General features: G+C 38.3%; 1 protein-coding gene and 1 pseudogene across 3 annotated transcripts; one reads left to right on the top strand and one right to left on the bottom strand.

The window, feature by feature from the left end:
• Nucleotides 1-30,956: 30,956 nt before the first annotated feature.
• Bmp5 (bone morphogenetic protein 5) lies at nucleotides 30,957-152,835 on the bottom strand. 3 transcript variants are annotated; one of them, XM_059267015.1, is made up of 7 exons: nucleotides 152,346-152,835; nucleotides 102,096-102,288; nucleotides 89,032-89,180; nucleotides 54,425-54,619; nucleotides 40,571-40,647; nucleotides 36,842-36,952; nucleotides 30,957-32,707 (listed from the first exon to the last, which is right to left on the bottom strand). In XM_059267015.1, exons 1-7 carry the CDS (start codon nucleotides 152,833-152,835, stop codon nucleotides 32,558-32,560), a joined length of 1,365 nt encoding a protein of 454 aa, XP_059122998.1. In that variant the 3' UTR covers nucleotides 30,957-32,557. The 3 variants fall into 3 exon arrangements, 2 of the variants coding, with proteins under 2 accessions (XP_059122998.1, XP_059122999.1); XM_059267016.1 differs by lacking the exon at nucleotides 36,842-36,952; XR_009380118.1 differs by lacking the exons at nucleotides 30,957-32,707; nucleotides 54,425-54,619; nucleotides 89,032-89,180; nucleotides 102,096-102,288; nucleotides 152,346-152,835 and adding an exon at nucleotides 46,595-46,724 and having other exon boundaries at nucleotides 36,917-36,952.
• LOC131914591 (NADH dehydrogenase [ubiquinone] iron-sulfur protein 8, mitochondrial-like) lies at nucleotides 122,718-123,405 on the top strand (annotated as a pseudogene).
• Nucleotides 152,836-215,626: the final 62,791 nt, after the last annotated feature.

The raw sequence follows: 215,626 nt of genomic DNA, 5'->3' as shown, positions 1-215,626 counted from the left end.
TCCTGTGTATTATTACCTTGGCTAGAAGTTATGAAGCTCTGGACATCTCCATTATGAAAACATATTACTTCATAGCCATGCTAAAAGTTTCCTCGGCCTAGATGTTTCCAAAGTCTCTTCTCGTCCAAAATTGAATTGTGAGCTGCTCAGGCCCATCCTTCACAACTGCTTGTTTGTGCCCTTGCGTTATGCTCTTTCCATTTGGATGCCAAGCAGCATCTGCCGTAAATTCACAAGTGAGTGTGCGTAGATTAGTTTGCAACTTGGAATTTTTCTTAATTAAAAATTGCGCATAATTTTTCAAACTCCCTGATATTTGTTTAAAGATATATAATTCCCAGATAAAATAGGTGAGTAATGATCCGGGAGGAAGTTTGAAATTAACTTCATAGTGTGAAGCTTACAGATAATAGTGGCCTACATGTTTAAAAATATTTAACCTAAGTTTTGCCTGAAAACACCAGGCTCAGCTAGATGTGTCTTTTGGATACAGAGCCTATGCTGTGGGGATTTTGGACTTTTATCTCCCTTTAGAGTAAATGTGAATTTAAAAATGAGATGATGAAAAAACTACATCAGTTAACTTTTTTATAGCCTAGGAATATGTTTGACTTTTTAAAAATTAAATATAAAGACATTTCCCCCTTCCCTTTCCACCATCTTATCATTTCCATGTCCTCTACCTCCTTCACTTCTTAAATTATTTTTCTTTGTATATATATTTTTCTTTTAATATGTATTTTGTATGTATGTATGTATAACTATATAAATACTATCTGATGAGACTTAGTGATAAATGTATATAATCATATATGTATATGATTTCAGGGCTGGCCACTTGGTATTGGACAACCAAAGGAGCTCATCCCTGGGAAGATTAATCCCTCAGTGGCCTGTAGTTTTTTTGTGTGTGAAGTACTGCTTCCAGTACTCTATTTAGAGTTGGTCTGCCTGACAGGATTCTTTTAGCCTGTTTAGATCATAGACAGCTTCTCTCTCTCTCTCTCTCTCTCTCTCTCTCTCTCTCTCTCTCTCTCTCTCTCTCTCTCTCTCACACACACACACACACACACACACACACACACACACTCTCTCACTGTGTCTCTCTCTCTCTCTCTGTCTCTCTCAACTTCATCAGATGCTTTTGCTGAATGCAGTCATCTAGGCTGGCAGTTATGGTCTTTTAGAATGTGGAGTGCATTGCTCCAGGCTTTCCATGTGATGTGGACATGTGGACTTCTTTCTTTGATTGTGTATCTGATGTGAGAGTCTAACCTACCTTAGACTGGGCCAGTGCAGGAACTCATGAGCAGAGATGGACCAGGTAAAGCTGACGAATGAACTACTCAATTGGATTCCGAGTGGACGGCCGTTGGGAGTGATCACTAGGCCAATCTGGTTCATAAGCCAGCAAACTATTTGACTTTGTAAAGAACACAGTATGTACAATTTTAGTTTTCTTTTCTTTTAATTTTGTGTGTTTGGAGGGTTGAAAATACAGGAAAGTTTCGCATGGTTCCTTGTGTAATCTTTATACTTTAGTGAACATGTTGCTGTCATCACCACCACTCCGGACACAGGTGGACTGAAACACAGAGACATCAGACACATTGCCTTTGACAAACAGAAGGTAAATGGCAGAAGTGACTTGAAATACAGCATTTTGCTCCAGAATCTGGGACCTCCATTCTTGTTACTATTACAATTTTTTTAGAGTAATAACCCTGAAATATCAATTTAAGAAGAAGTAGGATGAAAAAACTTTATAGAGAAAATTGAGGTATGCATACATGCAATTTACTTGTTTGGCTTGCATTTTTAAATTATCTCTTTTATGATTATTTTAGATTATTGTATGATTACATCATTTTCCTTTCCCTTTCCTTCCTCCAACCCCTCCCATACACCTCTCCTGCTCTCTTTTAAAGTTGTGGCCTTCATTTCATTGTTTTTACACACATAAAAACATGTGCATGTGTAAAAATTCCTAAATGCATGAACGCAACCTCAGTCTGTGCAATGTGACTTGTATGTACGTTTTCAGGGCTGACCATTTGGTACTGAATAACCAATTGGAGTGTTTGTGTCACATAAGCATGTCTGTCCCTGTCCTTGCTCAGCTCATGTACAGACAGTCATGTTGATGAGACTTTAAACTTTTTAAATTACATCTTATAAGATCTTAGATGTTTGATACTTATGTTGACATGTTAGTTTGAACCCCGACTCTCCTGCTTTACTATTTAAATTATTTTATCAACCTGAGATCTAATTCTCATATATAAAATGACTTACCTGTCAGGGTAATTGTGAATATTAGTTAATGTATGGGAAATATCTGCAAGGGAATATGCACTCATCAATACGGTTGCTGTGTGGCAGTGATAGAAGTTGTCATATTCATTCCACTTATTCTCTGTTCTTTGGCCCTAATTCAAACGGAGAAGACCAGAAAGTCACTAAAATGGCCCAGTGACTTGGGACTTGAGAAGACAAACAAAAGGAAGAACGTATATAAAGCTCAGTAGTGGGAGGTGAGGAACAGTGGTGACTGGGCAGGTAGAAAGCACCAGGTTAGAGGGTCTTGTCACAGTCTGAAGGAGTTCTGCCTTTATCTTAAGGACAATGGGCACTATTAAAGGTCTTTACCAAAAGCATACATGTCTGTGCACTATATATTTTTTTAACATGGCTGCAGTGAAAATATATATAAGGCTAGACTGGTAATCTACCACTGATTTAGTAGGTTCTGCAGTGTTTAGGCAACAACAGTTTTTGTCTTGGTATAAGAAAAAACTATGGAGAACAATGAGATGCTTGGTGTAGCTCCTCACCATACTTAATATGTTCTCATCCCAGGAAATGTGCCTTATAAGCACTTTTGATTCTCCTGCAGCCTCAATTCTGGCTAAATCAGTAGCATCTATTGGCCATTGCCATTGAGGCCTGTTCTCATTAAACACACTTGTGAACTTTTACAAGGCATCATATTTCATTAAACTTATGCCAAAGAGCCCTTACAAAGGGACTTTTGAAAGAAGGGTTAGCACTAAACTATAGAATGAACAATGAAGAGAGTCTCATGTCCAAATGTACTCACTATCATGTAAACAATTAGAATTTTAAAAATAGTAAAATGACTTTTTAAATACTTGATATATTTTTAAATTCTCCTGGAAATTTTATTCATTGTATAAATATTTATTGAATTTGGTGAAAGTCTGCTCTATGCATATTTCTATGACTGACACTGGAAGGCTAACCCATATTTGCTAACATAATATAGCACTAAAATCATCATTTTGTGTTGCTAGGGACCAGCCTGTGTATTTTACAAAGGACTCATTTTGAGTTATAGCAGGTATCTATTGTAATCACAGACTTTACGTATCATTTAGGGAGCTGCAGTTCACTTATCTAGAAATGAAGATTATAATGTTCACTTCAAATAGCAGAGACTGGAGTAAATAATATATAGTAATTGGTCAGGGTAGAGTCTAACACAATAGGAATTAGAAAACCAAACCCATAGTTGAAAGCAGCACTTTGTCTGTCTTCACTGTTGATCCTCTAGAGCTCTTAGCTTGACATGTTGTTGGATGCAGGCTTTAGAAGAGATTTGTTAGAAGTGGTAAGAAACATGGATGGAGCATGCAGCACATCTTAGGAGTGTGTCCCAACTGAGAGCTCGTCCATGTCTGGGGAAAATTGAATGTATAAATGAATAACATTGAAAACTTACATATTTAAGATTTCCAGTGCATTTGCAATCATTATAATCCCTTCAAGCATTAGTCTAGTCTCACATGTGGCAGCATAAATAAAGATTTTTAGTGAAAATTTATTTAATGATAAGAGGGTCAAATTTTTCAGTGACAGTAAGGATTCACAGAAAGACACATTCTTAAAAATATGATGCAACTCCACCAAGCTGCCCTAACATTTAGAGTCAGGACTTGATGCTTGAAAAGAGGGCAAAGATGACTCAAAACCAGTAGATTCATTTACTTTTAGCCAATTATAATGACTATCACATGAAGGTTGTTTACATTGCTGCACGACCCACATGCATCAGCACCAAGTTAATGTGCAAACCGTGACCCAAATGATAGCTTTTATAAATCCCCACTGCTGTGAGATAGCAAAGTCCACTGCCCCGGCCTTCCTTCCTGGAATAACCTTTGATCTTCACAACAACAGTAAAAATAATTACTGACTTTGGCCAAGCCAGGATTAGTCATTTCTTGTGAGTGGCTGCACAGCTGGAGCCAGATGTTCGGGTCTCCCTATACAGATCCTCGCTGACTATCCTTGAGCCTTTAGATCACGCTTGTCATTCGTTTATCAGAGGCCAAATGTTTTTCTTTGTAAATGTGTGTAAAACAGTCTCAGAATTTCAAACAATAACAAATCAGGGATGACCAGACTGAGATGCACAGAAAGGAAATCTCCCATCTGCGTAAATCAAACAGTGGCATCAACAAAAAAGGAAATCTAAAAGCTGCACATACACATTCATGTTAGTATACATTTTCAGTAATTCATCCAAGAAAGGAATAATATTTGAGGAGGAATACGCTCAAAGTTTCAGCAAGAAGAAAAGGGTGACAATTATTAGAAATGACAAGAGGCTGGTAGGCCCACAACTTTGGGTAAACATGTCCTGATTTGGGCTTGAACTTGTCACACAGGGCCAATGGCCAGAGGCACTAAGTGTGAGCCTTTGTCTTAAGCTGTCAGGCCTTTTTCTCAGATCAGGGATGTAAGGAAAAAGCCAGAAGTTGACCGTTTTCTATTTGTGATCCCCCTCCCTATTTGTCTGCCATCAAGGATCTATCTAACTCCTAATTCCACCATAGTACTAGCAAACGTCACCTGATTTTTATTTTTAAAGCCAGAATAATTTAATCTGTCAGTCATCATAACTGTTTCCCTTGTTTTCCTCTTTTGACAAGGTCCTTGAATGTACTACCAATTAACTGAAATAGTCTATAAACCAAAGCCGAGGTTTATTGTCCTCTTCAATTATGTCGTCTTTCAGGTTGGTTTGATTTGGTTTTCCTGTTGGATTGGAAGTCATTTCAGGCAACAAGTTTCTCATATACACAAAACCTGGGTGATGTCGGTTGGGCCCTTCTTGTCTTTTTCTCCTCTTGGGCAAGGTTAAGTATGTAAACATAAGAACACTTCAGTTTAGCAGGTGACTGAGTGAATTTACAGGGAGAACCATGGAAGTCACCTTACTCTCAGGGAATCTTAGAACTCCTCCTAAGCAGCAGGAAGGCATTATGTATTCAGTTCTCATTGGAAGAAGGCGTGAACGTGGACTCTCACAGCTATGTGGAAAAGTGTCATTCTAGCTCTGTAAGTATTGAAAATGCAAAAGAAACTTAAGTTCAGTTATTACACATGGGTTGTGCCTGGTTTTAAATGGATTCAGATATACAATATTTTTCATTATTTTATTAATACTTTCTCAAAAAATCAGATATAGTAACACATATATATGACACAAACATTTGAAATGATTGAAGTATCAGGATAACTGGTTACAGAGCAGCCTGAGCTACATAACTTTTTACAGGCTAGCCTGGGCTACATAACTAGTTATAGGCCAGCCTGGGCTATGTAGTGAAAATTCACCTCAAATAAATTTACTATATTTTCCCAAACAAAGGGAAATAAGACTCTTAAGACGGCTCCTGTTCATTTCATTTTAAGCCCAGGTAGCATTTGTCATATAAGAGAACAAGCTGATTAGCCTGACACTGAAATTCTCAATCTTTTTCCAGTAGTGTCAAAATCAATTAGTCAAGGATATTCCTATACTGGAAAGTATCAGTTTGTTTCCTGCCCATATCTTACAATACATGCCTCCAACACGATCACAGGTCATAGGGCAGGACCTCAAATATGTCCCTGTGCATCATACACAAACTGAATTATTCATTTGCACCTGACCCCAAGCAGGACAAGGAAGATTTTCTTTTCTAAGAATTTGAAAGTCTCTCAGGTGATGACTTTTACCCAAAGGTGATTTTATTTTCTAGTATACAGTGTCAGTGAGAATTCCTGAGAGGAAGCTGTGTCTGCACAGATGGGTTGACTAATGAGTTCTGCAGTGATCTGGAAAGGTTGGAAGTCTCAGGCCCAGAGGCTAATCATCTGACCTGGGCTAGCTTTAGCCCTCTGAAGAGCCGTTCCTTGCCCACTTTTGCAACAGAACAACATCCTATGACTAACAGATAAAAAAAAAAAAAAAAAACATTTCGGAATCTATTAACTTAGCAAACCACTAGCTTCCACCAACCCAAAAGCTAAGAATGCCACCATCTGAGTCCTACTGAAGACCTCCCCCCATATTCCTGTAACCATCTCTCTAATATACCCACCAAAGAATTTTAAATTTGCCCTGATTTATGGTTTTCTTTCTTCTGTAAAATTACAAAACTGCTTCCATGTTGGAACATGGAATGTAGGGTAACCTGAATCGATGCTCTCAGACCACAGTCACTCAAATTCAACGCTAAAATAAACTAGACGTGCTTCTTTACTTCTGCTCGGGAGAAGAGGCTTTGGCGACTGTGTATAGAGGTGGGGAAACAAGGAATCATTCCACAATGCCCAGGGCAGTGCTGCCGAATGCAAAGAATTAATTCCTAAAATGAAGAGAAATAATTCCCAAAATGCAAAGAATTAATTCCAAAACTGCAAAGAATTAAGTCCAAATGTTCTTAGCTATAAGACCAGTTCCTCAGTGAAACATAAGAAACGTTTAGTGTTTCAGACAAGAGGCTTGTGTTCTACACTGATTGAAAATACACATCTGCATACTGAGAAGCTTGGATCCAGATCCACGGACTAAGAGCCATCTTTGTGAGCTACCTGCTCTGGGTAAGTCACTTCTTCCCCTTCCTCCCCTTCCTACAACCCATTGCTATGTCCACACTCAAAAGCCTAGTTCCAAACCAGCATCCTGTGATACCTCTTCATTCATGAGCCACCTTAATCACATCTCTTTCCTTTCCCACCCAGTCCCCTCTCTCCCATCCACTCAGCCAACCACCACCACCTCTGCACACACAAGCCTAGCCTAGGAGCCCACTTTCTTTGGGAGACACCTTAGCTTGGCAAGTTGTTTCTTCTTTCCCATCACCCCTTCATCCCCCTCACCAATGTCCTCCTTCTGCTAGACATCTCCAGATCAGCAGGCCAAGGTCCAATTGCTGATCTTCTAGCCTGCTTTGTTCAATAGACAGCTTTGAGTGTTAAGATGCTCCTTTCCTTCTCCATCTTCTCTCTGACTGCTGCCATATTGCACCCATGGGGCTAGTTCCAGATCCATGGCTTAGGAGCCATCCTTGCCTGATTCAATTAAACAGTTCATCCACCAGCTTTACTTGGCTTAGCTCAAGCCATGTGTCTCCTGCACTGGCCCAACTTAAGGTAAGGAAGGTTATCACACTAGACACATCACCAAAGAGAGGATTCCACATGTCCAGGTCAAATTGTCAAAACAAAAAAAACATAAAATAGCCAAGACAGAATGTCTCCCATCAAACCCACTAGTCTGATAAAATTTTCTCTAACAAGAACTAACTCGATGAAATCTAGGACACAGAGTTTAAAAGAACAATCATAAACTTTATCAAAGAACTCAAATAATTTAAAGAATATGTGAATAAACACTTCATTGAACTCCAAGAAGATACCAATAAACACTTGAGTAATTCCAAGAAAATACAACTACATGGCTAAATAAAATGAGGAAGATAATTAAGGATTTGAAAACTGAATTCAATAAAGAAAGAAACATTGAAGGGCACACAAGCTAAAATGAAGACTGGATTAAAAACTCAATATCTCAGACTACTCAGGAGGAAAGCCTTAGACACAGAATAAATCAAGCAGAAGATAGAATAATAACAAGACTTGAAGATAAAGTAGAAAATCTAGATGAAATAACAAAGAATAGGAAAATTTAAAATCACAGGGAAGGAACATGCATGAAATGTGAAACACCATCAAAAAAACAAATCTTTGAATTATAGGCATAAATGAGGGAGAAGAATTCCAGGTCAAGGCAATAGGCCGAATCTTCAACAAGATCATAAAGAAAACTTCCCTAAACTAAGCAAAGACATACCCATACAGATACAAGGAACACACAGAACCCAACTAGATAGGAGGAAAAAAAACACCCCATGGCATATCACAATTTTAAAAAAAAACTAAATATACAGAACAAAGAAAAAGTAAGGAAAGATATAAGAGAAAAGACAAAAAATACATATAAAGGGAAACATCAAAATAACACCTGATTTCTCAATGGAAACTAGAAAACACGGAGCAATGGACTCCATGTGCTAAAAGACTGCCAACCTAGACTACGGCACCCAACAAAACTATGTGTCATAATTGAAGGTGAAAGACAAACTTCCCAAGATATAAGCAGCTTAAAAATTGTCCTACTCAACAAAAACAAAACAAAAAAACCTAAACAGAACACTATAAGCAATTCTTCTAACTGAGGTGAGAAATAAGCATAACCATAGCCAAGGAACTCTAGAAGAAAAAATTATTATAATTAAATGCTGTACAAAGCACAACTAAGAACACAAACTAGCAAAATAATGACTGTAATCTTCACGCACCTTTCAATATTAACTCTAAATATTAATAGTCTCAATTCTCCAATCAAAAGACACAGACTAGCTGAATGAATTAAGAAACAAAACCCATCTGTCTTGTCTTGCTTTAAAGGTGAGATGAACGAGGAGGACACCAATGAACATACCAGACTGCATGAGGAAAAGCCCAAGAGGCCTCAACTCTATACAGAGGACTACAGGAAACTGAGTAAAGCTGGGAGCAAGATAGGCAGTCCTCTCCAGAGAAGAGCACACCAATTGGTTTTCCAGTGCCAAACAGTTAGCTCTGAAGACATACATGCAAGTAACAGTATATGGACTCAACAGGTTATATTTAGGAACATATATGTATATAAAATACAAACATACATGCAATAACAGTTAATAAAAAAATGAACCATGAATTTGAAAGAGAGCAAGGAGATGTGTATATGAGAGCTTCAAACGGGGAAGTGGAAGGGAGAAATGATGTAATTAAGTTACAATCTCAAAAATAAACAAAGCAAGACAACAACAATAAAAAAAGAGAAGACAGTCAGGACTTTAAAATGAAAGAATGAAAAAAATACTCCATGCAAATGGGCTCATGAAGCAAGCAGGTGCTGCCATCCTGATATCTGACAAAACAGACTTCAAACTAAAACTAATCAAAAGAAAGAAAGGCACACACACACGCACACGCACATGCGCACACACACAAACACAGAGAGAGCAAATGAAGGAAAAATTTAGCCATAGGAACACAGTTATCCACATTGTGCAGTAGAAAGAAAAATAAATAGGAAAGGAATATGAATTTGAAAATTGCATTTAAAATAGATTCAGATTTGTAGAAAGGCAATAGAAGAAAATTTAAATAGGAACATAGATTGAAGCATATTCTCTTTTGTTTTAGCCAGTTAATTAAATTGGTTGAACCCTGATTCATATATACACAGAACTTGGGTTATAAAGCCTACATGTCAGATATTTCACACTACATGAGAGAAAACCCACTTTGTTCTATGTATAATTTGTGGCACAATCACTGATGCTCAAATAGGAAGCCTGAAGCCAAAGTGCATCCCATTAGTCATTAGTCATTAGAACTCTGTCCTTCATATTTCCCTTCTGCTCCAGAGTCTTTTCTCCATCCTTTGCTAAATACCTTTCCTTGAGATATGACTCTATGTGCTGTTGGATGTCGTTCTGTATGCTGTGAATATGTGTTGCTCTGATTGGTTGATAAATAAAATGCTGATTGGCCAGTAGCCAGACAGGAAGCATAGGCAGGGCAAGCAGACGAGGAGAATTCTGGGAACAGAAAGGCTGAGTCAGGAGTCACCAGCAAGACACAGAGGAAGCAAGATGACAAGGCAGAACTGAGAAAAGGTACCAACCCACATGGCTAAACATAAATAAGAATTATGGGTTAATTTAAGTGTAAGAGCTAGTCAGTAATAAGTCTGAGCTAGTGGCGGGACAGTTACAAATAATATAAGCCTCTGAATGATTATTTTATAAGCGAGTCACAGAACCACGGAGGAGGTGGGGAGCCTTGGCGGGACCTGAGAATTTTCTGGCTACATTTATGACCTAAATGTTTAACTTTTAAAAAATATTCAGTTAAATGACTTTGTATTCTGAAAAAGTTATATCACAAAGTCAAAAACATTTTCATCAACTACCCTAAGTCCACTATTTTTGCATGTATTTGAGGTTTACACTATGACATTATAATATATAAATGTATAGAGAAATGAATTCAGTATCATGGTTGACTGATGGCAGGGCATGTCACTGAAAGACAGTTGATATGTGACTAATACATTTTATTTTTCAGTTTGATAAGATGTATGTACTCACTTTTATGACATTTACTTTAAAATTCAACATGCATTTTATTTACTTTGAATATCTATTTCATAATTTCAAAAAAGTAATATTCCTCCAAACAAGGAAGAGGTAGAAATCATTCACAACGTTTGCTACAAGAACCAGGAAACAATTGTGTGTTGCAAAAGACAACCTGGAAAACATGGTTACAGCATGTATTAGGATTATCTAAAGGAACTGATAGAATGAATATATACCTAATTATATATATATATATATATAGACTGTTATTATATACATATATGTGAATATTATTATATATGCATACATTCATACATACACTTATATACATATACATACACACACACACACTTACATACTATGTAGTATATCCAACAGTTGTCTCACACTGGAGACTTCACACCTCAGCAGTATCAATCTGGTACTGGAGGATTCGTGGAGAGGTGGTAGTCTTCAGTCTGTGTTGGAATCCTGAAGAAGTTGTTTCTAATAGTGGTGAATGAAGATGCTGTAGCAGCCAGATAGAGGAACTTGCCAGTGAGAACGAGGGCAAGCCAGTAAAAGCAAAGGTCCCTTCTTCCATGTCCTCTCATCTGGACTGCCAACAGAAGGTGCCACCCTCACGTTCAGATTATGTCTTCCTGCTTCCAATAATCTAATGAGGAAAATCCTTCACAGAGGTACCCAGAGGCCTCGGGGTTTAGATGGTTCCAGGTGCAGGCAAGTTGACAACCGAGATTTAACCATCACAAACAGCTTTCAAGCTGAAGGAGGTGTTTATAAAGGAGTATTAACCATTCTTTAGAGATTCTGCATGCTACTTCCCTATCTGATATGTAGCCGGCAACACTTTTCTTCCCTTCTGTACCTTTCTCTTTACTCTGCTGACTGTTTCCTTTGCTGTACAGGAGCTTGCAAATCTCATGCAACCCCATTAGTCAATGATGTCATTTAAGGAAATCAAAATCTTAAAGAACAAAAGCCAAATAATCTAAGCAATAAATAGACAAGTGAAATTAGTTCTCTAAAGAAGAGATACAAATGGCCAATAAATATAGAAAGAAATGTTCAGAACCCTTAGGTATGTGGCAATTCAAATCAAATTGCAGTAGGAGTCTATGTTACTCAATTAAATTGAATACCACCAAGAAAACCTCAACAAATGCTAGTGAGGGTGGGTGGGCAAAGAAAATGTATACTCTGTGGCTAGGAGTGTAAATAGTGTCACTGCTAAGTGAATCACTAAAAAGGGTCCTTAAGAAACTAACACTAGAAATACTGTGTGAGCCATTCAACTCCTGGGTTTACACTTGAATGGATCCAGACTACCAGACATTCTCACAAGTCCTTATTTATTGTAATGTTCTTCATAATAGCCCAAATATGGAACTAGTCCATATACCCACTAATTCATGAATGAATGAGGAAAGTCTGTCTCAATGTGTAAAAGCATTTGCTGTGCGTGCCTGATGACCTGAATTTGATCCCTGTAACCTGAGATGGAGGGAGAGAACTGACTCCTGAGAGTTGTCCTCTGACCTCCACATATGTGCCTTACACACGTGCTACACTCATACACATACACACACATTGTACACACGGTAATAATAAGGAAAAATTAAAAGTAAGAAAATAAAATGTATATATACAGGCAATGGAGTTTGTTCAACTGTAAAGAACAAAATTACATCCTTTGTAGGAAAACAGAAGCAACTGAAATTTTTCATTTCATGCTGAATAACTCAGATATTCTCTCCTACATGTGGGATCAGGACTGTATAAAACTGGCATGAAAGGAAACGGGGGTCATTTGCAAAGAGGGAGAGGACCGATGGGAGGGGGAAGGGAGGGGCAAGAGGGCGCTGAACAGGACCAAAGCACATGATACACAGGCTTGAAAACATCACAATGAAACCTGTAGCCTGTACATTGAATAGATGCTATTGATAATGAAGAATACTAAAAAAAAAAAAGTTACAAAATTTATTTTAGAAAATGTTTACATTGTCAGAATTTTGTGGCCAATTATAAGGTACTGAAAATTTTTTTTCCAAAAAAAAAAAAAATAGTAAAGTGGATTTTTTTTTTTACTGCAAAAATTAGTAAAATAGTCTGACATCAAGAGCATCAGGAACTGTTGGTATTTAGGAAGATGGAATTTTATGGCCAATTTCAGCAAAAATATATAACTCATTAAATATTATTTGTTTCAAGTATACTTATTTTTTCTTTAAAATTTTTACCAGTTTACAAGTGTTTCAACTTATGCCAGCTGAATATTTACATATTTTTGTACATATATATATACATATACATATGGTAACATTGCACAATGCTTATGATCTGTTTATTAGAGTGGCCTGTGTATATCACGTACATATAAATAAAGGTACATATATTTTGTAATCATGCTATAAGAGAACATGATTTTTTTTAACATTTGAAGATCGATGGTCTAAAAATATTTCTATCATCACATGAAATATTAATTTTCCATTCCTGCTGACTTTCAATGATATTTTAGACAAGAGGACCATCTTAGTAATCAGGTTTACTATATAAGTATTAAAGATCTACAACAATTGTCACAGAAATCTGTATCTGAATGCCACTATAGTTGATTTCTTTGGTTGGTTGGTTGGTTAGTTGGTTGGTTGGTTGGATGGTTGGTTGGTTTGGTTTCTTTTTTTTTTTTTTTTTTTTTTTTTGGTTTTTCGAGACAGGGTTTCTCTGTGTAGCTTTGCGCCTTTCCTGGAACTCACTTGGTAGCCCAGGCTGGCCTCGAACTCACAGAGATCCACCTGGCTCTGCCTCCCGAGTGCTGGGATTAAAGGCGTGCGCCACCACCGCCCGGCTTTGGTTTGGTTTCTTAATAGTGCATGTTAATAATAAAAAAAATAGGTTTCTTTCTATGTTTTCATACATGTATGCAATTTCCTTTCCTTATTTCCTACCCCCTTTCTGCTATATAATAGTTCAACAATCACTCAGAGATTTGATGGGGTTTGGGGTGTGCTCATGAGTCCAGGCCCTTCCCAGGGAGCTACTGGCTGATGATATATGTGTAGGAAAAGTAGTGCCAGTGTCTTCAGTAGTATATACAGAGGTGAGGCCACCAGCCTCCATGGATAATTTCACATCATGGTCAATATGTGGCCCTGGTTCAACTCAGTAGGGCACAAGACAAAACTAAAAGACATACGTGAGAAAGGAACTTCTGAAGGAAGGTGTTTGACAGGAGTGGAAGAGAGACAAGAGAAGGTGGGTGGTGAGGGTAATCAGAATGCACTGTATACGGGTTTGAAATTGGCATGAATAAATTATATTAATAAAAATTATATGACAATAAATTTTACAATTCAGCATTTCATACACACACTCATGCAAATATTAACACTGAATTGAAATGGTCTTATGCAGTAATAATTTAGAAATACTTTGTCTCAATTAAACTGCTAAAGAATTTCTAAATATGAAAATAAAATAATTGCTTTAAATTAAGTCAACAGAACCTATAAATCTAGAAGAACATTATATATTATTTCCAATTGCCATCATAATTTCCACATTTGAATCTGTGTGTTAAATTATCTGGAAGAGACCACCAGTTCTGAGGAGATCACTCTCAACTCCTCACATTTGGCCTCAAATTTGAGCACAAATTTATCCTTCAACTTTAAATTTCAATTCTCTTAGTCTATTTTCCTGAAAAAAAATATATTCATAAAAGGCATATTATTTTTTACTACTGAAGTTCCTCAAAAATACTTCATTGAGAATATCATAATTTTTTCATTGATAATATCAACACCAAACACAATTTTATATTCAGAAATTTAGTTTCATTCCTTTACATAGCAGCCATGGTAGTGTTGTTTCTAAATAAACTTACTAGTGAGTTAAGCATTCAAAATATTAATTAAAAGAGACTATAAGATGGGTGTGTTGTGTCTCACCTATAATCCCAGTGTTGGGGAGGCATAGACATGGAGATTGCCACAGATTGAGGACAGCCTGGGCTACATGTCAAGCTCCAGTCAGCCTGTGGTACCGAGTGAGAGAGAGTCTCAAAGAAAGAGAGAGAGAGAGAGAGAGAGAGAGAGAGAGAGAGAGAGAGAGAGAGAGAGAGAAGAAGAAGAAGAAGAAGAAGAAGAAGAAGAAGAAGAAGAAGAAGAAGAAGAAGAAGAAGAAGAAGAAGAACAGGAGGAGGAGGAGGAGGAGGAGGAGGAGGAGGAGGAGGAGGAGGAGGAGAAGAAGAAGAAGAAGAAGAAGAAAATGAATATATTTATTTAAATAAAACATTTAAGCAATTAAAATACTGAAAATTTATACAAGTAATCTTGACTTATTTAAGAAATACTAGTTAACTATATAGCTGAACAGAGTAAGTTGGAAAGAGTCTTAGAAAGTGTGAACATAAAACCACCTTCAAGTTTCAGTGTTTGGGGGCTGATAGTATGTGATAGATTTTTTTTTTTCCATATGGGCCAAACAATGAGTTGCTGCATTTACTCTCAAATGGGTGATTTATAGGGAGAGGTGTTGGGATAAACAAAAAGATTGAAGAATCTGGACCATAATGCTTTGGGACTCTATACTGTTGGCTGAGACACACTCCAGGTGCATTAATATAGATTTCTGCAAATACTCAATCTGTTTTCTTATGGAAAATTTCAACATGAACAAAAGAAGTACCAGGCACACTTTAACTTTGAACAATCTGTTTGGAAGGAGAAGGTAGAAAAAAGAAATCCCTGATTAAAAAAAGAGAGAGAGAGAAACTAAATAAATGTCTACAGACTTTTAGAGCATTTAACATTTGCTGTTTGAAACTTTCACGTAACTTTTATTTCTGTGAGTTAAAAACTAATAAAAATATAGTTACATTACTATTACTAATATAAATATAGAGTCACATCACATAGGATATTAAACAAAGGGAAACTTCTGTATAGCAAGAGAGAGAAATATTATTTTTTATAAAAGCTTAGAGTTGTTTTGTCACAAACATAAATGAGCCCCACAAATTTATTTAACTCCAAATTCTGTATGCCAGGAGTCTGGGTTGGCTCAACTGGTGTCTCTGAGCTTCATAAAGCAACAGATGAGCAATACTGGGAGACTCCGGAAGATTTTGCTTCCATGTTCTCCTTGGCAGCATCCAGTTTCTCTTGACAATAGGACTGGGGTTCCGGTTGTTCACTGGTTGGTGTTGATGGATGTTCTTGGATTCTTCCATGTTGCCAACACGAGCCCTTCTGTCTCCAGCCTTGGAGCGAGCCTTGCTTTTTCACAGTTTGATCTCCTTTCCTGCTTCGCCTTTTCATTCTGCTACTGCTGTTGCTGATAATGATGATGATGATGATGATGATGATGATGATGATGATGATGATGATGAGAAGGAGGAGGACGAGGACGAGGACGAGGACGAGGACGAGGAGGAGGAGGAGGAGGAGGAGGAGGACGAGGAGGACGAGGAGGAGGAGGACGAGGGGGAGGAGGAAGAGGAAAGGTTGGCAATGATGATGATTCATGTGACTTTCTGGCTCTTCTGTCTCCACAGTTTTCTTTCAAGACTTCAGGTGATTATTTGGATCCATCAAGATGGTCCAGGTCAATCTCCCTGTCCCACAGTCTTCTGAGTAGCCACCCCATCTTCAAGATCCCTCAGTGAGACCAAGAGTGGTCTTTCAACTGTGACACAGAATGGGAATCGTAGAGCAATGTCCTTAGAAATTGGCCCAGAGCAGTGGCACTAGCAAAAAATGTGAGCAGGGCTAGGCAAACAAGCTTTGAATTTCTTCCCTGAAGGTTTCCCCTGCAGGCCAAACAAATGCCAGCTTCCTTCTCTAGCTCTCTATCTACACTCAAGGACCCCAGCATAGAGGCCAAGCAGTCAGCTAGTGCTCGGTGAATAGCTGTTTGTGATAAATGTTCATAACTGTTAGATATTTGATTTGTCACATTCTTTTTGGCTTTATTTTTAAAATATATTAATTAAAAAATCACATATTTTTACATTTAATCTTACATTAAAATACAAGTTAACATATCATCCTTAAAGAATACTGTTTAAAACACACAAACTTTATTATTCATTTCCTTATCCCCAGATGCCCACATTGAACTGCTATATCCTGATTTTTCATCTTTTGTACAGTTGTTCTGATGTAGAATGTATCTATTGCTTAGCTACCTAAGAAGAGAAGAATTTACCAAAACCACACTTCATCACCCTCTCCACTTCCTTACCCCCCTCGTAAGTTGGTGACCTTGTCAGATTGTCTTTTTTCAGGATAACTGCATTAAGTTCTCCCATCCCTCATCAGACAAGGCAAAACTTTCTTTCTCATTGAGACATGGAATATTTGTTCCTCCCCTGATTCTCACAGGCGTTTGGAAACAGCAGAATTGACGCTACTTGACTTCTAAGGGTCGGCAATAAAAGACAAAACAGCTTTCTCATGATTCTCTTGGGATGTTCATTCCTGGAATGCAGCCATCGTGCTCTGAGGAAACCCAGAGCACAAGGAGAGGTCATGTGTCGATGTTCCAGCCAACAGATCCAGCTGAGGTCCTAGCTGACAGCCAGGATCAACTTCCAGACATCTGAGGCAGTCTCAGTGATGACTCCAGTGCCAGCCATTGTCTGTCTGTAACCACAGGAGAGACCCAGAGTGAAGAGCTGGCTGAGCCCCGCCATTTCTCAGAAGCAGGAGACGGAACAATGTCGTTGTTTTAGGTTGCTAGGTTTAGGGTCAGCAATAGGTACATGAAACCATTATAGCTGCATTTTGTATGTATTGTTATATTTTATTATTTCAACATTCTGTCTAAATTTAATTTTAGTTTGTAAAAAATAAAGTTTATTTTGAGTCTTTTCATCTCTTAACATCTTTAAGTTTCTAAATAAAGTATATTTTGCAAAGTGCTATTCATAACTCCCTATTTGATTCCCTATTCTGCCTCCCTGTTTGATTGATGCCATGATCAAGCAGTATGAGTTTTAAATACTTGTTGGTTTGACGAAATCCTGTCTTTCCTTGATGTCAATCATACTAACTCAGCTTTTCCCAATTTTGATGGCTGAATGAGTTCATTTCCCCCAAACAAACATAAGACACAAAGTTGTTAGAAAATACTTACATCTTTTCTACAATTATTTTTTGAAAGTATGTATAGCAAATACTTTACAGGTATTAAAGGCTTTACAGGGTGTGTGTAATACAAGACAAAAATAAATTGAATGCCTTGTTCTATTACTCCCTATGTATTCATTCTGAATTGTTTTGTTTTGTTTTGTTTTTTCCAGACAGGGTTTCTCTGTGTATTTTGGTGCCTGTCCTGGATCTCGGGCCATCAGCCTCAATGACAAGCACCCAACTTTCTGAGCCATCTTTCCGGTCTGTAGCCTCTCTTTATAAATGCTTTTTCTTTTCATTTTTCTTACATTAACTTTTTTCATTGAGGCTGCCAAAGGGGGAAATATTCCAAGTTATGAAATTTTAAGGTTTTTAATCTTACGCTCATTTTCTTGATAGAAGATTGGTATGGAGTTATAAATTTAAACTATTTTTAAAAGAAATTAAAATAATTTTATGTTCTCCTAGCATCCACTTTCATCACTGGTTTCATGTCTTTTTATTAGTATAGAATAATTGTATAAAGTAGTGGGTTTCATTGTGACATTTTTATACACGCAGATAAGGTGTCTTACCATCACACATCTCTCCTTGTGCCCTCCGTCCTATCCTCTGATCCTCCCCTTCTATTTCCATGTTCGTGTGTGTGTGTGTGTGTGTGTGTGTGTGTGTGGTGGTGGTGGTGGTGGTGGTGGTAGTGGTTTACTTTTGCTGTCGTGGTTTGGGGTTTGGGGTTTTTTAGGTTTGGGGTTTGTCTGGTTTTGCTTTGTTTCACACTCCACACAGGAGAGGAAACACTTTATAGCTGTTTCTTTCCTGACTCTGCCTGGTGTTGCTTAGCGTGGTGATTGACACTTCCATTCACATTCCTGCAGACGGTGGGGTTTGCCCCTGATGGCTGAGTGATAATCCCTTGTCACACTTTCCTTATCCATCCAATACCTGGGCGACTGGGCTGATTCCATAACTTAACAGCCGTGAACAATGCCACTAAATCTTGCTGTGTAGTGTCTCAACTGTGTGCTTTCAACTCCCTCAGATGATGTGAAGTGCTGTGCTGAGATTATGTGTTAATTCTACTCTAAGATTATTGAATGGCTGCAGTAGTTTACATTGCCACCAGCAGTACAGAAGAATTGCCCCCAAACACTTGCTGGCTTTTGTTTCTGTGATTGTGTTTTTCTTGATGATATTGTGCTCACTAGATGAGATAGAATGTCAAGATAATTGTGGCTTGTGGTCCCCCATTGGCTAAAGATGTTTCCATGTAAACAATTGCATCATTGCTAAAGGTCTTTGGAATTTGACTTTTTTACTAAAAAGCATTCAGGCCCACATAATTCTTAACAAAAGTAGGACACCTAACATCATTACCATACCAAACAAAAAGAATAAGTGACAGCAGGCCAGGTCTGTTATCTGAAGGACACTGGGAGCTAGGTGCCCCAGAGCTACATCTGAGAGGGCACACTTGCTTTCCTGCATGTGTGTTAAAGGCAGTGTTTCTTAGAATGCAGATCCCACAAAGAACAACGCAAGCTAATAACACCCATGCTGATGTCATTTAAATGGAATCCCTTTCTGGTTAGTGACTGGGTACGGGTCATTTTGAGCTAGTAAGCACTACTTATCCAGCCAGCCACCTCTGAACTTTCCCTATTAATAAGTGCAAAAACATTTGTCTTGCAAAACCATCTCTGAGTATTTTCCTAATCTCTGCCCTGGCTCAGCTGTGATGTGGACACAGATGTCCTGTTGTCCATCTGTTTGGCAGCTCACGGTATCTTACTGCAGTGTAAGGACATTTTCTTTTATTGATTATTTAATTTCCATAAACTCTTTCCTCTTCGCTGCTGTTGCATGTCTTAGCTCACCATCAAGATATGTCAATTTTTTCCTAATGCTTCAATATTTGTCTTGAGTTCTTTACTAGGGGCAAGTTCTTTGTTGTGCATCATTAGCTACCATTTCACCCTGATCTGTGTATCCCATTCACAGAGTTTGTCTCAAATTTGGGAGATAATATGTATTTCTTATTATTGGTGTATTTATAGGTAATTCGGGTGGTTTTAGTTATGATCTGCTCTTAATTTATTGATATAAAATTCCCACATATCTCATTGAATGAAGCCGGCATTTCTTAGAATAACCTATCTCCCCAGGGGAATGCATGGGAGGATCTGGAGAGATTTTAACTTGTCACAGCTGTGAGAAATGCTGTAGGATATAATGGGGTAAAGGGGGCAAGTGTTAACAAATATCCCACACTTCAGAGAACAGACACCAACACACACACACACACACACACACACACACACACACACACACACACACGTCAGTTGGAGGTTTGAAAAGTCCTAGAATAAACCTATTAGAAATACAGAAAATTCTGTTAATTCCATCTGTTATACTTAAGTTAGTGGATATATTTTACATTACATCATTTATATTGTTTTCCTCTACACAAATGTTGGTCTTACCTCTGAGGACACATTGACACAAAATACACACGATTGATTTATAGATATTTTCCCCCTAATTGTACTTGTCTTTGCTGAATGAGAGAACTAGACATTGGTTGATTTTAAAAAAAGGGATCATGCCAAGAGGTCAACATGATAGTGTAGAAGTAGGTAATTATCAAATCAAAGCTAAGTGGTTTAAACCTTTTTTTCTACAGTTTAGACTTTTCATATTTTTTACTATCTTACATGAAGGTTTTAATTCATTTCAAGCCCTCCTCTGCCTTTTTTTCAAACTCAAAGTAATTCTAGAAAAGCTCTCCAGACAAACACTAAATTGGATATTAGAGAGAAATATCACTACCACCTTATTTACTGTAGGGGAAGAGGATCTACGTCTCTTCAGACCCAGCCCTTACTGAAGCAGCTTTCAATTAATCAATCAATTAATTAATTAGTTAATTTTCCTGATTATCCCCTTTTCCTCTTTATATTGATGTTACTGTTAGGTTTTGATTGCTTTCATTTCTGCAATATTTACGTAGATTCTTTTACCCCACCTGCTTTTCAGATTTCAGAGTTTGTTTAAACTTTCTGGTCCACTGGAAGTTCTTCTGTTTGTCAGCACTCCTGTGTGTTAATTCCCCATTTTAAATGATATCATGGTCATTTTAATGAAATAATTAGCAGGAGGAAAAATAAACTTGAAAAATCTCAAAAGCTTCCCAGGGTTAATTACAGAATCAATACTGGCCTTACTAGATACTTAGCACATTTTTAGGGTAAACCTGATATATTTGGTCATATTTCTGGGCAGCAAATTCTGAGACAACAATTACTCTACAATGGATTTCCTGAGAAACATTGCTATGTAAATGGTGTGAGAGTTGATCCAGGAAGGAGATGTCAGGATGGGCTAGTAAGACTCCTGAGAGATCCAAGTCTAACTCTGGAACCCATGGATGTGTTACTTCACATGGATAAAAGGATCTTCCAGTTGTAATTAAATGTTCAAATCAGGGCAACGAGGGAGGGTGTACTAGGTTTGCTGTGTAGGTAAAACGCAATTGTAAGAAACCTTATAAATCAAAGAGGCAGGTGAAAGTATGAAGGACTGTATTTCTGGTTTTGAAGATGAAAGGAGGAAGTCAAAAGTCAAGAATGCACATATTCTCAAGAAGCTAGATAAGGACAGGACAAGAATCACAGAATAGTCAACATGGATTTTAGCTCAGAATAACTTACTTTTGACTCAACTTCCAGGACTGTAAGCTAATAGTTTTGAATGGTTTGAAGTCATGGTCTCTATAGCAACATGTTTTAAAAGAAATCACCAACTAATCCCCTATGCAAGGGTGAAATCTCAAGCAAGATCCATGAGCAAATCCTTGACTAGAGCCCACAGAAAAATCTCAGGGAGAGAGTGTTTCCTCCGGGATGCCTCTGCCTACTGAGACAGACATCAACATACTTGCCATATTGGTTGTTAGTACTTAGGAATAATGCTCTTGTACACTGTAAAGATTTGTCACTCCTATCTGTGGTGGTATTTTACTTGTACTGAAATGTGATTTTAATTGTATGTTAATAAATAAAGTTGCCTAGGGGTCAGAGCTATTAGAGCCATAGCAAGTGCATGGCGGCGGTGGCGCACGTCTTTAATCTCAATACCATAGAGGACCTGGAGGGCTGTACATACAGGCAGTGACGAGGCAGTCACGTGTTTGGGTTTACAACCAATGAGAAGGCAGAACAGCTAGACTATATAAAGACATACACACAGGAAGTAGGTCCCTTTCGGAGAGCTCTCTTGGCTGAAGAGGATTGCTGAATCAGGAAGGGTGAGGCTCTTAGCTCTGACCTCTTGGCTTTCTTCTCTGAATCGGCTCTGTGTTTCTTATTTAATAAGATGGTTGGTTACATCTACACCTATTGATTTAAAAAACACTGATTGATCAGTAGCCAGGCAGGAAGTGTACGGGGGTGCTCAGACTAGGAGAAGGACAGGAAGAGGAAAGGAGAGGTGGAGTCGCCAGCCAGATGCAGAGGAATTAAGATGACAATGCTGGATTGAGAAAAGGTATCAAGCCACATGGCTAAACATAGACAAGAATTATGGGTTAATTTAACTGTAAGAACTAGTTAGTTATAAGTCTGGGCAATAGGCCAAACTGTTTATAATTAATAAAGACCTCTGCATGTTTATTTGGGACTGAATAGGTACAGGGCCGGGAGGGACAGAAACTTCCATCTATATATTAGTTTGGGTTACATTTCTGGGTATTTCTGGCTCTTGCCTGTGGCAGAGAGTAGAACATTGACCAAAGAGATTAAAAGAATTATGGGGAAAGCACCAACTTTATCTGGTCTTCCCTTCCTTCAGAACTCTGGAGAAATGAAGCTTCCCTAAGGTCTGTGACCTGAGCCTGGGTTTCCAACAATCAACGGAAACTGGTTTCTCGTTCTCTAGTACATTCTGTTTCTTACAACTTAACATCTGAAAAACAGACAAAAAGATCCCCTCAAGTCAACGCTCATGCATATAATGCCTGAGTAGGGAAGCTGTGTGGGAACGCAATACCAATCTTGGCTAGGAGGATCCATCTTTGGGGTGGGGGGACAGAGACAGAAGGGATGATGGGAGAGAAACAGAATATTTCAGAGAAACATAGGATTTACAATTGGTCAAGTGACTGGGATGCAGTAGAGACAGCAAAAACCATTTTATTAATCTTCTAGGTGGGAACCAAACAGCTTGCAATGTGAAACGGTGGCACCTGTTTCAATCTACTATCCGAGGCCACTGGTAATCAAATACCCAGGATACGGTAAATCGGGTGCTGGGAAACAGTAGACGTAGTATAAGGAAATAAAAGTTGAGAGGTTGGTCATGAATTATGAATTTGGAAGCTCAAAGAAAAAAAATTCCCACAAATATAAATACTAAATGTTGAGCTCAAGTCACTAATTGCAATGGCAGATAGCCCAAAATATAAGTTTTTCTCCTTTATTTAATAAATGAAACAAATTAAATGAGGTTCTTAAACTTAATCTTTTATCTACTTGTTTTTGATTGATGTTTATAAAATGTTGGTACCTGACTAGATATAAACCATGGAGATAATAGCACCCACATTCACAAATAACCTTTGCCATCAAGAAATGGTACCATAGTGTAGCATGAACATAGAGGCATAAATAGAAATATATATGTACATAGATATGTAATAGACAATATTTAATACATCCTTCATTGGGCTAATATCAATAAAAGCATGATTTGGCAATTAGGATATTAGAGACAGAGTGTTTTAATATGTATTATTGGTTAAATAGCCATCTTGAGAATATGGAACAGCAAAAATGTTCAGTCCAGTGCCCAAACTTTTTCCCACCAATAACATTCACCGAATGAACACTCTGCTTCCATCAGTTTTGTTTAAACTCGAGATTGCTCCTTATCTTTACTGGCTGTAAAGCTGCCTGTTGATACTCAGTTGTTTAAAGGCTCAACCAACTCTTGACTACTGCACTCATTTTTGTTTTGCTTATAGTCAATACAAAACGGGCATCGCATTAAGGTAATGTAAATGTGGTGTTAGTACAAGACAACTTTGAAATTGAATTTTCATATTTATAATATATGTGTATGCCTAAATTTGAGAGTTAGGACTATTGGATTTTCTTAGCAGAGAAGATAAAATAGATTTAAAAAAAAAAGTCTGAGGAACTCCCAAGAATGGGAAGGGCTCCAAGAGAGGAATACCCTAGAAACAATGAGTCTAAAATATCTCTGCCCTATAAAATATTCTTATATATCAACTAAAAAGCAAATTCAACTTGTATCTACTTTGTGTCTTTAAGTAATTCAAAGTTACACTTTTTAGTTATAATAATTCTCTTAGAAGTGAAATACATTCTTTTTGGGTTTTTTAGTCAATAAATAAATAAACCTGGTTATAGGCTGTGGTTATTTAGCCATCAGGAAATTTCACTATCAGCTGTTTTTAAGTATTTTATTTTTAAACAATAATATATTTTATATGCAAATGAAAACTTATATTAATATTCATCTAAGTGATAGGCCTTGAAAATAATTATTTTGACATCCAAAATAAAATGTGAATTTATCTAATATATGCTCAAGCAAAACATAGATTTATCGTACTTAGGTTTTACTGGTATATATGTGTGTATGTGTACAAATATATATATATGTGTGTATATAATTACTAACAAATGGTTTATTAAAATATTTCAACATTGTAAAAAAGAAACAAAAGTAAAAACAAAACTCTTAAATTGAAGTCATAACTGACCTTTCTCATCAAACAGTGAAAACCTGTTTCAAAAAACACCCTTGGCATAAGGAACATCTGTCCACATTGTTAACTGCCTTTGGGGGCCGTAGATTTTAAAACAAGGAATTTAGCCCCCTCACCGTCTTAACTCTGATAGCATTCCTTTCAAGTGTAGCACTTTTTCCAGTAAAATCACAAATAAATCTATGTGCTACCCATTTGCAAATGATCTGTTTAGTCTCAACTCTGAGGACATCATTGTGATGACTTTTTGAAGGGATTAGTAAATGATTTAATGGTAGCATTTCTTTACCCTACCTATAGGACCTATAGGAGTCCAAGATGTTTCCAAATAAATGCAGTAGCTGTTCTCAGAACTATGAGTGAAGAATTAGCTTATTTGGGGGATCAAACATATTGCTCTGATGGTTCTTACTTGGTCTTCTTGGAGGTAGTGGCAAATGGGAAGGATCTCTAGGAACTAACTAAAAGGACAGACCAATTGTGGGGAAGGCAGGTGTGGTAAATAAAAAAGTGTTGTCAAGACCCAGAGGCTGTTTTCCTGTGCTGGAGCTGGGGAATACAAAATAGTTTAAAAAGTTTTCAGCCAGTCTTGGCTATCCTGTGAGTTCTCACAACATAAATACTAAATAAAGTGTCAGTAACCCTAAAAACAGGACCATGTGTGCCGAGATGACTCAGCATTAATGTTTTATTTGTCTGGCACTTGCCATGAAGATCAGTTGACTTTGAACATAACAGTCCTCTGCCTCTGGCTGCCACCTGTTGGGCCACACCCAGCTTATTGTTTTCGGATTAATAAAGTCAATATAGACAGTGCCTTCTGATCTTATATGTCAAAAATCTATATACCCTCATATTTAAAAGAAAGCACCCTACTTACAGGTATAGTTTTTTTCTAAAGACAAACTTTGTTCAGAGTTTTATTTGTACATGTCAGGGACAAAAGAAGAGATAAATTGCTTCAATATACTCATATATTCTTGCCAAAAATGTTCTTTAAGCTAATGAATGTATGTTTTGAAGTTAAGTAAAATGTTTACTTGAATGCAATATAGCATGGTTGTTCCACACATGACGACTAAATCATATTTGCTAACCAGGTACATTTGCCCTCTTGTAACTTATCCTTTAATTCCTGATAGTCTATCAATTCTTGTGATAAATTTGCTAAAAACTTTAGAGTGAAAGAGTATATTTCATCTTTCTTTATGAATCTAACAACTTTTTTATTTAAAGATTTTACTTTTAACTAAGTGCACTGCATGTGTTTGGGGATTTGTGCACGTGAGTGCAGTTCCCAAAGGGTCTAGAAGAGGGAGTCAGATCCTCCTGGAGCTGGGATTACAGGAAGTAGTGAGCAGCCAAAAAGGGATGCAGGATTCTGATCCTCTGAAAAAGCAACAAGTGCTCTTAACCACTGGACCATCTCTCCAGCCCCCAATTCTATGGTATTGAGCACATTAAAGTTTTAAGAGTCGATGTCCTTGAAAGCTGTGATGTAATGTCTCTCACTGCCCCTAGTAAAGATTTTTAAAATTGTAATATATTTTATTACTATAATTGGCCCATTTCCCTTTAGTGGATACTGTTCTAATATTTGTGTGTTCCTTTGTTTTATCCTCATCTTTCCTGTAATTTTAAATTTTAGTCATTTTTTAATAGCATGGTATGTGAATGCTTGTTGAAACAATTTAATTAAAAATAAGCAGGACAGCCATGATCACTTTGGTCTATTTGCATTAAATGTTATATGGCTATATGGAGCCCTTTCCATCCTGTTTCTGAGTGTAATATTTTGCACACTTCACATACATCTCTTTGCCTTCCTTTTCTATTCCATTTGTGTGAACGAACTGCATTTTATCACATTACAAGTATCTCCCATGATGGTATAAAATATGTGTCAGAATAGTATAGCTCAAGGCCAACTTTGCTCATTCCTTGTTTCTGCAAATGAAGTGCTATGCCATGGCTATACCCAGTCCTTTAAATAATTTCTTTTAGTACTTTGAAAATATAGAAGCAAGTTTGAATACTTACCTACAAAAGCTTAAAAAGTTGTTAACGAACTTTTTCATGGAAGAAAAATGTTCGATTCTGGTTTAGATGGTATATATTGATTTTCTGGTCTGGTTTTATTTGGAAACTTTACCATGAATTTTGAGGACAAAACTGAAATGTTCATTTAGTCTTTATCGAACAAAACATAAGAGTGTATCATCCACCCCCCTGACAGTCTCACTCTATAGCGAGCAAACAAAAACAAAAATCCACTTATATTATCAACCATCTGCCTCTCGGCACGTGTATTCTGTGACAACACTACCATTAATTCTATCTCAACTCTATTTTGAACATGATACAATTGTTCTTTCTTTTCAATGTACATCTTTTAGCAATAGACTTGCTTTTAATAATACATTTTCTTTTAGTTTCCTGCTTTATTTACCTTGAAATGTTTTTATTTTGCCCAAAGATCTGACAGATAATTTTGACTAAATTCATTATTCTAAATGACATATTTTTTATTAGCAAAAATTCAAAGACAGAAATTATGTGTTGACTGATTTAAGATTTTCATATCAAGCTTTGATTGATGGGGTCAATTATTTGCCCAAAACTCACCTTCAGTTCTCTGGAATGGACACATGGCAGAACTTCCTTTGATATATATGAACTTGCAGTTGTCTTGGAGAAAATGTCTGCACATCTAACTTCTAGGTCATCTAACTCACAGACCAGCTCATCTAATAAAGTTTGAATTTTTGCATTCTTAGATCCATCAGCCCATTTAAAATATTTTCACACTTAATTTTTTGATCTCAAAAAGCACATACCATCTACTTACTATATTCTCAATTTTAATACTCAGTACCCTGGATAAGCTCTCTGAGCAGGGCTACCTTCGTTCTTTCTTTGAACCTTTGTGGCACTTCCTGCACACTGTTGTGGCTGTGGCATGCTTTCAGCGGTGTTCCGTGACGCCTGAGATGGTACAGTAGTCCCCAGTCAGGATTTCCATGTTCAATCCCCCAATGCCTTTTCAGATTCTCCAGGGAATTTTTTAAAGCCTGAGCACATAAAGTGTGATTTCTGATCACAAGTTCACATGAATATCCCAGAATGCTGTTTTCTTCTCATCATGCAGAGCCAAGACAAATTTCCTTGCTATCTGGTTCTGATTGACTTCCTGATTTATGTCTCTGATCTGTTTCCTCTCACTGCATAGGATTTGTTCCTGTTTCTAAGGCTTGGTGGCTGAAACCAAAGTTCTAGACAACACTGAACACTCCACTCACTCCCCTGAACTTTACTCTGGCTTCCCTGGATTAATTCCTTGCTTTTAACAGTTCCTTCCATTTGTTTGCAGCCTTATGGTACATTTAAGAGTATGTTTTATAGATCTGTGTCTTGCTCAGCCACCATCAGAGATGCTTCCTCCTGCAGCAGATGGGAACAAATACAGAGACCCTCAGCAAGACATTGTTCAGAGAGTGAGAGACTTTGGAACACTCAGCCCTAAATGGATGTCTCCATCAAATCCTTCCCCTCAGGCCTCAGGGAACTCCAAGGAAGAGAATGTGGAAAAAGTATAAGAGCCAGAGGGGATGAAGAACACCAAAGAAAACAAGGCCTTCTAAATCTGCATGAGCAATGCTCATGTAAACTCCAGAGACTGAAGCAGCATGCCCAGGGCCTGCACAGGTCTGCGTCAGGCCCTCTGCGTATCTATTACGGCCTCCAGTTTAGTGTTTTGATGGGATTCCTGAGTGTACGAATGAGCGGGTCTCTGATTCTTGTGCCTTCTCTTGGACTCTTTTCCTTCTGTTGGTTTGTCCTGTCCAACTTTGATGTGATAGTCTTTGTTTTATATTTTGTTATATTTTAGAATGAATGAAGTAATTAATTAGTGAATGCCTAGCCACTAGGGTAAAGCTTAACAACTGAACTGTCATTTGTACCTGCTAAGAGAGGAAAATCAGTTTTCTCCAATAGAGTGACACTAAGTATATCAGCACTCCAGGGCAAGCCTCATGTTAGTAGCTGACCAGCATACAACTGGATTCCACAGGTGTGTGTGTGTGAGTGTGTGTGTGTGTGTGTGTGTGTGTGTGTGTGTGTGCTCTTATTACAGTCTGGTGGGGTTTGGTTTTGGGGTGTTGTTTTATTTTATCTTATTGGTTTGGGAGGTATGGGGGTTTTGTTTGTGTTTTGAGAAGGAATTTACAGTTGGGTTGGTGGGGGCAGGGAGAGGATCTAGGACTTAGAATATAACCAAAATATATTCAAATTTAAAAATTGTTTTCAATAAAAAATACATGTGAAAAAGAGCATGTTTTAGTATAAATTTATACACATGTATGAAACTGAGTGTGTGGTTTGGTTTTTTGTTTCTTTGTTTAGGAAAGGATAACAATTACCATGTAATTTAAAGCACCGTATTGATCTTTTGGCTCAAGTTTTTAAAATTGCTCTTTTACTCTGGGATTTTTTTTTTTGCAGGAAAATGAATATAATATAGAATTTAAATTCTCTGCTCCTGTATTTCACTATTCATTAGTAGACCCAGTGTGCTTAAATGACAAAGTATTACAATCTGCTAAAACATCATGTTAGCTTCTGTTTCAGTATTTAAAGTCTTGAGGCACTTAACGTAGTGTTCTCTCTCTCTCTTTCTCTCTCTCTCTCTCTCTCTCTCTCTCTCTCTCTCTCTCTCTCTCTCTCTCTCTCCTTTATAAATGATTATATAATTTCCAGAACTGAATGTATAGTACATCTCTATCCCCATTGTATACAAAGATTGCCTCTACAGTAAAATGGAAACTAAGGAGAGAAATTTGATATGGGGTTTTAGTTTTCTGAACTTTTGTGATTTATAAAGGCTGCAGGTTCTCTTGGGTTTCCTCTCTGAGATCATTGTCTTTCAGATGCTGTTAATGAATATTGTAGTGGCTTGATCTTCTGAACCCCTATGCCCCTTCTGTAACAGCCACCTTAGTGTGGCCTTGTTTTCTACCTAAATAAGAGAAAACACTGGCATTGCTTGTAATTTTTCATATTTTCTCCTCAGTTTTCATCTTCTTCAACTTGATAAAACACAGATGTATACTTAGTAATGTGTATACTTTATCAGCGGAGGCATCTTCCCTCTTAACTTTTAAATTTTCCAGCTTCCCTCCCTTCAAACAGGGTGAACAAGAAAGCACAAGAAAACACATAACTCAAGACAGACTTTGAATGATGGATTGAGCACTGGACTCGACGGTTATGAGGTGCTTGCCTGTGTTTGGGAGTGAGGATTTCTTCTGCCCTGAGCAGAACTGCAGTGTAAGCTAATCATTCATTGGACATGTCTTGAGAGATCACAGTTGCCAGACTACAGAGTTGCCAGGAGGCTCTGGCTCAGGTTCGATGATGATGATATTGGGAATACGGAGTGATGGTTCTTCAGCTGAAAAATAATTTTGGTTTTTCAGTCTGTTTTCTTTAGTTCTATGTAAAAACTTTAGCCTTAGTTTTTTAAAAACTGGAGTACTGATGATTTATGTCCTCTTACTTCCAAACTGGATAAAGCGCTTGCACAAAGCAGAACATATGTAAAGTAGAAAAATTTCTGAAGTGCACAAACAAAAATGTCATCATGCTAACTACTTATAATGACTTAAATCTATTAAAACCAATTATTTGTTTCTGGTAATAGCTAGAATAATACTACACTAACACTAAGAATTTATGACAATTGTTTGAGACCACCATGAGTATACATACATATAATTTTTGGAAGATACAAAATCAATGTCAATTAGAGTGTTTCTATGTATACATGCATGTATGTGCTCATGTGTTTTCATGTGCATACGTGTGCACACACAAATGAAGGCTACAGGTTAACTTCGGGTGTCCTTCCTGAGGAGACACTCACACTATTTGTTGAGACAGGGTCTTTCACTGGGACCTGAGCCTTAACAATTGGGTTGGCTGGCTGGCTCTATTTCCCAACACTAAGACTACAAGTCACACCACATCTGCTTGGTACTGGGACTGGATTCAGGTCCTCTGGCTTCCATATCACTTCACTGAGCCATCTTTGCAGCCCCATTTCTATTCCTTCTTACTTCTTGTTCTAGATGAGCAAGAACAAGTTAAGATATTTTCCACTCTGATTATTTTTGCTATTATTTTAAATATTTCTTTGTTTGGACTGGGTTTTTTTTTAACTGTAATTCATAGGCTGGTGTTTTGTCCACTCAATAGTCAGTTAGCCATGAAAAGTACAAAAGGGCCTTATCAGTTGAAAGGAAGTGATGACCCACGTAATTAAAACGTTTTACATCTGGTAAATATCTTAGTATAGGATACACTTACGTTTTATATTTTTTAAATAAAGAACTATGCCACACACACGCACAAACAAAAACAACAGAGGTTGGCATCACAAGTTTAATATATTTTAAATGTAAACATACATTCAAGTAGTACATTTAAAGAATAATATAATAGATTTCTATTTCTTAACCTCTAGTCTTAGCCTCAATGGTATACTATTAACTTTTTAACTAAAAATATATTACTTAATGTATCCCCCAATATAGTCAATACCATATTTTCTATACTGTAAACTGTGTTTTAAAAAAACTGTAAATATCTGAATTACAAACAAGCCACAATGTTTAGAAATTCCTAATGATAGACTTCTGTTCGAAGGCTGCAGATGATGGTTAAGAAATGGTGCTTTCCGAATATTTTCAGTCAACTGTTACAAGCCTCACCATGCAGCTTAACAGCAGCAGAAAGTGATCAACCTGAAGACCCGCTCCTCAACGAGTCAGAGTGTGCTGAAGACCCTAGTTACCAGTAACCATTTCAACAGAGATAAAATAAATTAACACCAGAGAGAAGAGCATGCGCACACACATACACACACACTTTCACACCGCTCCAGAACCTTTCCTATTGTCCTTACTCATACTTGGAGGAAGGCTTTCAAAATCCCTTTGTAAAATCAAGTTTGCAACTGAACTTATTCTCAAAAATATGAAAAATAGCTTTTAGCTGCTTTAAAACGGCAATTCCGTCAAAGCCATTCAGTGATTTATTTTTTCCTTCAGTTTAATTTCAATGGTTTCACCCTAAATAAAATCCTTTGCATCACATCAACCAGCAAAGTCTATTATAAAGGCGAGTGAACAGGAATGTCTCTGTTGGCATCATCCATTCCAACACATTTTATGCATGAAGTTAATCCTGTCTATGGGAAGGGAAATGGAGTACATGCAAATATTTCTTTACTTTGGACTAAGTTTTAAACAAGGAAAAAACAACACTGTAGCAGCAGTGTTCTAGACAATGGTCAGGTACGATTCATCTGAGGTAAGGTTGTACTGTGCTTTTTAGTGTTGGAAACTTTTTAGTTTGAAAACTTGTGGACATAGACTCAAGCCTGTGCCAAGAGAATTTCTGAAGCTTTGACCTTCTTGCAAAGAAAAAAAAAACCTGCAACCCAGAAGCAACAAGCAGCAATGCTCTTAGAATTACACCAATTGCATTAATGAGAACAGTTCGAACAATTATGCAGTCCTGCAGCTCCTGTGTCCTGCCTACCGTCTATTTATTCAAACCCAGTTCAACATTTTACTTTAGCCAATAAAGCATAAGTGCTAAAAGAAAATATTCATTTAGCCAAGCAATGTTTTTTTGTTTTTTTTAGTTTGGGTTGCTAGTTTTTAAAATTTTATTTCTAAATATTCTATTTTAGTTTTCATTGGTGCAATATAACCAAATGTATTCATTTCCCTTCAACAACATTAAACTGTCAAAGGAGTTCTACTTAATATCAGAAAACTATTTATAATAGTATTGGGGAAAATGTTGACATAGAATTAAGCTGGACTCAGCACACCCCATCAAAAGTTAGAGTAGGAATCTGTTATATAATATAGGAACCTTTAAAACAGATTTTACTGGTAAGGCAACCAAAAGAGAATACATATTTTTAAATAAATAAAAAGTGTATATACATAATATTATACATAGAGAGATGAAATGGCCTGGGCAGATTTTAAGAAAGTCTCCATTTATCTGCTTTTTTATTGCAGTCATGAAAATAATACAGATCAGTTTTGTTATTACCACAGTCAGTTCTAGTGGCAGCCACAAGAACGTACTACCATGTTTCTGTATTTCTTCAGAATGACATTGGAGCTATCATCAAAGTACAGAACAGAGATAGCATTTAGTTTGGTTGGAGCACAACAAGGTTTGGGAACGTGGTCAGGAAACATCAGGTGTACCTGGAAAAGAAAGAAAATTAAAAGGAAAAAAACGTGTCTTTTGGAGAAATGGGGCAAACATTTTATTTACAGCTTTAAGAATCCAATGCTTCTATCATGACTCTCTGGCAAGCATATTCATCATCTGATTCCTGTATATAATAGAGATGACTGGGGATCGGAGGGCTGCTCAACAGGATGTATTCCCCATCAACAAGCACTAAGAATCAAACTGTTCTAAGTAAGAATTGGGGGCTTGAAATGCAGCCCATCAGATAAGGCAAGCTCTGTGTGGAATATTCAGTGGAATTTTCCTGGGAGGGGGGCCGGGAGGAGAACATGACACTTAGCACTGCCCTGCTTTAACTGAGTGGGTATCTTCTGTGTGCACTACAAAAAAATAACAGCGGCTGTGGGCTCAAGTGAGTGCAGACTCACTTGGATGACAGAAAGTTTTAAGTCCGCAGGATATTGTAAAAGGATAGCTAAAGAGTGCATCACAAACATTGTGCCAACTCTTACTCCGACGTGGTGAAGATAAGCTAAAAACCACAATAAAATAACATCTCTTCTTGTTTTGCCTGCACTCAGGACCCTTTTTCTCCTGCTGGGTTGCCATGTACAGCCATGATATGAGGGTGTGTTTCCAGTCTCATTAGGCCATGTTTGGTGGATATCCCTGGGAAGCCTTTTTTTTTTTTTTTTTTTTTTTTTTTTTTTTTTTTTTTTTTTTTTTTTTTTTTTTAAGGGAAACAGAAGAGGAGTTGATCTAGTGTCAAGAAGGGAGGTAGGGGAAAGGACTGGGAGGAATGGAGGGTGGGCGAGCTGTGGTCAGGATGTAATGTGTGAGAGGAGAATAAAAATCTAAAATAAATCTAGTACTTGTTTTAGAGCAACAATTTCAACTCTTCTTCATAGACTTTTTACTGGACTGACTGGAGTTTAACACCATTTTCCTTTCCCCATACACTCCTTAGAAAACTGCCCAAAAGCAAGCTGAGGCTGAAGCAAGGGGTCCAGATAGTTTGCAAATTGAATATCCATTCCCTTAAAAGGCTGAAAATGTAGCTATATGGAAAAGTGAAGTGCTTAAATAAAAGCTTGGTACTCATTTTGACCAGACTGGCAGTTTGCCTGTAAGTTATAATTGAGCTAGAAGCCAGAATATGGTTCCCACCTACTCTGGCCCTTCCCCCAAAGGAGTTTATGGGAAGTCCCCTTGATGAGCCTTAAGGGATCTACAAAAAAGCAAATACAGCCTCTTAGAGTTTTGGCTTCACAGTGTTCTGGCTGAAATGATATAGGAGGCCTGCATGAGAGCAAAAACATCGGACAAAAGAGTGACTCCACGGGAACTTGAAATTTCCAAAGACCTCACAAAACTAAAAGTTGGAGAGCTTTTCCAGATTTAAGATGCAGTTTATATTCCTCGTCAGCTTTATCTCCCATAACCCTCACAGGCATGATTGATAACCCCCAGGTTTCAATGGCCTTGGCAGCCTCAATAAGCAGCCACTCCAAACAAAATGGGTTGTTCTTGAATGATTCTTCGAACGTATTAGTCACAACATGCTCTTCTTTAACAAAAACCATGCCTGTCCTCTCATTCAACGTCCTCCATGGGACAAATGTTAAGAATATTCACAGCACCACAAACGCTAAAGTCACATTCGCCCTGTGAGCTTGAGCTTTGCAATGACGTGTCTTCTATACCAGGAGAATATGCAACACAGAAAAAAGGTCTTCCAATGCCACATGAGGATTTCTTTTTGTTTTCTCTTTGATACCACTTCTAGACTATAGCCATAAGAACTAAAATATTTATGTATTTATAAGAAAAAGCAAATAAGAAAAGAGGAGTATTTGACGAAGAATTTTTTTCCAAACAATGTTAATGCTTAGCCTGAGGGAACTTTGCCATATTGGATACATATTTAAGAAAGCAAAATTCTGCTTTCTTAGTCAGGCATCATTACTTTTACAAACAAAAACAAAAACAGATCAAGAATTTTGAGAAATCAAGTAGCATTACTTCACAAGCTGTCTTAGTTAGGGTTTCTATTGCTGCAATGATGCTTCATGACCAAAAACAACTTAAAGAGAAAAAGGTTTATTTCATCTGACAATTTATAGTTCAACATCCAAGGAAATCAGGGCAGGTGTCTGGAGGCAAGAGCTGAGGCAGAGGCCATGGAGAAATGATGCTTTCTGGCCTACTCCTCACAGCTTGCTCAGCCTGTTGGCACTCAGTACCGTCAGCCCAGAGGAGACCCATCCATAATGATCTGAGCCCTCCCACATTAGTCATTAATCAAGAAAATGTACTCCAGGCTTGGCCACAGGCCAATCTGGGGGAATGGGGCAGGGCACATTTTCTCATTGAAGTTCTTTCTTCCAAAATGACTCTAGCTTGTGTCAAGGTGGCATAAAACTATTCAGTACATAATAGTAGCTGTTCCTCTCTGTCACGACATATATAGTGATCATGACGGTTCTTCAAAAGAGGAATCATCAGCATACTTCTCAATCTACCAGTAGAGGTCTGAGTACAGTGCCCTTGCAGAGACTGTCTGCTCCTCATTGCTCAAGAATACTAACCCATAATATGAAGTATTTGTGAACTGAGGCATAGCTGACACTAATTCTCCCCAGGAATTAACTTTATGCTCCACATACTGTCATTAAAATAGGCTATCTCATGAAAAGAACATTTGTTTTGTTGTTGTTGTTGTTGTTGTTTTGTTTGAGACAGGGTCTATCTATGTAGCCCTGGCTGTCCTGGAATCCACTCTGTAGACCAAGCTGGCCTCAAACTCAGAGATCCACCAGGCTCTACCTCCTAAGTGTTGGAATTAAAGGCATGCACTACCACTGCCCGGCTGAAGAGAGTATTTTATATGTGGCGGCCTATTAAAATGTTTATTTTATTTCTTTCTTCTCTCCCTGGTTTTATTTCCAAAAGTTTTTATAAAACTCATGCTTACCCACCATAGACAAGTACTTCAGACAAGCCAGGAGAGTCTACAGCATCTTTTAAGTCAAGAGTGATACCAGGTAAGCATCAAGGAATTCAAATATTTGATATGTCTGTTTATATTTATATATTATATTATATTATATTATATTATATTATATTATATTATATTATATTATATTATATTATATTATATTATATTATTGTGAGTCCTTATTTAGAAACTAGCTACTCTGTCCACCAGCTTTCGAGTTTCAATGGATTTAAGGGGAAAGGTAAACTTTAGAGGTCAAATACAAAATCTAAGAGTTTGCAGCAGAGGTTACTAAATAAGCCTCGCTTGCACAATAGGGTTGTTCTGCCATTGGCAAAAGAGCTCCACTTCTATCAGGGCTGTGTGGCCCTACAACTGTGCTCTCTACTTTTTCTCCTTGATACATAATCATGGTTTTCATGTTAACCCAGACTCTAAACAGCAATCCTATAACATAATCTAGCGCGCCTCCTAGGAGACTGCTGTCTTCCAGAGATTACCCTCTAATACATCAGTGTGTCAAGAGAGGCTGGATTGTGTTCATTAAATGAAATCCAATCACAGATCCCTGAGTCAACATTTCACTGTCTGAAGCACAGGAATATGTTGAGGTTACTAGAAATGTAATCACTGCAAATATTTGCAAGTATGGAAGAAGAAAAAGGAAAGATAATTTTCTTTTTAAAATGACATAAAAAAGAAACTGAGAAGGAAAATCAATAGAAATTATTCTACTACTTGTACATGATATTCAATGACTGTGTATATATTTAGAACTTGCTTGAAATAATTATGTCAAAAGCTCTCAGATGAAGTTCAGTGCAGTTGTTATTCAATGTTTCAGCAAAGATGACTAGTGAATTGCTAGTTTAAAACTCATCTGGCTAATCACTGTGTAGTAATCTGTGCAGAGTAGCTTCTTTATTTAATACTTCAGTTTTCCCAGCTGAATTTGTCCCATTTCTGAGACCAGGGTTATTGATTTTAAACCAATCTGGATTTCTTACCACACCCACCATTGTTACTCCCAGCTACAAGATACAATGGAATTTAAGAACTTGAAGTTGATAATTAAATTTTCTTTAAAACAAACCTCTACTGTGTTGGTATTATAAACCAGTTTCTATACCGTAAGCATAGAACATACCAGGGTCTGGACTATGGCATGGTTGGTGGCATTCATATGAGCATTAAGTGGAAAAGAACATTCTCCATCACAATAAAATGCAGCATACCCTTCGGGTGCTATAATCCAATCCTGAAATGTATAAAATCAAGAGAAATGATATCAGATGAGTGACAGTCAAGACAGATAATTCCTCAGGAGACATTCTACCTGAACAAGTTCCTTCCTTAGTCCAACCATTATTCTAAAAGTCCAGCTTCTTCTACATCCTTTAATTTTTAGTTGACATTTACAACAAAAGTACAAATATTTTCACTAGAAATGGTCATCTCCAATTTCTCCCAAGAGGTTAGTATATAAAACAAAGTATACATTAATCATTCTGTGTTTGAGATTAAAACTATGATCACAAAATAGCATTCTAAATATTGTTTGAACTGGAAATGATTAACTCCGGGGCATTCAAGTGAACCAGAAAATGCAGGGAGTAGATGAAGTCCTGAGTGAATCTGTGTTGTTGATGTGAGCATGGCCATGTCAAGGACCCCAGTGACTCAGACACATGGGAGTGGCAAAGCCTTCCCTGGGTCAGGTTCAGAGGAATGGTAGGGCCTTCCCCTGGTCAAAGTATAAATGTTGACAACATGTGCTGAAAATATCCGCCGCAGCTTCCTCCTCTAGGATGACCGCAGCTGCGACTGCTCCCCTCCAGAGACGCCCCTATCAAGATCTGTTAGCCCACCTCTCCTTCTTCATCTGTATATAAAAAGCGCTGAGTTTCCTGGGTGCTGTTGGTACACCTCCATCAGAGCACATGACCCGTCTGATCCCACCTTTTCTGTGTGTACGTCTGTCATTTCTTCATTCCAGTCACTCTAATCAGGTCAATACCAAAGCCCTGCAGGCCAAGGCCTGTGGTATCCAGTGTGGGTCTTTGACTTCAGGGAACTCACATCAGGTAAGCAAGGGAAATCTACAGTGATCAGCGCAAGTGCGCAACCAAAAGTAAGAGGGAGAGCATTTCTGTATGTTGGGTGTAAACCACAGGATGAGCAGGCTCTAGAGATGGTTATGTGTTTGTGCTCTGAAGGAGTTTGGAGGAACCATAGGAATAAGGTGAAAAGGGTAAAAACATGACAACTGCAGCAGTTTTTAGACTGTGTTCAGGAGACATGCCCAGACACTCATACTGAGGAAAGGAACTACGGGGATGCAGTCTCCCAACCTGTGGTGGAATTGCACCTTGGGTCTGGGTTGCAGCAAGGTTTAAGGGGAGATAAACTCACTCCTTGACAGCAAACTTTGTTTAGGGCAAGAGATGTGGAGGAAGATATTATTGGTTTTAACTACTTTCCTGTGTTTGGGTGACCCAATCCATAGAATCAAAACCAAATGTTAGAAGAGGGAGCATAAGACCTAGGGTTGAGAAATAACCCAGCAGTTATATTTCTGATACATCTAGTGGTTATGCCTATGCAGATAAGCTCAGTTCAAGGAGAAGCCAGATGAATATATCTATCCATCCAGTGGCTTCCTCACATCTTTCCATACCTGTTTGTATTGATTCCCTCAATTTTGGAAGGCACTTCTCTAACTTCCTGGTGTCCTAATGGGCCCCATTCAACTATTTGAAATGGGCTATGACTTTACTCAAATGTGTTTCTCCTTTATCATCCCCTTGGGGCATTCCTCTTAAAGAGACCTGGAAAGCCATTCTGCTATGGAATGGTGCCCAGGTTAAATATGAAAAAATAGAACTCCTAGAATTTGAGGCCTCCATAGAATACAACAGCTCTCATCACCCACCCTCACTGAAAAACTGTAGCGCACATAGTGGGTCCCTGGCTGTGCTCCCTGAAGACATTGCTTGTTAGACACCACTCAAACACATGTTAGCGGCACTAATGTCATTCAATGGACCACTAATGGCTCCCCATAAGTAACGATACAGTGTTTTGGCATTCATCCAGTCTCCAGCTAGACAAAGGATATTATATGGAGCTATGGAAATTGGCAGCTGTCACCAACATTTTTTGATATTACCAGTTGTCATTGCTGACATCAGTGTGGATAAAGGAGGGTTGTATCCAGATATCAGACTGGATTTGATTACCACAGCTTACCAATACATATGTGTGAAAGCAGCTCTTATAATGAAAGCAAATATAATTGGGAATTAGTCAATACCAACCTCTAGCATGCTTGAACACACAATAACAACACTGTAGATATGGCCCAAATACACTGGCACAGCCTAGACTTGCAAAAGGCTTATGGCCAGATTGTCTCCCCAGCTAATATTGCAAAAGTGATCCTTGATGAGCTTCAAGGCTCCAATCTCTTTAACTTAATAAAGCTTGCCATGTTGTTTGTGTTGGGCATGGTGGCTGTTTGCTCCTCCTTTCTTGTCCTTACAGTCTGGCGTTGAGCATTGCACCAAACCAACCTGGGACTCCGAGTAAAGACACCCTGACCATCTAAGCAGTAAGAAAGGGGGAGATATTTAGAGCAGATGAAGTCCAGGGTGAATGTATATTTTTAACATGAGTGTGGTTTTGTCAAAGACCCCAGTGCCTCAGACTCCTGGGAATGGCAAGGCCTTCCCCTGGAATGAGTATAGATGTTGACAGTGTGTACAGAAAAAATCAACTGCAGCTTCCTCCTCCAGGATGACTACAGCCTGAGTTGTCTCCCCTCCAGAGACCCCACACACACCTAGATTAGCTAACCCTCCTCATCTTCATTCACACTTTATATAATAAATGCACTGAGTTTCTGGGCTACTGCTGGTGTATCTCCAACAGGAGCACTCAGTCCACCTGATCCCAGCTTTTCTGTTTGTGTATCTATCATTTGAGTTTAATATGAATTATAAGTGAAAGAAAAATATTTTGGGCAAACCTGCCTTATGATTTAAACTTTATAGTTGGAAATTCTATTTCCTAGACAGAACTGTGATCCTAACAGAACTAATGTAGACATCTATACTACATTGAAAGTTCTGCAGGTGCTGTGGAGATGATTCAGTGGGTTAAGAGAGCTGGGTGTGCAAGCATGAGGACCTGAGTTTGGATACCCAGTACCTAGGTAAAAGTCTGGGAGGTGGGGGGCATGTCTTTCATGCTTGCTTATAATTCCAAGATTATCTACATTGGTGTAGGAGATACATGACAATCACTGGCCTTTACTGGCAGCCAGCATACCCCCAAAGACAATGAGCTCCAGATTCAGTGAGAGATAATATCTCAAAGAGTAAAGGTGGAAAGTGATAGGGCAGGACACGTGATGGTCTCTTCTGGCTTGAACACATGCTCACAGACATTTACATGCATGTGTGTGCAAAAATAAATAAATTAATAAATGTTTATTATATATGCAGGGCATGGTAATACATGCCTATAATCCAAGTACATGGGACACTGAGGCAGAAGGAGTGATCAAAGACATTTGGGCTGCATAATGAGACTTTGACTCAAGCAAAACAAAAAACCTAAGATATTTAAAGAACAGTACGGCTTTTATCCATTCTTAAATTTAAGAATGTTATGTTTCCCTAGATGGTTGTTAAATCCAACTCATTATGTTCCAATAAGGAAATAATAATAAGGAAATGAAAATGATGTGTGTGAACCACATGCTGAATAGTCTTAAAAAATGATTATTATATTGGAACAATCACTAACAAAGACTATGACTTGCTAAGGACTTAAGATAAAACAGAAAAGAAACACATAGATTGAACAATCTTACCTGCCATCCCAGATCCCGGAAACTCACATAGAGTTCATGCTTCTTGCAGGCTTGTTTTTGTTCACTGGTATTATAATCTGCAGATTAAAGAAAACCCAAAACTTCTGTTTTAAACAAATGACTGCCTATTGGGTATAGAGGTATATAATTTCTGTTATGAGATTATGGATAAGGTTTCTGGAAGAGATTGTACATATTAAGCATGAGTTTGACTCTTAACTGAGAATTTTAGCTGTGTCAGTCAGGTTACTTTTGTAGAATGTAGAATAGTATTTGTTTTATAAGGTTCTGAAAAAAATTCTATTGCCACCTATATGTCAGGCATAGGCTGGTGCTGCCATTCATAATACCAACTATTAACTGTGTGATCCTTCATTAATTCAGTCACATGAGTGGTACTTCACATGAATATGTGGTGCATATTCGTATAATATTTTCTAAAGAGGAGCTTTCAGAGAAGATGCCAGTGTCTTTGGAGATTTTATTTAAATAAGTATCATCAATATAAGATACCCTATTTTGAGTTTCTGAGCAGCACTCAAAAACATGTCCATTTTTAGGCATCTTCATTCACAGCTAATGGAAGTATCCAGGCAAAAATCAATCAAACAAAAAGCTCAGGAAACCCACTCCCTTTTCCTTTCATTCTCACGTCCAATCTATCAGGAAATCACCCACACAACTTTCAGATAGATTTGAAACCCACTTGCTCACTCTCTCCATCATTGCTCCTGGACCAAAACACCATCACTAGCCAGGATGACTGAAGTATCCTGAACAGTACTCTCCCCCTCTCCTCGTGTACACCAAGTGGGCTTTTATCAAATTAATTATGCATTTGTCTAAAAGAAGCCCTGCGATGGTTCTAATACCACCGAAAGTGAAATATCTGCACAATGGTTAGAGGCTTGCTGTGGGTGGGACCCAGTACCTCTCTCTCTCATTTCCAGTCATTCTTCTCCTCCTTCACCTCATTCTAGCCATAACAACTACTTCCTGTTACACACAAAGTTCAATTTAGACCTCATTTAGGGTCCTTATGCTTGCTGTCGCCTTTTCCTGATATTTTCTTGCCTGGACATCCACATGGCTAACTGCTGTATCTTTCAGTATTTTTTTAAGCACCATCTTTGAAGGAGTCTTCACTAACTAGCATATTTAAATATTGTAACTCTGACCCCGATAGTCCTCATTGCTCTTACCTTGGTTAGGCTGATTTAGTGTTTCATTTACACTTTGGGAAATTCTCTGCCATTATTTATTCATCACATGCATTACTTCTTATCTGTATTGCCTCCATTGAATAAATCCTCACCAAGACAATCTGTTTAACTCTGGTTCATTGATGTACACCAAGTATGAGAAATAATAATTGATACATAATGTGCATTTCATAAATATCTGGAGAATTAATGAACTTATTTTCCATAGTTTCCATGAGTAATTAAGACAGAAACATTGTTTCTATTATATATTTTGCAACTCATTTAAAATTTTATAATTTTTTAAAAAGTTAAATATAAATGTAAAACTCTAATCTTGCATCTGAAATAAAAGAAAAAGATCTCAAAAATATAAAACTTTACAGAACATTTTTTATGTTGTCTCTGGAATTTGCTCAGTTTTTACAAATATCATTCTATAAGATTTTTTATTATTTATTATTGTGAAAGAGGGAAAATTAAAAAGCAATATAATTTACTTCAAAGAAAGCTTGTGTGACTATTTCACCTTCCAACTTAATGATTCAACTGCTAAAGAAAGAGTCTCACACCAGGAACTAAATGGTGACTCAGTTGTCTTTATGATTACCTCAAATTATTATTTATTTGATGTCAATTTAGAAAATAAAATAGTAATTAAAATTTGAGCAGAAGATTTTCCTCTTATGCAATAATTGAATAAATATATGTTAATAGTGAAAAATGAAGACAATTTGTTTTAAGATTATGTCCTCTTGCTTTCAGGGAAGTTTCTACCTTAATCTGAATAATAGCTCCCAACACTTCTATTCAGTCAGTGGGAAAGTGTTTTTAACGATTAACATTAAATGACTACATTTCAAACACACACATGCACATAGATAGATAGATACATACATACATACATACATACATACATACATACATACATGCATACACAGACAGATAGGCAGACAGACAGAGAGAGACCACATGTATGGTTATTAGAATTCCATGTTCATAAAAAAAGAAAGTGAATAAAATTAAAAGCCCAAAGATCTCATTTAATTAATGTAGTTTCATAAAGACTAAGTGAGATATATATTATCTCACATAAATGTAATGAGTAATTAAGTTTATAATGGATTCTTGTTCCAAGAGTCTGATGTCATGGAGAGTTGTATCCATATGCTTACTCTGTCAGAAATAAAAATTAATGGTTACTGAGTGAAGTAAATATTTTAGCCAAATCAGCAAGGTCTGGAGTTAGGTGCACGCTCATAGTTGGCAAACTAAGCTGCAGGGAAAGGGGCAAGGGAATTATGTTTATAGCTTTAAAAATAGCAATTGGCAGTTCTTAGGAGATTAAATGAAGTGGACATAATTCTACTGTTGATGAACAGGTCTACAAATGAAGCATGTGCCCAACTCCATTCTGCCCACAGCTGCTTGCCAGGAATCTTGACCTTCTTCTGGACTCTGTCCCCCTCCTTGTAACTCATCAGACCCCATATCCACCAGGCCAGGCCACCTGACATGAAGACACATGTAACCTCTTTGAGTTCCCCCTTTTACAACTCCTCCCAACTCTAATCATCACGGGAGCAGTTTGTGCCATTTCCATCCTTAAGGCTCAGAAAGGCCCACAATCCTGTGCACTGGCCAAGACTGGCAAGTCTTCCTGACCTTACCCTGTCTGTAAATTACCAATTCCCAGCCCTATGCCTGAAGTCACAAAGCCTGGCCTAGCCTGATGAGCCCAATCTACATGCTTCCTAACCTCCAGGTTCAGGCCAGGTGGCACATCCTAGGCACCAGCCTAACCTGTTATGTCCACATCAGATCTACAACCTGTTGTTATAGAAGATCACATGACCAGAATGAATATAAAAAAATAATACAAAGGATCAAGACACCGTACACACTCCCGCGAAATCCACCAGTCCTGTTAGAAATGTTCTCCATCAATTACATAGATGAAACCCAGGACACAGAAGCTACAAGAAAAATCACAAACTTTATCAAAGAATTCAAGGAATTTAAAGAACATACAAACAGCTCCATGAAATTAAAGAGAATAGGCCGGGCGGTGGTGGCGCACGCCTTTAATCCCAGCACTCGGGAGGCAGAGCCAGGCGGATCTCTGTGAGTTTGAGGCCAGCCTGGTCTCCAAAGCAAGTTCCAGGAAAGGCGCAAAGCTACACAGAGAAACTCTGTCTCGAAAAACCAAAAAAAAAAAAAAGAAAAAAAAAAAAAAAAAGAAATTAAAGAGAATAAACTCAGAGTGAATAATTACCTGAGGGATATGAAAGAAAATACAAGCATAAGTCTGAATGAAATGACTGAATTCAATGAAGAGATAGAAACATTGACAAGAACTCAAGCTGAAATGAAGTTATAACTGAAAAACTAAATAATTCAACTTAAAAAATCAAAAGATTCTGTAAACAGACTGGATCAAGTAGAAAACAGAACACTGGGACTTGAAGAAAGGTGGAAAAACCAGAACAAGGAAGCAGAGAATATTAATTTTTTTAAATCATGGGAAAGGAACAAGCTGGAAATGTGGGACACCATCAAAAGACAAAATCTTCAAATTATAGGCATAGGTGAGGGAGAATAATCACAGGTCAATGGCAAAGACCAGATCTTCAACATGATCATATAAGAAAACTTCCATAAACTACAGAAAAGCGTATCTATCCATAGAAATACAAGAAGCACACAGAACCCCAACTAGACAAGACCAGCAAACAGAACCCCAACAATTAGACAAGACCAGCAAACAGAACCCCAACAATTAGACAAAACCAGAAAAGACCCTGTGGCAAATCATAATTCCATCACTAAATATACAGAAAACAGAAATTTTCTTGAAAGTTGCAAAAGAAGAAACACAAGTCACACCTAAAGAAAACCCACTAGAATAACAGCTAACTCCTCAATAGAAACTTCTTTGGGTTTCCCAGAAGAACCCGAAGCAATGTATTCAAAATTCTAAAAACCACAATTATCAACTAAGATTACTGAACCCAGCAAAACTATGTACCAGAGTTGAAGGAAAGTGAAAAGCTTTCCATGATCCAAATAGGCTAAGACAATTCATCTCTGTCACACCAACTCTCAATAAAATATAGGAAGAAATAATTTGGACTGAAGAAAGGAGTGAACATAACCAAGAGACTGTAGAAACTCCTCTAATTACTGAAACACAAAGTATGATTTAAAATAGCAAAAAAATGACTACAATCAACACATACCTTTCAATAATAACTTCAGATATTAATGGCCTTAGCTCTCTAATCAAAAGACAAAGGCTGTTTGGATGGAAATTCATCCTTCTGTTGTCTCCAAGAAACTCAGCTTTAAAGAGAGTCCTCACCTTAAAATGAAAGGAAAATGGGACCAGGAAACAAACAGGTGTTGCTCTCCTAATATCTGACAAAATAAACTTCAAACTAAAACTTATCAGAGCAGATAAACAAGGACACTTCACTCTTCTTAAGGAAACAATTAATCAAGAAGACATTGCAATCCTAAGTATATATGCAACAAGCTCTGATAAACACAATTTCATTAAAAAAATTACTACTAGAATTAAAGAAACAGATTAACATCAAACCATTAACAGTAGGTGATTTTAATATCACACCTTCTCCAATAGATAGGTCATCTGAACAAAAAAAAATAGAGAAACACCAGAATTAAATGATATACATCAAATGGACATAACAGATATCTACAGAATAGTCTACCCAAACACCAATGATTATATATTCTACTCAGCAGGCCATGGAAGTATCTATAATATAGACTACATTCTGGGACACAAAACAAATCTTTAAAAATTTAGAAAATTTGAAATAACTCCCTCTGTTCTATATGACCATAAAGCAATAAAACTTAAAGTAGACAGCAAACAAATCTCTAGTAAGTCCACAAACTCATAGAAATTAAAATCTTGTTTTTGAATGATGAATGGGTCAAAAAAGAAATCAAGAATAAAATAAAAAATTCCTGGCTCTAAATGAAATGAAAACACAACACAATAAAACCTCTGGGGCATATTAAAAGGAGCCCTAGGATGAAAATTTATAGCTCCAAATGCCTACATTAAAAAAATAAGAAAGATCAAAAAATAAATGATTTAACAATGCAACTCAAGAATCTGGAAAAACAACAAACCAAACCCAAATCCAATACACAGCAAGAAATAAAAATCAGAGCAGAAATTAAAGAAATAGAAACAAATAGAATAATTCAAGGACTCAATGGTTCTAAGAACAGGTTCTTTAAAAGAAAGTAAACAAGATGTTTGGTCCAACTAACTAAAAGAATGAGATGATCCAAATCAACACAGTCAAAAATAAAAAGAGAAACAACAGACACCAAATAAATTCAGAATATTATATGGGAATATATTAAAAACCTGTACTCCACTAAGTTCAAACCTAAAGACATGGAAGAATTTCTAGATTCATCCAGACCACCACAGTTAAAACAAAAAAAGATGAACAACCTAAACACGACATATGAGGAGATTGAAACAGTAATGTAAAGGTTTCCGACTTTAAAAGGACCATGTACAGCAGAATTCTATCAAATATTCAAAAAAGATCTACAGGCAATACTTCTTAAATAATTTTTAAAAAACAGAAACATAAAGATTACTTCCAAACATTCTACAAAGCCAGTATTACTCTCATACCAAAACCAGGTAGACACAATGAAAAAAAAAAGAAAACTATAGTTCAATAATCCTGATGAACATGACTCAAAAATCTTTAGTCCCATGCTTGAAAACAAAATACAGCTATATATCAAAAACATTATTTGCCTTTACCAAGTTTGCCTTATCCCAAAGATACAGGATTGAATCGATATACACAAGAAAATAATTGTAATAAATCACATAAGTAGACTTAAAGACAAAAATCATATGAGAATTTCAATAGATGTAGTGATTGTGGACACATTCCACAATCATTCCACATTCCACATTCCACAATAGACTCAAAGAAAATTAAACAACAGAAAGAAACACAATGAATGAGATAATAAGATCTCTATAACAAAAACTTTAAATCTCTAAAGAAAGAGATTGAGAAAGATATTGTAAAATGCAAACACTTTCCATGCTCATACATTTGTAGGATTAATATTAATATATGATAATTATGTATAATATAATATATGATAATTATAACTATTATATTATTTTTAATATTAATAATATGAAAATGAACACTGTTTGAAAAACAAATTATAGATTTGGTGCGATCGAAATTCTCATCTCATTCTTCACAGAAATTAAGAAAAAAATCTACCCCTAAATTTCATTTGGAACCACAACATACCCCAGATAGCCAAAGCAATCCTGAGCATAAAGAACACTGTAGGGATTATCATTACAGATTTCAAATCGTATTACAGAGCCATAATAGTAAAAACAGCATGATACTGACACAAAAAATGGACATGTAGACCAATGGAACAAAATAGAAGACTCAAACATAAGTACATATAACTACATCCATCTGATATTCAACAAAAAATGCCCAAAAAAATACACTGGGGAAAAAAGATCATCCTCACCAAATGGTGCTGAAATAACATGATGTCCACATAAAGAAAAGTGAACTCTGACCTGCATTATCACCCTGCACATAAACCACCTCCAAATGGATCAAAAACTTCAATATGAAACCTGAAACACTGAAACCTCTGGAAGAAATGTAGGCAGTACACCACAGGCTATGAATGTAAGAAACAAACCTCTGAAAAGGACTCCATTTGTCCAGGAATTAGGGTCAACAACTGGGACATCGTCAACAAGTGAGACATCATCAAACTGAAATGTTTCATCTCACCTAAAGAAATAATCAACTGAGTGAAGAGGAAACTCATAGAATCTTTGCCAGCTGTACACCTGATGGCTGGGTTAATACCCAGAATACACAATGAACTCAAAAATCAGAGTCAAATCATGGACTACAAACAGAGAATTCGCAGAAGAAAAAGTAAAAATTGTTAGGAGATATGTGTTCATCCTTCAAAATCAGAGAAATGCGAATTAAAACGACTTGAGCTTTTATCTCACTTCAGTCAGAATGGCAAAGTAGAAAATATTTTTAACTAAATGAGGTAACCCAGACTCAGAAAAACAAACGCTACATGTTTGTCTCATTTGTGGTTCGTGGCTCCATAGTGTCACATGTCAGTTTTATAACCCAGAGAAACCAAAGAAACTCAGATATTTCACTAGAGTTGAAATAGCAGGACACACATGATGCGAAGGGGGAAATGGGGGGAGAACTGGAGGGGACTTACTTGGGGTAAGGTGGTCAATACAGAAGGAGTGGGAGGGAGGAAGAAAAAAACACAATAAAGATGTTTCGAAAATCCATAACGAATCATACTGCTTTTTATTCATCCCAAATTACATATAATACACATAATTATATGTGCACACATATAGATGTACAGTTTAAATGAAGTTAAGCAACTTGGGCTGAAAATGCTCCTCTGTGTAGCCTTAGACTGTCTAATAAAAAGGCCAGTACCACTCATAAGAAACCCTCTTTTGAGTTGTTGGTTAACCCAATTTCGCCATTGGCTGTCTCCCAGAGGTTGAAGGTAAGTCTTTGATGCTGATGATACTACACACATAGGACACAGGACTTTGAGGATTCAAACTGCTTCTGATGAGAAGGTATCTCCTCCCTGGAGAATACCTTTCACAGTCCAGGTTAGTGCTAAGTAAGGTGCCAGTGGCAGAAAGCATCAACAGTCCTATCCTGCTGTAAAGTCTATGATCCACAATAGCAACCAATAGGACAAGTTATTCTCAAAGGTGCAACAAGGCACATATCCATTGGCAGTAACAAATAGCTGTCTAATGGGACGTAAGGCCTATCCAACAGGAGGGAAAACATGCTTGGTACTGAAAACCTAGTCAGCTACCCAGGATTAGTGAGGTCATGAACATTAAGAGGAGACCCACTACCACCAGTTTACTAAACCAGCAGACTTCCTAACTACATTCTAAGTATGCTTCCCTCATACACACAGACAAGAGTAACCAGGAAGCTTCGCCAAAGCAGCTTCTCCTTGCAAAAGACAAAGACCATTACAGAAAACTACAACTTGTCATAATGCAGAGAACTACTGCTCTCGGGAGCTGAGCCCCACGGGACACATCTCCAACACAACTCCTACACTTAAGACTCAGGAAACACTGCATAAGAGGGGGCAGAAAGACTGTACTAGCCAGAGGACCAAGGAACCTACTGTGAGATTGTCTCCTGGAGTGACAGGGAAGCATCACCTAGGATGCTCATTTAGCTGCCTCACTCAGACTTGAACAAGGACAATAACAATAGACATGCTAACACGGAGCATGAAATCTCTCACAAGCCTTCCACCCCTAAACAAAGTGCTCCGGGTAACTAAGGGATGCTGAAAGTAGAGGTATATTCCCCTAGGGATGAGCCTTCTACATGCTTATCCAATAATAAGTGATGATCCCCAAAATCATGTACATGCCAATAACACTGAATGAACTCAAGAGATTGTGTTTATATATTCTTGTATGTGCACACAGACGTGTGTGTGTCTGTGTGTACGTGTGTGTGTGTCTCTGTGTGTGTGTGTGTGTAATAATAATAATTAAAGAAGAGGAGGCAGGAGTTTGAGAGGGCATAGAAAAATGTATGGGAAGACTGGGAGGAAAGGAAGAGGACCAAGGGAAATGGTATATTTTAATAAATAAAAATATATTAAAAAATAAAAATGAAGTCATGATAGAAATTACTAATAAGTTCTGGTACAAGTCAATACTACAAAAAGTAAGCTAACGTACTTCAAACATATGCATGCGTTATAATATTTCTCTGGTTTATCTCTTAATTGTGGCAGTAATGGGAAAATAATGTCAAATGTTGAAAATACTAAGTATTTGTGCAAATTTTCATGGCCAATTTATAGCAAAAATGTGAAATTGATTCAATTTTTTAAAATATCATTCTATTTTTGACTTAATAATAACAAAAATACAATAAAATAGGAGGTGGTAAAAAAAAGTGGGAGAATGAAACCCTAAGATTACATAAACTTTCAGTGATTTGAACACTAACTATTGAAGGGTGTGTGAAGATAGGCTGGACAGATGTGGAGGGGATGATAATCTACTAAAGTAATCAAAAACTCCATGTATGTATTAACAATGTTTGCATTTAAGAGATGGCATAGTTAGATGATATATAGAAGGTAGATGGCAGATAGAGTTGATAGATAAATGGTAGATAGGTGTGGAGATATAGATATATAATATATAATATATGAATATATATATATAGAGAGAGAGAGAGATCCAAAACAGAACTTATCATTTAAGCATGACAACAATTTAAATGAACTAGACAATGAAAACTCTCTGTCTTAAAACAAAAGAGATTTTTAGCTTTCTTTTTCTTAGCTTTTAAAAAGAAAACAGGAAGTGAACAACTAGAGAATTAGGACAAGAAATTTAATTTATTCACAGAAAATGATGAACGCAGCCTAAGGAAGCTCACAATAGACTATTCAATAAAGTGAATCTGATATGTTCTTGAGGGCAATTTTAATAAGCCTGAAAAGAGAGACAGGCCATACTCAGCAAATTATCAATTTGAATAAATACAACCTGACCCAGAGGAGTTGCTGCTATTTGCTTGTATAGAGATATCTGTGCTTTTCTGGGTATAAATTTGTGACATAAAACATTAGCCAATAAATTAACAGCTACCTGGAATGTTCCCTTAATTCTATGTGGCCAAGCATCCCTGTAATCATACAAATGTCATCCACACCTTAGAGGCTACTGACATAAAATTTTGTCTACAAACTTTAGATTCCCACTACCTGCTAGACTTCTCTAAACAAAAGCTTCCCAAATCTCTCCCACTCACTGTTTCTACTTCTGGTCTTGCTCTGTTTTCATACTCACAAACTGAGTAAATAGGATCAACAGTCACCTGGCGGTCATATCCAAAACTACATAACTACCAAGTGATATAGTCAGTATTAAATGATAGACAATAGAAGAAGACAAATTATGTCAATAAAGAAATAGGGCTAGCTAATGACATATTAGGTGTGCCAGAATAATTGTTTGAGAAAGGTTTCTAAAACATTTCATGATTCACAGAATAATCAGTTTTTAATGTTAATTTCTATAGGAATCATTTAGATTGGAAACATTTTCCTGCATGTAGCACTGCAGGATTTTCAGTACAGTATTTATTTTAGAGACCTTGTTTAGAAACAAGCAAAACGTTCATTAAAAGTGATGTGATTAATTACACTAATTCTAGTATTATTTTTTTAAGTGCTGCAACATTTTAAAAGAATCAGGTCATTTTGCTAGGAAGATGACTAAATCACTTCTAAAATACACAAAACATATCATTTGTGTAGTTTGACTGATAATACAGTATAGAGTACTCTGGATAATTTAATTGATTCTCTTTCCTTGTTTGGATTGATACGTTTCAAGAGGCATAGGTTTCCATTGTATACATTAGACAAGAGGTAATGTTTATTTGATTTGAGAATAAGTGCAGAATGTTTGAGTTAGGATTAACTATGGGAGAGAACTACCCTGAGAAGCTATCAAGGCTCCAAGCAGGACCACTGCAAGACCAGACCCACTTTCAAGGGTCCTTAGTACTAAGCACATGATAGAATGTCTTCCAGCAGTTCTGGCGTAAGCTGAGACTTGGCATTTTTCCTGTCAGCTTTCGCAGACTCTCAATACTCTGCTGTTTTGAGCACTTTATGTAACTCTTGAAACAACATCAAGGTCCATGATGAGTTCTTTGAACACCTTATCAACCTATAGCTGCTGTATCTTCAGGGATGGCTGCTTTAAAACTTGGCTAATGCTTTTTCTTCCTTCCTCTACCACCCAAACTTAAAAAAAAAAATTCATTGTGCATGGTCAATGTGACACTGTCAATATCATCTACAGGACTGCTGCCCAGCCTTCTTGCTGAAGGAACTGAGACGGGAGCAAATTCCACAAACCTTCTGGAAGCAATGGTTCTATGAATATCCACTTGAACGAGGAAGTTGGTTTTCCAGGAGCGATCAACATGGTGATTTGTTTAGTAGGTATGTGGTAGGCTCCTACTTTGGGGTAAACACTCTTCTAGGCTCTCCCATAGGATTACGAATGGGACAGAGAGCACTGAGAAGTCATAAGGGAAGAAGCTTATTTCTCTCTATCCCTTTCCTCTCTCCCTCCTTTCGTTCCTTCTTTCTGCCCACCCTCCCTCCTCCCCTCATTTTGTATGTTTCTTCAGCATCCCTGGATAACTCAGGTTGACTTGGAATTCTGGATTTCCTAGCCTCAGCCTCCTGAGTAATGGAATTACATGAGTACATCACCACGTCCAATACAGAAGTTCTTGAAACAGGAAAAAAGTGAAGTAAAATGGTCAAAATGACCTGACCTGGATTATAATTTTCCTATATCTTGTGCTTTTTCAGACTTCCAATATTTTATGAGATGCACTAAAAAGCTGCAATTTGACAAACCTCTATCATTACTTTTTCTTAAAGCTGCGTCCACCCATACACTAGTCAGAGAGCCTTTGTTCCATCATTTATTATGAAAGCCTGGTATTATTATGGCATTTACTATTTGTAGTTGGATCATTTTACATTTTACCTGGCATTTCCAGCCCCCCCAAACATCAAGTGTTCTATTTATATTACCATTCCCTTTCCTTCAGTCCCGCCTTTTAGCCCAAATCCTACGAGGCTTTTCCAGTCTGCTTGATTATTACCTATTGAAAGGTTAAGTCTTATAGAAAACCAGCTACTTTCTTATTATCAAAATATGAACTAGCTTCAAAACCATCTACCACATATTTCACAGAGATGCTTGCCAAGGACCAACTCTGCAAAGGGAAATATCAGTCTATACTATAATAAGCATGTACACTAAATGTGTCGGGGAACTGGTGAAAGGACTCCTGGTTTTTGCTCCATGTGTTTAATTCATCTATGGTTATAGAAGTACATTTGTTACTTTGTGGTCAAGAAGAGAAGATAAATAGAGTGGGCCCAGAGGGAAAAGGACTTTGATGATTCTGTCACTGGAACCTTCTGCCAGAGTAATTATAAGCTCGAATAATAAGGGCATGGCTGTGCTTTCTGCTTTCCAGTTTCCTCAAAAATTGTTTATTACTCTATTCAAAGTTTAGAAAACCCCTCTCTTGATGCAAAGTGCTACATTAAATTAAAAACATTTCAGTCAACTTCAGAAACCTCCTCGCTGAAAAATATACATCTATAACTTTGACAAGCTAGTATTGCAAGGAAAAGGGGGCTTTAGAAGGTTATTTTTCTCCATTTTCATATTCAGAGACTATAACTTTTTGCCAAGCTAAATATTTTCTGAGTATTTTTAACAAAGTAGCATAAAACTACCATTATTCTTCAATGAAACTTTATTTGAAAGCTTCATTTTATATGTAGCATTTAATTCAGTATAATGTAGTTCTATATATAATTCTCTCCTATTGCTTCTGTTTCTAGACATGTCAGGTGATCTGGCAACTACATTCAGGAAGGTGAATGAATTCCATCTTTGACGATCTCAGGTTCTAGGAGATTTGTTACTTTGAAGTAACTTCAAAAAATGAAGTTTTTTTTAATAATAGCAAAGGCTATTTGAAATTAGATTTCTAATTTGCCAAAATACTGCTGGTGGGACTCATGGCTGTCCTAGGCATCTGCTCACCCTTTGCTAGGGCAAAGTACTGTACATATGGTACCTGTTAAGAGAACCATATACATCATTATCAGTAAACAAATAATTTTTTACTAAGTTGAGAAGTTCTAGGAATAGTAAAGATCCAAATTTATTTTTCATAGATAGAAAAAGATTCTTGTAATAATGTAGACATCAATTTCACCTAATTTTACCTCATATAAAACATGAGGTTAGTCTTATATCCTAGACTAACCAAGGTCCTTCTCAGCATAAAGTGTACAGTTAAGTCACTGGCAGTTACATACTTTCTAATTAGTGACACTTTTATCTCCTTTTCCAACCAGAAGGAGAATAAATTAAAATCAAAGTAGATTGATATCAGCTACCCATTTGTAATATTTTGCCAAAAAGTTTTATGTGTACATGTGATAGTTCAGATATCAGCCCACCAGGTAATTAAGGGAAATACAAGTACACCTTGATTCTCTGACCATCTGCCCTGTTCCTATGTTCTAGAAAGAATCTGAGCGGCATGATTCACATCTAAATATTAAAGGAAGGACTAGATGCTGAATTCACCTGGTTGACCATTCCTTGGGGAAGCTAGCCCTCAAGATGTGCCATTTCACTTTGGCTACACTTTGTTGACTTAGCCATTTCATAACTGTGTTACCGCCAGCTTGATTTTAATTTGAATGGAATCTTTCAACACATGAAGGCACATCATAGTTATTTTTAAATGAATTACTGAGTGATTCACTGGTGAAACATTCTGGGGATGTTAGAAACATCGCTAGGTGATTTCATATACCAAATGAAGGTATACGCAGCTGGCAAATTTATTGTGGCAACTTGACTTGCAACATATGACCCAATAATTCTCTGAGCACAACTGCCACTCTCGTATCTTACCTCCAGCACTGGGCATCCTGGAGGGGTCCTGTTGAGAGCTGGATTTATTGCGGTTTTGATTTTTCCGTTTGCTGGCTGCTCTCACGGATCGAAGAAGTACCTCACTTGCCTTGAAGAAGGCCACCATGAACGGCTGTTTTGACTGAGGTCCATGTCTTCCCACAAGGCCAGCAGATTTTACATTAATGCTGCGTCCTAGGACATAACATATAAACATTTGGTTTGTGGGAAAGAGATGAAGTAGTGTGAATGAGTCCTACAGTACTTTGGAAAGAGAAAAATATTTAAGCATTATCAGAATGTTTTCTTTATAGACCGAGATTCTTATACACCTTGATATTTATGAGTAAAGATAAATATCCAGGCATATTTGTTGAATTGTCTTATTAGTCTACCACAGCACAGAACACATAGATGTACACCAGGGAATATCCCATGGCTGCTCTTATTCACTGATATTTCCTTGGACAGCGAAAAATGTTAAGAGTAATAGATTTGTTTACCCATCAAACTTGAAATACCCACATCGAACACAGGTTCCAAAGTCAATTCTGAGCTTTTTTGCATTAAAAACCCCATAATTTTTTTCTAAACAATGAGAATCGAATGTCTGAAGGGCATCTACACTTTTTTCCAGCTAATTTCAGCTTCTCTCATGTAGGTCAATACTGACAGCCTTTCCCCCATTCACTTCTGGCCATCTCAGTCAGACTTTACAAAGTCGTTTGCTCTAGTGAACATTCTTTGTGCCATTCTGGGAGACTTTTCCTGGGAATGCAGGCCTGTCGTGAACTCCATGCCTATTGTAAAACACTGTGAAACAAACAGGAAAATGTCTAAATTCCTCTCCCAGGGAGTATTCACAAACTGAAAGTTGGCTGAGAAGATTTCAGGAGACTCAAATGAAGTCTTAAGTGAGCATATAGTCTCATGTTTGATATGTACTCAGTTTACATCTTAGACCGTTGTCAGTCTGTACATGTGGCTGTACATCAAAGAACAAGGGAGAAACCAGAGTGTTTTACAAGTCATAGTGTCCTAGGCTCTAGAAACTGAGGTGTCTTAAAGTGCCTTTCCTATGGAATAGCAATATTTATAACCATACCAATATGTTTGGAGTGCTTCCTGTGAATATGCTATATAATTTTCTGGGTACTTCCTCTGCATTATTTAATATGGTTCCACAAACACTATAGGAATGAGGTACTTCTTTGCTCCCAATTTAAAGTAATTGTCATTTTAAATTATATGTTTATATAATATGTAACTATATATATATTATACAAGGACCTATTATATATTCTATACCTATATATACAATGAAAATCATTGATTGCCTTCTAGTTCTAAGGAAATCAACCAAAGGAGGTGAACTATTTAGTCTTATGCTATAACTTTACTTGGAAATTATTCAGACTTATTGAAGTTACTATTCTAGATATGAAGTTACTGATCCTGTAAGAGTAATATATAACACGGCTTGAAATATGTGCATGATTGACTCTGGCATGCCCCTTGAGAAAATGTGTATGTTTTCTTAAAATATTTATTCAGCAAAGACTGTGAAGCAACCTCAGTCCACTACAAGACCTCACCAACCATAGAGGAAAGACAAGAGGAACGAGTTCTAAAATGGCACCAACGGCATTTCACCAAATCAGCCCTTGTTCTTAACACAGTGTATCTTGGCAGCAAAAACAGTTTTGTGTGCACATGAATTGTGCAGAGAGACTTCTCTACCATCAGAAAACGAGAGCGTGTCATAAGAGTTCATGCAGCTGTTGTGAGGGAGACAGAGGTCTGTCACACACTGCGATGCCAGTTTTTGAAAGAAAGTTCACACCAATCCAAGCTCCATGGGTACCTTCCACGATTGTTCTATAACAGAGAAAAGTTGTCTCCAAGAATGAAAATGGACATCTGCCTCACAAGCCCCTCCACACTCCGTCCTACCAGGAAAAGGACTTACAAATAACCCAAGCAGTAAACCTTAAACAAATAAGCATACACGTTTTTCTTTCAAATGCAAACTTATGGTGGCTCTGTGCCAGAGTGTATATACTTCTTAGGAAAACTTTATCATTGGCATAAATGAAAGAGGCAGTTTGATTTGTGGTTAGAGTAGTTTCCATTTTCCTTCTACTGCAACAAATGTATTAATTCAGCTCAGACTTCCTCCTTCTGGCAGCCCCTTGTGCTGTAAAAAGAGAAATTAGGAGTTCCAGCCAAATACCATACCTTGAACTGACCCACTTCAATACATAAACACTTTTACAATGTGTTTATTCAGGTGTAGCCCTTGAAATCGGTTTAAGAGTTTCCAGCAACAGAGAGCTCGGCAAAAGAAAAGAAAATGCGAACTGAGAAACTTAACTGCTGTGAAGTAGAAGAACTGGCAATCTGTTCTTCATTTTTTTTTGTCCTGTTTTGAAATATAACATAAAAAAGTATTTGTTGAAACTTTTACTTTGATATTTTAACGAAGTGTTAATTTAACAGTAGCTAGACTTTACTTGTATACATTGATGACTGCAAAGACCATTTTTAATATATGATCTTTCTGATTCTGAAAAGGGTTACTGTAAGGACTTCACAGTGGTAAAATTGGTTTTCTATTCATACAATACACACTGACTTTTATAGTTAAATAAGCACTTAACTCAAAGCTCCAAGTTTCCTGTAGTTTGCAACGTTTCTTTTTTTTATTACAAAGATTTTCAGTATTTTTATTTTTAGCTATGGAGAAATAGTACTGCTCTAAAGATTTATGTTCTGAAACTTTTAAAGATGTATGTTACGAATAAGAATTCTCTTGAGATTTGCGAAGGAAGATATTGTATATGAAGCAAAGTGTCCCTTCAAATCAATGTGACTTCCTTTTAAAAATTACTTTAGATATTACTAAATTTCTTCTTGGTATTTCACTTCAGCAATGAAGTGACAATTAAGATTTTGTAAATTTATGCTTGCTTAGTTACCCTTGGTCTTAAACTACATTGTTAAAGCATTATCTATTTTATCTACTCCTCTAAACAAAATATACCTACATTGATTATGTTGGTTAAACCTTTTGAATGATTGATCAGCTGTTTTCATTCAAAGTGCTCACAGGATCTTAGGATATATTGCATGTAATAAAGATAGTGAAACTTTTAAAATATATTGAATTATTTTTCATTTTATAATAAATGTATAATATGTGTTAGGTACTAGAAACATGAAATAGAGGAAGCCTAAACCATTTTGATTTAAGAAAACTGTGTTTGTATATTACCAATTCTCTTCAAAGCTGATCTTGTTTTACAGTTATTTCCAAGTTAGAAAAATAGACACAATGACAGAAAAACAGATTGAATATAAAATGGAAAATAAAATGGGATGTGATATTAAATGAGCATTAATATAGGAGTGATGAAGATTTCAGCCCAAGTCTACAGTTAAGCACTTTAGGACTCATACATATCTTGGCATATCTAAAACTTAACAGGTACAATCCAATAGGAATACATTTGAAAAAAGTGGCAGCCTACAGTATGGGGAAATATTTTATCAACTACACATATACTAGAGGAATAATATTCAAAATATATAAAGAATTTTTTAAAACTAGATATCAAGAAAACAAATAACCCAATTAAAAATGGGATAAAGATCTAAACAGCGAATTCTCAAAAAAAAAAGAAAGAAAGAAAGAAAGAAAAAGAAAGAAAGAAAGAAATTCAAATGACTGAGAAATACTTAAAGAAATGTTCAACATCCTTAGCCATCAGGGAAATGCAAATCATAACTACTGGAGATTTCATTTTATGTCTGGCAGAATGGCTAAAATCAATAAACAAATGACAGCTCATACTGGCAAGGATGTGAAGCACCCATCCATTGCAGGTAGGAGTGCACACGTGTACAGCCTCTATGGAAATCAGTGCGGTGGTTGCTCAGGAAGATGAGAATTGATCTACCTCAAGATCCATCTATACCATTCTTGGACATATACCCAAAGGATGGTCATCCTACCACAGAGACACTTCTCAACCATGTTCATTGCTGCTCTATTCATAAGAGTAAGATACCGGAAGCAAGCTAGAGGTCCCTCACAGATGAATGGATAAAGAAAATGTGGTACATTTATGCTATGGAGTATTAGTCAGCCATTTTTTAAAAACTGAAATCATGAAATTCTCAGGTAAATGGATGGAACTAGAAAAATCTCATCCTGAATGAGATAATTTAGAACCAGAAAGGCAATTATGATATGAATTCCTTTATGTGGATATTATCCATTAAAGCAATGTACCTAAACTACAATCCATAGAACCATAGAGGTTCAGTATAGAGTAAGGGACTAGGAAGAAAGATAACTCTTTCTAGGATGGGAGACCCACAGCCATATAGCAGAGAGAGAGAGACAGAGACAGAGACAGAGACAGAGACAGAGACCCTTGGAATACTCATCCCTAAACAAGATGTCTCCACCAAATTCCTCCCTTCAGAGCTCAAGGATCTTTACAGAAAAGGAGCCCAATTGGAGGAGCCAGAGGGGATGGAGGACACCAAGAAAACAAGGCCTTCTAAATCAACATGATCCATGTACACAGTAACTCACAGAAACCGAAGCAGCATGCACAGGCCTACATGGTCTGCACCAAATAGGGTCCTAGAGCTGAAAGGAGAAGTGAACGCAGGCCCCATCCCTAACCCAGAAGCCATCTCTAATTGATAACCACTTGCAAATGAAAATTTAGTTCCCTCCAAGGAGACTACTAGGTAAACAAAATACTCTTAAGGGTAGGCTTCATGCCCGACAGGAGATGTCCAACAGAAAATGAACTCAGCAGCATCTTTGGAGACTTTTTGTCCCATAATGTCAAGTCAGGATTTTTCCTTCTTGTTGTTGTTGTTAATTTTGTCCATGTTTTAAATTTTATTTATATGTTTATATAATGTATATATAAATATATATTATAAATATACATAATATATTTGTGTATGTATTATGGCTTCCAGTTCTTATGGGTTTCATGAGTGTGCAAATGAGTGGGTCTGTTTCTCGTGCCTTCTCTTGGGCTCTCTTAGTTCTGTTTGTTTTCTACCATTCCAATGTGTTAGTTTTTGTTGTACCGTATATTGTATGTTGCTTTATTTTGCTTTATTGTTATCCCTTAGAAGTCTGTTTGTTTTCTAATGAGAGACAGAAAGGGGGTGAATCTGAATAGGAGGGGAGGTAGGGAAGAATTAGGAAGAATAGAGAGAGGGGGAAATATATTTGGATATAATATGTGAGAAAAAAATCTATTTCCAATAAAGGTGGAGAGATGAGCTACGTAGAGCAAGGTACCAAAGACTATGAAGAAGTAGTGACTTTTGAATCTGTAAGTAGAGTTGTTTCTAGCTCTAATATAATCATTTCATCTCTAAGTCTAGAAACAAAAATAATTCAAAGGAAATATAGCAAGCTTTTTAAACCTAAGTGTCTGTAAAACATTGGGAACTAGGGCTACTACGGAACCTGGTTAGCAGAGTGACACAGGAGTGAAGAATAGATTCCCCCTCCCTCATGAATACTTCTGCAACGGGTCAGGATGGCAACAACAGAACAAGTTCTAAAGTAGTCTTCTACATCAGCATCAGCAGAGACTTCTGAGAATGGGAGAAGTTCTCTGGAAGGTCAATAGACCAGCAACCAGAAGATGTTAGAGGTTCTGTACTAACGCAAGAGATAATGCTACACAAGAGAAAACAGCTCCCTTGAAAAACACCCATGTCTTAAAGCTATATACTGGGAAGGGGCAGGGATGCAGTGGGAAGATAACAGGAGGCAAAGAACTTTCTTTCAAGGAGTTGCTCGAGTTTGGATATGTGTGTGCTCGTCCACACAAACGAGGAGGAGGGCTAGAGAAGAGAGCTGAAGTCTCTTTGAAGGATGGAGCAGCATTCCAGTGATCTCACCAATGGCTGCTAGAAACAAAGGAATGTCATTTGTGGAGAATAAGCTCAGTTGATGCTTAATAGGATACTTGAGCTCTGAAGTACAGTAATTAATAAAAAGAAATATAGAAGCCTAGAATTTGATATTGGCATTGGTATTGTCTTTTTGCCTGTAAAATTAAGAATGTCAAGTCAATCTTTGCATGCAAAAAAGCCATCCTTTCTTTTATCTTAAAATTGTTGTGCAAGAGTGGGGCAGTGGTGGCTCAGAGCCAGGTGGATCTCTGTGAGTTCAAGGCCAGCCTGGTCTACAAAGTGAGTTCCAGGACAGTCAGAGGTATAACACAGAGAAACCCTGTCCTGGGAAAAAAAAGAGGAGAGAGAGAGAGAGAGAGAGAGAGAGAGAGAGAGAGAGAGAGAGAGGAAGAAAGAAAGAGAGAGAGAGAGAGAGAGAGAGAGAGAGAGAGAGAGAGAGAAAGAAAGAAAGAAAGAAAGAAAGAAAGAAAGAAAGAAAGAAAGAAAGAAAGAAAGAAGGAAGGAAGGAAAAATTGTTGTACAGGTCCCAGGTAATAAAAAAAAAATTTAGTGGATACATGGGCAATTTTTCACTGTTTTATTAATTATAGTGTGAATAAAAACAGGATTAAGGTGTCTTCTAAAGAAAGGATCATTGCCTTCAAATAGGAATCATTAGGAAAATAAATCAGACAGAACTCTGCTCCACTAATCTTGTTATAATTGAGAATGGCTATTTAAAGTTTCAATTTCTACCACTCTGAACTCACTGATTTGAGCAAGTACTGGCAACAGAACGTTAAGGCAAATTCACCAAGAATACATCTGAGGCTCTTTCACATTTATAGTAGCAGAGAAGTAGGCTGCTGCAGCAAACACATATCCTAAACTTACTAGCTTGTATTTCTAGGCGATTCCTTTTGGAAAAATGTAAAGTCTAAAATCATTAATTCTTTAAAAACAGAGTTATTAAAGATACTCTGACCAAAAGCAGCTCTTCAGAGTCACGCTGATGCACTGCTAACTGTTTCCACACTAGCTGATTCTGTTTCCCTGAAGGATACATGATCTAAAAGGCATTCATTTGAGAAGTTATCAGAGTCTAAGTGCTGATATCACTCTAAGACGTTAGCATAAATTCCAAAGTACTTTCTTTCTATAAACCTATTGCTGCTGACTGTTTAACCCAGAACACCTGTGATAGAATGTGTACAAATTAACTTCCCTTCCTTTGAAGCAAGACATATAGCACCCTTTACAGAGGACTTCACAAAAAGCAAATCAATCTCGTTTTTCATTGACATGTCTATTTGATCTCACTTATGTTCAGCCTGTGGTTAAGACTGATCCTAGTACACATAAATCATGGACTCAGTAACTAAAATATACTAGGATTTTGCCCTTGTTGGAAACAAATGATTTTAAATGTATAGAATTTTCTGTCTACCATATATACTAAATCATGCTTATATTACATTTTAAGGAATGTAGTTGAGATATAACTTTATCTACTTGAATTCCAAACATATTTCAGGTCAGTGTAGCCTTAAATCATGAATCTTCTAATCCAGCTTCAGATTTCAACTTAGATGAAAATATGCATAGCTTTAGTGGTAGAGCAGAAAACAGAGCCATTCCAGATATAAGCATACAAACTTCAAGTACTCCAAACATAATTCAACATGGCTGCTCAAATTTTAAGATAATTTACACTGACTTATAAATTCCAACATAAACAAAGAAGGCTTAGATTTTAATTTTAATGATACTGGAACCTGAAAGGTAAGTGGTATTTTGAAATTTTTTATGAACTTTAGAACGCAAGGTAAGTTTTTTTTAAAAAAAACAATTCTTCCTAGTAGTTCTCAGGTTATAGTTACTAGATAGAGCTTAAGAATCAATGTCTTCCCTAGAACTCTGGTTTATCATCTTTACAGTGGTATTTAAAGGAAATTTTTAAGCTAACTATTTTCCTGTATAAGTTACATATTTAGAATTCTATGATAACTTTTCAATGTGTCAAAAACAAAAGATGGAGTGAATGAGAATAAATAATTGGTACGCCTAAAAAGGCGCAGAACTCTGTGACCGACAAATTAAGGTAAAATGACACCTTAAAGGAGCTGGAGAAATGGCTTACTAGTTCCTTTCTGTATGACCATGAGGACCAGAGTTAGAATTCCCTCAGAAGCTATTTAATAAGCAGGACAACTGACAAATGCCTGTAATTGCACTCTGGAGGGATCTGATTCCCTCTTTTGTCCTCTTTGTATATGCCTGTGCACAAACGCATGTGCACGCACACACACACACACACACACACACACACACACACACACACACACACCACATATATATGCATACTTGCATAGACACAGAAGCACACACACATGTTAAAAACTTCAAAATATAGAAGTCTCAAAAAATATCCACAAGCATGTCCTGATAAGTCCTGAGAGCTGGGAATTGTCTGTAATGAAGAAATAGCTAGGTGCTGGTCATGGTGGTGCATGTCTTTAATCCCAGCCCTCTGGGGAGATAGAGGCAGGTAGACTTCAGTCCAAGGCCAGCCTCATCTACATAGTGAGTTCCAGGACAGCCAGGGCTACATAGTGAGACCTTGTGTCTAAAGGAAAGAAAGACATGGGGGAAGGAAGGGAGGAAAGGTGGAGAAGGAGGGGGAGGGAGGGAAAGAAGGAAGGAAGGGAAAGAAAGAGAAAAAAGAGAGAGAAAGAAAGGAAGGGAGGGAGGGAGAGAGAGAGAGGAAAGAAAAAAAGAAAGAAAGAAAGAAAGAAAGAAAGAAAGAAAGAAAGAAAGAAAGAAAGAAAGAAAGAAAAGAAAGAAAGAAACAGCAGGATAGAAGACTGAGTATGGAGGTGAATAACTAACACTAAAGAACTTTTGAAAATGCTCAATGGAAACCCATTACTAGAGAAACTTCCTAAAATCTACACACACACACACACACACACACACACACACACACACACACACACACACAAGTGCAGGAGCACCCACACGCACACTTAAGTGGAGTGTAAATGGAGTCACCTAGACAATGCCTCCCGAGACAAGATAGGCAATCAAATAAATATCCTTTTGCCCAATGTATGTTACTTCTTTTGAATTGTCGGTCAATGAAGTCCAGCCTCCCCAAAGTTACTCCCCATGGATTGGCCCTGCTCAGAATTACCGAGTATGGCTATTTCTCTTGGTTACCCTCCAGAACTTGATGGGAAGACCCCCATTATCAAGAAACCATATATTTGAGTCATAGGCTATGAAGAAATCAAGCTGATACTGACCTGGAAGCTCTATCTATTCCTACTGACTAGCTTTTGATGTGCTGGAAGGTACTGTGTATACTACCAGCCGAGTCAGGTAATCAACAGTCTACCAGCTTCAAACCTTGGGAACTACAATAGCAAATGCCCTGATAAAGTATGCTCATTGATGCCACAGTGGCATAAGACCTACAATATCAAACCAGCCAAACACCCAGCATGGATGGGGGAGGGGGGCTCAGAAAGTTCCACCTGCAGTGGAGGATTTCTTGCAATTGATGGCTGTTGGGGTTAGGGGAAGCCAGTTTCCTTTGGGGATGCAGCCCTGACCAGCCATCCAGGCTTCAGTGGATGGGCCTACATCCATACAGACAGCACTAAGTGGACTAAGTAGGTTTACTTTAAAAAAAAAATAGAGTACATAAAAATGGGAGTGAAAAGTGTTGGGGATGAAAGGGTGGGAACTTGGGAGGAGAGAAAGGGATATGGATAAAAATGGATTCTACACAATTAAGAAATTTGAAAACAAATTTAAATGAAAAAACACAAAGATGTTTCTCTTACACGATACCTAGAGAACAACATAAATAAATAAATAAATAAATAAATAAATAAATAAATAAATAAATAAATAAATAAATAAATAAAAGAAATGGTTACAGCACACTGTAGGGGTGCTTAGTTGTAATCTCGGCATTCGGAAGGCTGAGGCCGAAGACTTGCTGTGAGTTGCACCCAACTATATGGCAGGTATCAGGCCAGCAAGTGCTACATAGAAAGGCCCTGTCTCAGCAACAACAAAACGTAGTTATAAAAATAGACAGGGGAGGGGCAGGGAGGAACACAAGGAAGACAGGAGGGGGGTAAAACGGCAAGAAGGATGGGAGAAATACAAATGATGCAGCCACCCTAGACATCTGTACAGAGGATCCTCAAAAGTCCAAAAATTACATCTACTGTTCCACCCAGCCATGCCACTGCTTTGCCCAAAGAACTAGACATCCTACTCCACAGGTGCTTTCTCAGCACTGTTCACTGCTGGTCTGTTCACAATATCTAGAAAATGGAAGCAACCTAAATGCCCTTTAAAAGACGAATTTAGTAATGAGAATGTAGTGCATCTGCACTATGGAATACTATATCCATAATATTCCAATATCCTCAGCAATCAAGAAACATGGAATCATGACTTTTGCGGGTAATGAATAGAACAAGAAAATAGTTTTGACTGAGGTAACCCAAATCAAGAAAGACAAATGCCATATGTTCTCTCATCTGTGGTTCCTAGCTCCAAATCTTCATATGTGAGTATATGACGTCAAGTAACCAGAGAAGTCATAAAGTGAAAACAGGGCAGGGGAAGGATGGACTAGAAACAGAACTAGCAGGGTCTGGGTGATAAGATGGAGCATGGAGAAAACAGAGAGGGAGAAGGAAGTCAATACAGAAGGAGAGAAAGGAAGGAGGGACAAAAGAATCCTTAGGGAATCATTATTTTGTATTTACCTAAAATTAATATATATGCATGTATATTAATAATATATATATATCACTTAAATGAAGTTATTCCACACCATTTGTGCTGACAATGTCCCTTACAAGAGCCATACAAAAAAAAAAGTACCAGGCGTGAGAAACTTCCTTTCAAGTTGTTGGTCAGGGTACTCCAAGAGACTGCAAAAATAATACAAGCTATTTCTATTCCTCTTGGTTGCCTCCCAGAGGTTGGAGATATGTCTCTATTGCTAGAGATGCCACACACTTAGGACATAAGGCTCAGAAGATTTGAGATGGATTTGATTTGAAAGCCTCCTGTTTGAGGTTTTGGTCTACCTTTCATAGTACCAGATGGTGCTCTGCAAGCTGCCAAGGGAGGAAATCATTCAAAAGTCCTAACCATCTGTGATGCCTATGAACCACAAGGATAACCAGACTGCCACGATATCCTCAATGGTGCAATAGAGGTACTCATATGTTGGCAGTAACCAACAGCTGTCTAATTGGTCTTAAGGCCTGCTCAACAGAAGAGAAATCCTGCCTGGTACTGGAAACCCAGCCAACTCCCTGGGATTAGTAAGGTTATGGATCTCAGAGGAGAACCTGCTACTGCAACTTTATTAAACCAGTATAATTCCTAACTGTATTCTAAATATTTATCCTTATACCCTCAGATAAATGTAGCTCTCACCCTCATCAAAGAAACTTCTCTTTGTAGCAAACAGAGACCATTACAGAAAACTACAACCGGTTGTAACATAGAGATCAACTGATTTTGGGTTGCCCAGTGGCTACATCTACCCTCATACATCAGTGAACATTGCAAAACAGAGGCCACAAAGATGGTAAGAGCCAGAAGACCAGAAATTCTGTGGTGAGATTGTGTCTCCTAAAAATTACAGGAAAGCTGCAACCATGATACCTCAACAGTATGGCTGCCTAAGAAAGACCTGAACAAGGCCAACACTAATAGACACACTATCATGGAAGGGGGTATATAACCAGGCTCCACCCAGACAAAGAGCTGCAGGCAACTAAAGACTATTGCGAGTGGGAGAATTAGTCTAAGCCAGCAATTAGCCCCCTAGCTGGTTTCCAATAGCAACTGGTCAGCCCTGAAACTGTATACATACAAGCAACACAAAACTGACACAGCAGATTTTATTTGTATATTTACACACACACACACACACACACACAAAAAAAAAAAAAAAAAAAAATCAAGGGGAAAGTGTCCATGACTTAGAAAAGGAGTTAGAGAAGCGTATGAGGAAGCTTGGAGGGAGGGATTGCCAAGACCTACAGCTTTGAGATTGACCTGAGAAAGAAGAAATTATAAATGCACATACAGAACAGCTGGAATCAGGTGGACGTACATGCTGATGGAGATATGATGCACATAGAGAACAGCTGGAATCAGGAGGGTGTATACGCTGGTGGCAATGCGATGCACATAGAGAACAGCTGGAATCAGGGGGGTGTATACGCTGGTGGCAATGCGATGCACATAGAGAACAGCTGGAATCAGGAGGGTGTATACGCTGGTGGCAATGCGATGCACATAGAGAACAGCTGGAATCAGGTAGATGTACATGCTGATGGAGATGCTATGCACATAAAGAGCAGCTGGAATCAGGTGGATGTACATGCTGATGGAGATACGATGCACATAGAGAACAGCTGGAATCAGGTGAATGTACACACTGATGGAGATGCAATGCACATAGAGAATAGCTGGAATCAGGAAGTTGTACACACTGATGGAGATGCTCCAGCTTCCAGAACTCACTGCAATTCGTACACACAACTGGACATGGGGACAGATTTCCTATACATATGGGAGTCCAGTTCCCACCTTTTGAAGGGTTCTTAGGTGGAGGAGAGAAGAATGAGAAAATATCAGATAGAAAGATATAGACCTAGACAACAAGACAGAGACACAGGATAGCTTCAGGAGGGCCCTGGATCAGTACCCAGCTGCCCAGAGCTTTATTCAAAAGGGCTTTTTATAATATGCTAAGAGGAGAGGCAAAAGACCTCCCCCTTGCAAGTCAAAGCACACCCTACAGCCAAGTGTAGACACTTCCAAACACCTGGTAAACATCCCTGTGGCAAAATCATCCTATTATGCAGCCCTGCTGGGTAAAGCAAGCTCAGATTCTCTGACCCTGAGTAATTAGGTCTCCACATATACACAGCTGAAAAAGGAGGTGAGCTAGATTACCTTGGTAGGAAGTCTCTCTGGAGGAGAAATCTAAGGGAGGCATGATCCTACAGTTACAAGGGACACGGATGCTGCTGGGGGTACTTTTGTATGGGCAGTACTCTTTGCTTGTACTGTTTTTAGCTAAAAGTTAGCCATTTATCAGCATCCATACTTGGACTCAGGGAAGGCCTTGCCATTCTCTCCCCAGCCTCCTACTCAACATGACCTGGGGAACGCCTTGCCATTCTCATGAATGTGAGGCATTGGCGGGCTTAACATGGTCTTTCTCATGTCAACAATAATCATTGATTCAGGGAAGGATACAATCAATCTCCCCAGGGCATATGGTTGAAAGAGGGGATGGTATAAATATATTTTAATTAATTTTTTAAATTAAAAAATAAATAGTTACAATTCCAAGTAATATAAAATATCAGAAGAAACTCCTTTTCCTCTGACTGGGCACATGCAGAATAGAGAAGCATGAAAGGGAAAGAGGGTCTACCAAGGTTTGCTACCCTCTCTAAACACTTTGCAGGAGAGTATCTGATGTAGGAGAGTATCTGATGCCTTCACTTTGAGATGCAATGGGGGCTGGAAAAAGAAATAGGGGGGGCAGAAACACTGGCAAGTAACTGGGGCATGGCAGGCAACACAATCCTTGAAAACCAATACTCAGGAGACCCCAGGAAAGGAAGGTCTGGGAACAGAAAAGGCGAGACGCACACAGGAGCAGAGCCAGAGGTCTGTGTCTAGAGTGGAAGCGTTTCAGCAGATTCAAAGATTTTACAATCTGGAAGGCAGGGCTGAGGCGGTAGAAAAACAAGTGTTCTCCTTCCAGGGGCATCAGCCTGAAATGAGGGGTACACTACCTCCTGCATGGCAAGCCCAACAAATGCTTCTTCCTTGGCCCCAATTTTTATGATGGACATATGGATCACATACTAAAAATTACATTGTATCTCCACAAAAGTTCTTAGTCTTTAATAGCACTGGTCTTTATATAGCCCCTTTTCCCTGGGGCCCTATGAGCTTTGCAGACATCAACTCTCACATACCCCAGAAAGACTGGCTAGCATTTTGTCTTATAGCCCTCATTTATTTTAAGAAAGCAGAAACATTCTTTTCATAAAACCCTAAGAAGAATGAATTATTTTTAGTCTTCCTTCCAGTTATGTGACTTTTTATACTAAAAAAAAAAATTACACTGAGAAAATTCTTTCCTTCAAAAGGATAGATGTAAATAAAACTATGATAAACCACAAACTAGCAGGAATCTACCAAAGGTCTTTAAAATCTCTATATGTTGTGGTATCCATATGGAAGCACTTTTAAAACTGAAATTTATATTCACATGTATCAGCAGTAAGATTTGCTTAATACTTGGTATTTGGTCTACACGGTGACAATGGTCTTGGAAATGAACTCAACACAGTGATAGTAAAGTTGTGAGTGTCTGAAGGAAGCATTTCTCTGTACTCATTTATCCAAGTCTTTATCACAGAGAATAGCACAGTTCATTAAAGATTTGACCTTAATTTTACATTCTATGAATAATCATAAGCTGCTTCTAGCACCATGAAAATAGATCAATAAAATACACTGTGTTAAAATACAGTGAGGACAGAAAAATAAATAAAGAGGACTGATACAAAATTCCTAATGTAATATGTTATAATCAGTGTCCACATTTTTCTCCCTTCCCAAATACTGACTGAAGACATTTGGGTCAGGTATAGTGATGCATTCCTGTAATCTCAAACTCAGGGTTGAAGCAGGTGAGTTTTTCCAGGTTGAGGCCACTCTGAGCTTCATAGAAAGGTACTTTATCCAGCACAAACAAGTAAGTGAACAGACGTGCATATAGAAGTCATTTCTTTATTGTCTTCATACATATAAAATAGAAAGATAACAAACATTCTTCATAGAAAAAAAATATACAAACCTTCACTGACACTTTTTCTGTGCTCAGTCAACGTAGTGCTTCTAACACTAAAACCAAAGCAACAGCTGCCCGGGATTGAAGCCAGGTATTTTATCTGTTGCTTTACAAGCATCGCCGCATCTATTCCCCACAAAGCAATAGTCACATCTTTTGAAATGATTAAAATGAGACTCAAAGAATGGTCTGTTTTTTAAAATAAAATTTTTATTCTTTGAAAATTTCATACCTGTATACCAGGTATCTTGATTGTACCCATCCTCTTCTCCAGACCCCTCCAACTACCCCTGAGATTCTCTCATCCCATCGACATGATAATACCATGTACTCCTTTTAAAATTGATTATTAGTAATTGACTGTTATATTTTACCCACTGAGCTCAATTAGTGCTAACCACATGCATGTAGTTGTATGTCATCTACTTGGGCATAGGAATCCCACCAGCAGCCATATTCCTAAAATAAAGTGACTAAACCCTGCTCCAGCAGCCATTCGCTGTCAGTAGGACCTCAGCTATGGGTGGGGAGAAGGGTCAGAGTTGAACACTTTCAACCCTAAAGTAGGATCTTTTTCCCTCCCGGTGCTAGGAATTCATTACAGCTAACGTTTTTCTCTCAGGTCTCTCTGTATAAATACTTCCCACCTAGTGGAGACGGAGATCTATCTTCATAGTCTATCAATGGCACATGAGTGTAACTGTCAACAAAAATCGTTTTTAAATTTAGAAATAGCCAGTCCTGGGAAGGCTAATCATTCCCCCAAGTTTCTATTTCACAAAAACTGAAATATCACTCGATAGAGAAAATAATATGTCCTTTTGGGGGATGTCTTATGTGACATTTCTATCCCCATTCTCTAAATATTAACAATCAATGTATTTCGTTGTTGGCTTTTTCTCTGTCACTATTTTCAGTTTCCCCCTTAACTTTGTGAGTCTACAGCAGTGTTCCTGTGGTTGAACTCAGCAACACAGAACCACAGAGAGCTCTCCTGACTTCTAATGGACTTTTTCTTTCTTCTTCCCAACGTGCTGTCTGTGAAGCATGCAAACGCCAGCACTATCAGGAATTTATAACTTATTTTGGAAAAGTAGGTATCCTCAAGAAGTTAAACTCATATGCAAAGACTAGAAAAAACACAGTTACATGGTATCTTATATAAGTATTTCACAGTATTCGTGGCTATGGCATTACTGGGAAGAATATTTTCCCTGCAGACTTCAGTATAGCCATAGTCAAGAGCCTAGAACGGTGCCATGAAAAACACTAGAACATGTTCTTGACGTATTGTTTGTTGAGAGTATTACTCCATGACTACTCCTTTGAATTTAGGGAAAATAAAGCACAAAAATATGGATTTATCAGAATACTTTCATATCCATTTTCATTACATGAAAGCTTTTAAAATGATGAAATGGACTGGAGAGATGGCTCAGTGGTTAAGAACACTGGATGCTTTTCCAGAGGACCCAAGTTCAATTCCCAGCACCCACGTAGTGACTCACAACTGTCTGTAACTACAGTCTTTTTTTCTTTCTTTCTTTCTTTTTTTTTTTTTTGGTTTTTTTTTTTTTTTTTTTTTGGTTTTTCGAGACAGGGTTTCTCTGTGTAGCTTTGCACATTTCCTGGAACTTGCTCTGTAGCCCAGGCTGGCCTCGAACTCAGAGATCCGCCTGCCTCTGCCTCCCGAGTGCTGGGATTAAAGGCGTGCGCCACCACCGCCCGGCCTGTAACTACAGTCTTAGGAGTCCAACATTCTCTTCCTTCCTCAGGACACCAGGCATACATGTGGTGCACAGACACACATGCAGAAAAAAACACCTGTACACATAGAATAAATAAAATTTTAATGGTGAAATAAACCTCTCAACTGATTTTTTTAATCCACCACTAATAAGTACCATTTATCTTTAAAATGTTGCTTTTAAAACCTATTTTCACGTGTCTTCTTGAGTTCTGATGCTAAACTCTGAATAAGTAAATAAGGTTATAAAACATCTCATTCAATTATAAATACATTATAAATCAAAACAAAAGACATTGATTTTAAAAAGTTAGTTTTTAAATTATATGAGCATGACAAAAATAAATAGAAATTTTTCTTTATTGGCTTATTCAGTTGTTTTGTTTCTTATATAATGTCTCACATGGTCCAGGTTAACCTCAGTATACAATTGAAAAAGGATTTTGAATGCCTGGCCCTCCTTTCCCCACCTCCCAAACACTGTTGTTACAAGTGTGTACTAGCATACCCAGCAACTTAACGTTTTTAATAGACTACTGAAATGTATTCTATTGCACCTATTTCCAATAAATACTACCTTAGAACACTTCCACACCTAAGTCTCAGAGAACACTGAAAGAGGGAGCAGAGGAATGGGAACTTTGCTGTGAGAAGCTACACCCATAAAATCTCACTAACATAACTGCCTACATGTTGGCTGAAAAAGGGTGACGCCAATGGGCATGCCAAAGTGGATCAGGGAAAGCCTCAGAGGCCTCAACTCTCTACAAAAAACTACAGGCAACTGAGGAAAGCTGGGAACCAGAGAGGTGGTCCTCCCCAGGGAAGAGCACACCAATTCCTTGCCCAGTGCCAACTGGTCAGTCTTTAAAAACATACACACAAGTAATCTTGTATTAACTGAGCAGGCTATATTTACAAATATACATGTATATATGTTTAAAGGTCTATACATAATAAAAATTAATAAAAGAAGAGGCCATGGGCCAGGCAGTGGTGGCACAGGCCTTTAATCCCAGAACTTGGGAGGCAGAACCAGGCATATCTCTGTGAGTTCAAGGCCAGCCTGGTCTACAGCGTGAGATCCAGAACAGGCACCAAAACTACACTGAGAAACCGTGCCTCAAAAAAACAAAAATAAAAAAAAGAGGCCATGAAGGAGAGTGGGGAGGGGTATATGGGAGGTTTTGGAGGGAGGAAAAAGAAGAATAAAATGTTGTAATTATATTATAATCTCAAAAATTAAAAAGTAAGTTCTTATTTAGAAAAAATATTCATGAATAAAAAGGACTACAAATATAGTATATTTACAAGTATTAGTTAGCAAAAGGTACACATAACAAAAAAAGAATTTTAAAAATTAGAATCATGACTCTGTATTTGCAATGATCTTTCTCAGAATACAAGGCTTTCAGAAAAGCAATTATGCTTAGGGATTAAAAATATCCAAGCATTTTGACAAGTAAATAATAGGCTCTGATGACAGAATTTTCTTTTAAACACTTTTGGGAAGAAAATTCTAATATGTTGCATTCCCAAACATAATCTTGGTAGTCAAGATCTCAGGGCAGAAACATCCCTGTCTCCCTCTCATCTTGGATATTGGGAGGAGGGTAGATGGGAGCAGAGAAATTATAGATTAAATGTTGACCTTTTGCAAAAAGATAATGAGTTTTAGGAACTGCATGTTGGACTACTTTCAGAGTGAATTTGCTTACCCTGGTTAAACCACAAGCTTGAATATTACTTGATATTTTATCAAAATCTGAGGTGGTAGTGGGATTTACCAAAGATTTAACCCATAAAAAGAAAGAATTGATAAACAAAAATTCATTAGAATAAAATTTTCTTTTCTATCAAGGTATTAATAGACAACTTACAGACATGGAAAAAATATTTGCTGAAAAACTATTGTCCAGAATATCTAAATAACTAACTCTAAAAACTCAATAAGGAAAGACTCTAAACCAGGAGTGGTGTTATATACCTGTAACACAGTGCTCCAGAGTCTGAAGCAGGAGGGTCACAATTTGGAGGACACTGAGATATACTCAAGGTCTCTGTCTCAAAAAGAAAATGGGGGCAGTGTTGTGTCTTAACAGACACTATACCAAATAAGGCATTTAAATGGCACATGAGGAGGTGTTCCACATCCTATGCCATCAGGATATGTACACTTATTAGAATGGTCAAAGTCAAAATAAGAACATTTATTCCATGTTTGTGGGAATCGAGAATGATACAACTCTTGTGGAAAAAGTTTGGTAAATTTTTATAAAACTTTTTTTAGGTAATAATAATTGAACATAAGCCCTCAAGTAATGCAAACACACTATCATTAAACTATATCCCCAGCCCATTTATTTGTGTTTATTTTATGTCAGGGTTTATCTGAGTTGTCCTAGCCAGTCTTAAGCTTTCCCTACAGCCCAGGCAAGCCTTGAACTGGCCATCCTAGGTCTTCAGCATCCTAAGCGGCTATGATCACAGGCCTGTGCTACCAACTCTATTTCAAAGCTAAACATTCGTTTGCTGCATGACGGCACAAACCTTAGCATAGAGTTAAAAACCTCTGTCTCCACAAAAACTATTTATAGATGCTTTACTAAATGTCCAAGTTGAAGGTGGGAGCAACCATGATATGCTTCATTAGATGAGTGATTAAATGCAGTACAATATATTCAAATAATAGAATATTATTCAATGATTTAAAGAAATGAGATATCAAGCAATAAAAATACCTGGAGAAAACTTAAATACATGGTCCAAAATAAAATAAGCCAGACTAAAAAGACTTTCTACTGCATGATTCTAATTGTATTACATGCCTGAGAAGGCAAACTATGGTGAATTTAAAAGTCAACAACTGTCCAGGGCTGGGCATTGAGATATGCATGGGCAGAGCACAGCCTCTGGGAACAGAAAAAAATACATTATAATAGTAAAATGGTAGTATTTTACTATTTACTAAAAATAGTAAAATACCCTTATAAGATTTTTCTCAAATCCATAGATTACAAACTAAGAGTGAGCCTTAATGTAAATTATGGATAACGATGAGTCACTGTAGGAACTCAACAGTAATAAATGTGCCACTCTGGAAGGGATGTCTCAAAAGAAACAATCAAATTATGCTATTTTAGGAGAATGGTGGTAGTAAGTTCTCTTCTAGGGTCTATGCCTTCTCCAGCCACTGGTAGTTGTCTGGGTTTTCAGTGCCATGCACGAATTCTCTCTTGTTGAACAGGACTTAAGTCCAAATAGACTGTCACTGGTTGCTCCCAAGGCAAAAGTGCCACTACTGCACTACTGGGGAGATCTTGCTGGTCCAGTCACTTTTGTGGTTTCTAGGCTTTACATCTGGATGGGACTATTCATTGTTCTTCTACTTTAGCAGCTTGCATAGCATAACTTCTGAAACTGATTCTCAGGAAGGAAGTTTCCAGGTCAGTTCAGTTCCATTCCTCCAAGCTGTTTCAGAAGTGTGTGCTGTCTTCAGCAATAAGGAGGCCAAAGGCAATGGCAATACCTTATATTGTTTGAGGAGTCTCTTGAACCTCTTTTGCAGCAAATGGAGACTATTACAAAGATCCACAACTGTCCAAAATGCACCATGGGATGCACCAAATAATACATCTACAATCCAGTCCCTACACCTAAGACTCAGAAAAGTCATAGAAGGAACAGAAAAATTGTAAGAGCCAGAGGATCAGGATTCCTACTACAGTTACTCTGCATTGTGACTCAAAAAATCATAGAAGAAAGAACAGAAAGATTGTAAAAGCCAGAGAATCAGGATTCCTACTACAAAGAGATAGAACAGATATGCTGCACCCATAAAGTCTTCACATATAGCTGTCTAAACAAGACCTACATGACAACAATACCAGAAAACATGGCAACAAGGACAGGGGAAATTTCATAAAGCTCTACCCACTTCAAGATAAGCCCAAGGTATCAATGGCTGCTGAGAAAAGGAAAACCAGTTTTCTTCAAGTAAGTGTTCTGATAAGAGTTGTAGTATGGAGAGGTAGAGGTGGAAATGATGTAAATATAGCACTCATGCATGAAATTCTCAAAAAAATTAAAGCTTTAAGTTAAAAAGGCAGAGAAATCAATCAAAAACATTATTCATCAACATGGAAAAGGAAAAAAGAGAGGCGCATTATCAAATTCATAATAACTTAAATCTGGCTCTATTTAATGTTGGAGTCAATGACTGACAGAAGAAAAATATCTTTTCTTCTAATATGAATTTAGAAAATCATGATACTATAAGGAGCTGAAAGAAATATTGAAGTAGTTTAATTCTGAAAAAGAAAACATGGCAGAAATGTTGTCATTTTGTAGGGGCCAAATCATAATTGCACTTCAGGGGGAAAAAGTATAAAAGCTCAGAGGAAGTTTCCTGTAGAGCTCACATGAAATTCATTATTCTCCTGTAATGGTTGTTTCGATACCATTGTTTCATTAGAAAATTTTAAAAAATGTACTTTTTTTCAGTTTGGACCTTATACAAGGCTACTATAAAGTACAAGACTTAAGGTGTAAGAATCTGCCTCTGAAATGGTTTTAGTTAATGGGCGAGATTCTTCCTGTTCCTATGACTTCGTACCTTCATGTACAGAGTGAAAGAACAGAGGTGATTTTTAAAAGACCTGGTTTTAAAAGCCCAACATGATGCTCATCAGCTATTAGTAAGCTCCCTGCAAACATTACGTTTCCATTAATATCATTAACATGATATTAGCTAACCACCCAAGAAAATATTATTTGAATATCTATTTTAAATGAATTAAGGGGCTGGCAAGATGCTCGGTTGCTGTGGGATGGTCTGTATGTCAAGTGTGTTGCTGATTGGTCAGTAAATAAATCACTGATTGGCCATTGGCTAGGCAGGAAGTATAGACAAAGAGAAGAATTCTGGGAAGTGGAGGGCTGAGAGAGAGACACTGCCAGCCGCCACCATGACAAGCCACATGTGAAGATCCCAGTAAGCCACGAGCCATGTGGCAAGGTATAGATTTATAGAAATGGATTAATTTAAGCTGTAAGAACAGTTAGCAAGAAGCCTGCCACGGCCATACAGTTTGTAACCAATATAAGTCTCTGTGTTTACTTGGTTGGGTCTGAGTGGCTGTGGGACTGGCGGGTGACAGAAATTTCTCCTGAGGTGGGCCAGGCAGGAAAACTCTAGCTACACTCGGTGGGTGAAGGTGCTTACTGATGACCTGAGTTCAAACTGGAGCCCACACCGTGGAAGGAAAGAACAGATTCCTGCAAGTTGATCTCTGGCCTCCACACTTGCAAAGTGGCATGCGTCCTACCTAGACATCTCCCACAGACAAAAGAAATCAATTCATGTAATAATTTTAATGAACTAAAGGTACTCCTGGAACAGAAAACCTCTAGTTGCTTTGCAGGATTCAAGGACATGGACTCAGTATAAAAGAGCAATTGATTTCAGTATGAGCCATGCCCAGAATGAGAACATAGGAAAGCATGGAGTTATACAGAAAGAAAATACATTTTGATAGAGTGAGCTCAAAACATGGCATGTATAGTTTATGAAAATCATAATGTATTATTTGGTTGAACAATACATAAATGTAACACTAATCTTCGTGTTCATTTACTTTAGTCATGAAAGGAGAAAGGCATGCTGAGGTTTTCTTCATTCCTTTGTAACGGGCAGGGGGCGAGTGAGACAAAAGCGAGAAATCTGAGTCCTGCGAAGCCTTCTAAAATGTTACCCCATTTACAAAGGCCTTGGAGCACAACTTACATGGCTTTGAACATTAACAAACCACAGGGAAATCTCATTCATATTTATTTTTTAGTATAAATCTTATCATTTTTACCATGAAGATACATGGATTTTTCTCGATGGATAATTTTACAAATACTAATACTAAAGTGACCAATGCATTTGTGTTCTTTGACTGCCTTTTAAATATCTAGGGCCTTTATTCAAACAAAAAAAGGGATTCTCAGAAATTAACACATTGTGTTAGGTTATGCTCTGTTGCTTTTAAAATTATATAAAAGTGTGATAGAAACAGAAACCACTCTGAAATGTGGAAATTTTCAGATTGAATGTCATGTTTTGTTTTGTTAAAAGCTTTCTGAAGGTCTTAAGGAAAAAAGAAGAGTAATCTGGTGAATGTGGTAAGGGTTCTCTGGAAATGTTAACAATCACAGATTTTCAATTACATGTCTATGTGGTCTCTTACGTGACGACTTGAGAATGCGCGCATGCTTGGCATTTCTCCTCTACACATACAAGAAAAGCTGTCTGACCTTTCTTCCCCTCTTTGTCTCCACAAATGTCTCCATCTCTGATTTACGCAAGAAAATGTTTTGAGTTGTGGGCATATTGTGGCATGTTTAAGACGGTGGGTGTCTGCGCACTGCATTCTTTCTGCATACAGTATGTGAGTGGTGCTCAAAGTGTGAGCGTGTGCTCAGGTTACAGTTGGCTTATTGTTATCTGGTATGGTCTTAGAAAGCTCCTGAGTGGTGACCTTCTGCAATACAGCAATCTCTAGACCAAAGGTCAACTAAATAGAAAATGCTTCCGGTCACACATCGTTCATGGCATCACAGAACAATCCCATGGCCATTAGCTGTCATTGTCAGGCATTTTTTTTCTTGTATTTGGGTTTTAAAATCTGCTTGTTTTACACGTTAATTTAGTGTCAGGACTCTAACAAATACATCTACTTTTATTTATGCATTCTATTTCTCAGAGTGTTTAAAGATAAACCTTCTTCAACTCACCTCTTTGTTTGTTCTTATATACTCATTGAAAACTCATGCTCTAATTATGCTCAACGTTAAACAATGCACAGAGGGCACATTCATCTAGAACCAAGCACGGCAGTGTGTGTTCCCTTTCCACCTGGCACAGTGAACAAGATGTGTGAGTCATGTCAGTTTGGGGGTCTACAGACTTGCTATCTATTGATTGAAACCAGCAGTCATTTTCATTACCATACATTTACCAAAAGGGGGCCATATGGGCTTATGATTAAAAAAAAAAAATGACTTAATTGCTTTCCAAGATAAGGTTCAGATAATGGGAAGGAACACTATTAAATCTTAATATGTTTTCTAAAATCCTGAAGTAGACATAATTCAACTTTTTGGACTTGGATAAATAATAGTGAGATACTGCATTCCAAACAATAGAGACAAAAGGAAAACATCACCCTTGGTCTATAATTTCTTCTGCTACTCAACGCTGTCAGCTGATACTCAGATTAATCAGCCACATAGATCCTCTTAGCCTTGAAACAGATCAATAGTCATTTGGCAACACAGAGGACTTATATGGCTATCTTCACCTAAGGTATAAATGACCTTATATATAAGTCCCGAGGATAGTAAGGAAAATACAATAAATTTTCTTAACCAGAAAGTTCTATTAAAAAAAAAAAACAGATTCAGGGGGAAAAAAGATTCAGGATATTAAATTTAGATAGTACATAAGAGTAGATTTTCACTCATACAAACAAGACTTTAGAATGTAAATTTGGTAATTTGCACATTGGTTTAAGGTACATGTAACCATTAGATGCTGTAACATATTTCCAATTATAAATATGCTACATATCAAAAGTCATCACAAATTTTGGAAATTCTGATGTTAAAAGGGTATATTTAGGGGACATAGGACAATGCAATGTTGGGGAAGTAATTTAGTGGTGTGTTAAAATATTCTGCATATAGGAAGGAAGAATATAATATTTTTTAATCCCTTAAGGTATAGAAAAAGGAAACTACTGGCCCTTTTCAGCATCATTACAATAGTTGTGAAATTCCACAAATTCAAAAATAAAAATCAGAAGTTAGAGGCTAGAGAACAGGAGAAAAAAAATCCTGAGCAATTGAAGTTTTAAAATACTCCCAATTTATTTTCTGAAACCTAAAGACTTTTTTAAGTTTTCACAATAATTTTGGTGAGAGAGGGGGAGGACAAATTCTTTGTACTATGGAAACAGAATAAAGAAAGCTTTTGTGAACCAATAAACACAAAAGGTGATAACATCTGAGAAGCAGACAAAGAGAGCCAGCCTGGGCTACCATATAAATAACAAGACCCCCCAACAGCAGCTGCCTTGACAAGCAGGGGCCTCCTCTGATGTTCCCCTAACCAATCAGTTATTAATGCTCTTTATTTTATGAAGAGCAAATGTAGCCCTGGCTGGTCTGGAACTTGTCATGTAGACCAGGCTGGCCTCAAACTCACAGAGATCCACCTGCCTCTGCCTCTCAAGTGCTGAGATTAAAGGCTTGCACTACCATGCCAAGTGAGTTTCTGATTCTTTTATGGAGGATATCATTACACAATGATGCTGCTACATAGATTTCTAAAACTGGTAGCACTACATACATTAGGGACCATTAGTACTTGCTCATTAGCAAAGACTGTGAGGAATTTGTGAATTGTGACTCTGAACATTAAACTACTTGTATTCTATTATCTTTTAAGAAGTGGTTTTGATGTTTAAGGCTTACTAATACATTTAGTATCTCTACTAACTTACATTGAGGCATTCTTGCATTGGAAAATGTTTGTAATGTCAACGTAAGCCAGCCCTTCATAAATCAGCCATGTGTACACATGTGTGTGCACATGCATGTGTGTGTATGTGAGTGTGCACATGTATGTGTGTATATGTGTCTGCACATGTGTGTGTATGTGTATGTGTGTGTGTGTGTGTTGTGTCCCTATGAGAGACAAGGAGTTTATCTCCCTTATCTTTCTGATACAATTAGTTGCCCCAAAATAACTTACTTTTTCCAAGAAAAAACAAAAAGGTTGGCACTCAGGAAAACTACTACATTTGGTATCTTACTGCCTATAAATTTCAAACAATGTAAGTACAAGTTGACAATGATTCATGTGTTGATTTTCATTGCCTTCATATCCTTGGTTGAACCATATCTCAAAGTGTCTTACCAGTAAGTATTTTATCAGCCATAGTGGTTGAGTATGCCCTTAATGAAAAGTCAGAACAAACAAATCAAAGCACTATCTATGGGTGTGCTCCTAACTTAACTTTGGAAGGTTACCTATGCTACCTTCCCTCCATGAACTAACTCTCCCTTGTGAATTTACCTAAAAGAACACATTTATATCATCATTTCTACCACTGTAAGGAAAGAGCTTTTTCTATGGTAGAGTTGCACCACTCAGAGTTACCTCCACCCCACTGCAGAACAACAGACTTTGATTCCTACCCTACTGGGTGCCTGGCACCTCCATCCAAGGTAGCTCTGCACTTCTTCCAATGATCACTATTACATTCATTTTTTTGTTGTTATGACTAAGATTGTAAATGTTTTATCAGAGATAAGATTTTAATTTATTGTGCTGGCTAGTGTTCTTTCCACTTGACACAAGGTAGAGTCGTTTAGGAAAAGGGAAGCTCAATTAAAACATCTCCCACCAGACTGGCATGTGAGCAAGCCTTGGGAGCATTTTCTTGAGCAATGATTGAGGTAGGAGAGCTCAAGCTTATTGTGGATGGTCCCACCCCTGGGCTGGTGATCTTGGGTGTAAAAGGAATCAAGCTGAGCAAGCCACAAGGAACAAGCCAGTAAGCAGCTCTCCTCCATGGGCTCTGGATCAGCTCCTGCATCCAGATCCCTCCCCTGGTTTCCCCTCAGTGATAGAATATACTGTGCAACTGTAAGCTGAGAAAAACCCTTTTCTCCCCAGTTGCTTTTGGTCATGGTGTTTTATCAGAGCAACAGAAACTCCAACTAACACGGAAATCAGTACCAAGAGTGCACTAGTCCTGTGAGACCTCACCTTCTGTCTGGGGAGGATTATGGAATGAATGACTTTGGAATTTGGGGCTAGAAAAGCCTTTGAGTGCTCAGAGCCTAATGAGCTGTTGTGGGAACTCAGATTATTTGGAGAGCAGTGCTTCTGATGGAGGACTGGCTGGTGAAGTTTCAGAGGGAAGTTTAAGAGTCCCTTCAAGATTCTCAGGGCCATTTATTTGATATTTGGAATTAAGAACCACTAAAGTGAAACCTTTGCTTTGCTGGGAAAATTGATACTGGACAGCTGAGGCTGAGAACCAGCTGTGGTTAAAAAAAGACTAACTGGGAAGTGTTTCCTCCATGTTAACACATAGAAGCTGTGGTCCAAAGAGAGCAAGGCTGTACCTTGGACTAGCAGCCGAACTTGGTAATGGGTAAGAATCTCCGAGGTAGTTCTCATTTTGAAGGCATGAGAGGTTCATGGAAAGCCACTGAGGCTTGGCACTGAAAGAGGCCATTGTTGAACATGCAGTCTTAGTCACAGTAAAAACCGAGGATTGAAGAAGTAGGGGAAAGGTGAGGATTGGCACCATGTGGCGGGGTCAGGGTCCCTGAAGAGAACCCATGAAAGGCTATCAGTGAAGAACAGTCCACTTGCAGCAGATTCCCTAACATATTAGAGATTCCAGTACCATGGGATGACCTCCAAGGACAGCAGCAGCCATGGAGTAAAGCCGTCCTGAGCCTGACAGACAAGCTGCATGTGCAGCGAACTGTGGAACTGGAGAAGTAGAGCCCTTTGGGGCTCAGAGGTTTGTGAGAGGGTCCCAGACCTCAACGCTGAAATTTTTACACTGTTAGAGTGTGGTTTCGCTTTGATTTGATTACAGCTGTGCCCTGGCTCTTCCCTCTTGAAATAAGAAAGTATTTAACTTGTTACTTTGATTTGACAGGAGCCCACAGTCGACACTGAGCCTTTAAAAGAGACTTTGTAATTTTAGAAGAACTTTGGCATTTTAGAGAGACTTTGTATATTTTAAAGAAAATGACCTTTTAAAGTTGTTTGACTTTTTAAATGCTGTGTGACTTTTAAATTTTGAGATAATTTTTTTATATTGTAATATTAATATTAACATACCATCTTGATGACAAGTGAGAAAGGAAAGGTGGTAGTTGAATAGTTATGTGTTTTTGTGTGAAGTTGACAAGGGGTCATTTGCGTGAACTAGAGTTTTGTTAATTTGACACAAGCTAGAGTCATTTGGGAAGAGGGAACCTCAATTGAGAATTCCCTACCACAATGGCCTGCAGGCAAGCCTGTGGGGCATTTTCTTGACTGATGATTGATGCAGGAGGTCCAGCCCTGTGGCTGAAGTTTTCCTGTGTCCTGCCTGATCCACAGCCGCTCAGACTCAAGTAAACACACAGAGGCTTATATTAATTAAAACTGCTGGGCCATTAGCTCAAGCTTTCCATTGACTCTCTTACATTTAAACTCAGCCCATTTTTGTTAATCTATATGTCGCCACATGTTCTGTGGCTTTACCTGTGTGCCATTACATGCTGTTCCCTGGACCGCAGGCTGGCATCTCCTGACTCAGCCTTCCTCTTCCCAGAATTCTCCTTGTCTGCTCTGCCTATACTTCCTGCCTGGCTACTAGCCAATCAGTGTTTTATTAAACCAGTGTACAAAAGCATTATCCCACAGCACAGCCCATTGTCAGTGGTGCCACCTCCTGGGCAAGTGGTCCTGGAACGTGTAAGAAAGCAGGCTGGATGAGCCAAGAGGAGAAAGCCAGTAAGTGGTACTCCTCCATGACCTCTGCATCAATTCTGCATCAGGGTTCCTGCCCTGACATCCCTCAACAATAGACTATAATGTGGAACTATAAGGTAAAATAAACTCTTTTCTCCCCAAGTCACTTTTTGTCATGGTGTTTATCATAGCAATATGAACCCAAACTAAAATATCTATCTATCCATCTTCTTCCTATGGGCCATACATATCTACAGTAGTTATACTATTCAGTTTTCATCTCATTTAAATTAAATGTCAAAAGTTTAAATTCTAATTCATCTATAAACTATAAATTTCTGTCTTTGTCATGCATCAATTACAATGGAATTTAATTTTGATTAATACTTCAGTAGTCTTTTCTTGATTCGGGTTCAAAATTTAGTGGCATTTGTAAATCTCCTACTGTAAACCCAAAGTTTTACCTTGACATAATGGATAATAGACCCATGACTTCCTTCAAAGGCAAATAGTTTTATAGGCTTATTTTTAAAAGAACTTTATCTTGTTTGGGGACATTAAACAGTACACTAACTAAGCAACATTTTGATGACTTGAACACAAATGAATCAGAAACATATGAGTTGGATTTTCCTTGACACACAAGCAGGTTTGAATAAAAGAGGAAAAAGTCATTGGCAAAATTCAACCTGAGTATTGCCAAATATAAAATGTCTGAAAACAGGGCTTTTAAACCAACATTCTAATGAGCCCCAAAATACTATCTTTGTTTTTCCATCCTTAAAATATTCTATAAATCTGTGTTTTAAAAAGAAGGAATTAATTTACTTGGAGAGTTTAAACACACAAAGTACCAAACAATGGAAAATAGGGTGTTGGAGGGAGATCCAAGTCTTAAAAGTGAGATTAAAATTACTATCTAATAAACTATGTACATATGTGGGTAAAAAAAATTACATATATGTATTAGAAATGTTCGTGAGAACCACATAAGTCAGATAATTATATCTTTACAATTTAGGAGACTGGAGGTCTTAAGTTATAGATTTAAGCCTGTTTACTATTTAAAAAATAGTACCTATTTTTACCACAGAAGCTAGTAGCCATGATGAAAGAATGATGAACAACTTTGAAAATGATTTTGTACATTGTATAAAATAATTTGTCTGCGAGTCTCTGGATTTTGCAAGAAAAAAAAAGAGATATGTTTGAAATGTTTGGTTTGTTTTGTGGAAACAAACAAATGGAGCTCAGAAAATCATCTGTTAAGCATGAAAAAATTCAACAGAATATCCTTAAACTCTCATGGCATCCATTGCAGCTCACTGTCGAATTTCTAAAAAGATTATTTCACAATCACATAGTTTCCACAGGTTCTCTGAGTCACAATCCTGCTTTTTATTTCAATAGCCTTTTGATTTCTAAAATATATTTAGGCCTGTGTCCCATTTTTCTTTACAGGAGAGGATAAATAAAATTCAATAGTATATCTCATGAACTTTCTCCTCATTTTGTGATTGAAGACATTTATCTAAAGGGCTGTGGTTTGCTCTTGTGGACATGTGGGCCACAAAGACCTGACTTATGTCATTTTCAACATAGCTTTTTTTCAAGTATAATTTATTACATTTTATTCATTTAATTTTGTGTGTCTATGTATATATTTGGGGGACTGTACATACTATGACAAGTTCATGGAGGTTAGAGGACAGTTTGCAGGAATCAGTTCACTCCTTCTACCACAGGGGTCTTGGGGATTGAAGTCAGGTCATCAGGTGTGGCATAAAGTGACTCTACCCACTGAGCCACTTCACTATCCCTCAAGACAGTTTTTTAATACATGTGTCCTGCATTGTGCCAAGCATGGTAGATACAACCAAAAATGAGCGATGCACAATCCCTGAAACCACGAAACTGATATTCATTCAAACACACAATCATAGATTGGCTCCGATGGTTGATTAAAGTGACAACTATGCTTTCCTAGACTTATGATCTAGTTGCAAGGGTATACTATACTTGACTTTGACTCCATGCTTCTTCCATGACTCTGTTCACGTTCTTAATGGGATCTGGAGCCATTTTTATGCATGAAAGTTGTTCTACCCAATTCTAGATGGTTAACTTTCCCCTGAGCAGACCACACATTGCCATTTTATACATTTATTAACATTGTTTCCTCATCCAGAAATAAATCACTCCTCCAGTTTCCACTGCTATTCCTCACACCCCCAAAATTCTCTCCTTCTTCACCACTGTTTCTTAAGATCCTACCCCAAAGCCGGGGGTATAGATGCAAGTCAGTGGTAGAATGGTTGTCTAGCATGCCTGAATTCTATCCCATCACTACATATACCCAGGGTAGTGGCACTTATCTGTAATCTCAGCATTTCAGAAGTAGAGGCAGGAGGCTAAGACAATGAATATCTCCTTGGCCACCTAATATATTTGAAGCCAACCTGGGATACATAAGGCCATGCCTCAACAAAACAAAGAATTTTACTTTAAAAAATATGTCCACAATCTAATATTGCGAATAAAAGATGGTCTGTTGGCTTTGTTTGAAGTAATGTCCTATTTGCCATTTTTCTTTATAGGCGAGGATAAATAAAATTTAATTGAGAACCTACACCATCATTGGGAATGAGTGAAACTGCAAAGAGCTGAAACATCTGGATAATTCTATTTATAGGAAAATAATGTCATATATATATATATATATATATATATATATATATATATATATTTGCTATGAGACTGCAGTTAATAAAACTAAGGTACCAGAAGGGTCCTTGTTCTCCTAAGGCCATGCGTGCTCTACTTCTGCTTAAAATCAAATCTGGTCCCAGCCATGAGGGACCATAAAAAAGGAGCTACCAGAGAGTTAATCTGTTAAGTCTTTGTGAACACTGATCAGAGGTAAGGAAGGAAGTTACTAGAACTGAAATGAAGTCATGCTGGGCATGGTAGTACTTACCTACAATCTCAGCACTTACAAAATTGAAGCAGAATCACATGTTTGAAGACCACCTAGGCTCCATTGATTGACTCTCTGTCAAACTTACAAGGTGGATCTACCAAGGACTTCTGCAGAAATGGTTCTTATACATGGTAAACTAACACTGACTGAGTGTGTTCTAACAAGGACTCTTACTTATATTCTGTTTATGAGATTTGTTTCAGACAGAGGCATATTTCTTTAAAGACTTACTTGATATTTTATTTGTATGGGTGGTTTGTTGGCCTGTAGGTCCATGTACCACATGAACGAAATGCATATGCGAGCCAGAAGAGGTTGCCAGAGCCCCCAAAACTGGAGTTACAGACTGTTTGTGAGCTGTCGTATGGGTGATGGCAAACAAACCCAGGTCCTCTGCAAGAGCAACAAGTGATTTTAACTGCTGAGCCATCTCCCCAGGCATCACACATGGACATATTTCACATCAAGATTGGGAAAACATATCTAGCCTGTATGGTGGAGGGGCATTAATATATTAAAGAAATTATTATTCTCCCCTCTTTGGTTGTCACATCATTGATAGAATGGAATCCATGAAATGAGAATTTCTCAAAAATCTCCTGCTGGAAGAAGAAAGGGCCAAAACCCTGGTGGCAGCCAAATAAGGAACTTTCCAAGTGATATTAAAATAGAGACTAACCTCCAAGAAAACAATGGGCACTGAGACAGTGCTGGGCAGGTGGCCACACCTGCTGGTCCTGCTTTGCCAAGTGTATCTCTATGTAACCCTTATCCTCATGTCAAGACCCTGAAGATAGACTTGGATGGGCAAGGGTCACTGAATGTCTTTGTCCCTCTTACCAGTGTGGCCATATTGAAAAGTATTTCCCTTCTGGCTTGTATTTTTTTTTTTTTTTTTTTTTTTTTTTTTTTTTTTTTGGTTTTTCGAGACAGGGTTTCTCTGTGTAGCTTTGCGCCTTTCCTGGAACTCACTTGGTAGTCCAGGCTGGCCTCGAACTCACAGAGATCCGCCTGGCTCTGCCTCCCGAGTGCTGGGATTAAAGGCGTGCGCCACCACCGCCCGGCTGGCTTGTATTATTTTTAAAAAATATTGTCTTAAAGATTATTTATGCATGAAAGATCAGATAGCCTGGAACATTTAACTATTTTAATATTCTTCATATTAGACATCTTTAGAAACAAAAAAAGCACCAAAAGGTAGGATCCAAACCAAAAACTTAAATTCAAAAAAGCTGAAGTATTTGAAAAGAGTTTAATGCTAGTTTGTTTTAGGCTCAAAATGATAAATAATATAATAGTTCTTTAAGGCATAATTACTTATGACCTATAAGAGAAATAAATATGAGCAATTAAAAACTCAATATATAAAGTTCTTCGAGAGAAAAGAAATTGACAGTAAAACAGAAATTAAATTGCATAAATTGTAAAAGAAATAGAAAAGCAGTGGAGTGGAAGAATGAAAAAAAGCAAAGCTTCAGAAAATGCATGTGTGGTAAGAGGAGGAGTGGAAATTAAAAGAAAACAAGCAGGCTGATCATGTTTCATAGATTTCTTGATTTGTTTAGTTAAACATTTCAGGCATATCCCCTGGGAGAACACTTGGATAAGTACACACCACTAACTCAATTTCTCTCCTTTGGGCTACATACCAAGGAAGAAACAATTGGCTCCACCCCCACAAAGCTGATTTCCCAGTCACATTTCTGACCATAAGTGTACAGTAGTCTAGGACTGTAAGAATTATTGGAAAGTCATCTAAATATGTTCTTTTCCTTGGCTCACATCTATAATACTTAAACTTGATGATTTTCAGCAATAATTTCAAATCCATAATTAGAAAAAATTCTACAGTCCAACGTAGTTTAATTGCTTACAAAATTCTAAAATTCAGTATTACAAATGCAAATCTGTGGAAAGTTTTTATTGGAGGCAGAAGAGTTCGAGACTATTCAATAACACTTCAGTGGGAACTATTTTTTTTAGATCAAGATTTGGGGGCACATGAAACATTCACTTGATTAACCTGGTGACATATTAAATTTGTGACTGTCAACCTCGTTCCACATACACAATCTTTGGAGTCAGAACATTGTTCATGATGTCACAAACAGGCTATTGGTGAACCAGGACCACCAGGAAATCTTTGTACATACAGCTAGCTATTACTTCCTTTGAGAGAGACCAAGACAGACCCTGATTGGATTTCAGTGTGGAGTCTATTAAGGAAGGCGATAGTATATTACAGGGAGGAGAAGTAAATGAGTCACATTCTAGGTGCAATGCCCACTGCCTGGTTCTGGGAAAAAGCAAAGGCAGCAAAACTTAAATGAGGATGTCTTCTGATCAATAAACCCTTTAAACCCCATGCTCTCTGAACCTAAGCGTAACATTAGAAGGATGTAGAGCATGAGATAATGAAGAGCCACAGAGGGTATTTAAAACATTTAAAAACTACAAAACAAGCTAACACAAATTGAATAATCATATTCTACCCTCCTATCATGACACATAAAATTTTGAGTGACCTAGGAGTGTAGGTTTGAATGACAGTATTTGAACTATCTGTGATCAAGGGCTGACAAAGCTCTGAAAAAAAAATTGGCTTAGGCCTCTGCCCTTATCTGACTGTACCCAAGTTCTTTCTATACAGTCTACAGAGTCTGTTCCATTTGTCTGAAATGTCCATCCCTATAACTTCTACCACTAATCATATCTTCCTTGTCTTGAGGACTACAGCTCGGTTCCACTCACTGTATTCTTCCCCCACCCCACGGCAGGCTCAGTAACATCACCATGTGATCATTACTTTGGGTCTTACTCATGGCAAGCCATTTCTGCACATGCTTCCTGTCATTGTGTCTCCAGCACCAAAGAACACAGCACTTAGTAGGTCCTCAGTGAACATTTGTGTGTGCAGAATAATTAGGATTTTGTCTGTGGTTCCTAAAATGAGCCCTTCCATAGGTGATACTAGAGCAAATTAGTCTTTGAACAAATATCACAGCATGTTAACAACTTTGCACAATTTTTTCATGACCCTGACTCCATCTGTATCCCCTCTCCTTCCTTGTATTATTAATAGCTAGTTCTTTTGTTTCCCTACCACGTTCAATATACTTTCTCTTTTTAGACATACGTTCAGATAAAAATATGTGTATGTCCCATAACCACAACCAAGCCATAGGTCTGTAGCCCTTTTCATACTGGTTATATTGTAGTAGTCTTACTAGTTTCCACGTGGGTCTTCAATGCCAGCCTGAAAAATCTCCTGAGAGCAGAAATGGTACCTACTTTTTTACCATGCCCCACCCGTGCCTAAATCCAGTCATTTCGTGTATAGAAAATAAATACAGCTCTGTGAGTTAATTTATCAATATTTTGCATTATCCTAAGGAATGTGTTGCCTTGTACATAACTATGAAGCATCAATTAAATAACACAAAAAGCAAAGCCCATTAAAAGCATCCAGGTCAGGACTTACCATCCCCCGTCTCTGCACAGAGCTGTAAACCCAAATTATTCTGTGGGTTAATCACCCAATGGTTGCTGGTCACAGTGATATCGAAGACAAGCCAACCCACATCCAAAGCTTGTGTCTTCCTCGTGTCCAACAGGAAAAGATCTGCATCCCTAAAAAGAAAGGAATGAAAAATAAATGAAAGGTTTGAGTGAAGACCATAATTTCTCCTAAGAAAGTGAAAACATTTCAAAAGCACTTTTAAAGTAACAGGAGTTAAAGGACAAGGAGACAGGGGACTCTAATGATGAACAGTAAGACATTGCTACCTCCCAACCCAAACCTGGAGCCTATTAGGGATATCTGAAAGTAATTTCTATTTTTCTGTTTCTCATTGTCATTTCATGCTAACTTAATGGTCTTAATTTGGTCCCTGGTCATCATCAGGGCTCCCTCCAACCAATCTGTTAGTACCCCTTAAAAACAGAAAAGAAAAATTATTAAAATGAATTGAGACAGAAACAAAAGTAGCTGCTCCAATTTGGATGAATGCAGACTCTCGGAGGAGCCCGGGGAGGGGATGTATCAGCATCTGTTTTAGGGATAATGGTTGTATACTTTACATTTTTAATATAATACTTTTATGGGTAGTGGAGTCCAGAAGGAGTCACTAAGCGTGCCACTTCATGAAGAGGTCAACCTCATGATGGAGAGGCGCAGCCCACTGTGGCATGCTTTCATGTCCTCTGTGAGTCGACCTTCCCTTCCAACAATCATGGCAGTGAACAGAAGTGCGTATGCACTAGTGCAATCTGAACGATACGACAATTAACATTTGTGAATACATCTTGAATCTTGACGGTGCTATTAAGTTACCAACATATGTTTGTTGATTACAGAGAATGGCTTTATCTGTTCCTTCCCGACTACCACTGGACAGCGAGCTAAATGTTGCCTCCTGGCATTTCATCTTTAAGTTGTCATTTTACATTAATGGAATTGGGGCTCAGATTAATCAGTTATAAAACACCAAAACTCCTCCAACCTAAAGTAAAAACAACAACAACAAAAACCACTAATATCATTTTTAAATGGACTTTCCCTACCATTCTGAATCTTTTAAAAAGCATACTGTATAAAGAGAAAAGTAAAGCTATGCCATAAGAAGTTGTATAATGGCACTTCAGAGGCATCTCAAAAATACAGAAAAGAAATTTTGTATAAGTCAGACACAGAAATTAATTTAGAAAAACTGAAAATTGAAATATTTTTAATGAACATGAAGGTGAAACTCTACGTCAATATTTTCAATATTTTAAGCACTGTATATTCATTTCTTCAATTTTACTTGATCTATACTATTCACTCAGTAACCAGAGAAATTAAAATAAGTGACTATGAGAGTCAAATCATCTAGTTACCTAATATTACACTGTAAATCCTCAAAGTTCATAGAAAGGCTGCAGACACTGAGAATCTGTTTGGCAGATTACAGACTTCTGATGAGCAGGAAGTACAGGGCAGGGAAGAGTCACACAGTACCACTTGAGTGTTCAGGACCCATTTTATCCATTTCCCTTAGACAATATCAATCGTTTTCCTTTCCTAACTTGAGAAGGCCATCAAATGTATAGAATAAGTAAAATCTAAGAAAATAGGGACTGCCCTTAGTGTTGAGCTATTTGACTAGCATCTCTGAAGTTGTAATCTTTTTAACTAACTACATTGCTTACTTCTTAAACAGGAGTCACTGTGTCTTGGAAAAGACTCAAGGGCTACACAGCTTTCAAGACAGCTCTCTTTTGAAATATGATATAGTGCCCCAATAATTTCTTCAAAACTGATAACTCCATCCATTGAAGCACTTGAAAAACAATAAAAAGAGATAGCTTTGTGCATATCGTGTATGTGTGAATGTATGTGCATGTTTGTATACACGTGTCTACATAAATGCTTGTGCATGTGTTTGGAGACCTAAATTTGGCCTTCTTCAATCACTCTCCACTTTATTTTCTGAGATGGGGTCTGTTGCTCAGCCAGAGACCCCTGATTCTAAGAAGCCAGTTAGGGTGGTCCAGAGATGATCTTGTTTCTGACCCTCAGTACTGGAATTGTAGCTGGGCATCACTGCACCAGCTTTTTACTTTTATTTTGTTAACATGGGTGTGGGGATCCAAACTTGAGTATTCGAGCTTATGTGTTAAACACTCTGCCAACAGAGACACCTCCCCAGAGTCCTCACAAGGGGTAATTTTAATAGGTTAAATTAACAAAGTTCTGTAGGTAGCCATTTAGGTGATATTTTCTATTATTTAAAACTGTATTACAACATCTTCTCATAAAATAAAAAGTACCATCCAAGGTCAAGTCACAAATCTTTCTAACATGTCCATTATCAGTAATAACTATAGACTTAATGCATATGTTTAGAGGGGAAATCATACCACAGGATGACTTGTGCAAGCTCTAAATGTCTGCATTTCACTGATACAAATTGCAATACACTAATCTGTAAAGTATGGTTTCAAAAATCCATTTAGTCTAGTTTCCCTCTGAAGAGTTATATTCAATTGATTTCATAGGTATCAATGTGTTTTCCTAGTCTTGAACAAAACTATTTTATTCTTATAATTTCTTTTATTTCTCCTTTCTCTCTTAATACAAAAACTTTTATATTGCCTTCATACAATAAAATTCGCTTCAGGATCATTGAGTATATCATCAATGAACACAATGGCAGCTATTCTGTGATTTCATTCATGCAATTCCATTCATGATTGTAACTTAAAATAAACCCTCTCTAAGTCTATACAAAATTAGGTGTGAATTCCTTTGAAGTATAAAATTTCTCTACCATGAACTTTTATCACCAGGAAGAGTAGAAAAGTCTAATCATTTCCTCTGAACAGTCTAAAATAAACCTGTTACTCCATCTCACTGTTTTCATTTGACATTTTTTCCTGAACCTAGGACCTCATGCGTGCTAGTCAAGAGCTCTACCACGGTGCCGGTACTTTGACTGAAAAAGAATAAATTCTTGTTTTAAGGTGGCCACACTTTTAGTTGTTTGCTATAGCAACCTCAAGAAATCAATACACTCACTTACTTGGATGTTTTCACACATGAAATGGAAAGTTCACTAATGTAAAATCCTAAGGAAAGCAGGAAGAAAGAAAGCCTGTCTTTAAGATCCTTGAGCAGTGAGGTTATCAATGGATGATAGAAAAAATAAATGGAGTTTTAGAAATCTAATTGCAATTGGCTGCGAAGTGAATAAGGAAGTGGAAGGATTGGAAAGAGGAACCAGCATGGAATTCGAGGGACTAAGTGGCTACAGAATCAAGTGGGAGTGGCTTTTTATTAAATAATTACATAATATTGCTTATAGGATGCATTTAAATACACCTTCACAAGACAAATCATTTACTTTTTTTTTTTTTTTTTTTTTTGGTTTTTTGAGACAGGGTTTCTCCGTAGCCCAGGCTGGCTTCAAACTCACAGAGCTGCCTCTGCCTCACCAGTGCTGGGATTAAAGGCATGTGCCACCACCGCCCAACTAAGCATTTATCATTTTAACACAAGATAAATTAAGGTGGACAATATTGAATATCCCCTAAAGTCAGCATGTACTTAGTTATCTGTCCATAGCACCACACTTGGAGTTCAAATACAAAATTTCTTTATGAATCAAATCACTTGACAAGAGGTAATGGATAAGATAATATAGTTACTTTTGATAATAAACTAACAATTATAGTAATATTTATACTGCTCTTATTTTTTGTACTCTTTTTTCCTTGCAATAGATGGCATCTCCAATTATATTTTGCTGCATTATTTTATGAAGGATAGTGTGTGGCTTGTGGATAATATATTTTCTTGCTTACTTTTAAGTACAATTGACACATATTTCACATTGGTATTTTCCATCCACTTAAGCAGAGGTATAATATTTTGGGGTCCTCTATTTCTTAGTTAGTTTCCATTACTGTGATAAAACATGGTGACCAAAAGAAACTTGGGGAGGAAAGGATTTATTTCACTACACTATCATATCACCATCCATGATGGAAAGAAGTCAGGGCAGACTGGTGCATGAGTAGGCTTTTTGGACCCCACTACCTATGGTGGGACATCACACACAGCCTTAAGGCAGGGGGAGGGGCTTGGACCTGCCTCTACTAGATGTACCTCCCCATGGGAGGCCTTACCTTATCTTCTTGTAGGAGGGAATGGAGTTGGGTTGGGAGGGGGAGACTGGAGGGGTGGGAGGAGGGAAGTGGGGGTCTTTGATTGGTATGTTAAGATGAATAAAAAAAAAAAACTTAATTAAAAAAAAAAAGAAGTCAGGACAGAAGCTCAAACAGGGCAGAAACCTGGAGGCAGGAGGTGATGCAGAGGCCATGGAGGTGGGGGCTGCTTATAGTCTTGCTCCTTGTAGCTTGCTCAGCCTGCTTTCTTACAGCACCCACCAGCCCAGGGGAGGCAACACTCACAGTGAACTGATCCCTTTCACATCAATCATCAACCAAGAAAGTGTGCCACACAGGCTTGGTCAAAAGCCAATCTGATAGGAACATTTTTTCAGTTTAGGTTTCCTCTTCCAAAATGGCTCTCGCTTGTGGCAAGTTGATATGAAACTAGCCAGCACAGTCTGAAATGACACACTGTAAGTATACTTTCCCAAAGCCAGGCACAATAACTCTCAAGGGAAATCATGCAAATGCCTTTAGGAAATTCATTTAAAATCTATACTTAAAATTTTGGATCTGTGAATTAATTCATTTCTCTAAACTTTAGGAAGATTTGTTGATACATTTCTCATAATGGATTTTAACCCCTAAATCAAATTAGGATAACAATATTAATTTGAAATATCACAAAGAAGTAAAACTATCTATATAATCAATAATAATGGATAATGTAAGAAATTTTCCTGATTGCCAAACATTACGTAGATATACAGATCTCAATCTTTCTCTATATATATGTATAATAATTAACTAAGATATATTATAAAATTAGTAAATTTACTATATAATTTAATATATTATCCAATAATATATTATTAATATATAAACAGATATATTATATGGGATATATATATCAGTTGATTTACTTCTTGTTGGGACAGAAACCCTCTGAGGGAGAAAGCATTCCTTTGGTTTACAATTTAAGGAGACACAGTCAATTACGGCAGTGTAGGGAAGACGTGGCTGCAGGAACATGCTCTGGTTAGTCACATTCAATCCACAATAGTGAAGCAAAGCGCAGACAGGAAGTGAGGCTATTTGAGCCTTGAGGCCCGCCCCCATTCCTCCACTTAATTCAGCAGCATGCCCCCTCCTACCTTCATTTCCTACCAAAACAACCTTACCAGTTGAAGGAGAAGAGTTCAAACACATGCTCAGCCTAGAAGGGACATATGGGATAACTCATCCCTAACAGGCTTGAGGGCTAGCCGGCCTAAACAAGTGAAAAAGATACTTTCTGAGAGCCAGCCAGGGTCTACCTAAGGGCCTTAGCAACAGCAGCTAAAACATGATCTGGAGATGACCTGGACCAATGAGAGGCAGCCATATCACACCAGCAGATACATATTCATCAGACCTCCCCCCAGGGAGGGGTGGAGGGTATATAAGGCTTGCCTTTAACTGAATAAACTGAGCTTGTTGTTTCGACATTCTCCTGGAGTCTGTGTGCCATTGACTCTGTGCCTACTTGACCCCCACCCCCAAAGGGAACAACAGCAAGGACCCTGCTACAGGGACATGTTATAGTAAAACAAAGTGTGGTCAAGGGAAGCTTGGAGACACTGCCAGAACATTTGCGATTCTACTTCATCTCTACAGTGTACTGTGATGTCTCCATATTTCCCAAGCTTTTTAGAACTGAAACTATTTTATCTTCTTTCACAACATATTTCCTTGAATAACTTATCAAGCCTAGAAAAATCATAACTCACTTACACTTCCATATCACAGTCCATGACGCAAGGAGATCAGGTCAGGGACTCAACTGGCAACATAATCAATTACCAAACAAAAAACGTGATGTCTCTTCACATAAACATCACCACCACGGAATTGAGGAAGTAATCAACGGTTCTAGTATTGAGCACATTAACAAAATATGTCACAATAATAAATGATAATTTCTGATTTTTTTTTTGTCTTAAAGTTAAAAGTTTGCCCAGTCCCAATGGGTACATCTACAAAACACTCCTACACCTAAGACTCAGGGAACACTGCAGAAGAGGGAACTGAAAGACTGTAAAAGATAGAGGAGCAGGGAGTTTGCTGTGAGATGGTGTCTCCTAGTAACACCAGAAACTATACCCATAAAGTCTCACCATGCCTAAACATGAGCTATACAAGGATGACACCAATGGACATGCCAGTATGGATGGGGGAAAGCCATGGAGATGCCAGTGTGGATGGGGGAAAGCCATGGAGATGCCAGTGTGAATGGGGGAAAGCCACGGAGATGCCAGTGTGGATGGGGGACAGTCACGGACATGCCCAGCAGTGTGGATGGGGGAAAGCCATGGAGATGCCAGTGTGGATGGGGGAAAGCCACAAACATGTCAATGTGGATGGGGGAAAGCCACGGACATGCCAGTGCGGATGGGGGAAAGCCCCCAAGGCCTCATCACTACACAATGAACAGACAATAAAGAAATGCAGAGGATGGGAGAAATAGTTTTTCCTGGGAAGAGCACACCAGTTGGTTATTCGATACGAAATAGCCCTGAAAACATACATACAAGAACATTATATAAACTAATAGGTTATATTTGGGAATATAAATATATTATACATACATATATATCATATAAACATATATGCATGTAACAACAGTGAAAAAAGAGGCCATTAATTTGAAAGATAGCAAGGAGTGGTATATGGGAGGGCTTGAAGGGAGAAGAAGGAAGGGGAAAATAATATAACTATATTATAATCTCAAAATAAAAGAAAAATATGGGGAAAAGGTTAAAGCTTGGATTGTTTACTGATTGATGTTTTCAGATGACCCTAATTTCATACAAAACAAACATGGACTTTTAAAATTCTGAAAATCATGAGTATCATTGTTACAGAATATCTGATTCTATGATATGTTTCAAATGTTTAAATAAAAAATTGGTCAAGCAACCAGGCATGGTAGCACATGCCTTTAATCCCAGTACTCAGGAGGCAGAGACAGGAAGATCTCTGTGAGTGTGAGGCCAGCCTCATCTACATAATGAATTTCAGGCCAGCCAAGGCCACATAGGCCCTGTCTTTAAAAAAGATAAGAGTAATATTAACTGAAATTAATGTAAATCATTATTGAAATAATGTTAAGTTGTATTTCTATTAAGAAAATCATTATTTTTATATTGTAGGGTTTTAGATTATCAATAATTTTTTTTTCTTTTTTGGTTTTTCAAGACAGGGTCTCTCTGTGTAGTTTTGGTGCCTGTCCTGGATCTCGCTCTGTAGACCAGGCTGGCCTCAAATTCACAGAGATCTGCCTGGCTCTGCCTCCTGAGTGCTGGGATTAAAGACATGCACCACTGCCACCTGGTTCAATAAATGTTTAATATTTAGTAAATTCTCAAATATCATTATACCCTATTTTACCCTGCAAAAGAATCTCTAATTGTTTATGTGCTACCCAGTAAATATACAGAAGTTCCTCCAAGTCAATAAGAAAAAAAGGAGATAAAATCATTTCACAGACAATCCAATCATTTTTCAACCCCCAAAAAATGAACACTGTGCCCAGGGTGACTTCTCTAGAGCTCAGGAAAATGTGGTGTGTCTTATGATCCACCCGAGAAACCTTCAGGGAAAAATCAAGAGATTTGCTGTTTTCTGAACCACATCATTTCCACATTCATGTTTATAGTTTAAATCTTCCATTGGAGCAGAACTTCCTAACCTTGGAAATATGAACATTTGGGATCAGATCATTATTTGTTGGTTAAGAGAGATGCCCTGGGTCTTCTAGAAGGTTTAGCAGGGTCCTCTATGCAAATTCAGCATACCCACACATTCAATGTGTACACACAGCTCCCACACCATCCCTGCTATTGAGACAACCAAAATTACCCTCAGACATTGACAAATGGTCCCTAGGGAGCCATGTGGCCCTGGCTGAGAACCGCTGATATAATAAAGCTTGATCCCTGTATACTAAGAAGTGTAAGCTGTGCTTGAGGGCTGTCTGTCCTGGGCGGAGTCAGCACAGCCTCCTCTGAGGGTCCTGCTCTGCTCTCCTCAAGGGACCAGGAAATCTTCCAGTGTAGAAACTGTCAACATACATATATTTGGAAGAATGTCCACAGAAGAATTCCAAATCTTAAAGAAGCAAGAAGGGGGAGAGAGGGTGCAAACGGGAAGCTGACTGTGAACTAGGATGAAGACAGCTGAACTAAACACACCAAGGAGAGGAGGAAGCTAATGATGGAGAGCGGTCAAGCCTAAAACCTTTACAAGGGATGACAGAAATTTATGTCCATAGTAGTCATTAGGAAAAAATGTTGACTCCTAAAAAGCTCATTTTCTTTGGGAGTGGGAGAGAAAGGGGGAGGGGAGGGTGTGTGTGTGTGTGTGTGTGTGTGTGTGTGTGTGTGTGTGTGATTTCTAATTCAAATGTAGCACTTCGGTACAGCACCAGACACAGTAAGTGGCCATTAAATGAATCACTACCTATTTTGCTGTTGATCATATCATTTGTATATTATTTAATTAATTAGATAGTTAGGCCTCTTAACGTTTCAATGTATAATATTTTAAAGTTAAAATCCACCCCTTCATCAGTCTATAAAAAGTTCCTATCCATCCTGAAAGGTAAGCCCCTAGAGCCCTCCCCTGAGACCCCTTACCCACCCACATGAAGAATTCATTTCCTTTCATTCATGTTTCCACATCACTTAGTGCATACTTACATCATAGTTCTTAGCACATTGTATTATTGTTATTAAAGTCGGTGTGAGGCAGGCTCTCCACATCCCGTGTCCCCCAGGCTATGAGCTTTTGAGATCTTATTTACTCTGCCTTAGGTCCTCTGTGCCTGCTCAACAAAAGCATGCGTGTGGCGCTCAGCTGCATGATCTGGAAAATTTAATAGTGTGGAAACCTCATTTCTCAATAATGTCAATATATGAGGTGTGACTGAAGAGCAGTGCATTCTATATGGAATTTGGAGCTGTTGGTTTTATATAAAACGATTAAAATAAATGAAATGATAGAAAAATGTGTTACCTCTTGAGCAGGAAAAATAAAGACTTGGATACCTATCAGAACACGTCTTCAAATTGCACACATTTAAATATGTATAAGCATAAATCATGGATGTAAGAGATGGTAGGAATGAAATATATAATGTAAAGAGTTGTAAGTTACATAGAACAAACAAGTGGGGATGCAGATGATATAACGGCTCTGTCCACTTTTGTAATCACACTGATGGAGGATTCACAGACTAGCTGGTTAATAGATCAGCTGGGATCTCGAATGTGAAACATACTCAAAATATCAGTCTGAATGATAGCGAGGATTCACACACACACACACACACACACACACACACACACACACACACACACAAGCAGTACCTAGGGACAGTGAACTCCCATATAAGATAATGCATACATACCATTAGAGACACTGAACTAAAAAGTGCAGACCATGAGGATTTCAATTACTTCTGGGTTTTACTGAAAATTCTACGTTAAAAAAGTTACAAGTTTGGGCCAGGCAGTGGTGGCGCATGCCTTTAATCCCAGCACTCGGGAGGCAGATCATTCAAGGCCAGCCTGGTCTACACTACAGAGCAAGATCTAGGACAGGAACCAAAACTACACAGAGAAACCCTGTCTCTAAAAACAAAACAAAAAAAAACAAAGTTACAAGTTTGATGATGAAAGCTTCGAGGGATGACATATATTTTGAAAACATGAGATATTATTTTCTTTTCCTACCTCCATTTTAGTTCTTTAAGGAACAGCATGTGTGTGTGTGTGTGTGTGTGTGTGTGTGTGTGTGTGTGTGTGGAACAAGAGTTAATTATTTCAAAGATTTATTTGAATTTTAAAATTACTCTTGTATTGCAATTCTTTCTGTTTTAACTGTGATCATATGATGTGGAAATGAGGAATTTTTAACTTGGTTCTTCTCTCACAGAATTAAAGTCAAATTAGTATGAAAAATTCAATAGAATAAATAAAGAGAATTAACTCTTAGTTCTCACTAGGGAAAAATTCCTTCCACAGCTTGAGAAATACAAGAGAGACTTATTTTTAAATCCTCATATTTTGGTGTTGGTCCTTCTAACTGAGGAGGGGTTGGGAATTCTACTTAACATATATATAACACAAAGTTGTTTCTCTCTATCCTTCTCTCTCTATGTGTGTGTGTGTGTGTGCAAAAATATCCTGAGCAAAACGAACAGTTGACTCGTACTGGTCAGCTTTCCATTATTACAATGAAATAATTAAAATAATAAATGTATAAATAGAAAAGAGTTGTTTGGACTTGTAATTTTATCAATTCCAGTCAGCCCTGATCAAATGGCTCAATAAATACCTTTGGAACCTTGTCTGAAGGAATACAGCATGTAAGATCCTGCAGCTGAACCAGCTGCTCATCAGTCATGAGTAAATGTATGAACAAACACAGTGTAAAGGTCCCACATTCCTCTTCAAGGCAATCCCCCAATTGAAAGAGGATCTCTAGTAAAGCTCCCATGACCTCTTAAAGACCTAGAGCACCCCTCAACAGTTCCATGCTGAAGATCACACTTTTAACATATGGGTCTTTGAGGGACATTCAACCTCAAAACTGTAGCAGGACCCGAATAAAAGTTGTCTTTTTATTTTTGTCAATTAAAAAAATCTATATTTAGAGTCAATCAAAATATTACCAATGAGTAATACCAGGTAAATCAAGGATTCCTTTGAAAAAGACTTGAGATATTAAATAACCAAGTACAACTTAATATCCATTAAAATCCACATGGCTCCCCACCATAAATGATAGCAATGTCACAATATTAATTCAGATCAAACAAGTTAATAGTGCTGAGGATGAAAACAAACACAATACTCTTCCTTCCATTGTAGAAAAAATAGTTATAAGTAAGATAAGATTATCTAGTTGTAGAAATATTAAGTAATATTCAAAATACTATTTTCAAATTTCACTTGGCTCTAAAAGATACTACCATTACTTAATACAAAACAGATGTTTTCTAGGACTCATTACATGTGTAGGCCCTGTGCCTTAATTTTGTAAGTAGAACCACTGGCTGGACATTATGAGCCACACCTGAAATTTCCATCACTTGATAGGCAGAGACAGATCTGTAAGTTCTAAGCTAGGCTGAACTATATACAAGAGATTATCTCAAAAAGCACAAAAAAAATCATTGAGCAAAATTAGCATTATAGTAAGATTTTTAAAAAAAATATATTCACCCATGGCCAACAACTACTAATGTTAAGAAAATGACATGGGCCGGGCGGTGGTGGCACACGCCTTTAATCCCAGCACTCGGGAGGCAGAGCCAGGCTGATCTCTGTGAGTTCAAGGCCAGCCTGGGCTACCAAGTGAGTTCCAGGAGAGGCGCAAAGCTACACAGAGAAACCCTGTCTCGAAAAACAAAACAAAACAAAAAAAAAAAAAAAAAAAAAAAAAAGAAAATGACATGGATCTTTCTGATTTTCTTATTAGTACTCTTAAAAAAATAGCAGTGCATATAGAGTAATATTTATTAAAATGACCCTTTTTAATTAGTGTTCCATGGAATATTAATAAGTGCTACACATCCAAAATTCAATTAACAAATAATTTGAAGAAGACCAGCTAAAAGAAAATTAATAGCTTTTGTAACCATGAGCCTGACTAAGACTTTCTGTTTTGCATTATGAGCCTTCTCCAGGTTGTCTAAGGGAGGTATTTGACCTCAGCCTTTTATCTTCACTCAGTATTGTGAGAGACCAATGGAATGTTCTTTGGGAAACTATTACAGTGGAATAACAAGATACATCTAAAAACTATATTAGAGAACTATAAAGAGATATCAAGGTAAAAAGGAACATGACACTGACCCTTAAGTATTTGCCTCACCAAAGGACATAGTGGTTCACCATAAGAAAGGTTTGATCTCATGAGTGGAAGCTACTGGCAGAGAAAGAGCATCTTGCTATAACATGTCAATTGTCCAACAAAGATAACTAATCATTGATGAAAGGTATTATCCACATGATTTCTGTGTTAGATTAAAGATCAGAAGTTCATACTTGATGGTTCATTTACATTCAGTTATCAGTGACATTTTCATATATTTAATGCTTTGGTCTATCATCTGTTTTCATACAGTTCTCAAATATCTTTCATCAGGATATATACTGGTTGTTTGTCAAATGCTAATATAAGTAGAACTATCTTTATTCAAAATACACATAACTAATTATATAATAACCCACCTTTTACCCAGCAAACTAGTCCTTCTCTGAGTACAAGAATACAATATTATTTAAATAATTTATATGAAACTTTTATGTAGATAGAATAAAATACAAATTTTCTGGACTGGAAGGCAAATTTACAAAATGAGACAAAAGCCCAAGAAAGAAAGACTATATAGAGATACTGTTTTGGTACACAGATTGGTCAATAGTAGAAAAATATGTAAACTGTTGGAGGAATTTTTAATATTTTTTATATTTTAGACATATTTTCAAATTTCATTTATGTATATGTGTCTATCTGTGTATTTGTATGCACATGTGTATCAGGTGCCAAAGGAGGTCAGAAGACAGGTTCGGATTCCCCGGAGCTGGAGTTAAAGGTGGTTGTGGACCACCTGATATGGGTGCTGGGAGGCAAATGTTAGTCCTCTACAAGATTGAGAACTCTTAACTGCTGAGCCACCTCAGCAGCTCCTGAGTCTTACTTTTCAATGGACCTCTACCTGGCTCAGAATCTCCCTTCACCCAAGAAAAGCATACTGTGAATCATACAGTTTGTCAATGGCTTCTAAAGTAAAAGTCAGTCTTTGTTTGCTAGGATAAATTATAATTAATATGACGTTGATACCTATTTGTGTATTCCTTGATGATCTGATAGATGCTAATCTTAATTGTTTCATTTTCAAATCGATGGTGGCTTTTGTCCTTATAGATCCGGAATTCAGCCGCTGTCACTGCTTCTCCGTGTGGAATCTGGGTCAGATCAAACCGAAATTCCTTGTAATGCCTTCTCTGATGAGAAAAGTCCTTGTCTCTTTCAACTGAAAAAAAAATTAAAGGAATGAAGAAAGGAAAATGTTAGCCCTTCATAAAATATGGAAATTCATGATAAATTCTCTGCCTTTCAAAGTGAAAACAAACAGGACAGTATAAAACTGTGAAAACACTGAAACCACAGACTCATAGGTGTTCCCAGCTAAAGGAAATTCCACAGACCAATAGCCTTTTAGCTCAAATGCAATATAACTGTCTGGTTTTATACCAATTCCTGGATCCTAAATGGAAAGACTGTCCAAAAATGTTTTTAAAAATGAAGGTCGTAAAGTGATTGCCAATATGCATCAAGCACTGGAACATAGGTTTCATACAGGAATTTAAAAGATGTTACAGAAGCCTGCGGAGTTCCAAGTGAAGTCAGTGGTGACGTTTCATTCAGCCACAGAGGAAAGAAGGGAGGAGGAGGAAGCGTCCGTAACACGGGACCTTATTGGTGGCAGTTTCGTAGACGAATAAATAAAGCAAGTTCTTTTTCTGATTTCAACCAAATTTATTTTTAGCTGATCCATAAAAACAGCACTCACATTCATCATGTGATGCCTCGATGGTGTAATTGTGATGTATGCACTGTCTAATGTTTCAAGTTAAATACATATCCTCTAATGGTGATCCTTCCTTCACAGAAAAAAAAAATCCAAAATCCTTCTCGCATCTTTGTGAAGCAGCCAGTAAGCAACATTGCTTCTGTGGGACAGGATACCAAAGCAGCTCCCTCCACCTGACTGCAATGGATACCAAAAGAAGGATCACGTCTGAGCTGAGTTCCCCAGGTGCAGGATGGTTATTTATTCATTTACTTCTGTGAATTAAATACTTTCCTATACCTTGAGGCTTTTTCATGAATGATTGTTCTAGCAAAGTGTAACATCTAAAGACCCCTGTCTCATCTCACTCAGGCTGAAGAGGAGACGAGCTCCCTTCTTTAGCTATCTTTCTGACAAATGAAATAAAAGATAGAGATCTCCCAAGGATAGTAAAAAATGCTGAGGGATTTAGAACACAAATACATTGTAACCTGATATGACTTAGTGTACTGTCTGGCAGTCTCCTAGTGGCTATCACAGCTTTCCTAATGAGTTAGCTACAAAAAAAAAAAAAAAAAAAAGGATTAATTTAGGGACATTCACTATTATTTTATGGACTTAAATTTTTCTGTTTATTGATTTTTCAAAATTTTAATTAGAATAATATGGGATCATGTTGTAAAAACAAAACAAAGAACTGCTATAATATACAATATTTCAGGCATTTCATAATTACTGTCAACAGTAATTTAAATTTTTCCCAATGACTTGTGTCACTGATAAAATTTTAGTACAAAAATATAAAAAAAATACATATAAGTGCCAGATTTATAAATTTTAAAAATTGTGTTAGCAGTAGAGCTGATGCTGTTGCCGGGGGGGGGGGGGGGGGGGGGGGGGGTAGGTGAGCCGGCCCTGAGAACATGAGCATGGGAGAGCTGGCCCAGCCCCTCATCTGCCATGCGGGACCATAGGCAAGGGAGAGATGCCTTCATCAACCCCACCTTCCCCTCACTGCCTATGGCAGGTGGGAGAGCTGGCCCTGAGGTCATGAGAGCTGGAGAGCTGATCCTGAGGTCATGAGAGCTGGAGAACTGGCCCTGCCCGTCAGGCTGCAGCACTCAGGAGAGCAGGCCCTGCACCTCACCTGGAGAGCACAGTAGAGCTGACCCTGTTGGCAGGGGCATGGGTGAGCTGGCCCAGAGGGTTTGAGAGCCGGAGAATGGTCCTGCCCCACCCTCCTCTGCCATATGATGGTGTGAACGATGGAAAGATGCCCTCCTCATCCCTCACCCCTTACTCGGGAGAGTGGACCCTGCACACACCTGGGCACCATAGTAGAGCTGGCCCTGGTGGTTTGGGTGAGCAGGTGAGCCCTGACTGAGGGCATCAGAGCAGAGGAACTATTCCCACCCCCTGCTGCCTGCTGCATTCAATGAGCTAGCCAGGGCAGTGCTGGAGAACTCGCCCTGGTGGTGATGATGAGGGAAAGTTGGTGGACTGACCAACTCAGCTATCACCCAGGACCAGAACCATGAGTTGGCCCACCCCAATGTCTACCCCATCTATGAACTGCTGGAGCACATGAAGGGGCGGGTCCTGCAGATCCAAAGCTATGGGCTCTCCACGACGCAGGACAGCAACAGGATATCCAAGAAGTGTCCCATTGTCAATATTGTAGCAGAAGCCAGAGGCCTTGAACCAGACCAATGACTCATTGCAATGAACACTTTTAAGTCAAGATGTATGGACTAAAGTGTTTACTGTGTGACTCACTGTGTCACACTACAGCTTCTACAGTGAGATTTTTTTTCTTTTATATTTTGTTTTATTGCATTTTGTGGGGGAGATTGCAAGGGCAGAGGGCAGATATAAAGGGGAGATGGTAAGGTAATACCTTGACAATAGTTAATAGCATTTATATGGAACAAATTAATATATTCTGCTGTGTGAAACCTATAACATAGAGCTGCCTTTCTCATTTTGAACATGGGGAAACAAAGAGTAATGTGAAACAAGTTTTGTCCAGGGTTGCCAACGACAGACCTGCTGATTCCACTTACACGCTATGATCTCTCCTATCTTATTAGTACAGGAATAAAAATCTTGAATTAACAACTCTAATGTCTAAAGAGTTCTATAAAATGAAGATTGGTTTCAGCCTCATTTGATGACTAAACTGGAAGTCAACTGGTATAATGTGACTTAAATTCTCTATCTGTCCTGGTTTATCTAAATATGTATTGCTTTGCTGTAGAAGGTCTGTATTTATCTGAGTAACTCCCTCCTAGATCATATGTAAGTAGTTCCATACATGGTGATATGTACTCACTGGACATTGGACAGAGATCCTTGAGTCTGGATTGTTTTTGGTGTGATTGAGCCTGGAGGGTCACTCCCCACAGAGCACATCAGGCTGTCATACAAATACATTTTCTCCATTCTGTGAGGCAACATCAGGCATTCTAAAGTATAGCAACCATTAATCACGTTTTCCTTAACAATGATTTTGTGATTGAAATTGAAGTCAAAACTCATACCATAGTCCTGGACATAAGAGCTGAGATGTGAGCTTTGTAGAATCCAATCTAAAGTATGTATTTCTAAAATGTAGATAATTTGTATTCATGTTATATGTGTCATCTACTGTTCTGGAGGCTAGGCTGTGTAACCCTCAAGAAGACAAACGTTCAGAGTTTAATGAAATTTGTTTTAGGTATACCACACAGAATAAAATTGTATTGTAAATGTGTCTAGTGATTCACAGTCTTATATTCTCTGATGAGAACAGCAATAGAAATTTCATGGGACGTTGAAGATAATGATGGGAAAAGACTTATTTATATGGACTTCAGCTCCAAATGATGTCCAAAAATATCCAACAAGATAATTTGGGTTTCTACAAAGATAATTCTAGAAGGTGGCAAATATTAATATCTCTAAATTAAAAATAAGAAATTAGATAATGACAACTAGGTGGTAACAGATATCTGACTTTGAGACATCATTATAAACCTTACATAAATGTTCAAGATGCCCAACACTACACTTGTATCATAATTATATTTTGAAACGTAACTGCTTTCAATTTTGAAATGTTTGTAACTATCCAGCTGGATTGCTCTGTACCTCTAACTTCTTCATGAGATCCTCTTGAAAAATAAAAATCTCAATGTAGTTTTTTTAAAAAAAACAGAAATATACATACAATTAATATTCCTTAAATATAATCTTCTTCAAGGCAAAGTCTTCCCTCTTTCATGTTGTGACAACTTGGTAAATATTAAACATTGTTAATGGTTACAATACATTATAAACCACTGTGTTAAATGGCTTGGGAAAATTAAAAGATAAAAAGTAAAAAAAAAAAAAAGCAAAAAGCAGAAATTTTTATTCTGTTGTCAGCTTTTATAGCCATATTATCCTAGATGTTTTCCTTTTACTTACTCCTTAACGTGTTTGTTGAATCAACTAAATGCAAGTGGTTTCATCACCCTTTTTTCTATCATTTTTAATAAAGTCTGTTGCACTGGATCAAAACCTTCAAATCACTATGAAATCCATAATTCTATTTTGTTGAGGAAAAAGAGTTCTTTCATTTTATAATCCCCTCCAAAGCTCAGGAAATATTAAAGAAGGTGTGGAAAGAATGTAAGATCACAACCAAGATGGGGGGAGCTAAAATACTGACTTCTGGGGCATGTACTTTTGTTGGTGGTGGTTTTCACAATTGAACTCACAGAAGTTAAGTTTATGGGACCCTTCCACATCCTGTCATGGAGTCTAGAGGGTTCATGGTACCCTACTACTCCCTGAGGATTTATACATCAAATGATGATTGATGAGAGAAGAAACATTTTCTTCACTGGTGTAACTACTGGTGAAACACCCAGGATCGTGTAAACTCTTACCCATGTTCCTATGAGCAGCCCCAATATCCTAATGAAAGTCACTGAGTCATTGGGGGTGGGGGAAGACATGAAAGAAGGCTGGAGAGATGGCAAAGTGGTTTAGAGTGTTTGGGTGGTTTTGTGGAGTTCATTTCCTACAACCATGTTGGATGGCTCACAATTGCCTATAAGTTCAGCAACAGGGCATCCAGCCACCTCTTCTGGCCTCTGCAGACACTACTCCCACGCACAAACTCTCACACAGACACATACACACACATAAGTAAACATAAAATAAAGCTTTTATAAAAAGACAGAAAAGTAGAAGGAGAGATGTGAATGTCAGGAGGAGGACTGAGATCAGTCAAAGTTGGAGGAGGACTCAGGAAGGGGATGGGTAAATATGACTGATCACAATACACCATGTACATGTATGAAAATGCCAGACTGAAATCCATTACTATGTATAATTAATGTATGTTAATAAAAACACAAAAGATTCTCTTAATGACTATATACATAAAACAAAACCATCAACAGAAGGGACTTAGCTCGTTGAAATCAAACTCAGATTTATCCAAGGGAATTGGAGAACACAGAATACAACTCTGTGCTCTAGTGGAGACCATTTCACTCCCCAAACGTATACACATTATTTCTTTTGTATGAAGCAAGAATGAAGCTGCAGGGAAAAATATAACTACGTTTAAAGTACATTGTCCCAGTGTATTGCATTGTCCCAGTCTATTGAACTATAACTACATTTAAAGCACATTGTATCAGTCAGCTTCCCTAAGATATTCCCTATGATATATTGAAATATAACTACATTTAAAGCACATTGTATCAGTCAGCTTCCCTATAATATTCCCTATGATATATTGAAATATAACTACATTTAAAGCACATTGTATCAGTCAGCTTCCCCATTTCTAGAGCCTTTAGAAATGTTAGTATCTAATGACATATATCAAAAGCTCAGCAGGGAGCATTTGTCTAATAATCACATATTGACTCTACTTTGTAACACATTCTTCTGTGGCTGCTTATATTACAGGAATGTTTCAAATTTAAAAAACTCATATGGTATATGATGGTACACCTGGTGTATTCCAATGAATGGGATTATGTAGACAATTCTACATGGTAGCATGAGGAATTACCAATAAATCCATCAACACAGAATTATTTATTTGAGCTAATGATTGCTAATGATATTCTTTTAAAAACTCCAAGGATTTGTTTTACTGAGCACACTTACACACACACCAAAAAAGAAAAAAACTATCAAAAATGTGATAAAACATACACAGTCAAGTCAGAATCACAAGGGGTGACTAAACTTGCCTTTGTTTCTAGGCTTTATGTATGCTCCAAACATTTTTATCTACATAAAACTCCAGACCACAAATCTGAGTACAGCAACAAAAATCTTGATTACATTAGCACACCAACACAAATAATTTCTTATTATGTTTGGCTTTAAAGCCAAGCATTTAAACATGGTAATACAAAGACATCCAAGAGGTAAAATTTGAATCAAGAAATTCATATTCCATGGTAAAATGTATTTATAGTAAAAACTTGCTTTAATTTCTTTTACATTTACTGATTTAATTTATGTGTATGAATGTTTTATGTGCATGTATATACATCGTGTACATGCTTGGTGCCAGCAGAGATCAAAAGAAGGGCTGTATCTCCTGCAACTAGGCTATGAATGGTTTGAGCCACCATGTGTGTGGGAACCAAACCCAGTCCTGCAAGAGTAATTAGTGCTATCAATTACTGAGCCGTCTCTACAAACCCCACCACCACCACCACCACCACTCTTTTGAGACAGGGCTCACTATGTAGACCAGGTTGGCCTAAACTCACAGAGCACTGCTTGCCTCTGCCTCTTGAATACCAGGATTAAGCTACAGACCAAACTATAGCTTAAAAGTTGTAAACTGTCAGAATTCTGAAATAAATATGAAGCTGCTTCTGCTCAAGATACACATGCCAAAGACATTTATTGTTGAGATAAATGTATTTATTCTCAAATGCCTTGCTTAGCGATTTCAACACTGCTGGAAACTGGAAAAACATGTCCTGATCTAAATATCTTCATGTCTGAAATAACTGAGGAATGAAATTAACTGACAGAAGATAACAGTTTATTTAGTAATTTATTGTGGTTTTAGAAAGATATGACCTTGGGCAGTCTGTCTTAATCTCCTATTTATGAGCTGCACCTGAGGAAACACAAACAGCTTGGGTAGCTGCAAGACATAAACAACACTCTCCAAGAGGATGGCGGGATGATAAAAGTATGAAAGAGAAAACAGATAGCTACTATGGGAATGCTAACCTGTATGACTTTTCAAGAATTCCTTCCTTGGTCCACTGAGAAGCATAAACTTGGCCCTATAAAGACCTATTTATTGGTCAATGAATGCATATGTGCAGGTTTTCTTAGAATGGACAGTCAATCCAGAAATGTGGCAAACCCCAGATTCCAGGAGCCCCTGGAGCCTCTTAGCACCACTGTGGTATGTAGCTTCAAAAATTAGTTGTCTCCTTAAATGTTGCAAAGCACAGTGTCAGTTGTTATTCATATTTCATAATTGCTGTACTCTGTCATACTCCTAAATCCTCATGATAAATGTGATTTTGAAACTTAAGAAATTCAATTAATGATCCAATATTTATATACTATTTTGTTTTAAAACAGTTAAGAGTTTAGAAGCGCAAATGATTAGTTCTTAAAGAAGGAAAAATTTGAGAATGGCTGGGCGTTAGAACTGAGTACCGTTCGGGATTATTTAGAATACTATGACAACAGCTATAAACATGTATTATTGTCTCAATAATTAATCATAAACAGTGAAAGCAGTAAACAAATTGGTGTTTGGTTTAACAAAATTAATAGGTTTGAAATTTTGCTTCTCCCTTAGCTGATCCAACAAGGTAGCATCTTCCTTTTCATCCTATAATATAGGTAAATATTAATTTCCTCAATACTAAAATGTTAATTACAAAGCAAAAGAATAGTCTCTAGGTCTTATATTCCTAATTCAATATCCTTCACACCAGAGCTCCTAAATGTGTTGTGTTATTGTTTGGTTTGGTTTGGTTGTGTTTGTGTGTGTGTGTGTGTGTGTGTGTGTGTGTGTGTGTGTGTGTGTTTAACAAGACTGGCCTGAAACTTGTGATCTTCCTTCCTAAACCTCCTGAGTACAGGGATTGCATATGGAAACCATCCATCTTGGCGACAATAGTTTCACCGAGTAATGACTACCACTTCTGACTCGGTGTGAAATGTTCCAAAACCATTTCTACAGGACAACAAGTCATCATTCCTGTCATGCTTCCTTGTTTGTGCATTTAGGCTCTCCCTTCCCTTTGTATCAATTCCCAGGGTATAGCAGATCCTGGAAACACATCTGTGTGTGAACAAAGTTGACTCTTTTCAATAAATGTAATAGGTAAATAACACAGGAGTGGGAGTATTAGAAAGGAACCATGGTTGTGCGACAGGTGATTTGGGAGAAGGTTCCAGGAGTCTGTTTTGCTTTGCTGCACTGTCTGGCAATGGAACCCAGACCGACCCAAGCCCATGACGATCTAGGTTCAGCCCCCTTAGTGTTGACCCTACACATGTGAGCCACTTTTCTCAACTGAGTACTGCTTCCCTTCTATAAGAAGAGGTAATTTTACCATTTGCTGTAGTAATTAGAAACTTACACTAGAGCTACTGTTGGTAAAGAAATAACAGCCAGTAATATAATCTATAATGGGATGTGATGCATGGTCGTTTTTTGAGATACAAGCAAGTTCTTATTCCTAATCTGTGCTCAGATGTGATTATGATGTAGTCTTGTTTCCGTCTTCCTCCCTTGCTGTCACAGAGAAGTTTTGTCCATTGTTGCTGCTCTGTGGCTCTATTTCCACTCACCTGAACTATGCCAGGATCTTCTAGCAACGCCATGCTGTGCTGAGAGATCCAGCCTAAGCCCTGATTCTCCACTACTGCCTTCCTCTTTTTCACTTCCCTCACTCATCTCGCTTGTCCTAAAAACAGCTGCCATGTGCAATTTATTTATTCAGTTCTAAAATAATTGACCCTTGCATGCTCTAAAACAAACCTTAGTAGTTAAGGGGACAGAAGAGAAAATAAGAAAGCTCAGGACGATCAAGAAGGGTGGTCCTTTTTCCAAGTTTGTGATAAAGATAAATGCTATTTTTTCAGACAAAAGTAGGAGGAAATGGAAAGATAGAGAAATGGGAGAGATGGAGGGTGGGGTGGGGAGGGGTGGAAACAGGGAGGGATAAAGAGAAAGAAAATGAGTTCTCACAAAAAAGTTATCTCACCAGGCGGTGGTGGCGCACACCTTTAATCTCAGCACTCAGGAGGCAGAGTCAGGCGGATCTCTATGAGTTTGAGGCCAGCCTGGTCTACAGAGCGAGATCCAGGACAGGCACTAAAACTACACAGAGAAACCCTATCTCGGAAACAAAAACAAAAACAAAAACAAAAGGTTATCTCTTACCTCTTGCATTAAAATTCTGTTGCCTTGTATCTATCACATGCATAAAATGCCTAAGAGAATTATCTGTTTTCTCCATTTGCACTGTCTTGATATGTTTCTTGATTTACACCAATAGTAAATGGTCAATAATAATTAATTATCAGAATATTGGTTTCTTTATGTAGAATAAAGTTTTGTTAACTAAAAAAAAATAACAATGTGGTTGTATTTTTAAAATTGTGTTACTGTAGAGTTAAAGAAAACTCAGGCTAAAATTCTGTACTAGTAGACACAAAGCAATAATATTTACTTGACATTCTCTCTCTAAACTTCATTCCTACAAGGCAGACCACAAAGTGCTACATGCTTTAGATGCTCTCGTGTTGCCCAGAAATATCAATCCAATGAAATTTGCTAGATTCCTAAAGGTTAGTCAACTCATTATTTTTTAAATGTAGTCCAATGTATAGAAAATGCTTTTCTTCTTATATTGTGGTCATTGTATAAAAGTAACTATTAACTGGAGATTAAAGACAAGTATTCATACTTATGGGTTAAATACTCATATCAATATTAATATTAAAATTAGTGTAGAATAATACAAAAGATGATACTTGATTAATAAATTTTATGTAAATAAGGGACTGTAATTTTTTTTTCCGGTTTTTCGAGGCAGGGTTTCTCTGTGTAGTTTTGCGCCTTTCCTGGAACTCACTTGGTAGCCCAGGCTGGCCTCGAACTCACAGAGATCCGCCTGGCTCTGCCTCCCGAGTGCTGGGATTAACGGCATGCACCACCACCGCCCAGCTACAGACACCTTTTAGTAAATGTTAAGCCTTTAGCTCTCACAGTCTCTCTGGTGGAAAAACTGGATCCTTTTATAAATTGCCTGCATCTAGAGGTCACCAATATGATTCCATCAGATTTCACTGGATGACCTTGAGAATTCTTAAAATAAAACAGTCCATCTATAACCAACTGAAAGTGATACAGCTTATAGTAAGTTCACCCAGAACAGGCAATTTCGCTTTACATCTTGAAATTGGTGAGATAACAGTTTATCCACAGTGACTATTTGTGGTTATCTGACAAACACAGGTAAAAGGTTTGGGGAATTTTCTCGATAATGTAAAGAAAGAGTGGGAGCATCGTGTGGGTGGGTGACAGAGAAGCAGCTAACTTTGTGCCCATGCTTGGTTACAAGACACTGGAAAGGTCATGAGTCACAAGACCTCGCTCGCCACTGTGCTACTGTGAGAAAATAGACGTAAAAGTTTATTCTCCTTCTTTCTCAAGCCTGAAATCCACTCTTTCCTCCTTTGGTTACAGTTTAGAGATGATCTGCTTGCCATCTCATACACAGTGTCCAAGTGAAGCCACATGCTATAACTCTGACATTGATATAGTTTGTATACTTCTGTTTCTATAATAATACTTTCTACATCACAATTTTAGTATATGAAGTACTCATTTAGAAAAAAATTAACAACATTCTACTCAACAAAAAAAGAATTATACCCATCTGAAAGAAGTCTTTAAAAAATGAAAAGTTAACAATTATATTAAGTGTGTCCAGACTCTCTAAGGGGGATAAAGGAAGTGTAAGACAGAGTTTGTATAGCTAAAGAGTATATGAATTTTTTTTTTTTTTTTTGGTTTTTCGAGACAGGGTTTCTCTGTGTAGCTTTGCGCCTTTCCTGGAACTCACTTGGTAGCCCAGGCTGGCCTCGAACTCACAGAGATCCGCCTGGCTCTGCCTCCCGAGTGCTGGGATTAAAGGCATGCGCCACCACCGCCCGGCTGAATTTTTTTAAATGAGAAAACAAATGCAATTCTCAAATTTGCTGCTTCAACTATTAATTCTGTCCGATAACATTCATGGAGTTTACTCAAGCTCAAACTTACAATTCAATCTTCTGTGTCTTTAAAGCACACACTATGAGTTTTCAGTATTGTCTGGCACATGGAAGGAAGCCACAGAGAAGTGTGACTATTCACTGACATCTAAAGTTCACAGTGTAACAGCCCTGGCAGGGAAAAGATTTTCTAAAGAAATTGACATGTACTCTACTTTTGGAAAGTGTATTAGTGAAATAAAAGATCCCAAAGAATTAAAATTTCCCTCTGTATACCATGCTGGGGGAGAGAAGGGATAAATCCATGGGCGCCAGCCTGAGGGACTTGCATCAGAGGAAGAGACTCCACACTGTTCTACACTTGCATATTTGTCTTGTGTTTCATCTTTTCTATAAAATTATCAAACACCTATAGCAGCATTTCTCAACCTATGAGTCGTGACCCCTTTGGGGGTCACATAGACATCCTGCACATTGGATATTGACATTATGATTCACAACAATAACAGAGTTACAGTTATGAAGTAGCAACAAAAAAAAATATGGTTGAGATCACCACAGCATGAAGAACTGTGTTAAAGCATTAGGTTGCAACATTAGGAAGGGTGAGAACCACTGGTCTACAAGAAAAGGCAGAGAAAAACTAGTTTTCCCTCTTCTGTGCTTGACCAAACTGCAGATAAATCCAGTTCCTTTCAATTTATTTCCCAGTTTCTTTTAGGAAGCTGTAGGCGTATCAGCCTATGTGCCTTATTGAACCTAAATGACAATAGAGACCCAATGACTTGTTTTTATACTTTCTACAATAAGGAATAAAACTGTAAGGATATGGGCTGGGGAAGTGGCTCAGCAGACAAGACAGCTCACAACCATCTGTAGTAACTCCAGTTCTAGGGGATCTGACACTCTCCCTCTTCAGGCCTCTGGCGCCACCAGCCACACATTTGGTTGCACATGCACACAGGCAAAATACTTATACATATAAAACGAAAATAAATAAATCCCTAAGGTGCACACCGCAAGAACATATTACAAGTGCACTAAGAAATGGGAGTACTTACTACTTCAGTTTAGGTGAATGCCACCAGTGGCTGCAGGTGGGGGGTACACATCTGCTGTCTCCCACCCTGAGACTGTAATGCTGTACAGTGCTTCTGCCTGGCCTTACACCTTCTCTCCTGTATCTTCAGTCCCTGCTTCAATCTCTGTCCCACAGTGACTGTTCTATAGATATGTGTGATCTGGATTTGGGATGCTTTTTCAGGTGTTTAAGGGGGTGACTTCAGACATTGTTATTGCTTTTCAATCACCTTGGCTTAAGTTGGTTGTGCTCATGCCTCAGGAAATAGCATTAGTCCAAATGGTATATTTATCCCCTTTCTTTTTGGGGAAAACCTCAAATAAATAATGATAGCTTAAATAGAATCCTTGTGCCATATATTTATTTTCAGTTGCACACTATGTTGTGATTTAAAAATATATGCTAACCTAGTAGAATCATTGTGATTCTTTATGAGTTTATTACATTTGAAGAGAAGAAAGGCCTAATTGAAAGAATGTATTTCTTTTATGTTAGAGCAATTAATAAAATTCTAAATAATTTACAGAATAAGTGGTGTGTTGTAGAAGATGAAAAGATATTTTGCAAATAATCTATGTCTTATGTTCATACAACCCATCCTTTATTTATACATAAAATACTTGTTAATTCTTCCATGATAAATGTGTAATATGTGTAATTATAAATTTTAAACTTTCTTTAAAATTACTGAAAATAGTTTGTTTACTAAAAATATAGTTTTTATCACACAGCTTTAAATGGGTTATCTCTATCACATCCCTCCCCTTAGAACTCAGGGAACCCCATGAAAGAAGAGGCAGAAAGAGTGTAAGAGCCAGAAGGATTGGAGGACACCAGGAGAACAAGGCCCTGTGAATCAAATAAGCAAAGCTCATATGAACTCATAGAAACTGAAGCTGCAAGCACAGGGCCCATGTGGGTCTTCACCTGGTCCTCTGTGTATATATTACAGCTTTCAGCTTAGTGTTTTTATGGGATTCCTGAGTGTGTGAATGAGTGTGTCTCTGATTCTTGTGCCTGCTCTTGAGGCTCTTTTCCTTCTGTTGGGTTGCCTTGTCCAGTCTTGAAGTGATGGTTTTTGTTTTATCTTATTATATTTCATTTTGTCATGTTTGATTGTTAGCTCGTAGAAGCCTGTTCTTTCCTAATGAGAGATAGAAAGGGTGTGGATCTGGAGGGAAGAGAAGATAGGGAGAAACTGAGAGGAATATGGTGGAACTGTAATCAGGATCCATTATATAAAAAATAATCTATTTTCAATAAAAGGGGAAAAATTAAATGTCAAAAAATATGGTTTTGTGACATAACTATGTCACAAGTTGTCTCAATTGTCATAAGTTGAAAGTGAACACTTATTGTGTCAGTCCTTATATTTAAAAATGGAAACTGGGATACACAGCATATGACATGTTTAACAACTGTTGATGTCATATTTTTACAAATTATGAGTGAGATGAATTGCTACATCAATATTTAAAAAGTCTTATATAATTAGAGACCAAATACAGAATGGTTTAATGAAAATATAGCAAGTGTCAGAATCAATAAAACACTCACATGATTGCCTTATTATTGATTGATCTTATCAATGAGACTACACTGTTATGTGAGCCAAGGGATCCTCATTGGTCTAAGGTCAGTTTGTTTATGTAGATGGTCTCAGATGTTTGGTTGATCTGATTTCACACTTCTGGGCTCTTCTATACTGGAATTTAAGGTCAACCAGAAAATACAGAGTAAAGTTCATCTATGAATAAACTCCTTATACATTCAAACTTAATAATTTCTTAAATCTCCAATCCAACTCCATATTAATTATCAGAAAAATGCATTTTCTCATACTATTGTTGTTAAAGTTACACATATTCTTAACATTATTTAATATTTATCCAACTAATAGATATGTATTATTACATAAACACTTGAGTTCAGCAACAGAACTGATGAGTATGTTTTAGTGTTAAGAGAGCCTATTGTAGTCTGGTGTGGTGGCGCATGCCTTTAATCCCAACACTCCAGAAGCAGAGGCAGGGGGGTCTCTGTGAGTTCAAGGCCAGTCTAGACTACAGAGTAAGTTCCAGGTCAGAGAAACCCTATCTTGAAAAACCAAAAACCAAAACAGACAAGAGAAAGAGAGCCTATTGTATCTATACCACAAATTAGGAAAGGAGAGAAGGAAATGAAGGGAGGGAGAGAGGGAAGGGGATGGAGGGAGAAAGGAAGGAAGGATGGACAAAATTAATCTCTTGGAAGTAAAGAAGAATATAATGACAATTAAGCTCAGTTTGAAAGACTGAAAATTTTTCAAGTAAAATAAATAAAATAGGGAGTAGATTTGGATGAGAAAGGAGGTGGGGAGGAACTAAAAGTAGAGGGAGGGGAAAGTATATTCAGATTATATTGTATGAGAAAAGAAACTATGTTTAATAAAAGGGGGATAAAGAAATAAATAGTCACAAAAGAAGAAAGCAGGAAAAGGTGATTGAAAGACAGGGGGGAATGGTTTTCTAAATTCACCCAGATAATAGTGTCTCTGCAATGAATAATGAGGAAGGAAAAAAGAGAAAATCATGTAAATCATTGATTTGAAATAATGAATTTCATGAGTGAAAATGTTTGCTGCATTCTTAGACTACAGGACACACAATTCTGAAAATTTAGGATCCTGGAGGCAAACAGAAGATTCTACAAGCTTCCAGGAATCAAAAAGAAAAACAAACATATTGGGCAAGAATTATAAAAAATCAAAATAGCTTTATACTAGTATTCAACCATATCACCAAATATTAAATAAAATGAAAGTGCTTTCATACGTGGATATATAAAAATCTTAAAAGGTTTTTCAATAATTTTTGACAAGTTATTCTTGTTTACTTGAACAAGAAAGCCAGCCAGCGATGCTCATGGTATTGTGTTCTCTCATTGCAAGCCCAGGTTTAGTCATGGGATCTCAATGAACTCATGAAGCTTGCACACTGAGATAATTTACAATTCAGAGAATTATGACAATAACAGTTATCAAACTCATGAGTTACACTCATGAGATAGTATGCAAACACCAGTAATCTCATCTTGCCTAACATATTTAATGAGTGAAACAATGCCTCATTTTTAGAAATACTTTCCACAATTAGTTTTATGGAAGCCAAGAACCCAAAGTTCTATCAAATTCAGAACAAAGAAGAGATAATGCCTACAGTTCTTTAAAAGCTTAAAGGCAATTTATGTTGTGGATGGAACGAAGGAACAGGATGACTGAAGGGACAGAACCTCTGATTTCCAAGGCATGTGTGGAAAAGCTTAGCTGGGCAAAGCTGGCTCCTCTTCCACTCTGCACATCAACTTGCAAATGACTCAATGACAAATAACTAAATAACTTAATTCGTGTTGACTGACCACCTATTGAGTCTAAAGTGTTCACACTGAAGCCATGAGAGGAGAGCGGCTTACATTGTCAAGAATACACTCTATAGACACTATTTTTGAGCTACATACTAATCCACATTGTTTAGGGCTCATGGGAGATATGGTTCTATTTTTCCATCTCTCTCTGTCTGAGGCTTGGATTATGTCCAGTTTCCACCAACCCGTTTTTTCCTTCTAGAATGCCAATTATAGCTTTTATTTTGTTCAGGGGGAAAGCAACAGATAAAGGAAATTTGCAACACTTGAAAATCACATCAATGGCAAGGGACTAAGAAAGGAATTTTCTGTCAGAAACAATTTAGGGGAAGGAGTTACAAACACTTTTCAATTTAAATATAAAACCAGAGTGGGAGATGGACCTGAAGTTAAACAGCTCTAGTTTAGAACTTTGAAAAACAGGCATATAATCAATACCACCATGGGTATGTTTTCAATATGTTTTGATTTGGCATAATGAAGTATTGGCTTTCTTCTTTCTTAAATATTAAATGAAATTATGACCATATAAATGTGTATCTAAGCATGAGCCACATGGCTTAATTTCTCCAAACAAAGCAATGTAATTAGCAAGTTGGTGAAGTGGAAATATATAAAAGATTAAAACATCCGAAAAATGAACAAATAATTTAATTGTAGGTAGTATTCAACAAGAGTTCAAAAAATCGCCATACCAGAAATTAAAACTGCAAATGCATTGTATTATTAATACTATATAAAAAAATCAATAAGTACAGTTCAAAATTATCTCAAAAGTCACTGTTACCTCATTTGTGCAGTAGCAGAGTTTGCACTACTAAGTGTGAGCCAAACCCTATAATATCTATTTTAAATGTTCACTGTTTATTTATATGGGTGTATAAATATTCTTAAGAACAAGGTATGTTTAAAAGTAAAATTCAGTAAAGAAAAGCTTTCCTCCATCACTCTAGAGAAACTCACATTTGGAAGTAAACACTGTCTACCCAACCCCAGCAGCATCATGGAACTTGACAAGGCCTGATTGAGTTAACACCTGACCCTCGTCAAACACATATTAATAAAATTAAATGTAAAGTCGAGTTCATTGACAAACCACCTAGGGTATAGTAAAAACTCTCCTGGCCAATAGATAGAGTCCTGGGCACTTTGAAGTTTTAAAATAAACATTTATATCTTCATAAAATACAATGAATTGAGCAAAAAAGAGAGGCACAGACAGGCTTGATTTCACTCAAAATCATCTGTCTTTTAATGCTATTTCATTAAATAGTGGTTTAACACTTCTGGGGGTATTTTTCCGATGTGGAGCCTCTTCAAGTCTTTCGTATCTTTTTGAAACATCCTCTTGGACCTATTATTACCCTAGAGAAGCTTCTCTCACATCAGTGCCATGGGGAGCCAACTGCCACACCCCTGTAGCACATTAAAGCAAGCAAGAAACGATATAATCCATCTCTTTTCATGGTGGTTGTGTTTTATAATTTCACCCAATCTCAACTTAAAAAAACCTTTAACAAAAGTATATAAAGAAACACAAATATATTTTGATAATATATTTTAAATAATTGATTATATTCTTCACCTCAGTTAGACTGTGGTTGTATTGGACTATCTAGACAAAGAAAACGTAAGGGAGTAGAAAAACAACAGAACTATTGGTCATGTGATTCCCACCAAACAGAACAACAAAACACTCCAAACTTCAACTCCCTATATACACACAGACACACAGGCAGGCTCACTTGGCTCACAGGCTCACACATACGCTAAAAGCATCCTGCTTTGCTGTGCTGTGGGGCACTTTCAGGTGCTAAGGGACACCCACACCTAAACAACACACACATAAAGTACATGCTAGCATCTTTATCTGTGCCAAAGTATGTTGCTTTTAGGACTGTAAAGAGAGCTGAGGAATATATTGTTGAAATTCATGGAGTGATGCTTTTTAATAGAGCCTTTTCTTGTATTTTTGATTGTGAGCCTAGCCTTGAATGGCTGAGCCATCTCTCCAGTCCACAGAGCTTTTTCTTAATGAGACAAATGACTCAGAGATATGAATGACTTGAAGAAGGTCCAGATCTGAAAAATAGCCCTGAAGTATTTAAAGCAATATTTAATGAAATAGCGTTAAAAGACAGATGGTTTTGGACCAAATCAGGCCTGTCCGTGCCTCTGTCTTCTTAAATGCAGCAAAATACACAGATGTTAAGCATACAATTTGACGAATCTGAACAAATGAATACAATCATGATAGAGAAATACCAATCAAGACAGAATTTGCCTCTCCTCAGCAATGTTTGGGAGACGCAGTCCCATTCATGCACTGGAGCCTATTCATTCTTTCTCGGTGCTTTTACTCCATTTTGTGAATACACCAAACCCCTCCACGCTGTATAAGCCTATTAATAGATCTGTACTCATGTCAAGCTGGAAGCTGAGATGGATTAATCTGTGATTCACATTCTAGTTGAAATCTTTTTGTAAGCACAGGCTTGTTATGTCTCTTGAATGATGCCTAAGTCTAAAGAACTTCTAATAGGCACATTATTTCATTTCGGGGGGAGGGGCAGGGATGCCGAACACTGTCCCAAAACAATCAAACCATGTCACAGTACAGCTAGCAATCAGCAAGAGTGCCATTCATGGGACTAACGTTGGTGTTGTCATTCTGATTAAAGTTTGCTCTTCTAATCTATATCACTAGAAATGGTACTCCGCTGCCATTGACTATTGAATACTTTCTCATATTTTTGTCAATCATACAGCTATTTAAGTAACAGTTCCATTTTTATTTCTATATTATTGGACATGCTTAGAGAATTAACATACGTTTTAATTTTACTTTTCATTTTATTTCTTTGTGTGTGGCGTATTGTGTGTGCATATTCCTGGGCATGTGTGTACATGTGTGTACAGGTATGTGGAGGCCAGAGGTGAACATCTAGTGTTTTCCTCAATTGCTCTTCACCTGTTTTTGGAAAGGATTGCTCAGTGACCTAGGAATTGACCTTTCTGCCATACTGTCTGGCCAGCTAGCTCCTGCATCCTCTTGTCTCTGCCTCCCTAGTGTGGGATTGATTGCAGGTGAGTGCTGTTGCTCCTGGCTTGTTACAAAGGCTCTGGAGAGCAAAGTCAACGCCCTGTGCATGTGCAGCAACATTTTACCAATGAAGCCATCTCCCCAACCTACTTTCTGTTTTCTTAGTGATAATTTATGACCAGAAAATTTTCATTATGATGAAGCCCAATGATCTATTTTTAAATGGTTATTTCATCCTGAATCATGAAGGCAATTTTGTGTTTTTGTTTAAGAGGTGTGATGCTTTGAGCATTCCATTTAGTACTCTAATCTATCTCTAAGCAACATACACATACAGTGGGAAGCAATGGTTGAAGTGCATTTCTTTCTCTGTATGCTTGTCCAGCTGTTTCAGCATCATTTGTTGAGAGCATCTGCTTTGATGCATGCAAGTTCCTTTCCTTCTGAACCATTATAATTCTGTCAGGTTATTTCGGAACTCCATGCTGCTTTATTGCTGCATCTGTCTATTTTTTTTTTTCCTGCTGTCTTGATTATTGTGATTTCATTCTAAATTCTGAAAATAGACAAGAAAAATCTTCTAACTTTTTCAAGACTATTTTGATATTCTAGATTGCTCACATTCCCACAGACCAATTAAGAGCAGTTTATTAATTTACATCTCTTTGAAGCCTTTGAATATTTCGATTTTGATATTGACTCTATAAGTGAACTCAAAGAAGATTGCCATCTTAAGAGGGTTGGGCTCTCTAAGTCTTAAACTTGACACACCCATTCAACTGTTCAAGTCTTCATTTTCACTATTCTTTATAATTCTTACAACTTTTATTCTTCCTTTTATTGATTTTATGGACTCTCTTGGGAAACTTTATACATACTTACATTATCCAAAATTAAAATGTTTTACTTCCCTTTTAATAGTTATGCCTTTTATTTCTTTTGGGTCATTTTCTGGCTTAGATTACCAGTACAATATTGAGTAGACAGTGTTCATAGTTAGCCTCATTTTCTTTCTTATCTCATAAGGAAATCACTCAATATTTCACCTTCTGGCTTTATCTTCTGATATAATGTATCGACGGACTATATATAAACATATATGTAAACATACGGATTATATGTAAACATGCTGGTATATTTACTTAATATACTAAAAGTTTGAATTTATTGTTTTTAATTCTCTTTCCCCCTCTGTCTCTCCCTCTGAGTGTGTATGTGTGTGTGTGTGTGTGTGTGTGTGTGTGTGTTTGTGTGTGTGTATGTGTGATGAGTAAAGGCAAAGGTGCCATGGAGGCCAGGATCCCCTGAAGCTGGAGCTACAAGGTGTTGTGAGCAGCCTGACAGAGGTGCTGGAACTGTACTCCCTGCAAGAGTGTCACGTTTCCTTAACCGTTGCGCCAACCTTCCACCCCGCAAACTCTCGAGCTTTGATTATGTTATAGTTCTTATTTTCTTACTTTGAAGAATCTCTATTTTCACTCATATAAAATAAATATATCTATTCTAACCATATTTTGATACTGAAATGCTGGCTTGACTTAATTCATTATTTTAAAGATTCTGTTTGTCATCTGTTTTTCATCGTGTGAGAGGAGGAGGCGGCGGCCGTCGCTTGAGTCATTGTCTTACCGACTGTAGTATATGGTTTCCTCTGACTGCTTTCAATAATTTTCTTTATCTGTGGTTTTTAACGGCTTAACTTGATGTGACTAGGTATATCGCCTTAGAGTCGATTTCTATTGATTTGGCTATGACTATGCAAAGTTTTCTTTCATTTAGACATTGTGTGAGTCTGTATAGCTGCATTCTTTAAAGGATGTCGAGTTTTGTTTAAGTTGAGAATTAAATGCCTTGTGGTTCTCAATTCTCTCAGAATGTTTTTATAATTGTAATTTCTTAGGATTAATCTACTTCAACTCATTGTTAGTTCTAGGACATGGTCCTACCTTAGTCATCCTTTCTCCCAAGAGGTCACTTTTCTGAGATTCTAACTGAACATAAAGTAATCATCAAAGTTTCTCCACTCTGCCCGAGTAACAACATCCAGTTGGGCATCCCGGCTGACCAGCACCTGGACCAGGGAATGAGCCGGAGAGGCTCAAGATGTATCATCTGACCTCATTCATGCTGCCACGGGCCTTGGCCCAGGCCACGCGCACAGGACGTCTCAATGGCCAAAGCCTCCATAACAGTGCAGTGGCAGCCACCTATAAATGTGTGAAGTCCATGACTGACCATGCAGTTCGGACTTTGATGTGGACAGAACTCATCCAAGTACTGGGCATAACCCTGAGCTACCTCTTTCAGGACCCTGCCACCATCAACTACCCGTTTAAGAAGGGCCCACTGAGTCCATGCTTCCATGGGGAACATGCCTTGTGCCGTTACCCATCTCGAGAGGAATGCTACATTGCCTGTAATCTCTGTCTGTCCTGCACAAGCCGTCACCGTCAAGGCTGAGTCAAAGCCGATGGCATTCGCCAGACTACCTGCTACGACATCGACATGACCAAGTGTGTCTACTGCGGTTTCTGCTAGAAGGCCCGCCTTGTTGATACCATTGGGGGGCCCCAACTTTGAGTTCTCCACCGAGACACATGAGGAGTTGCTGTACAACAAGGAGAAGGGGCTGAAGAATGAGGACAAGTGGGAGGCCGAGATCTCCGCCAGCATTCAGGCTGACTACCTGGCACCTTGGCTCAGTCCTGGGGCCCCCACTGCCCATAAAGAAGCCATGATTCCCATCACCACCACCCTACCCCCAAAAAAGAACATCCAGTTTGGGAGCTGAGCTTCTTAGGAAAGTGGCCCCAGTCACTGGGTGTTAGTTTCGATGTTTTTGTTGTTATTATTTAACAGAGGTTCCTACTGTGTATCCCATGATGTCAGGATCTACTGGCAATCCTTGAAGCTCTGCCTTCTGAGTACTAGCTTGGCCTTGCTAACATTGAATGTGTAAGTCTAGAATTAGTCCATTACAGCTGAAAGAGCAAATCACCCATTTATATAAACTTTAAATATAAAAGCTAAAATAATGTAAACTAACTAGAAGTACTGTTTCCCACACTCATTCTTTGCTGTAAAACTGAAAAGAATTTAATTTCTTGCTTATACCAGGCACAGAAATCTTGACAATAAGCATCACTAAATCCACTCCTTGGCCGTAGATAACAGAGTCTTAGGAAAATTTTAAAGCAAAAGTTAAAATAAAATAATGAAAATGTAGTAGGCCCTCCTAATTTTCTTTCCCCGAAGGCAAATAAAAAAAAAAAAATTTTGAGGTTGGGCCTGTCAGTGTAGAGTATTTGTGCTGCATGTGTGAGGGCCTGATTTTGACTATTCTAACATTATAAAAACAAAGTGACTAAAATAAACTAACAAGTAAAGACAAATTTGCATTGCTTCATTATACTGTGTAAAGAGATCTGTTTATTTCTCTCCAATATTACTAAATAAAATATTTAATTTTTTTTAATTTGTGTGTGCACATTTTTTTTTGGGTGTGTGTGTGTGTGTGTGTGTGTGTGTGTGTGTGTGTGTGTGTGTTCCATGTAGAGGCAGAACAATTCATGGTAAGCAATTCTCTTCTTCTACCCTGTGGGTTCTGGAACTCAAACCCAGGTCATCTTAAAGTCTTGAAGGCAGGTGCCTTTACTCACTGGGCCATCTTATTGGCAGCCCAAGGTATGTATTTTTCTTTGTTTACGACACAGTGTCTCATGCATCACATACTGTCTTTGAACTTGGTATGTAGCTGAGAATAACCTTGAACTTCTGATTCTCCTGCCCCCACCAGCTGTGCACACCACAGCAGTTTATGTGTTGCTGAGGACCAAAGTCAGGGCTTCATGTGAGCTGTGTAAGCACTTGACCGGTGGGTCTTCAGCCTCGGCCCAAGATAAATTATTTATAGGTAAATAATTAAATCTTAAAGTATACTGGCTCTCTTATTCCGCTGCTTGGAAGAAACATAAAACTTTTTCAAATAGTTTCTTTTAAATATTTAACCTTTGTAAAACTAGATAAACTAAACTACTCTTTAAGTCAGTAAATTTAACCAACTAAATTACTAACAGTTTATCTCTATATTGTCAATTGGAGCTAAGTCTTCAAATTCTTGCATGGTGTATCAATCATTTAATTTGCTTGTACTTTTCTTTTTGCCCCCAATTCAGAGTTACATTGTCTTCTGAATGAGTTGAATTCTTAGAAGCTGGATTTCACAAGGATTAGGCTACCTTTATTTCTAAAGAGCTAGATGATCAGTAAACACAAACACTCAGGAAAAGATTAAGCTAAGGTCTATAATAAACAAGTTGCTAATTTGAAAAAAACTGATAGATTTGTTAGAGAGTATTGCTGTTAGTATTCCAGTGTTAATAACTGAACGTCAGAAGTAAATCTAAGTCTAATTTCTACTTTGTAGAGGTTTTAGTCTTAGAAAAACTTAACAGTTAGGCAATTTATAAAGTAAGGTTTTGTGTAAATATTTCATTCAACATTCTGGAAGAACTTCATTCTCATTCTGAAACTTTTTATCTGGTATGATATCCTTTTCAGATACAACCTTTGACACCACCCAGTGTTCCCTTACTAAATACACAGTGAATAAATGAAGAAGGCTTTTCCAAAATTCCTGAGCCGAGAGTCAGATGTAGGGCTGCCTGATCCAATGTGTATGCTCTTGCTACGTGTCCTTAAAAAAACAAACAAAAAAAAAAAAAAACAGAATAATGAATTATCTAAGTAATTTTAAATTTTAAACAGTGAAATTTTAATTAAAAAGAAATTTTCTTAAGTTATAATTTGTTATCATGGTTTCCCAAGATAAGTCTGCTTCGGCTGCACGCATGTTTGTGAACAGCGCATGCGCTGAGGAAACTCCAGCCTGTGACTGTTTCTATTAACCTGCCTTTTTAGTTTGGAGGCATTGCTTCACGTTTAATGTGCTTCCTGCCCACTCTCTGGATAAAACTTTGGATTATTTATCTTAACACAGCATGGGCATAAATACTGATTATTCTGTCTTCTGGGTTGAGTTGTTTCTCCCAATAAGATTTTAGACTCCTACGAGAGAATATGGGTTTGGAGATGGCCTGCTCATGACTCCTGGTCTCCTGTGCCAACTGTGAAACCGCTATTAGACTCCATCAGTCTTAGTCGGAATTGGTTAATCAAATGGAAAAAGTGCCAACAATAGTTTCCTGGGACATCAGGAAAATAAAATTTTAAGAAAAAAATGCAATTATTATAGGAAAGATGTCATATTATGAAAGTATACAGTTTTGTAATTGGACTATGGGTCTTTGATACATTTTGATGGTATATATATGAGCTAGAATTTATTTTAATTTTTAATGGACCTTTTACTTGAGCAGGACCTCCAAAACAGGTCACAGCAAACCATTAAAATTTAATGTGTATTTAATAAATAGAAAGCCAATATTTTTTGCTTTTTTCCATATACATTCTGCAAGTTTCCTTTCTTGATCCTTTAAATCTAGTATCTTTAATTTTTGCCACAGTTCTCTTGAATGCCCACAAAATAGTCCTTAAGAGTTTGTATAAATAAAATAGTCAAAGAAATACTTATGTAGACAAAAAGTCTTAATGGTGATCAACACCAACCAAATATTTTCTAAAAGACTTAAATGTTTATCTAAAATGTGCACTTTGAAATATTGACTTTGTCACATTTAATTCAAGTTTATTTCAAAGGCAAAAAATGACACCTTGTATATATATCACATAGCTTCAGTTTAATTCACCATGTACATGACTGTCAGTTGTATTTATTATTTCCTATACACATGAAAACCCATAAACAAATTCTATTCTGCAAGTTATTTGCAGCATAGTAAAATTTTAAATCCCCCAGAGGACATTCACCAAATTTTATGGCTAATATCTTTACACTGCACTTGCACATAATAAGAAACAGAGCTGTCATATTTCGTTCAACGGACTTTTATAATGAGATTTATATTTTTGCCAAGAAGTCTGAGTTTCACAACAGATATGCTGAGACAATAGAAGACAAACACGAAACTTTATGCACATTCCAAGGTAGGATTTTTCCATACAATTTACTTGCTATCTCCAAGTAAATAGTGAAAATTCACCTAAACTTTAACGTGAGTTTGTAGAACAATTCTTATAAGACAATTATGCTGTGAATCGTTTGGTGTAAGCAGCTCATTAGAAGGTAGGTTGTATTAATGAATTGGAGAGATATTAATTTGCATAAATTCCCTTACTGTGAAATGTCTACTACTACTTTACCGTGGTTTTTATTACTATGCAAAGTCTTGAGTAATAACAACTATTGATTTTACTATTACTTACAAAGTCACTTAGGTTCATCTTGGTTAAATATGAGGTTAAACTACCATAAAAATATTACAGGAATCCTTCCCAGGGAACATAGAGAAGCAAGAATTGATTCCTTTCATGCAAGGGACAAGACTATGGTACTCTGCCCTCTGTGGTATGGAAATTATGCTCTGCCCCTCTGGACTCCATTTAACAAATCCACCCTGTCAGTCTTCTTGGAAAACATATTAACCCATTAGGCAGCTGTTTTACTCTTCGTTTGTATATTGATACAGAATAAGCTGCCTAGGACAAGAACACCAAATCCCCTTCTCACTGACGTTCACCCTTACTCATTGTCTCTTGCTAAGAGAATCAGAGGTAGTAGTGGTGTCCCATAAAACACAGTTTCAGAATTCCTGGAGCATTGGAATTCTACGGGAAAAAGCAAGGGATATTTTGAAATATAAGTCTCTCTCAGTGAAGAATTGTCTTGGGCCTCACACAGCCTTTGGATGTCTCAGCAGATTAAACCCCATAAATATAAATTGCTCAGACTTCAGCCTTCAATAGCAATAAAGAGATTTTATGGAAGCTAACCTGGAAGTTCAACAGGAAAAGAAACACTGAAGTGAAGCAAAGGCATTGTCTTTGGTTTTCGGTGACTTTCTCCTCCCTATTTTCAATGAACAGTTTAGATTCTGTACGCTGACAATAAGTAACTTAAAAAGGACTTCAGCTATTAATCTGGTCATTCTTACTTGCTGGTGGGTTATTTTTATTTTATGGTCCTGATTACATCATTAGAGAGAAAATGTCACTCAAAACAGTTTAGACCAGACAGCAGCCTGGGGGCTGGGGATGGCATTGTTTACACCCTCATTTCGGAAACTCTACCGCTCACGCATCTCTTTAGTAGCAGCTCAGCTCCTTTGGCATTTATCTCTTTTCATTAAACTTGCACGATGTACGCTAATTGCTCACCTCTTTCTGTTGCCATGTGTAACTGACTCAATTTGTGCTTATTTATTTTCATGTCAATTATATATTCAAATATTTGTGACTGCTCTTTTTTTAATCCTTCTTTAAATACATGGTAACTTCATATTTATGGAGCATAAGTGCAGTGTTGTAATACATGGGTACCTGTGTACAATAAATCACATAACAATAAACAGGATATTTTGCATAATTTTCCCTTTGCAATAAGAACAGGAGCTAAAGCCGGGCAGTGGTGGCGCACGCCTTTAATCCCAGCACTCGGGAGGCAGAGGCAGGCGAATCTCTGTGAGTTTGAGGCCAACCTGGGCTACCAAGTGAGTTCCAGGAGAGGCGCAAAGCTACACAGAGAAACCCTGTCTCGAAAAAACCAAAAAAAAAAAAAAAAACAGGAGCTAGAAGCTTATAAAGTAGGAGAGAGACCCCAGTGTCCTTGGTGGAGGTCAGGAATGCCAGAAGACAGGTCTGTTTCCTGTTTCTTTGTTATCTGGCTGATAACTGCCTAGAGGCCATATGTCACTACAGGACTGAGACTGAGAGATGGAACATGGACACCTGGCTATTTCACATGGCCTCACCCACTCATTCCCTTCCCAATACCTCCCCCCAGTCTCTGCCTTAAATCCTTTAAAAGTCTCCCAAACTTGCAGCTGCATGGTTCTGTATTTCCTGGGACTCTTGGGTACAGGAGTTCTTCTCTCTCCCTCCTATACACACACACACACACACTCATGTAGAGGTCAGAGGACAACTTTGTGGAGCCCGTTCTCTCCTTCCGCCATGTGGGTCCCAGATGGAACTAAGGTTATAAGGCATAATAGCAAGCACCCTTACATGCTGAGGCACCTCCCCAGCCCAATGGTAGGTTTCTAAGGAAATAAATGTTGAAACTACATCTTAATATCCTAAAAGTAAAACGTCACTTCAAAATTTCCCAATGGATTCCCTGGTAAATCACAGGGCTTCTGTGTTTTTCATCTGGACCAGAGCACTCTCAGAGAAAGAACTGTTATTTATATACCAGTTAATTTGGGTAAGGATGATAAATGCTTCCAACATAAATAGTTAGAATTTTATGAAATTATTTTTTTTATTTTTTTAAGAACTATTTACTTTATCAAAACTACTGGTATATTTACACTTCCCTGCACAAGGTCAAAGTTTTTACTTAATCCAGAACCTTCTTTGTGTATACTTCCGTAGCATTGCCTGTAAAATGCTGTTTGTTGCCCAGTTTCCTGGAAGACCACCGGAATAGAAGAATAAACACCTGCAAACATCTGGCTGACTCCTAGTTTCTGGTTGACCAGTTGCTATGACTTTGTTATAATCACTCAGTCGCCAAGAGAATGCAAATTTGTAAACAAAACGAAAACACTACAACCCAGCTCCTGCAGTTTATTTCCTGTTTTCTCTTAGCAACAGCACCCACAGTGTAGTTGATTGGCACACCACACATAATTCAATATAGTCATACTGCTCATAAACCAAATTAGATTCAGCTACCAGACAGTAAATGGCATCACAATAAGAAAAAGGGAGTGCCTGTTTATTTGGTTTGCTTCTGTGGCATCAGTATTGAAAAACGGATGCTCCCTGGTGTACTCATGGTTAAGACTCAGCAGCTTGCCTGGATCCTCAGCCAGGTAAGCTTTTCTCAGTTCTGGATTGGTGGTGCACACTTTAATCGCAGCCCTTGGGAAGCAAAAGAAAGCAAGCCTCTTGAATTTGAGGCCATCATGTCTACATAGTAAGTTTCAGGACAACTAGTTCTCTGGAGACACTCAAACATGGCACGATCAGCAGACCAAGAATTTGTTGCTAGATAGATTGTAGGCTCTAGAGAAGAACCCACTACTCTTCTTCCGGTAAAATGGACATATTATTAAACTGTCTCCTAACGACTTATCTTTATACCCACAGGTTAACGCATCTGTCAACCCTCACAAGGAAAACTGTATTTTCAGTTGATGGTGATTGACAAAGAGACTCCAACTGGTCAACATGTAGAGAATAAGAGATTGCAGAAGGCTCACACCTAAATGAGATACCTAGATCGAATCTCCTGCGCTAAACCTCAGGGATTACTACAGAAGAGAGAAAGGAAAGAGTGTAAAAGCCAGAGGCGGCAAATAACCATATGAAAACAGTGTCTTCGGGACACAACAAGACAGCTGCACGTATGAACCCACAGCAGTTGTGACAGCATGCACACACACACACACACACACACACACACACACACACACACACACACCTTGTGAGCTCAAGTCAGACCGAATCTCAGCATGTGAGGGGAAGTCAGGCACCAAGTCTGCCCCTCATAGAAGGGCTGCTGGAATCCCACCACTAGCCGAGGAGCTACTGGCAGCTAGTGGGAAAAGGAGAATCAGTTTTCTCCAAGAGTGTAGCTGTTTGTATGTCAACCACGGTCCAGTAGAAGGTCAAGCATTCAAGTATATATGAACAGCAGATATTGGATTTGATGTGTGAGACAGATGACAGACAGACACAGACAGAGAGACAGAGAGAGACAGAGACAGAAGAGACACAAAGTTAGATGGGTAAGGAAGGAGGCATGGATCCTGGAAGATTTGGGTGAGGAGTGAATATGACTAAAACACATTATACAAAATTATCAAAGAATACACACACACACACACACACACACACACACACACACACACACACACAGAGAGTTATATTCCTTTTCTTTCCAACCATTAAATGAAAGATACATGATTAGGCCATCTTTTAAGTCCACCTACACCAACAGAGTCCCTTCAAATTGTACCCCAAAAAGGCAGTAACTGCTTGAACATGTCAGTAGCAGAATAAACATCACCTGTATATCCACTTCACCTCAAATCCAAATGTGTGTCAGTAACCTGACTGTATTCTAGATGATACCCAGCTGCACACCCCATGCAATAACTCAAATATTTTAATATAGCGATTATCACCACTGTATTTTCCCTTTCTAAGTTAAATGGTAAATGATTTATCCATTCGATCTGTATTTATCATGATATTGCTGAATGTAAGGCACGTTTCTGGGGACTGGGATGACAGCAATCAATACAATGAGCCTATCTTTATGGGATTCATATTCCACTGTAGACAACTGTATTTCAATGGTTAACAGTTGATGAGTACAGATGTTGTGTTGACTAGTGCCAGCCTCTGTGTATATGTACATGCACACATATACATACACATACAGAGGTATGCAAAGGCATAAGGAGTAATATGAGTGCTATTTCAGGTAAGGTGATCAAGGAAGAACTCTGAGGTAATGTGATCTAATCAGAACACTGCTTACTCAATACAGATGGCAGGTGCATAGGTCCCAAGAAGGGGAGTGGTTGGCTTCTTGAAGAATATCTCAGTGAGCACACTTGGAGCTGTGGTCCATCAGCAGAGTTGAGAGAAAAGATAAGAGTGCTACCCAGAATCTAGATCACTTGCAGAACACGGTAAGGAGTTTGGAGGATTTTATGTTTTTCATGATCAAATATTCTTAAACCAATTAATTGATCTGGGAACAGACTCACAGTCTGCATTCACTCCTTATTAACCTGTGCTTTCTCTACACCTATTTTAAACCATGGGGACCAAAAGTAAGTGAAAATAATCTCAAATCTCTCTTGGAAACCAGGAGAACAGAACTATTTCCATCTACTCTTGACAATCTACTCATTCACAAAGTCTACATTCAAATTACATTTCTGGTGAAATATGTCTCTTCTTGAATGTGTAGTCAAACTTTCAAACCTTTTGCCTACATGTTATTTGTCAAGGTCTCTTAGGGCTCTATTTTTATTTTGAACTGGAGCAGAACTTTGGATTTATCTTTAAAAGTTGTTTATTCTTTCTGAATGATTGGGATTCAAATGCCAGGTGTCATCTGCTAGCCTGGATCAAGCTAGAAATATAATTATACATTATTACATGTTACATATAAGTATATTGTATAATATGTGTTACACACTTGTATTATGTATATACATAATACTAAGTATGTATGTATATACATAATACTAAGAGAACATGTTTCAATCCCATTTCCTCATTAGTTGTATAATACTGGCTTGTCCAAACTGCAAATTCCTCACAGTGAACTTGTATTATGGGGTTTGCAATGGTTTAAATAAGATACATACACAGCCATTATGAATGTATGGATCACAGCAGACATCTGGAAAGTCATAGTTATTCCCAGTTGTTTTAACTTCATGATAAAAGATGCACTTCTCAGGAGAAATTCCCTGTCTCTTTTTTCCATACAATCCTTACAACAAGAGCACCATGTCATGGAATTTTTTACTACTGTGTTTTGCTTGCTTTGTTATTTCAATGGAATAAGGAAAAGGAGCTATTTATCAGTTTGTTTAGGTTTTTTCCTTAAATTTTCTTTCCCCATCCTGAGCAGCTAAACAGGTCTTTGGGCTGTATCTTTTAGGGGATGCTTGTGTTTTATGACAGAAAACAGAAGTTGCTTGTAAAAACGAAACAAAACAAAAATCAAACAAACAAAAAACTTCTGGCATGTCTTAGGACAGATTGTGCTATATACACACATTGGGGGAGGGGGGAGCTGGCTAATGGTGTTAAGGGAGACTGGAAGGAACAGTAAGCAGAGCCTCCACCCTGGGAGCCCAGCAGGGTCGTTTTCTTCCTGGAGGTGGGCTACAGTTCTGGAAGTGGTATGGAAAGGGAAACAGTTACCACTGGGGCACCACTGGAGAGAAGGGCAGCAGAGGACTCTGTGGGCTTAGGGTACAGAGAGGATGACATGTTTCCTACAAAAGTCAGGAATGAACGGTCTTCTAAAAGTTGAGGCTTTTAAGAAGTACATTTCATTACAACAATATCGCAAATGCGTGACTCTGTAATAGTTTCAGTAAACTCAAAGAGTAGTTGAACCTCAATTTTCCATGTATATCACCAATGACATGAACAAACCAAAAAAGCCATTTATCCTTAGGTACCAACCACTTAACAGTTTAACAGTTTAGAATCTCTTTTCAATTATATTTCTAGCTATCTTCACTGTATAGAAATGAATCCAACTCAGAAAGCATGATATATAAAATCGTGCTGTGTGAATATTAGGTGCTTGGTAAAAAGAAATCAAAATTATAAAAGGAAAGCATGCAAAAATATGTAGAATTTACACAATATCCAAAATAAAGAAATTTGTACAGATATTTTAATAACATTCATTTATAATGATATAGATACATCTATATGCCATTTGGAAAAATAATCTAAAAACTAAAGAAATAAAATAGAAGGCATTACTTCCCATAGGCTAAACTAAAAAGGATTTTGGTTCACTGTTCTTAGACATCTTGAGATTATTTGCAAAATATTCATAAGTCATTTATGTGCCTCAACAATAGGTTACATATGTCTATTATATCCTTTTGTTAAGTTTGTTAATTTACATAACTATATATTTAGTAGACAACATCTCTACTTTATGTTCACGCCATTTGTTTTTGAGACAGGTTTTACATTGCCCAGGCTTGCCTCCTACTTACTGTGGAGCCCAGGCTGAACTTGATTCTCCTTCTTTTAACACTCAAGCCCTGAGATTATAAGATTGAGCCACATGCATACCTACAAGTATTCTCTAAATATTTTTACTCAAATCAGTTCTTGACTTTGGCCTTTTGTTCACTTTTTCCTGGGGAGAAAATTATTTAGTAGTGATGTAGTCAAACCTAACCTATTAGGATAACTTTACCCTTTCTGTTAGCAGCTCATCCTTATTCCAGTGAACACTCTAAAACAAGAGTGATTCATTTAAATAATAAACACCTAATTTCTCTTTAGTGGTAAGCATGACCTATTGCACAGTCATTTCTGTATGTGCTAGCATTTCTTTCCTGGACACACACATACACACACCCTGGTTCATGACTATCCTATTGTACCCAAATGTTACACTGCATATGCTGCAATGAAGTTGTAAGACTTTGTAACACTCGGTAGAGTTTTACAACAGTCTACGTTAAGATTTGTATCGAGTTCTCCCACTTAAGAATTGTTCTAATTTCAAAAATGAATGTTTCATCAGACACACTCTGATTGTTAAAATGCCTGCTGTTATTATGGTTTGGAATGTATATACATATACTTATATGTATGTAATAACAATTAGCAACCAAAAAGGCAGAAGGGGCATGAATTTAAAGGAGAGCAGGAAGGAGAGTATGGGAGGGTTTGGAAGGAGGAAAGGGAAGGGAGAAATGTTTCAATCAAATTATAATCTCAAAGATAAAAAAATAAATAAATAAATATCTACTGTTAATTTATGATATCTCCTCTGCCGTCAACCAATTTGGAGTTTTACTGAATGTCATTACTTTTCTACTAAGATCACTGTGGGTAGGAGGTTAACCTATGAGCCACTCTCAGTCTGGAAAAGAGGTCTGTTTTCTGTAGAGAGTTTAAAAACAAGAACATGAGCAATTATATTCACTCTGCTTTTTATCGTTATCATGCCTCAGAAACTCTGGACAATGTCAGTGATAAAACATCCCTTCCAGTAAAAATAAATGTGTTGGTACAAGTTCAAAAATTGCCAATTGGCACATTTTTATCATTTTTCTTTTAATGAGCATTGCATTCTGTGGAAACATACAATCCAGCACAATGACACAACGAACAGTGAAGAATTTAAGCACAATTATACCTTTTTGTAACAATCATGTTAGCCATTGTTTATATCAAATCAACCAGCAATATAAAGAAGCCAAAAATTCCAGATAATTATGAAATTATAAACAAATATAATAAAAATCTTATTATGAATTGTCTAGTGGGGTTATTTTAGTAGAATATTTTCAAATGTGAAAACTTGGAAGTTTCTAGAAGCAATTAAAAAAAAATAAAGTCAGGGACTGGAGAGACAGCGCCACTATTAGAAGCACATGCTGCTTTTGCAGAGGTCCTGAGTTTGGTTCTCAGAACCCATACCATAGTGAAAATGACCATCCTACCAAAATCAACCTACAGATCCAGTGCAATCCCCACCAAAATTCCAACACAGTTCTTCACAGATCAGGAAAGGACCATTTTCAGCTTCATATGGAAACAAAAACAAAAAACAAAACAGGATAGCTAAAACAATCCTCTATAACAAAAGAACTGTTGGAGGTTATCACCAACCCCAGTTTCAAGTGGTACTGCAGAGCTATAGTAATAATAACAGCAAGACATTGGCACAGGAACGGATACAATGATCAACTGAGTCAAATTGAAAACCCATAAATGAATCCTATATTGACACCTAATTTTTTATAAAGAAGCCTGAAATACACAATGGAAAAAAAGACAATATCTTCAACAAATAGTTCTGGTCAAACTGGATGGCTGCATGTAGAAGAATGCAAAATAGATCCAGATTCATCATCCTGCAGAAAACTCAAGTCTAAGTGGATCAAAGACCTCAATTTAAAACCAAATACACTGAACTTGATAGAAGAGAAAGTGGGGAATAGCCTTGAACTCACTGGCACAGGAAAAGATTTTCTGAACAGAACCCTGTTAGCACAGACACTGAGATCAACAATTAACAAATGGGACCTCATGAAACTGAAAATCTGTGGTACAGCAAAGTCACTGTTATTCAGATGAAGTAGCAGCCTACAGAATGGGAAAAGATTTTACCAATTACACGTGCAATAGAGGACTAATATCCAAAATACATAAAGAACTCAAAAAACTAAATATCAAGAAAACAAGTAACCCAATTGAATAATGGGGTACAGATATAAATAGAGACTTCTCAAGAGAGGAAACTTAAATGGCTGAGAAACACTTAAAGAAATGTTGGACATCCTGAGTCATCAGAAAAATGCAAATCAAAACTACTTTGAGATTTTCATATAACACCCATCAGAATGGCAAAGATCAATAAAACAAATGACAGATGGCTCAGGCTGGTGAGGACAGGAAATACATGGAACACTCATCCATTGCTGGTGGGAATGTAAACTTGTACAGCCACTATGGAAATCAGTGAGATGCTTCCTCTGGAAGATGTGCATAGTGCTACCTCAAGATCCAGCTATACCACTCTTGGGCATGTACCCAAAGGATGCTTCATTCTGCTATGGAGACACCGCTGAGCCATGTTCATTGCTTCTCTATTCATAATAGCCAGAAATTGGGAACAACTTAGATATCCTTCAGGAGAAAAATGGATAAAAATATGTAGTACATTTATACAATGGAGTATTAATCAGCGGCTGAAAAAGATGAAATTTGCAGGTAAATGGATGAAACTAGAAAAAAATCATTCTGAGTACGTTAACCCAGAAAGAAAAGCATGGTATGTATTCACTTATGTGTGGGTATTAGCTGTTCAGTCATTGATAACCCAGCTACAATCCGTAGAACCACAGAGGTTAGGTATAGAATAAGGGACTTGGGGTGTGGACAGATTGATCTCCCTAGGAAAGGAAAATAGAACAGATAGTCATGGATGGATGGGTAGGATGAAGTGGAGAGGGGAAGGGGAGATGTGGACCAGGAGGGAATGCTAGAAGACAGCTAAAGCTAAGTCCTATTTGAGGGGTAGTATAGAAACCTAATACAGTAGAAGCTTTCTAAAATATGCATAAATGAAATCTCCAAATAATGGGAGAAACAGAGGCCAAACTGGACATTTCTTGTCACCAGATGAAGCTTCCAGTTGCTGGGATTGGATTACATCTAACTGAGTTGTTGGCCAAATGGGTCCCATGGGAACCCCTAAACAACTTAGGCTGTTTCCAAGACTATAGTTTTCTCTCCACAGACAGCAAGACCCCATTGATGAAGATAACACTTATACAATTAATTGAACATGGAGAAGTTGACCAGTGCCTATATAGAGACTTCAGACCTACGTACTGCCACCTTTGGCACAGGAAGGTACTCCGCATGCTACCAAAGGAGAAATGTAAACACAAACCCTTTAATCTACAATGTTGTCTTGCTTGCAAGGTATGCAAGTACAATGGTGGTATAAAGCTTGAACAAGTAACCAACCAATATCTGATTTGACTTAAGTCCTATTCCATAAGATGGAACCTGTCTTAGTTAGGGTTTCTATTGCTATGACAAAACACAATGACAAAAAGCAAGTTAGGAAGAAAAGGGTTTATTTATTTGGCTTACACTTCCACATTACTGTTCATCACTGAAGGAAGTCAGGACAGGAACTCAAACATGGCAGGAACCTGGAGGCAGGAGCAGAGGCAAAGGCCATTGAGGGGAGCTGCTAACTGGCTTGCTTCCCATGGCTTGCTCAGTCTGTTTTCTTATAGAACCCAGGACTAATAGCCCAAGGATGGCACCACCCACCATGGGCTGGACTCTCCCCACCATTGATCACTAAAAGAGAAGATGCCTTACAACTGGATCTCATCAAGACATTTCCTCAACTGAGGCTCCTTCCTCTGATGACTCTAGCTTGTATCAAGTTGATACAAAACCAGTCAGTACAGAACCCATATCCAACATGGCTTAGATGACCAAGAAACTGAGACTAGATAGCTCATGGACATAGGGTAACCAAATACTACTGTTCAAAAAGTGAAATAGCAAGCCGGGTGGTGGTGGCACATGCCTTTATTCCCAGCACTCATGAGGCAGAGGCAGGCAGATCTCTGTGAGTTCAAGGCCAGCCTGGGCTACAGAGTGAGTTCCAGGAAAGGCGCCAAAGCTGCACAGAGAAACCTTGTCTCAAAAAACCAAAAAAATAAATAAGTAAAATAAAATAGCAGTAAAACGACTCTTATTGACATTGTGCTGTACTCATAGATCAGTGCGTAGCTCAGCAGTCATCAGAGCAGCTTCCTCCTGCAGCAGATGGGAACAAATACGGAGACCCATGCCAGACATTATGCAGAGAGTGAGAGACCTTGGAATACTCTGCCTTAAACAGGATGTCTCTGTCAAATCTCTCCCCTCAGGGATAAGAGATCCCTGCAGAAGAGGAAACAGAAAGTATGAAAGAGCCAGAGGGGATGAAGGACACCAAGAAAACAAGGCCCTCTGAATCAACACGATCCAGGCACATATGAACTCACAAGAGACTGAGGCCTAATGCACGGGGCCTGCACAGGACTGCACCAGATGTGGTCCTAGAACTGAAAGGAGAAGTAGACACAGGCCCCCATCCCATCCAGAAGCTATCTCCAATTGATAACTCCTTGGAGAGAAAAAATTAGTTTCCTCCAAGGAAATCCTACTGAGGAAACAAGCTACTCTTAAGCATAGGCTGCATGCCCAGCAGTAGCTGGCCCGCAGATTGAACTCAACAGCGTCTATGAAGGTTCTTTGTCTCATGCTGTCATGGCATAGCTTCCCCCCTTTTTTAAAGTTTATCTTAGTATCTTTTATTTCTATTTTATTTCTATAATTTTTTCTTCTCTCTTTGTGTGTATAGTATGCCTTCCAGTTTACTGGGGTTTTTTTTGTTTGTTTTTGTTTTTTTTTGTTTTGTTTTGTTTTGTTTTTCGAGACAGGGTTTCTCTGTGTAGCTTTGCGCAGTTTACTGTTTTTTATGGGATTCCTGAGTGTGTGAATGAGTAGGTCTGTTTCTCGTGCCTTCTCTTGGACTCTTTTTCCTTCTGTTAGTTTGTTTTGTCCAATTCCAATGTGTTAGTTTTTGTTTTATCTTATTATATTTTATTTTAGTTATTTAAAAATGAATTTAAAAAGCAGACAGAAGTTTACTTGATGAGCAGAGAGAACTACACCTACCTGTGGGTATAGGGATAGTGTTTAGAATGTAGCAAGGGCTTACCCCATTTAATAAAGTATGTTCTCCTTCAAGATCCTCCTGGCGCTCTTCTAAAAGCAGAGATTACTCATCTGGTTCTCAGACACTTAGTTAAAAGTGGATACATTTTTTAAATGTTGGTAAATTAACAAATACATTTTTTTATTCTCCCTGCTTGCTAATGAGAGTTAAGGGCAATTAGGTGAATCTTCTTTATGCACTTTGTTTTGGAAAATATTTTTATTCCAGAAATATTTTCTTTAGGAAATAAATTAATTACCCTAAATCTCAGCCTTTAGTTAATAAAATGTGTGAGGGACCAAAAAAAAAGCAGTTAGCATTTGTACAACACAGGGGTAATAAGCTAGCTAACAACCCACTTTGCATATTCATGACATTCACTCTGTAACGACTACAAATCAAGTGATATTTACCAAGTGTACAGTTGTCAGTGTTGCCTACAACACAGAGGTAGTCACTTCAGCCATAACCAGTGGGTGAGACCAGGCCTGTCTGTTTCTATTTGAAACAGGAATTCCCTAATTTATAGATACCCATTGTCTTCCATTTCTGCTTCCACTCCAGCAGGTTTCTCATGAGATTCACCGGTCCGTGTGGATCTGAGAAGCTGAAACAACTCGGGGATCTTTAGCTGCAGACCAACTCTTCTTGTGTGGCCTTTTGTGCCAGCCAACGAAGTGGGACCCATCCAGCCACTAACTGATTTATTCCTTCCTCCCACTCTCCAGCCAGTCCTTCAAGGCCAATTTACTGTTTGCAATTCTGACATCCTAGCTGTTTCCTGTTTTGCCAAATGTTACTCCTTCACGCCAGGTTTGTCAGAATCAACAACACAGATCAATCATAGTTTCCATCCCTTGTAACTGGCAGGTTATACTGTGTTACAAGGAGACTGGTACCCTCAGTCTGGCTACAGAGTACTTATTTTCTTCTGCTTTATGACCAGCTGCTTCCTTCAGAAGGCTACAGTCACGTAATCCCTTAATCAAAAGTCTACACGAGTTGGACTTCAAGACTGGTAAATTCATTATTAAAGACTTTTTTCCTAAAACATTTTACATTGTATTTTAATATTTTATGCCTTTACTGATGTGTTGAAAACATTCCATATCCAGTAAACAATAGCATTGGAATGTACATGGAACTTTGCAGAGGTAAAGCAATACTCCCACACAGCCATCCCACTAGCCTTAGCAAAGGCAGGGCAACACAACAGTCAACTGTCTGAGCTCTCACTCTAGTGGGTCCTATTATAAGACGTAGGATTTGCAACACGTGACTTAATGTCACAGACTCTCACAATCAGTTACACCTATTACAAGGCAAGGAACGCTTGCTGTATACTTAAGACAACGGATATGTGTCTGAGAGAGCAGAAATCAATAAAAATCATTACGTTCTGCTTCTGCTATTTCAATTTGATAGTCTGGTATTTTGTAGTGAATTATTATGTCAGCACCAACAACTGGGGTGTCGCCCTACAACTGAGGCAGGAAATCGCTGAGTGGATAAAGGTCATTACCACTAAACATGATTACCTGAATTTGGTTCCCAGGTTCAAGGTTTCCCACTTGAGAAAAGAGTATTCACACACAGAAAGAAAGAAAGAAAGAAAGAAAGAAAGAAAGAAAGAAAGAAAGAAAGAAAGAAAGAAAGAAAGAAAGAAAGAAAGAGAGAAAGAGAGGGAGGGAGTAAGGGAGGGAGGGAGGGAGGGAGGGAGGGAGGGAGGGAGGGAGGGAGGGAGGAAGGAAGGAAGGAAAAAGAAGTAAAACAGGAAAAATATCTACAAGTTGCTGGTATTTTATTCCACGACAATAATCAACTGTTGGTAAAGAAAAAGACAGTCATAGAATACTGTCAATTTTTCTTAACTATTAACTAGTAGTTACTGTCCATGTCCCAGTAGCATGAGCAGATTCAAGAAAGTACGGGAAGCATCCTTATGCCAATTCTTGGATTTTTTTTTTTTTTTTTTTTTTTTGCTTTACAAGTTGTGAAATGTATTTCCACTGACTCATTGTAAACTGAAACTGTATCAGATTCATGGTATAAAGTACAAAATAAACATTGAGCATAATTTAGTTAACAATAGAAAGCAGGTAAAACGCTTAATCAAATACAACTAAACAAGAAAGGTAGACCTAAAGGCCAAGACATAGACAGATCAAACAACTAAGTTCTGAAAACTTAGATGTTCTTTTACCCTTATTTCCTGAGGACAACACATATAACTTGTGAGTACTTGAACTGTACACATCTGGAATGTCCAGTTAGGATCCACCGTGAAGTGTAAACCTGCTAAGATACTTCCCTCAACTCTGCTGCAACACAGTTCCACCCCTGCTTCTTGTTCTTTCTACTGAAAGGCCTCCTTAGGTTTTGTTCAAGATAACACACTTAGGTAAAAAGGGCTGAGGTTTGAAAAATATTTTTTTATGCACAAGAGGTTAACTCAAGCTAGTTATTTAAATAACAATACACCCTTTTACAGGTTTGCTAGTATGCTTTGTTTTACTCAATGTTGGATTTATTTAAACATTTAATATGGAAGAGATAAAATTTTAATGTTGAATATGTAGTCTTTGTACTTTAAGATATTTATTAAAGATTCAGGATAGTTATTTTTAGCTATTTTTAGGATTTTTATCAAATCTATATTTTTCCACTCAATGTATTATGAAATATTGAGTCAATATAAATATTATGATCTAAATTCATATACTTCATGTATAGCCTTTTGGGTAATTTGAGGAGAAACTTGTAAATTCTCAACCTGTTTTAAATATTATAACAGTTATTGTAACAGACTAACCAAGACCTAGCTGTTATCTGGGGAAAAAATTAGTCCAAACAAATAATCTAACAAAGTCACAAAATTTAAGGCTGAATTCTAAACAGAACAAATTTTCAATAAGGATAAAATGACAATGAGAATCCCCTGAATGAGAAAGCATAAATTCAAACTTAATCTGAATTACAGACAACACCAAAGCCTCCAGGATTTCATGATTAGTTGAGCACAGTAGCTTTCCTTCTTGAAACTCAGGAGTTTGTTCACCTAAAATTTCATCATGAGAGCCAGGCAGTGGTGGCACACGCCTTTAATCCCAGCACTCAGGAGGGAGAGCCAGGTGGATCTCTGTGAGTTCGAGGCCAGCTTGGGCTACAGAGTTCCAGGAAAGGCGCAAAAGCTACACAGAGAAACCCTGTCTTGAAAAACCAAAAAGAAAGAAAGAAAGAAAGAAAGAAAGAAAGAAAGAAAGAAAGAAAGAAAGAAAGAAAGAAAGAAAGAAAGAAAGAAAAGTTTCAATGAGCCTGTCATAAAACTCAAGATCAAAAAAACAAATTGACTTATGAATATATACATAAAAAAACTGCCTATTTTTCCCCCGCCTTCAAAGGGCCATTTAAAGAATGTCCATTTTCTCTCAATCAAGTATCTTCCAGTTGTATAACTTCAGCCTGTATTCTTCCCTCTTCTTCATAATCTCTCAGCTAAACTAAAATCATACAATAGCTCCAGAAATGTGACAAAGGTCATGTGAAAAGCACCTATCAGACGCTTATCACAGAATCCATCACGGTGGGGCCTCAGAGGGGAGTGCCTCAGTAGGTCTCCTGAAAGAGTTGGCTGACTTCCTTGGAACACAGGACTCCTATTGGTTAGTGTGGCAAATACAGTGTATGAGAGGAAGGTTTGTTTTGACTCGTGGTTTGAAGAGACACAGTTGTTCCATCACGGTTAAGGATGGTTTGAGAGCAGACAGCATCCTCATTGCAGAGTGGGTGTCGGCTTCTTTTCTCGCCCCAGCTAGGAAGCAGAGAGGCTTTGCTGGAGAGGGATTGGAATAATCCTCAGTGTTCACTCTTAGCAAGATTCTTCCTCCAATCAGGCCTCTTATCTAAACTAGCCACACCCCCAACCCAGCACTCGCAGCGAGGGAGCAAGCCCTCAAGCACATGAGCCCTTGGTCTCACTTCCCATCAAACCGTAACAGTTCAGCATGAAGACAGTCAAGAGAACTTGAGGCTTCGATTTTGTTTTTCTCTGAATAGAGAAAAAGTTACATGAGTCTTTCAAATTTTCCCTGATGCATCTACTTGCCAAAGCATGGTGGACTGTGGATTTCTGTTAGCCTTAGACTCCTCGGGGTCTATTCTAATGATAGTAACAGTAGAGGATGTTCATTGACTGTGTACCTTATGCAGGTTCACAGGCCTGTGACCGTACGTGATTAAATCCAAATTACAACTGTCTCCTATGATCTCTGCTTGAAAGTATTAAAAACAGTTATAATAAAGTGAAATGGTTTGCTCAAGGATATGCAGCTTTCAAAGTCAAAGCTGGTATACTAACAGTCTCCACAAAGCCCTCACTCTTGAACCCTATTGGCAGCCAAAGGAGGGATAAAACAACCTCTCCTCCTTCTTCTCAAAGAGTACATCTAAGGAATATTAGCTGGCCCACCCCACTTGCATCCAGTTTATTAACATGATTATTTGCATAAAGTTCAAGTTGAACTGTCTTTTGTTTGTTTGTTTGTTTGTTTTTGAGACAGGGTTTCTCTGTGTAGCTTTGGTGCCTGTCCAGGATCTCACTCTGCAGACCAGGCTGGCCTGGAACTCACAGAGATTCTCCTGGCTCTGCCTCCCAAGTACTGGGATTAAAGGCGTGTGCCACCTCCGCCCAGCCAGTTGAACTGTCTTTTACTGCACATTTAATAATGAAAGAAAATATAAAATTTGGGGCTGGGTAGACGCCTCAGCACTTAAAAGCATTTGTTGCTCCTGAAGAAGTCCAGGTTTAATTCCCAGCACCCACATGGCAGCTAAGAATTGTCTGGAACTCCAGTTTCAGAGGATCTGACTCTCTAATGGTTTCCTCGGGCACCACATGCACACGGTATACAGACACACATGCAGGCAGAACACCCATAAAAGAAAAGTAAATATATCTTTTTTAAGAAAGAAATATAAAAACTTAAGAAGTAAAAGAATAATACCTAATAAATTTGAAGAACTATCCTGGGAATGAGCATTCTCTAGTCAGGGTTCCTCTGATTCAAGGAGAGGAAGGTAGTTTTGGCCTCAAGGCTCAGGGGTTGATTATTTATGAGAAATGCACAACTGAAATGCCTGCTGTTCTACTAAATTCTACTTCTGTGACTCAAAAAAATTCTACCTGGGGAGAGTGGAGGTAGCAAGCAGGAAAGACAATAATCCCAATTTACCCTACCATAACATTATGTTTCTTTGCAACATTAATTGTGGAATGTGAATGCTACATGTGAGAATATTATATGATTGCACTCAGAATTCAAACACTAACGCCCAGATATGAATCATTTTAAAACAGCGGCTTAAGGAAAACCTTTAAAAGGAAAATGTGCTGCTCTCCACTCTTGTCCTCCCTGACTGCTGGTCCTCGAGTGTGCTTGGGACTCAATCTGTTGCCTGTGTATCACAGTGGCTTCCTAAAATTGCTATTTCTCTTTCTTTAGCAGTTTTGGGGATTTCCCATGATTGATCTTTTTTAAAAATTCGATTTGTTCTAAAGTAGCTTTAATGTTGAAATCGGCATCCTATATACAATTTACAGATTTTTTTCTCCTCCTCTCCCCCCGGAATGGGACGGTTGCTTTCATCAGTTTATTTTCAACTCCTGAAATAATTCTCCCAAGAGAATATATGATTCCCCGTTTAAAATCCGTTAAGTTAATAATAAAGAAAAAAAATTCAACATGTATGTAACTTAAATTGAAAGTAAAGTAATTCTAGAAGTCGATGGACCAAGCTTCCAATCATTGGTTTATTCATTTGTGTATAACATTTCTAGTGTGGGCCTCAAGATTGGCTATTTTCCACATTTTGCTGTTCTGCCCTTGGCGTCATGAGGATTTCGGGGGCTGCCCGTGGATTCTGTGGCTACCAGTGAGGAGCATGAACGGGAACCATGGCTAAGAATACAGTCTAGGAATTCACTGCTTGCTTTCCTTCCCTGCTGAACATCTGGGGATCGATCGGCTAGATGGCATTTTTGTTCCCAAGGTTACAGTGCTTCTCAAGGTACCTTTCCTATATATCTGTCTAGCAAGTGTTCTGGTAGCAATTTTTATTACACGCCTAAGAGGAATGAAAAGCCCTCGGCTGGGCTGGGCTACTGAACTATCGCCTACACTTTGCGGAGAAGATCTGACTACAACAATGTAAATAGTAATCAAATTTTCCTCCAATGATTCAGCTTACAAGTGTTTCCTCTTTTCTTCTGGGACGCTGAAGAAACACTGGGTTAATACAGGGATAAATAGGGAGTGGTTCTTTCTGCTAACCCTGGTAAGTAAAGGCCATAGGCAAGCCCAGGGTTGCGGGTGTAGGCGAGAAGGGCCCCGGGCCAACTAGGGCTTTTCTTTGATCTCATGTTCCTCTGGCTCCATCTTTGAATTGCTAGCCATTTTTAGACAAGGGCTCCCAGTTTTAATCTCACACTGGGGTTCAAAGATTTTGTAGTCACTCCTATAAATCTGCTATCGATGCCAAGCGCAAACTGCAACCCTAATAACAATCGCAGATGCTCCGCCAGGCCCCAACGCAGTAGTTCTCAACCTGGGGGTCACGCCCCCTTTGTGGTGACTTATATATCAGATATCCTGCTTATCGGATATTTACATTGTGATTCATCACAGTAGCAAAATTGTAATTATGAAGTAGTGATGAAATAATTTTATGGGGGGGGGGGGTCACCACAACATGAGGAACTGTATCAAAGGTTAACAGCATCGGGAAGGTTGAGAACCACAGCTAACGTCTTTTAAACACTATTCTTGAAGCTGTATACACAGTAATTCATTTTATCCTTTAACATTCAGTGATAGGGACAGAGCCACAGAGAACTCAACCAACTTGCTCAAGGCTACACGGCCTGCCAGCTTGAATTCCAGATGAGGCTGCCTAGCTTCCTTGATGCCGGGTATCCCCGGTGATGGAATTATAGAAAAGACAACACTTACATTTAAGTTACAAACGAACCTTAAAAACATTAACCTACCACTGACTGACATTCTGGAAGGACTGTGTTTCCTACCCGGAAAGGCTAAGGACAGAGTCATAACCGTGAAAGAAACCTGAGCTTCTCTTAAAATAATACTGTGATCATTATTGAAGGGTCTTGAGAAAGTTACAAAACTTCATGTTTTTCTTGTTCTGACACATCCAGTAGTAACAAATAAAATCCAAATATGATTTCACAGCGCTTGATCATGACTCTCTTAAGGTATACACTCACATATATATAAACACTTATTTATTTGGGTGTGTGTGTGTGTGTGGTTTGTGCATGTGTGCCACAGCATGTGGAGATCAGGGGACAATTTAAAGGAGTCACTTCTCTCTTTCTACCATGTGGATTGCAGAGATGGAACTCAGCTTGTCAGGCTTGGTAGCAACTGCCCAAACATAAATAAGTATATATATATAAAATATATATATATATATGTGTATATACATATTTATTTCTAGGAAACCCATTCAATATTAACAAGTTGTTAACACCTCATTCTAATAATTAATTAAATAAACACAATATCTAAGCTATACTTTAATTATATTCAATTTGTTTCTAAAACATGGAATTATTTCTTGCAATAAGAGAACCTTTAATATCCACTGCTTATGAAAAGGAAGACGAAAGTACTTATGAAGACAAGGATACCGTTATCTTAGAAATTATAGACTTGCAAGGTCTTACTTTAACTTCTATGATACCTATTTTAAACCCCACATGGCTTGTTATCTAAGTGTCACATAATATTTATTTAGCTCTTTGCCCTCTGGGCAGAGAACAATGCACTCTTTGGATATATTGTCATTGTTAGCTTCTTCTCTTCCAAAAGTACTAAACATTACTCTTATTAATCTACAAATATCTTTTCCCCACATTTTAAACAGTTTACATTAATAGACTTTTTTCTTTTTTTTTAATTATAATCTGTCCACCACTGTTCGAACAACTCTCATACAAATTACAAAGATGACTACTTGGTTATGTGGATTATTTTAAACATTTCTCGGGGGTGGTAGGGGGCAGATAAATCTTCCCATCATTATTTTTAATCTTACTGTCAAACTTTGTGAGCTGAACCTTAAACATCCCAACCTCACAACAGGAAAATAAGCCCCTTTCCCCTCCAAATGAATGAGCCTCTTGACAAGGCCGTTGGCTTTAAAGGCTATCTTAGCCACGGGTATTATTTTAAGAGATGAGCAAAGGGGCAAACCCACAGCCTGGCTCGTAAAATATGAACGGAAGGTGCAAAGAAGACCTCATAAATACTGCTTAGAACAAGGGATTCATTGTTTCCCTCCAGTCCTGGGAGTGGCTCCTGTGATCTCAACCCCTGTCTGTGCATTAGGGAAGCCTCTTCCTTTGACCTGTGGTTTGTTGTTTTTTTTTTTAAGCCAAACTACTACGTTATTTACGACTGCACATAGTAGCTGCTCTGTGTGTTCCTTGTGCACATATACTGAGACATATACTTTCTTTTCCCCAAGTCAGTATTTCAATGCAGAAGGCTGAAAGGGCTTTTTGCTAGAGCTGATGTCACTGGGGATGTTAAATTAGCTTTTGTGCCAGCATGAGGTAGACTGAGGATTTCCCAGCACATTCTCCACCTGCACACCTCAAAGACCAGCTTTGAATAACTACCTCATTTGCTGTCTTTTTAAAGTACTTTTAAGAAGTATTTTATTTCTTTAACAGCCTTATCTACATTGTTTTAATCTAGCCCATTATCACCTCTTGAGAATTTAATAAAGAAAATAATTTCTTAATATTAGCAGTGTTGGTCTTAAAGACAATATAAAGAAAAGCTGGGTGGGAATTGAATGCTCAATTAGTTTTGTTCAGTACTGGAGTCTTTTCAACCTTTTACGATTTAATTCTTTCCTTTTAAATTTTAATCATCTTTCAGGATAGTAAAGTCAAAAAATCAATTAAGTTTTGTCAAAGGGATCCTCAAGTAGAGTAGATAAGAGGACGGCGGGGAGAGATGGGGTGTCAGGGAAACCACTGCAGAGGACTTCAGAAGTCAGCGAATTCTGGTGCCCTGGGGTGCTCTCCTCCCCATGGGTGGAGGCTGCAACTGGCACATCCTTACCTTTCCCTTCTCCACTACTGAGGGAACAGGAGGCTGCACCTAGATTCTCAAACTGGAACTAATTGATTTTCAACTAATCTAAGCCTTTAGTTATAAAGAAAGTAGGACCAAAGGCAACTCCCAGGAAGGGTGGGAGCAATAAAGACAGCCAAGAAAGCCTGGGGCTCCAGAAACTACAAAACTAAACAGGGGAGAATTAAAAGTGTTGGGGTTGGGATGGGGGGGGGGGGGGAGTGTGTAATTACAGGCAGTGAGAGGGTGAGGAGCTAGTGGCGGTGCTTGGGGCCTGTCCAATTCCTTCCAGCTATATGTCCATTCCTTCCTAAGTCCCAAGTTACTTCTCATTAGGCTTTTGAAACTATTTTGTAAGTGACCATTAAGATATAAATTTTTTTATTAAACTGTGTTTATAGTAACCTCCCTCCGGGAGCTGCCCCAGTCATTTGGCAATGAAACAGCTTTAAGAATCACAGTCTAGTTGTCTTGATTATAAATGAGAGTGATTATTGATGAAGAGGGAAAAGGTTTTCATCCTTAGCAATAATTTTCCCCTTCAAACAGAGGGGAAAATTTTTTAAAGAATGATTGTTGTTTTTGCCCAGTATCTGTATTTCTTATTTCAGACATAACCCATGGATATGTGCTACAATGTCTTTCAACCCATCACTCATATTTTTAAAAAAATTGCATGTGTTTATGGATGTGTTTATATTCCACCTGTTAATAATGCTGTTGGAGAGACTCCACACCATAGGCAGCATCTTTACAGAGATCTATATACAAGTCCCTCTCCACTGAGCATATGAGTTGGCCAAAAACAACAATAAATACCAATGATGACTTGCAAAGCTGTCGATTGAGGACATAAGCATTATCTTTTTTCCAATAACAGGGAGTTTATTGATTTTAAGAAAGGATCCTTAATTTAATGTTCCCTGTATTGCTCCTTCCATACTAGCATGTTATAAATCATGAAAATGTTCAATGTTGCATCTATATACATTATACTTACACATTAATATATATTCTTAAAATGTATCTACAAAGAATTTGAAATCAATGCAGCAATGACCCAAAAACTACTAATAAACACAGATGTCAGTTTTTGCTTTCAGAAAAATATATGTAGGCAATGAATAACACAAGTTTCCCGTTTTTTATGATTTGCTCTAAAATATTTAGTTTTGTATCATTAATTAAATGAAACATTGTTATCTAATTTTTAAATAATTTTAGAACTATCCTACAGGCATATGTCCCAAGACAGGAATTGTACTTAAATATTAAAGGTGTATAATCTAATTGTGCATTTGTATAAGTACTTCATACACAAACCAAGTAAATATTTAGGAAAAATAGACATAAAAAGTATAAAAAAAGAAAACTTACCAGGAAGATATTTTTGTCCCCCACAAAATTAGGTGGTATCAATTCAACAAAATTTTGGCTGATATTCAGCAGTTTGAGGATAGGGGGTTAATCTGCAAAACTCTCTTACTGTAACAGAAACTAAATTTGGCCTAACAAGTTATTAAAAATAATTTAAAAGTAGAATAGCGAGTGAGCTTGGTTTATATTTAGATGCTTACATATCCTAAGTGCTGTTACTAACATTTCATTTTTAACTTTTAGTAAATTAAAATATTTTTTTCACTTATGAAAACAATACTAATTCACAAGAAATTTTTAAAAATAAATATTGTGTTGGATATGATTCTGGATCTGAGTTAAGTTAAATTAGTTATGAGAAATGTTGCAGATGCCATTCACATCCTGATACACCCAGGTGGCTTCCTCAGAACACGCCCCCTACTGCTACTAACTGGACTCATTTACACTTAGTTTCCACAACATAGGCATTTTTTCAGATACTAAAGAAAGGAATTTCTCTTGAGCTTTGTAACAGCGTGAAACACAATGCAGGTAATATATGCTGGTGAATTACACCAAAAGCACTGGGATTTTTTGTTCACTTTATAATGATACTCTACACTTAGATTTCTGAATATGCTTTGGGTTTTTTTTAATGTGTAGAAGATATATGGAAGTAAGCTTTATACTAAGTAGTGATTGGCCATAAAGTTCGGTTATATTAGTAGGCATGTTTTAAGAGCAATAAAATTGTAGCTCAATTTTACTTCAAGACAACTACAAGAAATTCACCCAGGATCAGAAGTCATTTTCTAGTAATTTCTTATGAGATATTTATTTGGGGATTATTAATTTTTTTAAAAAATGTATGATTTGTTATTGAGAAAAACATTACTAATCACCTGTTTAAGCATGATCAAAATAAGGTTTCTGAAGTTTAAATCTAATATTATTCCCCTAGAATAAAATAAATAATTGTGTTGATAAGAGCATATAAACAGCTGTGCCATCACACTATAACCAACACGAGAAAAATACCATTAATTTAAAAGCAAAACTATTACTTAATGATAAAACAGGGTTCTAGTAATCATTGAATAAATTGTTTTCTGTTTGCTTTATTTTTTTATTTTATCTATATTTATAAAAAGTAATGGCATACAACTTCAAAAATCTAATTTTTTTCTAAAATAACAGTAGATACCTATTACAAATGATCAAAAGATACAGTTTAATGAAATATATTAAGACAGATTCATGACTGAGCTATTATTGCTTAATCACAAATTCTCTTTTGTCATGTTTTAGCTGACCTAAGCAAATAACCAAAGTTGGTCTAATACTTTATATTTGTTTCTCTAAAGTGAACAAATCACTAAAATAATTTAAAAGTAAAAATTATGGGGTTTGCTTTGTACTTAGATGTTTACATGGTCTAAATCCCTGTAAGATGTCTACATCTAAATAGAGTGATTTCAGTGATTCACATTTAGTTATGCTGAGCAAAAGTCGTTCTGTAGATATTAATGTGGATCCTTGAATAAAAAAGCTGAAAAGTAAAATGTTCTACAAAGAATATTTTCATTCCCCTTGTACTAAGAAGAAGCAATCAAACAAATTTAGAATTACATTCTATTTGAAAGCTCTCACTGAGACCTGCTAATTATATGTACAAAAGAAAATGCCACCAGAAAGAGCTGCAGAGCACCTGACATGCCATAGATGATAGCTTTCTAAGCTCAGTACTAAGAGCTTTGTCCCTGGTAACACAAAACATATGATTTAGTAAGCCCCTTATCCTTCGTGCCAGGATTACTAAGAGTAAATGACCACAGCATATTAAGAAACATACATTACCAACTTGGCCACAGGTCACCAAGATTCGTTGCTATCTGACTTTTCAAAAAGTATTTCCTTTGAGATAGTATACAAGGATATTTTTTACTAGGTGTAGAGTAAGATATTTTGAAATCAACCCAGATTGCATTTTAATCTAAAATTTTTAAAGGTATTGCTTTATAGGGACCTTGATTCTTTAAAGTTTATTAAATTTGCTGGTTAAATTTTAAGTCTTAAAACTAAATTATGTTTAATGTTACTTTCCTTTAAACGTCTAAAGACAGTCAATTCCTCTTTAGTTTCTACCAAACTATTTTAAGTTAAAACAGCCCTTGTAAAACCATTTGAAGTAGGTAGACCATGTAATATTCTTGTGAGAGGGAATACTAGGCAGTGATCTGCCATTTGAGATTGTCAATATTTAAAAACTACCATGAAGCCCCAGCACCAATTGAAGTATAATTTTAAAACCTGTTCCTTAATACCCTTGTTGATAGTTATAGAAATTTATCAATTAAATATTTTTATCTCAAGGAAGAATTTGGTATAGATAAATACCATCAAAACAAGTTTTATATTTATCTTGCCTGTGTCAAAAATCAACTAAGTATGACTACATTTTAATCATTACACTTAAGGAAGGAATGGTTCAATTAGATCGAGACTTCTTTTCTAAGCTGTTTTTTCATTGAACTCCCTTGATTGCTAATATTTTACAGCTTCATTTGATCTTGGTTAATTTAATTTAAAGATTTTTTTTTACAATAACTTCTTCCCCTAGATGAGATTTTTTTAAGTAGCATATGAATATGTATTCACATGCTCTTTAAATTACTAACAAAAAATGGTTTGGAAAGTTACTTTTATTTTCCCATACATAATACGGGTTTCTTCATTCCTTCCTTTCTTTTTTCCTTTTCGCCCAAAGCATTGCTATCCTTATAAATTTCCCTTTTTATAATATTGCCTTTTATGCACATCTTTAAATTAAATTTTAACAAGCTCTCAAAGGACCAAATTCTACACAAATTGTGACTGTTTAATTTTAGCTATCCATGTTAAATATATGTAACTCTGTAGCCTAAAGCAAAACCTTGTATCACTGTAAAAAATGAAACAGAAGTTATTGAGGGGAGTTTTATACAATGAATATATAAACATGGCCACCTACCAAGAAGCTTCTTTACCATTAGAAAAAAAAAAAAAAAAAACACTTTATAGTAATACAGATGAACAAACAAACGAACAACATACCTAAATTGACAAAGCTCATGACCATGTCAGCATCGTTCAGAAAGTTGGTATCGTGTAGGCTGGCGAGAGGGGGGCTCTGGGTAGTGAGAGGAATCCTTGGAGATAACTGCACACGGTGAGCATACCCATTGGGAGAGGCTGGGTACCCCTTTCTTGCCTCCTTGGCCTCTCCTGCCAGGGATACCCTCACCAAGTATTCCGACTCTTCAGGATTCTCCTCGCTGGCCATGGCATTGTACAGATCCAGCATAAAGAGGGGTGCAGAAGATGCCTGTTTTCCAGGTGAGAACGGCCTGGGTCTGTGAGGCAAACCCAAAATAGAGAGAATTTCCCTCTGTATTTCCCGTCTTTCATGGTTCCGCAGTCTTCTATAAATAAAACTGGAGTGAACATGATTGTCTCCCAAACCTCCTTTTGCACAACCCACTTGAACCCAGCTGCTCCAGAGGAAGCCCACAATACCCCTAAGTAAAAATACAGTCCAACGCATTTTTGTACAAAAAGCAAAAGTCGGTATTTTTAATCCTTCTTGTGCACTTGAAAATAATAATGATCCAGGTTCCTTGGAGGTACGCTTTTCCAGTAGCTGTAAAGCTGTAAAAACAAATTTACCTATTCTTCATGACAGTGATATTTCTGAACACATCAGCCTCACTCCATTTTCTTCTCCTGTTTTAAATATTTTAAAATACGTCAAGAGTAGTTATTTCTAAGAAAGTTGAAATTCAGATTTCAAATTATCCACAGTTGTTAAGAACTCTTGCAGTATTGATGTAGCAAAAGCTGGCTAAAATTATTTGATCAAATAACCTATGCATTCCTATGTGAATTTATGATAATCAGGCCTTTGGTATTTGAACTGACGAAAGCTGGTCTTCTGATAAACTGTAGCTCCCAAGTTCTCTTCACTGGCTCTGACTTCTTCTCACTGCTTGAACTCTTTCCAAGACAAATCCTGAGGTCAGAATCACAGATCTACGCTGATCTGCACCTTGCTGTTGGAATTATATTTGTCCGGCAGCCTAGTGATAACTTGAACATCTCTTGTATGGTCTCAGTGTAAAACAAGACCCAAGGTTATACTGTTCAAGTAAATGTGTTTCCCTGAGTTTACTTGAAATCCTTCCTGTAAATCCATTCAATCTTTTCTCCTTCTTACAGTTAATTCCACCTCCAGCAGGCACAAATATACCAGCCCTCTTCAAGAGAGATCTAAGGAGAAATGTAAGCACAACCCTGCTGGGAAAGAAGAGGCTTCTCATTGTAATTTGAAACTGGTAAAGCAAAAAGAAGTTAACCCTTTTGCTACCAGAAAAGCCTCCATTTTCGCAATTTTAGAACCATGCATGTAACATACAACAGTGATATGTGGGGTGTACAAGTTCCAGGGAGGGGAAAAGCTAGTTTTCAAGTAGCAGACTGAAAACTTTGCCACCCTTCCATACAGAAGTGTTTTAGGTCTTTAGTGGAATGCATTTAATACACTTCTGTATTAAGTCTCAGGTTGTAGCAAGTTAACTTGGTATGTCTCTGTTCCATACTTCAGATTGTTTCAGCTCTTGAAAGTCATTACAATTTACTTCCTTAAAAACTGAAAGGACAAAATTTAAAATTGGAATAAATTTACTGATTCTTATTTGCGACCAGTTATTTTAAAGCAAAAACGTAGACAATGAATTATTAACAAATATATTCTACTCCAAAAAAAAAAAAAAAAGAGTAGTTATAATAATTCCGGGATGGGAATTAGATAGGTCCTATTTAACTGTCTATAGAAAAGATTTAAGCAGAAATATATATTTATTTCCGATTAAATCAATGGTTGAAATAGAAATATCTAATATATAGTCTAATCATTCTTAACTTTTTCCTCATTACCACTGAAATGCATGCATAGTTACAATGAGATATTTATACGAAGTGTACTCAGTACTTTAAGTTGCGCAAATAAACACCAGTTGTACTAAAGATCAAATGCCCTGCGTAACGACACAGATTAAAGTGGAATTCCTGAACTTTGGTGGGTAGAATAGAGAAAGTGTGCACCTTTGTAGCATGCCATACCTAATCTGAGAAATGAGCAGAGTGTGTGTTTATCCTTAATGGTTAATGCCTTTAAAATTTGGAAGTCTGCAACATTTCTCTGCCTGCTATAATTTTCTTCTCAGGCACACATTTAGCCTTAGCGTTTACAGAGCTTTCATTGTCTGGGACAGCTTTCCGATAGCAAGGTAAATGTATCGAGTGAATTCTAGAACTGTGGTGAAATTTTAATGTTTTTTTTTTTTTCTTTGCCTAGAGGTGTCTAGTTTCTTGTTTAATTTCTTTTAGCATATTCCCTCTGCATGAATAAAACAGTCTTATTTCGCGTGGTCTTCAGCTCACTGGTAAGTGCAAGACACTGACAGGGCTTCTGAATCTGACTACATACGTCATTTCTCTGGTACAGACTCACTAGGAAAACTTGACAGTGCAGCTGAACATTTGCCTCACTGAAAGTTCTGCGTCATCACAGGACGCCACAGCAGTCATAGCAGCAGCCCAGATCCTGACACACAGGCATTGTTGTAAAAAGAGACGTCACGAGGAAAGGAAGCCATGAAGACTTGCAGTGACCAGATCCCATTATAATAAGCAGTAGTTTGAACTGCTAAAACTCCTGAGATTATTTGCTTTAGCATCCAAACCAAACAGCAAATTCTGGTCATCAGTACAGATTCAGATAGATTACTCCTTTGTGCTTATAAAACATACTACAGATCAAGTAGGCTATGATTTTCCTCACTGTTTTAAAATACATTTCAAAGCTGTGAATTTGCTTTATGATTTTACAGAGTAAAGTCAGCTGCACTAAAAGAACAATTCCTATTACATATGTTTTGATTTTTTTCCCTAAGATACAAAAAATAAAAATAAGACTAGATGTCACAAGCCTCAAAATCTTTTCCTGAGCCATAATTTATAATACCAATCAGGATAATTATAATTTAATGGTTTACCCAGGCATACAGCCTTCCAAGTATTGGCATTAAGTTGTTAACAGGCTTGGTCAGATTTCAGTATCTACTCTATCCCTACCTCCCTTCCAATACAGACTAGACTTAGCCCACATTCATTTTTCAAAAGATCAGTAAGAGGAGAAAAATAAAACATATCCTAAGACTAAACAGGAAGTCCTAGCTACTATATGAAAAGTTAGAATCATTTTCAACTGAAAGTAAATGTGTTTTTACCACATCTCCATACCGGGATAGATTTAGACCTAAGCGTTTGAGAGCAACTTGAAAGATAAAGTAGATTTTTATGCCTGCAAACTAGAAAGGATCCACATTTCTGAGTACATAGGATACAAGGGACTGGACATGCTGTATCGTCACACACAGGAAAGAAGTAAGATTAGGAGACAGACCTAGCTCATCACAAGAGTTATTCTTAACAATCACCAAGAGGCACTTTCACAAAAACCCACTCCCTCCCGTGCTGCTTTGGAACAGCCAAGCAGCCTCTCCACAGGTCACTTTGGAAGTTTCTTTTCCCGTGGAAATCTGATGCCTTTGTCTCTGGATCTGTGAAGCAATCATACCCAGTTTACCAATCTCAGCTTTCCCAGTTTCTCAAAAGAAACTTATTCAATGAATAGGGGAAGCATTTGTAAATCTTTTTTTGTTTTAGAACTTGCTTCTCATCTCTCTTGAGCTTGGGTTATTGTCATTTTGATGTAGAAACACAGCAGTATCTGGAAGGGGTAAAGTCGGCAGGTATCTATAAGACCATTTAAGTGGCTGGTGGAACTGGCAGCAAAGAGAATTCTGGGAAGGCATCTACAAGAGTCCATTGTGTCCAGAGGAGGGCAGAGTGATGGTGCAAAACCGCTCTTGGACAGGTTTTGGTTTGTTGGGGGGGGGGGGTTGTTTTTGTTGTTGTTTGTTTGTTTGTTTGTTTGGTTTGGTTTGGGGGGGAGGTTTGGGTTTTTTTGGGTTTTTTTTTTTTTCACAATGACCTGAAAGGGACTGTAGTCATGGGCAGCCTATACTTTATCTGATTACCAGCTATGAAATGAAAACTAGGAAATAGATAATTAAGGTAGTAGAACTTTGAAAATGTTTGTTATTGTTGAATAACCAGGATTATATAAACAAGATTTTTCAATATGCTCTCTAGTATATGTTTCTAAGATTGTGTTATCTGAGTTCGAGAGAGTAGATATTTATTAGAATAGTTATTTCTTGAGAAAATAAAGCAACAATTAGCCACTGACAAGCAGACATTCTTAGTGAAACATCAGTCCCATGATTCCATAACTACTAGATTCCAATTCTGTCAGTGTTAGACAACTGCTATGACTCAGAAAGAAAGAAAAAATGTGTAACGAGTTACATTCACATTCATAAAATCCTCTGCTCTATTATTACAGGGAAATTCTATTGAATTAAAGTTGCCCTTGATAGACGTGATTAATATCTGTTCCTGTCAGCAAATACCTCATTCTTTTGATTAGCAATGACTTGTCTTATTTCTGTAGCAGTTAATCTTATCAATTTGACGGAATCTGGGATCAGCTAAGAGACGTGACCCTCAGTGAGTCTGCGAGGTGTCTACTGGATCATGACCGGAAGGGGAAAGCACTACCCAGAGTGAGCGCCCTTCGACTGGCACTCTAGCTATGAGGTCCTGTTTCCTGTGCTCGACTTCCTTCCTTCTTGGGGCATGCATCTACTCTGCAGCAGTTTCTGCTGCTACTGCTGCCATCCTTTCTGACCATCACAACCCAGATTCTTTGGTCTTTCCATGTGGATTGAAGACCAGCAGTTCTGCAGGCATCCTCAAGCCTTCTGTGCCATATGGAAACTGCTGAGGAATCCATATCACGGACTGAGTAGGTACTGGGTAGGTACTGGGTTGTCCATCTCACCAAAGCACAGGCTGTCATCACGTAACATCAGATAACCCACCTGTATCACATATCCATCTAATTAATACCCCTTCTACCAGCTTTGTTCCTCTAGAGAACTCTAATTAGTATAATGTGTTTGGTTTGGGCCCTGGTGCTGTTTTATGGCCCATATTGCAATGTGAGAAGCTCTAAAAATGATGACAGTATATTAATTAAATTTTAGCAATAATGAAAAGTGCAAAGTCTCAGCAAAATGGAGTTGCATAGAGGACCAACAGACAGTGTGGAGCATGGAGAAAAGCACTAAACAAAGCATGTAAATGAGTGCCAGAGTTCAAGTTCTTAAACTCACACTGCTCACACTTTACACTCTTGTAGATGGCTGACACTAACCAATATATTGGACAATTCAAAATTTGTAAGAGTGTGACATTTCAATGGTATGGCTGCTGATTTACCCCACTAATTCCCATTGACAACAAGATAATCCTCAGAAGAAAATAAAGTTTATAAATGTCACTACTGATTGTCAAAATGATACAATTTAAAGGGAATATCAAAATTACATAATGCAAAATTGCTTTAACTACATGGCTATAGCTTTTCACAGTATTTTTTGTTATAGTAAATACAAAACATTTTGTTGTGGTCTGGAGAGATGGCTCAGTGGTTAAGAGCATATACTACTGTTGCAGAGGACCCAAGTTGGGTTCCCAACATCCATGTGGCAATTAGATCCAGCCAGAGGATTTGATTCCTTCTTCTGGCCTCTGTGGGTACCAGGCACACAAGTGCTGGACTTACCTACATGCAGGTGAAACATTCATACACATAAAAATGAACAAATCCTAAAAAGAACTTCATAGAATTTTCCTCAGAAGCATTAGGATAAATTTAAGCATAAGAAAGTATCCTCAAATGTTACAGAAAGTGTCCATTAACAATTTTTTAAATTATATAAATATATGCAAATCCTCTGCAGATTAAGAGAATATGGGTTTTGCTTTGTAATGTACAATATCCTTAGAAAATAAAATGAGTAACATAAATAATAACTAATATTTGAGCTGTAATTATATAAAAACCCCTCTAACAGAAGTTTTCTGATAGGGATGAACATAAGAATTACCACTTGTAGACAGGGGGATAGTTTAAGAAATGTCAATAGTGAGCCATGTAAAGACCAAGGAAGTCACAATTTTTGATAGGGACTCAAACATTTTTAAATGATTAATATGTAATTAAAGTTGAAACCCTCAACAAATATTTTGGGACAAATGTAAATGACTGTACATTAAAAGAACTATGTTTCATGGTTATAATAAACAGGTGTCCAAATAAGAGTAAGATTTTTTTAATTGTTCATTGATTCTTAATAAGATTCCATGGTTTTTAATGAATGTTATTTAAGTAAATATACAGTGTTTATTTCAGAAAGCTTTTTATGTCATCCATACTCTAAATACTAGCTTTCTAGACATGTGGAACTAAACAGTCTATGCTTTTCCTACATGTTGGTTGCTTCTAAAACGATTTGCTCAGGTATTGAAATTTAAATTCAGAGTGAAAATGCAGTTTCCTACGCAAAGTCTGCAGTATGCCATAATATAGATACAGATCAATTTTAAAACGGTATCTATTTACTACACGATTTTGCTTCATTTGCTGTGCTTACTAGAGCTATCATCAGGCCTCCTCCATTATATTACACAATTCGATTGGAAATCCAGTCATCTGAGCTCACAAAAGTAACCTTCACACCTAGATTGGATATGTCCAGTTTTGGAGTGTTCAGACTCTCGGTGTTTAGAGGGGCACGTGCGTACACACTTCTGACACAATGTGCAAGGTTTCTTCTCAACTTTCTCTTTACAGGATCTCTTCTTCCCATCTTCCTTGTCAAGTTACTTTCTATATTTAAGTCCTATGGTTTCTGTTTTTATACTTTTCCTTTTCTCTCTTTTTGATCTGTTCCTCCATTTACGATAAACTGTATCTGTGCCCCTAATGTTAAAAGCTTTATCATCCCCATCCACCCACCCCCAGCCCCCACCCCTGTCCTCTTATCTGGAACTCTCTCTCAAGTGTCACTGTTTTCTTTACCTCTCACCTCTCGCCAGCACTCTTCCTGGAGAGCAGGGTTCTCCTCTGCCCCCCACCTTCTTTCTTCTTCCTCCAGAGCTGCTCAGTTTATCTTCTACAGTCACACAGTCCTTAGCACAAGAGTGACTACATTAAGTTACAATCTGATAGCATAGCCCCCCAATCGTACTTTTAAGCCGCTTCTCTGGAAATGGGGAGAAATACTGGTGACAGTTTTCAGGTAGAATCCTTGGGAAAATAACTGTTAAAACGCTTCTGACAAAAATTAAAACTACAGTAGTGAAAATAATAACATCATATAGTAATAGTAAAATCCAAGGAAATAGCTCAAATTATTTATTATCACTGACGTTCTAGCCAATGTCACTCCACACTTGGAGTAAAGAATAATTGTCACCGGGCTGAAAGCATAGCATCTTGCTTTCAATATGTGTAATCCTAATTTGTGGCATATTTGTGCTAATACAGAGCTCTAAGTCAACACACAATATAATTTCATGCTAGGTTACATCAATGTCTTTTTAAGACCTTTTAATACCCTCCTAGAAAACTTTTCTAGGTGTAATGTTTGTCAATAGTTTATTACCTTCCAACCATTTTAGAGAAACAAAGTTAAGCTGAATTGTTAATAATTTCTACTGTTATTCTGGAATTCTTCACATGGAAATAAACTACTTATTGCACATAGGTTTTTGTTGTTATTTACCATTCTATGCTGGATATCAAACAGAAAATTATATTAACATCAACAAATTTTACATATTGATTGACAAGCCTCACCAACAAGGCTTGCACATATTTTTAAACACGCTTTTTAAAATCAGTGAGAAAGACTTACTTGGACATAGATTAGTATAACAACATTCAGTTAACAGTGAAGCAAATGGCAACAAAACTGGCCGGGCTTTTAGAAGCCCTCTAGGTAGCCTAAAGCAGTTTAAACATTTTCAACCTTCTTCAGTCAATCTTCAGATGTCAAGGGGCTTTTGGCTCCACAATTTTGAGTACAAGAATCTGTTAGCATAACTTCCTCCCCAAACTGTATAGATCACTCACATACATTAATATCAGAATCACTTAGATAAATAAAACCAGTAAGTACAGAGCATGAACTTCAAAACTCATTGTCGATAATATGGATGCTATTATCTTTGCAATTATCCAAATGCTGCCAGAATCTTTCTGCCAAGTAACTATCATTTAATGTGCCTAAAGAATATCATAAAATTCTTTGGTCCTTTTACTTATTTTTTTTTCTACACCCATGAGTTGTGCAAGGACTTGTAATGGGTGTAGTGTTTAAACAAAGAATCTGCTTGAGACATACAGCCAGGAAACTAGGCTGCCATCTTACTGTCTGAATGACTTTGGAATCACACAACCAGAGGGTAACCAGAAACAGTAATTTAACTGAACTAGTTTCCTTAAGGGTGAAATGAGAGAAAAATCTCTTACTGTGAAGTGTTGAATTCATTAAGTAAGAGGATGTATGAGAATATGTTTTATAAGTATCAGTGTTTCATAGCTTGTTACCATGGCCCAGTAAAATTGGAATTCCTTTTTACTTTGGTATTGGTTGTCCCACGCTGACAAACTAAGACACGGTGTTTATATTCTTTAATCAGTTAATCAGAGAAAAAGAATATACCATTCTCTGAAATAACATTGTCATGTCTGTAGATAATACAACAACCAGAATTTTTAGTGTGTTATCTTTCTGCACAATCTGCTCACATTTTGAAAGATATACAGCCTTTTCCCCCTTCACGACATTCTGTCACAATTTTATCGGTCCATCTCAAATCTGCTCTACCAGAATCCTAGTGCAGAAAATAAATTATTTAAGAAATAATTCTTAAAAACTTCATTATCTAACTGCTCTATCACTCAACAATAGTTAAACATACAGTGCACATTTGTTCTGAAGTTCCCGATGACTGTTGACGAATATAGTCAGCTTAGAAACAAGGTATTTCCTTGGCTTTGAGTCAAGTCAGCATTATACAACCAACCCTGGGCTGGGAAAGGGGGCTTCTAAAGCCCAGAGGTAACTGACAGCAAGGATGTGAGGGCTGCCTGTAGAGGCATTCACTCAACTTACTTTGAACCACAGAATTGATTCATGTACTAGATTTGCTCCCATCTATAATGCTACATGTGCTAAAAAATTACTTAACACTTCCACTTGTTTCTTTGTTTAAAAACTCTGGCTATTAATAATATATTTAGAAGAGTATTGCTATTCTCAATAACATAGTATGAGGATATTCTTTTATAACACTAAAGCAATCATAACAGCATTTATAGTGCATTATTCACAACATTTCCATGGCAGATGTTTAATTTTCACACCTTCACTGCAATTATTTAAAAAACTATTTAGCATGCTACGGTGCATTTAGAATAAATGAAACTATTAGTGACATGGAAATACAGTATGCAACATTTTCCAAGCAAATTCTACGATGAAGTAGCTTATTTAAGCACCTGGTTACTGTTATGCAAAACATATCCTAAGACTGATCCTCCACCAGAATGTTTTAAGGGAGAATCAATCTGTCTTAAACTACTTAGAGAGACAAAATAATATGGTGATTAAGAAGTATGTTCTCAAAAAACAGACAGAATTGAAATGATGGTCCAGTGTTTCGTAGCTTTGTAATCACATATTGCCTGAGTTTCCTGGTTTTAAGATAAAGATAATGATACCTCCTATCATATAAGATTTTATAAAGATTGAGCAAATTAATAAGCATAAGAAGATTTTAGTCGGGGTATATAAGAAAAAAAGATTTAGCATGGGAATTGGCACTCATTAAATAATAATGATAGATACCTTTAGATTTCACTGTCTTCTGTAGAATTCTTTGAAGTGTTATTGCACTGTGACAGCTAGAAGCCATTTGTTGGAAAGAAAGCTCCTATCTATAGTAAATAATCAGCCAAAACATTTATTCCCTCAAGAACACTTTCTTCTGCCAATGTGACCCATGACAACACTAGCCAGTGTTTACCAAATGCACCAAAGGAGCTATAACCAAACACGTAGTGAGTGCTCTTCAACTGAAAAGATGGTCTCACATTTTAATTACATAAATTCTTTAAGAAATACTACATATAGGTAAGTAGCACTAGCAAGAGTCCAATGTATGGAGCCAATCCCCAACTTGGAATTTTCTTCTGTCACTGAAAAACCAAAGTCACTTTGATTGTCTCTGGGGCTCTTTTCCACTGAGAGGCAAGGAAGTAGAAGAGTGATGAAATTAAAACTAGTCTATCCTGTGCTGTCTTAGAAATGCTGGGTATGTTATGTTGTTAAAGGAATTTTAAATTTAAAATGTCAGTTAAAAAATCATTGTCACCAACACATATAACTAAAAAATTAATGCATTTTATTCTTTTTCACAAAATTGAATATTAAAAATTATTTTGATTCACCAACTAAAAATAACTATCATTCTAACTCATAGTAACCTTGTTTGAGGTTTATTTGAAATTGAAATTGCTCTGTAGAGTTCATTGATTACATCGTCTAGTATTTCCAAATACAATGATTTCATACCATTTATATATGGTAGATAGAAATAAATAAAATTCCCAAGTTCAAAACTGGAATCACAATAAATGGGATCATTTACTTTTTTCTTACATATGTAAGAATAGAAATGTAAGCCCTTGGCTGTTTGGACAAATTCAAAACTAAACTCCTGGTACTGCATTAGACCTGTGATGCCAAGCTTTAATTAAGATATTAACAGTCCATGGCACTGTTGCAAGACTGTGGAAAACAATGAGTTTTTTTCCAAATACTGACAGGCTCTGACTATTAATGATATTACAAAGCATCACTGTAGTGGGTAGCCATTCCAGCTTTGATCTGGAAGTTCCAACCCCCATTGAGACTTCAGCAACTGTCATGCCTACAAGGCGGGGCCAAGAGAGGCGCCTGGAGACCTGAGATCTGGATGGGCCAGCGCACTCACTCGGTCCTGGGACCTTGGACAGTGAAGGTGGGCCAAGCAGAGCTCCAGAGAACACCGCTGGACTGCGATACACCTTCCCCAGACCCTGCAACCTACCTATCCCTTAACTTGTAAGTTACATCATTAAATAAATCTCCTTTTAACTACGTGGAGTGGCCTTAATAATTTCACCAATACATCACTGTAATAGTATTCTCCTTAAGACATTCGGTCACTTCAGAGTAACTAGTTTACTAGGGTAAACCAGTAACTCTTACTTTAAGAAAACTAAAGCTAGAAAGATTCCTCAATGGCTAACAGTGCATATTGCTCTCAAAACACACCTGAGTTCAGTTCCTAGTACCGACATTAGGCTTAAAAAAATAAATAAAACTGCATTTTGTTCCTAATAACTGACAGTTAAGCAAATGCTTGCCAGAATATGCTTGCAAACTAATTTTTGCCGCAGGTAAATTTTGGCTCAGCATTTGTTTAAGATTTTGGAACAAATATAAAAATTTGGATAGAATTATTTTTTAGTTATTTTTTTTTTCAGTTGTTTTCATTATAATACTAAGATTTTTCTTTTAATATATTGACTCCAAATGAAGTAACTCATTCCTGGCACTAAGGTCTTTGTTTGTTGGCCTTTCATATCTAGTAAGGTCACCCTATTGTAGGGTAATTTCATTTTTAACCTTATATAAATAAATATGTGTAGTGTGTGTGTGTGTGTGTGTGTGTGTGTGTGTGTGTGTGTAAGATTCTTCAGTAGTAGGTTTATGTAGGACTTTTTCTAAGTGTCTTTGGTGTTATTTGGTCAGTGAGGTTCCATAGACCCCAAACATTACAAGCTACCGCCATTGTTTGTGGCTTCTCTCCAGTGTTTGACACTAAGACCCTACTGTTGACAATACCACAAACTTAAGTCATAGAATATAATGAGATCAAGCTGTAACTACCCAAAAAACCTCATGCAAACTGGCTAGCTTTTATAGTGCTGGAAGATACTACGTGTGCTGTTGGAGGAGAAAAGTAAGTGCCATTCATACCCACTGTGAACTCTACGTGCTACAATAATCACTGGCCCGACTAGACATGCCCACTGAGGTAACAGTAGTTCAGGTGTTATGAAAGCAACCAACCACTTTCTGTTTAGATAGCTCATGCTTCACAAGATGAAATGCATACCAGGCACTGTTACTGAACCAAAAGCCCATGGCCAGGCAGGTCATAGGCCCTAGGAGAGAACCTACAACTATTATGCTGCTAAGTGAACATAGTATTAAACTGACTTCTAGTGATTTCTTGTTATGACCATAGATCAGTGCTTCTCCTCGAGCCTCACCTAGCAAGCTTCTTTGACAGTAGATAGTGATCACCACAGGGATCCACACTGCACAAAGTGCAGGTGCTGCAGAATGCTTAGCCCTGAATGGAACAGAAATACCATACTCCTTTCTCCCAAGGCTGAAGGATCACTTCAGAAAAAGAGGCAGAAAGACTGTAAGGGCCAGAAACAGCAGATGACTACCAGGAAACAATGTTTTCAGAACACATCAGGAGTGCAGCACATATGAAATCCCCTTGATTGTGACAGCGTGCACAAGACCCGTGCAAGTCCGTGCTAGACCAAATCCCAGCACAGAGAGAAGGTGTGAATACAAAGTTCTACCCCTAACTGAGGAACTCTGGGCAAATGTTAGTTGCTGGGAGATGGAGAGTAGAGCCACCGCTAAGTCAACCATGCTCCAGGGGAAGGTGACACATCCAGGAATATTTGAGCAGCACAAATTTGTGTTGATGGGGGTTGGGGGGAGAACACAAAGTTGGATGGGTATGGAAGGAGGGTGGACCTGGGAAGAGTTGGGAGAGGGGAATGAATATGACCAAACCCTGCAGGAAACTTTCAAAGAATTAATAAAAGTATTTTTAAAAAAGAATGTTTGCATATGCTTTCATTCTGTTCTTTGTTGTTTATAAATGTTTATTATTTGCTTCTTAAAAAAATCTTCCAAAGTGAGCATCACAGTGGAAAAACATTGTCTGACAGGAAAACAAATTTTATATTGCTCCCTTCATTAACAAATCACTGCTTGCATACCGTTACAATGAACTGATTTATATCCAAGACTGGGTAGAACCACAAAGAGATAAGCAATAGAGAATGTGTAAAACCTGTATGTTGACTGGATGGTGGCTTTTAAAATCAATCTCTCTGTGTCTATCTGTCTTCTCTCTCTCTCTCTCTCTCTCTCTCTCTCTCTCTCTCTCTCTCTCTCTCTCTCTCTCTCTCCTGTTTCTGCCTTTCTGCTGTACAGATCAAATTATTCTATGCAAAAATTCTATAAAACTGTTACTGTGGAAAGCATTCCCCTTCAGTTATAATTATTGTTTGGTTATGTGATAGTAATGATACTGCTTGCTATTTCTCTTAAAAGCCCATTTGAAAATTTCACCTCTAGAGAAATGAAACTTCAACAGTAACCCAGTAGGACACTGCCACCTTTTGGCTGTATGAATTTTAAAACTATCAAAGTCACCAGTGCTGTTCTGATTGGAAATGTTTAGACAGACAGCTTTGATAAATAATTACCCTATCATTGTTCATTTGGAAATATGGACCTTAAAGTTTTGTTTCTCAGTTATGCGACTTTAACTATTAGAGTTTTTCATTTTGCTAGATTCACCCAAAACCTTTTGAATTTTAGTATGTGGGAACCATTGTTCTTGTTTATTCTGTAAAGAATGGTTATGACATAGTAATGAAAATCACAGAGAAACTTTCACATCCCAGAACTCAGCCAGGACCCTCTGTGGTGCTTCTTCTAGCACACCATGCCCATGCTGGCAGGGCAAAGTCACAGCACCCCACTCAAGATCATCAAAGCGATGACTGCATTTCTCACAGCTTCTCACCCCCTAGGTGTTTCACATATGTAGTTATAGATTATAGAATAAAAATGACACAGGAGGTGTCTAGGCACATCGAGAGACTAAGCAGGGGGTGAAAAAGAAAAGAGGTGTAATAGATTAATATGAATTTTCATTTAGGGCGGAACCTGAAATTAGCAAGTTATTTCACGTGATGACAAAGTGTCTCGTCCACATTGATCCTTCACTCTTCATTCTTTTTAAACTTTTCTATGACCCTAAGTTTTTAATCATTTTTCCTTCTTTCCAGCGTCTCAATATAAAATGGCAGTCATCTACATCCTTAAGTTCACAACGTCAATTAATAGCCTGTTGAAAATTATTCACAAATAATTAGTTTTAGTTGTAGCTTACCATGAAACTTCATGTTGATATCTCATTACTTGCTAGGTTTTGAAAATTATATCAACCAGCAGTGTCTTCATCTCAATATGCATAAAAGGAAAATTATTAGCTTCCTGGCTTCCTGTAATCATGTACACAGTATATATTATAGTCTCTATTAAGTATGTATTTATGGTATTATTCTTAGTTTTACTGATATGACATGCTTCCTACTCTTAGAAAATGCTATTATCTAATCTTTAGTCCTAGTGGAGAAGACATAACTATATATTTTAGTGTGTCCTATGGACTCAAGCCCAAATTTCTATTGGTCTTCATGAGAAGCTTCAAATCATCAGAGGAGAGCTTTTGAAAGAATCATAGCTAAGTAGCACTGTTGTTTGAGTTTTCTTTGTTCATTCTCCAGTTGAGTCCATGGAGCCACACAATGGAAACTTTCGTGTGTTTACATTATAATGACCACCGGGACTTTTCAAAACGGAAATGCCTGGATACATAGGAACAAAACAAAGATAGTCAAGTCACAGAAACCAAGGTAGAAGCAAGTACAAAGGGGTGGATTAACCACCACTGTCAAACAGATCAGAAAGCTCCCCGGCTGGGCTTCCAGTGAAGGTAAGATTTTAGCAGGATGTAGATGAGGCCAAACAATTGTATTTTTCTAAGGTCCCCCATTTAAACACTGATTTAGAATTTAACTAATTCATTCCCCCAGGGGAAGGAACCAAAGATCTACTATAGGGTATATAATTGCTTGTGAACATGAGAAAGTACTTTCTCCCCAGTAAATCTTGGGAAACATAATGGCTGTTCTTAGGTGCTCGCCTCTTTCAGGGACCACACCTGTGCTACGTTCTGTCCGTGCTCTGATGCAACCCTTATTTCTTACATCTGCCTCTTACAATCAATGAGATCCTTCAGATCAGGGAATGTTGCTTTTCTGCCTTTGAACTTCAATGCCAGACAATGCCAAACAAACATATCTATTCTCTAAATGTGAATGAATTAATGGGAGTCATTTAAATTAATGTTGGCTATGCAAATCCCAGGAAAAAGTCTTGAAGACCATAAAAAACTTCTGAAAATAGTTTTAAATATATTGTAATTTCTAAAAGACCATGTTTTTAAGTTTTACACTCAAGGAGATAAAAATAAAACATTCTTCCAAAAATTTGTATTTCATCCTCTATCTCCATTATAAAACTTCAGCCAACTCTACTGAAGAATAACAAGATTTCTTTCTTCTCATATTGCTTTCCACAGAACACTAAATCCTATGTCATAAGTGTTATCATCAAAGTGTCTGGGTGAAGAGATTAACTCCAGTAGACTGGTGAGCACCTAAGAACTAGATCTCAGGAAAAGACTGAAAGGCTTCCCTGAGGTTCACCAACAAAATACCTGGCCAAGATAGTTCAAAAAACAAAAACAAAACAAAGAACCATTATATGAAATGGTTGCTCTGTAAACGCGAAATGTGCAGTTCGGATCTCCGCCCCCTTGTGGCAGGCTATGGGTAGTGCAGCATAAGCCTGTCACTCCAGCCCAGAGCAGGCAGAGGAGAGGTACACTGGTCTTGTTGGCTGCCAGGCTGGCTGAAAAAATCCCCCCTAGTCTATGTATATACAGAGGCACACCCACAACAGACAGATACACACCATTAGAAACAACGGATGGAGCAAGGAGGATACAAGTGTAGAATAGAATAGCAGGCTAACCAGCTGTAAACAGAAAGAAAACATCAGTCCATGTGAAAGCAGTTTTCCTTAAGTAGCTGGACAGATAGGAAAGAAATGGATAGCTGCGTTCAGATGGTACTCAGCCAGAAGATAGAAACAAAGATGAAAGTTCAAAGGGATGGAAAAAATTACCATTATAAAATATATCAGAGAAGCCACCCAAGATAAGTAATAAAAATTATATACCCTATAACACCAGGGAGAAATCATGAAAGACCTTCCTTCAAAAATGTCTGGTGAGATAGCCCAGATAGAAACCAGATTTCAAGTACACTAAAAGCAAAAATCCATTTTGATATGATGGCGACTATCTCACAAAATATCTTATGACTAAAAGGAAAGAGAAAGATAAGTTTGCGATCAAAAGGACAATGAGAATAGTGCCTCCGATCAGAACAAGAGAAGACACGTTTCCCTGGTCAGTTTGTTAGTGTTGGGTAGATTTGGGCTGTGCATTTCTCCTCACTTATATAAAACTCGGTGGTGGCTCTGTGAGTCGCTCCCCTCTAGCAGTTTTCACAAGTGTCCCATTATTTACTTAATTCTCCCGTCAAGACTCCCTTAAGTACACTGCCTTCTGCATCTCCCTGAAGTCATCCGTAACAAGCACATAAGCGACCTACTAAGACGCTGCTTTATCTCACACATCTTCAATGTTCCAATCCTTTCCTCTTCTCATTATACAAAGCAGACAATTTACAGATAGAGCAGAAATCTCAAAGCTGATACCCCTCAAACGCTTAAATTCCATTTTCCTGTGAGTTACCACTACTCTGTGATTCCCTTTAGATGTCTGGAGATAATATTCTGTCTATTCTCATCCAATTCCTGCTCACTATCTAAGACCCAATCCAGATGTCATCTCAACAGGGATATTTGCTTTGATCTCTTTAGGTAGAAAACAAAAGATCCCTTCTACTGAGCAATCTGATCGTCTTGAATTTTCATAGTTTCTCCCACATTTTTCACATGCTGTAGGTGTTGAAGTTATTGGTGTGTTTAAATGTTTCCTATGAGACAGTAAATAGCCTGAAGATAGAAAACACACCACCTGTATCTTGAGATATATATATATATCACAAAGCTTTGCTCGGTGAATGTGTAATAACACCAGAAATCTGAGAATCTATTTGTTAGCTTTGTTAAAGGGAGGAAACTTAAGAGAAAAATCAGGTAAAGAGAAAAACATAGAATTGTGGTACTGTCTATTCAGTAATGGAGCCATTCAAATCTCTTTATAATTATTATTTTGAATTTTCATGGATTGCATACCAGAAGGCTTCTGAAGACATATTATGTGGTAGTAACGGTGCTCACAGTAGATCCTCCAGAACACAATTAAAATGCATGAACCTGGATTTGGGGTATTTTCTATATTGGATGAGTTAAGAAGCTAGAGGACCCTGATTTCTCATTATCCCAAAGGAGGACTAAATTAGGATTAAACTACTGGGTCCCTGGAAATTGTTTGTATGAATAGCTCTAGTTTGATTCATGAAGTAAATGTGGAGTGTATTTCACACCCAAAACGTTTTGTGATGCTTAGCACAGTGTAATAACAACATACTATAGCACTTGCTCAGGAATCTTAGAGTTAACAGTTGGCAACAGCATATTACCACTTCCTCATAGGGACAGCCTCAGACTTACCATGCCTAGGGAATCTTAACCATTGCCCTACGATAGTCTGAACTGGCTGCCATCTCACGCTATCAAAACTGTGCTTTTTGGAACACATTCCCTAGGGTGGGATACCTTGTTCAGCCTTGACACAGGGAGGAAGGACTTGGTCCTGCCTCAACTTAGTATTCCAGACTTTGTTGACTCCCCAAAGGAAGCCCTACCCTCTCTGAGGCGTGGATGGGGGGGTGGGTTTGGGAGAGGTGGTGGGGGAGTGAAGGGAGGGAAGGGGAACTGCGATTGGTATGTAAAATGGGGGAAAAAGCTTTTTTAAAAAATAAATTAATTTTTTAAAAAAAGTGGTGCTCAGGCTCACAGATGAAAACCAGGAATCATCCTGTGGACAGTTCAGTTCCACACACTTCAGCTTTAGCTTCCCAGCCTGTGCATCTGAGGTCTGACAGATCTGGCAGCAGGAGGCTGGTTCTGATGGTTACAAACCAGTTCTGGTGGCTGGAGGCTGGTTCTGGTGGCTGGAGGCTGGTTCTGGTGGCTGGAGATGGGTTCTGATGGTTACAGACCGGTTCTGGTGGCTGGAGACCAGTTTTTGTGGCTGGAGGCTGGTTCTGGTGGCTGGAGATGGTTTCTGGTGGCTAGAGATGGGTTCTGGTGGCTGGAGATGGGTTCTGGTGACTGGAGGCTGGTTCTGGTGGCTGGAGATGGGTTCTGGTGACTGGAGGCTGGTTCTGGTGGCTGGAGATGGGTTCTGGTGGCTGGAGACCAGTGCAGAAAAGAGTCCAGGTTGTCTTTCTTGTCTCCTCCATGCTTAGAACATTCATGTGGCCTCCACCCCATCCATGCTGGACTCGAGCTCTTCAAGTCAGATTTTTCTATCAGAGTTTTCTATCAAAAATAATAATTCCATTCACAGAGTGGAATACCTACGTAATTTAAAGTTTTTCTGCTAGCTGCATTTTAAACAGAATCATTGTAATTAATTTAATAAGGTATTCTTCTAGCCCTATATATCCAACATGTTAACACTTCAACATGTTACCAAACACTAAGGAGCTACGTTTTTATTTTTATGCTATCTTTGAAATCTGGCATTGCTTTTCATGCTTAACACACATTCAGTTCATACCAGCCACCTGTCAAGGGCTGACTAGTGGCTTCCGTAATGTAACTATGTATGTATGTACACCTCATGTACACAACGTTGTACACTCAGCTCTAGATATTTGTCATACATGGGGAGACTGTGGCACTTGATACTCGTAGGGATAGATAGTCAGCACATCACAGCTCAGCATTAGTGTGTCTTGTCTATCCTACTCTCAGTGAGCAAATTTGGTGGAGGGGATCCATGTGGCTCTGCAGATCCTGTCAGTAGAAAGCATTGTGTAAAGTTAGTTATGTCTTTGTCTTTATGTTTTTGAGAAAGGGTCTCACTATGTAGTCTTAGCTGGCCTGGAATTTACTGTGTAAAACAGGATGACCTGGAACTTGTGGCAACGCCCCTGCATCTGCCCTCTGAGTTACATTATAGGCGTGTGCCACCATTACCTGCTATATTTCCTTTTTGAAACTAGAGATTCAAAACAACATTACAGAGTAATATGTAGAATGCCTCTTACCCCGATGCCAAAAAGGAGTATATCCAGCATTATCCCATTAAGTATATATTATTTGTCTGGAATATCAGCATGCATATTTTATAGTCATCATTCTTAAGGCTATTTTTAATTATCAAATAACTTATTGCTTTTGTTGCATAAAGAATCTAGATTTAATCTTTAATCTTCAAGGAAATTCATATATTTTCTAATAGCAAGCCCAACTTAAGTCTGGAATATAAAAATTTAAAATTTTGTTTTTATGCTCCTTGAATTCAGTTTAACAATACTTGCTTAGACTTTTAGCATTTACTTTCATAAGCAGATTTCTGTAACAACTTATTAACTTTGTCTACTTTTAATATCAAGATTATTTTAGTACTGTAAAAAGAGAGTCATTTCCTTGGTTTTTCTTCTGTCTGGAAAGTTCAATATATAACAGAAATAATCCATTTCTTTAAAGGTCTGTAGAATTTATCTCCAATATTGCCTAGATCTGATACTTCCTTTGTGGAAGATTAACCAATGATTAGGTTTTTAAATGTTATTGAACTACTCATGTTAAAATAAAATAAATGAAATCATAAAAAAAAGATAAAGCCAAAGAAAACTGAACTAGATATGTAGGCATAAGTGCCACAGGGAAAAAAAGTAAAAACTGACAAGGAGAAATGGGTAAGAAGAAGTTTGATGACCTGAGCAAAGGTTTAAAAGGTCAGTACAACTTTTTAAATACATTTTTAAAATTAAAATACAGTTACATCATTTCCCCTAACCTTCTCTCTCTCTCCAACCCTCCCCCATGGAAGTCCTACTCCTTGCTTCTTAAACTCATGGTCTCTGTTTCTTTAATTCTTTTTAGTATAATTTTAATAGAGGAGACCTGGGATAGGGTCCAACAGGCATTAGAAATTTTAAGCAAATTTCAAAAGCATCAACTTGCATAATCTAGCTCTGAAAGAGCAGCTTTTCTGGTCTTTCGTGCTACATGAAAAAAATAAGGAAGATGAAATCAAATTCAGCACCCAGACACTTAGGCCCGACCTTGCAGGTTACATGAGGATCGGCAAAATGATAGACTTACTTCCTTAGAGCTGTTTTTTCCCAGGCTGGAGACGGCCAGTTTGATATGGTTTAAGATGAGTTATACTTTTCTTGACTACTTCTCTCAAAATATTCAGAGCTCTCAGCTGTTACTGTGTTCTAAGAATGGTGGCATACTGAAGAAGATAGCCAATCCCTAGAGAATGTCTTGATTACCTTTGCTTTTGTTATTTGAAATGAGAGAATCTGATTCATAGTTATTCACTTATTTCCCAAATGAACTAATGATTTTTTTAGCCCACAAGAAATATAAAGTGGAAAAAAATTAAAAAAAAAAATAAGCTGCTTTAAACTCAAATATATAAATTTAATTTTTTAATTTTATCATGACTTGATTTACATCTTAGCCAGTTTAATGCTTGACATTATTATAAAATATTGCAATAAATAAGGAGTGAGACACTGGTTCTGGCCTAAGAATTTTGCAGTTTTAAGCTTCTGAATGAAGGTCAGGATATATTTATTGACTACTCATATACTTTAAGCACTAAGCTAAGAGCTGAACCAGGCTTTTTCTTTTGGGCCACCAACCAGTTCCCGAATCATGACACAGAGACTTATTATTAGTTTTAAATGCTCAGCCTAGCTTACGCACATTTCTGGCTAGCTCTTTTAATTTAAATTAACCTGTTTCTCTTTATCTATCTTTTGACTAGGGACTTATTACTTTTCTTACTTCTGTATATCTTATTCTCACTGCTTCTCTATGTCTGGCTGGCTTCTTGCCCCGGGCGTCTTCCTCATTCTCACCTCCTTCTCCTGTTCTCCTTGTTCTTTCTTCTCTCAAGCCTCGATTTCTCCTCCTAATTATTCTCTCTGCCCAACTCCATGAGTTAAATATTATAATCTCTTATAATGTAACTTAGATCATGAAATTCATATGAAATCATGAACACTTTATAATTCTCTATATACATATTTTGTATCATAGAATATCTGTTGCATAAAACAGTATTTAATATTTTATAAAGCTTATGCATATATTACTTGGCACGGAATTGAACCCAAATCTCTAATCTGTCAAAGGGCATTCTTGGAAAAAGGCCATGTCTGCACAGACTGATTAGCTGGTTAGGACTGTAGTGTCGTGAAGCGGTTGGAATGTTGCAGGTCCAGAGACTAATTGCCTTATCTGGGCTAGTGTTAGCCCCCTGAATAGCCATTTCTTGCCCACCCCTGTGTCAGAACTAACATCCTGTGACTGATAGCCAAAACACTTTCTGAAACCTATTAACTTAGCAGACAAATAGCTTTTACCGAGCCAACAGCTAAGAATGTATCCGGCAGCATAGGAAGCCTAAAGAACAACTTCCCTTATCTTGCTGTAACCACCTCTCTTGATGTACCCAGCAATGTATTTTAAACTTGCCTTGATTCCTGACTTTCTGTAAAACTGTAAAAACTTAATGAAATTGCTGCCATCTTGGAATTTGGGATTACCTAAATCTGTGTTCCCAGGCCATGGTCACTCAAAACTGGCTCTAAAATAAACTCTCTCTTTAAGACGAGAGCTGTGGGGTTTTGTTTGTTTGTTTGTTTGTTTGTTTTGTTCTGTTTTTGCATTGACAAATCCAAGGGCCATTCTCAAAACAAGCTTTCTTGATTGCACAAGGTTCATAAACACAACATTGACAAAATAAAGAGGTGGTTGTTTCTTAATTAACCTCAGTTTCTTCTTACTTAACTATGTAAATGACTTAACTCCACACTAAGCGCATAAAGTCAAAGTGATCATCCCTAATTTAATAAACATTGATTAGTAAGATCAGCAGAGACAAAACACTCAACAGTAAGATTCCCATTGTAGAAGTTGAATTATTGAGTTGCAATCCCTGGATCACCACAAACTTGTCTCTCTACTTTGGAATGAAGTGCTGGGGGTTGGGGGCGGGGAGCTCCCTGTGAAATGGGCATGGGCTTTGTGTTTTCTGCAAATAACAGAGGAAGAGTGAGAGAGCGAAGTCATTCTTAGGGGAAAAAGTGTGTAGAGCATTTGTTTTCCTTACTCTAGGCTCAGATTTTCAGAGACCTAAAACATGAGCAAAAGAATAAACAAATAAAGAGCTGTAAAGTGAGCATAAACGTGACTCATCTGTTCAAAGAACAAGGTCCAGGTGCAAAGACACAATGGAAAAGGAACCTGAAGAGGCTCTACCTTGGGCAGTTGCCTTTTTTTCTATGAAAACTCACGTCTTTCAGGCAAGATAAATCTAATAGGAATTTTGATGGCAAAAAGAACTCGTAAATAAAGAAATGACTGAAAACTGGTCAGGAAACCTGTGGTGGTCACACAAGCAAATGATAGCGTTGTTGCTTAAGAAGTTTCAGCCAAAAAAAAAAAAAAAAAAGTTTCAGCCGCCGGGCAGTGGTGGCGCATGCCTTTAATCCCAACACTCGGGAGGCAGAGCCAGGCGGATCTCTGTGAGTTCGAGGCCGGCCTGGGCTACCAAGTGAGTTCCAGGAAAGGCACAAAGCTACACAGAGAAACCCTGTCTCGAAAAACCAAAAAAAAAAAAAAAAAAAGAAAAGAAAAAGAAAAAGAAGCTAACAGCCAACCTCGAGTGTTTACTGCTCTAGAAAATAGAGCACACGCACTAACATAAAGAGCACTAAACAGTACTGTGGCTTTATTAACTGATATTTAAAAACAAAGAATACAAAGGGCAAAAGCAAAGCTCCGTCCTAGAGAGCTCTGGGTCTGTCTCCAGAGGAGCAGGCAAACAAGAAAAGAGCCATTGTTTATCACTCGGCCATAAAGAAACAGACACTTACACTGTCAGTAGGAATCCAGATGCCACTGGAGATTAATCCATTAATCAAGTGGATTAATTCAGACTAAGGAGGGCAAGTAGCACGTGTTCTCTCATTTGTGGCTCCTAGACTTCATGCTGGTTATAAAATCATGTATATATGGCATAAAGAAGTTAAGCTGTCTATGAAGACAAGGCTATGGGAAGGAGAAATGATAAGAAAGTGATAAAGGTTGGGTTGGATCTGTATGAAATACTTTGAAACCCAGAACCACATACAATGAGTGTACACCAGAAAATTGTGGGGGGTGATTTTGTGGGCATCTGGGATGTTTGCATGTCTTAACTATAATGTTAATTGTGAAGAAAAATAATTTGTGCTCTAATTAATCATTGCATTCATACTCTGTAATTTTATGTCTATATGTAACAACTTTACAATTTAAAAAAGTATACAAAAGCCGGGCGGTAGTGGCGCACGCCTTTAATCCCAGCACTAGGGAGGCAGAGGCAGGTGGATCTTTGTGAGTTCGAGGCCAGCCTGGTCTACAGAGCGAGATCCAGGAAAAGCCGCAAAGCTACACAGAGAAACCCTGTCTCAAAAAAACAAAAAACAAAAAACAAAAAAAAAAAAAAAAAGCATACAAGGTGGAGACAAAACAACACACTGTGATCTGAGAGATAGAAGGAAAGAAATTACTAATAAAGAAATTGCTTACAGCAATCGCTGGCCCAAGCATACAATACATCCTAGTGCATGGAGGCTGAAACAGGCAGATTGCAGGAGTTTGAAGTCAGCCATGTAGTGAGACTCTATCTCAGAGAGAGCGAGAGAGAACAGATTGCTTAGCAGAAAAAAAAAATTAAAAAAAGAAAGTAATCAAACAAGACCTGGAATATGGACTAAAAATTTTCACTAAATTAGAGTTCTGAGAACATAGAAAAGAAGAAGGAACAGGAGAGGAAAGGTATTTGTCAGGACCATGTGTGTGCACACAAATCATGATACAATGTATTATGTATTACATATACAAAATTACAAGTGGATATTTATTAGATCAGTAGCTTGCAAGTCAGAGACGGGCAACACAACATGGCTGTCTGCACTCTAGAGAGTGGGAGGATGTCACAGCTGCTCAAGTCAAAGAAAATAGAAGCCTCCAAAGGAAAACAAGAGTGCAGCCCCAGCGAAAGGCTGAAGGTCCTAAAGCTCCCTGGAGAATCGACCTGTCAGGCTGCATTGAAAGGCTGCTTAGGAACGGGAGTTTGATGTCTATGGGTGATGGCAGCAATCGCAGATACGCTCCACTGGGAAGAGCTCAGCGAGCACACTCTGGCTGCCTTGCTCTTTGCTGTTAGTCCTTCCAGGCCCTCTATTGGATCCTTCCTTCCAGATCCAGTATCTGTATATCTTCCAGATCCAGTATCTGTATATCTTCGTTACTGTGCTATTGCTATAAAGAGATACTGTGATCAAGGCAACTGTAGGAGAAAGAATGTAATTGGAGGCTTGCTTGCAGTTTCAAAGGGTTAGTCCATTATCATCATGGTGGATGGTGTGGCAGAAGGCAGGAATGGTACTGAGGAAGTAGCTGAAAGCTCATGCCTCGACCCACAAGTTGCAGGCTACGAGAGAGGCTGAATCTCTGATTTGCAAGCTAATCTAATAAATACTGTAATTTTTCTGTATGTGATATACAATACATTGTGTCATGATTTATATACACACACGTAGCCATGACTAAAACATTTCCTCTCTTGCTTCTTCTATCCTTTCTTGATATCTTCCTGGAACTTTCCTATTGAAACCTCAACTCCAACATCCATGACATACCACCTCCAACAAGACCACACCTCCAAATTCTTCCCAAACAGGTCCCCTAACTGGGAACTAAACATTCAAATCTACGAGCCTATGGAAGACCATTCTCTTTCAAACTACCACACTGTCTTTTCTTCTCAGTTGCTGCTCTACATGCCAATCCTATCTAAAGATTTCTGTTGCTGGTTGTTTTCACTCTTTGTTCTTTTGGGGGACCCGTCACCCAGCTCTCAAATAAATCATGAACAGAAGCTTATTCTTTCTTATAAATGCCCGGCCTTAGCTTGGCTTGTTTCTTGCCAGCTTTCCTTAACCTAAATTATCCCATCTACCTTTTGCCTTTCTCTATTGCTGTATATCTTTTCTTTCCTTCTTATTCCGTGTCTGACTATGTAGCTGGGTGGTTGGCCCCTGGTGTCCTTTCTCCTTCTTTTTGCTCCTCAGTCTCTCTTGCCTCTTCTATTTATTCTCTCTGCCTGCCAATCTCACCAATCCTTTCTCCTGTCTCACTATTGGCCACTCAACTCTTTACTAGGCCAATCAGGTGTTTTAGACAGGCACAGTAACACAGCTTTACAGAGTTAAACAAATGCAACAAAAAAGAATGCAATACAATTTTGCATCATTAAACAAATATTCCACAGTATAAACAAATGTAACAGATCTTAAACTAATATTCCACAACAGATATCCTCGTGGGTACTCCTAGAAGCGTGCTTTGTCTCCTAGATTCCTCAGATCCAATCAAATTGACAAGCAGGATTAACCATTACATGAAATAATACTGGGGGTTGGGGGGAGTATTCCAGAAGAGTGAAAGCAAAGAACTTTCAAATATAAGAAGCCAGCCAGATAAATCTTAAATAGATTTAAATGTGAGGAAAGAAAATCTAGTTAGAAATATCATGATCAAAAATAAAAAAACTTAAAATTGATTAGGAGGAAATGATTGCCTCGCAAGAAGTGACAACCAAGGAGCTCAGAGATGGTTCAGTGGGTCAAGTGCCTGCCACACAAGCCTGACTACCTATGTTTGACCCTCATAACACACCTAAAAGTGGGAGGAGAGAACTGACTCCACAAGGTTGTTGTCTACCCTACACACACATGCACACACACACACACACTCACACACCACACACACACACACACACACACACACACACATCACACACACACACATCACACACACACATCACACACACCACGCACACACACACACATCACACACACACACACACATCACACACACACACACATCACACACACACACACACACACACATCACACACACCACACACACACACACACACACACCACACACACACATCAGACACCCCATACCATGGCATGTGTGCTTGTGCGTGTGCATACACATATGCGTGTGCCCACACACATACACACATATAATAAATAAACCTTTTAAAATGATAATCAAATTCTCAGCTAAAATGTTGAATAGCAACAACATACAAAATAAGATAGTGGATTCTTTTCAAACAGCGTGGGAGTACTTGTCTCTCAGTATTTCAATGCGGGGAGGAAATGTGTTTCCTTCAAAACTGTCTCTCAAGAATAATGAGAAAATTTTGCATATGGGAATGGTTTCATGAAAGGAAATTATTAAAGACATGACAGAAAGTAAAGGAAATACTCGAAGGAACGGTTTGACGTGCAGGAAGGAGGGAGTGATAGTCATGTGAATGTATGTAAATGCACCCAGTCTCTAAGGAATAAAGATACAAGAAACAGTGAACTAACACTGTATAACAATAGTGTGTTGGCCTAGAAGCCGGTGAAGACAATGAAGGCAAAAAGTGGAAGACAATTATGTTAGCATTCTGAACCCGCCCTTGGGGCCCGCCATGTGTCTTGACATAAAAGCCTCATTTAAGGAAAAATCCCTCCCTCCATCTTCATTCCTCGCCACCACCACCCCAACCATGAAGTGTGCACACTTCCGTTTTCTCTCCCTTCTCTCTTCCTTCCCCCTCTTTCCCATCTTTCTCTCTATCTATCTATTATAATAAACTCCGTGTGGATGCTGTGCCTGAAGGGTGAGTGATTTTCCACACGCCGCAGCCCGCCACTGCATTTGCATGTTTCCCTCACTCGTGGGACACCTTGGCCAGGCCAGCCAGGGCCTACCCAATGCACCATATCATTACACAATATACTGATACACTTAGAACTGATCAAAGTTAGGTTCCATGTACTGAGTGCCACAGCAGCTTAAATAAATGACATTAAATTAGGGAGTCTTTAAAAATGAACTAGATTAAAGGGGAACATATGCCTTTGAAGTTGTGGTTCTCAACCTTCCTGATGCTGTGACCCTTTAATACAGTCCCTCATGTTGGGGTGACCCCCAACTGTAATTTTGCTACTGTTATGAATCGTAATGTAAATATCTGTGTTTTCCAATGGTCTTAGGCAACCCCTGTGAAAGGGCCATTTGACCCCAAATGGGTAGCGACCCACAGGTTGAGAACAAGTGATCTCAAGAAAACCTAGAGAAAGTAAAACATGGAAAGAACATTGTTAGGAGCTGCGCCAATCCAAGGCTTTCTCAGAGGCCCTGATAAAAGGACAAAAGGAACCTACTTCTGTGTCCTTGCCCAGGGGCAGACTTGGCAAGGTCCTGTCTGGGGCTGAGGCCAGGGCCTTTAAGGGTTAAGGTTTTGGTTCCTGAGAACTTGGATTTTCCCCTTGAAGAGACTGGAGTTATCAGTCCCAAGGCCACTCTATGCTTGGTCTGTGACATACTTGAAGCCTCTCGTGATCCCCTTGTGTAACGTTATTTAATTAGCTTCCTGCTGTCTTCATGCCTTCCCGTTATATGAGAGCTTCCACTGGCTCTGTCCCATTTCTCTCCTGCAAATAGTATACAAGATGCTGTACTTCTTCATAAACTTAGTGGGCATAAGATGTAGGTTCTGTAAGACCTCCTGACCTCAGCTTTTCTATATTCTTTGTGATCTCATCCCTGATTAGCTCCCTTAGGATCCTGTCACTGAAAAATGACCTACTGGTCCCAGTCACACAGTAGAAATAAATTCAAATACATGAATAATTACAATTAAATGGATCTATTCATTAGTGGGGGAAAACTACCATATTGACTGGCTAAAAATGTAAAGCTATGTATCATTCAAGAGTTAACATAAAATATAATGGGCCAGAAGATAAACAGTAAAGGACTAGGAGATAGATCATATAAATATCTCACACACCCCCAAAAGCTATAAAGAGGCTGGTAATCACAAACACTTAAAAACTGAAAGCATGATTTGACATAGAGGTATTTACCATACGATATGTTTTAAATATCAAGAAAGATCAAAATCTCTAAAATTTCACATCCTTAAGAAAATAGCCACAAGTTAGATAAGACAAAATTGAGAAGTCACAAAAAGAAATGGACATATCACCAACAACCAACATGGTGGGAGTTTTTATACAGTAATAGATAAATTAATCAAACTAAAAATCACATGGAACATTTCACAAGCTTTATGTAACGAGAGCATGTATAATTTGAACTGGCAATTAAGGAATACGCATCTTACTAAATTAAACACATAATTAATCATATAATAGTCCGTAAACTAGTCTCAGAAAATCTCAACAAACTGGCTTAATTTCTAAAAGTTCTCACACCAGAATGCAATAGATTAGAATTCCTTATAAATACAATAAAATGTCTTACATTAGCATTTTTTTTAATACTAAACATCTTGGGGCTGGGAGATGACTCAGTGGGTAAAGTGTGTTGCCTCGCAAGTGTGATGACTGTAGTTTGATCTCTAAAATTCATATGAGTGCCAGGTGGGCATAGGAGCAAGCCAGAGGAGACAGGATCGCTAGAGCAAGCAGGTGAGCTCCAGGTTAAAGTGAGAGGCCCTACCTCAATCTATAAGGTGGAAAGTGATCAGATAAGGCACCTGATGTCAACCTCAGGTATCCACAGGCAGACACGCGTGTCCATCCATACTCATGTGGACATGCACACATATCACACACACACGTATACATGTAAAAAATAAAAAATAACTCATGTTAATAAAGAAATTATAATGGATGCTATGAGATGGCTCAGCAGTTAAGAGCAGACTGCTCTTCCGGAGGACAAAAGTTCAATTTCCAGCACCCACACGGCACCTCACAAACACCTGGAACTCCAGTTCCAGGGAATCAGACATCCTCCCTCTTCTGACTTCCGTGGGTGCCAGACATGTATGTGGTACACAGACACACACGCAAGTAAAACATCCATTGTTATTGCTTCTGCTCTTTTGGGGGACTCCACCAGCTCCCAAATAAGTCACACACGGAGGCTTATTCTTAATCATGAATGCTCGGCCTTAGCTTGGCTTGTTTCTAGCCAGTTTTTCTTAACTTTTTAATTATCCCTTCTACCTTTTGCCTCTGGGTTTTTTTTTCCTTTTCTTACCTCTGTAAATCTTACTTTTACCCCATAGCTGGTTATGTAGCTGGGTGGCTGGCCCCTGGAGTCCTCCTTCTTCCCTGGCTACTTCTTTGTTTTTTTCCTCCCAGATTTCTCCTTCTATATATCCTCTCTGCCTGCCAGCCCTGCCTATTTCTTTCTCCTACCTCACTATTGGCCGTTCAGCTCTTTATTAGACCATCAGGTATTCCAGACAGGCACAGTAACACAGCTTCACAGAGTTAAACAAATACAACATAAAGAAAAGTAACACACCTTAAAATAATATTCTACAACAATCCATATACATAAAATCAAATTTACTTTTTAATTATAATAAAAATAACTATATATCTATACCTGACATATAAAACAAATACTCTATATATAAAAACACAAACTCAAATATGAATAAAAAAGAATTGAGAGGTAAATGTATAACATAAATGTTTATAATATAAAGAGGCTGTTAACCAAGACACTATGCAATTTCAGGAATTAGATAAAGCTTTAGAGTCAAACTGAAAGATTTTATAAATGAATTGCAGATTTAATACAACCAAAATGTTGTTTATAAAACTTTTTGAGCTTTGTAGTCAAAATGTTGGGTAGCTAGACAGATATTAGCAGGCTTGGAGGCCATTGAGGACATACCATTCCCTTAAGATGTTAAAATATATATATATGAGGGTAAAGGTACTGGAGCTTTGTTGGGACCCATTAAAGGAAAGCTATTTCCTTCTCATCCAAATAACATAATTTAATTTCTCCCCCCGGCCCTCTGTGGAGGAATGTCATTCTAAGTGCCCCAAATATTACATACTATTGTGTCTTTCCTTAAGAGTTAATCCAACCAGGTCTATCAGTCACCTGCACACAAGAGACCACCTATCAAGAAAGCTAAGCACCTGGAGAAACACTAAAGAGATAGGAAGAATCGTAAGTCCCTTAGTTGAGTGATCTCCTTACACACTCCAGAGCTCCTCTCCATGCAATTGCACACACATTTTCACAACTAAGCCTGCCTACTTTCCTGAAATGTAACTCAAAACATATTACTTTTCATTCCCCACCTCTTTCTATCCAGTATATATGTATGTATGTATGTATGTATGTATGTATGTATGTATGTATGTACATATGTGTGTATGTATGCATGTATCAACCAAAATCCTAGGCACACATGCTCTGGCACTCTAGACATTGTCATTCCTTCTCTAAAGAACCCAACCCCAGCTGCGTGCCTTCCTCCACTTCTGAACCTGCCTTCTTTCTTAGACCCGATCTCAAAATACATCCCTGTCACTCTTTGCCTCATTTTGCTCTTCTAGAACTGCCAGGAGAGGTGTTTACAGCCAGCTTGCCCTGTTGTTTCTCTTTAAATGCTAAGAAAATGGTGCCGGAACTTCTTTCTGAGCCTATCTTTAAATCCTTTTAGCAACAAAACTAAGAACACTAGAGAGCCCTGATTCTCAAGTAACAAACGCAATAAGGCATTGTTAGCCCAAGAGGAAAGTGAAGAATTTTACAAGATAAGAACACGATGTTTTAAGTTCCCTGTTGTCAGGCTTCTTAACAAACCAAAATTCTTATTTTTGCTAATATTTATTACTTCAAAAATCAAATCAATCCATCCTTGTATTTCTCATATTAGAAAATGCAAAAGCATCACTCTGGGAGGGGAGGGGAGTGTGCTGGGGGGGGGGGAGACGAGGGCTCACTGTTAGTGTATGAAAGATGACATCATTAAAAATCTGTTCATGCCAAAAATCTCTTAATTGACCACTTAGCAAGCAACTATTTTAAGATGATTTATTACATTTAATGCCCTGTTTATCTATGACTAGAAATATTGCAGCTGTGTATCCAAATTTCACATATAATTAAAAAATGTTTGCAACTGAAGGCATGTAAGCTTAAGACAAAGTGACCATTACATTTTATACAGGCTATCATATCTGGATTATTAACATATAAAACATGCAATGAAATTTTTGACATTTATTGTGGGTTTTTACTAGTGATTTTCAGATTTAACAAAAAAAAAACATCGCCTCTGGGCAAGGCTGCAATTTGTAATCCTGGAGTATATTTGTTATTATAGTTATGAGATGCATACTGGAAAATGTACTCATTTGTGGGGAAATGTAACCTTCCTTGAAGGAATGAAGATGTACTAAAGAGACCTTTGGGCTCCTGCCTTTGACCATTAGACTATCAAAAAAAATGGACTCCAAGAAATTATAATTTCCTCAGAAATCTTATGCTGGGGGAAGGAAATAGCTGGATGCCTGGTGTTGAGTATGAAAGAAAGCTTATCTCCCAGAGGGGGGTTTATAACTGTCAGGCTATCTTGCAGAAGGGATTAGAGACAGATGAAGTGTAAGATCATACCTTAACTGGGACTCTACAGTTATGCACACCTCTGACCCTCTATTTAAATCTAAACCTCATGTCAGAGCCTCTAGATGGACTTGGTGGCAGAGGCTAGGTAAACGTTACTGGACCTCTGTCTTGCTTTTGACAAAGTGGTAGCTGCACTGAACAAATCTTTCTTGCTCCATTTGTTCAACTGTTCTGTTGAATACTGGTGGCCGAGCCTAACCTGCTATGGCTTCCAGAGCTCAGTCTCTCACCCTAAAAATTCCAGTAACACTTACAACATCAAAAAGACCGCGTCACCAGAAACTAGCCATTCTTAGGTGCCATATACTCTCTTTCAGATCATGTTCTCACCTTGATTAAACAAAAATAATCAAAGCGTTTTGAGATTTCTTCCATTTAAAACCTGTCTTGGTTACTTTTCCACTGCTGTGACAGAACACCATGACCAAAGCAATGTATAAAAGAAAACATTTAACTGAGCTGACAGTTTCAAAAAGTTAGAGCCCATGATGGTGGGGTGCAGGCATGGCAGCATGAATACTGCAAACTCACATCTCAAAAGCCAAGCTGGAAATGGGAAGCACATTAGGAATGACACAAGTCTTTTGAAACTTCAGTGCCCACCTCCAACGACACACCTCCTCCAATGAGGCCACAGCCTCATCCTTCCCAAACAGTTCCACCAACTGGGACCGAGTATTCAAACATATGAGCTGGTGGGAACCATTCTCACTGAAACCTCCGTATTCCACTCCCTGGCTCCCAGAGGCTCATGGCCATATCATAATGCAAAATGCTCTTAGTTCTGTAAGGGTCCAAGGAAATGCTGAAGGAAGACCCCAGACTCAAATAGTATGTAAAAGCAAAGAGCGTTTATTAATACCAGCATATGCAGGGTTGTTCACCTGTACAAAATGGCGGTGAGTGTGTAGGCTCCTTTTAAGCATGGCTAAGGAGAGTTTCAGGGACAGTTCAGTCATCTCGAATATAATTGGTTAAGCAAGCAACAGTTACATTGGTATACTTTTAATTGGCTGAGGTTTCGTCTTGTCATTTCTGGACATACTTGCACAAGCTTGAGTAAGTTCAGATGTGACTCAGAAGAAGGCTGCTGGATTTGTGCTTGAGACTTTGTGAGGCTGACCTGACTTAGGCCTGTGTTTGTTCTCTCTTGTCCCTGAGTGCAAGGGCATTGTGAATAAATGGTCCTTCGTGGGAGAGACACTTGTTTCTCTATTCTCAGAGAACTGAAACCTAAATTTAGGTGTGAGACTGGTTCAACTTCAAAAGTCCCCACAGTATTTCAGTGTCAACATTGCTTAAAGGTCCAAAGTTCAAAAGTCTGTGCTGAGACTTGAGGCAATCTCCTAATTGTAACCCCCTGTAAGACCAGAGCAAATTATATGTTTCCAACATATAATGGCACCAAATACGAATTTCCATTCCAAAGGGGGAAGAATCATAGCATAGTGTAGTTGTTTGGTTTTTTTACTCTTTGCTCTTTGAGGGGGCCTGCCACACAGCTCCCAAATAAATCACATGGAGTCTTACTCTTTCTTATTAATGCCTGGCCTTAGCTTGGCTTATTTCTAGCCAGCTTTTTCTTAATTTATCCTATCTATCTTTTGTTTCTGGAGTTTTTCCTTTCTATATACCTTTCTTTACTTCTTACTCTGTGGCTTACTGTGTAGCTGGGTGGCTGGCTCCTGAAGTCCTCCTCTCCTCCTTTTGCTCTTCCTTCTTCTCTTTTTCTCCTTCTCTTTATTCTCTCTACCTGCCAGCCCCACCTGTTTTTCTGTCTTGCCTCACTATTGGCCATTCAGCTCTTTATTAGACCAATCAGGTGTTTTAGACAGGCAAAGTAACACAGCTTCACAGAGTTAAACAAATGCAACATAAAAGAATGCAACACATCTTTGTATCATTAAACAAATGTTCCACAGCATAAAAGAGTGTAACACATTTTAAACTAATATTCTACAACAGCATAGTAAGGAAATATTAGACCAAATCAAGACCAAAACCCAGAGGGCAAACTTCAAATCCTGTAGTTCCATGTCTATGTTAGAAGGCTTAGACAGGAAAGCGTTGTAGCCCTCCAGTTAAAGTAGAAGTTTATGGTAGTTAAATGATTAATAGAGTTTTGGCCAAAGTCCACAGCCTGTAAGCTACTCTAATAAATCCCCTTTTGATATGTAGCTATCCATTCTATCAGTTCTTTTCCTTTAGAGAACTCTGACTAACAGACATTTACTTAAGTAGTATTTTCAGATTTAAAAGTTTGCTTAGATATGAACAAAAATTAAGCTATCATTAAGTATAAAGAAAACGTTAAGACTTCAGAACTTTCTCCCAAGGTATGCACAAGTTTTTTAAAAGACTAATATTATAATAATTTTATAGTAATATAAAACAGAAAAGTCTACCTCCTGAATATACACTGTTTCAACAAAATTTTCTTTTATATTTCTACTTGCAAGTAATACTAACCATCATTAATGATTATTTTAATCCACACTGAAATGGTATTCTGAGATGTGTGGCTGGTAAAACAGATAATTAGTCATAGAATCATATTACATGTGGAAAGCATCCATATTCACCCATGCCCTCAAAACTATAAAACTCTGTGTCTTTGTTTCTTAAACTCTTTATCCCACAGTTGATTTTGAGTACATCTGTCTGCCATGTCCTCTCCTTGCCTCTCCAGGTACCTGCCCACGTGATTGCTTTTCTCATGAGACCCTCCTTGTCCAGTGTTCTTCTTCTGTAAAGTTCTGTACCTCCTTGTCTATGAACCCTTATATTATGGTGAGTCCAGCTATGTACTGATCATTCTCACTTAAGGGTTTAGACAAACTCAGACAGGCTGGCAAGACAGTAACGTAGAGGTGGGTGCCACCACCAAAAGGACTCTAATCAGGTGAATAAGAGTAGATAAACAAGGTTGGTTCAGTGGCAGTGACAGTGTCAGAGGGTCCAGATGATTTTTTTATATGCTTCCTTTCCTATTTCAGATAATTTGTATATAAACCTCACAAGGGGGTGGGAAGGGCTATTAACAAGCAAGAATAAATGATTGCCTTGCTAAAATTCTGAATAGTAGTGGTGTACACATCATAAAGCTAGAGAGAAAAGACTTTCCATATGTGAGGCTGGATTCCACAATTACAGAGCCTAGACATGATGAGCTCTCTCAGCTTAGGAAGGGTCTTTACAGCTCATGAGAGCAGCTGCAGTTGAAACTTCTCCTTGGCAGGACATTTTCAGTCGATGCTGTACAGCATGTCTGGCCACATAAAATCCCCTGTGGTTACCCATGGCTTTGCTGTGTGGGAGTCTGGAGGAGGATACGGCAGTGCAGTATTACAGAAAATGTCTGCTATCTTTAAAGTGAAAAGAGACAGTGAAAGGCTCATACCTCTCTCTCTCTCTCTCTCTCTCTCTCTCTCTCTCTCTCTCTCTCTCTCTCTCTCTCACACACACACACACACACACACACACACACACACACACACACACAGAGCTTTTGATGGCGTCTCATAGCCCAGGCGAATTACGCACCAGCTTCCTTGAACATGTGTAACCAAAATAGTTACAGAGCAAAGTGAAAAATGGCATGTGGCTACTATAGCTAAAACACCTCTAAGAAACAACTGAAAGAAAGTTTTAGGGAAGAGGAATGCAATGAAAGGAATGATAGTTTTTTAAAAAAAAAAAAATAGGATCCTGCTAGAGCTACAGTTCAATGGCAGAGAACTGGCCCAACATCTGTGAGGCCCTAAGTTCAACCCTGTCAACACACACATACACACACATACATATATACACATACACAGACACAGACACACACACAAAAAAGTCCCACACTGGTTCTTACCTCAAGGGAATAAGAGATACTTTGTGCTAGAGTCAAATATGAATAACTTATCAAGAACAAAGGTTCACATTTCCACAAATATGTTCCAAATACCATACATATATGAACAAGTTTCATGATGTTTATATAGTAGCAGAAAAAAATCATAAATCAAGGCACTCTTAAAATACATTGGTGTGAACATCAGGTAGGAAGTTTGGCTACTTCAAAGCAGAGCCTCAGGTGTATGGTGACATGCTTGGCATTTAGGTTGGTAGAAAATAAATAATCTGTTTGTGCATTCTTTTAGCTAGTAGCCATAAGGATGTTAGGTCAAACGTAGAGGTGAGCAAGCAGCGAGTATTTACGGGGCTATCAACGCCCAAGTTCATCTGGCTCCACAGCTGCCATGTTTGGGATCTCCACAATCATAGAAATGGTGATCTGTTGGAAAGCCTTACAGAATCTTAGAGACATACAAGTTATTTTTCCTGTTCTGAAAAGTTCTGTTCGCACCTCAGAACCACACAGATAAAACAAACACACTCACAGATGTATACAGACATGGCAGACATACATCATGGATCCTAAAAGTGTTTCTGGGCTTGCAGTGTAGTGTAAGCATATTATCTGCCCTATCTCATCTAAACTATTCACTTCTTAAATTTGTTTATGAATCCCAGACCCAGAATCACATTGTCCCATGTGGTGGTATTGTGTTCCCCAAAATATTGTGTATCCTAATAAACTTATCTGAGGTCAGAGAACAGAAAAGCCACAATATTAAACATAGAGGTTAGGCAGTGGTAGCACACGCCTTTAATCCTAGCATTCCAGAGACAGAAATCCCTCTGGATCTCTGTGAGTTCAAGGCCGCATTGGAAACAGCCAGGCATGGTGACTCACGCCTTTAATCCCAGAAAAGCAGCCTTTAATCCCAGGGAGTGGTGGTAGAAAGCAGAAAGGTTTATAAGGCGTTGAGGACCAGAAACTAGAAGCATTTGGCTGGTTAGGCATTTGGCTGGTTAAGCATTTGGCTGGTTAAGTTTTTGGTTGGTTAAGCTTTTAGGTTTCGAGCACAGTTCAGCTGAGAGCCATTGGGATGAGAACACAGAAGCTTCCAGTCTAAGGAAACAAGATCAGATGAGAAGTTGGCCAGGTGAGGTTAGCTGTGGCTTGTTCTATCTCTCTGACCTTCCAGCATTCACCCCAATAACTGGCCTCAGGTTTGATTTTATTAATAAGAACTTTTAAGATTCATGCTACAGTCCCATACATAAGTAAACAAAAAAAGACAGGTGTTAAATGAATGCCTTTTTTTTTTTTTTTTTTTTTTTTTTTTTTTTTGGTTTTTCGAGACAAGATTTCTCTGTGTAGTTCTGGTGCCTGTCCTGGATCTTACTCTGTAGACCAGTCTGGCCTTGAACTCACAGAGATCCACCTGGCTCTCCCTCCCGAGTGCTGGGTGTGGTGCACCACTACCGCCACCACCCGGCGCATGAATGCCTTTTTAACATATACATTTTCTTTGCTAACAAAATATATATGCACACACAAATTCTGGCAATGCTATAATCACAGTATTTCAAATTTTACTAATGTTGAATTTACAAGCATCAGCCAATCCAAAATAATATTCTGGATAAAAACAGCATGGGAGTAGAAAGAACACTATGAGTAGCATGAAGAAAGGGGAAATGGAAGAGATGGAGGGGAGATGACAGATGGGGTGGTGGTTTGAATGAGAAATGCCCCTCTTAGTTTTGGACAATTAGTGGCACCATTTAAGGAGGTTAAGGAGGTGTGGCCTTATTGGAGCCAAGTATGTCACTGGCGGCAGAATTTAAGAACATAAAGACCCACACAACTTCTAGATCACTCTCTCTGCTTCATGTTTGTCGTTCGAGACATGAGCACTCAGCCTCCTGATCCTGCTGCTGTCTGCTGTCTGCAATGCTATCGACTCTGACCCTTTGAAACCATATATGTGTATATATATATATATATATATATATATATATATATATATATATATATCCAAATAGACTCCTTCTTCTGTAAGGTGCCCTGGTCATAGTGTCTTATCACAGCAACAGAAAAGCAACTATAACAGATAAGAAATGGTGACTATCCAGACTTTCACCATTTGCAGATGATATGACAGTATACATAAATGACCCCAAAAACTCTACCAGGGAACTCCTACAACTGATAAACACTTTCAGTAATGTGCCGGGATACAAAATTAACTCAAAAAAATCAGTAGCCCTCCTATATACAAATGATAAAGAGGCCAAGAAAGAAGTCAGAGAAACATCACCCTTTACAATAGCCACAAAAAATATAAAATGCCTTGGGGTAACTCTAACCAAACAAGTGAAAGACCTGTATGACAAGAACTTTAAGTCCAAGCTGGGCGGTGGTGGCACAAGCCTTTAATCCCAGCTCTCGGGAGGCAGAGGCAGGTGGATCTTTGTGAGTTCGAGGCCAGCCTGGTCTACAGAGCAAGATCCAGTAAAGGCGCAAAGCTACACAGAGAAACCCTGTCTTGAAAAACCAAAAAAAAAAAAAAAAAGAAGAAGAAGAAGAAGAAGAACTTTAAGTCCTTGAAGAAAGAAATTGATGAAGATATCAGAAAATGGAAAGATCTCCCATGCTCATGCTCATGGATAGGTACAATCAGCATAATAAAAAATGGCAATCTTACCAAAAGCAATCTACAGATTCAATGCAATCCCCATCAAAATCCAAAGATTCAATGCAATCTCCATAAAAATCCCAACACAATTCTTCACAGACCTCGAAAGACAATAAAGCAACTTCTGGAGACATCACCATCCCTGACTTCAAGCTCTACTATAGAGCTATAGTAATAAAAACAGCTTGGTATTGGCATAAAAACTGACATGTAGACCAATGGTATTGAATTGAAGAACCTGACTTTAACCCACATACCTATGAACACCTGATTTTTGACAAAGAAGCCAAAACTACACAGTGGAAAAAAGAAAGCATCTTCAACAAATGGTGCTGGCATAACTGGATGTCAACATGTAGCAGATTGCAAATAGGTCCATATCTATTGCCATACATAAAATTCAAGTCCAAGTGGATCAAAGACCTAAACATAAACCCAGCTACACTGAACCTGATAGAAGAGAAAGTAGGAAGTAACCTAGAATACATTGGCACAGGAGACCACTTCCTAAATATAACACTAGTATATTTAGCACAGACACTGAAAGCAACAATTAATAAATGGGACCTCCTGAAACTGAGAAGCTTCTATAAGGCAAAGGACACAGTAAATAAGACAAAAGAACAGCCCACAGAATAGGAAAAAAAATCTTCACTAACCCCACATCTGACAGAGAGCTGATCTCCAAAATATGTAAAGAACTCAAGAAACAAGACATCAAAATACCACATAATCCCATTAAAATATGGGCTACAGAGCTAAACAGAGAATTCTCAACAGAAGAATCTCAAATGGCCCAAAGACATTTAAGGAATTGCTCAACATCCTTAGTCATCAGGTAAATGCAAATCAAAATGATTCTAAGACACCATCTTACACCTGTCAGAATGGCTAAAATCAAAATCATTGATGACACTTATGTTGAAGAGGATGTGGAGCAAGGGGAACATTTCTCCACTGTTGGTGGGAGTGCAAATTTATACAGCCACTTTGAATCAGTATGATGACTTCTCAAAAAATTAGGAATCAATCTACCTCAGGACCCAATGATACCACTCTTGGGCATATACCCAAGGGATGCTCAATTATACCACAAAGACACTTGCTCAACTATGTTCATAGCAGCATTATTCATAATATCCAGAACCTGGAAACAACCTTGATGCCCCTCAACTAAAGAATGGATAAAGAAAATGTTGTACATATACACAATGGAGTACTACTCAACAGTAAAAAAAAAAATGACATCATGAAATTTGCAGGCAAATGGATGGAACTAGAAAATATCATCCTAGGTAAAGTAACCTAGACTCAGAAAGACAAACATGGTATGTACTTACTCATAAGTGGATACTAGATGTAAAGCAAAGGATAACCAGACTACAACCCACAGCTCCAGAGAAGCTAGGAAATAGGGAGGACCCTAAGAGAGACACATGGATCACCTTGGGAAAGGGAAATAGATAAGATCTATGAGTAAACTGGGAACAAGGCTAGGGGTCAATAGAGGACAGGGGATGAGGGATGAGAACATGAGGGAACAGGATGGTTGAACTGGGAGAGGTACAGAGTGGAAGAGCAATGAAAGAGATACCTTGATAGAGGGAGACATTATGAAGTTAGGGAGAAACCTGGTGTTAGGGAAAGTCCCAGGAATCCACAAGGATGACCCCAGATTAGAATACTAGCAATAATGGTGAGGGCACCTGAACTGTCCTACCCTGGTAATCAGATTGGTGAATACCCTAACTGTCATCACAGAACCTTCATCCAGTAACTGATGGAAGCAGATGCAGAGATCCACAGCCAAGCACCAGGCCAAGTTCCAGGAGTCCAATCGAAGAGAGAGAAGAGGGATTATATGAGCAAGGGGTGTCAGGATCATGACGGGGAAATCTACAGAGACAACTAAACAAAGCTCATGGGAACTCATGAACTTCAGACCAACAGCTGTGGAGCCTGCATGGGACCGGACTAGACCCTCTGCATATGGGAGACAGTTGTATAGCTTGGTCTGTTTGAGGGGCCCCTGGTATTGGGATCCAGATCTATCCCTGGTGCATGAGCTGGCTTTCTGGAACCTATTACCTATGGTGGGACACCTTGCTCAGCCTTGATGCAGGGGTGAGGGGCTTGAACCTGCCTCAACTGAATGTACTAGGCTTTGCTGTCTCCCCACAGGAGCCTTTACCCTCTTGGAGGAGGGGGTACAGGGCAGGGGGAGTGGGAGGAGGGATGAAAGAGGGATCTGTGGTTGGTATGTAAAATGAATAAAAAACAATTCTTAAATAAAATAAAATAAAGATAACTATCATAATGAAACCTATTAGTTTAATATAATACATGGAATGAAATAATCACTTTAAATATGTAAAAAATAAATTTAAATTATATTTTTCCATGTAGGTAAACTTGTGCTACAAATTATAAAACATTAGTTATTCAAAGTTTTATGTATAAACATATTTAAAATAGCAATAAATAGGAAAGTGAGTAAATAGTAGCAGATATTCACAGGTAAATTCATGGATCTGGAAACAATCACTCCGAGGGAGGTAACCTGGACCCAGAAGACAAATGTCACACATGTTTTCTCACTTATGGATGTTAGTTTTAGAATCTTCAGATACATGTGCTCTAGTTGTAATATCCAAAGAGATCACAAAATTGGTAAGAAACCAAGGAAAGGGGGTTGTCAACAAAGTAAGTAACGAGAAGTGCTGGCGTGGATGTTATAGAGGAAGAAGGTGGCCACAAGATCCTACCCTTAGCTAAGGAGCTTTTGGCAATTAATAGTTGACAGAAGATGGACCATCAAGTTTTTTCTTTCTTCATTTACTTAATTAAAATATAATTATATCCCCCACACCTCTCCTCTGTCCAATCCCTTCAATGTCCTCCTCACTACCTCTCAAATTCATGGCCTCGTTTTCTTTCATTATTACTTACCATGCACACATGTGAATAAATATATAAATGAAACTTGCTGGGCTCACTTAGTGCTGCTTGTGTGTCTATGGTTTTAGGGCTAACTATTTAGGATATCCCTTAGTTACTATTCTATTGCTGTGATGCGATACCATGACCGAGGCAGCTTATAACAGGGAACATTAAATTGGGGGCTTGCTTACAGTTTCAAAGGTGAGTTCATGATTGTCACGGCAGGCAGGCATGGAACTGGAGCGGTACCTGAAAGCTTACGTCTTATGCAGGAGACAAAGACTGCTTCTGGCAAGGGCTTTTGAAGTCTCAGAGTCCACCCCTGGTGACACATCTCCTCCAACAAGGCCACGCCTCCTAATCCTTCCTAAAAAGTCCACCAACTGGGGACAAAACATTCAAATAGATGAGCCTCCATCTGCTGCAGAAAGAAGCTTCATTGAAGAAAAACATGAGTCACGCTTACCTGTGGGTATATGGATAACTACTGTAAAAACAGTTAGAAATCATACTGCTTTAGTAAACTGGCAGTAGTAGCTTCTCTTCTAGGATCCACGGCCCCACTGCTCGTGGGTATTTGGCTAGGTTTACAGTATTAAGTATGATTTCCTACCTGTTGAGTGGGTGGGCCTTAAGTCCAAAACTATTGGTTACCATCAAGATACAAGTAGCACTATTGCACCTTTAGGGGTATCTTTGCCAGGATGCTTATAGTTATGAATCATAGGCGTCACAACTGGGTAGGACTACTGATTGCTTTCCTCCCTTAATAGCTTACTAGAAAAGCTAGTCCTCAGGAAGGAGACTTTCAGATAGATCCAGCTCAAATCTGCTGAGTCCTGTGTCCAAAGTGCATGGTGTCTTCAGAAATAGGAACTTACCATAAACTTCTGGGAGGCAACCATGGGCAATAGAAATATCCTGTATTGTTTTGGGAGTCTTGTGGACTCCCCTAACCAACAACTCAAAAAGGTTTCTCAAGCCCATTCCTAGGGGATTTGTTAGATAGTTCATGGATCTTTGGGGAGGAATTATCACACCACGTGGCATAACTTTATTTAATGTGTGTGTGTATATAATTTTAAATAAATATTAATTGTTCCCTGTGGCTATTTCAAATCTCCTTGGTGTTATTTGTTGTGGACCAGCGCATACGAGACCTTGGCGGGTTTGAGCCCAGGAGACACGCCATGTGGTGGAAGCCAAGGGGCACAGTGCATTGAAAGGTACTCACACCATGCAGGCACGGCATCCACATGGGACGTTTTATTAAAGGGGGAAGGGAGAGGGAATAGAGAGAAAGAAAAAGAGAGGGAAAGAGAGAGAAGGAGAGAAAAGAAAGCAGAGGTTGTGCAGACTCATGAAGAGAGGGAGAGAAGAAGAAGGAAGGGGAGGGGTTTTTTCCTCTTAAAGGGGGCTTTATGTAAGATGACGTCAGAACACTGGGTGGGTCCTAACATTATTTATCCCTCCTCCCTCCTCTCTTTAATTGTCCTCCCTACCCAGTCAAAGAAATGCCTTCATTTCCCCTTCATACTACCTGTGCCCTGCAGTGGTAGTTTGGATGAGACTGGCCTCCATAAGCTCATCATAATACTTGGTCCCCAGTTGGTGGAACTGTTTGGGAAGGATTAAGAGGTGTAGCCTTGTTAGAGTAGGTATGTCACTGGGAGGCAGACTTTGATATTTCAAGACTCCAAGACTCTTGCCAGTCCATGTGCTGTCGGTGTCCTGCATGTAATTCAAGATATGAGCTCTAGCTGCTCCTGCTACCATGACTTTTTCTGCCATCATGGACAACCACCCTCTGGAATCCTAAGCCCAGTTATACTCTTATTCTGTAAGTTGCTTTGGTGATGGAGTATTTTCAGAGAAACAGAAAGTCACTAATATAGAAGTTGGTACCAGAAAGTAAGCTATTGCTGTGTCTTGTATGACAGACTTTTCCTGAGGAGATACAACATACACACACACACACCACCACCACCACCACCACCACCACCACCACCACCACACCACCACAAGCAGGTAGGGACCAAAGTCATCAAAGTCCAACATGTCGAACCAATGAGTTTCACGGTGGTGGCCTACAGGAACAGAATGACTCAAAGACAGTGGCATCACCAAACCCCACCCCAGCACGGGTAACAGCTCACAAAATCTGGAAACCTGGACCACACTGAAGAGCCTGCGGGCAGCGTAACAGGTTGGAGAGTGTCCTTTCCAGGTGGCTCAGTTGGTCTAAACCTCTTCCAGGCAGCTCCAATGGTCTTGGTTTCTTCCGGTTTTGTCTTGGAGTCTTCCTTGCAGCTTGGCGTGTCTGACAGTGACTTTTGGCAGTCTTTATTGCTTACTTCTAAGAGCCAGGGGCCTAGTGAATCTGGTCCAGACGCAAAGACTACCTAGAGCTATTTTGACTTATTTGCTTTCTACCCTTAGGAGCTTCCCTGCAGGAGAGAACAAATGCGGAAGGCTTCTGAATGTTGAACTGGAGAATTGGTTGAAGGCTGTAAACAGAGCTTAATGGGCCACCCTCATTGGAGCCTGGAAGACAGTGCTGACACCTACTCCAGCTGTGGAGACTGAGCTCAAGAATGGAATTACGGGAGGAGTGCTCTCAAGTCAAGACCCAACCCAGCTGCACTTGCAACTTATGAAAGGAAAAGACCTGAGGAATTTCCTGCTCCTACAAAGCAGCAGGCAAAAGCTGCTGAAAATGTGACTCAGGGTCACAGCATTGACCCCAGGCTGGTAGTCCAACACAGCAGTGTCTTACACGTGATGCTAGCGTTAAGAGTCGTGAAGAATACACTAGCAACTGGGGTTGTGGGATCTTCCTAGGTAGCTACAGAAAGCAGCTGAGACCAGGCATGTTGCAAGGGAATCCCATACAGAGGACCTGAGAAGCCATTGTATGAAGCTGTGAAACCGAAGCCTGGATTGGCCTGGAGACCCCAGGTACTGGAGATGCCAGGGCTTAATATTATTTGCAGGCTTCTTGCTAGCTAGCTCTTATATCTTAAATTAACCCATTTCTATTCATCTATGTTTTGCCACGTATTCTGTGGCTTTACCGGTCTGCTGGCATGTTGCTCCTTGGGCAGCAGGCTGGCATCTCTCCAGACTCTACCTTTCTCTTTTCTGTCTCTCACCTTGGATTTCCCACCTGTCTCTAAACTATCTTGCCATAGGCCAAAGCAGCTTGTTTATTAGCCAATGGGAACAACATATATTCACAGCGTACAGAAAGGCATCCCCCAGCATGCATGTCACAGGCCAAAAAGCTATATATATATATAGTCTCTTTAACATCAGACAGGGCGCTAAAGGATTTGGGGTTCGCCCTGCCAATTTTCAGTCTTGTTTGATCCATGTCTTTCTCACTGTGTCCCAACTGTTCCTGTTTGGAATGTTAATGTATATTCTCTGCCATTGTATGTTGGCAGTGTGTGAACTGCTTTTTTATTTCTGGGGGTTACAGTTAAGATGAGATTTCCTTGAGTCTCACAGGGATTGTGAACTTTGGACTTTTAAACAGTGTTGAGACTGAAAGACTGTGGATACTTCTAAAGTTGAATGAAATGTATTTTGCACTGTGATATGGCCCCAAGCCTATGGCATCAGAGAGAGAAATTCAGTAGCTTGAATGACGATGGCATATATAGGCACCATTTTATCTGGCACTCTGTGTTCTACATAATCTATTCTACTTATAAGGCTTTCCCCTGATTTTTCAATTGTTTTAATTGAGTTTTTTCAGTTCAGCTTTATTTCAACTCAGGTTTTTCCAATATTTATCTCTATTGAACTCAGTTTTCAAATCCACGATTGTCTTTTCCATTTCATTTAGTCTTATGTTTGTGTTTTCTTGGGCATCACTTAGGTGTTTGTGTTTGTTTTCTTCAAACTCATTCTTTTTAAGTTCACTGAACTGTCTGTGCCTCCTTACACTCCTCCAATTCTTTGATGAAGTTTATTATTGTTTTTAAGTTCTGCATCCTGGTGTAATCTAGATAATCTTCACAAAGAACAATTCCACAAGACTGGTAGCTTTTTCTTGGTGGACAGAGGGAGGACAGATGTACTGTCCTGAAATTTCATATTGTTTTTGTGATTAACACTAGGCGTGTGAGCTGGACATGATGTCTCATGCCTTTGATCTCAGCATTTAGGAAGCAGAGGCAGGTGGATCTGGTCTACAAAGTGAGTTCCAGGACAGCTGGGCTACACAGAGGAACCTTGTCTTGAAAAAACAAAAACAAAACAAAAAAAACACAAACAAAACAAAGCAAAATTAAAAAAAAAAAAAGACTAGGCACATGAAACTATTTTGTTGCTTTTATGTCTGATTTGGACACAGCAGGCTGTGTTGGAGCCCAAGATGCACCACCCAGACCAAATCTGTAGGTTGGGAAAGGTACTTTCCTGGGGGCCTGGGGCCTGGTTGTGGAGCCCAGATTAAATCTGGTGACTAGAGAGCATGCAAGCAGGGAAGGATCAGACCAAGTCTAGAGGCTTGGCCTAGGCAAAGAAAGTGCAGGCTTGCTCTGGGTCTGAAGGACGGATCTGATGCCCTCTTATGGCCATCTTGGGTACTGCATACATGTGGTACCCGCTGTGCATGTAGCCCAAACAACTATACATATAAAAATAAATCAATCTTAAAAATTAGAAAAAGGCAAAAAATTAAATTTATTATATGAGAAGGGTGTGTGTGTGTGTGTGTGTGTGTGTTGTGTTGTGTTGTGTTTTGTTGTGTAGTGTGCATTCATAGGATATCAGAGAACATCTTGGATGAATCAGTTCTCTCCTTCCATCCTGTAGGTGCTGGGAATTAAACTCAGCCCAAGCTTGGTGGCCAGTGTCTTTGTGTGATGGCCATCCATCTTCAGCCCTGGAGCTACAGTGTCTAATGGAGAGTGGAGCAAGGACACGGCCTAAGGCAGTCAGTCCATTATCTGAACGACACGAAGTCACACTGAAAACCCCACAGCTGACCTCAGCTTCATGGCTGCTGTTTTGTGTTTGCACAAACACAAATTTCTCCCCCAAGTCATACCCTAAGAAGCTCTTAAAAATAATATTCTCCAAAGAGGGAGTTTTGATGAGGTTTAATTCGGAGTGACAAAAATCTGCTAACTTCCTATCGGGCCTGGAGTTAAACTGCGGCATTTTTTTTTCTTTTCTAGAGATTTTTGATGATTTTGGAGGCCAATTGGATAATGATATAAATCAAATGTTAAAATAATCCTCTAAGGAAATGTGCTCGGTCTGGGAGGAAAACAGTTTCTCTGGTAACCATAGTGAGGTGACATTGTTGCCATTGTTTCTGTAAGATATTGCCAGGGCTTTGCTGACTCTCAGGCTGAATTTCACTCAAACACAACAGATGGTGATGATTACACTTTTATAACCTTTTTCTAAAATAATAATAATAATAATAACTAAACAGAGCACAGTAAAATAAACAAGCTTATGCCCCAGAGGGTTTTGTTTCACATTTTATTAAAAACTAAAACTGAGCAAAGTAACTAAAAATAAATAGAAAATAAAATCTCCACATTTCTCAAACTCTGCTCAAATACTGAAGTATTCCACTTTTAGGGAGAATGGGGGGGTGCGCATTGGGTACCATGGGGATGAAGACCAGGGAGATGGGGGGTGGGGGGTGAGAGGGCACGGATCAACCAAAACTAAATGTGTGGAAATACCACGAGGAAAACTCCCAGTCTGCATAACATGCACTCTAAGGTAGAAAACAATGTATTTCTTCTGCACCACTGTGACTTCCACAGAACTGAAACAATGCGCAACCAAAACAAACAAGACATAGGATCGCTCGATCCGGTCAGAATCAAATATGTGACCCCACCCCCACCCCGCCCCAGGACAGCTTTCACCGGCTTCAAATTCTGAGGCACCAGTTTAGATACAATTAAAGTCGACAACGATAAAACTCCATCACAACTTTTCATCAAACACTTTCAGTCTTCTTCTTAGTATTGTGTAATTCTCCCTGTTTCGACTTTCATGTTCTCATTCAGTATGGAATCTAGACAATAATACGTAGAAATATGTAAACAAATATACATGTGCATCTAGTGTATCTTGAAGAAAAGAAAACAAGAAAGGCTAAATCTAAAGGGATGAGGAAGAACACAGGTGATAGACACAAGTTATGAAAAAGGATATAAAATCGGGCAGTGGTGGCACACACCTTTAATCCCAGCACTCGGGAGGCAGAGGCAGGCAAATATCTGTGAGTTCGAGGCCAGCCTGGTCTATAGAAAGAGATCCAGGACAGGCACCAAAGCTACACAGAGAAACCCTGTCTCAACACAACTAAACAAAAGGGGTGGGGGGGTATGAAGCTAATTGTTTTCCTAATAAGAATTCTCTCATGGATTTTTGTTGTTGCTTTTATTGGTGGGTAAGTGCATAAGACATATTCAATATTGAAAGTGTAAAATTTAACATGAAGCTCCACAGCTTCCATTTTGAAAACCAGTTCTAACTGTGTAAAAGTTCACTAAGTTGTGTAGACTTTGATTCTGGTTAATTTTAGTGTGTTGTGTTTTTATTTACAGGGAAGTCCTGCCTGTCCTGAAACTCATTCTGTAGACCAGGCTGGCCTTGAACTCACAGAGATCCTCCTGGCTCTGCCTCCCGAGTGCTGGGATTAAAGGCATTCACATGTCCACACCCGTGTAGTTTGCAAGAACAATCACATGTTGGCATATATACACATTTTCACACACATAAAGTTTCCATGTACTGACATGTATCATCATTATGCACATGTTCCCATGCATGTAGTTTCCAAGCACTATCAAATAGTGAGCTTCATGTAGGTGATTATATGCATACAATTTCTGAGCATGTTCGCATGCATGCAGTTTTGAACACAATCAAATGTCAGCATGTTTATATACCTTCACACACAAGCAGTTTCCACAAAAAGCCCTATATCTTTGGGTACATGCATGATTACATGCATGCAGTTTCCAAGAACAGTCACATTTTGGCGTGTATGTAAATGTTCACATGCATACAGTTTTGAGTGCTGTCACTTGTCAACATATACATACATGTTCACACACAGGCAGTTTCTGAGAAGGTCCAATGTTGGTATGTACATGAAGTTTCAGAGAACAATCACATGCATGGAGATACTGAGTGTGCTCATATGTCAGGATTAATGCAGTTATGGAACATAGTCACATGTTGCTGTGAATACACATGTTGATACACATGCATATACCAAGTGTGGTCACATGTAAGCATTTACCACATGTTCTCATACATGCAATCTCTGAGCCCTGTCGTATGTCAGCATGCGTGTGTGTTCATACACATGCAATTTCTAAGCACTCTCGTATGTTAGCATGTAGTCAAGTGTTCACTTGCATACAATCTCCAATAACTCTCATATGTCATTATGTGCATTCATATTCATTGCATGAAGTTTCTGTGTGCTGTCATGTCATCATTCATGTGCATATTCACACACATAAAAATTTTGAGCACTGTCATATGTCAGCATTTATGCATGGGTTTACACACATGCATTTTCCAAGTCACATAGTCACATGTCAGTGTGTTTGTGTGTGTGTATGTATGTGCATTTCCACATGAATACAATTTTCAAGAATAATCATATTTGGGCATATACATACATTATCACATGCAATTTCCAAGAATGATCATATATTGACATGCACTCACATATTCACATATTCAATTTCAAAGCATGGTCACATGAGGGCATATTCACACATGTTCAAATGCATGCTGCTTCTGAGCATGTTCACCCTCAGTATGTGTGCACACATGTACAGGCACATGCAGTTTTTTAGTGGGTCACATGTTGGTGTGTACATACATGCAGTTTCCAAGAATGGTCACATGTCAACATGTACATGCATTTCTCCCACATGAAACTGTCCATCCCAGTCCTATGTTGGTATGCTTGTGTATGTTCACATGCGTATAATTTCCAATTGCTCTGAAATGTAGGAATGTGAATGTACATTATGTACACATGTGTACACTTCCACATATGACTGGGCTCAAAAACGGTATGTGGGCCAACAAGCCCATACACCCCAAGATGGCCTGCTCAGAAATTGAATGTGAGCAAAACTGCACAATCATGCCACAACGTGACCAGTTTCAGAAATAGCACGTGGGTGAACATACAGTTCCACATATAGACAGGATCAAAATCGGCATGCAGGCCAACAAACCTACACACCCCACTATATGACCTGGTTTGGAAATGGCATGTAGGCAAACATGCCGATACATTCATCCATTTGATCAGTCTCAGAAAAGGCTTGTAAGCCAAAATGTCCACACAGTCACACATATGAATGTCTTAGAAATGCCACGTGGGCCAAATTTCCATACACACACCCATGCAAACAGGCTTGGAGATGGCACATTAACAAAAATGCCCATACACCCACCCATAGGTCAGGTCTCAGAAGTAGCTTGTGAGCCAACATGCTTGGATAACTCCCATAGGACTGGTTGCAGAAATGACATGTGGTTCAACATGCCCATATACCCTCCCTCATGTCACCAGGTTCAGAAATGGCATGTAGTCCGATGTGCCCAAACAACTCCTCCCCCCATATCACCAGGCTCAGAAATTTCATGTGAGACATGTACATGCACACCCTCATCTGACAAATGCCAGAAATGGCATGTGTGCCAAAGTGCCCACACCTGCCCCCATGTAACCGGGCTTATAAATGCTGTGTAGGCCAAACACACATATACCCACCCATAGGATAAGGCTCAGAAATGTCTTACGGTCCAACATGTTCATACAACTCCCACAGTATTGATCTCAGAAATGGCTTCTGGGCCAACATGCCCATACGCACTCATAGAGGACATGCTCATAACTCACCAATATGAACAGGCTTGGCATGTGGGCCAATATGTCCATCACCCAACCATATGACAGTTCTCAGAAATGGTATGTGGTTCAGTGTTCTCATATTCTCCCCCATATGATCCAATGCCCTCTTCTGACTTCCACGGTCACCCGCACACGTGTGCACAGACACACATATAAATAAAATGTAAAGCATCTTTTTAAAAAGAAAATAATGAGTTTGAGGCCAGCCTGGAATACATGAGACCCTGTCTTAAAAATAAAAATTCAAGCGCCAGGTGGTGGTGGTGCATGCCATTAATCCCAGCACTTGGGAGGCAGAGCCAGGTGGATCTCTGTGAGTTCGAGGCCAGCCTGATCTACAGAGTGAGATCCAGGACAGGCACCAAAACTACACAGAGAAACCCTGTCTCGGAAAACCCAAAATAAATAAATAAATAAAAATTTGAGGGTAGAGAGATGGCTCAGCAGTTAAGAGCAGGGAATCAAAGACTGCCACCACACACATGGCAGGTCACAAGCCTGTCACTCCGCTTCTAGGGGACCTGACACCTTCTTCTGGCCTATTCAGGAACGAGGCATGCATATGGTGCACAGCTATACATGCATGCAGGCAACACACTCATAGGCATACACATAATATAATCTTTTATAAAAAGTAGAAACTAAAAATTGTCTAAAGAAATGGCAACTACCTACAACAGATTTTCCTAGGACTAAGTCCACTTTACACAATCATTTTAACATATGCCACATATGTAAATATGCAAGTATATTTTTAAATACATTTTAGCATACTGTACCACAATGTATTATATCTTCAATGTGATTAATGCTAGACAGAAAATAAGAAGTGATTTTACGTCCAGTCTGATTCCAACGGTGAAGCACACTCTGACACCAGATGTGGTGGCATACGCTATTAATCCCAGCCCTCGGGGGTAGAGGAGGACTGTGCTCCCAGCCACTGAGTCTTTCTCCGGTCCCTACCTGATGTTTTCTATCTGAAATGTTTAGAATAATATTTCTCTTTCAAGGTTATAAAAGTATTCACACATTTTTCATGTCTTCCCATTTAAATCCCTGATCTGTAATACAATTTATTTCAGTGAAAGTGTGAAGAATATATTTGCTATTTTTAAAAAAAGCTAGCTAATCATACTGACATCATTCATGAGATAATTATATTTCCCTACAGTCTTTAAATACAACTTGTATCAAATACTAAATTACCATATCCCCGGGAGACAAGTTTGGAAGCTATTGTAATAGTTCTATTCCTGGACTGTTTTCTTCGGGCGAGGGCTAAGGTTAATAAAGATACTTTAATGTAGGCTTAAGCACAAGAGTAGAGAAAGGTGTTCGGGAAGAAAGACAACCCTGAGAGGATGGGTATGGCTTCTCTAAGAGAAGGTCACGTGTCCTTTTATTGTGGTGCCAAGGTCCAAATATTTTAGCATTGTAATTTAACATGTAATGAGACACTTTTACCATCACTTTCTTCTAGAGTTTTCTTTTTTTTTTTTGTTTGCTTGTTTGTTTGTTTTTTGAGACAGGGTTTCTCTGTGTAGCTTTGGAGCCTCTCCTGGAACTCACTTGGTAGCCCAGGCTGGCCTTGAACTCACAGAGATCCGTCTGGCTCTGCCTCCCGAGTGCTGGGATTAAAGGCGTGCGCCACCACCGCCTGGCGAGTTTTCTTAATTATATATACTCTTATTATTCATTGCTCAAAATATTAATCAGTGAGCACCCACCCTTACTGTGTGAGAGACTCTCTCCCAAGTGTTGGAATCTAAGAAACAAGGTTCATTCGGCAAAGGGTTTGAATAGTCTGGAGGAGGAAGTGGGGTGTGGAACGTTTTCAGTGAAGGTTGTGATTCATTCAAAGACAGAAAGGGGTAGATGATGTAATAGAAGACAATCCAGCGGGATGCTAATCCAGGAACCTCCTTCTGAGGAGGGGACATTTGCCAGGATGAAAAGGACCTAGCCATGCAGAGGAGCGTGACCAGTGGAAGGAAGATCAAGGCAGGTGTGGGGTGCAATCCCATAATCCTACACTCACATAGTGCTTCTGATTGCCCTCATTCCCTTATTCAGGCACCTACTACTCTCCTCTGACCACATTGCCCACATCCCTGCTAATCGCTTCCATGAACTAACATCTTTTTATTCCATTTGTATTCCTCTGGCTCTTACTAGGGCAGTCTGTGGGTAGGAACTGTCCATCATAGCCTGGTAGGTTCACAACTGGATATACACAAGGCAAAGACCCCTTTCTCCACTATTCATCAGTAGTAGTCAATTGTTTGTTATTAAGTATTAGAGTTCTATGAAACCCCATGTGATCCATGGTTTCCTGTCGAGAGGGCCTGTTTTATGCAAGCTCACTGGAAGGAATCAATGCATTGATGGGGGCAAAGCATCAGGAGTCAAGGTCCTTCTCAGTTATTTAGCAAATGGAAGGGCAGTCCATGCTACACGAAACATACATACACACACACACACACACACACACACACACACACACACACGGAAGAACAAGATTGACAGTGCCAAGTTTAAGCAAAAGAAGGGGCTATGGGGTTGCAGCAGCCTGAAGACAGAGTGAACATCTTCGATTTCTTCCTTGCCTGTACTCACTGTCCATGCTGGTTGCTTTAAACTATAAACTGCTGACGGTCTCGTGGAAGAGAGGGCCTGATAGCAACAAGCTTGAATCCAGAACTGACTTGAGGAAAGTGTGAGTGGTTGAAGACTGAGGAACTTGAGTCTGAGCTTCATTCACTTGTTCATTCAATGTTTTCAGCAAGTATTTATATGAGGAGTACTGTTACAGGAACTCTGGAAAGACAGATGAATCATACAGACTGCTCAAAAGAGACACATGATGAGAAACAAGATAAAGGGTTGGGGTACACGGTAGAAAAGAGGGTGAAACTTCAGCCTATCACTGAGTTGATGTCTGACTTCAGGTTTGGAGGAAATAAGAGAATGAGCCATTCCAAGCAGGAGAGGCGATCTCAGTGACAACTTCCATGTGAGGACCTGTCTGGCCACGGCAAAATCATCAGAGGTTGGTAGTGCTGGAGTTCTGGGGCCCAGGGGAGAGTGGGAGATAATGAGGCTAGAGAGAGCCCAGACACACTCACACAAGCTCCTCCAACCATCGCTCCGTGTGTCGGGAGTGGGAAGAGTCAATAGTCACTGTTTCTCAGAAGGCATCATTAGTTCTACCTAACTACACCTTGACACTGTCTAGAAAGAAATGATGGCCCAATTCCTCATTGGTTTGGAAATTGCAGGGAGTTGGCAGCTAAAACACTCTGGGTCGCAGTGGGAACGGCTGGAGGATGGGCTTTGTAGCACCAAAAAGCCATTAATTTCCATTTCCATTAAGGAAGACACTCAATTGTCTTCTCAGAACACCTTTGGGAGAACAAAGGAGAAAGAATAGTCTTACCTCTCTTTCCACCCATAAGCAGTTATCCTAAGACCTCCACGTGCATCTGTGGCATGCACACCACACACACACACACACACACACACACACACACACACAAAATAACACATATAATGTTTAATAGGGCTTAGATTTTTCTCACAGTGATATAAAGAGCTTAAGGATTTCTTAAGAAGGGTGCTACAGATATTGCTCTGTATAAATAAAATGCTGATTGGCCAGTAGCCAGGCAGGAAGTATAGGCGGGACAAGCAGAGAAGAGAATTCTGGGAGCAGGAAGGCAGGGTCAGAGGAGACGCTGCCGGCTGCCGCCCATGAGTACCAACATGTAAGATACTGGTAAGCCACAAGCCATGTGGTGGCAAGGTATAGATTTATAGAAATGGGTTAATTTAAGATATAAGAACAGTTAGCAAGAAGCCTGCCACGGCCATACAGTTTATAAAAAATACAAGTCTCTGTGTGTTTACTTGGGTCTGAGCAGCTGCGGGACTAGCAGGTGAGAGAGATTTGTCCTGACTGTGGGCCAGGCAGGACCAGGAAATCTCTAGCTACAGAAGGGGGCTAGAGAGATGGTTCAGTTGGTAAAGTGCTTGCTGCATAAGTGTGGGGACCCAAGTTCAATCTTGGGCAACTGTGTTTTCAAAAGAAGAAGAAAGGAAAAGGCAGGTGCTTATAAACCCAGCATTGGAGAGAATACAGGTGGATCTGCAGAGCTCTGGCCAGTGGCTTAACCTGCTTGGTGAGCTCCTGGTTCCAGTGAGAGACTGCAACTCAATAAACAAGATGAATAGCACCTAAGGAACATCTGAAATTGGCCTCTGGCTTCCACACGTATGTGCATTCATTCATACCCATACCATGAACAAGCACACAAATGTACATGAGTGTGCACATGCACATACACACAGAGAAAGAGATGTGATGGGAGGGGAGGAGTGGATTTCCTAAAAGATCCTTCTACTCCTTTGCTCTCCAAGTGGCCTCAACTCCTTAGACAAGGTTCCCAGCTCTTCTTCATTTCCTTCCAGATCCTGAAAGTCAGGTAAACAGATTAAATCCACATGTGAGGAAGAGGGGCTCAGATGGAAGTTGAGAGGCCCCTAACCTGCCATTCCCAACCACTGAGGAGCTCAGCTCTAGGCAACGCTCTAGTTCTGCTGAGTTGGAGTCTCGTCAGCCTCTACAGCATCATTTTGTTTTTGAAGAAAGATTCGGGAAGCCACCTCCAGGATAACCAAACGTGGAGCTAAGCAAGGAAGAGCTGTCTGCTGCTTTGGTCCACCGGAGCCTCTCTGTACCTGGGCGTGGCCCCCTCAGTCCCTGATTTAGTTCACGGTCAAATGGGGCAGATACAATTAGATTCAAGCTGCCTCCTGCTGCTGTCTGTGGTCTGGTTGGCCTCTAGAGAGATGTGCTCTTTGAGCCGCTTCCTGAATCTCCCATGGAACCCAAATATTAGAAAGTTAGACCCTTTCAGGATCCATAGATGCAAACTTAAACTGAGAAGTCCATCCTGTGGATACTCTCATCTTGTCCCTAAATAAAAGAAGCAAGTGGAATGCCATCGTTGGGGTATGCCATTATACCCGTGAACACACTGCAGCTGTGGTTGCCCACACAAGATCGGTCCACATGATCCGTCAACATTCCAACAGGCAGCACCAATTGGATTCAGTGGGCTATTAACAAAAAAGGGGGGATAAGAGGATAAGTGGGGAGGGGAGTGTTAGGGGTGTCTGGTAGGAGTTGGGGGTTCCTGAGGGAGTTGAGGGTGTACATTATGAAGATGAATTCTTTACACGTATGAAATTGTCAAAGAATAAATAAAAGATATTCTCTTAAAAACTGAAACAGAAGAGAAGATCTGCTAGACGTGGTGGCACATACCCATAACCCTAGTACTTGGGAGGCCAAGGCAGGAGGATCATGAGTTTGAGATTAGCCTGGGCTACATATCCAGACCCTTTTTCGAAAATGGAGATGAAAAGGTTGAGGAAGAGGGAAGAGAGAAGCAGAGGGGTAAGCAGCTAAGATCTGCCTTGAGTTCTGTGAGCATTTAAAAACCCATGCTTATTTCTATGCATCCCTGGATACTCCATTTCAGTTCCTTTGATTAGGGTAGGCACAACCAGGCGGGCTAGAAAAACTGTGTAAAAAGCCATTGTAGATGTCTGCCTAACAAATCAGAAATTCTTCTATGCTAGCCTTCCTCCTAGTTCTTAGAATGCCCCTTCCTCCTCAACTCTGAGCTCTGGTTCTTAGTTTCAGGTCCCTGAAATGGTGACCACTCTATACTACTAGTCTAGTCATGCCCACCTTTGGGATTTGCTAATTGCTACTTGCCCATCATCGTCACTCGTGGTAACCATGAGTTATAAATGACTCATGCTCCAAGCCTGTGTCATCTGGCTCCTGTCACATGAGGCCTAGAAAACAATGTTTTCTTTGGGCTCTTTTGTCTGTGTGTGTGTGTGTGTGTGTGTGTGTGTGTGTGTGTGTGTGTGTGATGAAAATTCATGTAGAATCAGGTGTCTCTGTCTCTCTGTGTATCTCTGTCTCTCTCTGTCTGTCTCTCTCTGTCTCTCTCTGTCTCTCTCCACCATGTGGATCCCAGGAATTAAACTCAGGTCATCAGCCTTGGTGGCAAGTGCCTTTACCCACTGAGCCATCTTGTTGGCCCTCTAAGACTCTTATTTGGAGTACTCAGTTAGTCTTGCCACACTCGAGGGTTGCTAACCTGAATCCTCCTGGATATGAATGAGTTGTGTGGTGTGCACCTTTACCTTGTCCTCTGCTTGACCTCAGATGGGGAAGTGAGATGGGGAAGGATGACCTCAATGCAGTGGCTGCTCTTCAGTTTTGCACAAACCTGAGCGTGGTGCTTTCCAGAATCAAGAGGTCAAGTTCAGGTGCATTCTCTCATGAGAAATCCATAGGATCCTGACAAAGAGTCCTAATGGTTTGTGGTAGCTTTCTTGGTGCCAACCTGGTCAACACACTAGCTAAGAAATCAAGAATGGTCTGAGTTTACAAACTGAATGCACTTTGCTGGGTCAATATCTTGGGCAGATCCTCAGTAGTCATGTACAGCATAAAAACTCCCTGGTCAAAAAATGGGTTCCAGAAGGTGATAGCCACATATATAGCACAGTGAAAACATAGCCTCCTTGGCTTGTGGAAGCATATTCAATGATGATCACCCTGTGACACAATTCTCAGAATCTATCTTGTCATTAAGCAACACAAAACTGTGTTTTACAAGATCCTCCAAGGGTAGACTCTACAGGACACAAACCCAATGTATTAGTCAGGGTTCTCTAGAGGAACAGAACTTATAGCATGAATATGAGTAGATAGATGATAGATAGATAGATAGATAGATAGATAGATAGATAGATAGATAGATAGATAGGAGATTTATTAGAATGGCTTCCAGGATGTGGTCCAGCTAGTCCAACAATGGTTGTCTACCAATGGAAAGTCCAAAAACCCAGTAGTTGTTCACTCCATGAGGCGGGGTATCTCAGCTGGTCTTTAGTATATGCCAGAATCCCAAAGACGTAGGCTTTAATGCCAGTGAAGGAATAGACTTGCCAGAGAGAGTGAGGGCAAGCAAAGAGAGCAAGCTTACTTCCTCCACATCCTTTTTTATAGACTGCCAGCAAAAGGTGTGGACCAGATTAAAGGTGGATCTTCCCTCCTCAAAAGAACTGGATTAAAAGTAAGTCTTTGCAGACGGGTTGTAGTGGTGCATGCCTTTAATCCCAGCACTCGGGAAGCAGAAGCAGGTGGATCTCTGAGTTTGAGGCCAGCCTGGTCTACAGAGTGAATTCTAGGACAGCCAGGACTACACAGAGAAACCGTCCCAGAAAAACATAGATAGATGAGAGGGAGAGAGAGGGAGAGAGAGAGAGAGAGAGAGAGAGAGAGAGAGAGAGAGAGAGAGAGAGAGAGAGAGAGAGAGAGATGAAATGGGTCTTTCAAATTACTTAATTTAGAAAAATCCCTTGTGAGTATACCCAGCCACTTGGGTTCTAGTTAATTCCAGATGTGTCTAGTTGACAACCAAAAATAACCATCACACCCAGCCTGTGCTCTTATTTCTCACTCACTCTAAGCTCCATATCTGCACCACTGAACTAGAACCATCCCCTGATTCCAGTTCCTGGTGCCACGGAGGCAGCCAGAGTGCACAGGGGGCTTTGACCCGAGGGCGTTTGAGGTGCTTTAGCCCACTCCAAGCATGCCAGCAACCACTTGGCATCGTCATCCCTGGAAAGCGAAAAGACAGGAAGGGCTCAGGGGGAGCTGGGGAAGTTTGGCCACTTCTGGTGAATAAATAAACGGCTTAACAGAAAGGTATCAAGTCCTTTGTGCTGCGACGAGTAAGATCCCATCCAACAAGCGTGTGTCAGCCTTTCCAGTGTATGCTAGGCCCTAAGATAAATAAATGAGTCCTGGTTCACTCCTTCCATCAAGAATGTCACAATAAAAAGGAACTATTAAGCAAAAACAACGTGCTTTGGAGACCATTTCCAACAGCATTCACACAGTAGTTGCATATCAGAGAAGACCAAAGCACCGATCTACTGGTTTTGATTTCCCTTCTACTGATCTGATCACAAAGCATCTTCACATCTCAGAAGAAAACAGTTTACAGCTGCCTGAAATGTAATGGAATATAAAACACTGTGCTATATACACAAGTATTTACATAGACCATACTGCTTTACTTTCTTGTTACAAAGTTAGGGCATACTTGCATTAAAAATTCAAGGTTTTCTAAACTGCCCATCAAAAGGACTAAAATTCCAGCCAGGCACCCACCAGAAGGATGATGGGAAATAGACTTCATGATAAATCTCTACCTATAATTGTGCATACACAAAAATGCAGAGGGAAAGGCACACTTTGTGCTGGGGATCAATGTTAATGGGCAAAGTGGTTCTTCCACTCAGTTCTGTTTGATCTGTTTTAATATTGTATTGTATATGTGTTTTAAACAATGTTTTAAAAATCAGAAGATGGAGAGCACCTGATGTCACATTTGCCTTCACTCTCACTCTGACTCATTCTGGGAAACTGATCTTCCTTGTGGTTCTAGAGGGAGTGTCCACAGTGCCTCACGTCTCCCCCCTACAGCCCCTGAGCTGGGCTATTAGCTTAATCTCATTCAACCACAGGACAAAGTAAGTGAACCGGAGAAGTTTCCTGTGCGACCACCTTCTCCTGCCACCCACTCTCACATTCGGTCCTGGAACTTTCCACGTGTAGGTGCCCTACGGTGTTCGTCCATTTGGGCTAGTTTATTTGTTTATATTCTTTTCCCATTTCCCCTTTCTTGACCACATTAGTCATGCTACTTGCTGCATTATGTTTGGTTATCACATCGCTCTCCTCTGATGGCACACTGCCAGACCCCACATTTACTTCTCCTTTGCACTGGACCATTAGCCCTCTCAAGAATGAGCACCCCGGGTCATTTCCTCTCACAGGACAGATCCATTCCCATCACTCTGCAGCTTTGAGTGTCTTAACAGCTCAGACTCTCTATTCTTGGGCCTTTCGTGAATACCTCCTTGGAAAGAAGATTCATTCTTAATGAAAATGCTGAGCAGGGAACCATGCTGACGGTGTCACGGTCCTCTGAGCTAGTACAGCCAGCATAGTTTCAACACTTGGAAACCAATAATAAGTGGGCAACCCTCTACTGCTTCCTTAATTTAAATAAACAAGTGGATTTCCAGATACTGTGTGAAAAGCTAGTAAATTACCAATAACTTTGGCAACTTTGGTTGTATAGACAGGACAGATATGTGAGAATATATTTACAGCAAGAGGCACAGGTTTACAAATATTCATACAAAATATTTTATTAGAAAAAAAAAGCATGTCCTACTTACCTATTGTTATCTCTACCAGATGAATGGGTGACCACATGATTCTTATTGCCCCCTCTTTTGTTTATTTATATTTTTAGAAAATTTTCCCTCTCACATGCCATCAAATGCAGTGAACAGTTTTGTTTCAGTACCGGTACAAGCAAGCCAACTGTAAAAATACTTAGAAGGAAACTTAAACTCTAGATATTTGATGATACTAAACCTCATGACATTCTCATGAGGTTTGTTTAAGATGCTACAATAATGTTGGAAAGATAATCTTTATCTTTTAGATAAATGCACTGAGGTATTCATGGATGAAATGAAGTTTATGGCTTTTATGGGTAATTAATTCATTATGTATAATAAGTGGCTGGGAATTCAAATATCAAGAGTTTATAATTACTGAAGTTTGGCAACAGATTCATGATGCTCATTTCCATATATTGTTTACTTTTATATTTGACATCTTCTGTAATAAAATACATAATAATGGCCAATATAACAATCACTTATTAATAATAACTAATATCATACTTTTTCTATAATAAGTAGGCCTATCTTCTAACTGTCTCTATCTATTTTCATGCTGTTGGTTTATTTTTTGAGATAGAGCTTCATGTAGTCCAGGCTGGCCTTCAACTTGCAACATAATAAAGCCTTAAGCCTTCTCCTACTACCCCCATTGCCTGAGTGCTGAGATTAGAGGTGTGTGCCACCAGATAAGGGAGCTATCTCCATCTTCAAGACTCTCAGCTCAAAAAGCATCTTATATGACAGTTTATCCACTTGTGTGCTGAAAGACACATAGGCCACAGTGACAGACTCACTGTGTGTCATACTACTCTTTCTATCTCTTTCCATGATCATCTGGGTCATGCTACTCTCTTCTAAATTCACCATACTTTTAAAATACTTAATGTTTATATGCCTTTGCATATAAGAATGAAATATTTTAATCTTTTTTAATATTAACAAAATAATTTTTCTTCCAAACCTTGTGTCTTAGAGTTTCTATTGCTGTGAAGAGATAACATGACCACAGTAACTCTTATAAAGGAAAACATTTGACTGGGGCTGGCTTACAGTGCTGAGGTTTAGTCCATTATCATCATGGTGGGAAGCATGGCAGCATCCAGGCAGACAGGTGCTGGAGAGGTAGCTGAGAATTCTACATCTGGATCAGCAGGCAGCAGGAAGAGAGAGTGAGGAACTAGGCCTGGCTTGAGCTTCTGAAACCTCAAAGCCCACCCTACAGTGACACACTTCCTCCAACAAGGCCACACCTACTTTTTAAAATTTTTTTTCTTTCATTTGTCTTTATAAAGAAATTTTCTACTCACTCCACATACTATCCACAGATCCCCCCTCCTCCCTTTCTCCCCCCAGCTCTCTTTCCCAAGCCACCCCGCATCCCCACATCCCCCAAATCGAGGTGTCCCATAGGGAGTCAGCAGAGCCCAGCACACTGAGTCTAGGCAGGTCCAAGCCCCTTCCCACTGCACCAAGGCTGTGCAAGGTGTCACACCACAGGCACTGGGTTCCAGAAGCCTGCCCATAGACCAGGGACAGATCCCCATCCCCCTGCCTGGGTGCCCCCCAAACAGTTTGAGCCAAACAACTGTCTTCCATATCCAGAGGGCCTAGTCCAGTCCCATGGGGTCGCCACAGCCACCAGTCCACAGTTCATGGGCTTCCACTAGTGGGCCATACCTACTTTAACAAGGCCACACCTCTTAATAATGCCACTCCCTATGGGCCTATGGATGCCATTTTTATTCAAACCACCACACCTTGCCTTGTCATTGATTCCATTATTTGGACTCCATTTGAACTCTATACTTACAAAGGAGACCAGTAACAAACCTCCATGATTGTTTGCTCACTTATACTTAACTAAAAACATCATGTTGCACATGAAGCTTATCTACTATATAGTTGTTTGGTTGTTGGTTTCACTACAATTTGTTTTTGTTTTTGGAGTTTTTGTTTGTTTGTTTTCTCTTTACTAGGCAAGAGACCAGCAATAACGAATATTACCTTGTCATTTTACAAACAGCTGTCTTAAGACCTGGTACATTCCTACATTTCAAGTGCTTAATATATATCTGCTAAATTAAATGAATGAATTAAATTAGGATTACTCCATTTACAAATCTATGCTTTTCTAGTGTGATCATGTATAATAAGACTAAAGAATGTAAACTAATTTACACTCTATGTTTCCTTCCTACTCCATAACTCAGCTAATCTGAATCATCACGAGTTCCAAAGTTAAGTGTTCATCTAAAACAATAACAAATAGAATATATATGTCAGTTAACAAAGCTGGCATTTATATTTTAAGAAACAAAGATCTAAAGAAATTACTTTTCATACAGCTGTTATTCTAAAATATGACCTTTTTTTTTAAACATTTAAACAAAATTTTAACTACTATATGGGTGAGTGTCTATGTGGGGGTATGTGTACATGAGTTGTCTACAGAAGCCAGAAGGTGTCAGATCCTCTGGAGCTGCAGTTATAAGCAGTTGTGAGCTGCACTTATGTGGCCGCTAGATCCTCTGCACCAGCAGTCTGTATTCTTACCCACTGAACCATCTCTCCAGCCCCTGCACTAATTTTTAAGACTGCAGTATACTAGGATAATAATACTGTGTTATACACCATTAAGGAAGAGCTCTTTGGTTTGAAGTAACTGTTAGATTTGGAAGTATTCTGTAACCTCAGATTTTATGTATCAATTTTTTAGAAAAGATTCACATGGAGACAAAAAGACTTTTAGGTTCTTAACCGAAATACTTGCAGGACCATTAAACTCAAAACCTCCAGAAAGAGGGAAATTTGTTTGTCAGTGGATTTGTTTGTTTGTTTGTTTGGGGGTATTTAAATAAGTAACTTGGTCCTTGAAAGGGAAGATGCAGAAATCAAAGGCCTGATTGTCTGGATCCTTCTTTGTGGTCATTATTCAAGTGGGTTCCCAGCAGGCTGCAGTTGAAAGGAAAAGATCCAAGCTCTGCTTAAAAATCAGACTAAAGAACTTGCTCAGCACCCTGCTCACATTATGCTGTTTGTATTCACCGCTTAAAAGTCTTTGGACAGTAAGTTGTAGGCAATGACCTCAGGCTTCTGGGATAGTCTTGGTTTATAGAAAGCACCCCTCTGACTTGCTTATGAGGAGAGGAATGTTTTTCATGGCTTTTGCCTTTCTCGAAGGATTCCCCGAACATTGAAATCCTCAGGTATACATGAGACCCAGGGAAGAACGTCACGAAAGAGAACTGTTTTTTTCCTACTTCATTGAGAGAAGGAGAACAAAACTGAGTATTTCTGCTCATCTCCCTGACTAGTGAGGACTCTCACTCCTAGAGCGACAACGATTTTTTTTTCTTCTCTGTCTCACCATCTGCGAGAGTGAAGTTATATGCACAGTCTATTTGAAATAATATTCGTACAATTTCTCAATCAAAAGACTCCTGTGGAGCTGAGATGCAGAAACATCAGGAGGATGTCAACACTGATATAAAGGCAGGGCTTTCTAAGGTTTAATAGAATTATATCTCCTGAGTATAATTATATAGGTATAATAGAATTATACCTTTTGAGTGTAGCAGGAAGTGACTTTGGAGCAGATACTGCAAACGAATCACAAGTCAAAATTAGACAAGATTATCCATTCCTCCTTGACAGGTTCACAGTAGCGAGAGAGGGTATTTAGTCCTTGAGATACAACAACCATGCCTAGCGTCCTGCAATCCGGCTGAACTCGGACGTAGGAATATGCCCAGGACTGCGGCATGGAAAATACGC

Source organism: Peromyscus eremicus, chromosome 7 (assembly GCF_949786415.1).
Source record: "Peromyscus eremicus chromosome 7, PerEre_H2_v1, whole genome shotgun sequence".
In the NCBI taxonomy this organism is placed as follows: Eukaryota; Metazoa; Chordata; class Mammalia; order Rodentia; family Cricetidae; genus Peromyscus; species Peromyscus eremicus.
This window is presented reverse-complemented; position numbering and strand designations above follow the sequence as displayed.

Coding starts and splice junctions, on each gene's coding strand:
- Bmp5 (XM_059267015.1), bottom strand. CDS start 152,835: ATGCGTTGGACTGTATTTTTACTTAGGGGTATTGTGGGCTTCCTCTGG. Junction 40,648..54,424: donor CAGGATGCCCAGTGCTGGAG/GTAAGATACGAG, acceptor TTTAATCTGCAG/ATTATAATACCAGTGAACAA. Junction 32,708..36,841: donor ATGCCATAGTCCAGACCCTG/GTATGTTCTATG, acceptor TTTCTTTTCCAG/GTACACCTGATGTTTCCTGA.